The sequence below is a fragment of the Pelophylax lessonae genome, assembly GCF_965119305.1.
Source record: "Pelophylax lessonae genome assembly, chromosome: 8".
NCBI lineage: Eukaryota > Metazoa > Chordata > Amphibia > Anura > Ranidae > Pelophylax > Pelophylax lessonae.
This window is the reverse complement of record NC_138775.1, coordinates 294,650,531-294,938,888: the sequence shown is the minus strand read 5'-3', so window position 1 is coordinate 294,938,888 and position 288,358 is coordinate 294,650,531. Positions and strand designations below refer to the sequence as shown.

Sequence of the window (288,358 nt, the reverse complement as noted above, 5' to 3'; positions counted from 1 at the left end):
TCAGGAGATAACAGCGGATGCAGCTCGGGAGCCACACAGCCGTTATCCCAGTGAGCGGGAGGGGACGTCTCCCCCCCCCCCCTTTCCACTGCTTTCCGCGGCTCTGCCTCGGTCTCCCGTCCCACCTGGAGACCGGAGCGACCAGCTGGCACATCCGCCGGCTGGTTGAAGTCCCAAACGAAGCCAGATTCTACTTTTATCGGGTCTCTGATGATGTAACTTCAAGTTTACTCGGCGGCTAAAGGCGCCAAATTTAAAAAACTGTCAGTATTCAAAAATGCAGATTTCGGCATTTTGAATACATTGAAGTGCAGTGGAGAGGTTTGGGGTCTTTTAGATCCCCGACCCCTCCATAAAGAGTACCTGTCACTACCTATTACTGTCACATTCCTCCTGTTCCCTCCATAAAGAGTACCTGTCACTGCCTATTACTGTCACATTCCTCCTGTTCCCTCCATAAAGAGTACCTGTCACTCCTATTACTGTCACATTCCTCCCGATCCCTCCATAAAGAGTACCTGTCACTCCTATTACTGTCACATTCCCCCGATCCCTCCATAAAGAGTACCTGTCACTGCCTATTACTGTCACATTCCCCCCGATCCCTCCATAAAGAGTACCTGTCACTCCTATTACTGTCACATTCCCCCCGATCCCTCCATAAAGAGTACCTGTCACTGCCTATTACTGTCACATTCCCCCCGATCCCTCCATAAAGAGTACCTGTCACTCCTATTACTGTCACATTCCCCCCGATCCCTCCATAAAGAGTACCTGTCACTGCTATTACTGTCACATTCCCCCCGATCCCTCCATAAAGAGTACCTGTCACTGCCTATTACTGTCACATTCCCCCCGATCCCTCCATAAAGAGTACCTGTCACTCCTATTACTGTCACATTCCCCCCCGATCCCTCCATAAAGAGTACCTGTCACTCCTATTACTGTCACATTCCCCCCCGATCCCTCCATAAAGAGTACCTGTCACTGCCTATTACTGTCACATTCCTCCTGTTCCCTCCATAAAGAGTACCTGTCACTCCTATTACTGTCACATTCCCCCGATCCCTCCATAAAGAGTACCTGTCACTGCCTATTACTGTCACATCCCCCCGATCCCCCTATAAAGAGTACCTGTCACTGCCTATTACTGTCACATCCCCCACGATCCCTCCATAAAGAGTACCTGTCACTGCCTATTACTGTCACATTCCCCCCGATCCCTCCATAAAGAGTACCTGTCACTGCCTATTACTGTCACATTCCCCACGATCCCTCCATAAAGAGTACCTGTCACTGCCTATTACTGTCACATTCCCCCCGATCCCTCCATAAAGAGTACCTGCCACTGCCTATTACTGTCACATTCCCCCCCCCCCCCCGATCCCTCCATAAAGAGTACCTGTCACTGCCTATTACTGTCACATCCCCCACGATCCCTCCATAAAGAGTACCTGTCACTGCCTATTACTGTCACATCCCCCCCGATCCCTCCATAAAGAGTACCTGTCACTCCTATTACTGTCACATTCCCCCCGATCCCTCCATAAAGAGTACCTGTCACTCCTATTACTGTCACATTCCCCCGATCCCTCCATAAAGAGTACCTGTCACTCCTATTACTGTCACATTCCCCCCGATCCCTCCATAAAGAGTACCTGTCACTGCTATTACTGTCACATTCCCCCCGATCCCTCCATAAAGAGTACCTGTCACTTCTATTACTGTCACATTCCCCCGATCCCTCCATAAAGAGTACCTGTCACTCCTATTACTGTCACATTCCCCCGATCCCTCCATAAAGAGTACCTGTCACTGCCTATTACTGTCACATTCCAACCGATCCCTCCATAAAGAGTACCTGTCACTTCTATTACTGTCACATTCCACCCGATCCCTCCATAAAGAGTACCTGTCACTGCTATTACTGTCACATTCCCCCGATCCCTCCATAAAGAGTACCTGTCACTCCTATTACTGTCACATCCCCCCCGATCCCTCCATAAAGAGTACCTGTCACTGCCTATTACTGTCACATTCCCCCCGATCCCTCCATAAAGAGTACCTGTCACTCCTATTACTGTCACATTCCCCCGATCCCTCCATAAAGAGTACCTGTCACTGCCTATTACTGTCACATTCCCCCCCCGATCCCTCCATAAAGAGTACCTGTCACTGCCTATTACTGTCACATTCCTCCCAAATCCCTCCATAAAGAGTACCTGTCACTGCCTATTACTGTCACATTCCTCCCAAATCCCTCCATAAAGAGTACCTGTCACTGCCTATTACTGTCACATCCCCCACGATCCCTCCATAAAGAGTACCTGTCACTACCTATTACTGTCACATTCCCCCCGATCCCTCCATAAAGAGTACCTGTCACTGCTATTACTGTCACATTCCTCCCGATCCCTCCATAAAGAGTACCTGTCACTCCTATTACTGTCACATTCCCGCCGATCCCTCCATAAAGAGTACCTGTCACTGCCTATTACTGTCACATTCCCCCCAATCCCTCCATAAAGAGTACCTGTCACTGCCTATTACTGTCACATTCCCCCCGATCCCTCCATAAAGAGTACCTGTCACTGCCTATTACTGTCACATTCCTCCCGATCCCTCCATAAAGAGTACCTGTCACTCCTATTACTGTCACATTCCTCCTGTTCCTTCCATAAAGAGTACCTGTCACTGCCTATTACTGTCACATTCCTCCTGTTCCCTCCATAAAGAGTACCTGTCACTCCTATTACTGTCACATCCCCCCGATCCCCCTATAAAGAGTACCTGTCACTGCCTATTACTGTCACATCCCCCACGATCCCTCCATAAAGAGTACCTGTCACTACCTATTACTGTCACATTCCCCCCGATCCCTCCATAAAGAGTACCTGTCACTCCTATTACTGTCACATTCCCCCGATCCCTCCATAAAGAGTACCTGTCACTGCCTATTACTGTCACATCCCCCCGATCCCTCCATAAAGAGTACCTGTCACTGCCTATTACTGTCACATTCCCCCCGATCCCTCCATAAAGAGTACCTGCCACTGCCTATCCTATTACTGTCACATTCCCCCCCCCCGATCCCTCCATAAAGAGTACCTGTCACTGCCTATTACTGTCACATCCCCCCGATCCCTCCATAAAGAGTACCTGTCACTGCCTATTACTGTCACATCCCCCACGATCCCTCCATAAAGAGTACCTGTCACTGCCTATTACTGTCACATCCCCCCCGATCCCTCCATAAAGAGTACCTGTCACTGCCTATTACTGTCACATTCCCCCCGATCCCTCCATAAAGAGTACCTGTCACTCCTATTACTGTCACATTCCCCCCGATCCCTCCATAAAGAGTACCTGTCACTCCTATTACTGTCACATTCCCCCCCGATCCCTCCATAAAGAGTACCTGTCACTTCTATTACTGTCACATTCCCCCGATCCCTCCATAAAGAGTACCTGTCACTGCTATTACTGTCACATTCCCCCCGATCCCTCCATAAAGAGTACCTGTCACTGCTATTACTGTCACATTCCCCCCGATCCCTCCATAAAGAGTACCTGTCACTGCCTATTACTGTCACATTCCAACCGATCCCTCCATAAAGAGTACCTGTCACTTCTATTACTGTCACATTCCACCCGATCCCTCCATAAAGAGTACCTGTCACTGCTATTACTGTCACATTCCCCCGATCCCTCCATAAAGAGTACCTGTCACTGCCTATTACTGTCACATTCCCCCCGATCCCTCCATAAAGAGTACCTGTCACTCCTATTACTGTCACATTCCCCCCGATCCCTCCATAAAGAGTACCTGTCACTCCTATTACTGTCACATTCCCCCCGATCCCTCCATAAAGAGTACCTGTCACTCCTATTACTGTCACATTCCCCCCGATCCCTCCATAAAGAGTACCTGCCACTGCCTATCCTATTACTGTCACATTCCCCCCCCCCCCGATCCCTCCATAAAGAGTACCTGTCACTGCCTATTACTGTCACATCCCCCACGATCCCTCCATAAAGAGTACCTGTCACTGCCTATTACTGTCACATCCCCCCCGATCCCTCCATAAAGAGTACCTGTCACTGCCTATTACTGTCACATTCCCCCCGATCCCTCCATAAAGAGTACCTGTCACTCCTATTACTGTCACATTCCCCCCGATCCCTCCATAAAGTGTACCTGTCACTGCTATTACTGTCACATTCCCCCCGATCCCTCCATAAAGAGTACCTGTCACTTCTATTACTGTCACATTCCAACCGATCCCTCCATAAAGAGTACCTGTCACTCCTATTACTGTCACATTCCCCCCGATCCCTCCATAAAGAGTACCTGTCACTGCCTATTACTGTCACATTCCCCCCGAACCCTCCATAAAGAGTACCTGTCACTTCTATTACTGTCACATTCCACCCGATCCCTCCATAAAGAGTACCTGTCACTGCTATTACTGTCACATTCCCCCGATCCCTCCATAAAGAGTACCTGTCACTGCCTATTACTGTCACATTCCCCCCGATCCCTCCATAAAGAGTACCTGTCACTCCTATTACTGTCACATTCCCCCCGATCCCTCCATAAAGAGTACCTGTCACTCCTATTACTGTCACATTCCCCCGATCCCTCCATAAAGAGTACCTGTCACTCCTATTACTGTCACATTCCCCCCGATCCCTCCATAAAGAGTACCTGTCACTGCCTATTACTGTCACATTCCTCCCAAATCCCTCCATAAAGAGTACCTGTCACTCCTATTACTGTCACATTCCCCCCGATCCCTCCATAAAGAGTACCTGTCACTCCTATTACTGTCACATTCCCCCGATCCCTCCATAAAGAGTACCTGTCACTGCCTATTACTGTCACATTCCCCCCCGATCCCTCCATATAGAGTACCTGTCACTGCCTATTACTGTCACATTCCCCCCCCATCCCTCCATAAAGAGTACCTGTCACTGCCTATTACTGTCACATTCCCCCCGATCCCTCCATAAAGAGTACCTGTCACTGCCTATTACTGTCACATTCCTCCCAAATCCCTCCATAAAGAGTACCTGTCACTGCCTATTACTGTCACATTCCCCCCCCCGATCTCTCCATAAAGAGTACCTGTCACTGCCTATTACTGTCACATCCCCCCCCCCCGATCCCTCCATAAAGAGTACCTGTCACTCCTATTACTGTCACATTCCCCCCGATCCCTCCATAAAGAGTACCTGTCACTGCCTATTACTGTCACATTCCCCCCGATCCCTCCATAAAGAGTACCTGTCACTGCCTATTACTGTCACATCCCCCCCCCCCCGATCCCTCCATAAAGAGTACCTGTCACTCCTATTACTGTCACATTCCCCCCCGATCCCTCCATAAAGAGTACCTGTCACTGCCTATTACTGTCACATTCCCCCCCCCCGATCTCTCCATAAAGAGTACCTGTCACTGCCTATTACTGTCACATCCCCCCCCCCCGATCCCTCCATAAAGAGTACCTGTCACTCCTATTACTGTCACATTCCCCCCGATCCCTCCATAAAGAGTACCTGTCACTGCCTATTACTGTCACATTCCCCCCGATCCCTCCATAAAGAGTACCTGTCACTGCCTATTACTGTCACATCCCCCCCCCCCCGATCCCTCCATAAAGAGTACCTGTCACTCCTATTACTGTCACATTCCCCCCCGATCCCTCCATAAAGAGTACCTGTCACTGCCTATTACTGTCACATTCCCCCCGATCCCTCCATAAAGAGTACCTGTCACTGCCTATTACTGTCACATCCCCCCCCCCCCCGATCCCTCCATAAAGAGTACCTGTCACTCCTATTACTGTCACATTCCCCCCGATCCCTCCATAAAGAGTACCTGTCACTGCTATTACTGTCACATTCCCCCCGATCCCTCCATAAAGAGTACCTGTCACTGCTATTACTGTCACATTCCCCCCGATCCCTCCATAAAGAGTACCTGTCACTGCCTATTACTGTCACATTCCCCCCAATCCCTCCATAAAGAGTACCTGTCACTGCCTATTACTGTCACAGGAGTCACTGTCATAGGAGTCACTGTTTACATTGCTTGTGGCAGCAATAAAAGTGATCAGAATTTTAGTGCTAAAAACAAAAAATTTAATAAAATAAATAGGAAATATTTTTTTTTTTTAAAGCGCCCCTGTCACCATGTCGCGCCCGCAAATGAAAACGATGTTTAAACCACACATGTGAGGAGTCGCCGCGATCGCCAGAGTGAGAGCAATAATTCTAAAAAAAAAAGACTTATGCTGTAACTCTAAACTGGTTACTGTTACAAATTTTTAAAGCATCGCCCATTGAGACTTTTAAGTACCGTAGTTTGTCGCCATTCCACGAGTGTGCGCAATTTTAAACTGTAACATGTTAGGTATCTATTTACTCGGCGTGACATCATCTTTCACAATATACTAACTATTGGGCTAACTTTACTGTTTCGTTTTTTTTTAAAATGCAGTGAAATATATTTTTACCACAAAAATTGCGTTTGAAAGAACAATGCACAAATACCGCGTGACAAAAAAATAATGTAACAACCACCATTATATTCTTCAGAGTCTTTGCTGAAAAAAAAAATATATATATATATATATATATATAATATAATGTTTGGGGGTTCTAAGAAATTTCCTAGCTAAAAAAAAAAATATATATATTATATAATACATTGTATACATACAGGAAATATTATTTTATTTTATATATTGTATCTTTCTCTCCTTGCTAGCAGATAAAAATGTAAACAAACAAAAGTTTGTAAAAAAAAAAAAAAAATTTGAAAAAAAAAAAAAAAATAGCTAGGTTTTATCTAGGTCAGGCATGTCCAACCTGCGGCCCCGGGGCCGCATGCGGCCCAGAACCACAGGCAATGCGGCCCACTGCCCCCTGACAATTTATTTTTTTTGCTGAGGAGGAAGGAAAGCGGGTCAGGGGCACGGCCACAGCGGCTTCCAGCCAACTGTAGGCAGAGGCTGCCTCGGAAGGGATCATCCTCTAGTTGTGTTGAATTAGTGCTGGGGGGGGGGGGGGCGCGGAAGTGCGGGAAGGGTGCGGCGGCATTTTATTACTTATATACCTTAACTATAGTATATATTTTATAGCGGCCCGAGAAAATTTCTCTACACTCAATGTGGCCCAGAGAAGCCAAAAGGTTGGACACCCATGATCTAGGTCAAGGTTAGTGCTAAGCTCAAGGTAAGGGTCAAAGAACACAAGGGTCAAAGGTCAGGGTCAGTATATATTGGCTAGGATTTTTTGTTTTTTTTAAAGCATTTTTTTAAATTAGTATGAGTTCCTGCACAACTTTCTACCAATTTAATTGCGACTTGAAAAGACTTCTATTAAATGAAGTCGCAAGTCGCAATAAAATCGGCAGTGCAAATCACGATAATGTGCGGCTTTTAAATCGCGCTGAAGTAGCCTGATTTCAAAGCCGCACCGGTGTGAACCAGGTCTTAGTGACAGTGTCGGGGTATTTTTGGTAGGATTAAAAAAAAACCCAAAATGTGTACCCTTGTTTCTGGGCCTTACAAATCGCAAAACACATCCGCATAGGTGATATCGCTGCAATCCTCAGGAGGAGGAGACTTTGCTTCGGGTTTTTCTTTAGTGGTTAGTTATAATAATAGCAAGAAATTTACAGCTAAATCTAAAAAAAAAAAAAAAAAAAAAGTTTGTTGATGAGGACCCCACATAAAAAAATGTGTGGGTTCCCCCTAACAGTACATACAAGACCTTTAGTTTTGATGAGGATCTGGTATAGATGGTAATGAGAGACCCCTCCAAAAAAAAAAAAAACATTGTGGTGCTCCCGAAAAATACATTCCAGACCATTAGCCTTGATGAGGGTCTGGTATGCATGTCTAGGGGACCCTATACAAAAAAAGAACTAAAAAAGGCATAGGGTCTCCCCCAAATTCTGTACCAGATCCTAATCTGCCAGGTCAAGTAAGGTGTGTGTGTGGGGGGGGGGGGGATGTGTTTTTCCTTCCCTCCTGAACCATACCACGCCTGGCAGGCTACCAGCCATAAGGGGGGTACCTTGTCAGGCAGGACCCCATTGACAAAGCACCTTGTCTCCATGTGGATACGTTTTTCATCTCACAGTGTGGAATCTTCCACCCTAAAGCTGATTATACATAGTGTCTAATTACTGTCTGTGCTGACCCAGCTCCTCCATCCCTCCCCTCATCAGCCTACATAACCTGAGTGAAAAGGAATACTATAGAGTGTCTCTTTCAGGCCTTTTTTTCAGGGGAAAGCAGTTCCAGCATCTCCATTACTGAATGTACGTAATGGTAAGGAGTGCTGGGTTGTGCTACATTGTCTATTGATGGCTGCTGGGGGTCTATTGTTGCTAGAGGGGATCTATTTCTGCAGGAGGGTTTATTGCCACTGGGGAGGTCTAGTGTGGCTGCTGGGGCTTCTGTTGTCTCTGTAAGGGATCTAGTTTTGCAGGGGGGTCTATTGTTGCTGGGATGGGTCTTATGTTGCTGAGTGGTCAGTTGTTACTGGTAGGATCTACTGTTGAGGGAGTTGTCTATTGTAGCTGGCTGCTGGAGTGTCCATTGATCCTGTCTGCTGGGAGAACTATTGTTGCTGACTGGATCTATTGTTGAGGGAGTTGTCTATTGTAGCTGGCTTCTTGAGGTGCTGTCTGCTGGGAGATCTATTGCTGCTGCTGGGGGCCTATTGTTGCTGGCTGGATCTATTTCTGCAGGAGGGTTATTGATGCTGTGAAGGTCTGGTGTGGCTGCTGGGGTATCTATTGTCTCTGGAAGGGATCTAGTTTTGCAGGGGGGTCTATTGTTGCTGGGGTGGGTCTTATATTGCTTAAGATCTACTGTTGATGTAGTTATCTATTGTAGCTGACTGCTGGAGGGTCTATTGATGCTGTCTGCTGGAGGGTCTATTGATGCTGTCTGCTGGGAGATCTATTGTTGCTGCCAGGGGCCTATTGTTGCTGGCTGGATCTATTTCTGCAGGAGGGTTTTTTGATGCTGGGGAGGTCTAATCTGGCTGCTGGGGCATCTATTGTCTCTGGAAGGGATCTAGTTTTTCAGGGGGGTCTATTGTTGCTGGGGTGGGTCTTATGTTGCTGAGGGGTCAGTTGTTACTGGTAGTATCTACTGTTGACAGAGTTGTCTATTGTAGCTGGCTGCTGGAGGGTCTATTGATGCTGTCTGCTGGGAGATCTATTGTTGCTAGCTGGATCTATTGTTGCTGAAGGTCTATTGTTGCTGGCTGTATCTATTTCTGCAGGAGGGTTTATTGATAGCTGCCTTCTGGAGGGTCTATTGATGCTGTCTACTAGGAGATCTATAGTTGCTGGCTGGATCTATTGTTGCTGGCTGCAGGGGATCTATTTTACTGCTTTTCTTGTTAACATTTATGAATCCATACAAATTACCACAAACTTTACTTGGTTGTGTTTTCTCTAAAAGGGGCGGTACTGGGAGGTGGGTAGGGGGTGGAACCAAGGAATGGTGCTTGGAGGTGGGTAGGGGGCGGAGACAAGGGGGTAAGCCTGAAAGGCGGAGTTCCTGCACCTATTTCTCTGATCTCTTTAATGACAGCTCCGAGTCTGCTGGAGCTGCTAAATTCACATCCAAGATGGCGGCACCCAACAGCAGTCTCGGAAATTTGGGATGTCTACAAAAAAGGGGATTTTACAGGGAAATAACATAATTAAAATACATTTAATGTACAGATCCTCCTTTGGGAAGATTGGATTGAGTGGTCCGGTGACCGGGTCTCTTTAGGAATATTAATCGGTTCTCTCTTACTCGGCCGGCTCTTCTGTTTGTCTCTTTGTAAAGCCAAAATAATCACATTACCAAAATAGGAGATTTCAGGCTGATTCTGACTCATGGGAATGAACAGGAACTGAAACTTTATTTTGAATGAGATGATGATTACGGATGAGAAAGATTTTCTTCATTTTTATTGTCCCGACTCCGGATTCTCCGTCACTTTCTTACAATTCCTAAAAAAAAAACACATTTGTGTCCAGCAGGTTACATGAAACCCCATGGACAATACATTGATAAATCCCAGCTGCAGCTAAAATCCCTTGTTTTAGATTGTAGGGAAAGGCCACATTTTTCAGGCTTTTATTGCTATCCATAGGAGCTGCCGAGGCACTGATAGGTGAGAGCTGAGCTGCTGTGTCACTGCTGGAAGGGGGGGGGGGGTGCAGGGGAGCTTAGCGGCTGAGACACTGCTGTGAAAAGGAGGGTAGTGAACTGAGCTGTGTAGTAGTAAATTAACCGCTGAGAGCAGTGGCAGCTGGTGCTCAAAATTTGTTTTTGGGGGGGGGGGGGGGCGCAAACAGAAAAATGTAATAGGTATTGTTTTGCGGCAAAAAACGCTGTAAAAAATTGCGTGACTTTGAGGTCACAAAAGTGTGAAAGGGACCCTCCTTAGTAATCAAGGTATAGTGTGCCCCCTTCAATGCAGAGAGACCAGCGTGCCCCCTTTCAATGCAGAGTGACCATCGTGCCCCCTTTCAATGCAGAGGGACCGGCGTGCCCACTTTCAATGCAGAGTGGCCATCGTGCCCCCTTTCAATGTAGAGGGACCAGCGTGCCCCCTTTCAATGCAGAGTGACCATTGTGCCCCCTTTCAATGCAGAGGGACCAGCGTGCGCCCCCTTCCAATGCAGAGTGACCATCGTGCCCCCTTTCAATGCAGAGGGACCAGTGTGCCCCCTTTCAATGCAGAGTGACCAGCGTGCCCCTTAAAGGCAGAGAGACCAGCGTGCCCCCTTTCAATGCAGAGAGATCAGCGTGCCCCCTTTCAATGCAGAGTGACCAGCGTGCCCCCTTTCAATGCAGAGGGACCAGCGTGCCCCCTTTCGATGCAGAGGTACCAGCGTGCCCTCTTTCAATGCAGAGTGACCAGCGTGCCCCCTTTCAATGCAGAGGTACCAGCGTGCCCTCTTTCAATGCAGAGTGACCAGCGTGACACCTTTCAATGCACAGTGACCAGTGTGCCCCCTTTCAATGCACAGTGACCAGCGTGCCCCCTTTCAATGCAGAGACCAGCATGCCCCCTTTCAATGCACAGTGACCAGCGTGCCCCCTTCAAAACAGTGACCAGCGTGCCCCCTTCAATAGGTATATATCATAGGTAAAAAGGCGCTGGTAATCTTAATATATCACGTGTTATAAAAATTAATAGGTGATTTAAAGTGTAATATATGTGATTAAAAATTGCTACAAATATATATATGATCTACTATTGGTGCAATTAGCAAAGAAAAGTGCATACCAGTGCAATTTCAATTCAGAAGTGTTTGTGCTTCTCAAAGTAAATTAATCCACAAAGGTGTGGATCAGTGAACCAATAAATAGATATATAAAGAATTCCATACAAAAATCACATAAGAATATATAAAAATATAAATATATAAATGTGCTCCAAGTAGTGTTTAAAAGTCCAGGCAATAGCATGCAATCAAAATTGTGCTTGGTGGATTCTTATTAATCCCTTCACAGTGCTCCAGGTGCTGGGATGTGACAACCGTCAATTAAGAAGTGCTTGTGCTTCTCAAAGTAAATGAATCCACAAAGGTGTGGATCAGTGAACCAATAAATAAATATATAAAGAATTCCATACAAAAATCACATAAGGATATATAAAAAAATCACATAAGAATATATAAAAAGTATAAATATATAAATGTGCTCCAAGTAGTGTTTAAAAGTCCAAGCAATAGCATGCAATCAAAATTGTGCTTGGTGAATTCTTATTAATCCATTCACAGTGCTCCAGGTGCTGGGATGTGACAACCGTGGCCTCTTACCAGCTAGCAGCAGGTCACAAGGACCCCCAACGCCTGTGATCCCTTTATTGGGTGGATCAGACCTCTCCTCGATTGCTTGGATCTCTGGCTCCTATATTACTCGAGTTGGACCATGTAGTCCCCCCATACACATAAAGATATAGAAGAACAAATAGCCTCCAATAGTGAAATACTGTTTTATTCTCCAAAAAACATACACTATAAGGTGACAATTAGCCTCTTACTATTTGTTGTGCCCTCCTGGCACTGGGCAATTCGGCAGTACAAATTGCCCAGTGTCTGCCCAGTCTCTGCCTGAGGACGCTCGTTAAGCGAAATGCATTGTGGTCAATGCTAACCCGGAAGTAACACACAGAGGCATTCGGAACAGAGGCTGGGATACACATCCACCGCTGCAATACAAAGAAAGGGGGAAAGGAGATACAGGGTGCTGCAGATCCCCGGAGAATATCTTCCTAAGACCCAAAAAAACGATTTTGTACTGCCGAATTGCCCAGTGCCAGGAGGGCACAACAAATAGTAAGAGGCTAATTGTCACCTTATAGTGTATGTTTTTTGGAGAATAAAACAGTATTTCACTATTGGAGGCTATTTGTTCTTCTATATCTTTATGTGTATGGGGGGACTACATGGTCCAACTCGAGTAATATAGGAGCCAGAGATCCAAGCAATCGAGGAGAGGTCTGATCCACCCAATAAAGGGATCACAGGCGTTGGGGGTCCTTGTGACCTGCTGCTAGCTGGTAAGAGGCCACGGTTGTCACATCCCAGCACCTGGAGCACTGTGAATGGATTAATAAGAATTCACCAAGCACAATTTTGATTGCATGCTATTGCTTGGACTTTTAAACACTACTTGGAGCACATTTATATATTTATACTTTTTTATATATTCTTATGTGATTTTTTTATATATCCTTATGTGATTTTTGTATGGAATTCTTTATATATTTATTTATTGGTTCACTGATCCACACCTTTGTGGATTCATTTACTTTGAGAAGCACAAGCACTTCTTAATTGACGGTTGTCACATCCCAGCACCTGGAGCACTGTGAAGGGATTAATAAGAATCCACCAAGCACAATTTTGATTGCATGCTATTGCCTGGACTTTTAAACACTACTTGGAGCACATTTATATATTTATATTTTTATATATTCTTATGTGATTTTTGTATGGAATTCTTTATATATCTATTTATTGGTTCACTGATCCACACCTTTGTGGATTAATTTACTTTGAGAAGCACAAACACTTCTGAATTGAAATTGCACTGGTATGCACTTTTCTTTGCTAATTGCACCAATAGTAGATCATATATATATTTGTAGCAATTTTTAATCACATATATTACACTTTAAATCACCTATTAATTTTTATAACACGTGATATATTAAGATTACCAGCGCCTTTTTACCTATGATATATACCTATTTATTGTTTTATTACAATTAAAAGGGCAGCAGGTTCAACAATCTTTTATTTAAAGGGCCAGGCGCCTTCTCTTTTCTTTTTAGTGCCCCCTTCAATGCAGTGACCAGCGTGCCCCCTTCAATGCAGTGACCAGCGTGCCCCCTTTCAATGCAGTGACCAGCGTGCCCCCTTTCAATGAACAGAGACCAGCGTGCCCCCTTTCAATGCACAGTGACCAGTGTTCCCCCTTCAAAACAGTGACCAGCGCGCCCCCTTCAATGCAGTAACCAGCGTGCCCCCTTCAATGCAGTGACCGGCATGCCCCCTTTTAATGCAGTGACCAGCGTGCCCCCTTTCAATGCAGAGTGACCATCGTGCCCCCTTTCAATGCACAGAGACCAGCAAGACCCCTTTCAAAGTAGATGGCTAGCAGGTGTGAAAGTGGCAAATGACAAAAGCCTGGAGCCCCAATGAATGGTGTTCTTCTGCTGGGGCCCCTCTTCTCCAGTATGGGGGCCATTCTTCCTCTATATAAGTGGCCCACACATTCCCATTGTTAATCTTCCCTACTCTGCTCTGTCATGACAATGATCCCGGCTGTGTGTACCTGGCCCTCATTCTTGTTCTATATAATGTAGTCACTGGCACCTATCAGACAAGCTGCTCTGCTCTCCCCTCTCAGTGACTGATTCTCTTGTTCAGTACCTGACTGTCCATGTCTCTGTGCTCAGATGGTTTCCTTCCTCTCGTGTTCCTCACAGCGCCTATGGTCCTTATGCTTGCGGTTTGTTCGGCATAACCGACAAAAAAAAAATATAGAAATGCACCGAATCCGCAAACTCCACACAGCCTCCTGAACCCCCTTCTGTGCTTAATGGATCACTCTGCCTGCCGATGTCACAGCCAGGATACCGGAATGTACCACCTTGAATCTGACCAATTCGTAGGTTGGTGTAGCCGGCGCTTCCTGTCAGGAAGAGATTACAGAGAAAGAAGCAGATAGCAAACTTATTCGATAGGCGGAGAGGTTGTGACTAACATCTCAGTTCGCCAATAGCTAGCGCTCGAGGGTTTCCATAGTGATCGGACGTCCTGATTGGTCCAGGCTGGACCAATCACAGGACGCAATCGTGAGTGGGAGTGTTCGGGGCGAATCTCTCTGCACCCCGAGGACACTCTAAAAGGCTGCAAATCACCGGAAAGGAGAAGAGGCACATGATGCCAAAGTCCCCACCCCTCCCATAGCCAGCAATGTGTCCGGCGCCCCGCTGGTATCTTAAAGGTACACTTTTTTTTTTTTACATGATGAATTTTTCTACTAGCCTTGGGGGGGGGGGGTGGGGCCCTGTGCCCCCTATTGACCAGCTGCCACTGGCTGAGAGAAGAAGCAGGGCCAGCTGAGCTGCTGAGTCACTGCTGGGAGAGGGCAGTAGGGTGAGCTAAGCTGCTGAGTCACCACTGAGAGAAGGAACAGGAAAAGCTGATCTGATGAGCCCTTACTGGGACAGGGGAGTAGAGTGAGCTGAGCTGCTGAGACATTGCTGGGAGAAGGAGCAGGGCGAGCTGAGCTTCTGAGTCACTGCTGGAAGAGGGGAGTAGGGTGAGCAGAGCTGCTGAGACATTGCTGGGAGAAGGAGCAGGGCCAGCTGAGCTGCTGAGTCACTGCTGGAAGAGGGGAGTAGAGTGAGCAGAGCTGCTAAGTCAGCACTAAGAGAAGGAGCAGGGCAAGCTAAGCTGCTGAGTCACTGCTGGGAGAGGGGAGTAAGGTGAGCTGAGCTGCTGAGTCACTGCTGGGAGAGGGGAGTAGGGTGAGCTGAGCTGCTGAGTCACTGCTGGGAGAGGGAAGTAGGGTGAGCAGAGCTGCTGAGTCACCACTGAGAGAAGGAGCAGGGGGAGCTGAGATACTGAGTCACTGCTGGGAGAGGGAAGTAGGGTGAGCAGAGCTGCTAATTTGGCGCTAAGAGAAGGAGCAGGGCACACTGAGCTGCTAAGTCAATGCTGTGAGAGGGGAGTATAGGGAGCTGAGCTGCTGAGCCACCACTGAGAGAAAGAGCAGGGCCAGCTGAGCTGCTAAATCACTGCTGTGAGAGGGGAGTAGGATTAGCAGAGCTGCTTTGTCAGCGCTGAGAGAAGGAGCAGGGTGAGCTGAGCTGCTGAGTCACTGCTGGGAGAGTGAAGTAGGGTGAGCTGAGCTGCTGAGTCACTGCTGGGTGAGGGAAGTAGAGTGAGCAGAGTTGCTAAGTCGGCGCTAAGAGAAAGAGCAGGGCGTGCTGAGCTGCTGAGTCACTGCTAGGAGAGGGAAGTAGGGTGAGCTGAGCTGCTGAGTCACCACTGAGAGAAGAAGCAGAGCAAGCTGAGCTGCTGAGTCACTGCTGGGAAAGGGAAGTAGGGTGAGCAGAGCTGCTAAGTCAGCGCTGAGAGAAGGAGCAGGGCCAGCTGAGCTGCTGAGTCACTGCTGGGAGAGGGGAGTAGGGTAACCTGAGCTGCCGAGTCACCACTGTGAGGAGCAGGGTGAGCTGAGCTGCTAAGTCACTGCTGGGAGCTGGGAGAAGGGTGAGCTGAGCTGCTAAGTCAGAGCTGAAAGAAGGAACAGGACAAACTGATCTGATTAGTCCCTATTGGGACAGGGAAGTTGGGGGAGCTGAGCTGCTAAGTCACCACTTGAAGGGAGTAGCAGGGTTATCTGACCTGCTGAGACAGTGCTGGAAGTGAGGAGCAGAGCTGGTGAGACATTGCTTGGGGGTTTGCAGCGTGAGCTGAGCTCCTGAGTCTCTTCTGAGAGAAGGAGCATGGAAAGCTGAGCTGCTAAGTCTCTGCTGGGAGTGCGAAGAGGAGTAATTCAATGCTTCTGCATTGGGCATTGAGGGTGAATTGCTCATGAGTGCCTACAGATACAGAGGTCAGTGAGGGTTTTATTGCTTTCCATGGGAGCTGCTAAGACACCGCTGGTAGGGAAAAGCTGAGCTGGGAGAGGGGTTTAGGGGAGCTTAGCTGCTGAGACACTGCTGTAAAAAGAAGGGCAGTGAGCTGAGCTGCTGAGTCACTGCTGGGAGAGGGGAGTACGGTTAGCTGAGCTCCTGAGACATTGCTGGATGGAGGCAGCAGGGAGAGCGGAGGAGCAGGGCTGGTGAGACATTTCTGGGAGAGGCTGCAGCATGAGCTGAACTGCTGAGTCACTTCTGAGAAAAGGAGCAGGTTGAGCTGATCTGCCAAGTCACTGCTGGGAGTGAGAGGAAGAGGAGCTAAGTAATTCAGTGCTTCTGCAGTGGGCATTGAGGGTTTTATTGCTGTCCATAGGAGCTGCTAAGACACTGCTGGTAGGGAAAAGCCGAGCTGCTAAGTCACTGCTGGGAGGGGGAGAAGGAGGAACGGAGGTTAAAAATGTGAAAATATTTGAATGTCCATAGAATGACCACAGTTACTTTTTATCCCCTTGGTGCCAGTCCCTCCTGGCCCTTTAAGGGGTTTCAGGTTGGGTTTTATGATCATGTGACGGCTGTGATTGGCTGTCACAGCGCTCACGTGATCGGAAAGCTCCCGATCGCAAGTAGCGATTGGGAGCTTTTCGTTACCCACCAGTAACTGTGCCGGGAGCATGCAGGGCAGGTGCTTTTGGCACAGGTGTGTTCACATTCTGGTACACAAATATGGGGCCTCTCAGCGTTAAAGCCAAAAGGTTAAAATGTTGTAAAGTCCCGGTTCACACATATGCGATGCGGAACCCTGCGAATCTACTGCGGGTTCCCGCATTGCATTCAAATCGCAGGCAGTTCACACTTCCATAAGCAAATCGCTGGGAGTGTCAATACAAAGTTAACGACAACCCCAGATCAGTTCGCATACCGCAGTGTGAACTGTCAGTTCGGACATGAATCGGATCGCATAGGTGTGAACCACCATGCGATCGAATTCTGGTGCGGACCCAAAAAAGGGTCCTGTGCGAGCTGTGTCTGAATGCAATGCGAATTTAGCCATACAATCTGTATGGCTGAATTTGTATCGCACAGACGTCGCATGTGATTTGCAGAGCAGTGCGTTGCGAATCACATGCGATTTCTGACATTGCATATATGTGAACTGGCACTAACGCTGTTATGGGCTTTAAATAGATCCTAGGTATTTTTATGTGGGTTTTTTTCTTGCGATGTGGGGGTGCCAGAAATATTTCTGCCCCCAAGGGCCTGTGCCCTTGGGTCGGCCCTGCGTGCTCACTCCCGAGCTCTGCTCTATTCCCCCAAAGGACACACAGAGCCATGACTCCCCCCCTACCCCCTCTCTCTCCTCATGGGCTCACTGGCTGTCATTAACAGCAGTGGGAGCCAATGGCGGTCTCAGCCAATGAGAAGAGGGAGTCCCAGGACAGCCGAGGCTCTTAGGCACGTCGCTGAATCAATAGGGGGCTCAGTTGAGTTTGAGGAAGGCTGAGGGGAAAGCATCACAAAGAAGGTGCACCGTCAGCCTCTACAACACAGCCCCAAATGATCCACAATGGCTCAAAAGTGATATGGTCCAGAAACATTTAGACAGAATAAGGATGGATAAAGCGCCTGGACCAGATGGCATCCACCCACGCATCCTAAAAGAATTGAGCGCTGTAATTTCAAAGCCATTGTTTCTAATTTTTAGGGACTCATTAAGGACTGGAATAATACCACTGGACTGACATAGGGCCAACATGGTGCCTATATTTAAAAAGGGATCAAAGTCTTTGCCAAGTAACTATAGACCTGTTACTGTAACTTCTATTGTCGGGAAGATATTGGAGAGTTTATTAAAAGCACATAGATGAGTTCTTGCTGGAAAAAATATTTTATGCAACAGACAGCATGGATTCATGAAAGACAGAAGTTGTCAAACAAACCTGATTTCTTTTACGAGGGGGTAAGTAAAACCTTGGATAGAGAGGTGGCTGTGGACATGGTATATTTGGATAGAGGGGTGGCTGTGGATGTGGTATACTTGTATAGAGGGGTGGCTGTGGATGTGGTATACTTGGATAGAGAGGTGGCTGTGGATTTGGTATACTTGGATAGAGGGGTGGCTGTGGATGTGGTATACTTGGATAGAGGGGTGGCTGTGGATGTGGTATACTTGGATAGAGAGGTGGCTGTGGATTTGGTATACTTGGATAGAGGGGTGGCTATGGATGTGGAATACTTTGATAGAGGGGTGACTGTGGACGTGGTGTACTTGGATAGAGGGGTGGCTATGGATGTTGTATACTTGGATAGAGGGGTGGCTATGGACATGGTATGCTTGGATAGAGGGATGGCTCTGGATGTGGTATACTTGGATAGAGGGGTGGCTGTGGATGTGGTATACTTGGATAGAGGGGTGGCTGTGGATGTGGTATACTTGGATAGAGGGGTGGCTATGGATGTGGAATACTTTGATAGAGGGGTGACGGTGGACGTGGTGTACTTGGATAGAGGGGTGGCTATGGATGTTGTATACTTGGATAGAGGGGTGGCTATGGATGTGGAATACTTTGATAGAGGGGTGACTGTGGACGTGGTATACTTAGATAGAGGGGAGGCTGTGGACGTGGTATACTTGGATAGAGGGGTGGCTGTTGGCATGGTGTACTTGGATAGAGGGATGGCTGTGAATGTGGTATACTTGGATAGAGGGGTGGCTGTGGATGTGGTATACTTGGATAGAGGGGTGGCTATGGACGTGGTTTACTTGGATAGAGGGGTGGCTGTGAATGTGGTATACTTGGATAGAGGGGTGGCTGTGGATGTGGTATACTTGGACAGAGGGGTGGCTGTGGATGTGGTATACTTGGACAGAGGGGTGGCTGTGGACGTGGTATACTTGGACAGAGGGGTGCCTGTGGATGTGGTATACTTGGATAGAGGGGTCGCTGTGGATTTGGTATACTTGGATAGAGGGGTGGCTGTGGATGTGGTGTACTTGGATAGAGGGATGGCTGTGGATGTGGTATACTTGGATAGAGGGGTGGCTATGGATGTGGTATACTTGGATAGAGGGGTGGCTGTGGATGTGGTATACTTGGATAGAGAGGTGGCTGTGGACGTGATATACTTGGATAGAGGGGTGGCTGTGGATGTGGTATACTTGGATAGAGGGGTCGCTGTGGATGTGGTATACTTGGATAGAGGGGTGGCTGTGGATGTGGTATACTTGGATAGAGGGGTCGCTATGGATGTGGTATACTTGGATAGAGGGGTCGCTGTGGATGTGGTATACTTGGACAGAGGGGTGGCTGTGAATGTGGTATACTTGGACAGAGGGGTGGCTGTGGATGTTGTATACTTGGATAGAGGGATGGCTGTGGATGTGGTAGACTTGGATAGAGGGGTGGCTATGGATGTGGTATACTTGGATAGAGGGGTCGCGGTGGATGTGGTATACTTGGATAGAGGGGTGGCTATGGATGTGGTATACTTGGATAGAGGGATGGCTGTGGATGTGGTATACTTGGATAGAGGGGTGGCTGTGGATGTGGTATCATTTGAAAAAGGGGTGGCTGTGGATGTGGTGTACTTGGATAGAGGGATGGCTGTGGATGTGGTATACTTGGATAGAGGGGTGGCTATGGATGTGGTATACTTGGATAGAGGGGTGGCTGTGGATGTGGTATACTTGGATAGAGAGGTGGCTGTGGACGTGATATACTTGGATAGAGGGGTGGCCGTGGATGTGGTATACTTGGATAGAGGGGTCGCTGTGGATGTGGTATACTTGGATAGAGGGGTGGCTGTGGATGTGGTATACTTGGATAGAGGGGTCGCTGTGGATGTGGTATACTTGGATAGAGGGGTCGCTGTGGATGTGGTAGACTTGGACAGAGGGGTGGCTGTGAATGTGGTATACTTGGACAGAGGGGTGGCTGTGGATGTGGTATACTTGGATAGAGGGATGGCTGTGGATGTGGTAGACTTGGATAGAGGGGTGGCTATGGATGTGGTATACTTGGATAGAGGGGTCGCTGTGGATGTGGAATACTTGGATAGAGGGATAGCGGTGGATGTGGTATACTTGGATAGAGAGGTGGCTGTGGATGTTGTATACTTGGATAGAGGGGTGGCTGTGGACGTGGTATACTTGGATAGAGGGGTGGCTGTGGATGTTGTATACTTGGATAGAGGGGTGGCTGTGGACGTGGTATACTTGGATAGAGGGGTGGCTGTGGATGTTGTATACTTGGATAGAGGGATGGCTGTGGATGTGGTATACTTGGATAGAGGGGTGGCTGTGGACGTGGTATACTTGGATAGAGGGGTGGCTGTGGACGTGGTATACTTGGATAGAGGGGTGGCTGTGGACTTGGTATACTTGGATAGAGGGGTGACTGTGGATGTGGTGTACTTGGATTTTTTTCAAAAGTGCTAGTGGAACAAAGTCCGCAGGAACGCCGAAACAACATTACTGTCTGTACGCCTGATTTTGTCCAGTCTATTTTAAGCACAATTGTTCTTTTTAAATAAACGCTATATCTTTTAATGCGCTATGGGAGCTTCTTCTCTCTATCATGCTACACGAATGTGAGGACTGATGACCACCTATAGTGTTGTTGGATGGAGGTTCAATCGTTCATCTGATCTGACTACTTAACATTTAATGATCCACTTGATACATTGGAGGATATATAACCATTCCTTTTGGATAGAGGGGGTACCTTGTTTGACCACCTATAATCTAATGGTCCCCTTAATCTGGTAAAAAAATTACCTTATCACAGAGGGTGTGAAATGTTCCTCCTGATTTTCTAGTCACCCGTTCTCACTATCAGTTTTGTGGTTCCTCTGGGATCGGCGGTGTCATCTACCCCCTTTTTTTTCTCCTGGACTTGATCACTTTCTATGGAACTTCTTTATTATTCCTATTTATCAATTTTATCATCACCCATTTTACAACCATTTCATATTAATGCTTCTATTGTTATTAGCGTTGCACTATTTGTTTATTGTTTTTTGGAAGCTTGTATCGTTATTTCAAGTGCGAGCAGCTCCCCTCGCCAGCGCAGTGTTTACTTTGTTTTGATATTCAATTTAAGCTCATCACAGAGGACAAGGGGGGCGTCTAGAGGAAAAGAGATTTCGTCTCCAAAAAGGGAAAGGTTTCTTCACAGTAAGAGCTGTGATAATGTGGAATAGACTCCCTCCAGAGGTGGTTCTGGCCAGCTCAGTAGATTGCTTTAAAAACGTTCTGGATTCTTTCCTGGGTGTACATAATACAAATGGCTACTAATATTTATAGGTAAAGTTGATCCAGGGAATATCTGATTGCCTCTCGGGGGATCAGGAAGGAATTTTTTCCCCCTGCTGTAGTAAATTGGATCATACTTTGCTGGGGTTTTTCACCTTCCTCTGGATCAACTGCGGGTATAGGATTGTGTATATGGGATTGTATGGTTGAGTTTTCTTTACTGTTTTTTGTTTTTTATTGGTTGAGCCAGATGGTCTTTTTTCAACCTAATGATGTAACTATGTAACAACTTTAACCACTTAAGCCCCGGAGGATTTGGCTGCTAAAAGACCAGGGGGTATTTTGCGATTCGACACTGCGTGAATTTAACGGACAATTGTGCGGTCGTGCGACGCTGTACCTAAACAAATTTGACGTCCTTTTTTTCCCACAAACAGAGCTTTCTTTTGGTGGTATTTGATCACCTGTGCGATTTTTTGATCATGCGCTATAAACAAAAAAAGAGCGTCAATTTTGCCAAAAAAACTAAATTTTTCACTTTTTTTATATGAAATTCCCCAAAAAAAATGTAAAAATCAAAATTTTTTAACATTTTCGGCCAATTTGTTTTATGCTACATATGTTTGGTAAAAAAAAAAATCGCAAAAAGCGTATTTCTATTGGTTTGCACAAAAGTTATCGCGTTTACTAACAAAGGGAAAGATTTTTGTCATTTTTGTTGTTTTTTTTTTTTTTAACGCGTAATGGCGGCGATCTGCGATTTTTATTTGCGGTACTGCGACATTGCAGCGGACAGATCGGACCCTTGACTGACATTTTTGACACTTTTGGGGTTACCAGTGACATTTCTACAGTAATCAGTGCTATACATATGCACTGTTACTGTAAAAATACACTGGTAGTGAAGGGGTTAACTTTATTTGAGAGGGAGGGGCTGTGTGTGTCCCTAGGGGCGTGATTCTTACTGTGATTGGCTGTGGCTTGAGCTGTAGGAACAATGATCAACGGTCCTACATAGTAGAACCGTATGATCAGTGTTTCTACACCGGGGAGAATGACAGGTGGCTTGTTTACACTAGCCGCCTGACTTTCTCCCTCTCCCCCGACGATCGCCGAGTGACCGGCGGACATCGGGTCCGCAGGTCACACGCGCGGGGGGGTCCGTGACCGCTCGGGAGCGCGCCTCCGCGGGTGCGCGCTCGCTCCCCAGAGCCTCACAGGCTAGCGACGTAGACCTACGTCGCTCTGCCTGTGAGGGGCTGACTGCCGCAGTAAATATACTGTGAGCAGTCGGCAAGCGGTTAAGTAGTGAAACTGTCAAAAAACAAATAACATTTACCAACAAATAAGCACAAGGAAAATCACAGAGGTATCTTGTTTTTTGTTCAAATCTATTTTTTTTTTTTCTTACATGCATGATCACGTGTTTTTTTAAATCACAAAGCCATGTGACCTCCGTGTCCTCACTGGACAGCTGATCACATGGGTTTGTTAATAAACAAAAGCCATGTGATAACAATTTTATTTATCATCATAACAATGTTACCTGCCGATTGTGTCTCTTTATGCTCCTTAGTTGGGTCTCTGTTAATTCAATATATATGAGTAATAGCCTTTAGTTGCAGTCGAGGCTACCTACAGCGCTTGCTAAATGGCATAAGAAGACCATAAAAAATATAACAATGCAAATTATTATTATTTTTATTATTATTATTATGGATTTCTATTTACACAGCGCTTTACAATATTAGAGGGAGACAGTACATATACAATACAATAAAATAAAATACAAGAGGATTTAGAGGGCCCTGCTCAGAAGAGCTTACAATCTAATGGGGTCGGGCAGGTGTTACAAGAGGCAACAGTAGGGAATGAGCTGATGGCAGATTAGTTGGCGGTGTGATAGGCTTCCCTGAAGAGATGAGTTTTCAGGGATCGCCTGAAAGCAGCTAGAGCAGGAGATAGCCGTACAGGTTGAGGTAGAGAGTTCCAGAGGATGGGAGAGGCCCTGGAGAAATCCTGGAGACGAGCATGGGAGGAGGAGACAAGGGAGCTTGAGAGTAGGAGGTCTTGAGAGGAGGGGAGAGGACGGTTTGGGTGATATTTGGAGACAGGATTGGTGATGTAGCTCGGGGCAGAGTTGTGAATGGCTTTGTATGTTGTGGTTAGTATTTTGAATTTAATTCGCTGGGCAATCGGGAGCCAGTGTAGGGATTGGCAGAGAGGGGAGGCAGACGCTGAGCGGTTGGTAAGGTGGATAAGCCTGGCAGCAGCGTTCATGATAGACTGAATAAGGGATAGCCTATGAAGTGGCAAGCCTATGAGAAGGGAGTTGCAGTAGTCGAGGCGAGAAATAACTAGGGAGTGAATGAGTAGTTTGGTGGTTTCAGTTGTTAAAAAGGGGCAAATTTTAGAGATGTTGCGGAGGTGAAGTCTACAAGCTTTTGACAACGATTGGATTTGGGGCTGAAAGGACAGGTCAGAGTCCAGGATTACACCTAGGACCCTGGCATGAGGGGAGGGATTGATGGTTGCATAACTAACTTTGATGGAAAAGTCATGGAGGGGGGCACGGGCGGGGGGGGGGGGGTGGGGGGTGAATATTACCAGCTCAGTTTTAGAGAGATTTAGTTTGAGGAAGTGGTGCGACATCCATGCTGATATGTCAGTAAGTTAGCAAGGTGAGGAGTAGACAGATAGAGTTGAGTGTCATCGGCGTATAGATGGTATTGCAAGCGGTGGGCGGTTATCAAGTGACCAAGGGAGGCGGTGTAGATAGAGAAGAGGAGGGGGTCTAAGAACAGAGCCTTGGGGAACCCCCACAGAATGGGGCAATGGGGCACAGAAATTGTGCAAATAAACGTAAATAACCTCCGTGGGATGGAGTGAAAAATGTAATTATATAGGTGCTATGTGCTATACACATCCAATATAAAAAAATATACGTCAAAATTTAAAATATAAATAAAAGGACAAATTAATAAGCTTATATTGCTCCAAAGTGCATAGTGCTGTGTGCATCCAATTACATGTTGTGAATTAAGTAAAATCAATATATTCCAAACAGATGATAAAAGGTAAAAAAAACGGCAATATGCTTTGAATTATATCATAGATGACAAATGATAAGTGAATAGATAGGTGCCAAATAAACATCTAAATTAGGTGCCTAAAATATATAAGTGTAGGCGACTTTAAAAGTGTTGCTTCAAGTCCATACAATTATATACAGTGCCTTGCGAAAGTATTCGGCCCCCTTGAACTTTTCGACCTTTTGCCACATTTCAGGCTTCAAACATAAAGATATAAAACTGTAATTTTTTTGTGAAGAATCAACAACAAGTGGGACACAATCATGAAGTGGAACGAAATTTATTGGATATTTCAAACTTTTTTAACAAATAAAAACCTGAAAAATTGGGCGTGCAAAATTATTCAGCCCCCTTAAGTTAATACTTTGAAGCGCCACCTTTTGCTGCGATTACAGCTGTAAGTCGCTTGGGGTATGTCTCTATCAGTTTTGCACATCGAGAGACTGAAATTTTTGCCCATTCCTCCTTGCAAAACAGCTCGAGCTCAGTGAGGTTGGATGGAGAGCGTTTGTGAACAGCAGTTTTCAGTTCTTTCCACAGATTCTCGATTGGATTCAGGTCTGGACTTTGACTTGGCCATTCTAACACCTGGATATGTTTATTTGTGAACCATTCCATTGTAGATTTTGCTTTATGTTTTGGATCATTGTCTTGTTGGAAGACAAATCTCCGTCCCAGTCTCAGGTCTTTTGCAGACTCCATCAGGTTTTCTTCCAGAATGGTCCTGTATTTGGCTCCATCCATCTTCCCATCAGTTTTAACCATCTTCCCTGTCCCTGCTGAAGAAAAGCAGGCCCAAACCATGATGCTGCCACCACCATGTTTGACAGTGGGGATGGTGTGTTCAGGGTGATGAGCTGTGTTGCTTTTACGCCAAACATAACATTTTACATTGTTGCCAAAAAGTTTGATTTTGGTTTCATCTGAGCAGAGCACCTTCTTCCACATGTTTGGTGTCTCCCAGGTGGCTTGTGGCAAACTTTAAACAACACTTTTCATGGATATCTTTAAGAAATGGCTTTCTTCTTGCCACTCTTCCATAAAGGGCAGATTTGTGCAGTATACGACTGATTGTTGTCCTATGGACAGAGTCTCCCACCTCAGCTGTAGATCTCTGCAGTTCATCCAGAGTGATCATGGGCCTCTTGGCTGCATCTCTGATCAGTCTTCTCCTTGTATGAGCTGAAAGTTTAGAGGGACGGCCAGGTCTTCGTAGATTTGCAATGGTCTGATACTCCTTCCATTTCAATATTATCGCTTGCACAGTGCTCCTTGGGATGTTTAAAGCTTGGGAAATCTTTTTGTATCCAAATCCGGCTTTAAACTTCTCCACAACAGTATCTCGGACCTGCCTGGTGTGTTCCTTGTTCTTCATGATGCTCTCTGCGCTTTAAACGGCCCTCTGAGACTATCACAGTGCAGGTGCATTTATACGGAGACTTGATTACACACAGGTGGATTCTATTTATCATCATTAGTCATTTAGGTCAACATTGGATCATTCAGACCCCGTTCACACTGGGGCGATCCGACTTGCCGGGGCGACCTGACAGGTCGCGGCGCGCTGCTCGCACCGCGACCTCGGAGCGGCCGGCACGGACTTCATAACATTGAAGTCTATGCAGGTCGCCCCAAAGAAGCTCCGGACCCTTTTTCTAAGTTGGAGCGACTTGTGTCGCTCCTATTAGAACGGGTCCACAGCTTCTCTATGGCAGCCGACCTACGGCGACCTGTCAGGCGACCAGGTCGCCCCAGTGTGAATGGGGTCTCAGAGATCCTCACTGAACTTCTGGAGAGAGTTTGCTGCACTGAAAGTAAAGGGGCTGAATAATTTTGCACGCCCAATTTTTCAGTTTTTTATTTGTTAACAAAGTTTGAAATATCCAATAAATTTCGTTCCACTTCATGATTGTGTCCCACTTGTTGATTCTTTACAAAAAATTACAATTTTATATCTTTATGTTTGAAGCCTGAAATGTGGCAAAAGGTTGAAAAGTTCAAGAGGGCCGAATACTTTCGCAAGGCACTGTACAATAGTGAATGTAGTGATCAAAGTTCAAATTTGTCCTTTTATTTCTATTTTAAATTTTGATGCATATTTTTTGACATTGGATGTATATAGCACATACAGTAGCACCTATATAATTAAATTTTTCAATGCATTCCACGGAGGTTATGTACGTTTATTTGCACAATTTGCATTGCTATATTTTTTATGGTCTTCTTATGCCATTTAGCAGGCGCTGTAGGTAGCCTCGACTGCAACTAAAGGCTATTACTCATATACTCTGACCCCATTCTATAGCTGCTGCTACACTATATAATTGATAATAATCCACAGCTTAGTTGGCGCGGGATATATACTTTTAGTATATCTTTTTTAAACTCTGTTAATTCAATGGCAAAAAATTTTTTGTCGGAGATTTGTTTTGGCACATGAAATTGTTGCAATAGTTTTGTCTCTAAGATGATGGTGTTTTATGGAGTATTTTGGTGTCAGCGCCAAGAACTGGCCATCAAGGCAGATGCAGCATGCTTTCGGGTACATTCAGCCTGCATGCACTTGACCTGCATTCTTTCTACACTGCTTCAACCTGCTTTAAGCTGATTTTATATTTCCATGGACTTGAATGAGAAATGTAATAAAAAAAGATTTTATTGCACGTGACAAGAGATCAAGAAAGCCAACGTGTTTCAGGGGCTTAGAACACCCTCCTTCATCAGGACTTAACCACTTGCTGACTGCCCCACACAGATTTACTGCGGCAGGGCGGCTCGGTTGTGCATAATCACGTACATGTAAGTGGGAGGGAGCAGGGAAAGGGAGCAGGGTAAGCTGAGCTGCCGAGTCACTGCTGGGAGGGGGAGCAAGGTAAGCTGAGCTGCTAAGTCACTGTTGTAAAAGGGAAGCAGGGTGAGCCAAGCAGCTGGGCCAATGCTTAAAGGGGAAGTATGGTGAGTTAAACTTGTAAGTAACTGCTGAGAGAAGGAACAGGGTGAGCTGAACTTGTGAGTAACTGCTGTGAGGAGTTGGATGATTAGCTGAGATGCTGAGTCACTTCTGAGAGAAGGAACAGGGTGAGCTGAGCTGCTGAGTCACTGCTGAGAGGGAGATTAAGGTAAGCTGAGCTGCTGAGTTATTATCTGAAGGGAGAAGCGGGGTGAGCTGAGCAGCTGGATCACTGCTGGGAGGGAAATTAGGGCAAGCAGAGCTTCTGAGTCACTGCTGAGAGAAGGAACAGGGTGAGCTGAGCTGCTAAGTCACTATTGAAAGGGAGAAGCAGAATGAAGCGAGCAGCTGGGTCACTGCTGGGAGGGGGGGTACAGCGAGCTGAGCTGCTGAAAGAAGTGTAGCACCCTCCTAGGTAGGTGCTAGTGAGAAGTATAGTTTTGAGCTCTGTCTGCTTACCAGAAAGGCTGCAGGTAAATCTATATTGCTCTCTGCCTACCAAGGAGCAGGATCTGTTAGTGATGTTCATTTATATGCGATTCATTCAGTCTGGAGAGTGATTCTTGCTGGTCCAATAGGGAGGCATGTTGGACAGTGGGAGGAAACCTGATGAATGGGTGCATAGGCTTTTGATACAGTCCTGATGACTGGCAGAGGGCAGGTTGCCTCGGTGCATTCTGGGATACTGTATAAAAGCCAGGAGCACATGTGCTGTGGGATCTTTGGCTGGAGAGCGGAGTCCCGGAGGGAGGGGTGGCTGCCTCCTCCTCTGTAGAAGTCATGCAGTTGCAGGAGTTTGTCCTGATGGCCAGAGGAGCGGCTGAGAGGAGCTGAACCCAGAGGTCCAGGGAAGCTAAGAGGGGAGACACTGGAGACCCTGGGACTCCAGTATCGTGAGTACAGGGACCCGTGTCAAGGGGCCTGACCTGAAGGGGGCCACCCCTGCTCGTAGGACAGTCAGTGGACGGGTGTCAGCAGAGCAAGAGAGAGGATACTAGGGAGAGTGCCCTGAAGATAACTAATTGTTCATCAAGTCAACTTAAAGATAAGAGACTTAATCCATATTCATCCAAAGTGGCAGGATGAATCAACAGCCTGGCTGTTCCATACCTATTGCAAACTAGAGAAGATAGGAGTCCTCAAACGCTGTGAATAGTTAAAATTGGAGTATCCCACTATTTCCTTCTCCTTTCCCCATTCTACAATAAACAACAAAAACAACCAAATACCCCTGGGGTGATTATTGGAGTGTGAGCCAAGGAGAATTAAGGAATTGTCTTTTGCTTATGGCCGTGTGCTGTTAACCAGGGGGAACCCACAGAGTGAACATCAAGCAGTCCTTATGGGGGCAGTGCTACAGAAGGAACAGGGTGGGCTGAGCGGCTGAGTCACTATTGCAAGGGAGGAGCAGAATGAGGTGAGTAGCTGGGTCACTGCTGGGAGGGGGAGTATGGCGAGCTGAGCTGATGAAAGAAGGAACAGTGTGAGCTGAGCTGCCGAGTCATTGTTGGATGGGAGGAGCAAGTAGAGCTGTGCTGCTGAGTTACTGCCGTGAGGAGGTGGGGGGTTAGCTGAGCTGCTGAGTCACTTCTGCTAGGAAGGGGAGCAGGAGAGGCTGAGCTTGTAGGAAAAGAATTAGCCGCACATCCAGGGATTCCAATAGGTTTCAAATACCTTTATTTCCAAAAAGTTGCAAGTGATGAATCCAAAGACACCAGCATGAAGTCTCGTAGACGCGTTTCACACATACATCCTGTGCTTAATCATTATTCGTAATGATTAAGCACAAGATGTATGTGTGAAACGCGTCTACGAGACTTCATGCTGGTGTCTTTGGTGTCATCACTTGCAACTTTTTGGAAATAAAGGTATTTGAAACCTATTGGAATCCCTGGATGTGCGGCTAATTCTTTTCCTACAAGTGTTCCCACGGAGGCGGGCCGGGGCCGGCACTCTACTGGATATCCTATCTCCTGGCAATCACCACACACTATACACCTGGCTGGAGCAGTGTCTTTCCTTTCTTCAGGAGAGGCTGAGCTGATATAGAAAAATAATCCAGTGCTTCTGCTTTAAACTGTGAGGATGAATTGCTCCACAGTGCCTACAGCTACACAAATCAGAAAGGATTTTATTGCACATGGCAAGAAAAAGAAAGCCAACGCATTTTGGGAACGCAGAACGCCTTCCTTCCATAAAGGCTTAAAAAACTGGCAGTGATTGAAAACACAACTGGAAAATATTTTGCATAGGAATCGTGGGTTAAAGTTTAATAAATGGTTATTCTTGGCCTCTGTAAGCACTGATACCACATACAGCTAAAAAGGCTACCACTGATCTGACAGCTAACCGTTACTTTTTATCATTTATGAGTAACTACCACCCAGGGAGAATTATTTCTACTCTCCCCTTAGATCTCCCAGAGACATCTAAGGAGAAATACGCAGCTGAGTAGGTTCATTTCTCAGCAGCCGGAAGGAAAGGCGCTTTGCGGTTGCGAATTTCCATGGAAGGACCCAATTTACATAATATTTTGCTATGTACATTAACAGTAGTCTTCAGAGCCGGAGGGAATTTTCATGCAGGGCTTCTTATGTTACCGGGAATGGAGGGTAATTGCCAATTAATATTTGATGCTGGGATCAATCACTCGGTGTCCTAAAGAAACATTTCCTGGGACAGAATAATATTAATGTATATTATGTAACAGGCTGGAGGTAAAAGATGTCAGCTATGGACATTTATCTCAGTGAGTAAAGCAGCCTTTCTCCAACCTTTCTAACATGGAGGAACCCTGGAAATAACTTTCAGGTCTCAGGGAACCTCTGCTAATAATTGTTCTTAGTGTCCCCTCGTGGTGCGTTAGTGTGATTACTAAGTTGTAGACAAAATTGTTTTCAGTAATAATAATATTAGTACAAAAAGAAACCCAAACTGTGAAAATTGTAGGACCTTCACCCTCTCTAAGTACTTTATTTCGTTTTGCTCCATGGTTTTGCTTCAGGACCCAGACATACTCTTCCAGCTTTTCTCGCCTAGGTGGGAACAACATATCCCCTCCTTCCTGGAAATATCCCGCCATGCATCCCAAGAGGCTTTCAGGCAATCTTAGACCCAGTGTGCATGTGCAGTGTCATGTCATCAGGGGGCCAGGTGCAGAAACTAGGATTGGACACCTTCTGAGGACATCAGTATCTTAGTAGTTCCTTACATTGGTGGTCGGTGGGAAGAATGCTCCTTACATTGGAGGTCAGTGGGAAGAATGTCCCTTACATTGGTGGTCAGTGGGAAGAATGCTCCTTACATTGGGGGTCAGTGGGAAGAATGTTCCTTACATTGGTGGTCAGTGGGAAGAATGCTCCTTACATTGGTGGTCAGTGGGAAGAATGCTCCTTACATTGGTGGTCAGTGGGAAGAATGTCCCTTACATTGGGGGTCAGTGTGAAGAATGCTCCTTACATTGGTGGTCCGTGGGAAGAATGTTCCTTACATTGGGGGTCAGTGGGAAGAATGCTCCTTACATTGGGGGTCAGTGGGAAGAATGTTCCTTACATTGGAGGTCAGTGAGAAGAACATATTTTACATTCTAGGTCAGAGGGAAGAATGCTCCTTACATTGGTGGTCAGTGGGAAGAATGCCCCTTACATTGGCAGTCAGTGGGAAGAATGCCCTGTACCTAGGTGGTCATTGGGAGGAATGCTCCTTACAGTGGGCAGAATGCCTCTTACAGTGGTAATCAGTGGGAAGAATGCTCTTTTCATTGGAGGTCACTGGGAAGAATGCCCCTTACCTAGGTGGTCAGTGGGAGGAATGACCTTTACATTGGTGGTCAGTGGGAAGAAGGAGGAGGACACACCCAAGGAGCTCTCTGTGAGAACCAGCCCTTTTCAAGCCTGGGCCTTGCTTGCTAGCTTGGCCCAGGAACAATGCCTGATCCTGGGGGAGGCCCTGGGAGGGATCCCCCTGATGACACGGGGCCTAGTGAGGAGGAGGTGGAGGACCTGTCTGTGGGTCCAGGCCCCGATGAGAATGCGGATGTCTTCAGCCAGAAGGTTATCAATCGTTTTAGGGCGATTGGAAGAGCTGAAGAAAAGCTTAAAGTTTTGAAGGCTGAACATAAATCCTTCAGAGCCAAATACTGCCAGGCCTGGAGTAAAAATCGCACAGCCATGAAGCCTGAGCTACAGGAATTGGAAGATAAGGTAAAGAAACAATCTTTATTACTGGAAAAGTTGAAAGATAGAAGCGGAGTGTTTAAAGAAAAATTTGATAATGAGAGGAGATTTGCCAGCCAAGCATCAGCAAGTTCTGTGGATCAGCAGGCTCCATTAATGGATGACCAGGCTCCATCTGCCTCTGCACCTCTCCCCCCATGCCAGAACTGGGAATCGCCAGCGGCAACCAGCCAGGGGGTTGAGAGTGGGCATGGATCCCTGACATTTATCCAGGAGATGGAGTCCCCCCTGAGAGCAGATAAGTTTGCATTCACTGATGATCCATCAGAAATCCCTGTGGATGGGCAGAGGAGATACAAACCAGCAAAGCCAGTACTGGTGGAGAAATCCCAGTATACCATGCTGCCATCCAACATGTCTGCCCCACCTGCTGTTGTGGATGGTGTCCCAGGTGAGAAGGAGCTTTGCCTACAGCTACCTATTGGAGATTCTGCTGTGAACACAACCAGTACAGACATGCAGGGAAAATCCCTGACCGTGAAATCCCCGGACCATCAGGTGAATGTGGATGGACCTGCATCTGACACCCCAGACATGGATTTTGCTGGTCTGGCTGAGACCAGTAGTCCCTCTGAAAGCAAAATGGCTGCCAGCTCCAAGGAGTCTGTTTCACTTTCACCAGAGCTTCCCAGTGTTTCAGGGCTGATTGCTGGTGGGGGAGGGGATCAGCATGCTGCTGTTTTTGGAATGGAAGCAGCCATGGAAGTTACCTGCAGTGTTTTACCTGCTGCTGTGCTAAAACTGAATTCCATTTCCACAGCTGAAAACCCTGTCCCAGTGGAGGAGAAGATGACAGCTGAAACTCTTACCAGTGCAGCACCAACTATGGATTCTGCTGTGAAGACAACAAATATCCCAGCAAGTATTAAAAATGACAATAATCATAAAGCAATGAATGTGGTGGGTGGTGGTGAAGGGGATAATATTGCTGGGAAAAATAGAAATGACATTTCTCCCCCTGCTCAGCAGAGGAAAGATTTATCGATTGTACAGATCAATCCCGGATCTGTACAATCGTTATCTGTTATGTCTGTGTCGGATGTTTCAAAACAAACTGATGGATTTTCTGCTGGGAGGAATGTTGGAAGCTATGCTTCAGCTTTGGGGAGTCGCACCAGGGTGGGTGGTGGGGATTTGGTTAGTAATCGCAATTCAAGGAGGTTTGTTGGGGGGTTGGTTAGTGGGTATAGGAGGAGGAATGTGGTTCAGTTGCGGTGGGAGGGCGATGGAACGCCGCCAGTAAGGGGGAGAGTGGCCGAGTTGGTCTTGGAAATGGGGTTTAAAGCCTGTGACATTTTTGCTTTGATTTGCCCGGTGGAAAGTTATGAATTTGATTTGTCGTTTGTGAAACCTGAGAGTTTGGATCTCTTTTGGGAGAGATTTAGGAGGTGCAAGGGCCTTCAGCAGTGGAGTGGTTTGGTGCCAAAGGTGATCTCAAGGCAGCCTCTGATAAAATCAGTGACCATTTTGGTGCGTAGCGAATCCATACCAGAGGCTGATTTATTAGTATGGCTACGCCGATATGGCGAGGTCCTCACTCCACTGCGGAAGGTCCTTGATGAGCATGGGATATGGACAGGGGCCTGGACAGTGTCACTAAAATTGGGGGTGCTGGGCGATGTAGTTCAGCACCTTCCCTGCTCAGCCTTTCTGGGTAGGGATAGGCTGACCATTTTCTACCAAGGTCAGCCTAAGGTATGTAATAAATGTGGTGATAAAGGCCACTTTGCATCGTCCTGCACCCACAAGAAGTGCTCACTGTGCCAGGATTTAGGCCATTTGGCCAGAGAATGCACCCAGATTCGGTGCAATTTGTGCCAGCAGCTGGGTCATCCATATAGCCAGTGCCCAGAGGCACTGCATAACTTGCCAGGATTGGAGACTGAGCTGCAGAGGCTTGATAAAGAAGATGAAGCAGCTGAAGTTAGAGAGGAAATTGTTGTTGCCCCTCCTGTGTCTGTTGTGTCAGATTCTGTTTCCCCTAGTGAGGTGGTCCCTGAGTCTGTCCTTCCTGTGTCTGTTGTGTCAGATTTTGTTTCCCCTAGTGATGTGGTCCCTGAGTCTGTCCCTCCTGTTGTTCCTACATCTACTGTGCGTAGATCCTCCAGACTAGCGGAAGCTGCTGGGGGGGCGGGTATAGTGGATCTTCCCCCTCGGCCTACTCCACCTCCAGTCCCTGTCTCTCGACACCGCAAACGCGGCCAAGAGGGTGCAGGGGTGCTGGATGGTGGTGGGGTCGATGGGGTTGAGGGAGGGGTGTCCATGTCCCATGTCTCACCCTCTGTTGTGGAGGATTCGGATGATGAGGGGTGGGAGAGGACAAAGAGGAAGAAAAAGAAGAAGAGGAAGACCAGTAAGGCGGTCATTTCTTCCTTACAGTTAGAGCCAGGAGGGGTTCCTCTTGGCAACACATTTTCGGTTTTATCAGGGGAGGAGTTAGTATCCGATTTATCTACTTCTTTATCATCTATGGATGAGGGGGAGTCACATAGTGTAAAGAGAGCTGCTTCGGGTGATGAGAGTGTGGTGGAGGTTAAGAAACGACTACCCCAATCATCCTGATGGCAGTGCCCGCTCTGATAAAGGTGGCGACCATTAATGTCGCCAGCGTGAAATCTGCAAGAGCTCGTGATATTGCCTTATTTTTGCTCAGTGAGTTTGATGCTGAGATTTTATTTTTGCAAGAGACCTGGCTCAATACTTTGGCCGATGTCCATCTAGCAAAAAGGGAGTGGAGATGCGGTCCCTCCTTTTGGTCTCTTGCGGCTGAGCCTTGCAGCGGAGTTGCGGTTCTTTTTAAAACCGATATGGTAACGTGCCGGCGGATAATTGAGGTAGAAATGGGGAGATGCATGGTCTTAGACGTCTCTGTTAGGGGGCAGGACCTGCGCCTCATCAATATCTATGGACCGCAGTCAAAATGGGACAGGAAATGCCTCTTCACAAAGATCAAGCCCTTCCTTTTTACATCCCAGCAGGTTGTCTTTGGAGGTGACTTTAACACCATAATTAGGCCTGAAGACAGGAGGGTCTCCATAGACAGGCTGGGTTATGATAGCGTTTTTCTTAGAGATATGGTTAGACAAGCAGGCCTGGTAGATGTGCACATTAAGCACTGCCCTGGCAGCACGGGATTCACGTTTCAGAGAGGGAATAGTCAGAGTAGGATAGATAGGTTTTTTTTAAAGGAGAACTCTGCTTTCTCGGCTCCTGAGTTGAGGGCGGTGGAGTTCTCTGACCACTGTATGCTGTCTGTGACTCTGAATGCCTCGGACACTCCACCCAGGGGAAGGGGTACCTGGAAACTGAATTCGGCTCTCCTGGAAGATGTAGAGGTAAGACAATCCTTTGAGGATTTTTTTCAGGCACAGGTTTCTATTCTGGACTTTTGCAGCAGTAAGTCAGAGTGGTGGGAGCTTGTGAAACAAAGGGCGATTGGACTTTTCAAGGCCATAAGTAAGAAGAAGCAGCTTGGTATGTATATTGTCTACCAGCATTTGCGGAGGAAGCTTGATCGTCTTGTCTCGTATGGAGGAGATCCAGGGGAGATCTCGGAGGTAAAGCTTCTTCTTAGGAAGTGTCAATACGACCGGCATGCCTCCTTGGTTCTGGAGAGAGATTACGGGAAATATCACTCGCCTGATCCTTACCAGAACTGTAAGCAAGGCATAGCAGTTAAGACGGTCATAGGTCTGAGGGATAGTACGGGTTCCCTGGTGAAGTCCAGATCAGGGATCCTGGAGATCTTCAGGTCATATTACGCAGACCTTCTGGGAAGAAAGGACCTTAGTCGGGACGGGATGGAAAGCTTTCTGGATTCTACTCCAGGATTGGGAAATGATACATTGCCTTTGATGGATTTGACAGAACCAATTTCAGCGGATGAGGTAGTTCGTGCTATAGAGAAGCTGGCTACCAAAAAATCGCCTGGGCCAGATGGGTTGACAGCTGAATTTTACAAGTGTTTTAAGTCCATTCTGGCTCCCTTTTTAGCGCAGGTTTATAACAGCTGTTTAGAAGAGGGTTCTCTCCCTCCCTCCATGAGGCAATCCGCTGTGATTCTTCTGTCAAAAGGTAAAGACCCCTCAATAATTGAGAACTGGCGCCCCATCAGTCTTCTCAATGTTGATAGAAAGATCTTGGCGAAGATTCTTTTTTGGCGCTTGTCGTCAGTAGCAGGCGATTTGTTGTCCAATCATCAGCACTGCTCGGTCCAGGGCAGAAGTACCTTTTCAGCAATTTTAGCTGTCCGGGAGGCTTTGGAGCGATGCAGGGCTGCTGGATGGAGAAAGTACTTGCTGGCATTGGATCAGGCGAAGGCTTTTGATCAATCATGAGTACCTGTATTTGCTACTTGGTAGATACGGCCTGCAGGGGAGGTTTATTGATTGGCTGAAAACATTATATAAAGGGGCTGAGAGCTTCCCACTTGTTAATGGTTGGGTTGGACGGCCTTTTGAGGTTGGCTCTGGTGTGCGCCAGGGGTGTCCTTTGAGCCCCCTGCTATATGTATTCGCAATCGACCCCTTCATAAGAAGGTTAGAGAGTGGATCGTTGTGTGGGGTGCCTTTGGGCATTGCTGGTGTGCCACCTTTGAAGGTCGTGGCCTATGCTGATGATGTGTCTGTTATTATCTCTGGGATGGAGGAGGCGCAGGAGGTGGTCTCTGTGATAGAGCAGTACACAGAGGCTTCTGGCTCTAAAATCAATCATGAAAAGAGTGAAGTTTTCTGGATGGGTGAGGAGGGTGAAAGCTTCGAACTTCCGGATGCCTTCCCAGAGCCCCAGCAGGAAATTAAAGTGTTGGGCATCAAATTTGGTCCTGGTGACTATGGTCATCGAAATTGGGAAAGCAGGTTGTTGAATGCCAATGCCAAGGTGGCAAGCTGGAAGAAATGGAAACTTTCCTTGAGGGAAAGGGTTGACTTGATTAAAACTTACCTGATCCCAATCTTTTTATATGTCAGCTTTGTCTGTATCTTGCCGGAATCTCTCTATGCAAGGGTGTACAGCTGCTTTTTCCAACTGTTATGGGGAAATAGGCTGAACCTGATCAAACGCAATGTAACTTACCTGTCCAGGCGGGAGGGTGGTCTAGGAATGGTCAACCCTATAGTTTTCTTTTCTCTGCTCTTTTTAAAGTATAATCTTGGTAATATGTTAGCAGAGACCCCGCCGGGATGGGTGGGTATTTTTCAATCTTGGTTTAGGCCTTTTCTGCGATGCTGGGAAGATGGCGGGCCAGTGAAAAGTCTGAGAGTCCGACATGGCAAGCTTCCGGCTTATGTTGCCCCGTGTCTGAAAATACTTAGGCAGTGGCAGGTGACAGTGGGGGATATCAAGTCCCTCCCCAGAAAGCTTCTGGAGAAGAGGATTTTGGGCTCTGCTTTCAGTGTGTCACTGACCTTAAGGGATTGCCCAGGCCCCGTAATGAGGGAGGGGTTGCGTTTAATTAACTTAGGAAGAATCCCTTTGAAGTTTAGGGATCAAGCATGGCTCGCTTTCCATGGAAGGCTCTATGTGAGAGGGAACCTGAAGCATCGCCCTGTGGATGATCGGGATTGTCCTAGAGCGGAGTGTGTTGGTAAAGTGGAATCTATGGACCACTTTTTGCTCCAGTGTCCCTTTAACATAGAGGTGTATAAAAGGGTGGGGAGGGCTCTAGGCCTCCCCTTTCTCTATCGCATGAGTTATGCGGAGTGGGTGTACGGGGCATTCCCGACTCGCTGGGATTTTGATTTGGATACACTTTTTCTAGTTAGTATAGTTGTCCGTTACTTCACGTGGAATGCACGGTGCCAGATTACCCTGCGGAAGAAAGTCCTCCCTGTTGAGGTGGTGGTGTACGATATTCTGGGTGAGGTTGGGAAGATTCGGGGTCTTGAGAAGGGCAGGGAGCCTCGAGCGGTCTGGATAAGGGCGTGGAGGAATATCAGACCTGCTTTTGGTGAACTGTCCATCTCTGGGTGAAAAGCTTTTTTCCTATGCTATTTCTTTCACGCCCTTAGCTTTTGTTGGTTAATATCTTCTTTTTGAAGAAGGGCTGCATGCATAATGGGGGTGGTTTTGTTTCTTGACCTCGCAGGTTGGATGTCTGGTGTGGTGGTGTGAGTCCTACTAAGATTATTTTCTCCGGTAATGACAGTTTCATGATGTGAGTTTTGTTTTTGCTGTAAAGCCATTCTTTATTTGAGAGCAGAACTTGCTATGTATTTTTTTCCATTTTCATGTAAATATGTATATATTTATTTATGTATATTGATTTTATGATTATTGATTGCAAGACTTTTAATAAACAAAAATTGGGAAGAATGTCCCTTATATTGGAGGTCAGTGGGAAGAATGTCCCTTATATTGGTGGTCAGTGGGAAGAATGTCCCTTATATTAGTGGTCAGTGGGAAGAATGTCCCTTACATTGGAGGTCAGTGGGAAGAATGTCCCTTATATTGGTGGTCAGTGGGAAGAATGTTCCTTACATTGGTGGTCAGTGAGAAGAACATATTTTACATTCTAGGTCAGAGGGAAGAATGCTCCTTACATTGGTGGTCAGTGGGAAGAATGCCCCTTACATTGGCAGTCAGTGGGAAGAATGCCCTGTACCTAGGTGGTCATTGGGAGGAATGCTCCTTGCAGTGGGCAGAATGCCCCTTACAGTGGTAATCAGTGGGAAGAATGCTCTTTTCATTGGAGGTCAGTGGGAAGAATGCCCCTTACCTAGGTGGTTAGTGGGAGGAATGCCCTTTACACTGGTGGTCAGTGGGAAGAATGCCCTTACATTGGTGGTAAGTAGGAAGAATGCTTCCTACAGTGGTAATCAGTGGAAAGAATGCTCCCTACATTAATGATCAGTGGAAAGAATGCTCCTTACATTGGGGGTCAGTGGGAAGAATGCCCCTTACATTGGTGGTCAGTGGGAAGAATGCTCCTTACATTGGAGGTCAGTGGGAAGAATGCTCCTTACATTGGAGGTCAGTGGGAAGAATGCCTCTTACATTGGAGGTCAGTGGGAAGAATGCTCCTTACATTGGTGGTCAGTGGGAAGAATGCTCCTTACATTGGAGGTCAGTGGGAAGAATGCCTCTTACATTGGTGGTCAGTGGGAAGAATGTTCTTTACATTGGAGGTCAGTGGGAAGAATGCTCCTTACATTGGTGGTCAGTGGGAAGAATGCCCCTTACATTGGTGGTCAGTGGGAAGAATGTCCCTTTACATTGGGGGTCAATAGGAAGAATGCTCCTTGTATTGGCGGTCAGTGCGACAAATGCTTTTTACATTGGAGGTTAGTCGGATGAATGTTCCTTACATCGGTAGTCAATGGAAAAAAATGCTTGTTATAGTGTTTGTCAGTTGGAAGAATGATTCCCATACAGATAGCTAAAAAAGATAAGTGGTGTCAGCGGGAACTGATCTGAGAGGCAGAAATTGCTCATTTCCCATGGAACCCCTTTCAACCTTTGAGGGAACCCTAGAATCCTGGTTGAGAAAAGCAGATGTAAAGTGTGACTTTGTCATCAATGTTTTTTATTTTTGTACATAATATAATAGGAAACATAAATAACTGATTTAGAAAAACTGTCCTTCTTTAGTGTTAAAACCAAAAGCACCAGTAACAGTGTTACATGTATATCTGAGTTCATCGAAACAGTCCCACAAACACCATCTAATTGCATCCTCTTGCACACAAGCCTTCTTCTCCACAAATAGGATTCCAGATACACCCAATGCAATCCCACACCCAGTGCAAACAGAAAACTCACCAATATTATGGGACCTTTTTATTATATAAACTTCAAGAACGCTTCACAATACACAAATGTCACGTTTCTCATACATGCCCTTTAAAGTCACGTTTGTCATGATCCTCATAAGTGCCCCTTAAGATCTTCCACTTTCCACCATACTGTCTCAAATGCTTTTATTAGGAACATTAAAAATATCCACTCACATTTACAAGTGCTAATGTACCAACATGTAACCACAAACACGTATTGTCACTCCGCCAGGTACACTATATGCTACTTATTCACTTTCCTTCTGCTGGTGCCAGGACCTCTCCGGATATATAGTGATTTCCCACTCACCTCCTCCTAGAGTTAGGACAACAATGTCTGGGTGCCTCCTAATGTCAAATATTATATTGTATACTATATGGCCAAAAGTTTGTGAACACCTGACCATCACACCTATATGAGGTTGAGAACACATTTCCAAATCCATGGCCATCATTATGGAGTTGCCCCCCCAATCCCCAATGGCCATTAATATTGAGTTACTCCCAATCCCTGATACCCAATAGCCATTAATATGGAATTGTTCTTAATCCCCAGTACCCAATGGCCATTAATATGGAGTTGCCCCCTAATCGCCGATCCCCAATGGCCATTAATATGGAGTATCTCCCAATCCTTAATACCCAATGGCCATTAATATAGAAATGCTCAAAAGCCCCAATACCCATTGGCCATCAATATGGAGTTGCTTTTAATACCCAATGGCCATTTATATGGAGTTGCTCTCAATCCCCAGTACCCAACGGCCATTAATATGGAATTCCCCCCCAATCCCTTATACCCAATGGCCATTAATATGGAGTTGCACATTTGTCATGATCCTCATAAATACCCCTTAAGATCTTCCACTTTCCACCATACTGTCTCAAATGCTTTTATTAAGAACATTAAAAATATCCTCTCACATTTACAAGTGCTAATGTTGTACCAGCATGTAACCAAAAACACGTATTGTCACTCCGCCAGGTACAGTATATGCTAATGTTTCACTCTCCTGCTGGTGCCAGGACCTCTCCAGATATATGGTGTCCCACTCATCTCCTCCTGGAGTTAGGACAACCTCGCTCCAGGTGCCTCCTAATGTTCGATATTATATTGTATACTAAATGGCCAAAAGTTTGTAAACACCCGACCATCACACCTATATGAGATTGAATACACATTTCCAAATCCAGATGGAGTTGCTGCCAATCGCCGATCCCCAATGGCCATTAATATGGAGTTGCTCCCAATCCCTGATACCCAATGGCCATTAATATAGAAATGTTTCCAAGCCCCAATACCCATTGGCCATCAATATGGAGCTGCTCTTAATCCTCAATACCCAATGGCCATTAATTTGGAGTTGCTCCCAATCCCCAGTATCCAACAGCCATTAATATGGAGTTGCTCCCAATCCCCAGTATCCAACAGCCATTAATATGGAGTTGCTCCCAATCCCCAGTATCCAACAGCCATTAATATGGAGTTACTCCCAATCCCTTATACCCAATGGCCATTAATATGGAGTTACTCCCAACCCATAATACCCATTGTCCATTAATAAGGAGTTGCTCCCATTCACTGATACCCAGTGGCCATTAATATGGAGTTGCTCCCAATCGCCAATCCCCAATGACTATTAATATGGAGTTGCTCCCAATCCCCGATACCCAATGTCCATTAATATGGAGTTGCTCCCGATAGCCGATCCCCAATGGCCAATAATATGGAGTTGCTCCAAATCCCCAATACCCAATGACCATTAATATGGAGCGGCTCACAACTCATGATACCCAATGGCCATTAATATTGAGTTGTTCCCAATCCCCGATACCCAATGGCCATTATTATGGAGTTGCCTCCCCCCCCCCCCCAATCCCTGATCCACAATGGCCAATAATATGGAGTTGCTCCCCTTTATGGCTAGAACATCCTTTACTCTTCTGGGAAGGCTTTCCACAAGATTTTAGAGGGTGTCTGTGGGAACGTGTACCCATTTGTGAGGTCAGGTACTGATGTTGGATGAGAAGACCTGGCTCGAATGATGGGCCCCACATTGGGCAACAAAAAGAAAGACCTGGCTTTCATGGTGGGCCTCATGTTGGGCACCAAAAAGAAAGACCTGGCTTACAGTCAACATTCCAATTCATCTCAAAGGTGTTCAGTAGGGATGAGGTCCGGGCTCTGTGCAGAACACTCGAGTACCTCCATACCATGTCTTTATGAAGCTGGCTTTGTATAGAGGGGACAGTCTTGGTGGAACAGAAAAAGGTCTTCACCAAACTGTTACCACAAGCTGGAAGAGCACAATTATCGACAATACTGTGTCTTTGTATGATGTGGTATTACCAGATGGAGACACTTGAACACCATCACTGGAGACACTTGAACTCCATCATTGGGAGAGAGGTCCACATACCTTTAGCCATATAGTATCACTGCTTTGCATAGAGCATATAGACCTAGTGATGCCTGTTTGTAAAGTAAGGTATGCAATGAAAACCAAAAGTTTTTATTTAATAATTTCATTAGTGTATTGATTGGAATGGAAGGCAGGGAGGGCAAATATAAGCAGATCAAACTTCAGCTTTATATCTGTCACAGCTTTAACCAAGGGCGCCATTCTTTGGGCCTAGAACCATGTGACTAGCCGGACTCTGTACCGCAGCGTATATGGTTACACATTAGTATGAGATGAGCCAGGCCAGGGATTAGTAGGGATGACTAAGAGATATGAGGGGAGCTGTTTCTGGATGGCATGTCGGTGTCTGGGTATGTGTGTCCCTTTGTGCTGTGTCACCGAGGGCCCAGTGCAGGCGCTGACTTCTGTGTGACAGTAATAGAAGAATATAAAGCCAAGAATGGAGCATAGTCTGCCATGTACAGCCAACAAGTCTGTGAAATGCGGGACCCTTCATACTACTATAGTTCAGAGGCAAGAGTCCACATCAGGACATTTGAGGTGTCTGGTATTAATGATCCCCAGGGTTGGTCTGAGGGCTAGGCAGAAGAGGTGGCCGCCTTGGGGATTGAGGCATAAAAAGGGAAACCTATGATGCCAAATCAGTTCACAGCTCATAAAAGGGTGCACTTTGGCCTCTCACAGGGAACACAGTACCCCCCCCCCCCCATCTGCTTTTCTCCATAAGGTAGGCACCATATTTTTTTTAGCCACCATCATCCACTGTCTGGACTGAGATGGTGGCTCAAAGATCACACAACACCATAAATCCTTGTGTCTGTGCAGTTCTTGGCTGTGTTCACAAATGTCTGACAAAGATCAGCCACCTGCTGCTGCCTCTCACCTCATGACGTGCCACAAAGTTAGAGCAAAAGAAAGGCCAGCTGGTTCCCTTTGTGTATAGGTGTATGGCCTCTTCTTCGGAGTTGGCCACATTCGACCACTGATAGGATTCAGCCGGTTCACACCAGTTCCACAGAACCGGTTACTAAACATTTGGAAGTTCGCCGAACCGCCTTACTGTGACCATCTGTATCATCCGCTCTTGCTCTCTCTGCCTCTGTCCCTGCCTGTGGCCGCAGCGGCGGTGCTCTCTCTCTGCGGGGAGGCGGCCGGAGCCCACACACTGCACTGGTTTCTAGGCTAGAGCCGCTTAGCGTCTAGCAACCAGTGCGTCACTCCCTTTCTCCTCCAGGCCACCGCGCCGCCGCCTCCCAGTCCCCGCCTATGACAATTTGGCTCCAGCAAAGGGTGGACCCGGGGCGCAGAGCAGTGCGCCCCGAGCCCACCCATTGTGTGACAATAGCGAATAAAAATTCGCTATTATCACACTGATCCTCCTCCTGGCCAATCAGCTTCCTGATTGGCCGAAAGGCAAACCCCATGCCATTGGCCGAGGAGGAGGCGGGAGGACTGAGGACTCGAGGAGACGCGGGGACTGAAGAGAAGCCGCCGCTTCAGGTAAGTGCACTGGGGCATGGCACGCTGTTCACTCTGCATTGAAGGGGGCATGCTGGTCTCTGCATTGAAAGGGGACACGCTGATCTCTGCATTGAAGGGGGCACGCTGTTCTCTGCATTGAAGGGGGCACGCTGGTCTCTGCATTGAAGGGGGCATGCTGGTCTCTGCATTGAAGGGGGCACGCTGGTCTCTGCATTGAAGGGGGCACGCTGGTCACTGCATTGAAGGGGGCACGTTGGTCACTGCATTGAAGGGGGCACGCTGGAGATTCTCCATTGAAAGGGGGCACGCTGGTCATTCTGCATTGAAAGGGGGCACACTGGTCACTGCACTGAAGGGGGCACACTGGTCACTGCATTGAAGGGGGCACGCTGGTCATTCTGCATTGAAAGGGGGCACGCTGGTCACTGCATTGAAAGGGGGCACGCTGATCACTGCATTGAAAGGGGGCACGCTGGTCACTGCATTGAAAGGGGGCACACTGTTCACTCTGCATTGAAAGGGGGCATGCTGGTTTCTGCATTGAAGGGGGCACGATGATCTCTGCATTGAAGGGGGCTTGCTGGTCACTGCATTGAAAGGGGCACGCTGGTCACTGCATTGAAAGGGGCACGCTGGTCACTGCATTGAAAGGGGGCATGCTGTTCTCTCTTTATTGAAAGTCTGAACTGGTTACTAACATTTTTGAATCCCACCACTGCATTCGACTATTGTAATAACTTGCACATGCTGACTAATAGCTCCGCGTGCACTTTACACCGGTTCGCCTCATCATTCTGTAGCCCCTGATGAAGGGGGGCTAAACCTCTGAAACACTGTGGATTCAATTACAATAATAAAAGATGCTCACAGGCTGTAGACTTACTTATGAAATGGTCAGAGAATGTTAAAGGTTTGGTTGCGGACGGGAGTCATGCAGCATGCAGCAAGCAGCAGGCAAAGACTGGGGACATGAAACATGAGACAGTTGGAGATCACTGCTTTCATAGCCCATTCACAAATCAACAGTTCCATTACTGACTGCAGGGGGGCCAGGGGCCAGGGGCCATGCTGCCAATACTGAAGGGCCCCATCTGGTCCTTGGGCTGCAGATTGGGCACAGGGATTTAGAAGATTGCTGAAATCACACAAGATCTAAAGGGATACATGAAGGATTTGTCAGGATGAGAATTAGAAGGAATATGAGAGTCTGCACCGTCCAAGGAGAGACCACCCAGCAGACGTGACCGGGAACATTCCAGGTCTGCACAATGTTCAGAGAGCTGACGCACAGAGCTCAGATCTGTCACTCCGCCATTATACCAAAGAGGGGGATCAATCAACGGGACATCCATCCCTGGCAATACACCCCTAACACACCAAGGAGGGGGATCAATCACCAGGACATCCATCCCTGGCAATACACCCCTAACACACCAAGGAGGGGGATCAATCACCAGGACATCCATCCCTGGCAATACACCCCTAATACACCAAAGAGGGGGATCAATCACCGGGACATCCATCCCTGGCAATACAGAAATACACCAAGGAGGGGGATCAATCACCAGAACATCTATCCCTGGCAATACACCCCTAATACACCAAGGAGGGGGGATCAATCACCAGAACATCTATCCCTGGCAATACACCCCTAATACACCAAGGAGGGGGGATCAATCACCGGGACATCCATCCCTGGCAATACCGAAATACACTCCCCAACACACCAAGGAGGGGGATCAATCACTGGGACCAATACACCAAAGAGGGGACCAATCACTGGGACATCTATCCCTGGCAATACAGCCATACACCCCCAATGCACCAAGGAGGGGGATCAATCACCAGGACATCTATCTCTGGCAATACAGCAATAATCTCCTAAGATACACCAAACAGGGGACTCAATCACTGGAACATCTATCCCTGGCAATACATCAATACACCCCTAATACACCAAGGAGGAGGATCAATCACTGGGACCAATGCACCAAACAGGGGGATCAATCATTGGGACCAATACACCAAACAAGGGGATCAATCACTGGGACATCCATCCCTGGCAATACTGCATAACTCACCTAAAATACACCAAGAAGGGGGGTCAATCACTGGGATATCCATCCCTGGCAATACAGTAATTCACTCCCCAGTACACCAAGGATGGGGATCAATCACCGGGACATCCATCCCAAGCAAAACAGCAATACACCCCCCAATAAACCAAGAAAGGGGATCAATCTCTGGGACATCCATCCCATCCCTGGCAAGACAACAATACACACCCCAATACACCAAGGAGGGGGATCAATCACTGGGACATCCATCCTTGGCAATACAGAAATGCAACCCCCCTATACACCAAGTAGGGGGATTATTCTCTGGGGCATCCATCCCTGGCAATACAGCAATACACTCCCCAGTACACCAAGATTGAGGACCAATTACTGGGACATCCATCCCTGGCATTGCAGCAATATACACCCCAATACTCCAAGGAGGGGGATCATTACCCTGGACACCCATCCCTGGCATTACACCAATACCCACCCCAATACACCAAGGGAGATCAATAACCGGGGCTCATTGATGGAGGAGGGGGGAGTGCTCATTGATGGAGGTGAGGGGGGCTCATTGATGGAGGTGAGGGGGGCTCATTGATGGAGGTGGGAAGGGAAGGCTCATTGGTGGAGGTGGGGAGGGATGTTTAATTGATGGAGGTGGGGAGGGAAGGCTCATAGATGGAGGTGGGGGGGCTCATTGATGGGGGTGTGGGGGGGGGGGGGCTCATTCATGGTGGTGGGGAGGGAAGGCTCATTGATGGAGGTGAGGAGGGAAGGCTCATTGATGGAGTTGGGGAGCGAAGGATCATTGATGGAGGTGGGGGGGAGGGCTCATTGATGGGGGTGGGGGTCTCATTGATGGAGGTAGGGAGGGAAGGTTTTTTGATGGAGGTGGGGAGGAAAGGTTAATTAATGGAGTTCGGGAAGGAAGGTTCATTGATGGAGGTTGGGAGGGAAGGCTAATTGATGGAGGAGGGGAGAGAAGGCTCATTGATGAAGGTGGGGAGGGAAGGTTCATTGATGAAGGTGGGGAGGAAAGGCTCATTGATGGAGGTGGAGGGGGGGGCTCATTGATTGAGGTGGGGAAGGGAAGTTCATTGATGGAGGTGGGGAGGTAAGGCTCATTGATGGAGGTGGGGAGGTAAGGCTCATTGGTGGAGGTGGGGAGGGAAAGCTCATTGATGAAGGGGGGGAAGGCTCATTGATGGAGGTGGGGAGGGACGGCTCATTGATGGAGGTGGGGAGGGACGGCTCATTGATGGAGGTGGGGAGGGAAGGCTCATTGATGAAGGGGGGGAAGGCTCATTGATGGAGGTGGGGAGGGACGGCTCATTGATGGAGGTGGGGAGGGACGGCTCATTGATGGAGGTGGGGAGGGAAAGTTCATTGATGGAGGTGGGGAGGGAAGGCTTATTAATGGGGATGGGTAAAAGGCTCATTAATGGAGGTGGGGAAGGAAGGTTTATTTATGGAAGTGGGGAGGTAAGGCTCATTGGTGGAGGTGGGAGGGAAGACTCGTTGATGGAGGTGGGAGGGGGGGCTCATTGATGGAGGTGGGGAGGGAAGGCTCATTTATGGAGGTGGGGAGGGAAAGTTCATTGATGGAGGTGGGGAGGGAAGGTTTAATAATGAAGGTGGGGAGGTAAGGCTCATTAATGGAGGTGGGTAAAAGGCTCATTGATGGAGGTGGGGAGGTAAGGCTCATTGATGGAGGTGGGGAGGGAAAGTTCATTGATGGAGGTGGGGAGGGAAGGTTTAATAATGAAGGTGGGGAGGTAAGGCTCATTAATGGAAGTGGGGAGGTAAGGCTCATTGATGGAGGTGGTGGGAAGTATCATTGATGGAGGTGGGGAGGGAAAGTTCATTGATGGAGGTGGGGAGGGAAGGTTTAATAATGAAGGTGGGGAGGTAAGGCTCATTAATGGAAGTGGGGAGGTAAGGCTCATTGATGGAGGTGGGGAGGTAAGGCTCATTGATGGAGGTGGGGAGAGAAGGCTCATTGATGGAGGTGGGGAGAGAAGGCTCATTGATGGAGGTGGGGAGGGAAGGCTCATTGATGGAGGTGGGGAGGTAAGGCTCATTGATGGAGGTGGGGAGTTAAGACTCATTGATGGAGGTGGGGAGGGAAGTATCATTAATGGAGGTGGGGAGGGAAAGTTCATTGATGGAGGTGGGGAGGGAAGGTTTAATAATGAAGGTGGTGAGGTAAGGCTCATTAATGGAGGTGGGGAGGTAAGGCTCATTAATGGAGGTGGGGAGGGAAGGCTCATTGATGGAGGTGGGGAGGGAAGGCTCATTGATGGAGGTTGGGACATTTGATTGGGCGTGCTCCCAGCACAACACAGTGACACATGCATGCTGATGAGAAGGGGTTAATGAGAATTGAGTGTAAACATTTCCCATTGCACTCACAGATCTCCTCCGAGTATTTCATGTTCCTCTCTGTATATAAACAAATGAATACAATGTATACATCGCAGTCACTTGACCGATCCATCTCTAAACACGCCCCCCAGCCCCTCCTATCCTGGAAATAGTATGAGTTCTCAATGTTAGAACCAATTCTTTTTATTGATACGGCAGAAACCAAAAAGGGAAATGCACTTTAACCACTTTCTGACTGCCCAACAGCAGTTTTACTGCTACAGGGTGGCAGCTGTGCGCCGGATCACACACACATATATATATATATATGTCATCCCCCTCTTTTGGGTAGGATGCACGCATGAGCGCCACTGGCGGCGCACTCCCACTGTGATCCCACACAGCAGGAGCCCAGTTGGGGGTACTGTGGACCCGGTGTGCGCTGGCTGATTATTTAGTACACATCCAGAACAGCGATCTGTCAATAGGGAAGGCATTTATCCTGTGTTCCTGCAAAGCAGGGACACGGATCTATGCCTTCCCTTAATAAAAGCCCCTACCCCACAGTATACAAGCACTGGCTAGGACCACATTTAACCCTTTGATCACCCTTGATGTTAACCCCTTCCCAGCCAGTGTCATTAGTACAGTGACAGTGCATATTTTTAGCACTGATCCCTGTAATAATGTCTCTGGTTCCCGCAAAGTGTCAGTTAGTGTCCAAATCGTCCGCCGCAATATATCAATCTTCTGCTATAAGTCGCTGATCGCCGCCATTACTAGTAATAAATAAATAAATAGAAATAAATAAATAAAAATATCCCGTAGTTTGTAGACGCTATAACTTTTGCACAAACCAATCAATATAAGCTAATTGGGATTTTTATATTTATTTTTTTAAACCAAAAATATGTAGCAGAATACAAATTGGACTAAACTGATGAAGAAATTAGATTTTTTTTTTTTCATTTTTTTTATTGGATGTGATTTAGAGCCGGTTCACATAGATGCGATGACAGACATGGCATGTGATTCGGAGTGCACTGCTCTGCAAATCACATGCGATGTCTGTGCGATGAAAATTCAGCCAAATTTTCTTTTTTATTTAAATAATAATAACAACAATTTGTTACAATTGTTATTGTTTTCCATCCCACGCTCTCCCTATGTGCTGTCAGCATCTCCCAGATTTTAGAGCCGGTTCACATATCTGCGATGACAGATATTGCATGTGATTCGCAGCGCACTGCTCTACAAATCACATGCGATGAGAATTCAGCCATACAGATTGTATTCCTGAATTCGCATCGCATTCGGACCAAAGTCGCACAGGACCCTTTTTTGGATCCGCACCAAAATCGGATCGCATGGGTGTTCACACCTTTATGATCCGATTCATGTCCAAACGGACAGTTCACACTGCGATATGCAAACTGATCTGGGGGTGTCGTTAACTTTGTATTGACACCCCCAGCGATTCGCATATGGCAGTGTGAACTGCCTGCGAGTTGAATGCGATGCCGGAACCCGCAGTGGATTCGCAGGGTTCCCCAACGTATGTGTGTGAACCAGGGCTGATAGCAGAAAGTAAGAAAATATTGTTTTTTTTTTTTTTCATCAGAATTGTCGCTCTTTTTTTTGTTTATAGCGCAAAAAAATAAAAAAACGCACAGGTGATCAAATACCACCAAAAGAAATCGCTATTTGTGGGGAAAAAAGGACATCAATTTTATTTGGGCACAACGTCGCGCAACCGCGCAATTGTCAGCTAAAGTAACGCATAGCCGAATCACAAAAAAATGGCCAGGTCATGAGGGGGGGGGGGGTAAATCTTCCGGAGGGCAAGTGGTTCAAAAAAAAAAAATTAAAAACTAATTAAAAAATTGGGAAAAAATTAAATAATGGTGGTTAAACCGAAAGAATGACGCAGCCAACAATAAAATAACTCTTGCTTTGTGCCATCCAATAAATGTATTGTGACAGCGGCGTCTGAATTCTGAACGGTGATTTTGGGTGTTGGAAGTGTTTTTCGGGCGAATAGAGAGCGCGTGGATATTTTACATGTCGCCATTCGGTAATTGGGATTTTGGTTGCCCTGGTTGGTGACCCCGGATTACATCTCACATCTGTACCTGAATCCTATTAGGCACTGCTTAGGATCAAATATGGGCAAACGCAATGCCCAACAACACAAATCTTTGCCCCTAACCCCCCCCCAACACAAATGCCCCTCCCCAAAAAGTCACTCCTCCTCTACCCCTCAAATTACCCCCTCTGAATACATATCCACCCCCCCCCCCCCATCCCCCAAACATAAATCCACCCTCCTAGCACAAACCCTCTTCCACCAGTCCTTCTCCCAACACAAATTCCCCTAAATCACTACGAGTAGCAATTTGCAGCTCCCAACACAAATCCCCTCCCCCTCAATCGCCTCAAAGCGTTCCCCCCCTCCCCCTTACACCTCGCATGAAACCACAGTGCCCAGGGCAGCTGCCCCTCCTGTCCACCCCTTGTCCCAGCCCTGATCTGAAGCCTCCATGATTGAAAGAACTAATACCCAATGATATCAGTCCAGGGACAGTTAAGCTGGGGTGGAAAGTTCTAGATGATGCTGGGTGTACACAGCTGGATTTGAGCACAGGCATATCTTCTTCTCTGTTTCATAGCACAGGACTGTGAACAGATCTGAGTCTGTAGCTTTCCACCAGCTGTCTCTGCTGCCCCATATTGACAGTTTTTGCCTATTAAAGTATGCCATAAGAAAGTGTTTGCCACCCCATATATTTTAGACTGGCCAGAGAGGGATCACTGTGATGCGATTGGCCAGCTTAAACATGTATTGCAATGTATATGAACCAAAAATCCCTGTCTTTGTGCAAAGGCTTGCTAGAAATACATGAGGGTGCAAAGGGTTCATTTCAGGATTTTCACTGATAAGCTTCTCATACCCTAGAAAGCAGGATGCCCATTGGTTCCTATTGGAGGACCAACCAGAGCCCTAGTAAGGAATGCACTGTCCTGCCCTCCAGTTACCATATGTTGATATATGAGGTCTATATATGTGGTTGTGGGAGTAAAAGTTCAGCAAGTGATGCTGGATGGTCCTTTGTTAAAATGGGCATGTTGGCTCCTCGTGGGTGGTGCTTTGAAGGAAAACTGGCAAAGGGTTGTTCCTGATATGACTAGAGACTAATAACAGAAAGTCACAGCAGACCTCATTATTCACTCTGATGTGGAAATAGTGATATCACAGCACAGCAGAGATTCTGGTCTGATAAGCTCCCATGACCTTAAAAGCTGGATGCTCATTGGATCCCACTAGGAGACCAGTCAGAGTCCTGTTAGGGGACCTATGTCCTGCCCTCCAGTTACCATACATTGATATGTGGGGTCTATATATGGATGAGTGCAGGAGTGATAATTCAGCAGCTGATGCTGGATGGTCCTTTGGTAAAATTAGCATCTTGGCTCCTTGTGGGTGGTGCTTGGAGGTAAAACTGGGAAACTGTCAGGCATATGAGTAGAAGTAAACAAATAATAGAGATTGAGGTCAATGTCAAGGTGGGGTGGGAATTTTGGCCTTCAAAGTAGGATGCCCATTTGTGAGTGTAGATTCAGCAGGTGATGTTAGATAGTCCTTTGTTGCAATTGGCATGTTGGCTCTTTGTGGGCGGTGCTTGGAGAATCAACTGGTGGAGTGTTGTCACTGATATGACTAGAGAGAAACTAATAACAGAAAGGTAAAGAAGACCCTAATACTCACTCTACTAAGAAAATAGTGATGTCACGGTTAGGCAGGAATTCTGGCTTAATAAGCTCCCATGGTCCTAAAAGTAGGATACCAATTGGATCCCACTGGGGGACTAACTGGAGCCTTGGTTGGGGAATCACTGTCCTGCCCTCCAGTTACCATATGTTGATATGTAGGGTCTATACTATATATAATGTAGGTGAGTGGAGGAGTGAAAGTTAAACAAGTGATACTGGATGGTCCTTTTTTAACATGGGCATGGCTCCTCATGGGTGTTGCTTGGAGAGCAAACTGGTGTTGTCACAGATATTACTAGAGATTAACAAATAACAGAAAATCAAGCAGACCCTGTTATTCACTCTAAGAAAATAGTGATTCACGGCCTGATAGGCTCATGGCCTTAAAAGTAGGATGCCCATTGGATGGCACTGGTGGACCAGCTAGAGGTCTGGTTGGGGATCCAATGTCTTTCCCTTGAGTTACCATATGTTGATATGTGGGGTTTATATATGGGTGAGAGCAGGTTTAGCAGGTGATGCCAGATGGTTCTTTGTTGCAATGGGCATATTGGTTCTTCGTAGGCAGTGCTTGGAGAATAAACTGGTGGAGTGTTGTTATTGGATGTAGGATTCTCATTGGATGGCACTGGTGGACCAGTTAGAGGTCTGCTTGGGGATCCAATGTCCTTCCCTTGCGTTACCATATGTTGATATGTGGGGTTTATATATGGGTGAGAGCAGGTTCAGCAGGTGATGCCAGATGGTTCGTTGTTGCAATGGGAATATTGGTTCTTCGTAGGCAGTGCTTGGAGAATAAACTGGTGGAGTGTTGTTTTTGGATGTAGGATTCCCATTGGATGGCACTTGGGGACTAGCTGGAGGTCTGGTTGGGGATCCAATGTCCTGGCCTCTAGTTACCAAGATTTTAAGGGGGACCCCCTCACCCTTTTCTCCCTTGTACAGGCCAGCCTTTATAGGAAAATGATAAGGACCGGTGGTTAACCTCCATTTACTTTAGAGGGGGAAAAAAGAGAAGAAGATTTGAGGAAGAGGGATCTGCAAACCCTCTCTGCAATGACTTCATATTCTAAAGCCGAGCGATGACCAGACAGATTAATTGCCATAGAGTTTCCTCTAAACAGTTTTTTTTTTTAAGGATGCAAATAAACAAAGGAACTTGTGGTTGGAGGAGGATGTAGCCGATGTCCGAACCAGCCAATCTCCTGGCTGCTAATATGCAAGTCACTGGAACATGATCCTGAGCTGTCCGTGCTGATGAAATGCACATGAGGAACTAATCCCGGCGGGGTGACCTCATCCTCAGGCCATCAGGACATGTCATGTGATCCAGAAAAAGACAAGAACTTTATAAAACTGCAAACTGCTTGACTGACCGATTCTCCGATTACTGCTCATGGGAGCCCCCCAAAAAAAGCAATCGAGAGATACCTGTGTCTCCTATGGAATATCGTGCAAATTACACATATGGGTAAATTATATACAGCGCATCCCAAAAGTATTCACAACACTTTACTTTTTCCACATTTTGTTATGTTACAGCCTTATTCCAAAATGGATTCAATTCATTATTTTCCTCAATTATTATACAAACAATCCCCCATAATGACAACGTGAAAGAAGTTTGTTTGAAATCTTTGCCAATTTATTAAAAATATAAAAATCCCATGTACATAAGTATTCACACCCTTTGCTCAATACTTTGGTGAAGCTCCTTTGGCACCAATTATGGCGCTTTTCCACTGCATGGAACCGTACCGGTTCGGTACGCTTTTGTGCTTTTCCACTGCGGTACCGCATGGTATAGGGTCGGAACGGTTCGGTACGGTACGGTATAGGTTTGCTTTTCCACTGCATGGAACCGAACGGTACGGTACGGCTCTGAAAAAACAGTACCTACTCGATTGTGGTTCCAACAGGTACCAAACTGGTACCATATCCCACAATCCTTTGCATGCAGTCACTACTAGCCACTGATTGGTCAGAGAATCACACCCACCCCGTTGTTATCCCACCCACTTAACTTTAGTACTACTTTAGTGGAAAAGCAAACCTATACCGTACCGTACCGAACCGTTCCGACACTATACCTTGCGGTACCGCAGTGGAAAAGCAAACCGGGCCAAGCAGGGCCGAGTAGAGCCGAGCCGGTACTAGCCGGTACTTGCAGTGGAAAAGTGCCATTACAGCCTCCAGTCTTTCTGAGTATGATGCTACAAGCTTGGCACTCCTATTTTTGGGCAGTTTCTCCCATTCTTCTTTGCAGGACCTCTCAAGCTCCATCAGGTTGGATGGGGGAGCGTCGGTGCACAGCCATTTTCATATCTGTCCAGAGTTGTTCAAAGTCTGGGCTCTGGCTGGGCCACTTAAGGACATTCACAGAGTTGTCCCATAGTCACTCCTTTGTTATCTTGGCTGTGTGCTTAGGGTCGTTGTCCTGTTGGAAGATGAATGTGACGAGACCAATCTCGCCACTGGGCGTTGGAGAAGCCTGGTTGCTCGCCTCCTGCAATGTGACTATGGACCCTCTCATCAGCGTTGAGCGCTCAGATCCGGGCTATCTGGGGATGGGTTGAATGTAGGGGTTCTCTCAGTAGACTGGGAGTTATGCATTTTTGTGTCTTTTTGTGTTTCTTTAACCAGTGTGGCTAATGGAGTCTTGCCTCTATCCTGGAAGCTAAAACGTATTCCTGTAAACTGTAAGGAACAGGAAGTCAACTCCTAATATGGTCATCCCAGGAAGTTCTGAGGAGACGGGCTGTCTAAGGTGGCTCCCCATTCACCTTTTGTCAGGTGTGCTAATGACCTGACCTGTTGTCTGCTAAGGGAGGTATTGACACTCAGAGTAATGTGTATTGAGGGCTCGTTAGGGAACCATTGTTCTGTGTCTGACTATAGTTTACATTGATTGCCCCCTGGGGCTTCTGTCTCCTTGCATTGGTCAAAGCTATCTGACCAATCCCTGTTGACTCATTTTCAAGTCCTCATTTGCATGGGCTGGAGAGGACCTTATTGGGAACTGCAAGTACTTTACAATTGACCAATGGGAAAGCGGTTGTTGGGGGAAGGATGTTCCAATTTCTGTATAAAAGTGTGCTCTGTTCTTCCAATAAATGTTGTTGTTGTTCCTGTTTTACCCTCATCTCTGAGCTTTGTCTCGTTATTGGGGGAATCTGCTACAGGGATTGCTATGGTCTTCCATACTCCCTTAGAGCATCACTAAGCTCTTGTAAGAGCTTGTGTAAGAGCTTATTCTGCTGCACTCTCTGGGGAAAGAGAGGTTCACCCACAGGAACCTGGAGCCTTGTCGTTGGTCCAGGGTGGGTAGGAGATGCCAAGACCCTAACCAAGCTGCGGCGGTTCGTGGAGTCTGAAGTGCTTACGGTGTCTGGTGGAGTGCTTGGAGCCCTCGGGAAGCACTAGGAGCATCTGTCAACGGAGGTACCTGCTCAGGGGTGCCCTGTTCCGTAACAATGAACCTTTGCCCCAGTCTGAGGTCCAGAGCACCCGTGGAGCAGGTTTTCATCAAGGATGTCTCTGTACATTGCTGCATTCATCTTTCCCTCCATCCTGACTAGTCTCCCAGTTCCTGCTGCTGAAAAACATCCCCACAGCATGATGCTGCCACCACCATGCTTCACAGTAGGGATGGTATTGGTCAGGTGATGAGCGGTGCCTGGTTTCCTCCAGACATGACGCTTGCCATTCAGGCCAAAGAGTTCAATCTTTGTTTCATCAGAGCTGAGAATTTTGTTTCTCATGGTCTGAGAGTCCTTCGGGTGCCTTTTGGCAAACTCCAGGGGGGCTGTCATGTGACTTTTACTGAGGAGTGGCTTCCATCTGGCCACACCCATACAGGCCTGATTGGTGGAGTGCTGCAGAGATGGTTGTTCTTCTGGAAGGTTCTCCTCTCTCCACAGAGAAACGCTGGAGCTCTGTCAGAGTGACCATCGGGTTCTTGGTCACCTCCCTGACCAGTGGCGGCTGGTGCTCAAAAATTTTGGGGGGGGCGCAAACAAACCAATGATGGGGGTTAATATTGATGGGGGTTATTATTATGGACACTGACACCAATGATCGGGATTACTATTGAAGCCACTGATATTGGAGATTATTACCCTCAGTCGGTAGTACACAGTACAGGAAGAGTGATATTTCGGGGTGTATCGGTTTGGGGTACATTCCGATCTTTCTGATTGGCTGGGATAATCTGCCTCCATGTACAGGAGGAACACACTGCTATAGTGCGGCCCTCTGGAGGTGTCGGGGGCCGGATGTGGCCCTTTATGATGATGGAGTCCGGTGACCGTACACCGTGTAGAGGGTGTGGGGAAGTGTGATCTCCTCCATCCATCCCACCGATCCCAGTCCCGGCTCCTCTGCAGCTCCCCGCTCCCTCCGTCTGGCCCACGTGTAGGGAGGGGAGCCGGCTACGTCTAGCAGAGAGGGGGAGGGGGAGGCGGCACACCGGACACCCCACCAGTCCGATCCCATCGATCGGTCGGTATTAGATACCCCCATAAACACACACAGAGGGATCCGTTAGATCGGCGGTGCAGTGATCTCTCTAGACCGGACACATCCAATCTCTACACAGTCCGGGGAGTTGAGCAGTGTGGGTCCCGGGACTCACCTCGGTGTCGGGGGTGTCCGGTGCTCACAGCTCTACACCCCGGGGATCGGGTTCCTCTCCGTACTCCGTCCAGTATCGGATCCATGCTGCATACCGCCGATAATCTCTCCGATCACATTCCCCCGCCGCACACCGCCCGATGTTCTCTGACGGGCAGCGGCGGCTCGCGGCTTCTCTGGCGTGGCGGCGAGTCCTCTGTCCTCCCAGCTCCCGCCTTCTCCCCAGGCAATGGCATGGGGTTTGCCTTTCGGCCAATCAGGAAGTGTGTATCGGACGCGCTTCCTGATTGGCCAGGAGGAGGATCCGTGTGACAATAGCGAATTTTTATTCGCTATTGTCACACAATGGGTGGGCTCGGGACGCACTGCTCTGCGCCCCGGGTCCACTTTTTTTTTAGCCTGTGAGAGCCTCTGGCTCTAATCACATGGCTAAAAAAAAAAAAAAATCCCATTGTACTCCATGCGTCCGGCGCCCCTGCACTCCCCAACACACCGAGGTCTACAGACAATTCCTTGGACTTCATGGCTTGGTTTGTGCTCTGACATGCACTGTTACCTGTGGGACCTTATATAGACAGGTGTGTACCATTCCAAATCATGTCTAATCAACTGAATTTACCACAGGTGGACTCCAATCAAGTTGTAGAAACATCTCAAGGATGATCAGTGGAAACAGGATGCACCTGAGCTCAATTCTGAGTGTCATGGCAAAGGGTGTGAATACTTATGCACATGGGATTTTTTTCCTTTTTTACTTTTAATAAATTTGCAAAGATTTCACGTCCCTATTATGGGGGATTTGCAGAATTTTGGGGAAAATAATGAATTTAATTTATCAAAAACATGTAACAGAATACATATTGGGCTAAATTTATGAAGAAATTAGATTTTTTCCATTTTCATATTGGATGTGTTTGATCGCAGAAAGTAAGAAATATTGGTATTTTTTTTTTCAGAATTGTCGCTCTTTTTTTGTTTATAGCGCAAAAAATAAAAATCGCACAGGAGATCAAATACCACCAAAAGAAAGCCCTGATTGTGGGGCAAAAAAGGAACATTTTACTGCAGCAGACTGGCTCTCCTGCGCGAACCGAAGTAGCTATACGTCAGTCGCGCGCAGGGTGCTGGGGGGCGAGCACGCACCGCCACCGGCGCGCTCCCGCTCCCACTAGGCAGTGGGGATGCCGACCCACTGGACCAGCGGCACCGATTGCCGCCGGGCACCCACATTCGCTCCCTGCTGAGAGAGAAGAATGGTCTGCTATTGTAAACACATCTGACCGTTCTTCTCCCTGGAATGAACACAGAGTGCCTGTGATCCTTCTATATAGGATCACAGGTCTCTTTGGTCATTTCACAAGCCCCGCCCCCATACAGTTAGAAAACACCCCCTAGGCTCACACTTAACCCTTTTGATCAGTTAACCACTTCCCTGCAAGTGTCATTAGTGCAGTAAAAGTAACAATGCATATTTTTAGCACTGATTACTGTAGTAATGTCACTGGTCCCCCCAAAAGTGTCAAAAATGTCAGTTCGGGGTCCGATCTGTGCGCCGCAATGTCGCAGTCCCGCTAAAAATCGCTGATCACCGCCATTACTAGTAAAAATAAATTAAAAAATAAAAATGACATAAATCTTTCCCCTAGTTTGTAGACGTGATAACTTTTGGGCAAACCAATCAAAATACGCTTATTGCAATTTTTTATTTACCAAAAATATGTAGCAGAAAACAAATTGGCCTAAAATGATGAAAAAATTAGATTTTTACATTTTTGGGGGGGAATATTATATAACAGAAAGTGAAAAATATTGTTTTTCTTTTTCCGAATTGTCGCTCTTTTTTTGTTTATAGCGCAAAAAATAAAAAAATCGCACAGGTGATCAAATACCACCAAAAGAAAGCTCTGTTTGTGGGGGAAAAAAGGACATTGATTATGTTTGGGTACAGTGTCGCATGACCGCGCAATTGTCCATTAAAGTAACGCAGTGCTGAATTGCCAAACATGGCCTGGTCATTAAGGGGACAAATCCTTCGGGTCTAGAACTGGTTAATTTGTTTTTTTTGCATCAAAATTCATTAACCACTTCCGGACCGCCCGCCGCAGTTTTATGTCTGCACTTTGATGTTAAATACCGGGGTTATGGCAACAGATAGCAGATAGCTACCATAACCCTGGTATTTTTTTTAAACTGCCGGTGGTCCTCTTTCACATAAGGGTGGTCCCAGCGGCGGATTATTTGGGTACATCGTCGCACGACCGCGCAATTGTCAGTTAAAGTAACACAGTGCCGAATCGCAAAAATCTCCTGGTCAGGAAGGGGGGGGGGAATCTTCTGGAGCTGAAGTGGTTAAACAGTTCAGAGCACCCAGGGGGATGGGGGAAGGAGTCACAGTGGTCACATGATAGGGATCGGCGGTGTCACAGTGGTCACATGATAGGGATCGGCGGTGTCACAGTGGTCACATGATAAGGATCGGCGGTGTCACAGTGGTCACATGATAGGGATCGGCGGTGTCACAGTGGTCACATGATAGGGATCGGCGGTGTCACAGTGGTCACATGATAGGGATCGGTGGTGTCACAGTGGTCACATGATAGGGATCGGCGGTGTCACAGTGGTCACATGATAGGGATCGGCGTGTCACAGTGGTCACATGATAGGGATCGGCGGTGTCACAGTGGTCACATGATAAGGATTGGCGGTGTCACAGTGGTCACATGATAAGGATCGGCGGTGTCACAGTGGTCACATGATAAGGATCGGCGGTGTCACAGTGGTCACATGATAAGGATTGGCAGTGTCACAGTGGTCACATGATAAGGATTGGCGGTGTCACAGTGGTCACATGATAAGGATCGGCGGTGTCACAGTGGTAACATGATAAGGATCGGCGGTGTCACAGTGGTCACATGATAAGGATCGGCGGTGCCACAGTGGTCACATGATAAGGATTGGCGGTGTCACAGTGGTCACATGATAAGGATCGGTGGTGCCACAGTGGTCACATGATAAGGATTGGCGGTGTCACAGTGGTCACATGATAAGGATCGGCGGTGCCACAGTGGTCACATGATAGGGATCGGCGGTGTCACAGTGGTCACTTGATAAGGATCGGCGGTGCCACAGTGGTCACATGATAGGGATCGGCGGTGTCACAGTGGTCACTTGATAAGGATCGGCGGTGTCACAGTGGTCACATGATAGGGATCGGCGTTGTCACAGTGGTCACTTGATAAGGATCGGCGGTGCCACAGTGGTCACATGATAAGGATCGGCGGTGTCACAGTGGTCACATGATAGGGATCGGCGGTGTCACATGATAGGAAGCAGGTGCCGCCGGCCACTGATCTTTAGCCCAGACTGAAAGCTGTCTTCGCCACATAGACATCAGCCACCCAATGAAGCCCGCTCTCTTGCTGCCGCACATATGTGTTGGGGTTAATCTATTTAGACAATTTTCAGCAAAAACTTGTTGAATATGTACGTGATTCATCCAACAAATTCATTATAAATAGGTCCCTTAGTTTTGCGATTTCCTATGACAAGTGTCCTCCTTCCCCATTTCTTGTCCTGGTGTCACAGAGACAGGAAGTGAAGGAAGATCTGCCCAAGGAGGTCACATGCAGAATTTCTGATTGAAAGCTAAAAAAAAAAAAAAAAAAAAAAGTAAAGCGGATTTATTTTTCCAGGCGATCAGCAGAGAAATTTCCGGAGCCGATCGCTGTCTCTGGCCCAAGGTGAGGCCCACCCATGGATAGGGAGTGAGCCATCCAGGGCGGCGGGTCATTTGACTTGATAAAAGGCAAAGAGCAGTGTTAGCACCTAGCGCTTCCAGGCAGGCAGGGGCTGGCGGCCAGATGTGCGCCGCTACGGACAGATGTTTCTCATCTGGCAGGAAAGGCTTCTGGCAGAGACGTGCTGGCATCAAACCGAGGTGGGGCCGGATGGGAGCAAAGCCTTGAATCCAAAATTACTTGGAAGGGTCTGGCTTACCTTTTCCATCCTGTGCACTCACAGAGGTGCTCTATAAGAAGGAGGTGGGGAGGGGTGGGGGTAGAGACCAGCCTGGATCTGGGGACCCGTCTTCAGGGTAAGGGGGGCTGAGGGACTAGATATGTATCCTCTACCAACAGACATGAAGTCCCTACTGGAGCCAAATTCTGTACCTGGTTGGAGGTCAAATTGACAAGAGGGCTTCACCTGCGACTGTCACGGACTTGAGGCTCCTGGAGAACCATTGCCCCAGAAACTGTTTTCAAGTTATCCTGAAGGACTTGGTCACTAATTGACTTTTATGCCCATCCAGACTTCTATCTAACCTGGGCACTCCATCAGAACTGGACCGCGGCTAGAGTCAGTAACTTTATTAGGAGTCGCTTTGATGGCCCATTGTCCTTCCACGTCGCTATTTTGGGACTATGTTCTCCTTTTGGTGGGACATGGACCTAGGGCTGCCGCTGGAAATCTCAGGACCCCGTGCAGCCTACCTGGCAGTGTTGTTGTCCCCCCCCCCCCACTGAATTACAAAAATTACAATTCTTTACTATTATTTTTTTTTGCAATTTTTCCAATTTTTTTTTGCAACTTTTGCAATTTTTTTTTCCAATTATATAATTTGTTTTTCATTTCTTTTTTTACATTTTTTAACGACTTGCCCTCCGGAAGACTTACCCCCCCCCCCCCATATGACCAGGCCTTTTTTTGCAATATGGCACTGCGTCACTTTCACTGACAATTGTCACTATTTTGGGACTTTGTTCTCCTTTTGGTGGGACATTGGCCCAGGGCTGCCGTTGGAAATCACAGGGCCCTGTACAGCCTACCTGACAGGGTTGAACCCCCCCCCCCCCCCCGAATTACAATTCTTTAACATTATTTTTTTCCAATTTTTACAAATGTTTTTTTTACAATTTAATAATTTGTTTTTAATTTTTATTTATTTTTTTTTACATTTTTTTACCCCTCTTCATGACCAGGCCATTTTTTACAGCACCGTGTGACTTTAACTGACAACAGCCGGTCGTGCGACGCATTACGGAAACAAAATTGATGCCCTTTTTTCCCACAAATAGAACTTTCTTTTGGTGGTATTTGATCATCTCTCCAATTTTTATTTTTTGCAATAGGACAGGGCAGCAGAGTATAGAACGGGCAGCAGAGTATAGGACAGGGCAGCAGAGTATAGGACAGGGCAGCAGTGTATAGGACAGGGCAGCAGTGTATAGGACAGGGCAGCAGAGTATAGGACAGGGCAGCAGAGTATAGGACAGGGCAGCAGAGTATAGGACAGGGCAGCAGAGTATAGAATGGACAGCAGTGTATAGGACAGGACAGCAGAGTATAGGATAAGGCAACAGTGTATAGGACAGGGCAGCAGAGTATAGAAAGAGCAGCAGTGTATAGGACAGGGCAGCGGAGTATAGGATAAGGCAACAGTGTATAGGACAGGGCAGCAGCATATAGGACAGGGCAACAGTGTATAGGACAGGGCAGCACAGTATAGAACGGGCAGCAGTGTATAGGACAGGGCAGCAGAGTATAGGGCAAGGCAGCAGAGTATAGGACAGGGCAGCAGAGTATAGGACAGGGCAGCAGAGTATAGGACAGGGCAGCAGAGTATAGGACAGGGCGGCAGAGTATAGGACAGGGCAGCAGTGTATAGGACAGGGCAGCAGAGTATAGGACAGGGCAGCAGAGTATAGGACAGGGCAGCAGAGTATAGGACAGGGCAGCAGTTTATAGGACAGGGCAGCAGAGTATAGAACAAGGCAGCAGAGTATAGGACAGGGCAGCAGTGTATAGGACAGGGCAGCAGTGTATAGGACAGGGCAGCAGAGTATAGGACAAGGCAGCAGTGTATAGAACAATGCAGCAGAGTACAGGACAAGTGATTATAGGACGGGACAGCAGATTATAGGACAGGGCAGCAGAGTATAGGACAGGGCAGCAGTGTATAGGACAAGGCAGCAGAGTATAGGACAGTGCAGCAGTGTATAGGACAGGGCAGCAGAGTATAGGACAAGGCAGCAGAGTATAGGACAGGGCAGCAGAGTATAGAACAAGGCAGCAGAGTATAGGAGAGGTCAGCAGTGTATAGGACAGGGCAGCAGTGTATAGAACGGGCAGCAGTGTATAGGACAGGGCAGCAGAGTATAGGACAGGGCAGCAGTGTATAGAACAGGCAGCAGTGTATAGGACAGGGCAGCAGTGTATAAAACGGGCAGCAGAGTATAGGACAGGGCAGCAGTGTATGGGACAGGGCAGCAGTGTATAAAACGGGCAGCAGTGTATAGAACAGGCAGCAGTGTATAGGACAGGGCAGCAGAGTATAGGACAGGGCAGCAGAGTATAGGACAGGGCAGCAGAGTATAGGACAGGGCAGCAGAGTATTGGACAGGGCAGCAGTGTATAGGACAGGGCAGCAGAGTATAGGACAAGACAGCAGAGTATAGGACAGGGCAGCAGTGTATAGAACAAGGCAGCAGAGTATAGGACAAGGCAGCAGAGTATAGGACAGGGCAGCAGAGTATAGGACAGGGCAGCAGAGTATAGGATAAAGCAGCATAGTATAGGAGAGGTCAGCAGTGTATAGGACAGGGCAGAAGAATATAGGACAGGGCAGCAGTGTATAGGACAGAGCAGCAGAGTATAGGACAGGGCAGCAGTGTATAGAACAGGCAGCAGTGTATAGAACAGGCAGCAGTGTATAGGACAGGGCAGCAGTGTATAGGACAGGGCAGCAGTGTATAAAACGGGCAGCAGAGTATAGGACAGGGCAGCAGTGTATGGGACAGGGCAGCAGTGTATAAAACAGGCAGCAGTGTACAGGACAGGGCAGCAGAGTATAGGACAGTGCAGCAGTGTATAGGACAGGGCAGCAGTGTATAGGACAAGGCAGCAGTGTATAAAACGGGCAGCAGTGTATAGGACAGGGCAGCAGAGTATAGGACAGGGCAGCAGTGTATGGGACAGGGCAGCAGAGTATAAAACGGGCAGCAGTGTATAGGACAGGGCAGCAGAGTATAGGACAGGGCAGCAGAGTATAGGACAGGGCAGCAGTGTATGGGACAGGGCAGCAGAGTATAAAATGGGCAGCAGTGTATAGGACAGGGCAGCAGTGTATAGGACAGGGCAGCAGAGTATAGGACAGGGCAGCAGAGTATAGGACAGGGCAGCAGAGTATAGGACAGGGCAGCAGTGTATAGGACAGGGCAGCAGAGTATAGGACAGGGCAGCAGAGTATAGGACAGGGCAGCAGTGTATGGGACAGGGCAGCAGAGTATAAAACGGGCAGCAGTGTATAGGACAGGGCAGCAGAGTATAGGACAGGGCAGCAGTGTATAGGACAGGGCGGCAGAGTATAGGACAGGGCAGCAGAGTATAGGACAGGGCAGCAGAGTATAGGACAGAGCAGCAGAGGATAGGACAGGGCAGCAGAGGATAGGACAGGGCAGCAGAGGATAGGACAGGGCAGCAGAGTATAGGACAGGGCAGCAGTGTATGGGACAGGGCAGCAGTGTATAAAACGGGCAGCAGTGTATAGAACGATTTGAATAAAAACAAGGGGAAGTTTGGGACTTTAAATGAAAACGCGGGTTCAGTCCGGGGGAATTAGATAAATGGGTATTGTGATATATGTATGATAGTATGTCTATATATAGGATCATAACACAATAAACATAATGTATAACAATTATCACATTTAATTCACGTAAAAGACACATGGCATATAATGCAATAATGATAGTAATCATGAAAAAGACAGAGTATTCTGTCCAGTTCTGGTCGCCAGTCCGCAGGAGGGATGTGTTGGAGCTGGAGAGGGTCCAGAGAAGGGCAACTAAACTAATTAGGGGATTGGAGGACCTTAATTATGAAGAGCGTCTGCAATCGCTCGATTTATTCTCCCTGGAGAAGAGATGCCTGAGGGGGGACATGATAGCAATTTTTAAATATCTCAATGGGGATCTCAGCTTAGAAAAAAAGCTGTTCAGTCGAAGGGATTGCATGAGGACTCGAGGGCATACAATGCGATTAGAGGAGAAGCGTTTTAAACTCAGGAAACGTGGGGGGTTCTTTACTGTTAGGGCTACAAGATTGTGGAATTCTCTACCACAAGAGGTGGTTTCTGTGGGAAGTATGGTGGCTTTCAAAAGACTCTTAGACTTACATCTCAAGGATCAGAACATTCAGGGGTATGAGAGATGATTACGGCCACACACACCTACACAGGTTGAACTGGATGGACTATTGTCTTTATTCAACCTCACCTACTATGTAACTATGTAACAACATAGGAAATAAATAATGTTTAAAAAATATTACATTTCATAGAGATATACTGGTAGTAAACGTATGGTGGTAGGGCATTGCATCTAGAATAGCACTACGCGTTTCGTGAATATATTCACTCATCAGGAGCAGATGCGAAGTGTGCAAATGTACATATCTACAATAGAATACAAACTAATTAGGTTAATATGCCAGTGGGCCAAAGAAAAAGAGGAAAGAAGAAACGAAGAGAAAAGGGGAACAAAGGGATTCCCCTAATGATACTTACAGAGCTACCAGGGATATCATATGTGAAACATAGAAGAATTAATATAGAATACATGGAATACAATGTGCATTGCCAAGTGTTGCAGTAAAGCACAGGGTAGAGAGTGTGGGCGGGCCCTTAGTGTTATTTAAATAATAACAAGTGTGTCACCATAGTGCCATAGTGTAAATGGGCCCTAACATGTCAAATCAGAACACCGGGCATGAAAATATCCATTGAACTATCATCCGCAATAGCTGCAAAGTATATAAATCCATATAAAACAGATCGCTTTGCAAACCCAGATATTGCCTTGTAAAAGTAGCAGTGGCATGATCACTGTGCTGTGCATAGCCTGTGCAAAGATCAGAACTGTGGGAAAGGCCCAACAGGCTCCACCTACTGCAGAAAACAACTGGAGGGGGCGGAGACAAGCCCAGTCCCCCTGCACAAGGAGAGAGAGCAGAGCTGTGGGAGGTGTCCAGAAGGCTCCATCCAATGCAGAAAACGACTGAAGAGGGCGGAGTCAAGACCAACTACTCTGCACGAAGGGGAAAAAGCATGGCTGTGGGAGGGGTCCAGCAGGCTCCATCCAATGCAGAAAACTACTGGAGGGGGCGGAGACAAAAACAGTCACCCTGCACAAGGAGAAAGAGCAGAGCTGTGGGAGTGACCCAGCAGGCTCCACCCACTAAAGAAAAATATAGGAGGGGCGGAGACAAGACCAGTCGCTCTGCACAAGGAGGGAGAACAGAGATATTGGGGGATGTGGGGGGGGGGGGTCCAGCAGGCTCCACCCAATGCAGAAAACTACTGCAGGGGGGCGGAGACGAGACCAGTCACCCTGCACAAGGAGAAAGAGCAGAGCTGTGGGAGTGACCCAGCAGGCTCCACCTACTAAAGAAAAATATAGGAGGGGGCGGAGACAAGACCAGTCGCTCTGCACAAGGAGAGAGAACAGCAGTGATTGGTCTTTATTACAGGAAGTCTCACACTGGATTACTGCACAGATCTGGAAGAAATAAACAAATCTCACCGAGATTCAAGAAGAGCACACATGATTAATGGAATTATTATCCCAGAGTTCAAATTTAAAGCCTGTATGAGATTTTCCTGATTGGGTCACACCGGAAGTTCTGAATATTTCTAGAACATTTGTTAGTTGCGTCTCATGCACGCAGATCTGCAGGATCAGTAATTATGGTGTTGGCATGCATGCAGAATCAGAGCGGGAAGCCTCTATCGGCTCTGTAATCTCATCCTGGCTCCACCCAACGTTGTCAGGGCGGAGGGGTGTTTGAGGAACGCGGAGATTAGCCGGGCGAGAGCGGGAAGAATCAGAGTTTCCTCCTGTAATGTCTTTGTGCAAACGGCAGGAGGATTCCTGCGGCGCAGAGTGGTGGAGAAGTTGGGCGCACTCACGTCACGCTTTCCTAACGTATTAGTCAGGTCTGGTCTGCCGATCAGGGTGTAGTGCCGCAACCTTTATTACTGCGCAGCTTGGCTCAATTCAGCGCACAGGCAGGGTCAGATCCAACCTGTCTGATCTGGGGGGGGGGGGTAGAAAGGGGGGAGTAATGCCCTAAGTGTGACGAGGTGCAGGGAACCCACATTTCCTATTCACTTTTTTTTACATCATTTTGTCCCTCATCAGAGTCCCCCCTTAAATCAGATGTCCCCATCAGAGCTCCTCCTTAGTCCTTACATCAGATGTCCCCATCAGAGTTCCCCCTTACATCAGATGTCCCCATCAGAGTCCCCCCTTACATTAAATTTCTCCATCAGAGTCCCTCCTTACATCAGATGTCCCCATCAGAGCTCCTTCTTAGTCCTTACATCAGATGTCCCCATCAGAGTTCCCCCTTACATCAGATGTCCTCATATGAGTTCCCCCTTACATCAGATGTCCCCATTAGAGCTCTTCCTTACATCAGATGTCCCCATCAGAGTTCCCCCTTACATCAGATGTCCCCATCAGAGTTCCCCCTTACATCAGATGTCCCCATCAGAGTCCCCCTTACATCATATGTCCCCATCAGTGTTCCCCCTTACATCAGATGTCCCCATCAGAGTTCCCCCTTACATCAGATGTCCCCATCAGAGTTCCCCCTTACATCAGATGTCCCCATCAGAGTCCCCCTTACATCATATGTCCCCATCAGTGTTCCCCCTTACATCAGATGTCCCCATCAGAGTTCCCCCTTACATCAGATGTAACCATCAGAGTTCCCCCTTACATCAGATGTCCCCATCAGAGTCCCCCTTACATCATATGTCCCCATCAGAGTTCCCCCTTACATCAGATGTCCCCATCAGAGTTCCCCCTTACATCAGATGTCCCCATCAGAGTTCCTCCTTACATCAGATGTCCCCATCAGAGTTCCCCCTTACATTAGATGCCCCATCAGAGTTCCCCCTGACATCACATGTCCCCATCAGAGTTCCCCCTTACATCACATGTCCCCATCAGAGTTCCCCCTTACATCACATGTCCCCATCAGAACTCCTCCTTACAACAGATGTCTCAATCAGAGTTCCCCTTTACATTAGATGCCTCCATCAGAGTTCCTCCTGACATCAGATGTCCCCATCAGAGTTCCCCCTGACATCAGATGTCCCCATCAGAGTTCCCCCTGACATCAGATGTCCCCATCAGAGTTCCTCCTTAAATCAGATGTCCCCATCAGAGCCCCCCTTACATTAGATGCCCCATCAGGGTTTCTCCTTAGATCAGATGCCCCCATTAGTGCTTCTCCTTACATCAGATGCCCCCATCAGAGCTCCTCCTTACATCAGATGTCCCCATCAGAGTCCCCCTTACATTAGATGCCCCATCAGGGTTTCCCCTTACATCAGATGTCCCCATCAGCGCTCCCCCTTACATTAGATGCCCCATCAGAGCTCCCCCTTACATCAGATGTCCACATCAGAGCTCCTCTTCACATCAGATGTCTCCATCAGAGTTCCCCCTTACATTATATGTCCTCATCAGAGTCCCTCCTTACATCAGGTATCCTTTTTAGAGTCCCACTTACATCAACTGTTGCCATCAGAGTCCCCCCTTTACATCAGATGTCCCCATCAGAGTTCCTACCAAAATCAATTGCCCCATCAGAACGCCTTATGGATCAATAGGGCACAACTAAAATCTGGAGGGGAGAGGGGCAAGGACCACCCAAAACCCCAGCCTCCCTCCCCCCCCCCCCCCCCCCTCCATAGATCGAAAGCCTGCACCGAGGAAACTGATTTAAAAAGTTTTAAAAAGTTGTCACCAGTGGCCTCTCTGCAGGAAATGTTAGGAGTTAATATTAGGGTTAGGGGTTAAGTTTAGGGTTATGAGTCAATGTTAATGTAGGATTAGGGTTAGGGATTATTGAGTTTAGGGCTTAGGTTTAGGGGTTAATATTAGGGTTAGGGGTAAAATTGGGGTTAGGTTTAGGGTTAGGGGTTAATATTAGGGTTAGGTTTAGGGTTAGGGGTTAATTTTAGGGTTTGGGGTTAGGTTTAGGGCTAGGGGTTAATATTAGGGTTGGGATTAGGGTAAGGGGTTAATATTGGGGTTAATATTGGGGTTAATCTTAGGTTTAGGAGTTGTTATTAGTGTTAGGGTTAGGATTAGGGTTAATATTAGGGTTAGCGGTTAGGATTAGGGGTTAGGACATGGGTGTCCAACCTTTTGGCTTCTCTGGGCCACATTGAGTGTACAGAAATTTTCTCGGGCCGCATATAAAATATATACTATAGTTAAGGTATATAAGTAATAAAACGCCGCCGCGCCCTTCCCGCATGCCCATCCAATGCAGCTTCACCAGTGCGTGCCCTGCCAGTGCCCATCCAATGCAGCCTCACAAGTGCATGCCCATCCAATGCAGCCTTACAAGTGCATGCCCATTCAATGCAGCCTGATCAGTGCCCATCCAATGTAGCCTCACAAGTGCATGCCCATCCAATGCAGCCTTACAAGTGCATGCCCATCCAATGCAGCCTGATCAGTGCCCATCCAATGCAGCCTTACAAGTGCATGCCCATTCAATGCAGCCTGATCAGTGCCCATCCAATGTAGCCTCACCAGTGCGTGCCCATCCAATGCAGCCTTACAAGTGCATGCCCATCCAATGCAGCCTGATCAGTGCCCATCCAATGTAGCATCACCAGTGCGTGCCCATCCAATGCAGCCTTACAAGTGCATGCCCATTCAATGCAGCCTGATCAGTGCCCATCCAATGTAGCCTCACCAGTGCGTGCCCATCCAATGCAGCCTTACAAGTGCATGCCCATCCAATGCAGCCTGATCAGTGCCCATCCAATGTAGCCTCACCAGTGTGTTCCCATCCAATGCAGTCTGCAATGAAGAGAGAGGAGAGCCGCTGGATTACACAGAGCAGGGATCTCCCGCTTACCCAGGGTCCGCTGTCATACGAAGTCCTGCCTCCTGGACCGGCTCCTATGATAGACGTCACCAATGTGCTGTCTATCATTGACAGAGGCTCCGAGGCAGCCTCTGCCTATAGTTAGTTAGAAGCCGATGTGGCCGTGCCCCCGACTCGACTTCCTTCCTCCCCAGAAAAAAAATAATAATTGTCAGGGGGCAGTGGGCCGCATTGCCTGTGGTACTGGGCCGCAGGTTGGACATGCCTGGGTTAGGATAAGGGTTATTATTAGGGTTTAGAGGTTAGGTTTAGGGGTTAGAGTTAGATGTTAGGATTAGGGGTTAGGATTTGGTTAGAGGTTAATATTAGGGTTGGGGTAATATTAGGGTTAGGGGGTAATATTAGGGTTAGGGGGTAATATTAGGGTTAGAGGTTAATATTAGGTTTAGGGGTGAGGATTAGTGGTTAAATGAGCTGTAAAGGCAGAAGGTGCATTCTATGCATTAAGATTAAAAAACCCTTCTGTGTGCAGCAGCCACCCCCCCCCCCAGCCCCCCTAACACTTATCTGAGCCCCATCTTTATCCAGCGATGTTGCAGGAGTGTCTCAGCTGCCCAGAACTCCCCTCCTCATTGGTTGAGACAGCAGCGTGGCACGATTGGTTCCCGTGGCTGTCCATCAAAGTCAGTCAGCCAATCAGGAGAGAGAGGGGGCGGAGCCAGGTCACGACTGTGTCTGAATGGACACAGGGAGCTGTAACTCGGCTCAGGTGCCACCTTACCAAGCTACATGCTGTGGGGGGCACTCAAAAGGTGGGAGGGGCCAGGAACAGGGAAGAGGGACCTGAAAAGAGGAGGTCCTGGACAGCTCTGTGCAAAACCAACTGCTCAGAGGAGGGAAGTGTAATGTGTTTGTTATTTTTTTGTTTTTTAAAACGACACTTTACAATCACTTTAATATTGGGGTTAGAGGATAATATTATTAGGGTTAGGATTAGGTTAGGGGTCAATATTAAAGTTAGGGGTTAGGGGTCAGTATTAGGATTAGGGGTTATTATTAGGGTTATCTGTTAGGATTAGGGGCTAGGATTTGTTTTTTTTTATTATTATATTTTTTATTATTATTTATTTGTTATTTACTTAAGTATTGTATTTATTTATTTTTTTTTTTACTTCTTTTTAAGTAATATTTATTTTTATTTAATTATTGTAATTGAGCAGAAAAACTCTCAAAAACGCCCAAATCAAGCGTTTCCATGCATTTCTATGGAGGAAAAAAAAATATATATTGCACCGATCTGCCCGATTCGAACTACAAAATAAGTTCCAGAACTATTTTGACCTTCAGGCATTTGGCTTCAGGTGTCTTGTAGTGGAAATGTGAACCGACTCCATAGAGAATAATTGACTTTTTTCTCCTCCAGCGATTTGGAGCTTGGAGGTGTGAATGAGGCTCTTAGAGAATGCGGCGTGCACACGGCGGGCCTGTGTCGTCCCACGTCGGGTGTGGTCGCTCGGCTCGGGTGACTCATTCTCAGGATTTCCTTCTCTCAGCCTCTGACGCAGTCCCGCGGTTAGAGCTTTGGGTTGTGCTGCCAGGGAGGGGTATTTATGAGGACTGGGGGGGGGGGGGTGAGAAAATATAGCGCCAGCCAAGAAAAGGAGGGACCTGGAGTCTTAACGGCAGAGGTAAGCAGCTGGAGTGCCACCGGCATAAAAAGAGGGAGCTGCAGCTTTATGAGGAGAGGACACACAGCACTGTACAGGGGAGGATCACAGAGGAGGACTGACAGATACAAAATACTTTTCCCTCTTCTCACTGAGCCCCAGCCCTGCATTGTAGCAGCTGTGTGCGTCCACATCGCTGATATCATGTGCAACATAATGGAGCCTGCTCAGACTCTGCCGGGGTCTCCTGGACTGCATGTGTCAGTGTAACACTTCCAGGTATTTATCACCTTCTGAAAACAGAAAAAGCTGTAAACTGATTGGCTGGTACTGCCAACTCTGGGAGCCTGTATCTGCACACAACAATGGCAAACCATTGGGAACATTTATTGCTATTATTTCTTCTTCTTATTATTATTATTGTGTTCTAAACATATGCATACTACATACACTACTTTCTAGCGTTGTTTTACTCCTGTCCTGTGTGTTACTTACCCCTGACCCCTGCACTCTTTGCATTACTTACTCCTGACATCTATACTCTGTGCATTACTTATCCCTGACCCCTGCACTCTGTGCATCACTTACACCTGACCCCTGCACTCTGTGCATCACTTACACCTGACCCCTGCACTCTGTGCATAACTTACACCTGACCCCTGCACTCTGTGCATCACTTACACCTGACCCCTACACTCTGTGCATCACTTACACCTGACCCCTTCACTCTGTGCATCACTTACACCTGACCCTGCACTCTGTGCAACACTTTCACCTGACCCCTGCACTCTGTGCATCACTTACACCTGACCCCTGCACTCTGTGCAACACTTTCACCTGACCCCTGCACTCTGTGCAACACTTTCACCTGACCCCTGCACTCTGTGCAGCCCTTAAACCTGAACCCTGCACTCTGTGCAACACTTTCATCTGACCCCTGCACTCTGTGCAGCCCTTAAACCTGACCCTGCACTCTGTGCGTTACCTACTTCTGTTCTCTGCACTCTGTGCAGTACTTACTCTGTTTTCTACATTTTGTGTGGGTCTTATGCCTGACCTCTGCACAGTATGCACTACTTACACCTGTTCTCTGCACTCTGTGCTGTACATTTTCATGACTCCCTGCACTCTGTGCAGCACTTACTCCTGGCCCCTGCACTCTGTGCAGAACTCACTCCTAATCTCTGCACCCTGTGCAGCATTTACTCCATGCCCCTGAATTCTAAGCAGCACTTACTCCTGACCCCTGCACTCTTTTACTTACTACTGTTCCCTGTACTCTGTGTGGTACTTATTCCTTACCCCTGCATTCTATGCAGCACTTACACCTGACCCCTGCATTCTGTGCAGCACATACTACTTACCCTGCACTCTGTGCAGCACTCACTCCTGACCTCTGCACCCTGTGCAGCATTTACTCCATGTCCCTGAATTCCGAGCAGCACTTACTCCTGACCCCTGCACTCCGTGCAGTACTTACCCCTGTTCTCCCCAGTCCGTGCGAGACATATTCCTGACCTCTGTACGATATGCACGACTTACTCTTGTTCCCTGCATTCTGTGCAGTACTTATTCCTGTTCTCGACATACTGCGTGAGAGTACTTACCCTGTTTCCTGCACTCTATGGCTATGCAGTACTTACACCTAACCCCTGCACTCTATACAATACTTTCTCCTGACCCCTGCACTCTCTACAATACTTTCTCCTGACCCCTGCACCCTATACAATACTTTCTCCTGACCCCAGCACTCTATACAATACTTCCTCCTGACCCCTGCACCCTATACAATACTTCCTCCTGACCCCTGCACCCTATACAATACTTTCTCCTGACCCCTGCACCCTATACAATACTTTCTCCTGACCCCAGCACTCTATACAATACTTCCTCCTGACCCCTGCACCCTATACAATACTTCCTCCTGACCCCTGCACTCTATACAATACTTTCTCCTGACCCCTGCACTCTATACAATACTTTCTCCTGACCCCTGCACCCTATACAATACTTTCTCCTGACCCCTGCACTCTATACAATACTTTCTCCTGACCCCTGCACCCTAAACAATACTTTCTCCTGACCCCCGCACTCTATACAATACTTTCTCCTGACCCCCGCACTCTATACAATACTTTCTCCTGACCCCCGCACCCTATACAATACTTTCTCCTGACCCCTGCACCCTATACAATACTTTCTCCTGACCCCTGCACTCTATACAATACTTTCTCCTGACCCCCGCACTCTATACAATACTTTCTCCTGACCCCTGCACCCTATACAATACTTTCTCCTCACCCCGGCACTCTATGCAATACTTTCTCCTCACCCCGGCACTCTATACAATACTTTCTCCTCACCCCGGCACTCTATGCAATACTTTCTCCTGACCCCTGCACTCTATACAATACTTTCTCCTGACCCCTGCACCCTAAACAATACTTTCTCCTGACCCCCGCACTCTATACAATACTTTCTCCTGACCCCCGCACTCTATACAATACTTTCTCCTGACCCCTGCACTCTATGCAATACTTCCTCCTCACCCCGGCACTCTATGCAATACTTTCTCCTGACCCCCGCACTCTATACAATACTTTTTCCTCACCCCTGCACTCTATACAATACTTTCTCCTCACCCTGGCACTCTATACAATACTTTCTCCTCACCTCTGCACTCTATACAATACTTTCTCCTCACCTCTGCACTCTATACAATACTTTCTCCTCACCCTGGCACTCTATACAATACTTTCTCCTCACCCCTGCACTCTATACAATACTTTCTCCTCACCCCTGCACTCTATACAATACTTTCTCCTCACCCCTGCACTCTATACAATACTTTCTCCTGACCCCTGCACTCTATACAATACTTTCTCCTCACCCCGGCACTCTATACAATACTTTCTCCTCACCCCTGCACTCTATACAATACTTTCTCCTCACCCCTGCACTCTATACAATACTTTCTCCTGACCGCTGCATCAGGACCACTCCTCCTGATTTGCACTTTACTGTTCCTTCCTTCTCTCTGCTCACAATGGCTGCTGACTATGAATTCTGTCTGCTTGTGGCTGGTTGATTTTATCTCAGCAGTTACATGGATGCCGATGGCGTCTCCTTGACAGTCTGACTTTATAAATCTCTGTATGAAATATGGAACAGCAAACATGAAGGGAAATGACAATATTAAAGTATAATGTGTACTGAAAACATTACTAAAACAACGGGATGTGTAGACAGTGAATGGTGTCCATTGTTGGTGAATGACTGTCATGTCTAAGAACACAGAGACTGACAAGAAATGTGACTCCACCCTGATCTGAACACAGAGACTGACAAGTAGTGTGACTCCACCCTGATCGGAGCACAGAGACTGACAAGAAATGTGACTCCACCCTGATCTGAACACAGAGACTGACAAGTAGTGTGACTCCGCCCTGATCTGAACACAGAGACTGACAAGTAGTGTGACTCCGCCCTGATCTGAACACAGAGACTGACAAGTAGTGTGACTCCGCCCTGATCGGAGCACAGAGACTGACAAGTAGTGTGACTCCGCCCTGATCTGAACACAGAGACTGACAAGTAGTGTGACTCCGCCCTGATCGGAGCACAGAGACTGACAAGTAGTGTGACTCCGCCCTGATCGGAGCACAGAGACTGACAAGTAGTGTGACTCCGCCCTGATTGGAGCACAGAGACTGACAAGTAGTGTGACTCCGCCCTGATCGGAGCACAGAGACTGACAAGTAGTGTGACTCCACCCTGATCTGAACACAGAGACTGACAAGTAGTGTGACTCCGCCCAGATCGGAGCACAGAGACTGACAAGTAGTGTGACTCCGCCCTGATCTGAACACAGAGACTGACAAGTAGTGTGACTCCGCCCAGATCTGGATCGTAGATGCAGGGGGAAAAAAATTGTCAAATGCCCCTAAGAGCTTCTTTAACCATCTCAGATCCGTGCTATGACCGGACACAGCTGATCACAGATCGTAGTAAAGGGCCAATCACAGCTGATCACAATGTAAACACACTTGCACCAGTGCAACCTATCAGTGCTGCCTCCTCAGTGCCTCTTCATCAGTGCCTGATCCCTGCACATCAGTGCAGCCTATCAGTGCCCATCAGTGCCACCTATCAGTGTCCATCATTGCTGCCTCATCAGTGCCCATCAGTGGTGCCTCATCACCGCACATGAGTGCAGCCTATCAGTGCCCATCATTGCCACCTATTAGTGCCCATCAGTGCTGGCTCATCAGTGCCCATCAGTAGTGCCTCATCACCACACATCAGTGCTGCCCATCAGTGCCACCTATTAGTGCCCATCAGGGCCACATATCATTGCAGCCTTATCAGTGCCCATCAGTGCTGCTTCATCAGTGCCCGTCGGTGCCTCATCACTGCACATGAGTGCCGCCTATCAGTGGTGCCTCATCTCTGCATATGAGTGCAGCCTATCAGTGCTCATCAGTGCCACCTATCAGTGCCCATCAGTGGTGCCTCATCACCGCACATCAGTGTTGCCCATCAGTGCTGCCTATTAGTGCCCATCAGTACTGCACATCAGTGCCCATCAGTGCACCCTATCAGTGTCCATCAGTGCTGCCTCATAAGTGCCCATCAGTGGTGCCTCATCACCGCAAATGAGTGCAGCCTATCAGTGCCCATTAGTGCCTCCTATCAGTGCCCATCAGTGATGCCTCATCACCGCACATCAGTGCTGCCTATCTGTGCCACCTATCAGTGCCCATCAGTGGTGCCTCATCACCGCAAATGAGTGCAGCCTATCAGTGCTACCTCATCGGTGCCCATCAGTGCTGCCTCATCACCACAGATAAGTGCAGTCTGTCGGTGCCCATCAGTGCCACCTATCAGTGCCCATCAGTGCTGCCTCATCACCACAGATGAGTGCAGTCTGTCGGTGCCCATCAGTGCCACCTATCAGTGCCCATCAGTGTACCCTTTTTTTTTTCCAACATTTTCGGTCTATCTGTCTCAAAAAAATAAAAATGTCATATGTGTACAGTGTTGCATGACCGCGCAATTGTCATTCAAAGTGTGACAGCGCTGAAAGCTGAAAATTGGCCTGGGCAGGAAGGGGGTGTTGAAGTGGTTAAAACCGCCCCAATGAGCATGAAGCCTTATTGTGCGACGTCTTCCCATCAGGTGCGCTCCGAGGGACACAGAACCGACCCCACCCCGCAGAACGCCGGAGGCGGAAAGCTCAGACGTTTTTTTTTTTTTCTTCTTGTTTATGCATTTGTTCTGCCAATCAAAATACCATCGCTTTTCGCCCGAAGGCAGCGCCGCCGATTGGGATTATAACATCGAGGCCTGGGTGTGGCGGTTTTTTTTGCTTTTTTTTTTTTTTTTTAAACTTAAAAAAAAAAAAAGTCTTGAGGGCGAGGGAAAAACTTAGTGAGTGCAGGAGAGGGAGAAGCGGTGTGCCTGTCAATGATTTATGAGTTGTGGGTTGCAGTCAGTGCTGGTTGGACAGACGCAGCACATGGGCTGGTCCTGTTCATTCACTTCTTCATAAACTAAAAAGCACAACACGATTTGTTTCCGCTTTGCACCGACTCCGCAGCCTGAGCCTAGTAGATGCTGCCTGGAAGGCCCTTTGTCTGCGCCCCCCCCCCCCTTATTCCAATATTCCAACTGCTGAACTTCAACTAACTCTCAGCAAACTTCTTCTAAACCCCCCCCCCCAAACACCCCACTTTATATTCACCAGCACCGTCCCGGGATAAATTAAACCCAGACCGCCTCTGACTTCGTGAGTACGCAACTTTTTCTTTTTTTTTCCTAACTCTCCGCCGCGCAGCTTTCTGAGTTTGCAAAATTTGTAATTCTGATGTCTTTGATGGTTTTGGAAAGTTTGGAAAAGAGGGAGCGAGGGAGAAAAGTCTTTTGTTGTGTGATTGGGGGGGGGGGGGGGGCCAGTCGGAAAATGTTGGGATACTGGGACGACGTTTTTTTTAAAGACGCGGATACATTTCCGAGAAGGTACTTTGGTGGTAATCGCCGAAAACGAGGTTTTAGGTTTGTTTATGGCGGCTTTGGACGGCTCCCATGCGGTGCCGTTAGGGAATGAATGGACCACGGCAGCCAACGCCAAGATGGCGATGAGGTGGGGAATTTGAGAAATTACGGCTTTTGGCGAAGGAGAGCGCGATTGAAGGTTGAGCCCGCAGCTGTGAGGGGTGTAATTTGGAGGTCGGCCTGTAAGCCAACCTGGGCTTTGATCTGTGACACGATGGGAAGGGAAGACAGCTTGTGTAACAATGAGCCTCCGAATGATGGTCGCCTGGAATTATGGAGTAGCTGGCGACTCGCGGCGATGGCGATTTTCAATTTGTCTGGGATTTTACATCTGTGATTGTATCTTTGATAAGTATGACACATCCTATGACATGGTTCTCTCTTCAATGGTAACACTTTGCTTTATATGGAGGAGATACTTTGTTACTCTTTCCTGAAAATTATTACAATTTATATAAAAATAAATACAATTTATATAAAAATATGTTACAAAGAACTTGACATAAAACAAGTTCCCCTCACCTTTGTTATTCTTTTCTGATGAATAAATACAATTTATATAAAAACATGATACAGAGAGCTAAAAAAAATAAAGACAGAACCCCCCCCCCCTTTTTGTAATTTCTTGCTGATGAATACAACTTATATAAAAATGTCATACAGAGAACAATATATATTAACATATAAATATTAACAGATAGTGCCCCCCCCCCTTTGTTATTCATGCTGATGAATACAATTTATATAAAGAAGTCATACGGAGAACAATATATATTAACAGATAAATATTAACAGATAGCGCCCCCCCCCCCCATGCGGATAAATAAATACAGTTTATATAAAAATATTTTAAAGAGAACTATAAATGATGACAAAAAAAGCTTCCCCCCTTCTCCCATTGATATTCTTACTTGAATACAATTTATTTAAAAATACAATAAAAAAACTATAAATAAAAAAAAAGTCACCGCCCCCTTTTTATTCTTTGATGATGAATACATACAATTTATATACAAAATACAATAAAGAAGACTAGAAATGAGGACAAAAAGTCCCCCCCCCCCTCTTTGATATTCTTTACTGATTAATGAATAAATACAATTTATATAAAAATATGTTACAGAGAACTTGAAATAAAACAAGTTCCACTCACCTTTGTAACTCTCTGCTAATGAACAAAAACAATAAAAACATGATACAGAGAGCTGAAAAAAATAAAGACAGAATAGCGTCCCCCCCCCCCTTTTTTGTAATTTTTTGCTGATGAATTCAATTAATATAAAAATATCATACAGAGAACTAGAAATATTAACAGATAGCCCCCCCCCCCTTTGTTATTCATGCTGATGAATACAATTTATATTAACAGATAAATATTAACAGATAGCCCCCCCCCCCCCTTTGTTATTCATGCTGATGAATAAACACAGTTTATCTAAAAATATTTAGAGAACTATAAAGACAAGAAAAGTCACAACCCCCATCCCCCACCCCTATTGATACTCTTTACTTGCATACAATTTATATAGAAATACATAAAAAAAGATAAATAAAAACAAAAAAAGTCACCCCCCCCCTTTTATTCTTTAAGGATGAATAAATACAATTTATATAAAAAATATTTTAAGGAGAACTAAAAATAATGGCATATAAAGGCTCCCTCCCCCTTTTGATATTCTTTACTGGTAAATAAATAAAATTTTATATAAAAATACATAAAAAAAATATAAATAAAAAAAAGAAAGTACCTTTTTATTCTCTGATGATGAATAAATACAATTTATATAAAAATATTTTAAAGAGAACTATAAATAATGGCAAAAAGCCCCCCCCCCCTTTGATATTCTTTACTGTTTACAATTTATATAAAAATACATTTAAAAAACTATAAAATAAAAAAAAATAAAAAAAGTCACCCCTCCCTTTTTATTCTTTGCTGAAAAAAAAAAAAATAATTATATAAAAATAGGGCTATAAATAAAGACAAAAAAGTCCCCGGATCCCCCCCCCCCCCCTTTGATATTCTTTACTGATGAATAACATTTATATAAAAATAATGAGAACTATAAATAATAACAAAAAGTCCCCTCGCCTTTGATAGTCTCTGCTAATGAAGACAATGTATAAAGTACATTACAGAGAATTATTTATAATAACAGAAAGCCCCCCCCCCCCCCCTCGGTATCCTTTGCTGATGAATACAACTTCTAAAAATACATTAAAAAGATAAATAACAAAAGTTTCCCACACTTTAGATGGGTCAGGTGCTCATAGTGTTTGTTGCTCTATAAGATGTCCCTATAGGGTGATGTCAGGTTAGTTTTAATTCTGCAGTTTAAAAAAAAAAAAAAATGATATTTTGGATAAACCATCTTAAATTTCAAGCAGTTTTTTCAGCCACAGGACACTCCACCCCCTGCTCGTGTCATAAAGGAACTCCAAGTGCACATTATTCTACAAGATCTCCCTTTAGGGTGATGTCAGGTAGTTTTAATTTTTGCAATTTTTTGAAAAATGTTAACTTTTTTTTTCTGCAATTTAAAAAAATATATAAATATTTTCCATTAACTTTCTGAAATTTCATTGGCAATTATCCCTGTAACACCAAGCTATAAGCAGCGTTTCCAACCATAGGTCACTCCACCCCCTGCTCGTGTGATAAAGGAACTCCACTTGCACCTTGTCCTGTAAGATGTCCCTCTGGGGTGATGTCAGGAAATTTGTTCCAATTCTGCATTTCAAAAAAAAAGAGAAAAGTTGATAATTTGCATAAATCAAAATTTGAATGGCGATCATTCCTGTAATACCAAACCATGAGGAGGGGGGGGGGGGTTTCAGCTATGGGTCACTCTACCCCCTGCTCGTGTGACAAAGGAACGCCAATCCCCACTCACACTTCCCCTGACATGACACAGAAATAATCACCCCTGTGCAGGACCAGGACAAGGGGTGGGCAGGAGGGACGACTGCCCCGGGCACTGTGGTATCATGTGAGGTGGGGGGTGCCACGAGAAGATGGGGGGGCATTTGTGTTGGGGGGGGATAAGAATTGTTCTAGGAGGGGAAACTTGGGTGTGTGTGCTGGGAGTGGCGATTTAGGGGATTTGTATTGGGAGGGGGAATGGAGGAAGAGGATTTGTGTTAGGAGGGGAGATTTTTTTTTTTGGGGCGGGGGAGCTGCTAGAAGAGGTGATATGATAGGGGGTTTAGGGAATTGTGCTAGAAAGGGAATTTTTTTTTTTGGGGGGGGGGGGGGTGGTTGTGCTAGTAGGGATGATTAGGGGGTATTCATGCTTGGAGGAGGGATGGGTGGGGGTTGTGCTTGGAAGGGGAAGAGGATGTTTACTCGGAGGGGAAATCTGGGGGGTAGAGATTTGTACTAGGGGGGGTGGTTTTCTTTTGGAGAGGAGAATCGAGGAAGAGGATTTGTGCTAGAAGGGGAGTAGTTTTCTTTCTTTTTTTTTGGGGGGGGGGGGAGCTTCTAGAATAGGTGATATGATAGAGGGGGGTTAGGGAATTGTGCTAGAAGGGGATTTTTTTTTTTGGGGGGGGGGGGGGCTTCTGGAAGAGGTGATATAATGGAGGGGGTTAGGGAATTGTGCTAGAAGGGGATTTTTTTTGGGGGGGGGGGGGTCTAGAAGAGGTGATATAATAAAGGGGGTTAGGGGATTGTGCTAGAAGGGGATTTTTTTTGGGGGGGGGGAGGGGTCTAGAAGAGGTGATATAATAGAGGGGGTTAGGAAATTGTGCTAGAAGGGGATTTTTTTTTTGGTGGGGGGGAGGGGGGGGGGTTGACCTAGTAGGGATGATTAGGGGGTATTCATGCTAGGAGGAGGGATGGGTGGATTTGAGTTTGGAAGCGGAGGAGGATGTGTACTTGGAGGGGAAATATGGGGGGTAGAGGATTTGTACTAAGAGGGGTGGTTTTCTTTTGAAGGGGGGATGGAGGAAGAGGATTTGTGGTAGGGGGAGATTTTTTGGGGGGGATGCCACGAAAAGATGGGGGGGGCATTTGTGTTGGGAGGGGGAATAAGAATTGTTCTAGGAGGGGTGTGTGCACTGGGAGTGGTGATTTAGGGGATTTGTGTTGGGAGGGGGATGGAGGAAAAGGATTTGTGCTAGGAGGGGACATTTTTTTTTTGGGGGGGGGGGGGGCTGCTAGAATAGGTGATATGATAGTGAGGTTAGGGAACTGTGCTAGAAGGGGAATTCTTTATTTTTATTTTTTCGGAGGGGGGGGGGGGTTGTGCTAATAGGGATGATTAGGGGGCATTCATGCTAGGAGAATAGATGGGGGGGGGGGGGATTTGTGATTGGAAGGGGTAGAGGATTTGTATTACTAGGGGTGTTTTTCTTTTGGGGGGTGCATTTGTGCAGGGGAGATTTGGGGGATGGGAAGCAGAGATTTGTTCTGGATGGGGGGGATTTCAGCAGGGGGCAAATTTGTAAGCATGCAGATCAGTGCTCAATTTCATTTGAAGGGGGGGGGGGGAGGAATTTTTGCTGACACATAATGCTTTTAAATCTTGGGGGGGGGGGCAGTTTGACATATTTGTCCTTGGCTCTCGATGACCTTGTGGGAGTAAAAATATTTCCTTTAATATTTAAAAAAAGATAAAAAATTATCATCAAACGTCGACCCACACACTTCAGATTGGGGGGGGGGGGGCGTTTAGGAACTAAATCATTACACTTCCTAAACAAACCTGCAAATATTCCAAATGGCCAATCAAGGTCAAGTTTAATTTAGAAAAAAAAAAAAAAAGTTTTTTTTATTTTTTATTCTTTTTTTTCTTTCCTAACCAAGGATAGAAAAAAAAAAGGCCACATGGTCCACGGAGTCTGCACCATTTTCGATTTTTTTTTTTTTTTGGTTGCGTTTTTGTTCTATTTTTTTTTCTTTTTATACCTTTTATATAGATCTCTGTTTGTCTCAAGCATGTTTACATTCAATAAGTCTCCATTTAAAACAAGGCAATGCCAAAAGCAAAAAGGCAATGCCAAAGGTGTGAATAAGCCCCATAAATAATAAATAATAATAATAATAAATAAATAATAAAATAATGGTAAACCTCATGTTGTCACGTGTTCTACCATTATTTTTTATAAAGCCTATTCACACCTTTCTCTTGGGCGCCTATTGGTAGAAAGTACAGTTTTGGGGGGTTTTTATTGGTGTGGCAATGCACATTTTTGGCCCGTAGACTTTAATGATGCATAAAAATGTATGAAAAATACATGAAAAATGTATAAAAACGCAAAAAAGAACATGGAAAAACAGATGACTCACAAGTGTTTTACGAGCCGTACTGCTGACGCACTCCTCGCCTTTGCTGGAATTCTGTTGCAAGCATCAACTACTCTTTCAGTATTTAATAAAAAAATAAAAATGTTGTATAATAATGTCATAAAAGGTGTGACTAAGCCCCCAAAAAAGGTAAACCTCATCTTTTTAAATATTCTACCGTTATTTTCTACGGAGCCTATTCACACCTTTGCATTTCTCTTGGGTGCCTCTTGGTATAAAGTACAGATTTTGGTTGCTTCTTTTGGTGTGGCAATGCACATTTTTGGCCCCATAGACTTTCAAAAAAAAATAATACTTTCTAAAGTTAGATGCTTGATCAGACTACTCCTTTAGTAAATAGGCCTTGTAGATTGTAATAAAGACTCCACAGCAATAGAAGTTAGAAGAACTGGACAGATATTTTATTAAAAGGTAAACTCAGAGCAGAAGAGGGCATCCACCAGCACCCCACCACCCATACCAACACCCCACCACCCATACCACCACCAACGCCCATACCACCACCAACACCCATACCACCACCAATATCACCACCAACACCCCACCACCCATACTACCACCAACGCCCATACCACCACCCTACCACCAACACCAGCACCCCACCACCCATACCACCACCAACACCCCACCACCCATACTACCACCAATGCCCATACCACCACCACCCTACCACCAACACCACCACCAGAACCCCACCACCCATACCACCACCAACACCCCACCACCCATACCACCACCAACACCCATACCACCACCACACCACCAACCTACCACCCATACCACCACCACACCACCCATACCACCACCCATACTACCAGCAGCACCCCACCACCCATACCACCACCACACCACCCATACCACCACCCATACTACCACCAGCACCCCACCACCCATACCACCACCAACTTCAATACCACCACCAACACCCCACCACCCACACTACCACCAACGCCCATACCACCACCAACGCCCATACCACCACCACCCTACCACCAACACCACCACCAGCACCCCACCACCCATACCACCACCAACACCCCACCACCCATACCACCACCAACACCCATACCACCACCACACCACCAACCTTCCACCCATACCACCACCACACCACCCATACCACCACCCATACTACCAGCAGCACCCCACCACCCATACCACCACCACACCACCCATACCACCACCCATACTACCACCAGCACCCCACACCCATACCACCACCAACTTCAATACTACCACCAACCACCACCACCCATACACTCACCAACACCCCACCACCACTCCACCCATACCACCACCCCATCACCAGCACCCCACCACGAATACCACCACCAACACCCCACCACCCATACTACCACCAATGCCCATACCACCACTAACGCCCACACCACCACCCTACCACCAATACCACCACCAACACCCCACCACCCATACTACCACCAAAGCCCATACCACCACCACCCTACCACCAACACCACCACCAGCACCCCACCACCCATACCACCACCACCACCCCACCACCCATACTACCACCAACGCCCATACCACCACCACACCACCAACCTACCACCCATACTACCACCAGCACCCCACCACCCATACCACCACCACACCACCCATACCACCACCCATACTACCACCAGCACCCCACCACCCATACCACCACCAACTTCAATACTACCACCAACCACCACAACCACCCTACCACCCATACACTCACCAACACCCTACCACCACTCCACCCATACCACCACCCCATCACAACCCATTCCACCAACAACACCCCACCACCACACCCCCCAGACCATCACCAACACCCATACTACCAACACCCCACCACCACATGACCCAGACCACCCCCACCGATGCTACAAACAACACACCACCCATACCACAACTCATACTACCAACAACATCACACCACACCACCCATACCACCGCCACCAACTTTCCACCACCCATTCCTCCACCACCCACACTACCAACAACACCCCACCATCCATATCGCCAGTCGCCACCACCACCACCCATACATCCAGCAACACCCCACCACTACCACCAACACCCCACCACCCATACCACCAGCACCACCCATACCACTACCCCCCCATCACCATCACCTATACCACTACCCCACTATCACAACCCATACCACCCATACCACCACCTACACCACCACATACCATTACCCATACCACCATCACCAACCCACCATCACCACCACCTAACCCACCAAGAAACCACACCACTAAAAGAGAAAAAAGGGAAAAAAAATAAGAGGACACAGTATTCAGGTTTAGTCTAGAGCTGCGTACACACCCTTCCGCACACCCATTAAGTATGCGAAAAGTGTACGAGCGCGGATAAGGCGGCCAGACGCTTAACTGATCGAATGATTAATTTCTCCCGAACTGATTCCTTATCTATAACAGCAAATATTATGTTTGAACAGACTGTAGAGCACGATGCGATTCCCGCAATTCATAAAGACTGGCACACACAGATTTCATGAAAGTGTCTCAACTGCGCTCTAAAAGTGGCGCAACGAGCGGCAAACTCATGTACTCGTCCAGAACTTTTCATGTGCTGCGCCAAGTAGCCAAGCTGCAAAAATTGGTGAATATAAGCTCTATATTACCTGAAGAACGAGTCACATTCAGAACTAAAACTGTCGCAGATCTTTTTAGAAAAAAGCACAACGCATTAATGCCAGAAAAGTGGCGCTTTGTAACTTTTTGATTTGCGCGTTAAACTTTTCTCTTCAGTCAGTTTATTGTATTGCACATCTGTTGCGATTGCGCAGATATTGCATCGACTCCTTGCCCCATCACCACACCACCACCACCACCCCACCACCAATACTACCACCACCACCCATACTACCAACAACACCCCACCACCCATACTACCAACAACACCCCACCACCCATACTACCAACAACACCCCACCACCCATACTACCAACAACACCCCACCACCCATACTACCAACAACACTCCACCACCCATACTACCAACAACACCCCACCACCCATACTACCAACAACACCCCACCACCCATACTACCAACAACACCCCACCACCCATACTACCAACAACACCCCACCACCCATACTACCAACAACACTCCACCACCCATACCACCACCACTCATACCACCACCCATACTCCCACCAATACCCCACCACCCATACTACCAACAACACCCCACCACCCATACCACCACCACCCATACTCCCACCAACACCCCACCACCCATACTACCAACAACACCTCAAGACCACAGCACCCATACCACCAGAATCACCCAAACTACCAACAACACACCACCCATACCACCACCACCCATACTACCAACAACACCCCACAACCTCACCACCCATACCACCGCCACCCATACTCCTACCAACACCCCACCACCCATACTACCAATAACACCTCACCACCCATACTAACACCCATACTTCCACAAACACCCCACCACCCATACTTCCAACAACACCTCAAGACCACACCACCCATACTACCAACAACACACCACCACCTCACCACCCATACCACCACCACCCATACTCCCACCAACACCCCAACACCCATACTACCAATAACACCTCAAGACCACACCACCACCAATACTACCTACGACACCCCACCCAGTGCTGTATCTTGGCCTAGGCCGACAAGGCCTAGGGCGGCACTTTGCAGGGGGCAGCAAAAAAGCTGCACACCACATGAAAAAAAAACACCCTCTTCCCGACTGCCACATGAAAAGGGTCCCTGCCGGCTTACGCTACACTTTTAGTTTAGTGCCAGTATTATGGGACAAATTGGGCCAGAGGGCAGGGTCCAGGAGGCAAATCAGTCTGGCACCCCCATAAGGCAGTCACACTGCTACCTGCCGGTATGATAGGCTGCACTAATGGGCACTGATAGGCTACACTGGTGGCCACTGATGAGGGTACACTGATATGCTGCACTGATAAGGCTGCACTAATGGGCAGTAATAAGGCGGCACTGATGGGCACTGATGAGGCTGAACTATTGGGAACTGATGAGGCTACGCTGATGGGCACCGATAGACTGTAGTTGTGGTCTGTGGTGTACAAATGACAGGGTGGGTCACAAACCGGAAAGGGGTGTGGCCTTTACAGGAAGGGGTGGGTCATATTTAAATTTGGGGGTGCACAAATATAGTAAGGCCTAGGGCAGCACAAAACCTAAATACGCCACTGACCCCACCACCACACCACCCATACCACCACCAACTCCCAACCACCCATACTACCAACAACACCCCACCACCACACCACCCATACTCCCACCAACACCCAACCACCTATACTCACACCAATACCACACCACCCATAGCACCTCCATCACCCATACCACCACCCATACTCCCACCAACACCCAACCACCCATACTCCCACCAACACCCTACCACCCCTACCACCAACAACACTCGACCACCACCACCCATACTCCCACCAACACCCCACCACCCATACTACCAACAACACCCGACCACCACCACTCATACCAACACCACCACCCATACTACCAACAACACCCAACAACCACACCACCTATAACACCAACACCTTCCCACACCACTCCCGCCCCAGCACCCATACCACCACCACCCATACCACTACCACCCATACTACCACCACCCATACCACCACCACCCATACTACCACCACCCATACCACCACCACCCATACCACCACCACCCATACTACCACCACCCATACTATTAGCTCCCCCTCTTTAAGATACGAACTGTCGGTATCCTTATTCTAATTTAGGGAAGGTGCTGCACCACAATGTAGAAGTGAAGCAAATAGGAATTACTTGGAGAACAAGACCCCATCAGAACTAAAACTGTCGCAGATCTTTTTAAAATAAAGCGCAATGCATTAATGCCAGAAAAGTGGCGCAGCAGCCCCCCCCCCTCCCCCACCCCAGCTGAGAGCAGGTTTCCCTCTATGTCACACACCTGAGATTTAGTGCCGGTTCACACTTTTCCAACTTGTCCTGCGACTTGGGACTGCAAAGTCGCATGACAAGTCGTACTCCATGATTTCCAATAAGTACCGTTCATATCTGTGCGACTTCAAGTTGCAACGACTTCAAAGTGGTCCCTGCACTACTTTGGTCCGATTTTCACATCAATGCAGTTTGCTTTTGAGGCTCGGCATTGTCTAGTACAAATCACATCAAAAACAATCGCAGCAAAATCATGCGACTTTTAGGTCGCACAAGTGTGAAAGGGGCCTTAAATGCAAAAAGGTGCTTTTTTTTTTTTTTTGCATTTCTGGTTCAATAGACTTCAATGGAGAAGCTGTAGAAAAGCATGTAGTGCGTTTTTACCTCACTTTTGCCACGATTTGCGTTTTTAAATCTGCCCAACAACAAATTTTCCAATAAAAATTCCCATGATTTCCAATGAGTACCATTCTTATCTGTGCGACTTCAAGTCGCTACGACTTCAAAGTATTCCCCTGGTCCGACTTTGATGTGACTGGAGGTCCATAGACCTCAAGATTACACAGGCATTGCTTCAAGTCGCGTCAAAATCGCAGCAAAATTTCAGGTCGCACAAGTGTGAAAGGGGCATAATGCGTTTGGAAATGCATGCATTAGGGTGCCGCAAATAATGTAAATGTGCCCTAAAGATTCCCCAACCTTCCTTCTCACAACCATCTCTGCCCAGTTTGGACCTCTGCAATCCCAGGTTGTCCTCCTGTGCCCGGTCCCCTCGCCACCCATACCACCACCTCCAACTTTCCACAACCCATTCCACCACCACCACCACCCATACTACCAACAACACCCCACCACCCATATCACCACCACCACAACCCATACCACCACCTCCAACTTTCCACAACCCGTTCCACCACCAACTTTCCACCACCACCCCACCACCCATACTACCAAAACCCATTCCACCACCACCACCCATACTACCAACAACATCCTACCACCACACCACCCATACCACCACCCATACTACCACCAACACCCCACCACCCATACTACCAACAACACCCCACCACCCATATCACCACCACCCATATTACCAACAACATCCTACCACACCACCCATACCACCACCTCCAATTTTCCACAACCCATTCCACCACCACCCATACCACCAACAACACCCCACCACCCATATCACCACCACCACACATCCCACCACCAACACCACCACCCATGCTACCAACAACATCCCACCACACCACCCATATCACCACCACCACCACACATCCCACCACCAACACCACCACCCATACTACCAACAACATCCCACCACACCACCCATACCACCACCACCAACTTTCCACCACCCATTCCAACACCACCCCACCACCCATTCCACCACCACCCCACCACCCATACTACCAACAACACCCCACCAGCCATACTACCAACAACACCCCACCACCCATATCACCACCAACACCCAACCACCCATACCACCACCACCACACCACTAACACCATACCACCAGCACCAACTTTCCACCACCACCAACACTCCACCACCCATACCACCACCACCAATACTACCAACAACACCCCACCACCCATATCACCAACGCCAACACCCCACCACCCATACCACCACCAACACCCCACCACACATACTACCAACAACACCCCACCACCCATATCACCACCACCACCCATACCACCACCAACACCCCACCACCCATATCACCACCACCACCCAACCACCCATACCACCACCACCACACCACTAACACCATACCACCAGCACCAACTTTCCACCACCACCAACACTCCACCACCCATACCACCACCACCAATACTACCAACAACACCCCACCACCCATATCACCAACGCCAACACCCCACCACCCATACCACCACCAACACCCCACCACACATACTACCAACAACACCCCACCACCCATATCACCACCACCACCCATACCACCACCACACCCCACCACCCATACCACTACCCCCATACCACCCATACCACCACCACCCATACTACCAACAACCCCCAACACCCATATCACCACCACCACCCATACTACCAACAACCCCCAACACCCATATCACCACCACCACCCATACCACCAACAACACCACCACCCATATCACCACCACCACCCATACCACTAACAAAACCCCCCCCACCACCACCAACACCCCACCACCCAGTCCATTTAGACTTCCATATTGTAATAACGCACAGCAATGCATGTTCTTTTTGAATGCCACCTCAGTGTGGTAAGGCAAAGCACCAACGTTGCAGTGTGCTGCAATGCATAGTAGTGTGTTGTGTTCCAAAAATATTGCATCCGATTTTCGCCATGTTAGATTGCATTGGCAACCAATTCATTTCAATGAGCTGCCCTCAGCACAACGCACATTAATGTGCAAAAAATGCATGCATTAGCGTGCTGCAAATAATTTAAATGTGCCCTAAAGATTCCCCAACCTTCCTTCTCACAACCATCTCTGCCCAGTTTGGACCTCTGCAATCCCAGGTTGTCCTCCTGTGCCCGGTCCCCTCGCCCTCTTTCTGACCCCATGCCGCCATCTTTGCTGAGCTCCAGTTTGGGGTCACCACTCAAATGTTACTTTCTTGGCCATCGGAACGGCACCTCCATTGAACAATGGCATCACTGTGTGCCCTGCCACTCGGGAACGCGCCACTATTTTATATAATTGGAGGAAACAATTGCTGACATTATGCAGGAACTGTGCTCCATTATGTAACGGGGACCATGCTGGCACCCCATTGGCCAGCAAGTACAACACAGAGGCGGGCAGACAGACTTTGGCCTCAGATGGCCTCTGGCTGGGGACAAATCTTGTATACATTTTATATATTTGCATGTTGTTTTTTTTTTTTTTTAACCAGTCGCAGACATGGGGGGTGTCCAGCATACACCCTAAAAAACGTCAGTGACGTACCTGCGCCTTTCCCTCCCCCAACCTATCACCTGCGAATCCCGGCCGCCATTTTATCTTTTCTTCAGTATCTCAGAATCCGGTGTAGCTGCTGCTGTATAAAATGAATCATCCGATACCGAACCCCAATTAACTTCTTCCTCCCCCTCCCCAAATTAACTTCTTCCTCCCCCTCCCCAAATTAACTTCTTCCTCCCCCTCCCCAAATTAACTTCTTCCTCCCTCTTCCCAAATTAACTTCTTCCTCCCCTCCCCAAATTAACTTCTTCCTCCCCCTCCCCAAATTAACTTCTTCCTCCCCCTCCCCAAATTAACTTCTTTCCTCCCCCTCCCGAAATTTACTTCTTCCTCCCCCTCCCCAAATTAACTTCTTCCTCCCCCCTCCCGAAATTTACTTCTTCCTCCCCCTCCCCAAATTAACTTCTTCCTCCCCCTCCCGAAATTTACTTCTCCCTCCCTCTTCCCAAATTTACTTCTTCTTCCCCCTCCCCCAAATTTACCTCTTCCTTCCCTTCCCCAAATTAACTTCTTCCTCCCCCTCCGCAAATTAACTTCTTCCTCCCTCTTCCCAAATTAACTTCTTCCTCCCTCTTCCCAAATTAACTTCTTCCCCTCCCCCCTCCCCAAATTAACTTCTTCCTCCCCCTCCCCAAATTAACTTCTTCCTCCCCCTCCCCAAATTAACTTTTTCCTCCCCCCTCCCGAAATTTACTTCTTCCTCCCCCTCCCCAAATTAACTTCTTCCCTCCCCCTCCCCAAATTAACTTTTTCCTCCCCCTCCCCAAATTAACTTCTTTAACTTCTTCCTCCCATTCTCTAAATCAACTTTTTCCTCCCCTTCCCCAAATACACTCCCCCCCCCCCACCTTCCCCTAATTAACGACTTCACCCCTTCCCTTAATTAACTTCTTCCTCCCATTCCCCTAATTAACCTATTTCTTCCCCTTCCACTAAATAAGATTAGCCCACCTTTTCCTAATTAACTTTTTCCTCCCTGCCTTCTCCCAATTTAAATTCCCCCCCCCCCCCGCCTTCTCATAATTAACTCACCACCCGCTCCCCCCACTTCCCCTTATTAACGTCTCCCCTCCCCTGCCTTACCCTGATTAACTTCTACCCAACTCTTCCCTGCCCCCCCCCCCACCAAGTGTGTGCCGCCCCCTGCCCCCCCCCCCTCCTCACCTTTCCATGAATTGGGGAAGGATAAAAAGTTTTCTCATTATAATAAAGAGGAAGCATTATAGAATACAATGTATGCTTTTTGCCTTCCCTGCCCTTCCCCCCCCCCCCCTCATCCCCATCAAGGGTGTCCTTCCCTGCCCCCCCCCCCACCAAGTGTGTGCCTGCCCTGCCCCCCCCCCTCATCCCCATTAAGTGTGTGCCTTCCCTGACCCCCCCCCCTCATTCCCACCGAGGATGTCCCCTTCCCTGCCCCCCCCCCTCATCCCCATCAAGGGTGTCCCTTCCCTGCTCCCCCCCCCCACACAAAGTGTGTGCCTTCCCTCCCCCCCCTCATCAGGGGTGTCCCTTCCCTGTCTCCCCCCCCCCCACCAAGTGTGTGCCTTCCCTGACCACCCCCCTCATTCCCACCAAGGGTGTCCCTTCCCTGCCCCCCCCCTCATCCCCATCAAGGGTGTCCCTTCCCTGCTCCCCCCCCCCCCACACAAAGTGTGTGCCTTCCCTCCCCCCCTCATCAGGGGTGTCCCTTCCCTGTCCCCCCCCCACCAAGTGTGTGCCTACCCTGCCCCCCCCATCCCTACCAAGGGTGTCCCTTCCCTGTCCCCCTCCCCTCATCCCCACCAAGGGTGTCCCTACCCTGCCACCCCCCCCCCTCATCCCCACCAAGGGTGTCCCTTCCCTTCCCCCCTCCCCTCATCCCCACCAAGGGTGTCCCTTCCCTTGTCCCCCCTCAACAAGTGTGTGTCTTCCCTGCCCTCCCCACCACCACTAAGGGTGTTCCTTCCCTGGTTAACCCCCCACTCCTGCCTGCCCCGCTCCCCACGCTATTAACATGTAAATAAAACCTTTCCATTTTTATTCCATACCTTATTTTAGACAGAATTACACCATTACTGGGTCTCTGTGCTTCTCCATGCAATGCAGGCAGATCATGGCTGGTGGGAGGGGTGGGCAGGGGCGGTACATATCTTCCTGAAAACATCCCAGCCCCCTCCCTCAGTCCTGACACAAGCAGTGGGAGGAGTTTTGCAAATATCATGATACTGTAGGAGGATGTCGGTCCTGAGGAGTGGGCGTACCTAGGCAGGTTTAATTTGCATATGTAACACCCACATATGATGCTGAGCCTCCATGATTGATAGAACTGAAATCCAATGAATGAAAGGGGCGGGGCCAGGGAAAGTCAGGCTGGGGAGGAAAGTGCTAAATGATGCTGGATGTCCTCCAGTCATATGTGTTGGACTATAATATTTGCTGCAGCTTCTAATGCAGGTTGTGAGAAGCTCACAGTGTGCGGGGAAATCAGAGGAAGCCGTATCAGTGCAGGGGAGGAGCCTCTACAACTGTGCAAGACTGAAGGGAGGGGTGGGGTTAGACGTAACAATTAGCACTGTGAGCAGGATGGGGGGAGGAGCCTGTGCAAGACTGACGGGAGGGGCGGAGTAAGACATAACTTGGCGCTGGTGAGCAAGATGGGGGGAGGAGCCTGTACAACTGTGCAAGACTGAAGGGAGGGGCGGAGCTAGCTGTAACAATTAGCGCTGTGGGCCAGGATGAGGGGAGGAGCCTGTGCAAGACTGAAGGGAGGGGCGGAGTTAGATGTAACAATTGGCGCTGTAAGCAGGATGAGGGGAGGAGCCTGTGCAAGACTGAAGGGAGGGGCAGAGTTAGACTTGACAATTAGCGCTGTGGGCAGGATGAGGGGAGGAGCCTGTTTTAAGACTTAAGGGAGGGGCGGAGTTAGACGTAACAATTGGTGCTGCAAGCAGGATGAGGGGAGGAGCCTGTGCAAGACTGAAGTGAGGGGTGGAGTTAGACGTAACAATTAGCGCTGTGGGCAGGATGAGGGGAGGAGCCTGTGCAAGACTGAAGGGAGGGGCAGAGTTAGACTTAACAATTAGCGCTGTGGGCAGGATGAGGGGAGGAGCCTGTTTTAAGACTTAAGGGAGGGGCGGAGTTAGATGTAACAATTGGTGCTGCAAGCAGGATGAGGGGAGGAGCCTGTGCAAGACTGAAGTGAGGGGTGGAGTTAGACGTAACAATTAGCGCTGTGGGCAGGATGAGGGGAGGAGCCTGTGCAAGACTGAAGGGAGGGGCGGAGTTAGTTGTAACAATTGGTGCTGTAAGCAGGATGAAGGAGGGGCAGAGTTTGCCATAATAATTAGCGCTGTGGGCAGGATGAGGGGAGGAGCCTGTGCAAGACTGAAGGGAGGGGTGGAGTTAGACGTAACAATTAGCGCTGTGGGCAGGATGAGGGGAGGAGCCTGTGCAAGACTGAAGGGAGGGGTGGAGTTAGACGTAACAATTAGCACTGTGGGCAGGATGAGGGGAGGAGCCTGTGCAAGACTGAAGGGAGGGGTGGAGTTAGACGTAACAATTAGCGCTGTGGGCAGGATGAGGGGAGGAGCCTGTATAACTGTGCAAGACTGAAGGGAAGATTCAGGACATAGCTGAGAGTTCAGGGAAAATGTGGGAATAAAGCAATGCGGGCGCTGTGGATGGATCGGGATTTGGTGTCCCCGTGTCACTCATCCGCCAGGAAGCGGACGGCGGTCTCTATGCAGGGATGTTTATGGCGGCCGGGCCCAACATCCCCTTCATGTGGTGGTGACGCAGCGTCTGCCCCGGGGGATGGGATAGCGCAGCCCGCAGTCCTTCCTTATTTCCCCGACCTCAGCAGAAATCAGCCCATAAAATATTCACTCCAAACCAGCTAAACGTTTCCATCCAGAGCCGCCGCCCAGTGTGAAGGAAGATCGCATGGAGATCGCAGCCTGTGTGCCCATCACTGCTCCCATACACAATACTCCATGCCAAGGGGGGGGAGGGGGGGCATCTATCACAGGTCCTCATCCAGGGGTCCCCCATGGATTTATTCATATCACCAATACAATGTAACAAATCATAGTTTTCATCATTAAAGGCTTTATTCACACTTGTGTGGCTTGTCATGCGACTCATCCAGAGAGTGTAAAGTCGCATCAAAGTCGAGCTCTAAAGTCACACTGGAAATCGCGTGACTTTGGAGTCACACAAGTGTGAATGGAGTCTAAACAGGACTTTCAGCCCCTGCTTCAGTCTTGCACAGGCTCCTCCCCTCATCCTGCTCACAGCGCCAATTTTTAAGTCTAACTCCTCCCCTCATCTTGCTCAAAATGTGAATTGTTAAGTCTAACTCCACCCCTCCCTTCAGTCTTGCAGTTATACAGGCCCCACCCCTCATCCTGCTCACAACGCCATTTGTTAAGTCAAACTCCGCCCCTCCCTTTATTCATAGGCAGTTGTATTGTCTCCTCCCCTCATCCTACTCACAGCGCCAATTGTTAAGTCTAACTCCGCCCCTCCCTTCAGTCTTGCAGTTATACAGGCCCCACCCCTCATCCTGCTCACAACGCCATTTGTTAAGTCAAACTCCGCCCCTCCCTTTATTCATAGGCAGTTGTATTGTCTCCTCCCCTCATCCTGTTCACAACACTAATTGTTATGTCTAACTCCGCCCCTCACATCACTCTTTCAGTTATACAGGCTCCTCCCCTTATCCTTCCCACAATGCGAATTGTTAAGTCTAACTCTGCCCCTCCCTTCAGTCTTGGGCAGTTGTATTGGCTCCTCCCCTTATCCTGCTCACAGCGCCAATTTTTAAGTCTAACCCCGCCCCTCCATTTCGTCTTGCACAGTTATACAGGCTCCTCCCCTCATCCTGTTCACAACACTAATTGTTATGTCTAACTCCGCCCCTCCCTTCAGTCTTGCACAGGTGTAGCGGCTCCTCTCCTGGACTCTGATTTCCCCGCACACTCTGAGCTTCTCACCATGTGCATTAGAAGCAGCAAGTCAGACAGAGTCCCGCCTCCTTTCCTGGCTGGGGGACATCCACCATCATCTAGCCCTTTCCTCTCCAACCTGACTGTCATGGCCCCGCCCCTTTCATTCATTGGATTTCAGTTCTTTCAATCAGGAACTATCAACAGCACATGTGGGCGTTACCTATGCAAATACAGAAACGCCCACTCCTCCAAACCCACCCATGAAGGCTTTTTAAAATTGCCATAACTCCTCCCACTGCTTACATCAGGGCTGAGGGCACAATCTGCCTGCACTGCATAGAGAAGCACAGAGACCCAGTGATGACATCACCGAGTCTCAAACAAAGTATCTGTTGAAAATTGTATCATCCGGGGTCACCGTCTACTTCCTGGACTGAGATGCCGGCCCAGAGAGGACACAGTCATGTCTGCTACCTGTGCAGTAATCAGCCCCCTGCAGCCTCTCGCCTTGTGACTTGTTACAAAGTTACAATGTACAGTCTGATCTGTGGGGGAGGAGATTGAGGAAATGTCTCCTCCTCCTCCTACAAAGTTACAATGTATAGTCTGATCGCTGGGGGAGGGGAGACTGAGGAAATGTCTCCTCCTCCTTCTACAAAGTTACAATGTACAGTCTGATCACTGGGGGAGGGGAGACTGAGGAAATGCTTCCTCCTCCTTCTACAAAGTTACAATGTACAGTCTGATCACGGGGGGAGGGGAGACTGAGGAAATGTCTCCTCCTCCTTCTACAAAGTTACAATGTACAGTCTGATCACTGGGGGAGGGGAGACTGAGGAAATGTCTCCTCCTCCTTCTACAAAGTTACAATGTACAGTCTGATCACGGGGGGAGGGGAGACTGAGGAAATGTCTCCTCCTCCTTCTACAAAGTTACAATGTACAGTCTGATCACTGGGGGAGGGGAGACTGAGGAAATGCCTTCCCTCTCCTTCTACAAAGTTACAATGTACAGTCTGATCACTGGGGGGAGGGGAGACTGAGGAAATGCCTTCCCTCTCCTTCTACAAAGTTACAATGTACAGTCTGATCACGGGGGGAGGGGAGACTGAGGAAATGCCTCCTCCTCCTTCTACAAAGGTACAATGTACAGTCTGATCACTGGGGGAGGGGATACTGAGGAAATGTCTCCTCCTCCTTCTACAAAGTTACAATGTACAGTCTGATCACTGGGGGAGGGGATACTGAGGAAATGTCTCCTCCTCCTTCTACAAAGTTACAATGTACAGTCTGATCACTGGGGGAGTGGCAGCTGGGGGCGGGGATAGGGTACATAATAATGCCGGGTGGGTAGGAGGGGCATTGTAGTATGGGGGGGTGGCACAAGGAGATAGTGGGTGAGGGGATTTGTGTTGGAAGGGGGAATTTGGGGAGGGCAGCAGGGGTAAATTATTGTTTTAGTAGTGGAAAATTGGGGGTGGGGGTGGCAGGGCCGGGACAAGGGGTGGGCAGGAGGGGCGGCTGCCCTGGACACTGTGGTATCATGTGAGGTGTGGGGGCACTACAGGATTGGGGGGAGGGGGTAAGAATTGCTCTAGGACGGGGGAATTTGGGGAAGTGTGTTAGGATTGGTGAATTGGGGGGGGGGGGGGGGGATTTGTGTTGGCAGGGGGGATGTACTAAAAAAGTTAATATGACGTGGATTGGGGGGGGGGTAATTGTGCTTAGTTTGGAATTGTGCTAGTAGGGAGGAGTGGGGAGTATTTTTGCTAGGAGGGGAACTATTGGGAGGGGGGGGGGTGATGTGGAATGGGGAGAAGAGGATTTAGGGGGGATTTGTGTCGGTGGGGGAGGGAGATTTGCGCTAGGAGGGGGAAATTGGGGGAAAATTTGAGGGGGGGGGGGGGGAAATGTGTACTAGGAGGGGAAATTTTAGAAGTAGAGGATTTGTGCTAGGAGGGGTCTTTTTTTTGGGGGGGGGGAATTGAGCTGAGAGGGGGTGCTGAGATTGGCTATTTCAGCAGGGGGGGGGTTTGTACTGGGAGGAGGGAATTTCTGCTGCGCTCAGTGATTTTGTGGGGGGGGGGGGGGATCTTTGCTGACACATAATGTTCATACACCTTGGCCGGGGGGGGGGGGCGCAGGTTCACATGTTTGCCCTGGGCTCTAGATGACCTTGTCCCGTCACTGTGTACCGCTCCCTGCTAGCCCCTCCCACCAGCCATGATCTGCCTGCATTGCATAGAGAAGCACAGAGACTCAGCGATGACATCACAGAACATAATAGTAAGGTACAATGTCCAATGAAAAGGTTTTATATAAAAAATGTCTATGATGGGGGAGGGGCCAGGAAACACAAAATAAAATCAGATTAAACTTCGGCTTTAATAGGAAGTAAAAGGGGGAAGTTGTTTCCTCCGGAAAGATCCTCGCGGCGAGCGAAGTGCGTTTTCCGCTTCCAGGCGACGGCGCGCCTTTCCTGGTCACATGGCGATGCGAAGCCGGCAGAAAACATTGAAGGAAAAGTCAGACGATGGAGGGAAAGTCACAGGAAATAAATAAAACGAGGGTCTGCGATTCTGAGCTTCTCCCGCCCAATCCACTCCCTGGTAAGCTGGGAACACCGGCTTCCAGTGCTGGGGAGGAGTTCCCAAACCCTCCCACTTCAGGCTCCTCCCAGCAGGGCTGAGACAAAGGGTGGGCAGGAGGGAAGCTGCCCTGGGAACTGTGGTGTTATGTCAGGTCGTGGGGGGGGGGTTTGTGCTAAGAGGGGTTTTTTTGGTGGGGAGGGGGGGGGATTTCAGCAGAGGGGTAGATTTACAGTGAAAGTAGAGAGGATTTTAGGGGGGTAAGCATGCTTTTTTTTTTTGGGGGGGGGGGGGATTTGTACTAAGAGTGCAGATTTTGGGGGTTTCTGATAGAAGAGTTGATATGGTGGGGGGGGGGGGGGATTTTGTGCGCAGAGGGTTTTTTTTGCAGGGGGTAGATTTATAATGAAAGGAAAGGGAATTCTAGGGGGTAAGCATGCTTTTTTTTTTTTTTTGTTTGTTTTTTTTTGGGGGGGGGGGGATTTGTACTAGGAGTGCAGATTTGTGGGGTTTGTGCTAGAAAAGCTGATATGGTGGGGGGGGGGGGGTAATTTGTGCTAAGAGGGTTTTTTGTGTGGGGGGGGGAATTTCAGCAGGGGGGTAGATTTATAGTGAAAGGTGGGGGAATTTTAGGGGGGTAAGCATGCTTTTTTTTTTTTGGGTGGGGGAGAGAGGATTTGTACTTGGAGTGCAGATTTTGGGGGTTTGTGCTAGAAGAGCCGATCTGGTGTGTGGGGGGGGGGGGGTTTGTGCTAAGAGGGTTTTTTCATCATTTGTAGGCCAATTTGTATTCTGCTACATATTTTTGGCAAAATCCCAATAAATGTATATTGATTAGTTTGCGCAAAAGTTATAGTGTCTACAAACTAAGGGAAAGATTTTGTGTCATTTTTATTAAATTTTTTTTTTTTTTTTTACTAGTCGTGGCGGCGATCAGTAATTTTTAGCAGGACTGCGACATTGCGGCGGACAGTTCGGACCCCTAACTGACGTTTTTTAGGGGGACCAGTGGCATTACTACAGTAATCAGTGCTAAAAATATGCACTGTCACTGTACTAATGACACTGGCAGGGAAGGGGTTAACACACCAGGGGCGATCAAATTGCTAAATGTGAGCCTAGGGGGTGCTTTCTAACTGTGAGGGGGATGGGCTTATGGAATCAACAAAGAGACCTGTGTCCCTAAATAGGAGGATCACGGGTGCTCTGTGGTGATTGCAGACAGAACAGCGGTCTGCTGTGTTTATAACCGCAGACCGCCGTTCTGACTCCATGGGGAGCGATCGTGGGTGCCTGGCAGAAATCACGACCGCCGGACCCGCAGATCAGCTTCCCGTCTCGCGAATCGCCGCCCCGAGGAGCGACGTACAGGTACGGCGATTCGCGCGGCCGAGCCAGCCTGCCGCAGTACATCTGCGGTGGGCGGTTGGCAAGTAGTTAAAGTAGAACTATAGGCAAAACTTTTTTTTTCATTCTGGATAGAGTAAGGGAGAATTGTATTCCCTGTCAGATTTTTTTTTTTGCAATCTGTGTCCCATTGCTGAGATTTCCCTTCACTTCCTGTCCCATAGCCAAACAGGAAGTGAGAAGAAATTCCTTGGGGACTCCCAGCTCACCAGAAATAGTGTCTCCATTGGAAGATTTCCCCTTGATTACTTTTCTGGGGACAACACAAAATGTGGGTAATTTCTTTTACTTTCAATGATAATGTTAAACAGGACAGACAGAGAGGATGAATCTCCCTAACGGGGACACAGGCAGCAATAAAAACCTGACAGGGGTTCTAATCTCTTTCAACTGTATTCAAAACTAAAAAAAGTTTTGCCTTTAGTTATACTTTAAATAACCAGATTTTTGGTACAATATAAAAGATGATGTTCTGCCGAGTAAATAGATACCTAACATGTCACGCTTTAAAATTGCGCACGCTCGGGGGAATGGCGACGAACTTCGATACTTCAAAATCTTAATAGGCGACGCTTTAAACATTTTTACAGGTTACCAGTTTAGAGCTACAGAGGAGGTCTGGAGCTAGAATTTTTCCTCTTGCTGTAAAGATCGCGGCAATACCTCACATACGTGGTGTGAACGCCATTTACATATGTGTGCGCAACGTACACCAATGTACGCTTTGCTTTTTTTTTCAATTCTTCTTCTTCTTCTTATTATTATTATTATTATTATTATTATTTTAATTATTATTTTTATTATTATTTTTTATTATTTATTATTATTTTTTATTATTATTATTATTATTTTTATTATTATTTTTATTATTTGTATTATTATTCAGGATTTATGTAGCGCCAGGGCTTTTTTTCTCAGAGAATAGGTGCAAGAACTCCCACTTTCGGAGTTACCCCTTGTATCCGCCCTCTACCTACCTCCGAGCACCGTTCCTAGGTCCCACCCCCCTACCCACCTCACAGTACTGCCCCTTTTAGATAATACAGAATCAAGTATCATTTGTGGTACTAAGTAATTTGTATGGGATTTGTTAATGATAACAAGAAAAGCAGTAAAATAACAACAAAGGACCCCCCAGAAACAGTAGATCCCACCAGCAGCAATGGACCAGCCACAACAAAATACCCACCATTCAACAATAGACCCTCAGCAGCAACAGCAGATCTCCCCACAGACAGCATCAATAGACCCTCCAGCAGCCATTTATAATAGATGGTTCCCTCAACAGTAGATTCCGCTCAGCAACAACTGACCCCCCCCCCCCCAAGCAACATAAGACCAACCCCAGCAACAATAGACCCCCTCTGTAAAAATAGATCCCTTCCGGAGACAATAGGTCCCCCAGGAGCAACAGTATACCTCCCCAGCAACAATAAATGCCCCGCAAACCAGCCAGCATCAAAAGACACCCATAGCAAAGCCCAGCACCCCTTGCCATTACATAAATTCAGTGCTGGAGGTGCGTTCCCCCGCGTTCCCGCTGAAAAAAAAGCCCTGTGTAGCGCTAACAGTTTGTGCAGCAACTTGAGGGCAGACATTACAGTTACAATACAATTCAGTACAGAAGGAATTAGAGGACCGTGCTCGTTAGAGCTTATTTTATTTCTTATTTTTTACACTGTCCCTTTCATTTTTTATTTTTTTTTTGTGATCACATTTATTCCTATTACAAGAAAGGTAAAGACCCCTATTACAAGATCCCTTGTAATAGAGGCAAGGATGACCGGTCCTCTTTATAGAGAGATATGGAGTCTATAAGACCTCAAATTTCTCCTCTACCTTTAGGGTCCGTTCACTTCACACCATAGAAACGCAGTCTGGATGATTTTCTGCATGCATGTTTTTGATGCAATTATGGTGCATTTTTGATGCAGTCCAGTGCATTTTTCTCCCTCTTTTTTTCTTAACATTAAAAAAGGACATGTGTGTTCCAGTGCATTAAACGCTTTGCTTTTTTTTTTTTTTTATTATTATTTTATTATTATTTTTATTATTTATCATTATTACTATTATTATTATTTTATTATTATTATTATTATTATTATTATTATTATTATTATTTTATTATTATTTTTATTATTTATCATTATTATTATTATTATTATTTTTTTATTATTATTATTTTTATTATTTTTATTATTATTATTATTCAGGATTTATATAGCGCTAACAGTTTGCGCAGCGCTTTACAACTTGAGGGCAGACATTACAGTTACACTACAATTCAGTACAGGTCTATAAGACCCCAAATCTCTCCTCTACCTTTAGGGTCCGTTCACACCATAGAAACGCAGTCCAGATGCTTTTCTGCATGCATGTTTTTTACGCAGTTTTGGTGCATTTTTGATGTAGTCCAGTGCATTTTTCTCCCTCTTTTTTTCCTAAAGCGGAGTTCCAGCCATTTACTCACCTGTCCAACGGTCCAGCGATGCGGCCGCCCGAAGCCTCGATCCTCTCCCTCGGCGCCGGCATCACTGCTGTGGGCACCCGGCTGTGATAGTTTGCGGCTTCACAGCCGGGTACCCACTGTGCATGCGCGAGTTGCGCTGCGCGCCGTGATTGGCCGGCAATCTTCTGGGACCTTTGACATGTCCCAGAAGATTGCAGGGAGGGAGGGGGAGAGGAGAACTTCCGCTCAGGGCGCCGCGGCGATCCGAGCGGAAGTGGGAGCGGGTACCTGTCAAAACTAGGTACCCGCACCCTCCCCACAAAAATGACATGCCAAATGTGGCATGTCAGGGGGTCAGGACTCCCTAAAGCGGAAGTTCCACTTTTGGGTGGAACTCCGCTTTAACTTTAAAAAAGGACTTGTGTTCCAGTGCATTTTTGGTGCGTTTAGGTGTGTTTGGGTTTTTTTCATGCATTTTACAGCGTTCCAGTACAGTCCAGTGCAGTGTAGTGTACTTTTTTTAGCTGGAACACCCTGGCACCGGTGTGAACTATGCCACTGAAAACCATATAACCTACTGTCCATGCGTTTTTGATGCAGAAAAAAAACGCACTGGACTGCATGTGGTGTGTACTGGCCCTAAAATGCAAAAGATAAAAAAAAAATGTGATTTTTTGCTTAAAAATAGGAAAACATTTGTTTACTTGGGAAGTGACGTCATGACGTCGCTCCAGTCCTCCAAGATCATAGAGGTGATCAGAGACGATCTGGTCTCTGGTAACCTCAATGGCTAGCCGCACAAACCATCGGATCTTTTCTCGGGTGCGCCGCCAGTAAAAACGGTAAGCCTGAGAAACACATGTCTATAATGTGGCCCCATTCGGGTGACGTTGTAGCACAGCCTGCACTTCGCACAGCGGCATGCCCAGACCTGCCCATCCCCCTCCCAGCGAGGTCTCTGCACTTACATAAGATCATTCAGACGAGTCATGCGTATGTTGCATCAGTTACATAAAGTTACTAATAAAGCTTTAGCGCGTCCGTCCGTCCCCTATTATCCCAGCCCACCAATCAATGCGACCGAAATCTGGGTGGCCCAGTTTTCCCAGCCGCGTGTCGGCAGACCAGACCGGGTGCTAATTAGCGCAGCGATACTGCCAGAAACACATCATTAGAAGACGCTAATAACAGAACATCAAAGGTGGCGGCGGCGAGGCAACCGCGTGTAATTAAAGGACATCTTCACTAATGGTTTTAATGGATGAGCCTCCCGGATTACAGACAGCGTAATTATATACACACCTCTGAGGCGAGGGCGGCTAACAATGCGTCTCCGGCAATTCTGTGTGCGACCGCTGACAGCGAATTTACATTGTCAGCGAACCTTCAGACTGCCGGGATTAAATAAAGAGCCCAATGTGGACAGACAGGGACGGAAAACCAACGGCGACGTATTTTATTGTACTGTAACCGTACTCTCTCCCTTATATACTATATATATATATATATATCCCTTATATAATGCATATACACTATATTACTAAAAGTATTGGGACACCTACCTTTACACGCACATGAACTTTGAGGCCCCTTTCACACTTGTACGACCTGAAAGTCGCGCGACTTTGATGCGACTTATAGCAATGCATGTGTAATCTTGAGGTCTACGGACCTCAAGTGGCATCAAAGTGGGACCAAAGTAGTGCTGGGACTACTTCTGAAGTCGCTGCGACTTGAAGTCACATAGGTATGAATAGTACTCATTGGAAATCATGGAGTACGACTTGTCATGCGACTTTGCAGTCCCAAGTCGCAGGACAAGTCATACAAGTGTGAAAGGGGCCTAATGGCATCTCAGTCTTAGTCGGTAGGGTTCAATATTGAGTTGGCTCACTCTTTGCAGCTATAACAGCTTCAAGTCACACAGGTAATGTGTTAGGAGCTATACTGGTATGGACTGGGTAATGTGTTAGGATCTATACTGGTATGGACTGGGTAATGTGTTAGGATCTATACTGGCATGGACTGGGTAATGTATTAGGATCTATACTGGTATGGACTGGGTAATGTGCTAGGATCTATACTGGTATGGACTGGGTAATGTGTTAGGATCTGTATTGGTATGGACTGGGTAATGTGTTAGGATCTATACTGGTATGGACTGGGTAATGTGTTAGGATCTATACTGGTATGGACTGGGTAATGTGTTAGGATCTATACTGGTATGGACTGGGTAATGTGTTAGGATCTATACTGGTATGGACTGGGTAATGTGTTAGGATCTATACTGGCATGGACTGGGTAATGTATTAGGATCTATACTGGTATGGACTGGGTAATGTGCTAGGATCTATACTGGTATGGACTGGGTAATGTGTTAGTATCTATACTGGTATGGACTGGGTAATGTGTTAGGATCTGTATTGGTATGGACTGGGTAATGTGTTAGGATCTATACTGGTATGGACTGGGTAATGTGTTAGGATCTATACTGGTATGGACTGGGTAATGTGTTAGGATCTATACTGGTATGGACTGGGTAATGTATGAGGATCTATACTGGTATGGACTGGGTAATGTGTTAGGATCTATACTGGTATGGACTGGGTAATGTGTTAGGATCTATACTGGTATGGACTGGGTAATGTGTTAGGGTCTATACTGGTATGGACTGGGTAATGTTCAGGAACTATACTGGTATGGACTGGGTAATGTGTTAGTATCTATACTGGTATGGACTGGGTAATGTGTTAGTATCTATACTGGTATGGACTGGGTAATGTGTTAGTATCTATACTGGTATGGACTGGGTAATGTGTTAGGATCTATACTGGTGTGGACTGGGTAATGTGTTAGGATCTATACTGGTATGGACTGGGTAATGTGTTAGGATCTATACTGGTATGGACTTGGTAATGTGTTAGGATCTATACTGGTATGGACTGGGTAATGTGTTAGGGTCTATACTGGTATGGACTGGGTAATGTTCAGGAACTATACTGGTATGGACTGGGTAATGTGTTAGGATCTATACTGCTATGGATTGGGTAATGTGTTAGGATCTATACTGGTATGGACTGGGTAATGTTCAGGAACTATACTGGTATTGACTGGGTAATGTGTTAGGAACTATACTGGTATGGACTGGGTAATGTGTTAGGATCTATACTGGTATGGACTGGGTAATGTGTTAGGAACTATACTGGTATGGACTGGGTAATGTGTTAGGATCTATACTGGTATGGACTGGATAATGTGTTAGGAACTATACTGTTATGGACTGGGTAAGGTGTTGGGATCTATACTGGTATGGACTGGGTAATGTGTTAGGAACTATACTGTTATGGACTGGGTAAGGTGTTGGGATCTATACTGGTATGGACTGGGTAATGTGTTAGGAACTATACTGTTATGGACTGGGTAAGGTGTTGGGATCTATACTGGTATGGACTGGATAATGTGTTAGGAACTATACTGTTATGGACTGGGTAAGGTGTTGGGATCTATACTGGTATGGACTGGGTAATGTGTTAGGAACTATACTGTTATGGACTGGGTAATGTGTTAGGATCTGTACTGGTATGGACTGGGTAATGTGTTAGGATCTATACTGGTATGGACTGGGTAATGTGTTAGGATCTATACTGGTATGGACTGGGTAATGTGTTAGGATCTATACTGGTATGGACTGGGTAATGTGTTAGAATCTATACTGGTATGGACTGGGTAATGTGTTAGGAAGGAAAGGATGTCACATTGTTTGATGGAAAATAAAATTATCACCCTACAGAGGGCTGAATTCAAAGACACCCCGAAAATCAAAGTGAAAAAATGGCGGGTCCAGGCGAGTCCATTTTGCTGAAATTTCATTGCAGGACCTCAGAATGGTCCTCAGTAGTTTGTATGGCCCCCACGTGCTTGTATGCATGCCTGACAACGTCGGGAGATGACGGATGGTGTCCTGGGGTATTTCCCCCCAGATCTGGACCAGGACATCACTGAGCTCCTGAACAGACTGAGGTACAACCTGGCGGAGTTGGATGGACAGAAACACAATGTCCCAGAGGTGTTCTATTGGATTTAGGTCAGGGGAGTGTGGGGGCCATTCAATGATATCAATTCCTTCATCCTCCAGGAACTGGCTTTATACTCTCACCACATGAGGCCGGGCATTATGGTGCACCAGGAGGAAGCCAGGACCCACTGCACCAGTGTAGGATCTGACAATGGGTTCAAGGATTTCATCCCAATACCTAATGGCAGTCAGGGTGCCATTGTCTAGCCTGTAGAGATCTGTGCGTCCCTCCATGGATTTGCCTCCCCAGACCATCACTGACCACCACCAAACCGGTCACGCTGAACGATGTTACAGGCAGCATAATGTTCTCCACGGCTTCTCCAGACCCTTTCACGTCTGTCACATGTGCTCAGGGTGAACTCTGCTCTCATCTGTGAAAAGCACAGGGTGCCAGTGGTGGAGCTGCCAATTCTGGTGTTCAATGGCAAATGAGCTCCATGGTGCCGAGCAGTGAGCACAGCGCCCACTAGAGGACGTCGGGCCCTCAGGCCACCCTCATGAAGTCTGTTTCTGATTGTTTGGTCAGAGACATTCACACCAGTGTCCTGCTGGAGGTCATTTTGTAGGGCTCTGGCAGTGCTCATCCTGTTCCTCATTGCACAAAGGAGCAGATACCGGTCCTGCTGATGGGTTAAGAACCTTCTATGGCCCTGTCCAGCTCTCCTAGAGTAACTGCCTGTCTCCTGGAATCTCTTCCATGCTCCTGAGACTGTGTGGTTGGGAGGAGGGACAATTATTGAAGGAAGCCCTGTGTGGCTCTCCGCAGCAGCTGAAAGCCAGTTTCTCCCCTCTGCTGCCAGCTTTAAGCTGCTGTGGGGAGAGACACAGACACAAGGCATCATTCCTGTAATTGCTTCTCCGTCACCGACCCCCCATCCCTGTTCTGCCTGCTTCCGATCCCCCACCTCCCCATGTGCCCCCTTTTCACTGTGATGCCCCCCCCCCCCAAGCTCTGAGGGCTTCTGTGTCCTGTAAAAAAATAAAAAAATAAAAGATTGCAAAAAAAAATAATCATTAAACATTGTAATAAATAATTCAAAAAATTGTAAAATAAAATAATTGTAAAAATTTTTAAAATTTTTAAAAAATATACATTGTTTTTTCTTTAAATTCTGTGTTATGTTTGTGTCCACTAATAATGATTTTAGTGTATTTTTAGTGAAAATATAGTCTTGATAAATTTGGGGGGCCCTACCAGGTAGGCTGTAGGGGGCCCCGTGATTTCTAACAGCAGCCCTGGATAGATAGATAGATAGATAGATAGATAGATAGATAGATAGATAGATAGATAGATAGATATTGGATGGATGGACGGATGGATGGATACTTTGGTGATATTAAACACACTCGGGGCTCCTGATGGAAATCTCCTGTATACAGTGTAGTCAGCATTCTCTCTGTACTCAGTGATTGGCTGATGGAAATCTCAGAATGTGAAATAAAAGTCCCTTTGATCTCTCTGTGTGTTGGGTGTTGTCGTTATTCTTTGATCTCACGGAATGGATTTGGCGACTACCCAGATCATTACTCCCGAGAACACCAAACCCGTCTCCCGCCAAACCAGTCATCCCACCGTCCCCAAATCCATCCATCTCCCTTCTATGTCCCCCTCTCCCTGCAGATTCCAGGGGTCACCTTCCCCGCTCTCTGCCCAATATTCTACCAATCATTTTCAGGCCCCCAAGGTAGGTGAGAATCTGATTGGTGAGGAACTTCTTCACATTCACAATTTGATTCCTCAGGGGTTGTCTGAGAATCTTCTGCACCACAAACAGAGGTTCCCAGATCACCAGGGAGGGGGTGGGGTGAGTGGGGAGGGGATTCTTTAAAGTAAAAGGAGGTAAGATGTAGAATGGTTTACTAATGTTGCCTTTTCATACAATGGTTTTATATATTTTATATACTGTACATATAATAGTATGATTTCTTTTATATGCTGTATATACAGTGTAATGGTATGATTTATTTGATATGCCGTATATATATATATATATAATGGTGTGGTTTATTTTATTATATATGTTATTATATTATATATATATATATATATATATATATATATATATATATATATATATATATATATATATATATATTATTATGTAAATATAATCATATTATTTATTCTATATATTGTATATATGATAGTATGATATATTTTTTTATATACTGCATATATAAAGGTGTTATTTATTTGATTCACTCTCCCTCTCTCTCTCTCTCTCTCTCTCTCTCTATATATATATAATGGATAATGGTGTGATTTACTTTATATAATGTATATAATAATATAATAGTATTATTTATTGTATATATAATTGTATAACTTATGTATTTTATATACTTTATATATATATATATATATATATATATATATATATATAATGGTGTGGTTTATTTATAATATATATATATATATATATTTATATATATATATATATACTGTAAATATAATCATATTATTTATTTTATATATTGTATATATGATAGTATGATTTATTTTATATACTGCATATGTAAGGGTGTAATTTATTTGATATACTCTCTCTCTCTCTATATATATATATATATATATATATTTATATATATATTGGTGTGATTTATTTTATATAATGTATATATATAATAATATAATAGTATTATTTATTGTATATGTTGTATATATAATTGTATAATTTACGTATTTTATATACTGTGTATGTATGTATGTATGTATATATATATATATATATATATATATACAGTATATAAAATGGTGTGGTTTATTTTATATAATGTATATATACTGTATATATAATATATAATCTATATTATATATTGTATATGTAATAGTATGATTTATTTTATATACTGCATATATAAGGGTGTGATTTATTTTTATAAAATTTATATATACTGTATATATAATAATAATAAAAGTATTATTTATTTTATATATTGTATATATAATTGTATAATTTACGTTTCTTTATATACTGTGTATATATATATATTTTCCTATTTAAATGCTAAGAACAGTGCTGTATTTTGGCCTAGGCCAACAAGGCCCAGGCCAAGGGCGGCACTTTGCAGGGGGGCAGCAAAAAAGCCACCCCCCCCCCCCTCCACCTGAGACTCTATTGGCCACTGGTTGCTAGAACCGCATTTCTCACGAGCCTCTCTCTCATCCCCCCCTCTCTCTCTCTATCTCTCCCTCTCTCTCTCACCCCCCTCTCTCTTTCTCTATCACCCCCCTCTCTCTCTCTCTCTCATCCCCTCTCTCTCTCTATCGCTCTCTCTCCCATCCCCCCTCTCTCTCATCCCCCCCTCTCTCTCTCATCCCCCCATCTCTTTCTCTCTCATCCCCCCTCTCTCTTATCCCCACACTCTCTCACCCCCCCTCTCTCTCTCTCTCTCTCTTTTTGATTCCCCCCTCTCTCTCTCATCCCCCCTCTCTCCCTCACCCCCCTCTCTTTCGACCCCCCCTCACCCACCCCCTCTCTCTCTCCCTTCCTCCCTCCCTCGCCCACCCCCTCTCTCTATCTCTCATCCCCCTCTCTCTCTCCCTCCTTCACCCTCCCCCCTCTCTCTCTCCCTCACCCACCCCCTCTCTCTCTCCCACCCCCTCTCACCCCCCATCTTGTGAGATCTCAGGGGTTCATGCTTGTAGTCCTTCAATTTTGGAGGGAGACACATCCGTTAAAAAATGAGTGGGGCAAAATTACGTAATGGGGGGGGGGGATGCCCAATTTTAGTCTTGCCTAGGGCAGCACAAAACCGAAATACACCACTGGCTAAGAACTGTTTTTGGAGACAATGGTGAACTATTAATAATGTGATATTTAAAGTGGACCTGTCATCAAATGTTCATGTTAAGTGTGTACATGCTAAGCAGTGTGTCAGGTGTTTATTCCCTCTCACAGAGATCATAGGAGACTCCCCCTGACAATGCATTCTTCTGCTCCAGAAGGACGGAACCACATTTGTTCAGGCATCATTCAGCACTCTTTGATTGGATGAGGTGGAGAGGTGGGGATGTGATATCTCCACTTTGTCCAATCAGAGAACACATAGGGGGGGGGGGGGGGTTTACTAAACTGGCGCACACAGAATCTGGTACAACTATGCATGGCAGCCAATCAGCCTCTAACTTCAGCTTGTTTAATTAAGCTTTGACAATAAAAGCTGATTGGTTTCTGTGGAGAGCTGCACCAGATTTTGCCCCCCCCCTTTGTATTCATGTGACCCCCTTTGCCATTGATGTGGCATTTTTTTATCCTCGTCCCAGACACTGCATGACCTTCTCCGGGCCCCGGCGGTGACAGAGTGTCACAGTTCAGGAATTTGGCATTGCATCAGTTTGTTGCAGCCCCCCCCCCCCCCCCGTAAATCGAAACTCAGACTGGGAGAGGGAGAATCAGTACAAGGAGCCGTTAGGAGTGCTGCAATTGCTGGTGGGCTTGCTGATAGGAGATGAGAGCAGAGTGACAGGGAGATGAGTTCATCAATCTGCTGCTTCTCCTTTCACGGGCTGGGGGAGGGACAAGACCTGCAGATAAAAAGCCAGGTCTCTTTTGCAGCCAGGTGTAGCATTGCTGTGGGGCGGAGCTGTGTAAATTTTAGGACTGGATGGACAGTAATACAAATCCTTTGGCCAGGTTGTCCACTCCCATTTATTCGATTTTACCCTACAATACAATAAGCTCCCACTTTGTTATCCACCCCTCCCCCCACTCCAGAAGTGACAGTTGTATGTGTAGAATGTGATAGGACAGGCAGATTATTCGGGGTGATTGACACGTTGTCAGTGAGCGGCGACATTCCAACGCTCCTCTATTCCTGGGCGATGACTAACCGCCATTGTGTTGTTGGGCGTTCACTGAAACCTGTCTGTGTAACTAATGGCGGATCTCTGTGTTTGTTGCAGGAGGCGGAGCCAATCGTCCAATCATCCTGGAGAAGAGCAAGAGGAGAATATTCGCTCATTGTTGCAGACTTTCTGAAAACTCCATCCCCACCCTGCCCCCCATCAACTGTAAGCTCTGAGGGTCAGCCAGGAGCTGGGGTGAGCTGGTGAGGGTCAGCGTTAAAGAGGCCATAAGCGTAGCAACTTGCGATCGATTAGCTATGAGCGATCAACAACCAATCAATTAACTATCGAAGGATGCCACGCACAGTTATTGTTCCAGATTGTGCAATTAACTAAAAATATCGATTATTGATATAAATGAAAGAAAACTATTATCAACGATCAATGAATTGATCAGAATTACGACCAGTTCGCCCTGCAAATACACAATTGTGATGGCCATACACGCTTCAACAAATGATCGATTTCTTTTCCGATCAATCTTTAGTCTTCAACACAGTCGAGCAATATGACACTCGCAGGGGGAATCTGATCGATAGGTGGAAGATTTGATATAAGATATTGATCGTATCTCTTTTCCACGTGACCTCATAATCTGATTGATCAAATTAGTGACTCAATCATCATCTTAATGCAAAAAGATCAATAATAACAACAACAGCAACATTAATAATATTATTAATACAAAAAATGAAAAATAATATTAATAATTTAAATAAATAAATAATAAATAATTTAAATAAATAAATATGTTTTTATTATTTATTTAAATTATTATTATTTTTATTTTTTTGTATTAATAATATTATTATTAATGTTGTAAATAAATAATAATAATAAAAATATTTATTTCAGGGATGGTGGGAACCCCTCATAATGGGCACAGCGGGGGTACAGACCCAGGAACTCAGCACAGGGATGGTGGGAACCCCTCATAATGGGCACAGCTGGGGTACAGACCCGGGAACTCAGCACAGCGATGGTGGGAACCCCTCATAATGGGCACAGGGGGGTACAGACCCGGGAACTCAGCACAGGGATGGAGGGAACTCCTCATAATGGGCACAGAAGGTCTACAGACCCGGGAGCTCAGCACAGGGATGGAGGGAACCCCTCATAATGGGCATAGCAGGTGTACAGACCCGGGAACTCAGCACAGCGATGGTGGGAACCCCTCATAATGGGCACAGCTGGGGTACAGACCCGGGAACTCAGCACAGGGATGGAGGGAACTCCTCATAATGGGCACAGAAGGTCTACAGACCCGGGAGCTCAGCACAGGGATGGAGGGAACCCCTCATAATGGGCATAGCAGGTGTACAGACCCGGGAACTCAGCACAGCGATGGTGGGAACCCCTCATAATGGGCACAGTGGGTGTACAGACCCGGGAACTCAGCACAGGGATGGAGGGAACCCCTCATAATCGACACAGCGGGTGTACAGACCCGGGAACTCAGCACAGGGATGGTGGGAACCCCTTATAATGGGCACAGCGGGTGTACAGACCAGGGAACTCAGCACAGGGATGGTGGGAACCCCGCATAATGGGCACAGCAGGTGTACAGACCCAGGAACTCAGCACAGGGATGGTAGAACCCCTCATAATGGGCACCGTGGGTGTACAGACCCGGGAACCCAGCACGGGGATGGTGGGAACCCCTCATAATGGGCACAGCAGGTGTAGAGACCCAGGAACTCAGCACAGGGATGGTAGAACCCCTCATAATCGACACAGCGGGTGTACAGACCCGGGAACTCAGCACAGGGATGGTGGGAACCCCTTATAATGGGCACAGCGGGTGTACAGACCCGGGAACTCAGCACAGGGATGGTGGGAACCCCTCATAATGGGCAAAGCAGGGGTACAGACCTGGGAACTCAGCACAGGGATGGTGGGAACCCCTCATAATGGGCACAGCGGGTGTATAAACCCCAAAAAATGTATTTCAAAATTTATAACAAAAGCCGACCTGTTTGGGGGATCTGTGACCCCTTCATCAGGGCTGTAATTGGCCTCAGGTTTGGATGATACAATGGGAATGTAGTGAGCACTGAAAGGTTTCAATAATAATTTTATTAGCATGTAGATGAGGGGGGAGGGGGAATATAATAAACTTCAGTTTTAGGAAATGAGAGGTAAAAATGTATAAACTTTGATAGAAAATGAACCAATCAGATGACATTGTATATAGAAGGGATTTCTCCGGTTGTGTGCGGAGTTGGGATCATTTTATTGCTGTTTCTGTTTATTTTCTTCTTAGAAGAGATTTGGAAGAAGAAATGAACCCTTTCTAGGAGTCAGAAATTCTATTTAAAGGTAACGTTCAGTCTGATCCGCCCCTTGGCGCCCGTCGCCTTTCCTCCGAAGTGGAATGAAATGAGCACAGCGTGGACGGCAATGACGACCTCCTCGGATTGGCTGGTCTGTGGCTCACGGGATTCCTGGCAGAGTGATTTGGAAGTGTATTGGATGAAATCACATTGCCAGGGATTTCCAATCAGTCACAGACGATTCCTCCTCCGCCTGCAGACGTGGGAGAGGAGACTCCAGACATCTAGCTGACATGAGAGTATGGGAACCGCGCGGAGTGCAGCACACAGCCACTGTTTAGGGTGACACTTCTAGGAGGGGGAGCGGAGGGGAACACCGGAAAGGCAGGGGGGTGGACGGGCAGGACTTAGCTGGCTCTGTGAACAGGTCTTGTTGGTTTATGTTCACAGTGGCTAAGTTCCACCTGAGCCCCCCCAACTCTGAGCAAGCCAGCCCTACTCCGAGCCCCCCCACAACTTCAAGCTCCCCCAACTCCGAGCTCCCCCCAACACTGAGCTCCCCCAACTTTGAGTTCCCCAAACTTCGGGATCCCCATCTCCAAGCTCCCCCAACTCCGAGCTCCCCCCAACACTGAGCTCCCCCAACTTTGAGTTCCCCAAACTTCGGGATCCCCATCTCCAAGCTCCCCCAACTCTGAGCTACCCCAACTCTGAGCTCCTCCAACACCAAGCCCCCCCACAACTTCAAGCTCCTCCAACTTTAAATTCCCCAAACTCCGAGCTCCCCATCTCCAAGCCTCCCGTACTCCGAGCTCCACCAACTTAGAGCTCCCCAACTCTGAGCCCTCCCAACTCTAAACCCCCCAACTCTGGGCTCCCCCAACTCTGAGCTCCCCCAACTCTGAGCCCTCCAACTCTGAGCTTCCCCAACACCGAGCGCCCCCAACTTTGAGCTCCCCTACTTCAAGCCCCCCCCCCACAACTTCAAGCTCCCCAACTTTGAATTTCTCAAACTCCTTATTCAAGCCTCCCCAACTTCGAGCTCCACCAACTTTGAGTTCCCCCAACTCTTAGCTCCTCCAACTTAGAGCTCCTCCAACTCCGAGCTCCCCCAACTTTGAGTTCCCCCAAATCCTAGCTCCTCCACTTCCGAGCACCCACAACTCAGAGCTTCTCCAACTTCAAGCTCCCAATCACTGAACCACGAAACTCCGAGCTCCCCATTATTTTGAGCTCCCCCAACTTCAAGCTCCCCCCTTACTTCGAGCACCCCCAAGGCCGAGCTCCCCCAACTCCGAGCTCCTCCAACTCCAAGATCCCCTTACTCCGAGCTCCCCTAACTCCGAGCTCCCCTAACTCTGAACTCCTCTAACTCAGAGATGCCCCAATTCCGAGCTCCTCCAATCCTTAACTCCTCCAACTCCAAACTCTGCATTTTTTGGGAGGTAATGTATGCTATTAATTGGTTACTCTGTCTGAAAGTTTTAAATCTGACCCCTGGCCTTCCCAGGTGTAGCGGATCCTCTCCTGGACTGAAATGACTCCCTCTGATTTCACTGCACACTGTGAGCTTCTCACAACGTGCATTAGAAGCTGCAACAAGTCAGATAGAGCCCTGCCTCATTTCCTGGCTGGAGGACGTCCAACATTATCTAGCACCTTCCTCTCCTGCCTGACCATCTCAGTCCTGCCCCTTTTCATTCATTGGATTTCTGTTTTTAATTATGGAGACTCAGCATCACATGTGGGCGTTACCTATGCAAATACAGCTCGCTAGGAACACCCACTGCTCCAGACTGATACTTGCCCTTGATATTTGCATAACTTCTCCCAAGAGCCAGTCTGGCATCAGGACTGAGGGGGTACTGAGGCATCCCAAGCTGAAGCAGGCATATTACATGGTCACATGATGACCGCCCAATGGTAACATAGCACATGTGGGCCCCATCCTAGGCTTAAGCATGCACTGTGGACATCACATAATGGTCACATGACCACCCTCATTCCTAGTGCCATAGCAAAGCACATGTGTGGGTGCACCTGAGGGTGACTATGGTGAGGACACTGGTGGGGACAGCATCTACCGAACACTAATATCACTTCTGGGCAGATTTACTTTATAACAGTGACCACATCCAAAGGTGTAATGGTGCACAGGGTACCCAGACTGCACTGCACTCCCCCCCCCCAATATTCTGAATGTAGATACATTGTTTCCTCCTTGTTGATTCATCTAAAAAAGGGTCTAATGTCACATCATTGGATGAGGTTGGATTATCCTCAGCAGGGGTTGGATTATCCTCTGCAGGGGTTGCATTATCCTCAGCAAGGGTTGGATTATCCTCAGCAGGGGGTGGTTTATTCTCAGCAGGGGGTGGTTTATCCTCAGCAGGGGTTGGATTATCCTCAGCAGGGGTTGGTTTATTCTCAGCGGGGGTTGGATTATCCTCAGCAGGGGTTGGATTATCCTCAGCAGGGGTTGGTTTATTCTCAGCAGGGGTTGGTTTATTCTCAGCGGGGGTTGGTTTATTCTCAGCAGGGGTTGGTTTATTCTCAGCAGGGGTTGGATTATCCTCAGCAGGGGTTGGATTATCCTCAGCAGGGGTTGGATTATCCTCAGCAGGGGTTGGATTATCCTCAGCAGGGGTTGGTTTATTCTCAGCGGGGGTTGGATTATCCTCAGCAGGGGTTGGATTATCCTCAGCAGGGGTTGGTTTATTCTCAGCAGGGGTTGGATTATCCTCAGCAGGGGTTGGATTATCCTCAGCAGGGGTTGGTTTATTCTCAGCAGGGGTTGGATTATCCTCAGCAGGGGTTGGATTATCCTCAGCAGGGGTTGGTTTATTCTCAGCAGGGGTTGGATTATCCTCAGCAGGGGTTGGATTATCCTCAGCAGGGGTTGGTTTATCCTCAGCAGGGGTTGGTTTATTCTCAGCGGGGGTTGGATTATCCTCAGCAGGGGTTGGATTATCCTCAGCAGGGGTTGGTTTATTCTCAGCAGGGGTTGGATTATCCTCAGCAGGGGTTGGATTATCCTCAGCAGGGGTTGGTTTATCCTCAGCAGGGGTTGGTTTATTCTCAGCGGGGGTTGGATTATCCTCAGCAGGGGTTGGATTATCCTCAGCAGGGGTTGGTTTATTCTCAGCAGGGGTTGGATTATCCTCAGCAGGGGTTGGATTATCCTCAGCAGGGGTTGGTTTATCCTCAGCAGGGGTTGGTTTATTCTCAGCGGGGGTTGGATTATCCTCAGCAGGGGTTGGATTATCTTTGGAGGATGAAGATTATTCTACAGGAATTATCAGTGGAGACGTATCAGCATTTCTTCAGCATTTCTCCCACAAAAGATTTCTGAATGTTTTGTGTTTATGATTTATAGCACAATTTTATTTTTTAAATGCCTGGATTTTGTATGTTCCCTTTCTGCCTGCTTGGGATTCGGGTACTCCGGTTTCCTCCCACCCTCCAAAGACAACCTGGGAGGTAAATTGGCTCCTGTCTAAATTGGCCCTAGTATGTTTATGTATGAATGTGAGTTAGGGACCTTAGATTGTAAGCTCCTTGAGGGCAGGGACTGATGTGAATGTGCAATGTATATGTAAAGTGCTGTGTAAATTGACTGCCCTATATATGCACCTGTAATAAATAAATAAACAAATAAATAGAGAGATCCAGCCAGGACCTGGCTTATACCAGAATTATAATATAATTTTTTTCATTTATTTTTTACTATTAATATTATTCCACTGTTATTATTTTCACTTATTATTATTATTAGAGCATTGTTACCATGTTTCTTGAGTTGGGTTACAGTTTATTTATTTTTGTATTTTAAAGAGAACCAGTCAAGATTGGGCTCACACAAGAATCTGAATATTATTTTTTCAATTATTTTTACTATTAATATTATTCCATTGTTATTATTTTATATCATTATTATTATTATTGCATTGTTTTCATGTTTCTTGTGTTGGTTTACGGCTTAATTTATTTATTTTTGTATTTTAAAGACAACCAGTCAAGACTGGGCTCCAAAACTGGAATCCAAACTTTTTATGATCATTATTATTATTTGATATTGTTGTTATCTTAATATTACCATGTTTCCCATGGTTAAAGGTCATTGTAAGTCCCCCTGTGCACTGCAGACCCCCCGTCTCACGCTGTCTTCCAGCTCCTGAGAATGCATTACAATGCTGAACAGCAGATCCACGTTGCGGTGTGCATTCCTCTGGAGTCTGGACTATGGAACGCCATTATGTGTCAATTATCTCCTCAGAACAACAAAGTATCAAATCAGAAACAGATTCTGGATTTGTCAGCCAGAAACAACACAAACAATAAAGTTCTGAAGAGCAAAACAAGAAAAAGTAAACAATTTCTGCAATATGCGCATTGTGGTTCCATTCATTTTGAATTCTGTCCCACATCATGCATGCGTTAGTGTATTGCAGTATCATTCATTTTGAATTCCATTCTGCATCTTTCAAGAATTAATGCATTGTGGTTCTCTTCATTTTCAATGCCACCTGCATCATGCATGCATTAGTGCAGTGCAGTATCATTCATGGTGAAGGCCATTCAGCATCTTTCATGCATTAATGCATTGTGGTTCCCCTCATTTTGAATGCAGCCTGCATCATGCATGCATTAGTGTGTTGCAGTACTATTTAATTTGAACGCTGTCCTGCATTACACATGCGTTAGTGTGTTGTGGTTCCCTTCATTTTAAATGCTGTCCCGCATTACACATGCATTAATGCATTGTGGTTCCCTTCATTTTGAATGCCATCCTGCATCATGCATGCGTTAGTGCATTGCAGTATCATTCATTTGGAATGCCATCCTGCATCTTTCATACATTAATGCATTGTGGTTCCCTTCATTTTGAATGCCATCCTGCATCATGCATGTGTTAGTGCAGTGCAGTATCATTCATTTTGAATGCCATCCTGCATCTTTCAACCATTATTGCATTGTGTTTTCCTTCATTTTAAATGCCGCCTGCATCATGCATGCATTAGGGTATTGCAGTACTATTCAATTTGAAAGCTGTCCTGCATTACACATGCATTAGTGTGTTGTTGTTCCCTTCATTTTAAATGCTGTCCTGCATTACGCGTGCATTCATCAATTGTGGTTCCCTTATTTTTGAATGCTGTCCTGCATCATGCATGCATTAGTGCATTGCAGTATCATTAATGCATTGTGGTTCCCTTCATTTTAAATGCCATCCTGCATCATGCATGTGTTAGTTTGTTGCAGTATCATTCATTTTGAACACCGTCCCATATCATACACTCCTTAGCGCACTGCAGTTCCACTCATTTTGAACGCTGTCCTGCTTCACGCATGCGTTAGTGTGTTGTGGTTCCACTCATTTTGAATGCTGTCCCTCATCACGCATATGCAGTGCATTGTGTTTTTTTTTTTTCACTTTTAACTCCCTCCTGCATGATGCACAGGTAAGTGTGCTGCAGTTCAATTCATGCTGTCCTATGCCATGCATGCGTTGTTGCATTGTGGTTCTATCTATGCAGTCCCTCATCTTGTACGCATTGAGGTGTTGCTGCTCAATAAATTGAATGGTGTCCTGCATCATGCTTGATGGGTTAATGCATTGCAGTTCCACTCATTTTGAATGCCCCCCACACACACCACCATGCGGTTCAGCGTGGCACGATTTTGGGAAAAAGTCAGGGGCTTCTTTTCTGTTTCTCGCATGTAGGGCATTCAACTGGGCTTCCTTACCTGCGACATGCGGAAACGCACCTGCATGCCTCGCGTGATGCATGTTCAGGTACTACCGTGACGCTTTGCATTTTTAAAAAACGTCAGGTGCATTTATTGGTTTGATTGGGAGTGTTGGCAACCCACTCAAAAACGAATAGGCTTCCTAACGCAGCACATTTTACCATGCAATGGAACCTGCACTGGGGTGCAAAGGGGTGAACCCATTGTAAGGCAATCGTCCGTATTCTCATCACACACGTTCCTGGAATTGGCTCTAAAATAACGGGTGATGCAGCAACCTGCAGCTGGGGACCGGAAACACGCACAGTACAGCAGGGCTGCATCAACATAGGAGCTATTGGAGCTCCAGGCCCCTACCTTCATATACTGTATAGGCCCAGCAGGGCTGACTGACCATTTGGGCAAAACCACTGCCCTACTGATGCCATCTGCTGCCAACCCCCGAACATCCCCCACACACACCTTTTTGAAAAAATATATAAAAAATTAAATTGTAAAAAAATAATACAACATTGAAATTATAAATAATAAAAATAAAAATAATATTGATACTGTTCCCTGCCCTACTGACACCATCCACTGCCAACAACCCCCCCCCACTTTGAAAAAAATATATAAAAAATTAAATTGTAAAAAAAGTACAAAATTGAAATTGAAAATAAAAAAAATAATATTGATACTGTCCCCTGCCCTAGACTCCATCCAATGGCAACACCCCCCCCCCCCCTTGAAAAAGTATATTAAAAATTAAATTGTAGAAAATAATCCAAAATTGAAGTTGTAAATAATAAAAATAATATTGATACTGTCCCCTGCCCTAGACTCCATCCAATGCCAACACCCCCCACCCCTTTGAAAAAAATATATAAAAAATGAAATTGTAAAACATAATACTAAATTGAAATTGTAAATAATAAAGATAAAAACAATACTGATACTGTCCCCTGCCCTACTGACACCATCCACTGCCAACACCCCCCCCCCCCCTTTGAAAAAAAACTATATAAAAATTAAATTATAAAAAAAGTACAAAATTTAAATTGTAAATAATAAAAATAATATTGATACTGTCCCCTGCCCTACTGACACCATCCACTGCCAACACCCCCCCCCCCCTGAAAAAATATATAAAAAAATAAAATTGTAAAAAATAATACAAAATTGAAATTGTAAATAATAAAAATAATATTGATACTGTCCCCTGCCCTACTGACACCATCCACTGCCAACACCCCCCCCCCCCTTGAAAAAATATATAAAAAAATAAAATTGTAAAAAATAATACAAAATTGAAATTGTAAATAATAAAAATAATATTGATACTGTCCCCTGCCCTACTGACACCATCCACTGCCAACAATCCCCCCACCCCTTTGAAAAAATATATAAAAAATGAAATTGTAAAACATAATACTAAATTGAAATTGTAAATAATAAAGATAAAAACAATATTGATACTGTCCCCTGCCCTACTGACACCATTCACTGCCAACAAACCCCCCCCCCCCCACCCCCGCCCTGAAAAAATATCTAAAAAATGAAATTGTAAAAAAATAAATAAATAATACAAATAATACTTATACCGTCCACTGCCCTACTGACAGCATTCGCTGCCCCCCCCCCCCCCCAAAAAAAGAATTGTGAGAAAAATAGTCAAAATTAAAAATTGTAAAAAAAAAAAAAAAAAGAAAATTGTGAAATAAATAAATAGAATAATTAAAATAAAAAAACTACTGACCTTGTCCACTGCGCTACTGACACCAACCCTTTTTGAAAAAAAAAAAAATATAAAAAATAATACAAACTGAATTTGTAAAAAAAGTAAAACAATAAAAATAATATTGATACTGTCCCCTGCCCTACTGACACCATTCACTGCCAACACCCCCCCCCCCCCTTTTAAAAAAATATATAAAAAATTTAAATTGTAAAAAATGAATAAATAGTACAAATAATACTGACACCATTCACTGCCCCCTCCCTCCAAAAGCATTCTGAAAAAAAAATTGTAAAAAATTAAAAATTTAAAAAATAAATAAAATAAATAAATTGAAATATTTAAATAAAAACCTACTGACCCCGTCCCCTACTCTACTGACACCATTCTGTCTACTGACAAAGCATTGTGGGAAAATGAAATTATGAAATAATGAAATAATAATGAAATAATGTAATTATGATTGTGGGATAATTAAACAAAATGATTAAAAATGTGAATAATAAAAAAGTTAAATGTGGGTTCATTCACATCGGTTCTCTTTCACAGACAATGAATGAGCGATTTGCTTAAAGAAAGTCTTTTGTTTTAATAAAATAATTTTTTTGCGTTTTTACTGTATTTATTTTCATAAAAAAGGCCCTCCAAAATCCTCAGCACCCGGCCCCCCCCCCCCCCCCCCCGGTGCTATTAATCCGGCCCTGCAGTTGCCAGCACTCCATGGATCTTCAGATTGAGTTCACACTGATGCCATGCGTCACATCGCATGTGATTCACACAGGAGTCGCACCGCATCCCTGTACAAATCCCAATGCCGTTCTTTGCAGTGTGATTTCAGCCCATCATTTTGTACGGCTCTAATTGCACCACATCCATATAAAAAAGAAACAGGCACTTTTTTTTTTTTGCCGCACTGGAATCGAATCGCATGGGTGTTCATACCCATGTGATCCAATGCTAGTAAATGCACTGCGTCCTGCGACCTGCTTTTTGGGGTGTTGGTAATGTTTATTGATGTCATAACACAGTGCAATTGTTATGCGATTCCTGTACGTTTCTTGCGTCGGATCAGTGTGAACCGATCCTTAGCTCTGTTGTGATGCAGGAAATGCACAAGATTCATTGTGTTTCCCCGCATCGCATTGCACGGCATCAATGCGATCTGCTGCAGTTGTCAATATTAGATTAACGACACCCTGAAACAGATAGCAAAACACAGTGCGATCGCCAGAATTGCATCGCATGGGTAGGCAGATCGCAAAACGCAGTGAACACCCATCAAAGTGATTCAGGTGCAGGGAAAAAAAAAAGATCCTGCACCATAATGGTGCGGTGCGATTTGAGCCATACAAAATGTATGGCTCAAATTGCACTGCACAGACATTGCATGTGTTGTGCACAGGAATTCAGTGCGATTCCTGTGTGAATCACATGCGTTTGGTGTTGTACCCAATGCACCCATGCGCACGCATTCAGGTGTGGGGGAAAAAAGGGTCCTGCACCATTCTGGTACAAAATATATGGCTCAAATTGCACCGCACAGACCTGGCATGTGATGTGCACAGGAATACAGTGCGATTCCTGTGCGAATCGAATGCGGTTGGTGTTGTACCCAATGCGCTACAAATCGCACAGGTGTGAACGCATCCACATTTGCTGCCATGAAGTCGGCGCATCTAATGGAGGCGAGGAAGGCTTCCTTCCAGGAGGAGGAGCCCTGTCTGGGTTCTGCAGACTGGAGCAGGAAATATGAGAAGACAGATCGCAAAAAACGCAGAGAGCACCCATGCGATGCGACTCAGGTGCGGGGAAAAAAGGGTCCTACACCATTCTGGTACAAAATGTATGACTCAAATCGCACCGCACAGACATGGCATGTGATGTGCACAGGAATGCAGTGCAATTCCTGTGCGAATCGAGCGCAGTTGGTGTTGTACCCAATGCGCTTCAAATCGCACTGGTCTGAACCCGTCCACATTTGCTGCCATGAAGTCGGCGCATCTAATGGAGGCGAGGAAGGCTTCCTTCCAGGAGGAAGAGCCCCTTCGGAGTTCAGTAGATTGGAGCAGGAAATATGAAAAGTCAAGTGTCAAAACGCAGAGAGCACCAATGCGATGCGATTCAGGTGTGGAAAAAAGGGTCTTGCACCATTCTGGTACAAAATATATGGCTCAAATTGCACTGCACAGACATGGCATGTGATGTGCACAGGAATGCAGTGCAGACTGGAGCAGGAAATATGAGAAGGCAGATCACAAAACGCAGAGAGCACCCATGCGATGCGATTAAAGTGCAGGAAAAAAGGGTCCTGCACCATTCTGGAACAAAGTATATGGCTCAAGTTGCACATGGCATGTGATGTGCACAGGAATGCAGTGCGATTCCAGTGCGAATCACATGCGGTGTCCCGCAACGCATGAGTGTGAACCCAGCCTCAGTCCGAATGTTTTTTTTTGTGAAGAAAATCGCATCACAAATGGAAGAGCGCAACGCCGCACAGGACCCCCCCGGATCAGGAATGTGATGACGAAGGGGTCCGGCTCGGCTCAAAAACGTTGCGCTCTTCCGTTCGTTCTAAGGCGAGATTCACATCTCTGTGTTCTTCTTATACGTGCGTTTTTCATGCTTTCCCATTAAGGCCTATGGGGCCAAAATCGCACCTTCCTGCGCCAAAAGAAATGCCCGCACCTCTCCAAAAAAAAATAAAGCACTGCAGGAAAATCTATAGATGTGAACGGGCCTCAGAGAAAACGGATTGTCATGCGTTTTTATCCAACGCGCTGCAGGTGCGAACTGCGACGTTTGCTTGCGTGCAGGCGGCGGCGGTGCGCCTAATGAAGGCCAGGAAGGTTTCCTTCCAGGAGGAAGATCCGCAGACTGGAGCAGGAAATGTGGGAAGGTGAGCGATGTATCCGGTGGTGGGATATTTATAGGACCGGCCGGCTCTATTTAAAGCTGCGACGGCCGATTTCCTGCTGCCAGCGCCGTCCAAAAATAGCTCTCTGGAAGTCAGGCTTTATACGCAGCGCCAGCGAAAGGGTTAATGGGAAGCCGTACTGGGCGGGGGAGAATTCCCAGACAGACGGGGCATCCCGGAATGACTGTCTGAGTCATGCGAAGGAAAGGGGGGGTGGGGCGCGCCGGTACTGCCAGAGTCTCCCTTGGCAACTGGAGCGGCTGACGGCCCTTTTGAAGTGGGTTTGCCCCTGGCGAACGCGTCTGCGGCTCCGGCGCCAGAAAAATACGCTTTCATCTCTGGGAGCCCCGGGGCCCCCTCCTCCCTCCCGCGTCCCATGGAAAGGATGGAGCCGAGCCAGCTTGGATCGGAGAGCCGTCGACACCCAGATCTGCCGCCAGAACAGGCGATGACATCACAGACGTACACCTGAGCGTCCCCCCAGAGCGCACAGACTAATAGAGGAGGGGGGGGGGGGAGGGCGCAATCTATTGGGTTATTATTATTATTATTAAGGATTTCTATAGAGCCAGCAGTTTACGCAGCGCGTTACAATATTAGAGGGAGACAATACAATAAAATACAAGAGGATTAAGAGGGCCCTGCTCAGAAGAGCTTACAATCTAATGATGAGCTTAGTTCCACCCGCTTAGAGATTTATCATAAAGTTTTCATATAACGCGTCTTTATGGAGCCTCCGATTAAAGGGCAACGGAAAAAAAAAAGTGATCGTTAGAGGCGTCTGAGATGGTGGGGGGGGGGGGGGGGCTGTCTGCAAGCACATGTCACACGCCGCGTTTTATGGCGAGAAAAGTGTCCGTCCTGCTGGATCTCAATATTGGACTCACAGAAGACAAATGGCCCATTGAGCCCCTCCCCCCCTCTCATTTTTTAATTTTCATTTTTTTTACTTTACTTATTTTTTAACTTGGGTTAACTTTTATTTTCCTTTTTTTTTTTACTAAAACTTTTGGGTAAAGATCTGAAATATTTGCAGAGAATGCTAAAATATTTTCTCAGTTATTAAAATTGTATTTTATTTATTTTTGCTTATTTGGTTATTTATTAAAGTTTTATTTTATGTATTTATTTTTATAAATTAATATTCACAATAATATTACAACTGTCCAGAGTTCTGCTTTCAACAAGAATTCCAGCTATGGAGAGGATTACATTCTGTACTTAGCTTAATCCAGCTTGTAGCAGTGTGACTCTGTATATACTCTGTATATACTCTGTATATACTATATCTGAGGGATCCCTCTAGAAGCAGGAAATCATTGTATAGACACTGCTACTACACCACTACTACACCCCCACTACACTGCTACTACACCACTACTACACCCCCACTATACTGCTACTACACCACTACTACACCCCCACTATACTGCTACTACACCACTACTACACTGCTACTACACCACTACTACACCCCCACTACACTGCTAGTACACCAGTACTACACCCCCACTACACTGCTACTACACCACTACTACACCCCCACTACACTGCTAGTACACCACTACTACACCCCCACTACACTGCTACTACACCACTACTACACCCCCACTACACTGCTACTACACCACTACTACACTGCTACTACACCACTACTACACTGCTACTACACCACTACTACACCCCCACTACACTGCTACTACACCACTACTACACTGCTACTACACCACTACTACACTGCTACTACACCACTACTACACCCCACTACACTGCTACTACACCCCCACTACACTGCTACTACACCACTACTACACCCCCACTACACTGCTACTACACCCCCACTACACTGCTACTACACCACTACTACACCGCTACTACACCCCACTACACTGCTACTACACCACTACTACACCCCCACTACACTGCTACTACACCACTACTACACCCCACTACACTGCTAGTACACCACTACCATAGTGCTACTACACCCCCACTACACTGCTAGTACACTGCTACTACACTGCTGCTACACCACTACTACACTCCCACTACACTGCTACTACACCCCCACTACACTGCTAGTACACCGCTACTACAGTGCTACTACACCCCACAACACCGCTACTACACCCCCACTACACCGCTACTATACTGCAACAATACCACTAATACACCCCCACTACAGTGCTACTACACCACTACTACACCCCCACTACAGTGCTAGTACACTGCTACTATAGTGCTACTACACCGCTACTACACCCCCACTATACTGCAACAATACCAATACTACACCCCCACTACACTGCTAGTACACCGCTACTACAATGCTACTACACCCCCACTATTACAGTGCTACTTCTACACTGCCGAAATTCTGAGATATGTTGTCAAAATTATTAAAAGCTTTATTTTATTTATTTATTTAAGTTTTTTTATGTATTTATTTATTTATTAAATGTTTACTTTATTTATTAATCGAAGTTTTATTTTATTTATTGATTTTTATTCATTTATTTTCTCCCACATATTCACCACTGCGGGCAGGAAGTGAAGGGAAATCTCCCCAATGGGGACACAGATGGTATAAAAACAACTGACAGGGGTTCTAACCCTCCATTACTCCAAAATTAAAAAACAAAGTGTTGCCTTTAGTTTCACTTCACCATAAAGTCCTCGTAATCTGCGATATCTCTGTAATTACAGTTCAGTTTCTCGTGGGTTAATATAACTGTTTATACAGTATCTCATGAAAGTCAGTACACCCCTAAGTGACAATCTCCAAATTGGACCCAAAGTGTCAATATTTTGTGTGGCCACCATTATTTTCCAGCACTGCCTTAACCCTCTTGGGCATGGAGTTCACCAGAGCTTTACAGGTTGTCACTGGAGTCCTCTTCCCCTCCTCCATGATGACATCACAGAGCTGGTGGATGTTAGAGGCCTTGCGCTCCTCCACCTTCTGTTTGAGGATCCCCCACAGATGCTCAATAGGGTTTAGGTCTGGAGACATGCTTGGCCAGTCCATCACCTTTACCCTCAGCTTCTTTAGCAAGGCAGTGGTCGTCTTGGAGGTGTTTGGGGTCGTTATGTTGGAATATTGCCCTGCCCCCCAGTCTCTGAAGGGAGGGGATCATGCTCTGCTTCAGTATGTCACAGTACATGTTGGCATTCATGGTTCCCTCAATGATCTGTAGCTCCCCAGTGCCGGCAGCACTCATGCAGCCCCAGACCATGACACTCCCACCACCATGCCTGACTGTAGGAAGACACACTTGTCTTTGTACTCCTCACCTGGTTGCCCCCACACACGCCTGACACCATCTGACACCAAATAAGTTTATCTCATAAGATCACAGGAGATGTTTCCAGTAATCCATGTCCTTAGTCTGCTTGTCTTCAATAAACTGTTTGCAGGCTTTCTTGTCCATCATCTTTAGAAGAGGCTTCCTTCTGGGATGACAGCCATGCAGACCAATTTGATGCAGTGTGCGGCGTATGGTCTGAGCACTGACAGGCTGACCCCCCACCCCTTCAACCTCTGCAGCAATGCTGGCAGCACTCATACGTCTATTTCCCAAAGACAACCTCTGGATATGACGCTGAGACCGTGCACTCAACTTCTTTGGTGGACCATGGGGAGGCCTGTTCTGAGTGGAACTTGTCCTGTTACACCGCTGTGTGGTCTTGGCCACCGTGCTGCAGCTCAGTTTCAGGGTCTTGGCAATCTTCTTATAGTCTAGGCCATCTTTATGTAGAGCAACAATTCTTTATTTCAGATCCTCAGAGAGTTCTTTGCCATGAGGTCCCATGTTGAACTTCCAGTGACCAGTATGAGAGAGTGAGAGCGATAACACCAAATTTAACACACCTGCTCCCCATTCACACCTGAGACCTTGTAACACTAACGAGTCACATGACACCGGGGAGGGAAAATGGCTAATTGGGCCCAATTTGGACATTGTCACTTAGGGGTGTACTCACTTTTGTTGCCAGCGGTTTAGACATTAATGGCTGTGTGTTGAGTTATTTTGAGGGGACAGTAAATTTACACTGTTATACAAGCTGTACACTCACTACTTTACATTGTAGCAAAGTGTCATTTCTTCAGTGTTGTCACATGAAAAGATAGAATAAAATATTTACAAAAATGTGAGGGGTGTACTTACTTTTGTGAGATACTTTATATAAATATATACACTGGTCAAAATATTAAAGGAACACTTTGAAAACATATCAGATCTGAATGGGGAAAATCCTCATGCTGGATATCTATACTGGTAGGGACTGGGTAATGTGTTAGGATCTATACTGGTATGGACTGGGAAGTGTGTTAGGATCTATACTGGTATGGACTGGGTAATGTGTTCGAGATCTATACTGGTATGGACTGGGTAATGTGTTAGGATCTATACTGGTATGGATTGGGTCATGTGCTAGGATCTATACTGGTATGGACTGGGTCATGTGTTAGGATCTATACTGGTATGGACTGAGCAATGAGTTAGGCTCTATACTGGTATGGACTGGGTAATGTGTTAGGAACTGGCTGCATACTCTAGCCACATGAGGCCTGGGCATCGTTGTGCACCAGGAGGACATCAGCGTAGGGTTCATTATTTTATCCCAATACCTAATGGCAGTCAGGGTGACATTGTCTACCCTGTAGAGGTCTGTGTGTCCCTCCATGGATTTGCCTCCCCAGACCATCACTGACCCCCCACCAATCCGGTCATGCTGAACGATGTTACAGGCAGCATAACGTTCTCCACGGCTTCTCCAGACCCTTTCACGTCTGTCACATGTGCTCAGGGTGACCCTCCTCTCATCTGTGAAAAGCACAGGGTGCCAGTGGTGGAGCTGCCAATTCTGGTGTTCAATGGCAAATGCCAATAGGACTCCACGGTGCCGGGCAATGAGCACAGGGCCCACTAGAGGACGTTGGGCCCTCAGGCCACCCTCATGAAGTCTGATTCTGATTGTTTGGTCAGAGACATTCACACCAGTGTCCTGCTGGAGGTCATTTTGTAGGGCTCTGGCAGTGCTCATCCTGTTCCTCCTTGCACAAAGGAGCAGATACCGGTCCTGCTGATGGGTTAAGGACCTTCTATGGTCCTGTCCAGCTCTCCTAGAGTAACTGTCTGTCTCCTGGAATCTCCTCCATGCTCCTGAGACTGTGCTGGGAGACACAGCAAACCTTCTGCCAATGGGAGGTATTGATGAGCCATCCTGGAGGAGTTGGACTGCCTGTGCAACCTCTATAGCAGTGATGGGGAACCTTGGCACCCCAGATGTTTTGGAACTATATTTCCCATGATGCTCATGCACTCTGCAGTGTATTTGGGCATCATGGGAAATGTAGTTCCAAAGCATCTGGGGTGCCAAAGTTCGCCATCACTGCTCTATAGGGTCCAGGTATGGCCTCATGCTACCAGTAGTGACACTGACCCCAGCCAAAGCAAAACTACTGAAAAACAGTCAGAAAAAATGAGTAGGGAAAAAAATGTCAGTGGACTCCACCCGTAAAACCATTCCTGTTTTGGAGGTTGTCTCAATGTTGCCCATCTAGTGCACCTGTTATTAATTTCATTAACACCAAAGCAGCTGAAACGGATTAACAACCCCCTCTGCTACTTAACTGTCCAGATCAATATCCAAGGAGTTTAATTGACTTGATGCTACACTCTGATTAAAAAGTGTTCCTTTCAGTTTTTGGAGTGTTGTGTATATATATATATGATGTATATATTGGACTTGTTCATATTTCTTTAAAAAAATCAATAAAACAATGAAATGTCACAGTATGATGATTGGGGGGGGGGGGGGGGGTAAGAGTATTTAGCTGTCAAACAATATCCCCCCCCCCCCCTCCACCACCACCACTGCCACTATCAGAAATTTAGATTTTGCAGAAAATGATGATATATAACAATTCGATCAATTTATTGATTGGACAGTTCTCCCCCTGGTGGGGGGAGGTGAGCGCTGCCGATCTCTCACATAGTATATTATGTATCGATGTGTTTTCTCGGGGATGAAAAGAGAAACAATTCCTTTCCCGGAACGGTGACAATGGACCATTGACAGAACACAGATGGAGAAACAACCCCCTCCCCCCCCCCCCCCCCCCAATCATGGGTCTTTTTCCTAAAGCAGAACTCCAGCCACAAATAGCAGGATGAAAACGAATAGCCTATGAAGGACTCGCCGATCGCCTGCCTGCCATGTTACTGCGGGCAAGAGGCAGCTACTTCCAGGTTTAGAGCGCGCGCATGTGCATCCCCCCCGCCTGGCACCCGCTGTTATTGTACACATGGGGGAGCCTGTCAGCAAGTCAAAGCCAGAACCTGCTGATCAGCTATGTCCAATCACAGACCAGAGCTCTGTGTTGATAAACAACACAGAGCTCTGTACAGAGGGAGCGATCTGACAGTTTGCAGGGATGAGAAACAGAGAGATCTAATAGTAAATCAGCAATTATTACACATACAGTAGATAGGCACACATTTAACCCCTTGATCGCCCCCCTAGATGTCACCCCCTTCCCAGGCAGTGTCATTAGTACAGTGACAGTGCATAGTATTACAACTGATCACTGCATTAGGCCCCTTTCACACTTGTGCGACTTTTCCTGCGATCTGGGACTGCAAAGTCACATGACAACAAGTCATACCCCATGATTTCCAATGAGCACCGTTCATATCTGTGCGACTTCAAGATGCAGTGTAATTAGTACAGTGACAGTGCATAGTATAAGAACTGAACACTGTATTAGGCCCTTTTCACACTTGTGCGACTTGTCCTGCGATCTTAGACTGCAAAGTCACATGACAAGTCATACACCGTGATTTCCAATTAGTAGCGTTCAAATCTGTGCGACTTCAAAGTAGTCCCTGCACTACTTTAGTCCGACTTTGATGCGACTTGAGCTCCACAGACCTCAACATTACACAAACGTTGCTTTTAGGTCGTACAAGTGTGAAAGGGGACTTAGTGTCACTGGTGGCAGTTAGTCAGGCCCCCCCCCTAGCATCAGTTGGTGTCAGATTGACCGCCACACGATCGCAGTTCCATTATAAGTCATTGATCACCGCCATTACTAATATAAAAAAAATATTTAAATTAAAATAAATATATATATATATAGTTTGTAGGCGCTTTGATGCAAACCAATCAATATACGCTTATTGGGATTTTTTTTTTTCTACCAAAGACGTAGCAGAACACAGATTGGCCGAAATTTATGAAGAAATTTGATTATTTTAAAATATTTTTATTGGATGCGTTTTATAGCAGAAAGTAATAAAAAAAAATGTTTTTCTTTCACAATTTTCAGTCTTTTTTTTTTATTTAGAGAAAAACGGAAGATCTCCCCGGATCACTGGGGCTTTAAAAGGTGACCCGGACACCCAAAATCAGAATAAGTGCCGGTTCACCACATATGTGATGTCAGACATTGCATGCGATTCGCACCGCACTGCATGAGATCGGTCCAATCGGCTGCTTCTCTGGCCGCTGGTGGCCAGGTAAACAAAGGGGGCGGAACCGGAAGTGAAGAATATTCGCGCTCCCGGTTTCCAGGGTCACAGAGAGAGGGGAACAACGTCAGTTCCCCTCTCTGTTTAGGGCAGCCATTGATGATGGATGCACCGCGATGGGACCGGAGAGCCTGGGAGAGGCGGCGGGAGGTGGGGGGGGGGTGGGATCCCCCTCCGCCACCTGCAGAAGTGATTGAGTGACTAATTAGCCTCTCAGATCTCTACTGCCTGAATTGGAATCGCCGGCTGCAAAAAATGATACCCGGGATGGTGCGCCCGCCCGCCCCCCATTCGCCACAAGGGAAGGCCAGCGGCTGCGTTCGGTCAAGAGAGAACGGCGGTCTGCTGATATAAACACATCACACCATCGGTAATCAACACAGAGATCCTCCCATTTAGGAACACAGGTCTCTGTGTTGATTCCATAAGCCCCTCCCCCACACAGTTAGAAAACACTCCCTAGGCACACATTTAACCCTTTGAACGCCCCTGGTGTTAACCCCTTCCTTGCCAGTGTCATTAGTACAGTGACAGTGCATATTTTTAGCACTGATTACTGTAGCGTTGATTCCATAAGCCCCTCCCCCACGCAGTTAGAAAACACCCCCTAGGGACACATTTAACCCTTTGATCACCCTGGGAGAGGCGGCGGCGGCGGCAGGAGGGGGGGGGGTGCAGAAGTGATTGAGTGACTAATTAGCCTCTCAGATCTCTACTGCCTGAATTGGAACCGCCGGCTGCAAAAAATGATACCCGGGATGGTGCCCGGAGGCGCCCGCCCGCCCCCCATTCGCCACAAGGGAAGGCCAGCGGCTGCGATCGGTCACCCATGAAGAGAGAACGGCGGTCTGCTGATATAAACACATCACACCATCGGTAATCAACACAGAGATCCTCCCATTTAGGAACACAGGTCTCTGTGTTGATTCCATAAGCCCCTCCCCCACACAGTTAGAAAACACTCCCTAGGCACACATTTAACCCTTTGAACGCCCCTGGTGTTAAACCCTTCCTTGCCAGTGTCATTAGTACAGTGACAGTGCATATTTTTTAGCACTGATTACTGTAGCGTTGATTCCATAAGCCCCTCCCCCCACGCAGTTAGAAAACACCCCATAGGGACACATTTAACCCTTTGATCACCCCTGGAGTTAAGCCCTTTCCTGCCAGTGTCATTAGTACAGTAACAGTGCATATTTTTTAGCACTGATTACTGCAGTAATGTCACTGGTCCCCCCAAAAGTGTCAAAAATGTCAGTTAGGGGTCCGATCTGTCCTCCGCAATGGTGTACAGGTGTCCTGCAAAAAAATCGCAGATCGTCGTCATTACTAGTAAAAAATAAATAAATAAATAAAAATGAGATAAATCTTTCCCCTAGTTTGTAGACGCGATAACTTTTGCACAAACCAATCAATATACACTTATTGGGATTTATTTATTACCAAAAATATGTGTCGCATAAAACAAATTGGCATAAAATGATAAAAAAAAAAAATAGATTTTTACATTGGGGGGGGCGATGTTTTATAGCAGAAAATGAAAAATATAAAAATATTGTTTTTTTTTTTGTTCAAAATTGTTTCACAATAATTATAGAATCGGTGATACAACCTTGATAAAGGCCGAATCTTGGCCGAAACGCGTCGGATTACCGATCGGACACCCGCTCTGAACCAATCCCTATCCTATAGGGATCAACAGTGCAGGATTGTCCTGTTTTCAAAAACGATGAAGTCACATATTTTTCACGTGTAAACACACTCTACCTTTTCTTCACTAGCACTCAATGGGCCTCTACCCATTCACACTCCAATGTTGTACATATTTTGTGCTTTTCTCTCCCCCCCTCCATAATTCAATAAATATTATATTATATATTACTATTTTTCTATATCCTTACTCCTGCCCATAAAATCCCCCCACCTGACTTGAGGCACCACAAACTACACATAAATTGTTGGGATGGTGGCAGAAAACTACTAACTAACTTCCAATATAAGATCCACAACCTCTATCTTTCAACGAATACCCCGGATGGACAACACATCCACGCCCTCACGGATCTTTGGAATACTACCTTAAAACAGCCCCAAATACTATTTTTTGATTGCTGACCAGCAGAGCATCATAACCCACTTCTTCCTGGACAGGACGACCCTCATTGTGGTTTCCACCACAATTTAAGAAGGGCCCCCCTGCACCCGGCTTAATTCATCCTTCCCTTACAAATCAAGGATGACTGAAGAAGAAGCAAGGAATGTGGGGGACCTGGTTGGAGACGAGTGGGAGAGTCTCATGTCTGGCATCCAGACAAGTTTCAAAAACAAGGAGCAAACTGCTTCAGACATTCTAGCATTATTCAGATCTCTCCAAAAACATCTGGAGAGAAAGTCAGCCTTACATTGGCACATAAAAACTTTCGAACGCTACATAAGTGAGAAAATCAATCCCGTCGGCCTAAGGATCCAAATTTTTCCCACCATGGACAACATAACAGTTCAAATGAAAAAATAATGGGAAGACCAACTCAACGAATGTTCTCGTAACCTGATGATTCTTCTACAAGAAGAATATTTAAGACAAATTAAAACACTGGACAACGATATTAAGAAACTATATGAACAATTGGCCCCCCTCAAGAAAGAACAACTCTACAGCGAACAAGAAAACAAACTCAAATCCCACTTGGAAGAGTTTGGTAAAGAAATATTAAGGAAAAAAGAAAGAAAGTATTGGCGGGATAAAAATGCCTTTGCACAAGGAAGGGCCTACAAATGGGCCAACCAACGACAAAATCGAAGAACACAATACGGTAAACCTCAAAACAGAACAGGACAACCATACTATTCATCTGACTCATCCTCATATGCTTCTGGCTCTGAACAAAACAAAGGAAGGAGAAGAGAACAATATAAACAAACAGAACAGCCACACAGAACGGATAATGAGAATCAGAGAACTACAGACCCCCAAGATACCATCAACATACAAGATGAGCCAGCAACTCAGTCAACAGACACGAATCAACCCGTGAGATCTCATCCTATCTTCACCAGATCCCAAGTGGAACAACAACAACAACAACAAAAACAACAGGTTTTTTTAGGGAAACCAAACACAAAACCTCCAAAGAAACTGAACCAATCAGAGAAAAAACTGGAGGAAGCCAGGGAAAAAGGATAATTAATCTGTCATCATATACACTCTCAGATGAACAAAAGGAGGTCCTATCCTTAGGGCTCTCTTTTTGCCCAACCACCAGTACCGATACCTTTGAAACCATCAAGGATATTCATCTTTTTGCGAGGAACTTATTATTTAAAAGCTTCTACCAAAAACAACCACAACCTGCACAGAAAACAACCAAATTAACCGCGGCCGAATTTAGAGCCATTCGAGACCTCAATTTGCTTCTTCAAGAAAGTGATCTTGATGAATGGGACGACCTAACCGAATCCGACCTAATGCATGATAGTGATAATGAAGAAGAAACAGAAACATCTAATACACCATCCTTCAAAAAGAAATCAAGCAAGTTTCCACCCCTCAACACTAATCCCGCTATCGCATTATTTGTGAGACAAACCACCAAAGAGATTGAACAGTTGAAAAAGAAAAGACAGACCTCCAACCTCACCAACAAACAAAGGCAAGCCCTACAAGAATTAAAAGACAATGCCAACATCACTATAAAACCCTCAGACAAGGGTGGTAATGTAGTAATTATGGATAATGAAAATTATAAAACTATGTGCCTTAACATACTTGCCAACAAACAATGTTATAAACAAATTCTCCCTATAATGACGAAAACCTATGACGAAATTTTCTACTCTAAAGTAGATAAGGCATTCAACCAAGGCACCATTACCCAAACATTGTGGGAATTTATCAGGACCACACATCCTAAAACTCCGACACTATATGCATTACCAAAAATCCACAAAAACCCACAAAAACCCCCCGGACGACCCATTATCTCCGGCAACGGCAGCATCACAGAATCCATAAGTAAGGTAATAGACAGACATCTACGTCCACACGTTCAAGAATTACCCTCATATACCCAAGACACTCTCCATCTTCTGAGAATCCTGAATGACACTACCATACCTGAAGACTCATACCTGATTACCGTTGACGTCGAGTCTTTATATAATAATATCCCACACACCAAAGGCCTAAATATAGTTCAAAATATTTTACGCAGCCACAGCGAACATGACCTAAAATTCAACAATTTCATTGTCGAAATGCTAGAATTCATCTTGAACCATAATGTCTTCACATTTGGAGGGAATTACTACCTCCAAATTTGTGGAGTAGCAATGGGGACTAGCTGCGCCCCCTCCTATGCAAACATCTTTTTAGGATCATGGGAACAGGACTTTTTATCAAAAGAAGAGAACAACATCTACTCGGAGAAAATCCTTCTTTGGCAAAGGTATATTGATGACATATTGATTGTATGGAACGGACCAGAAAACATGATACCCGATTTACTTCTTAAAATGAATACTAATGAACATAATATGTTCTTTACGATGACATACAACAAGTACCAGATTTCCTTCTTGGATACTCTCATATATAAAGAACCAACTGGCAAAATATCCACGACCCTATTCAGAAAGGATACAGCAGGAAACTCCATTTTACACGCTTCCAGCTTCCACCCACAACCACTTATCAAATCGATACCTTACAGCCAGTACCTACGATTAAAAAGAAACTGTTCAGATCAAACCAAGTTTCAACTAGAAGCCAATGCTTTAACAACTAGACTGCTTCAGAGAGGTTACACCAAGACCTCACTCAGAAAGGCCTTTAACCGTGCCAATCTGACTAACAGAGAAACACTTCTCTTTAAAAACAAAGAACCCACGACTCAAGAACCCACCACTCGGATCATTATCCGATTTACTAACGAACACAAACTAATAAAAAACATTCTCACAAAACATTGGTCCATTCTCACCGAGGAACCAAACATCTCTAAACTGATACCAAAACACCCCCCTATCACCTTTAGGAAGGCAGGATCGCTACAACAAAAACTGGTTCACAGTGAACACAAAGAAGGGTCCAGAAAAGACCCGTGTAAAACAAAGGGGACCTTCCCATGTGGGAGTTGTGCCCAATGCTATGTAATCCGCCAAACGATAGATACTACCCTACCGAATGGAGATGTTTTCAGACCGAATCACTTTTGCAACTGCAAGACCAGAGGTGTGGTCTACATGATGACCTGCGAGTGCGGGGCTTTCTACATCGGGAAAACCCGACAAGAATTTGGGAAACGTGTTAACCAACATTTACAAACTATGCATCTTGGCAATTTTTACGTTCCACTTGGCAGACACGTTAAAAACCACCACAACTACAAAATGCCAAAGGTCAATTTTATGGCCCTCGATAGGATCCATATTCCATTACGAGGAGGTGATTGGAATAAGATCCTCCTGCAGTTAGAAATGCGCTGGATTACCAGACTTAAAGCGACAGTCCCACCAGGACTCAATGAAGCCCAAAGCTTCCGCCCTTTCCTGGAGGGCTTTTCATCAGGGAAAACTGATTAATTTCCAACATCATCCCAACTTTGATTTTTCTCCACACACATATGACTCCTATTAGATTAAGGAGATCAGGGTACCAATCAAACTGTTTTTTCCAAATTTATTTATTTTTTATTTTTATTTTTAATTTTTTTATTATTATTATTTTTATTTTTTTTTTTTTTTTTTTGACCCCCCTCCTTTTTCTGGAATGCCTGGAATGCCTGACACAATGATCCTCTCCCCTCTACGTGTCCCTCTCGGGCCCTACCCCGGCACACTTTGTGCCCCTTGCTTCTATACAATTTACTGCTGCTAATTATCGCTTTTAGTGAGACTTAGGTGACCACTAATGTGTATCACCACCATTTTTTGCCTTTTTGTTTTCATGTATTTTTCTTTCTGTATTACAAAATAATTATTATGTCAAATCCCCTTTCTTGGTGCCCTTCCCGAAACTTCAGGAGCTCCCGGCACGGAAAGCCCCGAATCTTTGAGATCGGGGCTAATAGAATCGAGGGTCGATGCTTTGGTATCCTCCCAGATCCCCACAGGATCATTCGGTTTCTTCCTCCGTGTCGGCGGCCTAAGTGTCACGACCGGAGGGCGTCAAGGGATGCGCCGCGTCACACACGCAGGCGCGCCACTGACCGTGCACGGTTGCTGTCACAAGGCTTCACACAGCGCTTATGCGCATGCGTGACAGCCTATTTAAGGCCGGGGAACGCTCCAGGAACTCCAGTCTCTCTCCAACCGAGGGAGAGGAAGCATCCTGGAGACTTCTATGCTGCGGACGGACGTCTTTAACCCTTACTACCCTACAAAACTGTAAGTTTTTCTTTGGAGGAGAAGATTCTCCTTGAACCTATCTCCTCCTCAGAACCAACGGCCTTTGCAGCCGTTTCTTTTTCCTTGTTGGAAGTCACCAATTCTTATGTTAAATCACCACACATGCGGACTGGCACAAAACAAAAAACCTACAACAAATTGATATCTTTTCAGATTGGTCCCACTGCTAGATATATCCTGGACCCTTCTCTGGACTTTGAATTGAACTCTCAGATCCCAAGTAAATAAAACCATTTACTAAAATCACTACTTTCCATTTAGTTGTTTTTCCAGCCCATATACTCAAATTATCCGTCTATCCTACACAGCATATAGTTCCTGCAGCACCTGAAGAAAATCTCGGGAAGACACATTCACAAGAAATCGGATACAAAAGTGTATGTAAAATGCTTATTAAGAAAAATTCTTCTGTATATATATATATGTAGTGCTACTGAGCTACTCACACATTATATCTCAATAATTATAGAATCGGTGATACAACCTTGATAAAGGCCGAATCTTGGCCGAAACGCGTCGGATTACCGATCGGACACCCGCTCTGAACCAATCCCTATCCTATAGGGATCAACAGTGCAGGATTGTCCTGTTTTCAAAAACGATGAAGTCACATATTTTTCACGTGTAAACACACTCTACCTTTTCTTCACTAGCACTCAATGGGCCTCTACCCATTCACACTCCAATGTTGTACATATTTTGTGCTTTTCTCTCCCCCCCTCCATAATTCAATAAATATTATATTATATATTACTATTTTTCTATATCCTTACTCCTGCCCATAAAATCCCCCCACCTGACTTGAGGCACCACAAACTACACATAAATTGTTGGGATGGTGGCAGAAAACTACTAACTAACTTCCAATATAAGATCCACAACCTCTATCTTACAGTAACAGTGCATATTTTTTAGCACTGATTACTGCAGTAATGTCACTGGTCCCCCCAAAAGTGTCAAAAATGTCAGTTAGGGGTCCGATCTGTCCTCCGCAATGGTGTACAGGTGTCCTGCAAAAAAATCGCAGATCGTCGTCATTACTAGTAAAAAATAAATAAATAAATAAAAATGAGATAAATCTTTCCCCTAGTTTGTAGACGCGATAACTTTTGCACAAACCAATCAATATACACTTATTGGGATTTATTTATTACCAAAAATATGTGTCGCATAAAACAAATTGGCATAAAATGATAAAAAAAAAAAATAGATTTTTACATTGGGGGGGGGGGGGGGGCGATGTTTTATAGCAGAAAATGAAAAATATAAAAATATTGTTTTTTTTTTTGTTCAAAATTGTTTCACTTTTTTTGTTTTTAGCGCAAAAAATAAAAATCGCAGAGGTGATCAAATACCACCAAAAGAAATCTCTGTTTGTGGGGAAAAAAAGGACATCAATTTTATTTAGGTACAGCGTCGCACGACTGCACAATTGTCCATTAACCACTTGCCGACCGCCGCACGCCGATCTACGTCGGCGGTCAGCCCCTCACAGGCAAAGTGACGTAGGGCTACGTCACTAGCTTGTGAGGGTCTAGGGAGCGAGCGCGCGCCCCCGGAGGCGCGCTCCCGCGTGGTCACGGACCCCCCCGCGCGTGTGACCAGCGGACCCGATGTAAACAAGCCACCTGTCATTCTCCCCTCTGTATGAGAGCTGATCATATGGATCTACTATGTAGATCCGTTGATCACTCTGCATACAGCTGAAGCCACAGCCAATCACAGTAGAAAGCACGCCCCTAGGGACACACACAGCCCCTCCCTCTCAAATAAAGTTAACCCCTTCACTACCAGTGTATTTTTACAGCAACAGTGCATATATATAGCACTGATTACTGTAGAAATGTCACTGGTAACCCCAAAAGTGTCAAAAATGTCAGTCAAGGGTCCGATCTGTCCGCCCCAATGTCGCAGTACCGCAAAAAAAATCGCAGATCGCCGCCATTACGCGTTAAAAAAAAAAACAGTAAAAATGACAAAAATCTTTCCCTTAGTCAGTAAACGCAATAACTTTTGCGCAAACCAATCAAAATATGCTTTTTGCGATTTTTTTTACCAAACATAGGTAGCATAAAACAAATTGGCTGAAAATGTTAAAAAATTTTGATTTTTACATTTTTTTGGGGGGGAAATTCATGTAAAAAAAAAGGGAAAAATATTGCTATTTTTGCAAAATTGACGCTCTTTTTTTGTTTATAGCGCATGATCAAAAAATCGCACAGGTGATCAAATACCGCCAAAAGAAAGCTCTGTTTGTGGGAAAAAAAGGACGCCAAATTCGTTTAGGTACAGCGTCGCACGACCGCGCAATTGTCCATTAAAGTCACGCAGTGCCGAATCGCAAAATAGCCCCTGGTCGTTTAGCAGCCAAATCCTCCGGGGCTTAAGTGGTTAAAGTAACACAGTGCCGAATCGCAAAATATGGCCTGGTCATTAAGGGGGGAAAACCTTTCCGGTCCAGAACTGGTTAAAACAGATTCAAAAATAACAAACAGCAAAATTATAAAAATTAACACAGCCATCTATAAACATCACACATGTGAATACATGTTACAAGCCGTATGAAGTCTCCAGTAAATCCGATGCGTTTCAAGTCTTCTTTTAATTACCATACATGGCCATATACTATTATAACCATCCTGGTGGTAGGTACACTATGCATGGTAATGGGGTTTATATTCTTACTCTGTATCGATATTACAATGTTTTTTTTTTCCTTGATAAAAGCTCCTGTAGAATACTCCTGAAGAAAGGCGCTGACCTGAAATGTGTCGGGTTTTACTGGAGACAATTGTCATACCGCTTGTAACATGTATTCACATGTGTGATGTTTGTAGATGGCTGTGTAATTTTTTCAGATTTTTGTGTTATTTTTAAATCTTTTTGAACCACTTCTGGACCGGAAAGATTCTCCCCCCTTAACGACCAGGCCATTTTTTGCGATTCGGCACTGCGTTACTTTAACTGACAATTGCGTGGTCGTGCGACGCTGTACCCAAATAAAATGTCCTTTTTTCCCCACAAATAGAGCTTTCCTTTGGTGGGATTTGATCACCTCTGCGATTTTTATTTTTTGCGCTATAAACAAAAAAAAAAAGAGCGACAATTCTGAGAAAAAAAAACAATATTTTTCACATTCTGCTATATAACATTCTCAATAAAAAAATGTAAAAATCGAATTTTTTCATAATTTTAGGCCAATTTGTATTCTGCTACATATTTTTGGTAAAAAAAAAATCCCAATAAGTGTATATTGATTTTTTTGCGCAAAAGTTATCGCGTCTACAAACAATGCAATATTTTTATAGCATTTTTTATTTTTTTACTAGTAATGGCGGCGATCAGTGATTTTTAGCAGGACTGTGACATTGCAGTGGACAGATCGGACATCTGACACTTTTTTGGGGACCAGTGACATTATTACAGTGATCAGTGCTGAAAAAAAATGCACTGTCACTGTACTAATGACGCTAGCAGGGAAGGGGTTAACATCAGGGGTGATCAAAGGGTTAAGTGTATCCCTAGGGAGTGCTTACTAACTGTGTGGGGGAGGTGCTGTGACTGGAGGAACACAGAGATCCGTGTTCCTGCTTAACAAGAACACAAATATCTGTCATCCTCCCTGTCAGAAGGGCGATCTGCCTTGTTTACATAGACAGACCGCCGTTCTGCCTCTCCTGGGGATGAACGCAGGTGGCTGGCGGACATCGGGTCCGCCGTCCCTTTTGATTGACATCCCCGCTAGCCAATCACGGGGCGATCGCGCCATCTAGTGGCTATTGAGCGAAACAACGTACAGGTACGTCATTTCGCACAAAAAGGTATGTCGTTTTGCAGACCGCCGCTCTGCCTCTCCCGGGGATGATCGCGGGTGGCTGGCAGACATCGGGTCTGCCAGACCCGTTGAATTAACATCTCCGCTAGGCAATCACGGCGCAATTGCGCCATCTAGTGGCTATTGAGCGAAACAACGTACAGGTACGTCATTTGGCGCAAAAAGGTAAGTCGTTTCGCAGACCGCCGCTCTGCCTCTCCCGGGGATGATCGCGGGTGGCTGGCAGACATCGGGTCTGCCAGACCTGTTGAATTAACATCTCCGCTAGGCAATCACGGCGCAATTGCGCCATCTAGTGACTATTGAGCGAAACAACGTACAGGTACGTCATTTGGCGCAAAAAGGTAAGTCGTTTCGCAGACCGCCGCTCTGCCTCTCCCGGGGATGATCGCGGGTGGCTGGTGGACATTGGGTCTGCCAGACCCGTGGATTGACATCCCTGCTAGCCAATCACCGCTCGACATATTGTGCCATCTAGTGGCTATTGAAGGACACAACGTACAGGTACGTCGTTTCGAGTCACACTGCTGCAGTGTATACACGGCGGGCAGGCAGCAAGTGGTTAATATGTATAAATAAATGAAGGTTTTATACAGATTTTTGGTGTATGGGTTTCCTTTTAACCACCTCCTTCCCCGGCCAATACTGACATATATACACACACACACATGTATATATATATATATATATATATATTTTTTTTTAGCAGAGACACTATAGAATTAAATGGTGGGTGTTGCAATTTTTTATGTCCCACTGTATTTACGCAGCGGTTTTTCAAACGCAATTTTTTTTGGAAAAAAAAAATTCATGAATTTTCTTTTTATAATTTATATCACAAAAAAGTAAAAAATATAAATAAATAAAAACCCCCAGTGGTGATCAAATACCACCAAAAGAAATCTCTATTTGTGTGAAAAAAATGATAAAAATGTTTAATTGGTTTCAGCATTGCATGACCGCGCCATTGACAGTTAAAATAAATAGCAAAAAATGGCCTGGTCATAAAGGGGGGTAAATCTTCCCGAGCGGAAGTGGTTAAAAGATAAAATAATAAAACCAACAGCTTTTACGGCGATATTCAACTTCAATCCAGAGATTGCGCAGCAATTTATTTCTGTCTGGGTGACGGGGGCTCTACAAAGACGTCTGGATGGGAAACTGTACCTTGATGCAACCTTTTTCAGTAATCAGTGATGCTCTGCAGAGAGCGCAGCGCTCAGATCTGGGCAGGATGTACTCGCTGATCGCAAATAGGGAACACACAGAACAATGAAATGCTTCGGATGTTTTGTATAGAAAAACAACTTCCTGGAAACTCGCAATATAAAATGTCAATTGCACACATTTGGCTTTTCCCAGAAATTGTTTTATAAAATCTTTTTTTTTTTTTTTATAATTTGATATTTTTTTCCTGGAAATTCAGTGACTCCTTTTATTGAACGGTTATGTGATGTTGCCATCTAGTGGATATTTATAGGTTTGCAGGCAGTTATGATTTATTTAGAGCAGGGGGTAGGAAGCAACCCTGGAGAGATGGAGATCTCCCGGAACAGCATGAAAGTAATCAGAAATTATTGTTTAACCACTTGATTTCCAGGAAATCCCCCCCCCCCTTCATGACCAGGCCATTTTATGTGATACAGCACTGCGTTAATTTAACTGACAATTGACCGGTCATGCAACGCTGTACCCAAATAAAATTTATATCATTTTTCACAAATAGAGATTTCTTGGTGGTATTTGATCAATTTAATTTTTGCTCTATAAACAGAGACCGAAAGTTTAAAAACAATATTTTTTACTTTCCAACACAAAAAAATCCAATTTAAAAAAAAATAAAAAAAACAATATTTTTTACTTTCCAATAATAATAAGTGTATATTGATTGGTTTGCAAAAGTTATAGCGTTTAAAAACTATCATAAATATATTGGAAATTTTTTAAAACATTTTTATACTAATAATGGCGGCGATCAGCGACTTATTGTGAGACTGCGATATTGCAGCGGACAGTCTGACACTAACTGACACTTTTGACCATTTGTGGGAACCAGAGACTCTAATACAGCGATCAGTGCTAAAAATATGCACTGTCACTGTACTAATGACACTGGCTAGGAAGGGGATAAACATCTAGGGGCAATCAAAGGGTTAACTGTGTGCCTAGCCAGTGTTTATGTGTACTGTGGGGGGGGGGGTGCTTTTACTATGGGAAGGGATGGATTTTGTTCCCTGCTTTGCAAGGACACCCTGTCAGAACAGAGATCTGCCTTGTTTATATAGGAAGATCCCCATTCTGTGTCTCTGCCTGATGATCAGTGCGTGCCAGCGTACATCCATTGCCTGGCACCTGCAAATTGGTATCTGCTGTGAGCAATCACAGCGGAAGCGGCACGCCGGCGGCTCATGCTTGCCCCCTGCAGGCGGAAGTGCAGAATCACGTATAGTAAAACCTTGCATTGAGAGCATAATTCATTCTGACCAATTTCAGACCTTTTATTGACCTTGGCCTGGACTTTGACCTTCCTCTGGCTTCTGAATTGGTACTTCTGATGCCTGCTGTTGCTGACAAGGGGGAAGCCCAGACTGTAGGAGGAATCAGCACTGCATGTAGTAATTAGGGAGTGCCCAGGCACACCTGGCACACCCCCTGCATACGCCTATGCCAGCTTCCTGCGCAGAGCTAATCAGAGTGTCTCCAGACGTCCCCGGTTTCTGAGGACAGTCCCCGGACTGAGGACACTGTCCACAGACCAAGTCTGCCCCCAGTTTTGTCCCCGGATTGCAGTTCCGATCCAGCCCCGATCCCCCTGAGCGGTGCACAGTGATTGCATTCACACGGCTGTGCTGGCTGTTCTGATGAATGGAAGGAAGAAGCAGGGAGGGGGAGGGGCTCAGACTGATACTTGGGAAGGAGCTTCAGGGGCCACACCACGACCAACCATTGGCTGCAGCCTGCAGATAGACTGCATGTGACCGGCAGAGAGCCAGAATCACAGAGGTACAGAGAGAGAGATCTACTATACATAGAGAGGGAGATACAGTATAAATATATATATATATATATATATATATATATATATATATAGAGAGAGAGAGAGAGAGAGAGAGAGAGATACAGTATATGGAGAGAGGGAGATACAGTAAATAGAGGGATGCAGTATTCAGCAAGAGATACAGTATATATATATACATATATATATATATATATATATATATATATATATATAGAGAGAGAGAGAGAGAAATACAGTATATATAGAGGGGGAGATACAGTGCATAGAGGGAGATACTGTATATAGAGGGAGATACAGTATATATAGAGAGGGAGGAGCAGAGAGAGAGATCTACTATACATAGAGAGGGAGATACACAGTATATATATATATATATATATATAGAGAGAGAGAGAGAGAGAGAGAGATACAGTATATATAGAGAGGGAGGTACAGTATATATAGAGAGAGGGGGGTACAGTATACATATAGAGCGAGAGATACAGTATATAGGGGGAGATACAGTATATATAGAGAGATACAGTATATAGAGTGAGGGAGGTACAGTATATATATATATATATATATATATATATAGAGAGAGAGAGAGAGAGAGAGAGAGAGAGAGAGAGAGATACAGTATATAGAGAGAGGGAGATACAGTATACATATAGAGGGAGATACAGTATATAGAGAGAGGGAGATACAGTAAATAGAGAGAGGGAGCTACAGTATAAATATATATATATATATATATATATATATATATATATATATATATATATATATATAGAGAGAGAGAGAGATAAATACAGTATATAGAGAGAGGGAGATACAGTGCATAGAGGGAGATACAGTATACAGAGGGAGATACAGTATATAGAGGGAGATACAGTATATAGAGAGATACAGTATATAGAGAGAGGGAGATACTGTATATAGAAAGAGGGAGATACTGTATATAGAGAGAGGGAGATACAGTTTATAGAGGGAGATACAGTATATAGAGAGAGGGAGATACAGTTTATAGAGGGAGATACAGTATATAGAGAGAGGGAGATACAGTTTATAGAGGGAGATACAGTATATAGAGAGAGGGAGATACTGTAAATAGAAAGAGGGAGATACACTATATAGAGAGAGGGATACAGTATATAGAGAGAGGGATACAGTATATAGAGAGAGGGATACAGTATATAGCGAGAGGGAGATACAGTTTATAGATGTAGCACCCTCCTAGGTAGGGGCTAGGTGGATAAAAGCTTAGCAGCTCCATCTGCTTATCAGGGGACCCTGATTGTAAGTTTTGCCTGTTGCATGTGTCTATGTGTGATTCATCTGGACTGAGGGAGTGTCCCCACTGTATCCAATAGGGGAGCCTGTTGGACAGTGGAAGAAACCCAGCCAGTGACATACAGGCTTTTATGACTATCCCAGTGGGTTGGCACAACAGTGGTGCATCCTGGGATATGTTATAAAAGCCATGGGCACATGTGACAGGGTGTCTTTGGGCGGGAAGCCAGGTCCCAGGAGGAGGTTGTTGGCTGTCTCTCCTCCTGTCTGTATGGAAGGTGGTCACAGGCGGTCGGCCTATTGGCCAGAAGTGTGGTGCTGAGCCAGGAGGTCCAGTGGATGCTGACAAGCGGAGTTGAAGAGGAAAAAACAGACCTTGGTAAAAAACAGTGCTGTGAGTACCGGGAAGCCTGCCAGGGGTCTGCCCAAGAAGGGGACCGCTCCAGTGAGGGTCAGTGGACAGGAGCTAGCACACACAGCAAGTGAGAAAGGGGGTGCCAAGCTAGGACCCTGAAGAGAAATTATTACAGGATCATATTCTTTATCTTCACTTCAGTGGCAAGGTGAAGCAGCGGCCTTGCCACATACACTACAGTCAGTTGTCCTCAAGTTGTGCATAGTTCATAGTTGGAGTATCCCACTCATCCCTTTCCCCCATCCCAGTTCTAAAATAAAATACAAAAACAACATCCCCTGGACTGTTCATTGTCTGAGCCAAGGATTTAAAGTGATAAATTCCATAGACAGTTGCTACGGGTAACCCAGGGGAATCCAGAAAGTTCAATTCTCAGCAGCTCTCTAGGGGCAGTGCTACAGATGAATGCACCAATCCTTCTGTCCAGTCTATATCTGGATAATGAAAACCCCCCATTGTAATGCCATTTCCCATCCTTGCTGCCATTCCCAACTGTTATAGACAAAAAAATGCCGTGCAATATAGGCCCTTACCCCTGTTGGAGACTAGTAAAAAACATTAGGATAGAAAAAGGCGGGGCTTTACGGGCCAGTGGGAGTAGAAGGATCAGAGACAAAACCAATTATAAAACCAAAAATAAATTTTATTGATATAGAGAGTAAAAAACAAGCATGGGCTACCATGCATGTATAATGGCAACAGACTAACATACAGAATTGTTAAATCAAAACATATAGCGTCACTGTTGATATAGAAACATATCCCGCAAAGGGATTAAAGCGAAAAACAAAGCCTGTGTAGGTGGAAGATGGGTCTCAAGCTGGATTCGGTCACGGTAGGTCCCCAGCAAGCCGACGCGTTTCGCTCAAGGCTTCCTCAGGGCCTGAGAGACCATAACAGACCGATGTTTCTATGAGTAACATACAAGTATATCAAGTAAATACGTCAGTTACAGATTTCATAATACAACATACATCCTGCTATTGAATATTTTTATACTTGGTTCTAGTTTTGTACTAGAACCAAGTATAAAAATACCAAGTATAAAAAAAAACTAGAACCAAGTATAAAAATATTCAATAGCATGATGTATGTTGTATTATGAAATCTGTAACTGACGTATTTACTTGATATACTTGTATGTTACTCATAGAAACATCGGTCTGTTATGGTCTCTCAGGCCCTGAGGAAGCCTTGAGCGAAACGCGTCGGCTTGCTGGGGACCTACCGTGACCGAATCCAGCTTGAGACCCATCTTCCACCTACACAGGCTTTGTTTTTCGCTTTAATCCCTTTGCGGGATATGTTTCTATATCAACAGTGACGCTATATGTTTTGATTTAACAATTCTGTATGTTAGTCTGTTGCCATTATACATGCATGGTTGCCCATGCTTGTTTTTTACTCTCTATATCAATAAAATGTATTTTTGGTTTTATAATTGGTTTTGTCTCTGATCCTTCTACTCCCACTGCCCCGTAAAGCCCCGCCTTTTTCTATCCTAATGTTTTTTACCATTCCCAACTGTGATAAGAAGTCCACCTCCCCTCCTCTCTCTGGTTGGGGTGCCTATAGCCTTCACCCAATATTACTTTCCCCATAGTACCTTCCCTTTGAAGCTCTACCCATAGGGATTCTACCTCCTCTCTAGCTCTTTTCGTAATATCGTCCCTCATATTCACTTGCGAATCGTTCTTGATATACAGGCATACCCCAACCCCGTTTTTAACCTCTCTATCACTGCGATAAAGGGAATACCCCTGAATGGTTGACAGCCAATCATGAGAGTTGGCAACCATATTCATCTTCTCCAGCAGCGTGGCTCAGAGTCGAGGGAAGTGAGCATTGAGCTCGAGCACCCACCACAAGTCTGACTGAGGAGCTGTCCACCTGGCCTGCTGCACGTATTTGCCTGTCATGTACCTGGGTGTCCTTGGACCGGGAGGTTCCCTGTTTCGTAGCTTGCAGGCTTATCTATTGTGCCACAAACAAGCTCTGGGGTTTTGGCAATGATTTTCCAGCCTGATGCTTTACTTTTGGACGCACTAGCTCCACCTGCTGCCAACTGCGAACAATGTACAATTTAACCAGCTGTGAACAATGTACAATTTATCCAGCATTTAAATAGCAGCACTTCCTGTTCCTCAATGCCCGTTTGTTTTGGAATATCTTCCTGGGTGTGCTGCTTGCTCTTTTACTGACTATCGTGTATGAACTTTTGCCTGTATTCTTAACCCCCTCTTCAGCCTGCCGAATCTGTACTTCTCCGCCAGCTTGTGTATGACTTCTGCCTGCCTGACCATTCTTTGGATTACGTTTGGATATCGCTTTGCCCGATCTGTTGCTGGCCTGATCTCTGACTATGTTTTCGCCTGAATCCTCAGCACTCAAGCTCCACTTCGGACTTTACCTAACAGGTACTGCCTGAGCCTGAGAGGTGAGGTGACTCAGGGAGCCTGTTGTGGTCTGGGACTGAACTCAGGTAACTCATAAAAGGCATGGCAAATTGTAATAATATCCATGACACAAAAAAAAAGCACGTCCTATCATTCCTTTTGTCTAATTTCTCAACTATTTATTTTAACAGAAGTTGCATGCGGTAAACCATTGGAGTTTTATTTTAGCCGGAAACTTTCCTGGATGGTCCTGAAGTCTTCTGTGCATGTATGGGCAAATATTATTAATTCCCATGGTAAGGCCGTTTGTTGGGTTGCATCTTGGCCTCTAAATGGGAATAATCGGGAGTTTGCAAATAATGGGGTGCAGCACCAATAATAATAACACTGGACAGTCATCAGATGAATAATGAATACAGTTCAGATAAGTCCACTCAGCAGATAAGGTGAGAAAAAGTAAGAGGTCCCACGCCCAGTAAAGATGGCAAATGCAGGGGTCAATCCACCACAATGCTCAGGATAAGTGAACTGCTTACCGGAACGATTTGACCCTCAAATTATAGAGTGGTCAAAATCAGCATGTAGTAGGATATTTTCCCAGGATCCTCACTGAAGTCAGCGATTAACCAGTTCCTCATGGATAGCAAAAAGGCATACTTAGATTGATGATGGTATATCAAGGTAGTCAACCTCACTAATCTCATTACGGTATACAAGTAAAATGATCACCATGCAATGTGGACCTTTTTGTATGATGCCATCACCCCAGAACACCCTGATCACACAGCCACTTCCTTGTCTGGGTGTGCACAGAAGACTTTAGGGCTCTCCAGAATTTCAGGTGGCAGTTGTGCAGTTTCTGGTAGAAACCACAGAGTGTGGATCTGTCAGACAGGTGAGGCCAGGACCTGGGGGGGGGGGGGGGGGGGGCAAGGTTCATTGAGGATAATTGAGTGAAAGTAAACCTGTCCTTTAGGTAACATGTCAAATACAACTCTTTTTTGAGGGTGCACTCCATTTGGGTAACTACCAATTCCCATTCCAAACAACCTGACTGCCTGAGCTTGGCAAATATGCCCAACTACCTTAGCTTGTGTATGGAAGGTCCTGAAATACCTTTGGAATGCCATTGTCCTCCATCATAATTACATTTTGGCAATGGCCACCTTGACTGACTGGCATCAAAGTGATACTAAACATTTGTTTTTTTTTTCCTTTAAAATAACAAAAAAAATAACAAACGTTATACTTGTGTAGCACCCTCCTAGGTAGGTGCTAGTGAGATAGTATAGTTTTGAGCTCTGTCTGCTTACCAGAGGGGCTGCAGGTAAATCTATATTGTTCTCTGCTTACCAGAGAGCAGGATCTGTTAGTGAGGTCTGCTCATTGTGCTCAGTATGCGATTCATTCAGTCTGGAGAGTGTTTCATGCTGGTCCAATAGGGAAGCATGTTGGACAGTGGGAGGAAACCTGACGAATGGGTGCATAGGCTTTTGATACAGTCCTGATGATTGGCAGAGGGAAAGTGCCTTGGTGCATATTGGGATACTGTATAAAAGCCTGAAGTACATGTGCTCGAGATCTTTCGTCTGGATATCGGAGTCCCGGAGGGAGGGGGCGGCTACCTCCTCCTCTTTAGAGGTGCCATGTGGCCTCAGGTCGTCGTCCTGAGGGCCTGGAGAGTAGCACTGAGGAACTGAACTCGGAGGTCCAAAGAAGCTGACTGAGAGGGGAGACACTGGAGGATCTGTCTCTGCAGTATAGTGAGTACAGAATCTTGTGTCAAGGGGTCTGACCTGAGGGGGGCCACCCCTGCTCCTAGGATAGTCAGTAGACGGGTGTCGGTTGAAAGGGAATGCTAGCGAGAGTGTCCTGAAGATACATTATCGTCCACTAAGTTGTTTTTCTAGGAAGTGAAGAGCAAGAAACGTAACCCGTTCTACACTTGTGGCAGTGTGGATTAAGCAGCCTAGCTGCTTCCAATCAACCTAGAAGGCTTAGAGATAGAACTCCTCAGCTAATGTGAATAGTTCAAACTGCAGTATCCCACTATTACCTTCGTCTTTCCAAGTTCCAAATAAACATCAAAAAACCAACACCCCTAGACTGTTTATTTGTGTGACGAGCCATCAGGAGCAAGGAGGGATCAATGAACTATATCTCAAGGTAACCGTGTGCTGGTAATCAGGGGAGCCCGTCAAGTCATTATTCAGCAGGCCCTGCGGGGACCGTGCTGCACTTGCAATGTTATTGGTCCATAAGACACAGCATTGGGCAGGGGTGAGGGGGGCATTGGGTGGAGCTTGGACGGGACTTTAAAATGTGGGATGAGTTCTCAAATTTACCTTCGGGCTGAAATCCTTGGTCTTTTTCCCACCTAGCAATGCCCCTGGGGCGGGGGTCTTTTTTTTTTTTTTTTTTTTTTTAGGACTAATAAAGTTTAGGCTGGAATTCTACTTTAAGGTTCAATTGGGCTTTAAAGAGCAAATATCCTTTCCTACCTCCTTGTCACTCTATTGAGCAGATGGAAGCTGAAGGACATACCTGGGACATGGAGTATGGCAGACTTCCTCCATGTGACAGGAATGTAGCCAACCACCAAGCACTAGTTCTTTCACATGGGGAGAGTCCAAAACCTTGCATGATCAAAGACGTGAGTGAGTAAAACAGGACGGCTTCTGGTGCTTCAGACAGCGAGAGGGAGTGGAGGAAGCCTGAGGGTAAGGTGGAGAAGCAAATCTGATCCAGTCACATGATCCAGCTCCCCCTGTGTCTGTCTGTGGCGGCTGCAGGGGAGAGGAGAGAGCACCAACTATAGATGGGCCATGGAAGCCTTTTGGTGACATCACTCCTCTCTGCCCTGAGGCCTCTGCTGGCTGACACAGGGGATCATGAATGCCAATGAGCGCATGCAGATCAATAGAAGTGCCATATGGGTGTCAATGGTCACTGATCCCAGCAAACCCTACGCCTGGAAGACATGCAGTCACAGTGAGATTTCTCCATGCCAACGGCCAACCTGACTCAACTAAAGGCAAATGATTAACACGGCAGCCAGGCAACTAGCGTTTTCAGAAGACTGTCAGCCATGCTAGCCCCCAAATTCCTCTCCTAACTCTTGACCTTTAACAGTCACTCTGCTGCATAGAAGCAAATTCCTTCCCTTATTAGGATGACTCCTCATAATAACCAAACGTTGCCATGAATATATACCATATACATATTTATTCATTCTATTAGAAGCTCTCGTAGACGAGCCGGTCTGTAGATTTATTAGAATTGCTTGATAAAAGTCCTTCCAGTTCACAGACACCATAAAATACATTTCAGGGTCTTCCAAACCTTCCTAGAACTAGAGATTGTCTGCATTGACTTCATGTTTGCTGTGCGCGTCACTGCCAGTTACTACTCTGTTACCAGACTCCGACTGTCCGGGGGGACGGACTGGGCAAAATTAATTTCCAGGGTTAACGGGCTGAAACAATGCGGCACAGAAAAAGTAATTTAGCGCCTTGCAGTACCATTGATTAATTTGTCTCTTGAAAAAATTTCGGCACTTTTGGTAGAATCCACTCGGAGATAGCCTTTATTAAATAGAACACATAATATACACAGAGGACCAACGTGTTTCGGCCATTAGGCCTTTGTCATGGCGCCATGACTAAGACCTGGTGGCTGAAATGCGTTGGTCCTCTGTGTGGATTTTATGCATTGTTCTATTTAATAAAGGCTATCTGCGTGTGAATTCTACCGAAGTGCTGACATTTCTTCAAGATCCAAACTTTACAGGGCTTACAGAGGCCGAGAGCCTGAGCACCGGTGAGCACACTAAACATGATTAGGGAGAGGATGTAGCAGCATTGTGTGTCTTGCTCCCACCTCATGCATTAGGGCAGTGCAGTTCTAATGCACATGCATTGCAATGCACAATAGCATCCCACTGTGCATGCAGTATGCTGCGTTGCCAAGAATGGCGTATCTCCTTTTTTGCATTGCTGGCCCAAACACTTGAACCAGGAACCAGAACTTGAACCAGAATGTGTGCTTTAAAGCAATGCGCAATACTGGAGCCCAGCATCTAACTAAGACTACCCCAGGTACAACGGGCACTCCAAAGCTCGGCCACACTCCTCAAAGAAAACTAAAGTCAAGATCTCCAGGGTCTTAATTCAACATGGTCCCCAACAGGATCCTTAACTGATGCATTTCACCCAACCAATGAGCTCATTTACTGAGATTACTATAGGACTAACCCTATTCATTGGGCGCTGGAGACTTTTTTTTTTTTTTTTTAATGCGACAATAAATAACATATTCTAGATCCAACCAGACTGGTGCTTCCCACCTTATACTTTTAGACTTTACTGCCCAAGATGCAGAGTACAGCAACAATCTGAAACTTCACACACAGGTATTTTCCTCTGTGACATGATCCCATCATATAATTTTCTCACACATTTTAAAAGCTATTCTACAAACATGAATTTCAAGCTCTTGTGCCAATGGTATGCCCTGCCACTGTGTAAAAAGAGGTTATGAGCCAGGATTCTCGACTAGGAAGGTTGAGGGGCTCCAGGTCCCAAACCAGGTTTTACCAACCAGATAAATCAGTTTCCTCTGAATGACAAATTCTCTGGAGCCCCCCAACCTTCCTGGATGAGAATCCTGTGTCATAACCTTTTACACCATGGCAGGGCACATCACTGCCTCACTCTTTAGTGCATCCTGAACTGGTATCTATCATTTGGATAGGTAAGTGAAATGTCAGTTTGGTCTCCAGGAAATATACTGCCCATCAACAGTGAAGGGAGCTCCAGTGTGACACCCCACCAGGAAAGTAAGCCCTGGTGTTGCACCCAGCCTCCTTTATGATGTATGAGGTTGCATCCTCTAAGAAGCTGGAACTCTCTCAGCTGTGCTGTTCGTGTGTTGGTGACACTCTGCTATTCCCCCATGAACTTCTCTCTCCCAAGTGAGGAAGCCCATTTCTCAATTTTAAACCAATTACAGCTCTGCATCGGGTCAGATCTTCCTGTCCCCTTAAAAAAGAACTCCAGACACCTAATACAATGTAGAACCTTACGTCTCACATTAGTGGTAGAGACAGTTCCTAAAGCCTCGTACACACGCGTCGCAAATCGGCAGGGAATTTTCGTCCGACGAGCGATCTGCCGATTTTCGGCTTGTCAGTATGATGCTTCCGACAACCGACTCCCACTTTTCGGCCGAAAAAAATCTGGTGTGCAGGTTATAAAATTTTTGTCCTCCGTCAAAACACGTCCGATTTTCGTGCAGTCAGTACAGATTTCGAAAAATCTAATGAGCAAGACTGGGCATGCTCAGAGAAGAAAGAACACAAAGAAAGCAAACCAACACATGACATCACTTCTGAAGTAGAATTTTGTCGGGCGAGAAAATTTGTGTGCAGTCTAGGAACATTCCAACCAACAAAACACCACTCTGGACAAAAGACGGAAGATCGGTCGGCCAATAATCGTTGCGTGTGTACTAGGCTTTAGTGTTAGTTGGCAATGTCCTCTGCTCTAAGGTCTCACCAGAAGTGTCCAAGTGACACCAAGAAACACAGCAGTCACACTAACTTTTTCCAGGGTAGGACATGGCTGCCCCAGAAACTTATGGGGTCAACAACACAGGTGCTAGATGGATGGGAGGTGCTACCTCAGCACCCAAAATCTTGATTAAAAAAAAAAAAATCATAGGGCACCATCCACACTAGACAACTTCCATGGGATCCCTCCTCTCCCTTTTTCCCCTCAAACACTTTAAAATGGATGATGTAGCCTATCAACCAAGGTTCCTCTAGAGGTACCCAAGACTTGACAGTGATTTGCCTATTAGATAACTAACTACTGACACCAATGATCTTTTACCTTTTTGTCCTTCTGATCTCCAACGTAAGGAGCATTCTCCCCAATGACCCCCAATGCGAGGGGCATTCTTCCCAATGACCTCCAACATAAAGGACATTCTTACCACCAACCGCAAACGTAAGGGGCATTCTTCTCACCGACCACCAATGTAAGGAACATTCTTCCCATTGACAGCCAATGTGAGGAACATTCTTCCCACTGATCACCAATGTAAGGAGCACCGATGATTACCAGTATAAAGTGAATTTTTCCCACTGACCGCCAATATAAGGAACATTCTTCCCACCAACCACCCATGTAAGGAGCACCGATGAATACTAATGTAAAATTAATTCTTCCCACAGACCACCAATGTAAGGAACATTCTTCCCATTGACAGCCAATATAAGGAACATTCTTACCACCCCCAATGTAAGGAACATTCTTACCGCCCCCAATGTAAGGAACATTCTTCCCACTGATCACCAATTTAAGGAACATTCTTCGCACTGACCACCAATGTAAGGAACATTCTTACCACCCCCAATGTAAGGAGCATTCTTCCCACTGACCACCAATGTAAGGAGCATTCTTCCCACTGATCCCCAATGTAAGGAGCATTCTTCCCACTGACCACCAATGTAAGGAGCATTCTTCCCACTGACCGCCCAATGTAAGGAGCATTCTTCCCACTGACCCCCAATGTAAGGCCACTGACCCCCAATGTAAGGAGCACAGATGATTACCAGCGTAAAGTGAATTCTTCCCACTGACCGCCAATATAATGAACATTCTTCCCACCAACCACCAATGTAAGGAGCACCGATGATTACTAATGTAAAATGAATTCTTCCCACAGACCACCAATGTGAGGGACATTTTTCCCATCGACCACCAACGTAAGGGGCATTCCTCCCATTGACAACCAATGTAAGGGGCATTCTTCCCACTGACCCCCAATGTAAGGGACATTCTTCCCACTGACCACCAATATAAGAGACCTTCTTCCCACTCACCCCCAATGTAAGGGGCATTCTTCCCACTGACCACCAATGTAAGGGGCACCAATGATTACCAGTGTAAAGTGAATTCTTCCCACTGATCACCAATGAAGAGATATTCTTCCTACTAGCCACCAATGTAAGGAGCATTCTTCCCACTGACCTCCAATGTAAGGAACATTCTTCCCACTGTCCCCCAATGTAAGGAACATTCTTCCCACTGTCCCCCAATGTAATGAGCGCCGAAGATTACCAATGTAAAGTGAATTCCTCCCACTGACCGCCAATTTAAGGGACATTCTTTCCACTACCCACCAGTGTAATGGGCCTTTCTTTCCACAAGGCAGGCCATCTCCCACTGACCATCAACATAAGGGGTCCTCCAAGTAGACGAGTGCACTTCTCCATTGACCACCAATGCAAAGGAACATTACAATTTTTACTGTCTGTTTTTCTAGCTATTATTATTATTTGTTTCCTTTATTACTGAACATTATTTTGTTGTACAGAGCAGTCCTGGGTATAAAATAAGTTTCCTGATTCCATTTATTCTTGTATCTCAGCTTATTGTCCACGCTCATGTCCTGTGAGCTATAATAATCATTATTCGTTTTTTTGAGGGGTGCTCCTTATGATGAAGGTTGAGGAAGGCTGTGATGATGGGAGGCCAACTTAGAACAAATAAAAAGGTACTTTGAATGTTTTTTCTTTTCATTTTTTTCCACTTGTGCTTTCTAGAAGGAAAGTCATAAAAAAAAAAGCCACAACAAGGTTGACTCTTCGCCTTCCCATCCAGGACAACAAGCAAAGTGGCCTCCATGAAGCACTGGTAACAGGCACAGGATGGGACGGTGAAAATGACATCTGTAACGCAGTAATAAATAATGGATAAATGGAAAAATCTTTACCGGGACCAGCATCTCATTCCCTTTTTTGCAGCTAGTATGTGACCCCTGACCTTTAGGCCCCCCTGTGATTCTGGATGTGACCAGCTAACCCTGGAAACTTAAGTATGTGCGACTTACAAGTTTGCATGCAGCTGTCACATGTTCAGTTTTATAGCTGTAGAAAAGAGAAGGAATAAAAGATCAGACAGTTCCGAGGGGCGCGCGGGGGCAGTGGGGAGCTAAATTACAAGGCTGGTTTAATAGTGGTTTAGTCGGCATGCTTCATCAGTTTTTTTTTGTGTAATGAGAAACCTATTGTAAATGGAAATCCCTGGGTTCAGACACAGAGAGGTAATGTAAAACCATTGCCCCTCACCCCCACCACCCCTCTTCTTCTGTCTTGGGAGGAGAAGAGGTCTGACTCTCGGCGATCAGCATTAACAGTTCAGAAGCCGTTTATAAAACCCGCAATATGCTCATTGGCAGCGAGAGTCGGAGTGGAAGCAGCAGACATGAGGAGTCCTCGTATCAGTCCAATCACTGTACATATCTTGCAAACAGCCCCTCCCCTGCACTTATTAAATTGCACCACCTCGTACCCGGATGCCCAGTCTTTGGAGGATGCAGGGGATACCATATCAATTCAGGAAGCAGAATGCACCTGGCAAGCGAGGCCTTTCCAAATTGCCATGACCCCCCACTCCTTTACCCCTGCAGCTCCGGGTGTCCTTAGTGGAACAAAGGGTTAGTGAAGGGAGGGGGTCGGGCAGCTTTCACAAACTTAACAAAAAAAAAAAACAGCTCTGCAAGGTTGGCGCAGGGCGACACAGCTCAAGTATTGCAGGCGGGCATGCCAGAAAATGCCCCGTTTGATATCCAGGAAGCTTGACTGGGCGGTCAGTAGTCGGCAGTGTATTCTGTCCCGTGTAATCCGCGGCAGAGCAGCGTGAATTCCTTCACCATGTCTCGCATCCTCCGTTTGTTCACCCGCTCCCTGTACAGAGGGTTAAATAGGAAGATAGATTAGGACGGAGTGTCACATCACAGGAGCGGCAACAATGTCACACAAGGTACCATAACTTGTGTTGTGGAACCAAAGGCATTGTGGCAACTGATGAGAGTACTGCACTTAACACAACACACAGAACTTCTAGAGTAGGGATCCTCAAACTACGGCCATTCAGGTGTTGCGGAACTACACATCCCATGAGGCATTGTAAAACTCTGACATTCACAGACATGACTAGGCATGATGGGAATTGTAGTTCCTGAACAACTGGAGGGCCACAGTTTGAAGACCTCTGTTCTAGAGTGATGGCTGATGAACTAAACATGAAGGTTTGCTGATCCCCCAGCAATGTGTTCGGTCATCATGCCAAAGGCTTCTGTGACCCCAAAATATTGCAGTACCATCACTTTACTTTCATTCCTGGTTGCAGCTTTTTCACACATCAGCGCACCCCTTACTTTTCACAGTACCTTCACTTTACTACCCAGAGTGCTGGCAGTTCTCTACTGCCTCATATCACCCGTCCTTTCCCTGCCGCCTCTAGACCATCGCTTCCCATTGCCTGTCCTATTCCTCCTGCCTCTACACCAGCGCTTCCCATCGCCCGTCCTTTCCCTGCCGCCTCTACGCCAGCGCTTCCCACTGCCCGTCCTATTCCTCCTGCCTCTACACCAGCGCTTCCCATCGCCCGTCCTTTCCCTGCCGCTTCTTTGCCATCGCTTCCAATTGCCCGTCCTATTCCTGCTGCCTCTACGCCAGCGCTTCCCATTGCCTGTCCTATTCCTGCTGCCTCTACGCCAGCACTTCCCATTGCCTGTCCTATTCCTGCTGCCTCTACGCCAGCGCTTCCCTTCACCCGTCCTATTCCTGCCGCCTCTACGCCAGCGGTTCCCTTCACACATCCTATTCCTGCCGCCTCTACGCCAGCGCTTCCCTTCACCCGTCCTATTCCTGCCGCCTCTACGCCAGCGCTTCCCTTCACCCGTCCTATTCCTGCCGCCTCTACACCAGCGCTTCCCATTGCCAATCCTATTCCTGCCGCCTTTACATCAGTGCTTCCCATCAACCGTCCTATTCCTGCCACCTCTACACCAGTGCTTCCCATCGGCCCTCCTATTCCTCCTGCCACCTCTACGCCAGTGCTTCCCAACGCTCGTCCTATTCCTGCAGCCTCTACACCAGTGCTTCCCATTGCCCATCCTTTTACCTGCTGCCTCTACTCCAGTGCTCCCCATCGCCCGTCCTATTCCTGCCACCTCTACGCCAGTGCTTCCCATCGCTCGTCCTATTCCTGCTGCATCTACTCCAGTGCTTCCCATCGCCCGTCCTATTCCTGCCGTCTCTACACCAGCACTTCCCTTCATCCATCCTATTACCTGCTGCCTCTACACCAGCACATCCCTTAACCCGTCCTATTCCTGCCACCTCTACGCCAGTGCTTCCCATCGCTCGTCCTATTCCTGCTGCATCTACTCCAGTGCTTCCCATCGCCCATCCTATTCCTGCCGTCTCTACACCAGCACTTCCCTTCATCCATCCTATTACCTGCTGCCTCTACACCAGCACATCCCTTAACCCGTCCTTTCCCTGCCGCCTCTACTCCAGTGCTTCCCATCGTCCGTCCTATTACCTGCTACCTCTACTCCAGTGCTTCCCATCGCCCGTCCCATTACCTGCTACCTCTACTCCAGTGCTTCCCATCGCCCATCCCATTACCTGCTGCCTCTACACCAGTGCTTCCCATCACCCGTCCTATTACCTGCTGCCTCTACTCCAGTGCTTAGCCATCGACCGTCCTTTTACCTGCTGCCTCTACTCCAGTGCTTCCCATCGCTCATCCTATTCCTGCAGCCTCTACACCAGCACTTCCCATCGCCCGTTGTATTCCTGCTGCCTCTACGCCAGCGCTTCCCTTTACCCATCCTATTCCTGCAGCCTCTACACCAGAACTTCTCATCGCCCGTCCTATTCCTGCTGCCTTTACGCCAGCGCTTCTCATCGCCCAGCTTACCCCTGGCTGGAGAATTATGGTTTCTCCTGTAGGGAGTATTGCTGTCAAATATAGCAGCAAACACACCTCCCAGCTCACCCCTAGCTGGAGATTGTCAGCGGCTTCTGTAGAGAGGATCGCTGTTAATATAGCAGCAGATTCACCTCTCAACCCATTGCTAGCTGTATATGGACAGCAGCTCCTGTACAGATTATTGTCGATACAGCAGTAGACAGGCCTCTGGACCTGTCCCTAGCTGTAGATTGACAGCGGCTCCTGTAGGGAGTACTGCTGTCAAATACAGCGGTGGACATGTCCCAGGTGACCATTCAGAAAACTAACAAAGGAATTATTGGCGCAGAGTTGTCACTCTCATGGAGGCTGTGCCTGCGTGCATTACAGTGGGAGGAGATGATGTTGCAGGGGGTGTGGCTATTAGCATTTCACTGCCCGTAGCTGGTCAATCAGCACCTCGTCTCACCTACTAATTTCTAGAGTGGCGGCACTTCTGAAACTCCTCCCACTGCGAGCTGCTGTGTCCGAGAGGGGAATTGGGGAAGAGACACAAATGGAGGATTTGGCTCAGGGGAGGTAAAGGAATTTTTATGCCTTATTTATGGGGCTTCTGCACCACATAGTAAGTGCATTAGGTACTTGCTTAGACTGTCATACAGAAGCCTTTAGTTGTACATTAAACAGATCATTTAGCTTATGGTTGTAATTACAGTTAGTATAAGTACCCCACATTGCCCTTATATTGGTTTCTGCAAATCCACACACACGCAGACATGGACACCTGACTATTACCGTGTTTCCCCGAAAATAAGACCAGGTCTTATGTTAATTTTGGCACCAAAGGACACAGTAGGGCTTATTTTTGGGGTGGGTCTTACGGTTTAATGTGCTGTCTTCTGTCCCCCTCTCCCTCCCTGCCTGTCAGGAATCCCCAGTGTGAAACAAGTAAAAGTGTTTGTAAAATCCTAGAATCCACTCTATTTGTATTATATAATGTCCAATGTGTGTGTTCCTGTATTATAATAGTGTGAAATACCTTTGTAACAGCGCCGCTCGGCGCTCAGCTAATCTCCTGCTGCTCTTCTTCTCTTCTCCCAGCTGTCAGCGGGGGGATCTCAGCCCCCTCCCCTCTGCAGTGCTCAGAGCGGGTCACGGAAGTGCCGAGCGGCGCTGTAACTAAGGTATTTCACACAATTATAATATAATACTCGGCGCTTCCGTGACCCAAACTAAGCACTGCAGAGGGGAGGGGTTGAGATCCCTCGCTGACAGCTGGGAGAAGAGAAGGAAAGCAACGGGAGATCAGCTGAGCACCAAGCGGCACTGTACCGAAGGCATTTCTCACAGTTATAATACAGAAACACACACTGGACATTATATAAAACACAGCAATAGAGTGGATTCTAGGATTTTACAAACACTTTAAACTAGGGCTTATTTTCAGGGTAGGGCTTATATTGCAGCCCTCCCCGAAAATACCATAGGTCTTAGTTTCAGGGTAGGTCTTATTTTCGGAGAAACATGGGACATCTCTTTGGTACGGAGAAGTCCTACTACTTGTTGGCAAACATCTCTAGAGCATACACAGAAATCAACGTGCTGCTAACGAGAGGACAGGCAACAAGAAGCTACAACTCTCAGTAGTAAAGCAGTCAGAGCTTAATATACGCATATTTATTGCCAACCTTTCCTGAAAGGGTTTAAATGGTTTCCAATCAATCCCTAACTAACCACAGAACATTAATTGCATAGTTGGTAAGGTTAAATAAAGACAATAATTCATCCAGTTCAACCTATGTTGGTGTGTGTGTTCGTGTAGATAATGATTCCCCATATCCCTGTATATTGTGTTCTATAAGATACCCGTCCAAGAGTCTTTTATCACTGTCATTACTTCCTGTTGACACCACCGACTGTGGAAGAGAGTTCCACATCCTTACTGCCAGGGGAGGGCTGGCAGCCTTAGGCCTGGGGGGCAAGTTCAATTAAGTGGCCCATTGAACCATCCAATCTGCTCACCATTCGTGCCCACCTGGTTTTATAACGGATATTGATGTTATGAAGCCAGACAAACATGATGCAATGTGGTAACATAATTCAATGTTCATAGCAACAAAGGAGGTTTAACAAAAATACATGACACCAGGCCAGGCAGGGCCTAGGAAGCTCCTATCGGGTGCAGGCCGGGTGCAGGAGCATACTCTGCACACTCATACCGCTCCGCTGCAGCTCTGTAAATATAACATTGTGTAGCGGCGACCGGCAGCTGTATACAGTGTCTGGCCTCTACATTTATCCAGCCCTGAGTTCGGCCTTTTTACCCGGCATTAGGGCGGCCCGGGGGACAATTGCCACCCTGCCCCCCCTTCCCAGTCCTCCCCTGCCCTGACAGTGAAAACCCTCTACGCAGCTAAAGGTTAAACCGCTTCTCTTCCAATCTCATTGTGTGGCCCGTGTCCTCTTACACTCCCTAGGACTGAATCGTTTTCTATCTACACAGGGATTACCATTGAGATTTTTTGTATATCATCATCATATCTCCTCTCAAGCGTCTCTTCTCCAGGGAGAATAAATTTAGCCCTTGTAGTGTAGTCGTTCCTCGTATTTGAGGACCTCCAGCCCCCTCTTATTAACTTTGTTGCCCTTCTCTAAACTCTCTCCAGCACATCCTTTCTAAAGATTGGTGACCATAACTGGACGGAATTCTCTAGATGTGGCCGAACCAGAGTTTTATTAATGATGTGAAGGCAGAGAGTTCTCACCGCAGGATGTGTTGGCTGAAGTTATCTTTCTGCTCCTGAGTCAGTCGAGGTGATGGAAAGCCTTCCTGCTGCAGCAGCTCTTTCAGCCAGACCACCAAGTAGGAGAAGCAGTTCTTGTTGAGACAAAAGATGATGTCTGCAAAGGAATCCATTAGATTTCGGGAGGCCTGTCCACCAATCCCCTGCAGAGTGACAGAGAAAGAGACTTGATCACATGTAGAAGCTACACAAGCTGAATCCCCCTACATTGTACAGTCTGATGGTATAGAGCCATCCTGCCTTTAGAGAGCCATTATCTACCTAAGAAGACAACTATCTAGAGCAGGGATCTCCAAACTATGGCCTGAGGGCCACATGCAGCCCACCACAAGGTTTTATGCTGCCGACAGCAACTGTCCATGAAAATACCCCAAGCTGGCAGTGGATGCACCAGTCTGTGTATTGTAATACTGAGACCAACACATCCACTGCCAGCCAACCCTGATCATACCCCAGTACAGCCTCTGTATGGTACACTGCTGGGCAATCATGGGTGCAAGGGGCTACTGATGGACATTCATGAATGTAGGGAGGACTCTGATGGGTACTCCTGGATGCAGGGGGGGGGGGGGGGGAGACAACTCTGCTGAACACTTATGAATGTAAGGAGTTACTCTGCTATCAAATCCACATTTATGGTGGATCTCTGCTGGGCACTTATGAATGTAAGAAGTGACTCTGCTGGGCACTCTTGGATGCAAGAGGGAACTCTGCTGTGCACTCTTGGATGCAAGAGGGAACTCTGCTGTGCACTCTTGGATGCAAGAGGGAACTCTGCTGTGCACTCTTGGATGCAAGAGGGAACTCTGCTGTGCACTCTTGGATGCAAGAGGGAACTCTGCTGTGCACTCTTGGATGCAAGAGGGAACTCTGCTGTGCACTCTTGGATGCAAGAGGGAACTCTGCTGTGCACTCTTGGATGCAAGAGGGAACTCTGCTGTGCACTCTTGGATGCAAGAGGGAACTCTGCTGTGCACTCTTGGATGCAAGAGGGAACTCTGCTGTGCACTCTTGGATGCAAGAGGGAACTCTGCTGTGCACTCTTGGATGCAAGAGGGAACTCTGCCGGGCAACTCTTGGATGTAAGGGGGAACTCTGCCGGGCAACTCTTGGATGTAAGGGGGAACTCTGCCGGGCAACTCTTGGATGCAAGGGGGAACTCTGCCGGGCAACTCTTGGATGCAAGGGGGAACTCTGCCGGGCAACTCTTGGATGCAAGGGGGAACTCTGCCGGGCAACTCTTGGATGTAAGGGGGAACTCTGCCGGGCAACTCTTGGATGTAAGGGGGAACTCTGCCGGGCAACTCTTGGATGTAAGGGGGAACTCTGCCGGGCAACTCTTGGATGTAAGGGGGAACTCTGCCGGGCAACTCTTGGATGTAAGGGGGAACTCTGCCGGGCAACTCTTGGATGTAAGGGGGGGAACTCTGATGGGCACTCTTGGATGTAAGGGGGGGGAACTCTGATGGGCACTCTTGGATGTAAGGGGGGGGAACTCTGATGGGCACTCTTGGATGTAAGGGGGGGAACTCTGATGGGCACTCTTGGATGTAAGGGGGGGAACTCTGATGGGCACTCTTGGATGTAAGGGGGGAACTCTGATGGGCACTTATGAAGGTAAGGGGGGAACTCTGATGGGCACTTATGAAGGTAAGGGGAGAACTCTGATGGGCACTTATGAAGGTAAGGGGAGAACTCTGATGGGCACTTATGGATGTAAGGGTGGGAACTCTGATGGGCACTCTTGGAGGTAAGGGGGAACTCTGATGGGCACTCTTGGATGTAAGGGGGAACTCTGATGGGCACTCTTGGATGTAAGGGGGAACTCTGATGGGCACTCTTGGATGTAAGGGGGGAACTCTGATGGGCACTCTTGGATGTAAGGGGGAGAACTCTGATGGGCACTCTTGGATGTAAGGGGGGAACTCTGATGGGCACTCTTGGATGTAAGGAGGAACTCTGATGGGCACTCTTGGATGTAAGGGGGGAACTCTGATGGGCACTTATGAAGGTAAGGGGGGAACTCTGATGGGCACTTATGAAGGTAAGGGGGGAACTCTGATGGGCACTTATGAAGGTAAGGGGAGAACTCTGATGGGCACTTATGAAGGTAAGGGGAGAACTCTGATGGGCACTTATGGATGTAAGGGGGGAACTCTGATGGGCACTTATGGATGTAAGGGGGGAACTCTGATGGGCACTCTTGGATGTAAGGGGGGAACTCTGATGGGCACTCTTGGATGTAAGGGAGAACTCTGATAGGCACTCTTGGATGTAAGGGAGAACTCTGATGGGCACTCTTGGATGTAGGGGGGAACTCTGATGGGCACTCTTGGATGTAAGGGGGAACTCTGATGGGCACTCTTGGATGTAAGGGGGAACTCTGATGGGCACTTATGAATGTAAGGGGGGGAACTCTGATGGGCACTCTTGGATGTAAGGGGGAGAACTCTGATGGGCACTTATGAATGTAAGGGGGGAACTCTGATGGGCACTTATGAATGTAAGGGGGGAACTCTGATGGGCACTTATGAATGTAAGGGGGGAACTCTGATGGGCACTTATGAATGTAAGGGGGGAACTCTGATGGGCACTCTTGGATGTAAGGGAGAACTCTGATGGGCACTCTTGGATGTAAGTGAGAACTCTGATGGGCACTCTTGGATGTAGGGGGGAACTCTGATGGGCACTCTTGGATGTAAGGGGGAACTCTGATGGGCACTCTTGGATGTAAGGGGGAACTCTGATGGGCACTTATGAATGTAAGGGGGGAACTCTGATGGGCACTCTTGGATGTAAGGGGGAGAACTCTGATGGGCACTTATGAATGTAAGGGGGGAACTCTGATGGGCACTTATGAATGTAAGGGGGAACTCTGATGGGCACTTATGAATGTAAGGGGGGAACTCTGATGGGCACTTATGAATGTAAGGGGGGAACTCTGATGGGCACTTATGAATGTAAGGGGGGAACTCTGATGGGCACTTATGAATGTAAGGGGGGAACTCTGATGGGCACTTATGAATGTAAGGGGGAACTCTGATGGGCACTTATGAATGTAAGGGGGGAACTCTGATGGGCACTTATGAATGTAAGGGGGGAACTCTGATGGGCACTTATGAATGTAAGGGGGGAACTCTGATGGGCACTTATGAATGTAAGGGGGAACTCTGATGGGCACTTATGAATGTAAGGGGGGAACTCTGATGGGCACTTATGAATGTAAGGGGGGAACTCTGATGGGCACTTATGAATGTAAGGGGGGAACTCTGATGGGCACTTATGAATGTAAGGGGGGAACTCTGATGGGCACTTATGAATGTAAGGGGATAACTCTGATGGGCACTTATGAATGTAAGGGGGGAACTCTGATGGGCACTTATGAATGTAAGGGGGGAACTCTGATGGGCACTTATGAATGTAAGGGGGGAACTCTGATGGGCACTCTTGGATGTAAGGGGGAGAACTCTGATGGGCACTTATGAATGTAAGGGGGGAACTCTGATGGGCACTTATGAATGTAAGGGGGAACTCTGATGGGCACTTATGAATGTAAGGGGGGAACTCTGGTGGGCACTTATGAATGTAAGGGGGGAACTCTGATGGGCACTTATGAATGTAAGGGGGGAACTCTGATGGGCACTTATGAATGTAAGGGGGGAACTCTGATGGGCACTTATGAATGTAAGGGGGGAACTCTGATGGGCACTTATGAAGGTAAGGGGAGAACTCTGATGGGCACTTATGAAGGTAAGGGGAGAACTCTGATGGGCACTCTTGGATGTAAGGGGGGAACTCTGATGGGCACTCTTGGATGTATAGGGGGAACTCTGATGGGCACTCTTGGATGTAAGGGGGAACTCTGATGGGCACTCTTGGATGTAAGGGGGAACTCTGATGGGCACTCTTGGATGTAAGGGGGAACTCTGATGGGCACTCTTGGATGTAAGGGGGAACTCTGATGGGCACTCTTGGATGTAAGGGGGAACTATGATGGGCACTCTTGGATGTAAGGGGGAACTCTGATGGGCACTCTTGGATGTAAGGGGGAACTCTGATGGGCACTCTTGGATGTAAGGGGGAACTCTGATGGGCACTCTTGGATGTAAGGGGGAACTCTGATGGGCACTCTTGGATGTAAGGGGGAACTCTGATGGGCACTCTTGGATGTAAGGGGGAACTCTGATGGGCACTCTTGGATGTAAGGGGGAACTCTGATGGGCACTCTTGGATGTAAGGGGGAACTCTGATGGGCACTCTTGGATGTAAGGGGGAACTCTGATGGGCACTCTTGGATGTAAGGGGGAACTCTGATGGGCACTCTTGGTTTTTGAGGACTCTCATGGGCACTCATGGATGTAAAAGGGGGGACTGATGGGTATTCATGGATGTAAGGGGGGCTGTTGATATTACAAATTTTTTTTTAAGGAAAATTTGTCAAATATGTGGAGGCCGCTGATCTATAGACCAAAGGAAATGTTAGGGGAAAAGTTTTTTTTACTTGCAGTATAATGCCAGCTAAAGATAGAAAAATAAATGCTTAGTAAGCTTTTGCTGTAATGCTCACCATCAGGAAAACGCTAACCCTAGAAAAGAATTATTTTAGTAAGTAGTGGATGCTTGAAACAGACTTCCAGCAGAGTTATTGAGTCAATCAACAGTAAGAAAATTAAAATGTTATTTTAAATAGGGACAAATAAAGAAGAGATAAAGCGGCCGCTGCACACCTCACCTGGCCAGAGGGGTTTACAGGTAAAAGCAGCATCAGCTTGATTCATCCAGACCACAGCTCCAACATGTTTCGCCCAGCCACGACTCTTAATCATTGAGATTCTCCATGAAATAGCCCCGGGGGCGGGGCAAAACATTGAAACATGTTGGAGTCATGGTCTTAATGAATCGAGCTGAGGCTGCTTTTACCTGCCAACACTAGGGCTGGGTGAGGTGTCTCTTCCTATTTCTGCAGTATGCTTTGGGTCTGGACGGACCTTTCCTCAGCCTGCACCCCCACTAGTCAGCGGCATCCAACTCATTGGACCTGAGCAAGGACCTTTAAGCATTTATTATGGGTCACTGGGACGAATAAAGACCTATGCTCAGACTAAAAATGGTGAAAAGAAAAAAAAAAAAACACCCTACAAAAAAGGAGGGGCAGACTAGATGAAGCACTTGGTATTTTCTGCCACCACTCTTCCAAGTTTCTAATTTATAGGAGAAATAAATAGACCAACATGGGTATGCTCACCTCAAGTGTAGCCTGAAGAAGAAATTTGCCTTCATCGTGCACCACTTGTCCCACCGGAGCGAGCTCACCGCACCTCGGCAAAAACTCCATCTGAGGCAAAAACATAAGTCAACCATCAGCTGCAATAACATATCCACATATTTCCTGCTGGTAATGGAACACATTATTCCCATCCGTCCTGCGAAGCGTTCTCCAATCGAACAAGGTGGAGAGGCAGGAATAGTGGCATCACATTCTCCACCTCATCCAATCAGAGAACCCCTTTTGTTCACAATGCAGCAGTGCAACTGCTCAGCACGGGACCCAGAACCAAGTGGAGATCACTGTAGTAGAGGTGTAGCAGCGGGGTCAACTTCAGTGATGACCACAGGTACGGTATTATACATAGTTGGTCCAAGCTGGGCCAATGTAACTATGTAAACATATCCATACCTAGAACTCTTCATTAATCTATTTGGAAATTATGATCCCAATATCCTAAGTTCCCATTATTTGGAGAGAGGAGAGATATTCCGGGCTACCTGTGACTCTAACATTGGAGTGGAAACCTCACTGGTTGCTTTCCACAAGGTATCAGTTATCTTATTTTTGTAGTTGAACATATGTGCATATTATACAGTGGGTACGGAAAGTATTCAGACCCCCTTAAATTTTTCACTCTTTGTTATATTGCAGCCATTTGCTAAAATCATTTAAGTTCATTCTTCTTCCTCATGAATGTACACATAGCACCCCATACTGACAGAAAAACACAAATTGTTGACATTGTTGCAGATTTATTAAAAAAGAAAAATTGAAATATCACATGGTCCTAAGTATTCAGACCCTTTGCTGTGACACTCATATATTTAACTCAGGTGCTTTCCATTTCTTCTGATCATCCTTGAGATGGTTCTACACCTTCATTTGAGTCCAGCTGTGTTTGATTATACTGATTGGACTTGATTAGGAAAGCCACACACCTGTCTATATAAGACCTTCCAGATCACAATGCATGTCAGAGCAAATGAGAATCATGAGGTCAAAAGGAACTGCCTGAAGAGCTCAGAGACAGAATTGTGGCAAGGCACAGATCTGGCCAAGGTTACAAAAAGATTTCTGCTGCACTTAAGGTTCCTAAGAGCACAGTGGCCTCCATAATCCTCAAATGGAAGACGTTTGGGACTACCAGAACCCTTCCTAGAGCTGGCTGTCCGGCCAAACTGAGCTATCGGGGGAGAAGAGCCTTGGTGAGAGAGGTAAAGAAGAACCCAAAGATCACTGTGGCTGAGCTCCAGAGATGCAGTCAGGAGATGGGAGAAAGTTGTAGAAAGTCAACCATCACTGCAGCCCTCCACCAGTCGGGGCTTTATGGCAGAGTGGCCCGACGGAAGCCTCTCCTCAGTGTAAGACACATGAAAGCCCGCATGGAGTTTGCTAAAAAAACACCTGAAGGACTCCAAGATGGTGAGAAATAAGATTCTCTGGTCTGATGAGACCAAAATAGAACTTTTTGGCCTTAATTCTAAGCGGTATGTGTGGAGAAAACCAGGCACTGCTCATCACCTGTCCAATACAGTCCCAACAGTGAAGCATGGTGGTGGCAGCATCATGCTGTGGGGGTGTTTTTCAGCTGCAGGGACAGGATGACTGGTTGCAATCGAGGGAAAGATGAATGCGGCCAAGTACAGGGATATCCTGGACAAAAACCTTCTCCAGAGTGCTCTGGACCTCAGACTGGGCCGAAGGTTTACCTTCCAACAAGACAATGACCCTAAGCACACAGCTAAAATAACGAAGGAGTGGCTTCACAACAACTCCGTGACTGTTCTTGAATGGCCCAGCCAGAGCCCTGACTTAAACCCAATTGAGCATCTCTGGAGAGACCTAAAAATGGCTGTCCACCAACGTTTACCATCCAACCTGACAGAACTGGAGAGGATCTGCAAGGAGGAATGGCAGAGGATCCCCAAATCCAGGTGTGAAAGACTTGTTGCATCTTTCCCAAAAAGACTCCTGGCTGTATTAGATCAAAAGGGGGCTTCTACTAAATACTGAGCAAAGGGTCTGAATACTTAGGACCATGTGATATTTCAGTTTTTCTTTTTTAATAAATCTGCAACAATGTCAACAATTCTGTGTTTTTCTGTCAGTATGGGGTGCTATGTGTACATTCATGAGGAAGAAGAATGAACTTAAATGATTTTAGCAAATGGCTGCAATATAACAAAGAGTGAAAAAAGTTAAGGGGGTCTGAATACTTTCCGTACCCACTGTATATGCCCTCCCATTCTAGAGCTCTACAGACATTTCACTGTTCTAATATCTGAATCTACATTTAAATCCATTATTTGGGTGTCTATGGATATATCCATTTATAGTTGGGGGATAGTGTACCTTTATGTTTTTTGACATTGCTCTTACTTCCTGTTTTATCTATAGGACAGGAAGCGAAGGGGAATCTCCCCAATTGGACATAGATAGAACAAAAAACCTGACAGGGGTTATGACTCTCCATTACTCTATCCAAAATTTTAAAAAAAAGTTTGTCTTTAGTTCTACTTGGACTTTTGATACACTGATAAGCCATAACATTGCGACCACCCATCTAATAATGAGTAGGTTCCTCTTTTGCCGCCAAAACAGTCCTGACCTGTTGAGAGATAGACTTTAAACAAAGCAAGACATTGCCTGCACCGGCTTGCCTTCTTTCCATAGTGCATCCTGGTTCCATCTCGTCCCCAGGTAGGTGATGCACACACACCTGGCCATCCACATCATGTACCAGAAAAAGTAATTCCTCAGACCAGGCCACCTTCTTCCATTGCGCCGTGGTCCAGTTCTGATGCTCACGTGACCATTGTAGGCACTTTTGGCTGTGGATACGGATCAGCATGAGCACCCTGACTGGTCTGCGGCTACACAGCCCCCTACACAACAAACTGCAATGCTCCGACACCTTTCTATCAGAACCAGCATTCACGTTTTCAGTAATCTGAGCTCCAGCAGCTCTTCTATTGGATCGGAGTACTCAGGCCAGCCTTCAATACCCACCTCCATCAATAAGCCCCCCCCCCCCCAACTCCATCAATGAGCCTTCTCTCCCCAACTCCACCAATGAGCCTTCTCTCCCCAACTCCACCAATGAGCCTTTGCCCCCACCTCCATCAATGAGCCTTCTCTCCCCAACTCCATCAATGAGCCTTCTCTCCCCAACTCCACAATGAGCCTTCTCTCCCCAACTCCATCAATGGGCCTTTGCCCCCCCCCCCCAACTCCATCAATGAGCCTTCCTCCCCAACTCCATCAATGAGCCTTCCTCCCCAACTCCACCAATGAGCCTTCTCTCCCCAACTCCACCAATGAGCCTTCTCTCCCCAACTCCACCAATGAGCCTTCTCTCCCCAACTCCACCAATGAGCCTTCTCTCCCCAACTCCACCAATGAGCCTTCTCTCCCCAACTCCACCAATGAGCCTTCTCTCCCCAACTCCATCAATGAGCCTTTGCCTCCCCCCCCCCAACTCCATCAATGAGCCTTTGCCCCCACCCCCCACCTCCATCAATGAGCCTTCCTCCCCAACTCCATCAATGAGCCTTCTCTCCCCAACTCCATCAATGAGCCTTCTCTCCCCCCAACTCCACCAATGAGCCTTCTCTCCCCCCAACTCCACCAATGAGCCTTTGCCCCCCCCCCCCAACTCCATCAATGAGCCTTTGCCCCCCCCCCACCTCCATCAATGAGCCTTCTCTCCCCAACTCCATCAATGAGCCTTCTCTCCCCAACTCCATTAATAAGCCTTTGCCCCCCCCCCCCCACCTCCATCAATGCGCCTTCTCTCCCCAACTCCACCAATAAGCCTTCTCTCCCCAACTCCACCAATGAGCCTTCTCTCCCCAACTCCATCAATGAGCCTTTGCCCCCCCCCCCCCCAACTCCATCAATGAGCCTTTGCCCCCCCCCCCACCTCCATCAATGAGCCTTCTCTCCCCAACTCCATCAATGAGCCTTCCTCCCCAACTCCTTCAATGAGCCTTCTCTCCCCAACTCCACCAATGAGCCTTCTCTCCCCAACTCCACCAATGAGCCTTCTCTCCCCAACTCCACCAATGAGCCTTCTCTCCCCAACTCCATCAATGAGCCTTCTCTCCCCAACTCCATCAATGAGCCTTTGCCTCCCCCCCCCCCCAACTCCATCAATGAGCCTTTGCCCCCCCCCCCCCACCTCCATCAATGAGCCTTCTCTCCCCATGAGCCTTCTCTCCCCAACTCCATCAATGAGCCTTCTCTCCCCAACTCCATTAATAAGCCTTTGCCCCCCCCCCACCTCCATCAATGCGCCTTCTCTCCCCAACTCCACCAATGAGCCTTCTCTCCCCAACTCCACCAATGAGCCTTCTCTCCCCAACTCCACCAATGAGCCTTCTCTCCCCAACTCCATCAATGAGCCTTCTCTCCCCAACTCCATCAATGAGCCTTCTCTCCCCAACTCCATCAATGAGCCTTTGCCTCCCCCCCCCCAACTCCATCAATGAGCCTTTGCCTCCCCCCCCCACCTCCATCAATGAGCCTTCTCTCCCCAACTCCATTAATAAGCCTTTGCCCCCCCCCCACCTCCATCAATGCGCCTTCTCTCCCCAACTCCACCAATGAGCCTTCTCTCCCCAACTCCATCAATGAGCCTTTGCCTCCCCCCCCCCCAACTCCATCAATGAGCCTTTGCCCCCCCCTCACCTTCATCAATGAGCCTTCTCTCCCCAACTCCATCATTGAGCCTTCCTCCCCAACTCCATCAATGAGCCTTCCTCCGCCAAGGGGCCTTGGCTATAATCCCCTTCCAGGTGGCCACTTTTCCTTCCTTGGACCACTTTTAGTTGGTCCTGACCATTGTAGACCGGGAACATTCCACACGAGCTGCAGTTTTGGAGTTGCTCTGATCCAGTTGTCTAGACATTACAATTTGGCCTTTTTCAAAGTCACTCAAATCCTTACGCTTGCCCATTTTTACAGTTTTCAACACATTAACTTTAGGGATAACACGTTCACTTCTTGTCTAATATATCCCACCCACTGCCATGAGATCATGAATGCCATTCACTTTACCTGTCAGTGGTCGGAATGTTATGGCTGATCGGTGTATATAAACGGGTAGGTTGCTTGATCCACTTGACATTTTTTATGATAGAAAGCTAAAATAGACAGAACATTGCAGAGTATATGGCCAGCAATAGCCACTCTATGGGACTGATTCATGAAATGTTCATTTTTCCCACAGCAACCATCCAAATTCCAAGAGTAATTTCTTCCATCCAGAGTACAAAGTGAAACAAGGATTCTGATTGGTGGCTATGGTTATTTTTTCCCAGCATGCTTTTAATTTATCACCCCAAAGCAGTTATGTAGTACATGGGACGATTGCAATGTTACACTCACAAAGAAAGCGCAGCTGGACTTGACCGTGGTCGGCTCCGGGAACTTTAAAGAGAGGATACCTGTGGGAAATAAGAGAGACATGAATACAATAAAAGAGAAAAACAAGAATGAGCAGAATTTATTCTTTACGTGAAAAAGAATCAATTGTTATTACAAAAGTCCAACCAAAACATTTACAGCTGAAGTTTATTCTACTTCGATTTTGCCTTCCAAGGTTTCTCTTTCTCCCCCTCAACAACATGCTAATGACCCTTTTTTATATATAAAACCTTTCCATTTAATTTCTCCATGATTAAAATAACTAAAATCCAATGAATCAAAGGGGGGGGGGAAGATGAAGCAGGACATGGTCCAGCCAGGATATGAGACTGTCTTTATCGGACTTGGTGCAGCTTTCAGGAGAGGAGCCTGTCCAACTGGGCAAGACTGAAGGGAAGGCCGGAAGTCAGCTTTGATCTCCGTCACACCTATAAAGTGTGTTTTTTAGCTCTATAAAGCACACAGGTCAAAGCTATAGTCGATAGACTGCCAGTGCACTAAAATCAAAAATGCACTATTTTGTTCCCAACAGAAGACTATTCACATTGGTGCCTTGAGGTGCCCCGGGGCAAGGTGCGTTGAGGTGGTAATCAAAATTAATTTCACCTCAATGCACCATGTGTCAATGCGTGTTGGAGTAGCACGGGGTGAGACATCACTTAAACCTTCAAGAAAAAAATCAAACTCAAAGCTGTACCCCAAAAAAGGCAGGCAGTGGGCGAAGGACTGGTCACCAATATTGCCTGTAGTCTCCGTGCAGCTGACCTTTTCCCATCACTGATGTACCTGCAGCTGGCAATCTTCAGGGTACAGTGGCCAAGTGGTTAGCGTTTCCACCTAGCAGCACTAGGGTCCTTGGTTTGAATCCCAAACACGGCCCTACCTGCCTAGAGTTTCAATGTTCTCCCTGTGCCTGCGTGGGTTTCCTTCAGGTACTTCGGTTTCCTACCACACTCAAAAGACATGCTGGTAGATTAATAGGCTCCTGTCTATATTGACCGTAGTATGTGTATGTGTGAATGTGAGTTAGGGACCTTAGAGTGTAAGCACTTTGAGGGCAGGGACTGATGTTAATGTCCAATATATACATAAAGTGCTGCTTAAATTGGCGGCGCTATAGCAGTACCTGTAAAAAAATCAATCAATATATCTGCTGACCTCAATGGCAGGGTGCTTTACAGATCCAGGGCAGTCTTGGAGGGGAAGGGAGTTCCTGAAGGCCCTGCAGGGTGTGCCAACCATGAAGGGTGAAGACTAGGTCTACGGGACCTGGAGAAGGACTAATAAAGGCCTCTGATATGGTGGATCATGTGACAGTATTTCCTCAAAAAGTGTTTCCTATGTGGGAGCAATGTGGGTAGTTTTCTTGTGGAATGACAAATCCCATTATGGGAAGACTGGTATGGCATGCGTGATGACATCATTGCATGCTTCTGCATATATGCAGGCACCATTTTACTGGCTCTCAGGGTGTAAAAACACTGCCACAGCTGCAGCAGCCTCCTACATGCTGTAGGTGCAAAGCACAGAAAGCATTGGGACACTTGTCTCTATTGGGATGACTTGCCACACAGGTTCTCTGGGTTAGACCAATACTCTTCTCAGCTTGGTGGTCCCTCCTTTAAAGGATTTAAAAGGTCTATTAAACCTCAGCAAGCAATGGCCTCAGGCAGGCAGAGAGGTGGTGGGGGGAGAAAGATGGGGTGGCCTCCCAAATCCCTCTATCAGGTAGAAAATGTGGCAGGCTCCCAAAATCCCTCTATCAGGTAGGAAGGACCATCTGCATAGTTCACCCAGCAATGGCTCCCATAGAGTGAAAGATTCCTTCTGGATCCCTGCCCTTTGTTGGTATTTCCGCTTTCTCGGGGGCAAAATTCTTCCCTTTGTGTGAGGGAGAGGCTTTCTGCAGCCATTTCTGGTCTGTAAGATCAGCTCTTGGTGATTCTCACTGGCTTGGAATACAAACAAGGATGCTCTTCTTCCCCTTCTATCCTTTAGCGGGAGTATGAGGCATTAGAGGAAAATCCTCAAGCTGAGGAAGAAGAGGAACCTGTCTAGGATCTGGAGCTTACTGTAGATGAGTCTTATGGTCCAGGGGTGTCTCAGACACAGAAGACCACAGTGGGCTTCCTTTGTGGATGTGGTGCGTGCTAACTTCAAGTTGACACTTCTGTAATCCCCTTCTCCAAAGATCCTACCATTTCCTACTTGAACAAGATCCTGACGGTCCCGGCAGATGAGTTCCCAGATTTAAAGGTGCCACAGATAAAGAGGCCCTATTTAAGGTATTCTCTCTGGTGGGAACAGCTCTGAAGCCTGCAGTGGACATTTGCCAAGCTCCTAAAATTTGGGTGAAGGGTATAATCTATTCTAGAGAATCGGCCCCAGGGGAGAAACTTTAGTAACTTGGTGGATGTCTTGGAAGATTACATACTGTGGCTTTCTAGTGTAGGCACCATGTCTGTCCACATGAGAAGGATCCTATGGCTCACGTGCATAGTGAGACCTCCATGCAAGAAACAAACCAAAACCATCCTTGGATGTCTTCATCCAGAAGGTTACAATGGGTAAAAGCCCACTTTTAATGCTAAAGAAAGTCAGGGTGACAAGTCAGAACCCAGTAAAGCCTTTTGGAATCCAAGAATGATAATTTTTGTAAGCCTTTAAAGTCTAAGTTCACCATTTGTAAGAAAACATAATACACATCTTTATGCAGGCAAAACAAATGTGCATTTTTTTTTTTTTTTACCTGTAATGCAGGGGTCTTCAAACTATGGCCCTCCAGTTGTTCAGGAACTACAATAACCATCATGCCTAGTCATGTCTGTGAATGTCAGAGTTTTACAATGCCTCATGGGATGTGTCGTTCCGCAACAGCTGGAGGGCCGTGGTTTGAGGATCCCTGCTGTAATGCATTGCATTGACATGGCTGGGGGCAAAAAGAACAGGACTTTCAAGTCCTTCAGTTTTGGAGGCAAGTTCTCCTCACAGTCATGGGACATTCCCACCTTCGCAGGTAGGGGGTCATCTATTGGCCTTTATGGCCTCCTGTGTTTAAGAGGTCACAGACGTATCCAGAGTTTAGAAACTGAAGACACAATAAGAGGTCTTATGGTTTCTATTCAAACCTGTTTACAAGTCCCAAGCCAAAACGTAGAAGTCCAGCCCATTCTGGACCCTAAGGGCCTCAACAAGTTTCTGAAGGTACAAAAAGTCAGGAAGGAACCCACCCTATTGGTGATTACTTCACTTCATCAGGGGAACTTCCTGGCGCCAGTGAATGTTCAAGGATGCCTACTTAAACATCCTAATATTCTAGTCTCACCAACATTTTTTTGCAATTTGCAGTGGAGGATTGCCACTACCAGTTGTGGTGCTATTTTTAGCCTGTACACGGCTGCCTGATAGTTTACTAAGGTGTTGGCTAAAGTGTTAGGATTGCTGGGGACCAGGGGATATTCTCATTGTGGTGTACCTGAATTACCTACTTCTCAGGAAGCAATTGACTCCAAAGCCGATAGCCAATGTTCCAGCAGACCATGCAGGTCCTGGAAAGGCTCAGTCGGGTACTGAACCTTTAGAAGTCGTCCTTGTTCCAATGCAACAGTTGAAGCTTAGTTCTCAACATGGCACAAGTAAAGGTGCTGCTTCCTCAGGAGAAATGCCTGTCTCTTCAATACCAGCTTGGGTCCCTAAGGTCGTAGGAAAGTCCCTCAAATCGAGCCTGCATAAAGGTGCTTGGGAAGATGGTAGCCACCTTTGATGCTGGGAAAGATGATAGCTGCCTTCGGTGTGATCCTCTACGCCCAGTTTCACTCCAAAGCTCCTCAGCTTAAGTCTTTGGATATTCACACAGATGCTGGGAAATTCTTCCTTCAGATTAATTGGAAGGTCTTGAAGACAGATGCCAAATTGTTGGGCTGGAAAGGTGTTCTGGAGGACCTCTCAGTTCAGGGAGAGTGGTCATCAGAGGAGCAGAAGTTTCTAATCAACATCCAAGGTATTTGGTTCATTTGGCTGGCTGTCAAGATCTTACCTTGCCTTCCTGTTGGCAGCCATCTTGGACATGTGCAGACTGCTGTCTCTTATAAACTCTGTTTGCATCATCACTTGTCTGCTGCCTGGGCATCGCTCAGTGATGATGTTGCACACCTGACTATATATATATCACCTGATGGCTTTCAGACCTTTGCCCTTGTGTAAGGTGCATCACTGCTAGCAGTCCTCTGGTCTCTGTGGTTTCTCCGTGCATGACTTGGCTTGGCTGACAACTTTCCTGGCTCTAAATTCCGTATCGGCAGACGACCCCGCACCAGAAGACGACTTGGCTTCGGCAGACTACCAGCTTCTGGGCTCTATCTCGGCTTGGATGACTACCTGTTCCTGAAATCGTTCCTGGCTTGGAGGACTACCTGCTTCCCGAACTTGACCCTGGCTGTTCTTGATTTTGCTCCTCTCTCTTGCTGTGCGATTATTATTTTTGCATAAATAAATCGCTTTATTTTACTTTATCTTCGTGTGGTCTGGTTTCCTGGCACCCTCACACTGGCCCTCTTACACTGATGTGTCAACCTTGGGGTCTCCACGTCAGGGTACAGTGGCATATATCAACTATCAAAAAGGGGAAAGAACTTGCACTGCCCAGGCAGAAGTGGACCTGATTTTGTCTCGGGCAGAACTTCATATTCCGGCCCTCTCTACCATCCACATTGCAAGTGTAGAAAACTGCCAGGACAGCTTTCTCAACCACCAGCAGCTGAATCCAAGAAACTGCACTCTTCACCCATAGGTATTCACAGAGACTTGTCTATGGTGGAGGACGCCAGATGTAGATCTCTTGGCGTCCAAATTCAATGACAAACTTAACAGGTTTGTCTCCGGAAACCAGGAATGCTCAGGCATTTGTGATAGATTCCCTGATGACTCTTTGGGATTAGTTTTCCCTGACCTATGCCTTCCCGCCACTGCAGCTTTAGCAGCCTGTTGCACAAGATAACGGTGGGCAATTCTGACAGCACCTGCTTGGCCATGAAGAATGTGGTATTCAGACATTGCAAACCTCTTGGCAGATGAGCCATGAGAAATAGGGGCGTTTCTAACTCTAAAATTCCTAGCCTCCTCAGGACAAGAAAGTGGACTTCCAGGAAGGTGTGCCACCATACATGGAAAGCCTTTTTTCCCTGGGGGTGAGACTCGTAAGTTTCAGCTCCGACACTATGTTGTGGGGTGCTTTTTCTCTCTCGTCCAGTCTGATGGATGTCTCTAGCTTTAGGTTCCATCAAGGGACAGATCTCAGCCTTGACGATTCTGTTTCAGAGACCTATCGTATCTCATTACTTGGAAAGTCATTGTACAGGGTGTCATGCCCACTAACATGACAAGCCTGGAGACTCTTGGTCCGTCTTTCCAACCATTACTATGGATAGGCTAAATACCCACCTGCATTCACACTAACTGCCCCCACCTTCAAGTCCATTGTCGACTACAATTTACATTGCATGATGGCAACTGAAGCTTGTTCTTGGGGCTCTGGATAGAGACAGAAAATTATGCTGGTGCTGCACTAACACTGCTTCCAGGTGCTCGGGCATAGCTGTTGTTTCTATTACAAAGAGATGATCATGTTTTCTATGTGTAAAGGGACCTGCAGTATGGGTAAAATTACTAACCAGCCCGGAATTCAGCTTTAAAGTGATATTAAAGTTTGGAATTTTTTTTTTTACATTAAAACAAACATGTTACACTTACCTGCTCTGGGCAGTGGTTTTGCACAGAGCAGCCCCGATCCTCCTCTTCTTGGGTCCCCTGCCAGAGCTCCGGGTCCCTCCCTCCTGCTGAGTGCCCCCAGTGCAAGCAGCTTGCAGTGGGGGCACCCAAGCAGGCTCGCTCCTGAGCTGCTGCTCTTGCTGTCTATCCATAAACAGAGCCTTGGCTCGGCCCCACCCCTCTCTCCTCACTAGCTATGATTGATAGAAGTGGGAGCCAATGGATCCCACTGCTGTCTAAGCCAATGAGGAGTCATCATCCCCGGAGAGCCGAGGCTCTCATGCAAAGCGCTGGAGGAGGATTGCACTCAGGTATGTATTAGCGGGGGCTGCTGCATAGAGGTGGTTTTTAACTATCATGCATATAATACATAAAGGTGAAAAACCTTGAGCCTTTACAACCACTTTAACCACCGGAGGATTTTGCTGTCTTACGTCCAGGCCACTTTTTGCGATTCGGAACTGTGCGACTTTAATTGACAATTGCGCGGTCATGCAACGCCGTACCCAAACGAAATTTACGTCCTTTTTTTCCCCACAAATAGAGCTTTCTTTTGGTGGTATTTGATCACCTGTGCGATTTTTCTTTTTAAACTATAAACAAAAAAAGAGCGCCAATTTTGAAAAAATAATATTTTTCACATTATTTTATATGAAATCCCCCCCAAAAAAATGTAAAAATCAAAATTTTTTAGCCAATTTGTTTTCTGCTACATATGTTTGGTAAAAAAAATTTCAATAAGCGTATTTTGATTGGTTTGCGCAAAAGTTATTGCGTTTACTAAGGGAAAGATTTCTGTAATTTTTGGTGTTTTTTTTTTTTAACGAGTAATGGCGGCGATCTGCGATTTTTTTTTGCGGGACTGCGACATTGCAGCAGACAGATCGGACCCTTGACTGACATTTTTTACACTTTTGGGGGTACCAGTGATAGTACTAAAGTAATCAGTGCTATACATATGCACTGTTACTGTAAAAATGACACTGGCAGGGAAGGGGTTAATTTTATTGGAGCGGGAGGGGTTAATGTATGCCTGGTGCTTAATAACGTGTGTGGGGGGAGGTGACTGAGTGACACAGGGACAGATCGCAGGTTCAGCTAAGCTGAACCCTGCAATCTGACCCTGCCTGTCACTTAGGAGATCCGCCCGCTTTGTTTACACAAGCGGGCGGATCTCCACACTTGATTCCCCGATGATCGGGGAAGAGCGGCGGTGATCACCGCCGCTCCTCCCCTGGCCCGACTCCCGCTGTATTCAGTTAGCTTCGGGAGCTTCTGGCGCCGCGCGCCCCCGAGAGAGGGGAGTGTCTGGTGACGTAGGTCTACGTCGCCAGACGATAACGAACCACTTTGCCGCAGTACAGTCAACGTGACTGGTCGGTAAGTGGTTAAACAGATCCTCACTATTTTAAAGCTACAAAATAAGCTTCACATCCCTTCCACATCTTTAAACAAAGAAGGTTCATTGCTGAATAGTATGAACAATTACCCACCACACTGGAACACAGCCTTTACATCCAGCTCAGCGGACAGGAAGAGGCATGGCTTGCGCTTCAAGGCCTGTAAAGTGCAACAGACACAGACATAAACACACTTTTCACACAGTCTCAGGCATCACCCTTCATTAACTTACCTGTCCAGAGGGCAGCATGGCTGCCGGGTTCTTGACAGAGGATGACAAATTTGGGAGACCCGTCTTCAGTGCTCCTCAGAACATTTAGTAACCATCAGTAATAAACCAAAAGGAGAGCGGCATCTCCTCAAGTCAACCATTCACCTTTTTATAAGCTGAACTAAAAGCAGGATGTGCCAATGACATAATTGCACACAACATGGCTACCTTGCATGAATAGGCGTAGACCATACTACCTGACACATGGAAGAAATTCATGTTTATATCCAGGACCTGGCCACATCGGTATAGCTATACACAAATCATGGCTACATTATACAAGAATGTTGTATCTGGGTCTGCAGTTTACTCCAACCATGACCTATTGCTCCATTGTGAGCGGAGTTGGGAAGGAACCAAATCCACTGTCAGACCTTCACAACCATCGGACACCATGAATGAGAACAATTCCTTCTCTTCCACAATGGCTATGCCAGGCAATGAGATTATAATACATCATTTCTATGTCCTCTAGAAAGCTCAGGCCAGTGACAACAGTAGCTAGAATAAGAACATAGATCTGGGCTTGTCACAGCTTAGCTGGGGAATGGGGGTCCTTCTCTCTTCCAGGGCCCCTGAAGCACGACAACCCAGATGGAGATTGAATCCTGCCCCACTCCATACAAAATGAGCTTACTCCTAAAAAGAACCAGTTGCGACTGGCCATTATTAAGCATCTGATTAACTGGTCTTAAATTATTATACAGTTGCAGGCTTAGTTATGAAAGGCTTACGTTTTCCCAGATCGCTGACTCTTCAGGGGGTCAGAGGTCATCATTTCTACTATCTGACCTTACACACTGTACACTCAGGAGCTGAGAGGTGTTTGAAGTCAGGCAGCTGACAATTCAGCAAATGTCGTAGAAAAATTATGAAGGTTGGGGAATATCAATCTTGTATAAGTAAGCCTGAAAAAAGGAAACTGAATATTCCCACATAAACTCAACTGAAATAGGTTTTTGTTAAGCCATTCTTTGTCATGTGACAGAACTAACCGGGGCAGGGAATTTTGGAGGGGACCAGGGGCTATCATTCTACCCACTGATTATGGCCCATGGAGGAGACCAGGGGTTTTGTCTGCTTCTCCAGATCATGGTATACAGCTCAGTTCAGCTTCTGATCCCATGGAGAGAGCAGACAAAATCCCTTGTCTCATCCATGGGCCATAATCAGTGGGTAGAAGGATAGCCCCTAGCCTCCTTTAAAAGCCCCTGCCTCTGTGTTCTCTGTTACAGCACTGCGGTATATGTCAGTGCTACATAAATGTATAATAATAATAGTGTGTGACTGTGGGAAAACAGAGTGTAAGCTCCTCTGGTACAGAGACTGATGTGACTGGCTCATTGTTTTCTGTTCAGCACTGTGGTATATGTCAGAGCTATGTAAATGTATAATATTATTAGTGTGTGAGTGTTGGAAAACAGAGTGTAAGCTCCTCTGGTGCAGAGACTGATGTGACTGGCTCATTGTTTTCTGTACAGCACTGTAGTATATGTCAGTGCTACATAAATGTATAATATTATTAGTGTGTGAGTGTGGGAAAACCGAGTGTAAGCTCCTCTGGTACAGAGACTGATGTGACTGTGGGGGAGGGGACATTAGAGTGTAAGCTCCTCTGGTACAGAGACTGATGTGACTTGCTCATTGTTTTCTGTTCAGCACTGCGGTATATGTCAGAGCTATGTAAATGTATAATAATAATAGTGTGTGACTGTGGAGGGGCATTAGAGTGTAAGCTCCTCTGGTACAGAGACTGATGTGACTGTGGGGGAGACATTAGAGTGTAAGCTCCTCTGGTACAGAGACTGATGTGACTGTGGGGGAGGGGACATTAGAGTGTAAGCTCCTCTGGTACAGAGACTGATGTGACTGTGGGGGAGACATTAGAGTGTAAGCTCCTCTGGTACAGAGACTGATGTGACTGGCTCAGTGTTCTCTGTACAGCGCTGTGGTATATGTCAGAGCTATATAAATGTATAATAATCATAGTGTTTTCATGTGGGGGGACATTAGATTGCAAGCTCCTCTAGTGCAGAGACTGATGTAACTGGCTCAATGTTCTCTGTACAACACTGTGGACTATGTCTGAGCTATATAAATGTGTAGTAATAATAGTGTGTGACTGCAGGGGGACATTAGAGTGTAAGCTCCTCTGGTACAGATAGTAAACCTCTCTGGTGCAGATTGTAAGGGGACTTGCCCAGCGATGCACTGCGGAATGTGTCAGCGCTATTTCTATAATATCAGCTTCTTAAGGAGGAGAGACGGAGTAAGGGGCGTACTGTAGTGATACATACTGTAGTTTAGAACTAATTATGTTCATGACCAGCTAAATTGTGCCCATTTATTGATTATCATTTAATGAACAGCAGAGATGTAGACAAGCAGCGTGACTTATTCAGAATATTCAGAAGGAGCCACCCCTGTTTTGATACATTTCTTTTTTACTTCTAAGCGAGTGCTAGTAGGCATTTCACCCCGGCCAAATGTAATCACCATTTCAGAGTCTGTAACTGAGGGGCGGCAATGATAATTGAGCAGTATCTGTAGACTGTGGGCATTAATCATCATGTATTAAATCTCATAATCATACCATAAAAAAAGAAGCACTAGTACCAAAGTCAACACTGTTCCATATTTTGACATATTTGTAAACCATTAATATAAAAGGGTCAAAAAAAGTAAAATGCTTACTTTTCACTTGTTTTTGCCCCTTTATACTTGTTTATGAAAGCATAGTATACAACAATGTGACCCATTCAATTTCAGGACTAAATAATTTCAGTCTGGATTTAACCAATCTTGCCTCTTGTTTTATAACATTTTTATAGTCATTTAATAAAGTGCCCTTCCCAGCTGACTGGTCATGAAATTTCCAATTATGTTGTAATGACTACACATCCTAAAGAGAGATCATTTTAGGACTTCCAACAGTCATTCCATCCAAAAGTGACTCTTTGGTTGTAGGTGTAATGCGATTGAGAGACCCACTGGCTTCCTAAATCTCTTGGGGACACCAATAGTGTGATCTCAACTAAGTTAGGGGTGCCGTTCCCATCAGTTTTAAGTCCGTCCAGTATCTACAAGAGAGAGCTGACTGGTCATGAAATTTCCAATTACGCTGTAATGACTACATATCCTAAAGAGAGATAATTTTAGGACTTCAAAAGTCATTCCATCCAAAAGTGACTCTTTGGTTGTAGGTGGAATGCGATTGAGAGACCCACTGGCTTCCTAAATCTCTATGGGACACCAATAGTGTGATCTCAACTAGGTTGGGGCTGTCCGTTCCCATCAGTAATTACGTTGTAATGACTACACATCCTAAAGAGAGATCATTTTAGGGCTTCAACAGTCATTCCATCCAAAAGTGACTCTTTGTTTGTAGGTGGAATGCGATTGAGAGACCCAGTGGCTTCCTAAATCTCTTGGGGACACCGATAGTGTGATCTCAACTAGGTTGGGGGATGTCCGTTCCCATCAGTTTTAGGTCCGTCCAGTATCTACAAGAGAGAGCTCACTGGTCATTAAATTTCCAATTACGTTGTAATGACTACACATCCTAAAGAGAGATCATTTTAGGACTTCAAAAGTTATCCATCCAAAAGTGACTCTTTGGTTGTAGGTGTAATGCGATTGAGAGACCCACTGGCTTCCTAAATCTCTTGGGGACACCAATAGTGTGATCTCAACTAAGTTAGGGGTGCTCGTTCCCATCAGTTTTAGGTCTGTCCAGTATCTACAAGAGAGAGCTGACTGGTCAGGAAATTTCCAATTACGCTGTAATGACTACACATCCTAAAGAGAGATCATTTTAGGACTTCAACAGTCATTCCATCCAAAAGTGACTCTTTGGTTGTAGGTGGAATGCGATTGAGAGACCCACTGGCTTCCTAAATCTCTTGGGGACACCAATAGTGTGATCTCAACTAAGTTGGGGGTGTCCGTTCCTATCAGTTTTAGGTATATCCAGTATCTACACGAGAGAGCCGACTGGTCATTAAATTTTAAATTACGTTCTAATGACTACACATCCTAAAGAGAGATCATTTTAGGACTTCCAACAGTCATTCCATCCAAAAGTGACTCTTTGGTTGTAGGTGGAATGCGATTGAGCGACCCACTGGCTTCCTAAATCTCTTGGGGACACCAATAGTGTGATCTCAACTAAGTTAGGGGTGCTCGTTCCCATCAGTTTTAGGTCCGTCCAGTATCTACAAGAGAGCTCACTGGTCATTAAATTTCCAATTACGTTGTAATGACTACACATCCTAAAGAGAGATCATTTTAGGGCTTCAACAGTCATTCCATCCAAAAGTGACTCTTTGGTTGTAGGTGGAATGCGATTGAGAGACCCACTGGCTTCCTAAATCTCTTGGGGACACCAATGGTGTGATCTCAACTAGGTTGGGGCTGTCCGTTCCCATCAGTTTTAGGTCAGTACAGTATCTACAAGAGAGCTGACTGGTCATGAAATTTCCAATTACGCTGTAATGACTACACATCCTAAAGAGATCATTTTAGGACTTCCAACAGTCATTCCATCCAAAAGTGACTCTTTGGTTGTAGGTGGAATGCGATTGAGAGACCCACTGGCTTCCTAAATCTCTTGGGGACACCAATAGTGTGATCTCAACTAGGTTGGGTCTGTCCGTTCCCATCAGTTTTAGGTCCGTCCAGAATGTACAAGAGAGACCGGACATTAACTTTTAATGCCAAGATCTCCGTCACACTTTCTGGCTGCCCATGTTCCTGAGAGTTTTAGGTGTTGCCAGTCACCTCGAGGTGTTCCCAATCCTCCTGGTGCATTCTCTAGAACATAAAAAGCATTTTCAACCCAACATGGTAGTGTGAGAGCCCCATATAATGGTCACAACAGGTGTGTAGATCTAGGAAAAATCAGCTCACTCTCACCAATAGAATCCCCAATAAGGAAACAGTGAAATAAAAAATTGCAGCACATATTGAAAAATAAAACATTTTTGGGTGGACTGACCCTTCAAGTCCTCCTCCTTTTTCCCCAGAGGTCAGTTCTTACCAGATGTAATTTCTACAAACACTTCTACCACTAGGCACTAAGTATACATGGCCCACTCTGTATTACATATGTAATGCATAGCAACTGAAATAAGACAGAGAATGCGATTCTGAAAGGAGGACAAACAATGAGATGAGGGGCTTCCATCTTCATAAACCAGAAGGTCAAGTCACAATGACCCTAGCTGTCCAACTTGTGTTACAGTAGCTGGAAAGGAATTTGTGGTTAAACCTTGGTTTGAAAGCAATGACCTACACTCAGTGGTGGCTAATAAGCCTTGTCCCTAAATGAACCACACAACCCCCACCCCCCCACACCTAAAGTGATTTCGTCCTCTAAAGAAACAGAGCCATCAACTTTGTCAATTTGCTTCCCAAGAGGCCATCTCAAAGAAAGATCTGGTGCAAAACTTGATGGATAAAAGCTACATAACTGAAAGAAAATCATAGCAAGAAACGGGGAGAAAACAGAAAGATAAATTGAATCAAATAAGGAATAAAGGAATCGAAAGGAGGAAGAGAGAGAGAAAGAAAAGTGAATGAAACTCAAAACACACCTGTGCCAGGAGTTGCATAAATGAATCAACAATATCAGGATGGTTCCTGGGTCCTAAAAATATAATAAAGATGTAACTTAAGAGAAAAAATTATACAAACAGCAACTTAATATCATATAAGTCATGTGATACAGAAAGAGATCACAGGGGGAGGTGGGGGTTGGGAGGGGAAAGGTGCCAGGCCGGAGGAGGGAGGGGAGGAAGGAGGTGAGGAAAGAAGACATGATCAACTCGAAACTGGTCAAAGAAACAAAATCATGAGACTTGAAGAACCCAAAAACAGAACGAACAAATCAAAAAGAAAGATGCTTTTGACCCTGACCATCCCGCACAATCAGACATCAGAGATGGAATGCGGTAGGAGGACGACAGAGCCAGTTTTACAGTGCTTGTTCCCATGAAGGCCTTTAGCGGCCCTGAGTGTTTGGAATAAGCTGCAAACTCCTGAGATGGCCGATCACCTTACCATCTTACTTTCTTTGGTATGAAAACCTTGTATATTTCTTGAAGTACAATACATCGGCCTTAAATTTGTTCAGAATGTCTAAGGAAGGATTTGTCTCATGGCCTGTATTGTCCCATATAAACCAATCATACTCCCTATGGTTGGGCAACAAATGGAAAGACTCATTTGTGAGCAGCTGGTTCCCCCTTTTCCTGTCTTACTGCTCACTATTAGAAGGGACACTATAACAATGGAGGAAGGGAGGCTTGGATGGTTCCTTCATAGCAGCCATACAAATATTTTTTTTAAGTAGCAGAAAAGTCTTTTTCCACACAGGTAAGTCTGTAATAGGGAATACCACTTCCCCTGATGACGTCTGCTATGACAAAATGCATTGGACGGGGCCAACAAGGGTGACACTATCGCAAAAATCGAGACCCGGAAGTGGGCTGTTGCTGAACACGAGCGGGGGGATCGAATGCTTTTACTACAGCAATATATGATAACGCTTGTTTTGGCCTTCGCTCTGAGTATTTTTAAGCTATTTTAAATAAATAGGAGGACTTTATTTACTACTATATGAGAGTTTTTTATACTCATCTCTAACCTTTGTGGACCTCTTTGGAATGAGGTGTGTGAAGGAGTTATTTTGGAGTTCCAGGGATATCCCGGCATTGATGACATTAAGAGCGTGTTTGACCATGCTTTTATTGGTGGTCATATTATCTGGTAAGGTGGATCTGCATACACTGTGGTTTTCTGGTGAAGTGTTTTTTGCTTTTTTTTTTGGTGGAATGACCATCTGGAAAAATGATTACTCTTCGCTCAAGAGCAACACTGATATATGCACTTTCTGTGGTGGACTATTTACATACTTTTTTGGGGGACTTTTGTGTTTGATGGACTTCTTATAGGTCACTATTATATGGGTTTATGGTGATCAATATACACATTCTATATTTTTTTGATGTTTGCACACACTCATTTTTTTAACATTTCTTTTTACATAGTATTTATAATTAGTTATTTATAGAGCTGCACATTTCATATTTATTTATTTTAGGGTTGGTATCCTAACTCTTGGTGCGAGCTGCTGTGTCATATTTTCATTCACACCCAAATGCAGAGTTTCCTTTATATAAGCCTGTAATAGGGTTAACTGTAGCTACAGTGAATATCTTCTAAACGTGCACTGCCTAGGAGATATTCACATTTGTACCGGCCGGTGAAGTCACTGATGCATGCGCACTGCACCCTGAATGGATGGCGCACTTAATCCCACGTGGAGTGACATCATTGCAGTCAAATGACCAACCCGGAAGAAGACCGGAAAAAGATGGAAGCCCTGTTGGTGGTGACAGCGCACCCCTTGAGGGGTCGGATTCACAGGTAAGTTTTCATAATTTGCAAGTATGTGGTGCATACTAGCACATCATGACATTAACCTGCAGGGGGACCATTTTTGTTTCCTTTTGAAGAGAGCTTTTACTACCTCTTTAATTATACAATGATATAGCTAACGTGGCTGAAAAGACAATGGGAGTGTCAAAGGGTCTAGGAGTTCAGAAAAAAACTTAGCCAACACGTTTTGGGGATCAAGAGTTTTCCCCTTGAAGTACATCACAGGGCACAGAGGAGTTAACATTCATGACTATCTGGGTTATCCTTCACCTTCAGGTGATCAGACAATGGCCATAAAATGCAGGAATTCCTGCCCAGGCATAATCCCTCCCAGCTCAAATATGTCCCGGTTTTGTAGCAAGCAATGAGGACAAATATAAGAGTGGATACATTTCTGAGTCTTGTGATGTACTCCCATGAAAATTATTTTATAGCATGTTATCCTAATTAAAGGACGCAAAGGACTTAAGTATTCATGACTACTTGGAATGTCACAAAGGACTAAACATGTAGGGTGGGCAACAAGGCCAACATGCCCAAAATCCAAAAATAGAACCGGGAGGAACCCCCACTACAAGTTGCCTTCAAGACCTTCCACCTAAAACTGGCATCCACAGAGGTGTGAACCTGATAGGACTTAGTAAACATATGAAGAGAAGACCAGATATCAGCCTTACAAACTTGAACAACAGAAGCTTGATGATGAATAGCCCAGAAAGGACAGACACTCCTGGTGGAATGGCCTTGACTGGGAAAGGAAGAACCTTGCCCCTATAGCACAGTCCTGAGAAATGAGATGACAAATCCTCATAGTAATAGGTGACCCCCTGGTAGAACAAATGGGGAATCAGACTGTGGAAATGAAGCTGTGGACTTCAAATACAGTCTACCAGCTTGAACAGCCCCCAAAGAGTGAAGAACATTTGCTATTCCCAGAGAGTATATGCAAAAATTAAAAGGACAAATAGTGCTCTCTGCTTAAATTCCTTTACTGAAGATAGTAATTAAAAGCACACTTACAAACCTAGCGCTTGGCTTCTTGCATAACAAAAAGGCAAAAGGCAGGGTTAGTATAGGAATCACTTCTTGTATGCAGCAAGGTTCCATGGGATATGCACTCCTTAGATGTGTAAGTAAACAGCAGAGAAAGCATGCTGGGAATACAGGAAATTGTGGAAAGACAGCCAGCAGACAGGCAGTACTTGCAACTTGAACTTAGATTTTTTAAGTAAGCTTATACCGGATTGTCAATAGTAACCATAAATGATGATGCTGTGACCATAGAACTCCTTTAAAAGGTCCCATGGTGACAAGAGGAGCTGAACAGGTAGAACAATCCATAGGCAACTCTAAAAAAAGGCAGTAACCTAGGAAAGAGTTGCAACAGGTCTCTGAAACAGACTGGCAAAGGCTGTGATCTGCCCCTTGATAATATTTGGGAAACAAGCCATCTCCACACCAGAGAAGGCCAAAATGCGCTCCACGACATACTGTGGGAGATTAAACCTACGAGCCTACACCAGACCATTGCACACCTCCCTGGAGGTCCAGAATAACATTTTTTGCCTTGAAGAGGGTAGGGACTAGAGTTAGGAATGCTACTATCAATCAGGACTTGGTCTTCAGTACCATAAAGCAAGATGGAAGATCAGACCCTTCGACAACAAATCTGGTTGATCTGGAAGAGTCCACAGCTCATCTGCCAAAAAGAAGCTGCAGGGAAGGGTTAAAAATCAGGGAAAACTTATTCCAAATAATCACCAGGTCATCTACTGCAAGGCTTGAGGATACCTGGTTCAGGACACAAACCTTTTCAGGTTGTTTTTGAATCTGGACGTCAAGAGATCCACATCTGGCATCTCCCAGCAAGCTGCTGATGGCTAAGAAAGTTCTCCAGCCAATTTTGCATGCCGGAAATGCTCACAGTAGAGAAGGCCAGAATGTGAAGTTCAGGTGCGCTTCTTCTTGAGCTGATCTATTATCACTCCATGATCATTGATGTATGCCACAGCTGTGGCATTGTCCAACTGCACCCTGACAGGGAGACCCTGAAGGCAGACAGACCAGTAGAGGAGGGCCAGCCGAATTGTCCAAAGCTCTAGGGTGTTGATCAAGTTCGTTCCTCTGATGACCATGTTCCATGAACCAAGAGGTTCTCAAGAACTCCTTCCCAGCATGATAAGGCTAGCATCAGTCCTCAACACCTTCCAATTCATTAGAAAGAAGGGTTTCCCTGGAACAGCGTGGATATCCACAATTACAGAGACCAACCTTGTCTTGGGAGTCAAATTCATTGGCAGATCCAAGGACTTTTGACATTTTTTTCTATACCAACAATATATTGAGCTGAAGAGCTCTGGTTTGAATCTGGGTATAGGGGGTGGCATCAAAGTTAGGTTCCCTCTTCCCCATACCTTCATACATGTTCAAATCAAAAGGAGTTTCCAACAACCTCAGAAAGGTTGAATATAAGGGCTTGGCAAAAACTCACTATGGCCACCACAGCATGCTGAGATGCTCCCACCAGAAAGGACACCTCAAAGAGGTCCTCTAATCTCTTATCCATGGCGTCTTTAAAGACCATCCACCAGGACTGTCAGGGTCTTAGTTAAGAAGGAAATGATCCCATTTCTTGTAGAATTTCTCCTCCATGGGATACCGGAGAGCCCAATCCACATACATCGCTTCTTGTAACTGGGGGTGCACTGGAAAGGATTTTTTGGTGGCGCCATGACCCAAAACCAGTGATTTTAGAGGAAGACGACTAAAACCAGTGATTTTAGGGGAAGAGGAGTATGGCAGCAATAACTTCAAGTTAGTGCACAACACATCTTTCAGAAAGCCCACTGTGCTCTTTGGTGTCTGAGACACCTCCACACAGAGATTCCTCCTGGGAGCCCCCAGATTTGCACCCCAGGCATTCAAAGCCAGTGACAACCCCTGAAACTTGATCTTACACTAGAAATGGTTGCACAAAATTCCTTCCTTGACGCTCACAAAAGAGGAGGATTGTGCCATGGAGACAGTAGAAAAAACAGAAAAGGGTAGTAATTCAGAACTAATCTTACACGTAGGGAGAGCCACTGCAGAGTGACCTGTGCAGGGGCCTCTCTACCCAAAAGAAGGATTTGAAAGCCCACCTCTGACCCACCATGAATGTAAGGAACAGGCTAGAATTTACAGGGAACAGGGTCCATGAGAGAGATCTTCAGAGACACAGGGAGGTACATCCATCATCACCTAAAGACACTAGCGAAAAAATGAAGCTTCACTGAGCTGGGAGGGGCTATGCCTGAGTGGGGATTCCTGCCCTATTTTGGCTAGTGTCTATTCATCTGAAGGTGGCAGCATAATCCAAGTAAGCATGAATATTTCAGTCCTCTGTGTTGTGTAAAGTACGACTGAGAAAAAACTGTTTCATTTAAATTACATCCTATAATACGGCTCATATATCATGATCTGTATACGATTTCTCAAAAAAAAACTTTGTATAGGAAAAGAAAAACCGGGGTTCTGACATTTGCACCCGTTAACTAGAACTAAATAAAGTTGGAGAAAAAAAGCTGAATTATTTCTAAATCCAATCAGTCCATGATGAGTGCATCTCTCACCAGATATAGGCTCTGCCACTGGTGGTATTCCTCTATCACGAAGGCCGGCCACAGATGGTTTGAATCTCAGCCGGTTAAGCAGGAAGCGTCCGAGATTCGAACCATGTATGGGTAGGCTGAATGTACCAAATTGATTGATGAACTTGGGTACAACCAGCCTGCAGGATTTAGGGGCTGGTATAGCCGCTAGCTATAATCACTGTCTTCTCCCGGCGGGGAAAGCCACCCCACCGCTGGAAGAATATAATGGCTCGGCGGGAGGGATTCCCATGTCAACACTGACTGTATTGGCCTGCCTAAGCCCAGTTACAGTTGAAAGGCATTCTTGGCAGAGCCTGCATCTGGTAAGGGATGCATTCATTTTCTGAATAAACTATGGAATGATTCGATTTAGCAGTATTTTGGCTATAGTGTTTTTTATTCTTGGTTTGTGGACATCAGACAAGATCCCATAAGAGCCCTTGGCACCTGTGGACAATTTTAATTTTCCTGACTTGTAAATTAAATTTAGGCTGGAGAGAAAACAGTGTAGCAGCCAACCTTAAATGGTAATGGCAAGAAAAAAGTAAATGCACCCAAGTGAAATACAACTAAAATAAAAGTGGTCTGATCACCTGTGTTATTACTATCAGCTCTTCCTTACCAGGAAGCTATCCAGCTCTCTAGTTAATCCCACCTCTATATCCCTCCTCGAGAAACTCTTACGTACCTCTGGTCCCAATACATCGATATCATGTTAATATTTCTCACCCTGTGCTAGATGCCAGCTGAAACTGACTTTGCCAGATCTCCCTTACGATGAGTCAGATTGTTCGGCATGTGAGCACACCTACAAAAACTAATTTATCCTCTAGGGATAAAGATATTAATTTAAAACTTTTTAATTATAGCTATTACCCTCCAGTCAGGTTGCATAGATTGGTCCTCCGACAATCGGCAGACTGCTTTAGAGGTTGTGTGGCAGACGCCATTTTCTTCATTGTATGTAGAACTGCCCATTGGTCTCTGCCTTCTAGTCAGAAGTGAACTCATTCCTTTCTACTGCCCTTGGCTTGCCCAATATCCTACATCCTTAGAACGGTTTGTTTGGAATTTTTGGTGATAAACACCTTTCTATACATGATAAAAACCGATTACGTATTTTATATTTTTTTTTGCCAAAAAGGTTACCTTTATGTCCTGGAGGGGCAGCCATAATTTATCAATAGAAACCAGGAAAAATATGATCAATGGTGATCTTCCACAGTATAAGTTGACCTTTGAACTTAGGAAGAAATGCCAAACTTTTACGGAAGTGTGGCAAAGTTGGTTAGACAGTCCTCTTATGGCGCTTTTCCACTGCATGGAACCAAACGGTTCAGCTCGCTTTTGCGCTTTTCCACTGCATGGTACGGTGTTGGAACGGCTCGGTACGGCGACGCTTTTCCACTACATGAAACCAAACGGTACGGCTCGCTTAAACAGTACCACCTAAGTTGTAGTTCCAAGAGGGCCGTACCGGTACCATATCCCACAATCCTTTGCATGCAGCCTTGACTGTTTGTCACTACTAGCCACTGATTGGTCAGAGAATCGTTGTTATCCCACCCACTTTACTTTAGTGGATAAGCAAACCGTACCGAACCGTTCCAACACCGTACCATGCGGTACCATGCAGTGGAAAACCAAACAGAGCCAAGCAGGGCCAAGTGGAGCCGAGTCGGTACTTGCAGTGGAAAAGTGCCATTACTACTGCCTCTGTACGACCAGGAGCGTAATTACATAATTATATCATTTAATGACCACTGTGTATTGAAGATGGTTTCTAATTGCACCAACTGTACATTTCTGTGTATCCTAGACTAACTGTACAGGACATTAGACTGATTCCTATTTTTTGTTTTTTAATGTCTTGTTTTTGGTTTTCTTTTTTAATTAAAAAATTTCACTAATAAACAAAAAAAAAAAAAAAAAAAAAAAAAAAAAAAAACAGGCGGTCCCTAAATCCTACAAACAACCAGTACTCAACTGCTTACATAGGCCGGGCTGATCAATGGTTCTGGTGGTTTAAAACTGCAGGGTTTGGAAATTTGGCATCAGAAAAGAGTTAATCCGTTTGGCTGGAACGGTAACGTAATCAGTCTGTCCTTCCTCCATTTTTATACGGTTTCCGGAATAGTTTAAGCTGGGCTCATATGGCAATTACACAAAAGGTGAATATGTACACAACAAGCAAGAGGAAAGCAAAAATAGCGACAGGCACAGAGAAGAGCAGTGTTCATACACTAATAAATAACATAAAAGGATGCAATAACAGAACTGTAAAAGTGCAGGTGATGGCAGCTTCAAATTAGACTCCCCATACAAAGCTGCGGGATGTTTTTTTTTTTTTAGACAATGCTGTATTTGCAGAGGAGTCACCGGCAGCACATACATTGTCTCTGGAAGCTGCTGACGTTTGCTTATAATGTACATTCTGATCACTGTTCTGAAGACCACCATACAGCTGGGAGGGCGAGGTTAACATACATTGTAAATAATAAAGCCTTAACATGCCCATAAAATGTGTAGTTTTGATGTTGCCATAGAAAAAACACAATAAAACCCACCATCGGCTACTCTTAAAGTGGACCAAATGAAAAATTGTGTGTAGAGAGGTTCTAGTCCTGTGCCCACCACTGTGAGTCCTGGCTAGGGAAGAAACTCGTCCCGGCTCCAGATATCAGTGTGTAATAAAAGAAAAGTCCTATAAGCCGCACATCAAAACAGAAATGTAATGTAGTATGTGGCAACTTCAGCCTGGGCTCCAACCACGCCATGCCCCCGATGTGTTTCGCTCCGCCTCTCAGAGCCTAATCATTCCCTATGATTAAGCTCAGCGGGGCAGGGTGGGGCGGGGGGGAGTAAAACGCACTGGAGCCCGTCCTAGTTGGTGCTAAGGCTGAAGTTCCCACATACTACATTACAGCACTTCTGTTTTGATGTGCGGCTAATAGGACTTTCCTTTCATTACGCACTCTTAAAGTGGACCTAGCATTAGATCTATGCATTTCTGATGAGTCCATAATGTATGCCAAGTAATGTGTCCATGCAACTACCTACCACAGAGATCATAGTAACCCCACCACCCTCCCCCGACAAGGTCTTCATCTGCTTTCCTGTCTAGAAGGAGGGCGCTATCTCAGCCATTAGCCAGGGTCACCATCAACTTCCTGGACTGAGATGGCAATTTAGAGATGACACCATAATGTACAGTTGTGCTCATAAGTTTACATACCCTGGCAGAATTTATGATTTCTTGGCCATTTTTCCGAGAATATGAATAACAAAAAATCTTTTCTTTCACTCATGGTTAGTGTTTGGCTGAAGCCATTTATTATCAATCAACTGTGTTTACTCTTTTTATATCATGATGACAACAGAAACTCCCCAAATGACCCTGATCAAAAGTTTACATACCCCAGTTCTTAATACCGTGCATTGCCCCCTTTAACATCAATGACAGCTTGAAGTATTTTGTGGTATTTGTGGATGAAGCTCTTTATCTTCTCAGATGGTAAAGCTGCCCATTCTTCCTGGCAGAAGCCTCCAGTTCCTGTAAATTCTTGGGCTGTCTTCCATGAACGGCACGTTTGAGATCTCCCCAGAGTGGCTCAATGATATCGAGGTCAGGAGACTGAGATGGCCACTCCAGAACCTTCACGTTATTCTGCTGTAGCCAATGGCAGGTCGACTTGGTCTTGTGTTTAGGATCATTGTCATGTTGAAATGTCCAAGTCCGTCCCATGCGCAGCTTCCGGGCAGATGAATGCAAATTTTCCTCCATTATTTTTTGATAACTGCATTCATCTTGCCACCAATTCTGACCAAATTTCCGGTGCCTTTTGTAGCTCACACATCCCCAAAACATCAGCGATCCACCTCTGTGTTTCACAGTAGGAATGGTGGACCTTTCGTCATAGGCCTTGTTGACTCCTCTCCAAATGTAGCGTTTATGGTTTTTTGGTCTCATCACTCCATGACTTTGTGGCAGAAGGTTTGAAGCTCTTCTCTGTGCTGTTTGGCGTAGTGTAAGCGGGATACTTTGTGGAAGAAGGTTTGAGGTCTGTCTCTGTGCTGTTTGGCGTATTGTAAGCGGGATACTTTCTGGCAGAAGGTTTGAGGCCTGTCTCTGTGCTGCTTGGCGTATTGTAAGCGGGATACTTTGTGGCAGAAGGTTTGAGGCCTGTCTCTGTGCTGTTTGGCGTATTGTAAGCGGGATAATTTGTGGCATTTAAGTAGTAATGGCTTTCTTCTGGCGACTCGACCATGCGGCCCATCTTTCTTCAAGTGCCTACTTATTGTGCATCTTGAAACAGCCACACCGCATGTTTTCAGAGAGTCCTGTATTTCACCTGAAAGTATTTCTGGGGTTTTCTTTGCATCCCAAACAATTTTCCTGGCAGTTGTGGCTGAAATTTTAGTTGGTCTTCCTGACCGTGGTTTGGTTTCACCAGAACCCCTCATTTTCCACTTCTTGATTAGAGTCTGAACACTGCTGATTGGCATTTTCAATTCCTTGGATATCTTTTTATATCCCTTTCCTGTTTTATACAGTTCAACTACCTTTTCCCGCAGATCCTTTGACAATTCTTTTGCTTTCCCCAGAACTCAGAATCCAGAAACGTCAGTGCAGCACTGGATGAAAGATGCAAGGGTCTGTCAGGAGTCCAGAAACTCATTGACCTTTTATACACACACTATTTACAAGCAAACAGATCACAGGTGAGGACGGTGACCTTTAATAACCATTCAAACCCCTTTGTGTCATCTTGTGTGCATGTTATCAGGTCAAAATCACCAGGGTGTGTAAACTTTTGATCAGGGCCATTCGGGTAGTTTCTGTTGTCATTATGATTTAACCACTTAAGCCCCGGAAGATTTTACCCCCTTCCTGACCAGGGGGTATTTTGCGATTCGGCACTGCGTGGCTTTAACGGACAATTGCGCGGTCGTGCAAAGCTGTACCAAAATAAAATTGACGTCCTTTTTTTCCCACAAACATAGCTTTCTTTTGGTGGTATTTGATCACCTGTGCGATTTTTTGATCATGCGCTATAAACAAAAAAAGAGCGACAATTTTGCAAAAATAACAATATTTTTCACATTTTTTAATATGAAATTCCCCCCCTCCAAAAAAAAATGTAAAAATCAAAATATTTTTAAATTTTTGGCCAATTGTTTTCTATGTTTGGTAAAAAAAAAATCACAATAAGCGTATTTTGATTGGTTTGCGCAAAAGTTATTGCGTTTACTAAGGGAAAGATTTTTGTCATTTTTGTTGTTTTTTTTTTTTTAACGAGTAATGGCGGTGATCTGCGATTTTTTTTGCGGTACTGCGACATTGCAGCGGACAGATCGGACCCTTGACTGACATTTTTGGGGGTACCAGTGACATTACTGCAGTAATCAATGCTATACATATGCACTGTTACTGTAAAAATGACACTGGGAGGGAAGGGGTTAACTTTATTGGAGAGGGAGGGGTTAAGTGTGTCCCTAGGGGCGTGTTTCTTACTGTGATTGGATGTGGCTGTGTGTGTAACAGCACAGATCAATGGTCCTACATAGCAGGACCGAGTGATCTGTGCTTTTACACAGGGAAGAATGACAGGCGGCTTTGTTTACATTAGCCGCCTGCCTTTCTCCCTCTCTACCCGACGATCGAGAATGACCGGCGGACATCGGGTCTGCCGGTCACACGCGTCGGCTTCTTCAGGTACGAGCGGGGGCGGGAGCTCCGGCGGCACGAGCTCGCCCCCCTTTTGGTCCCAGGCTAGTGACGTACCGGTACGTCACTTTGCCTGGGAGGGGCTGACCGCTGCCATATATAGTCGGCAAGTGGTTAAAAAGAGTAAGCACAGTTGATTGATAATAAATGGCTTCAGCCAAACACTAGCCGTGAGTGAAAGGAAAGTTTGTGTGTTATTCATATTCTCTGAAAAATGGCCAAGAAATCATAAATTCTACCAGGGTGTGTAAACTTATGAGCACAACTGTAAATATTGGTATCTGTGCAGTTCTGCAACTGTTGCAGGCTCACACTTTACGACCTGATATGAAGTTACAATGTTGCAATCTGATCAATAGAGTGAAGACTGAGGAAATGCTTCTTACTGCCTGCAGCAGACCGATGATATCATTCTCAGCTTAGGCAAAGTCACTGACTCCATGGAGCTTAAGGATTACTTTTCAACGATAAAAATAGATCTTTATATGCAATCCCCATTGGGGGCAGAGATCTGGAACAGGAAGAGTCATCTATTGATAAATGCAAGGCTAAAGAACAGCTGCACAATGGCCATTGTAATAGCTGTACCATTTACAACTGACTGATGTCACAGTGTATGAAGAATAAGGTTGTCCGAGTTTAGGTGCACTTTATAGGAAAACCATTGCAAAACAATTCACAAAAATAAAAACGTATTCAACTTACAAACACTTCGGTCCTGCAGCCTTTTCCACCCTAAAGCCCAACTGAAGCGTGCAAAATCTTAAAGGTGGTGGTCTTTTAAAAAAAAAAAAAAAAAAGCCACAGCCCAATTACAAAAAGTCTTTTCCCTGTCAACATGCTGCACAGGAGGACCCTTGGTTCTCAATGTGGAAGCAGTCGTCTCTCTGCAAAAGGTCTGACTTTTGCTGACTCAGGCCTATAGCTCTGCAATCTGCCAAGTTCACGCTCCTCACTAATTGAGAGCTCTAGTTCTAACTTAGCAAGTAACTCTATTTCCAACTTAGAATAATATTTCTCTTAGCTAGCTTTAGCTACGTATGCGGGAAGGGGAATGAGATTCAAACAGTGGCTGAAGGTCGGTCATACAGGATAATGAAGCCTTTCTCAACAAGGGTCTCCTGAGTATGCTAGGAGTTGAGAGATGAGCAATTTCAGCCTCTCTGAGTTCATATCAAGTGACTCCTGACCCCAGTGACCCATTTAACAACAGTATCTGTACGAGGGGGCATTCTTTCCAATGACCAACAATGTAAGAAATAATCTTACCATTACAATCACTGGAGTCCTCATTTACCACCAACGTAAGAGCGTCCTCTACCAATGACCACCAATGTAAGTTGGACCTCCTTCCACTTATCCCAATCTAAGGAAGACCATCCCGTTGATCACCACTGTAAGTTGGACCTCCTTCCACTTACCACCAATCTAAGGTAACCTGTCTCCACTGACCACTAATATGAGGTGGACCGCCTTCCACTTATCACCAATCTAAGGAAGCCCATCTCTACTACCACCAATGTAAACTGGACCTCCTTCCACTTATCCCAATCTAAGGAAGACCATCCCACTGATCACCACTGTAAGTTGGACCTCATTCCACTTACCACCAATCTAAGGTAACCTGTCTCCACTGACCACCACAGTAAGTTGGACCTCCTTCCCCTTACCACTAATCTGAGGAAGCCCATCTTTACTGACCACTAATATGAGGTGGACCTCCTTCCACTGACCACCAATCTAAGAAAGCCCATCTCCACTGACCACTAATATGAGGTGGACCTCCTTCCACTTACCATTAATCTGAGGAAGCCCATTTTTACTGACCACTAATGTGAGGTGGACCTCCTTTCACTTACCACTAATCTGAAGAAGCCCGTCTCCACTGACCACAAATGTGAGGTGGACCTCCTTCCACTGACCACCAATCTAAGGAAGCCCATATCCACTGACCACTAATGTGAGGTGGACCACCTTCCACTTACCACTAATCTGAGGAAGCCCATCTCCACTGACCACTAATATGAGGTGGACCTCCTTCCACTTACCATTAATCTAAGGAAGCCCATCTCCACTAACCACCAATGTAAATTGGACCTCCTTCCACTTACCACCAGTCTAACGAAGCCCATATCCACTGACCACTAATGTGAGGTGGGACTCTGTCAACTGACTACCAATCTAAGGGGCTCCTCTCCAAATGACAACCAATGTAAGGTGGTCCCATTCTTCCACTGACCACTTATCTAAGGGGACCCTTCTCCACTGATCCCCAGTGGAGAAGGCAGTTCACTGCCCACCAACATAAAGCGGAACGTTTTACACAGACCACTACAAATTTTCACTGTCTGCTCTTCTTTTCCTGGCCATTATGAATATTATAATTTGATTACTTAGTAGTACTGAAAATACATTACATTTGTTACATAGCTGCTGCCGTCATTTGTACCTCCTGTTACTGTATGGACTACTATACTTAATAAAGTTGTTTACATTGGAGTGCGGCCATCCAGATTTTTCCATTTCCACATCACATTTGTTGTTCATTTATTCTTATAGCTTAACTTAGTGTTCATGCCAATGTACCCGGAGCTGTAGATATAAGCAATTAGTGGAAGGGGTTCCCTGAGACCTGAAAGCTACAACATTGTATGTCAAGGGTTCCTCTATGTTATAAAGGTTGAGAAAAGCTATGGCGAACCTTGGCACCCCAGATGTTTTGGAACTATATTTCCCATGATGCTCAACTACACTGCAGAGTGCATGAGCATCATGGGAAATTAAGTTCCAAAACATCTGGGGTGCCAAGGTTCACCATCACTGGGCTAGGATAATGAGTGTGATGAGATATAAAGTTATTTACATGTATGACTTCCCATCCTACATCACAATCCTGTATAAAAACATCAGCACCACCTATAAATCACACACAAGCATTACTACATATGCTAATAATATTGGGTAAGATTTAAAAACCAAAAGTAACTAAATTACCATATTTGTGTTACATATTACAGCTTTCCTGGTTCTCACTGACATACAATGTGCTTGGATGAACATTGTGTACTTTATCTGCTCCATCAGCTGGCTCCTATGATTAAGTCAGAAACCATTGCATTCCTTGCTTTGTTCTGGTGGGACTGGACAAATCCTCACACACGGGAGAGGCAGAGATCAAACCTCCATTACTACAATCTTTCTGACACAAAATATCTTCTCAGCTTTTATCCCTGTGGATGTACCACCAATAACATTTTATTATGTTGCTTCTGGCCCTTCATAATCAATAAGTATCTCACCCTGCAAAAGGTAATTGAAGCGGACCTTCTGTGAAGGTTCTCATTTATTCAGGTCATGGTATAGCCAGGTCACATTCAACTGGACTTGTTCTGTAATGTTGGAGATGTTTTGAAGCTTCTATAAACCACTTCTTCAGTTCTCATGAGGATCAGGAACATACCCCAACATTTATATTTACATGGGTGGCACCAACACCTTGCTCCAATCACCACAGAAAGGCAGATGTTGTTATCCAAGAACAGGATGGGAGGTGTGAAAGTTATGGAACCACCTGGATGTCAGGAAGGCTTCATAGGTGTGGAACCTTTCATTTACATCGGGGCTTGACAAATTCCAGGCGCCAAGTCTCCATGGCGACTAGAAATTGCATCCTGGCGCCTGGGCTTTATCAGCCGTCACAATTTGTAACACCCGACACCCAGAACATGCAGTCCTGGGCACCAAGCAGGTTATTTTCTTTTCTACATTCAGCCCTGCTCACTTGTCAGGTGGAAGCATTTGGGCTGCCGCTCGATTGCTTCTACACACATTGGTAAGGTTTCTCCCCCTCCGCCGACTTGTGTCCCAGGCTCTGCTTGTCCATCTGTGTGCCCGGGATTGCCATAGCAGGCACCCCAGGGTAGAGGGGAGGGAGTGCAATCTGCAATGCATTACATTTAGTGGAGCATAGGGGAGACATGCAGGGTCTTTTTAAGACCCTGCATGTCTCAGAGAACCGGTCACCAAAAAATCATCACATAGGGGACTTTTTGCCCCCTATGTGACAAAAAGCAAAGTTAAGTAAAAACACTTTAAAAAGTGGTAAAAAGTTAGCACAAAAAATGTTTTTGAGCACCCCCCCCCCCCACATAAATGCGGCTACAAACTTAAACACCCACGTTGGGGCGCCTACGCATGAAAACATTGATTGCGATACATGTAAAATATCGCCGTGCACGCGCACAAACTGACTCCTAACTTTTTTTAGCTGCCTCCTAGATTCAAAGTAAATTTGTCAAGCCCTGATGTACATGGCTGTAGACACCCAGGTAGAGACGTCAAAATTGCCTCTTTCACGTCTCTTGCAAACCAGTTGTTCTCCCTGTCAACAAACTTTAGGGAGGCAAAGCAACCTCTCAACAATGGTCAACATAGGAGGGCAAATTCTACAGGTCAAGACTCAGAAGTTTTTCTATGCCTTAACCCCTTCCTGTGGACAGTACCCATATATGCGGCCTTATTGGACTGGGCTTTGTTCCTTGAGGCCGCATACATGCGTATCTGTCTTTGTGCTGGGAGTATGCTGCGCGGCACGTTTCCAGCAGAGAGACCGCGGTCTCACTGGGAGCCCCAGGTTCTGTATTAATGATCTTGACTCGGATTGGATATCAGAGTGATCAGTCACTATGAAGCCCGCCCCTGTGTTCTCTCTCTTTCTCTGAATGGAGGAGAGGGATATATTGTCGCTCTCTCTCCTTGCAGAGTAAAGCTAGCTTAAGCTACGTATGCTGGGAGGGGAACGCAATTCAATTGACTAAGGCTACATTCACACAGCGTAGCGTTTTTCGCGCGTTTTTTACCGCGTTTTTTTGCGGCGATTTTTACCGCGATTTTTGTGCAGGCGTTTTTAGATTGAATAGAGATCAATGGAAAACGCCTGTAATCTGCCCAAAAAGAAGCTCATGTACTTTTTTGAGCGTTGGGCGTTTTGTATACAGCGTCAAAACGCTCAGATGTGAACAGGGGCCATTGAAATGAATAGGATTTGTCTTGTTGGGCGTTTTGAGAGCTGATCCTAGAGCAGAAAAACGCCCCAAAAACGCCTACATGTGAACGGAGTCTAAGGGTTGGCCATACAGGATAATGAAGTCTCTCTCAACAAGGGTTCCCCAAATATGCTAGGAGTTCCTTGAGAGATGAGCAATTTCAGCCTCTCTGAACTCATGTCAAGTAACCCCTCAAGTAACCAATGATCTATATAGCTACAGTATCTGTACGAGGGGCATTCTTCCCAATGACCAAAAATGTAAGGACTATTCTTCCCACTGATCACCAATGTAATGGAGTCCTTCTCTCATTTACCACCAATGTAAGAGGTTCCTCTCCCCATGACTATCAATGTAAGTTGGACCGTCTTCCACTGATCAATCTAAGGAAGCCCATCTCTGCTGACCACCAATGTAAGTTGGACCTCCTTCCACTGATCACCAATCTAAGGAAGCCCGTCTCCACTGACCACCAATGTAAGTTGGGCCTCCTTCCACTGATCACCAATCTAAGGAAGCCCGTCTCCACTGACCACCAATGTAAGTTGGGCCTCCTTCCACTGATCACCAATCTAAGGAAGCCCATCTCCACTGACCACCAATGTAAGTTGAACCTCCTTCCACTGACCACCATACTAAGAAAGCCGTCTCCACTGAGCACAAATGTGAGGTGGACCTCTGCCAACTGACTAACAATCTAAGAGGGCCTGTCCCCACTGGCCACCAATGTACGGGGCTCCTCTCCAAATTACAACCAATGTAAGGTGGACCCCTTCTTCCACTGACCACTAATCTAAGGGGACCTTTCTCCACTGACCACCAGTAAAGAAGGCAGTTCACTGCCCTTCTTTTCTGACCATTATTAATATTATACTGAAGAGAGAGAATGCTGCTCCAGGTGTGTGGTGATAGCTAGGAGATGGAGTATCCCATAGAGTGCTGGCCTCAGCCCGCCTCCGTAGAAAACTTGTAGTAAAAGAAATAGCCGCACATCCAGGAATTCCAGTTGCCTTTAGATTTCTTTTAATTCCAAAATGTTACAAGTGATGACACCAAAGACACCAACATGAAGTCACGTAGACGCGTTTCACACATACTTCTTGTGCTTAATCCTTACGGTAATGATTAAGCACAAGAAGTATGTGTGAAACGCATCTACATGACTTCATGTTGGTGTCATCACTTGTAACATTTTGGAATTAAAAGAAATCTAAAGGCAACTGGAATTCCTGGATGTGCGGCTATTTCTTTTTCTACATTATTAATATTATTATTTCATTACTTATTAGTACTGAAAATACATTACATTTGTTAATTTGTTCTTATATTTCAAATTAGTATTCATGCCAATGTCCCCTTGCATGTAGATATTAGCAATTAGCAGAAGGGGTTCCCTGAGACCTGAAAGTTACGACTTTGTATGCCAAGGTTTCCTCTATGTTATAAAGGTTGAGAAAGGCTAGGATAATGAGTGTGATGAGACATAAATTAGTTTGTACATGTATGTTTGCCCATCCTACATCACAATCCAGTATAAAACATCAGCACCATCTATAGATCACGCAAAGTATGTTGCACATTTTGGACAGTTCTTGGACTGATTCATAAGAGGCGTGAAAGAGTGAAGTGGAAGAGTGGAAGTGAAAGTGGAACAAGTCAACCCTCATTGAGCAGGGATGGTGGCCTTCGACACCATCTGTCTAACCTCAGGCAACGTGGGGGGTTCTTTACTGTTAGGGCTACAAGATTGTGGAATTCTCTACCACAAGAGGTGTTTTCTGCGGGAAGTATGATGGCTTTCAAAAGACTCTTAGACGTACATCTCAAGGATCAGAAAATTCAGGGGTATGAGAGATGATTACAGCCACACACACCTACACAGGTTGAACTCGATGGACTGTTGTCTTTATTCAACCTCACCTACTATGTAACTATTTAACATATGTCGTTTTAACATCTTTACTCTGTTAATTGAAGCTTTACCACAAAGGAAGCCTTCCTGCCACCAATGATGGGGTTATGTAATTAGAGCAGAGTGGTTCCAGAACACCTTCTACCCCATCCAGTTTTTGGACACGAACATCTGTCTTTTCACGGTGATTGGACCAAGGTGTAGGTGCTGTGTGGATATAAACGTTGGGGTACGTTCCTGATGCTCATTAGAACTAAAGAAGTGGCTTGGATAAACATCTCCAACATTACAGAACATGGTCAGCTGAATGTCATCAGCTAGTAATAGACGTTTCCGACTGTATGCTGACCAGCTGACATTAATCTACGATATGGAAAATATATATCTGAAATTGTGCTGAAGACGACTGATGACTCGGGAGTTCTCACAAATCACAGGGTTCACCTCGGAGGACCTCTACCTCCATCTGCCCGGACATCTGCCTTGTCCAGACAGATGGTGGCACATAGGGGCAAAGGTCCCCTGTAAAGAACCATAACCTTTCCTCTCATTTCCCTTTCTTCTTCCTCAATCCGGGCACAGGTCCTCCATACCAATACCTGCACACCAATGCATCCTTTTTTCTGCCAGTTAAAGTTTGTGGTGTTGTGCAATTGAAAATAGATGTTTGTGAACAATACCCAGTTTCTGGCCAATTTCCTAAGATTCTCCCAGTGCTTTGTACTATATGTGCATCCTTGAAAAAGCAAACATTGGATAAAAAAAAAAAAAATCAACATATGCAAGATAATCTTCTCCTTTTGATACATAGGTATAAAAGAATGAGAATCAACATATGCAGGACAATGCAGGATACTGCGATCAGGATAATCGTTTGCCACTGACACATATGACTATATGTCTAAAACTAGGGATGCACCGACTTATCAGCCACGCATTATGTCGATAGAAAAAAAAAAGTGCCGATAATGGCATGCTGAGTCATCAATCAAAATTGCATCCCACTGACTTCAATGCAAAACGGCACCCCCCCCCCCCCCCATGTTGACTTCAATGCAAAGCTGCCCCCCCCCCGTTGACTTCAATGCAAAATCAGCCCCCCCCCATTTGCTTCAATGCAAAATTATTACCCCCGTTTGCTTCAATGCAAAATGATTCCCCCCGTTGGCTTCATCTCCCCCCAATCCCCCCCCATTGGCTTCAATGCATAAACCCCCCCCCCCCATTGGCTTCAATGCATAGACTCCCCCCCCGTTGGCTTCAATGCATAACCCCCCCTCCCCCGTTGGCTTCAATGCATAAACTCCCCCCCCCCCCCCCGTCGGCTTCAATGCATAAACTCCCCCCCCGTCGGCTTTAATGCATATACTCCCCCCCGTCGGCTTCAATGCATAAACTCCCCCCCCATCGGCTACAATGCATAAACTCCCCCCCCCCCCCGTCGGCTTCAATGCATAAACTCCCCCCCCCCCCGGCTTCAATGCATAAACTCCCCCCCGTCGGCTTCAATGCATAAACTCCCCCCCGTCGGCTTCAATGCATAAACTCCCCCCGTTGGCTTCAATGCATAAACGCCCCCACGTTGGCTTCAATGCATAAACTCCCCCCGTTGACATCGATGCAAAATTGCCCCCCGTTGACATCAATGCAGAAACCCCAGCCACATGAATTAAATTTAAAAAAAATTAAAAACTGTCCGTTTCGAGTTAAGTGCATCCTGAATTTTTGGTTTTCGGCACTGGAATTTTCCTTTTCATTGCACCCCTATCTAAAACCGTTTCATTTTCATATAAGGAAATATTGCAAGTGTTCTCTTTTTGTATGACTACAAATTCTGCAATTTCTTTTAAAAATGTATGCATCAATGATCATTCTGTGCACATCACAAATATTCCACATTTTGCATGAAAAAAAATTTGTTACTTAAAATCCATCTAAAACTTCTAAGACGGTGTAAGACCACCCAGACCACAGGGTGACAACGCTGCTGTGTGATTTCCCTGCAGATAAAACAGCGTTGTCACCCTATTACAGGAAATGGAAAAATAAATCTACCGGCAGGATCAGCAGGTAGTAACATCATATTACATGAAGGACTCAGAAAAACAAATACCGCTGTGTTAATGCTTCTGGCAGGCTGAATTATATGTAGATTTTTTATTTTGACAATAGAATGACTTTAAATAAACCTTGTATTATCTTAAAGAACAGCGATAGCTTCTTATTATATTCTTTAAATCCTCATATGTTTAAACATGGCTGCACAACCATATTCAACCTCCAACAACCCAATCAGATGAGAGTGATTCGGTCCTGGCAGAACCCTGGAATAGAAACAGGAAGTGTTTACATTGTACGGATCACCGGTGTGAACTAACCTTGCTGAAACAGGGAGAGAGTCAGCGATGTGACCAGCAGGAAAAGCGCTTTGATCGGCGGGAAGTGCGCTGGCTCGTGTGCGAAGATGTGAACCAACTGCCAAAGAGAACACAAAACATACAAGATTTATAAAACTGTGAACAAACCAAAAGGTATCTACCTGTGTTCCAATCGTATCAAGGATTAAACGCTTAAGGACCGCCCGCCGCAGTTTTACTGCAGTAGTCAAACCTTCCTACGCGAACCGACGTAATACTAAGTCGGTCTGGCACTTGGTGCTAGGGGGCGAGCGTGCGCCACAGGCGGCACACCCCCGCCCCCACTCAGCAGGGGGGATGCCGATGCATGGGGCCAGCGGCCGCGATTGCTACCGGCCACCCGCGATCGCTTCCCGCTGAGAGAGAACGCCCCCTTAACCTCTTCCGATACTGCGGCAGGCTGGTCCTCCTGTGCGAATCGACGTAGCCCTATATCAGTCACACGCCTGCAGCTAGGGGGGAGACACGCGCCTCCCACCCCCACTTGGCAGTGGGGGCTCCGATTGCCACCAGGCACCCGCGATCGCTCCAAGCTGAGAGAGAAGAACGGTCGGCTGTTGTAAACACAGCTGACCGTTCTTCTCTCTGGAATGATCACAGAGCGCCTGTGATCCTTCTATATAGGAACACAGGTCTCTATGATCATTTCAAAAGCCCCTCCACCCACAGTTAGAAACACTCCCCTAGGCTTACATTTAACCCCTTGATCACCCCCGGGTTAACCCCTTCCCTGCCAGTGTCATTATTACAGTAACAGTGCATATGTTTAGCACTGATTACTGTAGTAATGTCACTGGTCCCCCCAAAAATGTCAGTTAGCGGTCCGATCTGTCTGCCGCAATGTTGCAGTCCCCATAAAAATGGCAGATCGCCGCCATTACTAGTAAAAATAAATAAAATAAAAATGACAAATCTTTCCTCTAGCTTGTAGACGCGATAACTTTTGCGCAAACCAATCAAAATACACTTTTTGCAATTTTTTTTTTTACCAAAAATTATGTAGCAGAAAACAAATTGGCCTAAAAATGATGAAAAAATGTGATCTTTACATTTTTTTTGGGAATGTTATATAGCAGAATGTGAAAAATATTGTTTTTGTTTACAGAATTGTCGCTATTTTTTTGTTTATAGCGCAAAAAAATAAAAAGCGCAGAGGTGATAAAATACCACCAAAAGAAAACTCTGTGGGAAAAAAAGGACATCAATTTTATTTGGGTACAGCGTCGCACGACCGCGCAATTGTCAGTTAAAGTAATGCAGTGCCGAAACGCAAAAAATGGCCTGGTCATTAACCAGTTCTGGACCGGAAGGATTTGCCCCCTTAATGACCAGGCCATATTTGGCGATTCGGCATTGCGTTTAACGGACAATTGCGCGGTCGGGCAACGCTGTACCTAAATATAATTGATGTCCTTTTTTTCCCACAAACAGAGCTTTCTTTTAGTGGTATTTTATCACCTGTGCGATTCTTACTTTTTGCGCTATAAACAAAAAAAAGAGCGACAATTCTATTAAAAAAAAATATATATATACATATTTTTCACATTCTGCTATATAACATTCCCAAAAAAAATTTAGAAATCAAATTTTTTTTTTTTAACAGTTTAGGCCAATTTGTTTCCTGCTACATATTTGTGGTAAAAAAAAAAAAAAAAAAAATTACAATAAGTGTATTTTGATTGGTTTGCGCAAAAGTTATCGCGTCTACAAACTACAGGAAAGATTTATGTCATTTTTATTGTTTTCTCTTTTTTTTTTTTAACTAGTAATGGCGGTGATCTGCGATTTTTAGCGGGACTGCAAAATTGTGGCGGACAGATCGGACCCCTAACTGACATTTTTGGGGGGACCAGTGACATTACTACATTACTAATCAGTGCTAAAAATATGCACTGTCACTGTATTAATGACACTGGCAGGGAAGGGGTTAACACAGTGGGTGATCAAGGGGTTAAGTGTGAGCCTAGGGGAGTGATTCTAACTGTGGGGGGGGGGGGCGGCTTGTGAAATGATCATAGAGACATGTGATCCGATATAGAAGGATCACAGGAGCTCTATGATCATTGCAGGGAGAAGAACGGTCAGATGTGTTTACAACAGCAGACCGTTCTCTCTCATCGGGGAGCGATCGCAAGTGCCCGGTGGCAATCGGTGCCGCCGGCCCTGTGCATCGGAGTCTCCTCTGCCGAGTGGGGGTGGGAGCGCGCAGGCGGAGGCGCGCATTTGCCCCCTAGCTGAGGGCGCGTGAAAAATGTAGGGCTACGTCGGTTCGCGCAGGAGGGCCAGCCTGCCGCAGTATATCTGCGGCGGGCGGTCCGGAAGCGGTTAAGGGGGCAAATCCTTCAAGTCCAGAATGAGTTAAAGAGTAACTCCACTTTTGTGGGGGAAAGAAAACAGCAAATAAAGAAAAAACAATATAGCGTATACAATTGTGACACAAATCATATTGTAATTCAATGTTACTGAAAATGACCTTTCCTTTTCACTCTGCAGCTGTTGTAATTTTCTGAGAATGCAATGCAATATGGCCGCCTGGAGCTGTTCTGTACACAGAATGTATACTGACCACACCCCCAGAAACATCATTTCCTGCTTGTGTGATTGGCTCACCAATTTTCCCAGAAGTCTGCACTAAGATACAAATCAGATTTCTGGCATCCCCTGCAACAAAAATGTCATTTTTGGTGAGATCCTCCCAATAGGAACACGTCTAAAGGGATGCAGACCCAGCAGCTTTCCTCATTAGAGCCCTGCAGCTGCCACAGCTGATAGATAATTATGAAACCACTCCCATTAGACCCACTCAGCACAGAGGAACAAACAATGATTTCTTCAAAATAACAAAAGGTAGAAATCTGCAACAAAGTTTGTTACAATCCCTGCAATGTACAGAGATCACCCAGAGGGGAATGTTTTTTTTCTCAATAAAAGTGGAGTTAGGCTTAAAGCCCTGGTTCATACTGAATGTGGCTTTGAAATCGCGCTACTTCAGTGCAATTTCAAAGCCGCCGATTAGTGCAATTTCATATGTGGCTTGCCGACATCTGTGCCACTTCATGCACATAAGTCAATGCAAGTCACACATGAAATCCCCAAAAATAGTGCAGGAACCTTTCCAAAATCAGTGCAAGAAGGAGTCGCACCGATGTGAACGGTTCCATAACCAGAAGTAGGGTGCGACTTGTGATCGGTCGAATCACATGACAAGTCGCACTGGTGTGTGAATGGGGGCTAAAGCAAACTTGTAAGGACAGAAATATGGGAGATGGTGCTGACAAATTGTCTGGCCAGTCAATAGGATTTACTACTCACATCCTTTATTTGGAGTACATTAATGGACATAAGGGAGGGCTGATTTACTAAAACTGGAGAGTGCAAAATCTGGTGCAGCTCTGCATATAAACCAATCCTCTTCAAAGTTTTATTGTCAAAGCTTAATTGAAGAAGCTGAAGTTAGAAGCTGATTGGCTAACATGCACAGCTGCACCAGATTCTGTGTACTCCAGTTTTAGTAAATCTCCCCCAAGGTCTTTTACTGTCGGGTTAGGCCCCTTTCACACTTTTACAACCTGAAAGTTGCGCTACTTTGACGCAATCCCAACCCAAAAAAAAATAAAATTTAATGGTGAGTAAAAAAAAACAATTTTCTTTCACCTTCGTTCATCGACGGACACAGCGCTCCATAAATCATAACTACTGGGTTTTATTGCCTCCTCCAGGAATAGAACTAGGCAGAACAAAAGACACTTGGCTACGCCTATGGGCCGTCCTTAGCTGGTATATAACCCCCCCCCACTCTGCTCTAGGTAATCAGTTTTAATCGGTCTAGTCAGGAGTAAGGACGTAGGCTTCCTGCTGGGATCTCTGGTCCTAGCAATTTTTTTCTCCTTCCTTACATCTTCTGTTTTTCTATTTTTTCCTTTGGGAGATCTACAATCAACTGCCGGATTGGGCAACGGGCTGGATAATCTAGATCCAGTGGTCCCCCCAGCAAGTGCGTGCAGACCGCAGCTGTGCGCTAGATCACCCGAGACCTAGCCTCACAGACAGAGGCTGGCCCACTAGTTAAACGTCTTGCAGCATCGCATACGACCGGCCATGGGTCTGAGTTGCAGCATTCCCTTGGCTGACAGCTTCCCTACCGAAGTTCGTGGTAAGGTCACATGTTCCTCTGGCAGACACCACGGGCGTCCAATGGGCCACGGTAAGTCCAGTATCATCCTCGGCTCAGGCTGCGGTTCCTGTGAGGAATCAAGGGCGAGGATCTTCCAATCATTCTGGTGGTCGTAAATGTCCCTTGGGGGCTTCCTCTCAGAGAAGGTCAGTTGTCCCAAGGGCTGCTCTACCATCCTGCTTTACAGTCCTTGGTTTTAATGGCTTAGCTATCAAAAGCCAGGTACTGAGGGATAGAGGTTTGTCTGGATCAGTGTTCCATGCTATGGTGAAGGTGAGGAAGTCGTTTTCTACAAGATACACCATTGTACGTGGAAAGCATACATTTCTTAAGGAGAATTGATTGGCGCTCATCCTCGATCCTTTTGATTCGAATCTTAACCTTTCTTCAATGGGGTGTTGATCCTGGAGTACCATCAAGGACAAGGTGTCGCCTTGGCAATCTTCTTTCAGTGACCCCTAGCCATGCACTCTTTAGTTCATACCTTCATTCATGGGGTTCGACATGTGGCTCCACCTGTACGATCTCATTTGCGGCCATGGGATTTAAATTTGGTGCTTTCGGCTCTCCAGAAAACTCCATTTGAGATTATTAGGGAGATTACCCTTCCCACGTTGTCCCAGAAGGTGGCATTCTTGGTGGCTATTACATCGGCCCGCAAGGTATCGGAATTGGCGGCATTATCCTGTCGCAGTCCCAATTTGTTGTCCATAGAGATAAAGTGATTCTTCGTCCCTGTCCATTATTCCTGCCCAAAGTTGTCTCTGACTTCCATTTGGATGAGGATATTGTGTTGCCATCCTGGTGTCCCAAGCCGGCTCATCCCAAGGAATTCGCCTTGCATACCTTGGATGTGGTTTGGGCGATTCGGGTGTATCTGGCAGCTACGGAGTCCTTTCAGAGGTAAGACTCGCTTTTTGTAGTTACGGAGGGAACAAGGTAAAGGCTGGCCGCTTCTTCGGCTAACATCTCCAGATGGATCAGACAGGCGGTAACTTAGGCCCATTCCATGAAAGGTCAGGTTCCACCTTTCCCTGTCACGGCGCATTCTACTCAGGCACTGAGTGCTTCTTGGGCCTTCCGTCAAGCATCAATATCGCAGGTTTGCAAGGCGGCCACTTGGTCGTCGGTGCATACCTTCACAAAATTCTACAAAGTAGATACTTTGGCACCTAAAATATGGTCAAAGAGGAGACAAAGAACTCATGGGAGCTGAAACCAGACAGAGAACCCTAAAAAAGCTGTAGCAGCAGAAGGAAAACCACAATTTGGGCTAAAGAGAAATGACGGCCCTAATCCTCAACTTCCACAAGGATCCAGGGAACAAGAAACTCCATGTCTAGGATTGCCAAGCAGACATTCATCCCGTTAAGATGAGAACTATTAGAGAAAAATGCCTCCAAAGAGTATAACAATGGCTCCCAAAATCACTTAGGGCACCAAGATTTAATGCGACAAAGTCAGCAAAAGCGCCAGAATGAGATACTGTACAAGGGAAATCACAAAAATGGGTAGGCAATAAATTAAAGCTGGACTTCCCCAGAAGAGGACAGTAAGGAAGATTACAAGTTATTGGGGTTGAAAAGTGCAATCTCAACACACTCAGCAGCATGGAGTCACCCCTGAGGCGAAGCCGCGAAGCCCTAAGGAAAAAGGTTTGAAAACCCAGCCTGTCCTACAGACTTAAAGTGTTACAGGGCTAAAGCTGCTCCTGACTCCCCAGATGCCACAATGCATCATGGTTGTAAACCCACAGTCCAGGGATTTATAAGAATGGTGAAGAACATTCAACTTGGGGTTGAGTCACAGCAAGGAAGATCACTATAGAGGTCCTCTTCTCAAATCTTCAAACTAAACAAGTGGGAAGAACCTGGACCCTGGTATGCACATCCCACTGAGTCCTCGCACCATTGCCTATGCCAAGAAACTAGCTTGTTCAGCACACAGATGGGTATTGCAGAGCCTCTCTCCAACAGCCTCCTTCTACAATGCAGAATCAGTAACACAACTAGATCCCTCAAAATTCTTCCCTATAACCAGAAGCCCAGTTGGTAAAAACTGACCTATTGAAGACCACATTCAACAAGCTGTCAGAAGAAGAATGCATAAAGACCAGGCACATTTGCCGAAGTCCAACATGGCTGCACTCACTTGCGCAGGAAAGACCAGGGATGCACTTGTGTGCACTAGTGCACAATGTGCGCATAATAGTTCCTTCCGGCATGTGGCCTTTACAAGGACAGCAGATACGCTCAGACATTGCTGACTGGTCTTCAGTTCTCTGTATCCTGTGTGCACAGTATTCCTGGATCTCCGGTTACCAATCCCGCTTGCTTCCTGGACATGTCTCATGCTTCTCCCCTGGCTCCAACTTTGGCTTGCTTCCACGGACTTGCTCTTATCTGCTCCCTGTGTATGACCCTGGCTTGTTCCTGACTACTCTCCTGTATATGCTCTTGCCCGATTACCGTTACTAGCCTTGGTTCTTGCTCCTGATTAGGTTTCCTGTCCAGCCCTGCTATTACGGACCCACCAGCACACCCCCAGTGTGTCAACGATCCAGCCGCGCTTCCAGTCTGGCCTGTCTTGAGGAGGTGCTTCATTACCTTAGATACATCTGGCAATGGTACAGCTGGCAATCCGTGCTTTTCTGAGCTCAGCATCCTGTCACCACACTCCGAGGTTCTGTACACTCGCAAGGGAAGCCCTCTTGTCACTTCGGCCTTAGACTAGGTATGCGACAAGCACAAAGCAGTCAAGACTGGACCACAAGGTTTGGTCTAAGTCAGGATACAATCTTTCTTGCCCCAGCAGGCTCTCCGGTTTCTCCAGGCTTTGGACCCGGAAAGTGCTCCACAGCTAACTTGTTACCAGAATGGGGTCTGGATAGCACTTTAGGCAGAACCAAGTGTTTAAAGGTCACTTTCAGGCTGGTCCTGCAAAATGCGGTCCAGTGGGCTCTGGTCATGGCACTCCACAGTGAAGCTGAAGATAGGCCACTCCAGGCAGCTGCTATCTTAGATTTCAACTTGGGCTGCTATGGAGAGAAGATTAACTGAAGAGAAAAAAAAAATGAAGAAAAAAAAAGCAAAACTGGTTGGACTTTCTTTTGCAGCAGAGCTGAAGAAAGGCTGTCCATCCTTCTAGGACTCTTGGACATACATCTCCAAGATCAAAACATTCAGGGGTATGGGAAATAAATACGTCCACACACACATACACAGGTTGAACTAGATGGACTATTGTCTTTATTCAACCTCAACTACTACGTAACTATGACACTAGCAAAAACTGAGGCATGCTGAAAGTGGGAGGGTTTATACATTTCAATTTTTTTTTTTGCCAGTTTCGAAACATACTGTTGGCGGCAGTATAACCTGACAGTTAATGATTTCCTGTATCCCTCAGAGGACAAGAAAGAAACATACTTCATGTTATCTTGGTAAAAGGTACACTTTAAGTAGCAATAATAGCATTAGAGAAGAGAGTTGTTCATCATCTAGTTTCCAAAACTCTTTTTCCTACAAATTACTGACCTGTCGTGTCAGATCGATGGCGCAGGCCTGCGGAATAGTGCTGTACATCTGGCCCATCATCTCACATAACTGAGGAACCATTGGAGCAAAGTCGTCCAGAAGAGTCTTCACCGACTTCTCAAATATGGCGCACACTGCCTGTCATAGGAAATATGGAGGTTAACCACTTGGACACATTATCAGGCAGAAATAACAAAATGCATTGGTGCATTTGTTTAAATTAAAATACTTTTTTTTTTCATACAACCAGAATGAATACCTCAATCTGCCTCAATATCCGCCTCCTGTCACCTCGCCCACAGCAGTACTCAGACGAGGAGATGCAGAATATAATCCAGGTTTTCCCTACGGGGTTCTAACAGAGTAATACCTTTCACAGTCCTGCAGGCTTTTATTCTGCCAGTTCCAGTACTAATAACGGGTCCTACATTGTACAGGATGAGGTTGATGGCTTGTTCACATTCTGAGACAGAGGAGAAGACTGGAGTATCACCCAACAGAGGACCGTGGAACAAAGTAAGTAGATGGGCAGCACAGGGGCTAAGTGGTTCAGCCAGCACAGATAGTCAGGTCCATAAATATTGGGACATGGACACAATTCTAATCTTTTTGGCTCTATACATCACCACAATGGATTTGAAATGAAACAAACAAGATGTGCTTTAACTGCAGACTTTCAGCTTTAATTTGAGGGTATTTACATCCAAATCAGGTGAACGGTGTAGGAATTATAACAGTTTGTATATGTGCCTCCCACTTTTTAAGGGACCAAAAGTAATGGGACAGATTAACAATCATAAATCAAACTTTCACTTTTTAATACTTGGTTACAAATCCTTTGCAGTCAATTACAGCCTGAAGTCTGGAACGCATAGACATCACCAGACGCTGGGTTTCATCCCTGGTGATGCTCTGCCAGGCCTCTACTGCAACTGTCTTCAGTTCCTGCTTGTTCTTGGGGCATTTTCCCTTCAGTTTTGTCTTCAGCAAGTGAAATGCATGCTCAATCGGATTCAGGTCAGGTGATTGACTTGGTCATTGCATAACATTCCACTTCTTTCCCTTAAAAAAAACTCTTTGGTTGCTTTCGCAGTATGCTTCGGGTCATTGTCCATCTGCACTGTGAAGCGCCGTCCAATGAGTTCCGAAGCATTTGGCTGAATATGAGCAGATAATATTCCCCGAAACACTTCAGAATTCATCCTGCTGCTTGTGTCAGCAGTCACATCATCAATAAATACAAGAGAACCAGTTCCATTGGCAGCCATACATGCCCACGCCATGACACTACCACCACCATGCTTCACTGATGAGGTGGTATGCTTTGGATCATGAACAGTTCCCTTCCTTCTCCATACTCTTCTCTTCCCATCACTCTGGTACAAGTTGATCTTGGTCTCCTCTGTCCATAGGATGTTGTTCCAGAACTGTGAAGGCTTTTTTAGATGTTGTTTGGCAAACTCTAATCTGGCCTTCCTGTTTTTGAGGCTCACCAATGGTTTACATCTTGTGGTGAACCCTCTGTATTCATTTTGGTGAAGTCTTCTCTTGATTGTTGACTTTGACACACATACACCTACCTCCTGGAGAGTGATCTTGATCTGACACACATACACCTACCTCCTGGAGAGTGTTCCTGATCTGACACACATACACCTACCTCCTGGAGAGTGTTCCTGATCGGACACACATACACCTACCTCCTGGAGAGTGTTCTTCATCTGGCCAACTGTTGTGAAGGGTGTTTTCTTCACCAGGGAAAGAATTCTTCGGTCATCCACCACAGTTGTTTTCCGTGGTCTTCCGGGTGTTTTGGTGTTGCTGAGCTCACCAGTGCGTTCTTTCTTTTTAAGGATGTTCCAAACAGTTGATTTGGCCACACCTAATGTTTTTGCTATCTCTCTGATGGGTTTTTGTTTTTTCAGCCTAATGATGGCTTGCTTCACTGATAGTGACAGCTCTTTGGATCTCATATTGAGAGTTGACAGCAACAGATTCCAAATGCAAATAGCACACTTGAAATGAACCCTGGACCTTATAAATGGGATAATGAGGGAATAACACACACCTGGCCATGGAACAGCTGAGCAGCCAATTGTCCCATTACTTTTGGTCCCTTAAAAAGTGGGAGGCACATATACAAAATGTTGTAATTCCTACACCGTTGACCTGATTTGGATGTAAATACCCTCAAATTAAAGCTAAAAGTCTGCAGTTAAAGCGCATCTTGTTTGTTTCATTTCAAATCCATTGTGGTGGTGTAAAGAGCCAAAAAGATTAGAATTGAGTTGATGTACCAATATTTATGGACCTGACTGTGTGTATTCTGCAGTTTGTGAGGAGTTCAGCTATGAATTAAAAAAACAAAAAACATTGATATCATTAGCTATACAAACTCTCTTCTGCTTTGGCATAAAGGACTCATGCACAAAGGCACATAGGGACATTCCGTGTTTCCCCGAAATTAAGCCCAGGTCTTATATTAATTTTGGCACCAAAAGACACAGTAGGGCTTATTTTCGGGATAGGTCATATGTGTAATGTGCGGTCTTCTCTCCCTCCCTGCCTGTCAGGATACCCGTGTGGGAACCTAGATTAGTGTTTGTAAAATCAGAAAATACACTTTATGACTGTTATATATAATGTCCAGTGTATGTTTTTGTAATCTAATAGTGTGAAATACCTTTAGTACAGCGCCGCTCAGCTAATCTCCCGCTCTGCTCTCCTCTCTTCTCATAGCGGTCAATAGGGGATCTCAGCCCCTCCCCTCAGAGCGGGTCACGGAAGCGCCGAGCATTATAGTTATAATAGTGTGAAATACCTTCGGTACAGCGGCGCTCGGCGCTCAGCTGATTTCCTGCTTCTCTTCCTTCTCTTCTCCCCCGCTGACAGCTGGGGGTCACGGAAGCACCGAGCATTATAGTTATAATAGTGTGAAATACCTTCGGTACAGTGCGGCTTAGCGCTCAGCTGATTTCCTGCTTCTCTTCCTTCTCTTCTCCACCGCTGACAGCTGGGGGTCACGGAAGCGCCGAGCATTATATTATAATAGTATGAAATACCTTCGGTACAGTGCGGCTCAGTGCTCAGCTGATTTCCCCGCTGCTCTTCCTTCTCTTCTCCCCCGCTGACAGCTGGGGGTCACGGAAGCGTCGAGCGGCGCTGTAACGAACGTATTTCACACTATTATAATATAATGCTCGGTGCTTCTGTGACCCGCTCTGAACACTGCAGAGGGGAGGGATGAGGTCCCCCGCTGACAGCTTTGAGAAGAGAAGAGCAGAGCGGGAAATCAGCTGAGCACCGTGCAGCGCTGTACCAAAGGCATTTCAAACTATTTGATTACAGAAACACACACTGAACATTATATAAAACAGTATAAAAGTGGATTCTAGGATTTTACAAACACTAAACTAGGGCTTATTTTCAGGGTAGGGCTTATATTGCAGCCCTTCCTGAAAATAACAGTAGGTCTTATTTTCGGGGAAACACGGTACCCCACAAAAAAAAGGCCAGGAAGCGACTGAAAACTGGTAGCTGCACATTCGGGTTTTACATTCATCAGGTCCAGATGTACATCCCCGTACACAGACAGCACATGTTCATGAGCCTCAACAGTTCTTAAAGGAACAGCTGCAACACAATTGTGCAGATTTATCGCCAGGACTTACCTCCACCACCTGGGCATCATTCAGCCAAGTACTGAGAATTTTTCGGATCAACTGGAAGACTTGCTGTAGAACCAGAACGACCTGCGCATAGGAAAAAAAAAAACTGCATTGCTGATTGACTCTTAGACATACATCTCAAGGATCAGAACATTCAGGGGTATGAGAGAGGATTACATCCACACACACCTACACAGGTTTAACTGGACGGACTATTGTCTTTATTCAACCTAAACTACTATGTAACTATGATTGTGTATATATCATCTCCAAACACGCTATTTTGCAGTTCAACTTTAAGTGGTTCTAAAGCCTAAACATTTTTCACTTCAATGCATTCCTTGTATTAAAGTAAAAAATGTTTAGGCATAAGTATCCCCCCCCCCCCCCCTTTGTTTACCTGAGCCCTCATTTGAACCAGCGCTGTGCCCGTCTGCAGCTCCTCTCTCCCCTCACTTCTGGGTCTCACTGGCTTTGCAGAGACAGCGGAAGCCATTGGCTGCCTCTGCTGTCAATTAAAGCCAGTGGCAAGTGAGAGTGGGGAGGGCCAAGACCCACTGTCTCTGTCAATAGACGGAGACAGTGAGGCTTGGGAGAGAGCCCGTACAAGTGCCCCCATAGAAAGCGGCTTTTTATGAGGGCACTCAACGGGAGTGAGGAGCCAGGAGCACAGGCGGGGGACCCGAGAAATGGAGGTTTGGGGCAGATCTGTGCAATTCCATTGCCCGTTTGTTATTTTTTTTTTTTTAATTCAATACAGCTCCGCCATTATCAGAGCAGTATTTTGTCAGTGATGCTACTGATGACACAGCTTCCCTTCTATTCTAGAGGCTGCTCTGCCAACTTTTGCACTGTGTCGTTACAGCCATTACAGACTACAGATGGGCACATCTGCGTCACAGTGGGTGTGGCTAGTATTGTTGATGGTGTGCCCAAGATTGTCAGTCAATTGATGGCCATGCCTATGCCCCACCTACCATTGGTCTTTGACATTGATCGCTGCAGAAATCGCCTTGAGTAAGAAGGCACTCCCAAAAACATTCCCAAGTGGCTGGCAAGAAAGGAACCATGGGGTTTGAACTTAGTTTCTGGTAATGCACCACCCAACACCGCACTTTGAAATGGTGTGCTAGCTCAGCATTACTTTTGCCATGATCTCTATCGAGATTAAGCTAAAGAGGTGCAGGAGAATGATTAAGAAGGACATTCCTCCAGTCATTTGGAGGCAAAAACCTTTAAAAAAATTATCATCTTTCATCTTAATTTTGATAGTTAAAAAAAAAAAAAACATTTGGCATTTTTTCTCTAGAGGCACTGGTGATGATGACATAGCCAGGGCCTCAAGTACGCATCCTGGGAAATCCACCATCCACCAGTGCCTTCCTGGGAAATCTACCATCCACCAGTGCCTTCCTGGGAAATCTACCATCCACCAGTGCCTTCCTGGGAAATCTACCATCACCCAGTGCCTTCCTGGGAAATCTACCATCCACCAGTGCCTTCCTGGGAAATCTACCATCACCCAGTGCCTTCCTAGGAAATCCACCATCGCCCAGTGCCTTCCTAGGAAATCTACCACCACCCAGTGCCTTCCTAGGAAATCCACCATCACCCAGTGCTTTCCTAGGAAATCCACCATCACCCAGTGCCTTCCTGGGAAATCTACCATCACCCAGTGCCTTCCTAGGAAATCTACCATCACCCAGTGCCTTCCTAGGGAAATCCACCATCACCCAGTGCCTTCCTGGGAAATCCACCATCACCCAGTGCCTTCCTAGGAAATCCACCATCACCCAGTGCCTTCCTGGGAAATCTACCATCACCCAGTGCCTTCCTGGGAAATCCACCATCACCAGCGAGAGAGAGATATGGGGGGGGGGGGGGGGGAGAGATATGGGGGGGGGGGGGGTGAGAGATATGGGGGGGGGGGGTGAGAGAGATGGGGGGGGGGTGAGAGAGATGGGGGGGGGTGAGAGAGATGGGGAGGTGAGAGGGATGGGGGGGGTAGGACAGAGAGAGATGGGGGGTAGGACAGAGAGAGATGGGGGGTAGGACAGAGAGAGATGGGGGGTAGGACAGAGAGAGATGGGGGGAGAGGGAGAGAGGGAGAGAGAGAGAGATGGGGGGAGAGAGAGAGATGGGGGAGAGAGAGATGGAGGAAGAGGGAGAGATGGGGGGAGAGGGAGAGAGAGAGAGATGGTGGGAGAGTGAGAGATGGGGTGAGAGATGGGGGAGAGGGAGAGAGAGAGAGAGAGAGAGAGAGAGAGAGAGAGAGAGAGAGAGATGAGGGGGAGAGAGAGAGAGAGAGAGAGAGAGAGAGAGAGAGAGAGAGATGAGGGGAGAAAGAGAGAGAGAGATGGGGGGAGAGGGAGAGAGAGAGATGGGGGGAGAGGGAGAGAGATGGGGGGAGAGGGAGAGAGAGAGATGGGGGGGAGGGAGAGAGATGGGGGGGAGAGAAATGGGGGGAGAGGGAGAGAGAGATGGGGGAGAGAGAGAGAGAGAGATGGGGAGAGGGTTGAGAGAGAGATATGGGGGGGGGGAGAGAGAGAGAGATGGGGAGAGGGTTGAGAGAGAGATAAGGGAGAGGGAGAGAGAGGGGGGGAGAGAGAGGGGGGGGAGAGAGAGGGGGGGAGAGAGAGGGGGGGGAGAGAGAGGGGGGGAGAGAGAGGGGGGGGAGAGAGAGGGGGGGAGAGAGAGGGGGGAGAGAGAGGGGGGGAGAGAGGGGGGAGAGAGAGAGGGGAGAGAGAGAGGGGAGGGAGGAGGGAGAGAGGGGGGGAGAGAGATATGTGGGGGGGGAGAAATGGGAGGGGGAGAGAGAGAGAGAGAGAGAGAGAGAGAGAGAGAAGAGAGAGAGATGGGGAGAGAGGGAGATGGGGGAGAGGGAGGGAGTGGGAGAGGGGGACAGAGAGGGGGGAGAGATGGGGGGAGAGAGAGATGGGGGGAGAGAGATGGGGGGGGAGAGAGAAATAAAAGAAAAGAAATAAAAAAAAGAAAGAAAAAGGAAAGGAAACAGAAAATCTACAACATATGAAACCACGGAGTTCCCATTTAAAGAGAAATGGATGGATAGAGAAGAAAAAAAAAAAGAAAAAAGGAAAAGAAGGTAAAGAAAGAAAAAGTGGTCAAGCTGGGTTGACTCACCGGGTTTGGGTCCCTGTCCTCCCGGTAACTTCTTGACCTCTGCCGCCTCATGCTCATCATCATGGCAGCTGATGTCCAGCGAGGTGAAGAGGTTGGAGAGAAGGCCGAGGATGTGGATTATTGCCAGTTTATTAGAGGGGTTCGGCTGCAGAAAGAGAAAAAAGGAAATCAAAAGACGCCAATACAAACATACTCCATGCACAGTTGCTGGAAACGAGCTTTACATTTACATTTTATAAAAACCTCCACAGCCACAAACCTGGCTACTGCATAGAATAAACTTTCATGTCCTACCGTAGAAAATTCTGGAAGTGAAAGGAATAGGATTTGATGCTGAGACTGTTTAGAAGCCATCAACCGTAGCAAGAAAACCCTGCAATGTGCACCCCTCTGATTTTACTACAGACTTGACGTCTCTGACTTTTGGCCTAAGCCACGCCCATCAGCAGTGTCCTTTAAGGAGCACTATTCTGGAAAATACCGTATTCTGATCTCTATGTGCAGGTAATAGATATAATGATGATATTTTTATTTGGTAATGAATAACCCAATACATACCCCCCTTTCTGTTCCCTTTAAAGCAAATCCTAATCAGATAATTGGGTAAGGAAAACAAAGACCTAAATGAGCATTTAACCCTTGCATTGTGGGAGCAGCACCCCTGCAAGGAAGGGTTTTCTCTTTTCCAGAGTTGGGAGGTAAAGTTACATATCAATGGGTTTAATACATTGCAAAGCATTCCCAAAGCCTGAGCTATTGAGCTCTATAGACAGGATTTTTTCAGCAGCTGATAAGGAAACTCAGAAAAATGTGTATAAAGATGCTTATAGCCCCATCTGCTGGCTACCAGGGAAAATATACATGAACGGTTACTCTTTTTTACTACAGGTTTCTGTCCTGACCATAAATAAAATCTAGGCAAAACTTTACATTCCCTTTAAGCATTAACTCTTGTCTTCTGCAGTAAAACAACAATGGACAGAGCATGCCGAGCAGCACTTACCGTCTCATCCGCCAACTTCTCCAGCTGCTGGATGTAGGGAGTGATGAGGGAGTGAAGGTTGCTTAGGATCTCCTCCACCTGCAGAGCCGATAACAGGAAGCCCAGAGCCTGCATCAGCCACATGCACTGACTGGTCTGGAAAAGGAAGATCGATAATGAGGAGGGAGAATGAGAACACGGCCCCCCCCCCCTTCATAAACACACAAAGGTCGAGCAAATCTTCCCCCATACACACTTCACACCATACAGACCCCGTACAGGGGAAATCCCGCCGTACAGACCCCGTACAGGGGAAATCCACACCATACAGACCCCGCACAGGGGAAATCCCGGCGTACAGACCCCGCACAGGGGAAATGCCGGCGTACAGACCCCGCACAGGGGAAATGCCGGCGTACAGACCCCGCACAGGGGAAATGCCGGCGTACAGACCCCGCACAGGGGAAATGCCGGCGTACAGACCCCGCACAGGGGAAATGCCGGCGTACAGACCCCGCACAGGGGAAATGCCGGCGTACAGACCCCGCACAGGGGAAATGCCGGCGTACAGACCCCGCACAGGGGAAATGCCGGCGTACAGGCCCCGCACAGGGGAAATGCCGGCGTACAGACCCCGCACAGGGGAAATGCCGGCGTACAGACACCGCACAGGGGAAATGCCGCCGTACAGACACCGCACAGGGGAAATGCCGCCGTACAGACACCGCACAGGGGAAATCCCGCCGTACAGACCCCGTACAGGGGAAATCCCGCCGTACAGACCCCGTACAGGGGAAATCCCGCCATACAGGGGAAATCCCGCCGTACAGACACCGTACAGGGGAAATCCCGCCGTACAGACCCCGTACAGGGGAAATCCCGCCGTACAGACCCCATACAGGGGAAATCCCGCCATACAGGGGAAATCCCGCCATACAGACACCGTACAGGGGAAATCCCGCCGTACAGAACCCGTACAGGGGAAATCCCGCCGTACAGAACCCGTACAGGGGAAATCCCGCCATACAGGGGAAATCCCGCCATACAGACACCGTACAGGGGAAATCCCGCCGTACAGACACCGTACAGGGGAAATCCCGCCGTACAGAACCCGTACAGGGGAAATCCCGCCGTACAGAACCCGTACAGGGGAAATCCCGCCGTACAGAACCCGTACAGGGGAAATCCCGCCGTACAGAACCCGTACAGGGGAAATCACGCCGTACAGACCCCGTACAGGGGAAATCACGCCGTACAGACCCCGTACAGGGGAAATCACGCCGTACAGACACCATACAGGGGAAATCACACCGTACAGACACCGCACGGGGGAAATCCACCGTACAGACACCGTACAGGGGAAATCCCACCGTACAGGGGAAATCCCGCCGTACAGACACCGTACAGGGGAAATCCCGCCGTACAGACCCCGTACAGGGGAAATCCCACCGTACAGACCCCGTACAGGGGAAATCCCGCCGTACAGACCCCGTACAGGGGAAATCCCGCCGTACAGACCCCGTACAGGGGAAATCCCGCCGTACAGACCCCGTACAGGGGAAATCCCGCCGTACAGACCCCGTACAGGGGAAATCCCGCCGTACAGACCCCGTACAGGGGAAATCCCGCCGTACAGACCCCGTCCAGGGGAAATCCCGCCGTACAGACCCCGTCCAGGGGAAATCCCGCCGTACAGACCCCGTACAGGGGAAATCACACCGTACAGACACCGTACAGGGGAAATCCCGCTGTACAGAACCCGTACAGGGGAAATCACGCCGTACAGACCCCGTACAGGGGAAATCACGCCGTACAGACCCCGTACAGGGGAAATCACGCCGTACAGACCCCGTACAGGGGAAATCACGCCGTACAGACACCATACAGGGGAAATCACACCGTACAGACACCGCACGGGGGAAATCCACCGTACAGACACCGTACAGGGGAAATCCCACCGTACAGGGGAAATCCCGCCGTACAGACACCGTACAGGGGAAATCCCGCCGTACAGACCCCGTACAGGGGAAATCCCACCGTACAGACCCCGTACAGGGGAAATCCCGCCGTACAGACCCCGTACAGGGGAAATCCCGCCGTACAGACCCCGTACAGGGGAAATCCCGCCGTACAGACCCCGTACAGGGGAAATCCCGCCGTACAGACCCCGTCCAGGGGAAATCCCGCCGTACAGACCCCGTCCAGGGGAAATCCCGCCGTACAGACCCCGTACAGGGGAAATCACACCGTACAGACACCGTACAGGGGAAATCCCGCTGTACAGACCCCGTACAGGGGAAATCCCACCGTACAGGGGAAATCCTGCCGTACAGACACCGTACAGGGGAAATCCCGCCGTACAGACACCGTACAGGGGAAATCCCGCCGTACAGACCCCGTACAGGGGAAATCCCGCCGTACAGACCCCGTACAGGGGAAATCCCGCCGTACAGACCCCGTGCAGGGGAAATCCCGCCGTACAGACCCCGTACAGGGGAAATACCGCCATACAGGGGAAATCCCGCCATACAGACACCGTACAGGGGAAATCCCGCCGTACAGACACCGTACAGGGGAAATCCCGCCGTACAGACACCGTACAGGGGAAATCCCGCCGTACAGAAACCGTACAGGGGAAATCCCGCCGTACAGAAACCGTACAGGGGAAGTCCAGCCGTACAGATCCCCCACAGGGGAAATCCCGCCGTACAGATCCCGCACAGGGGAAATCCCGCCGTACAGGGGAAATCACGCTGTAAGACCCCGTACAGGGGAAATCACGCTGTACAGACACCATACAGGGGAAATCACACCGTACAGACACCGCACGGAGGAAATTCACCGTACAGGGGAAATCACACCGTACAGACCACATACAAGGGAAATCCACCATACAGAAACCGTACAGGGGAAATCCCGCCGTACAGACACCGTACAGGGAAATCCCGCCGTACAGACACCGTACAGGGGAAATCCACTGTACAAACACCGTACAGGGGAAATCCCACCGTACAGACACCGTACAGGGGAAATCCCGCCGTACAGACACCGTACAGGGGAAATCCCGCCGTACAGACACCATACAGGGGAAATCACGCTGTACAGACACCGTACAGGGCAAATCACACTGTACAGAACCCATACAGGGGAAATCACGCTGTACAGAACCCATACAGGGGAAATCACAACGTACAGACCCCGTACCGGGGAAATCACACCGTACAGACCCCGTACCGGGGAAATCCACCCAAGTCAGACACCGTACAGGGGAAATCCCGCCGTACAGACACCGTACAGGGGAAATCCCGCCGTACAGACACCGTACAGGGGAAATCCCGCCGTACAGACACCGTACAGGGAAATCCCGCCGTACAGACACCATACAGGGGAAATCACGCTGTACAGACACCGTACAGGGCAAATCACACTGTACAGAACCCATACAGGGGAAATCACGCTGTACAGAACCCATACAGGGGAAATCACAACGTACAGACCCCGTACCGGGGAAATCACACCGTACAGACCCCGTACCGGGGAAATCCACCCAAGTCAGACACCGTACAGGGAAAATCCCGCTGTACAGACAAATCTCCCAATTACCTTGTGAATCTGTTTCAGCAGCACGTCCTGCAATGTAAGAAAAAATATTTTAGTGAAGGAAGTGTTGCTGGATAATATATGCATTACAGATATCTACACTTATAGAGCTCCCTAGACCAACCGTTCTCAACTTTTTACACAAGAGGTCTTGGGGATCCACTCATTCATTCATGGAGGTCAGAGAGAAGAATGTCCCTTACATTGGTGGTCAGTGGGAAGAATGTCCCTTACATTGGTGGTCAGTGGGAAGAATGTCCCTTACATTGGTGGTCAGTGGGAAGAATGCTCCTTACATTGGTGGTCAGTGGGAAGAATGCCCCTTACATTGGGGGTCAGTGGGAAGAATGCCCCTTACATTGGGGGTCAGTGGGAAGAATGCCCCTTACATTGGGGGTCAGTGGGAAGAATGCCCCTTACATTGGGGGTCAGTGGGAAGAATGCCCCTAACATTGGGGGTCAGTGGGAAGAATGCCCCTTACACTGGGGGTCAGTGGGAAGAATGTTCCTTACATTGGTGATCAGTGGGAAGAATGCCCCTTACATTGGGGGTCAGTGGGAAGAATGCCCCTTACATTGGGGGTCAGTGGGAAGAATGCCCCTTACATTGGGGGTCAGTGGGAAGAATGTCCCTTACATTGGGGGTCAGTGGGAAGAATGTTACTTACATTGGTGGTCAGTGGGAAGAATGCTCCTTACATTGGAGGTCAGTGAGAAGAATGCTCCTTACATTGGGGGTCAGTGGGAAGAATGCTCCTTACATTGGGGGTCAGTGGGAAGAGTGCCCCTTACATTGGAGGTCAGTGGGAAGAATGTCCCTTACATTGGGGGTCAGTGGGAAGAATGCTCCTTACATTGGTGGTCAGTGGGAAGAATGCTCCTTACATTGGTGGTCAGTGGGAAGAATGCTCCTTACATTGGTGGTCAGTGGGAAGAATGCTCCTTACATTAGTGAAAATAATGCCATGCTTATAGATAAATGGATAGCAGTAGGCGGAGTCTGTAGCATTGTGTTACCTGGGACACAGCGACAATGTTGGCAGCGTACGGGAGAAGGTCATATTTGCATTCCCGGCAGATTTTCTTTAGAGTGGAGACGCTGGACACAGACAGTTCAGGATTCCCCAGAGCGTGGAGGACGAGCGGTAATACCTTACTGATCATGACTGGGTGGTCTGCCAGCCATTCTGCCAGCGCCCCTACAAACACAGAGAGAAGAGGGGGCATTAACATTATCGCTCTTCATTCTTTGAATTACAACCAGTTGCCTTCCAAGAAGGGCTGTATAGAGTCTATTAGTTACAAGCAATGAGCATATTCATAAACTTAAATAAAACAGGTGAGCTTATCTCTTTAAAAAATCAAAATGTAATATGTGTGAACTCAAAACCAATTCATATACACTATATTACCAAAAGTATTGGGACGCCGGCCTTTACACGCACATTAACTTTAATGGCATCCCAGTCTTAGTTCGTAGGGTTCAATATGGAGTTGGCTCCGCCCTTTGCAGCTTCAACTCTTCTGGGAAGGCTGTCCACAAGGTTAAGGAGTGTGTCTATGGGAGTGTTTGACTATTCTTCCAGAAGCGCATTTGGAGGTATGTAATGAACATAGAAAGGTTTTAAAAATCTCAATAGCAAGTTGATTGGGGTTATAGAGGAATGAGGGGCGGCAACCTATAAGCGGAATAAACTACAGCGTTAAAAAAGCATGGCGTGTCTCACAAAATGAGTGCCACCTTCAAAGATACATACAGAAAACACAGGTAAAATACAATGCAATGCATGAAAAAAAAAAAAAAAAAAAAAAATCACACGCGTTTTTCAACACAGACAAGGAAGGTGATAAAGTGCCCTCGCTGTCTCACTGGCAGATCAGTATTCCTGCATTGGACATTCTGACCTTTTAGCTGCCATTAAGCAAAAAGAAAATCATCTGACCTTTCTGCCCTTCTTCACGTCTCCCCTTGCCCGTCTCTTCCCCCCCACCCTCCGCCCCACCCCTCACCTCACCGCTGTCTTTCGGTTGTGGCACGGTAAGGAAGTGGTTAATAGAGTCAGGCAGCTGAATCATTACATTTTGCTTTTATTTCCCCATTTGTGTTAAAATCTCCCAGATTACCAGTGATTGCACGGCTGCATTTACATATATTGTGTGATTTTATTATATTAATCTCTTTTGGCTCCATGAGCCATCCACAATAATCCCCACGGAATTAGATTGCTCTGTTCTGCTATAGGAAGTTCCAACTGTCTTCGGTTGGCAGGAATTCAACGGAAATGGAGTCTAATTACTCAAAAACCTTCAGCTTATTGGTTCTTAAACCTTTATGAGTCATGTGTCCCTTTAAGAATCTGATGAAAGCCTCAGACCCCTCCCCAGAAATATTATTTTATTATTTATTTTAATTATATAAAAAAAAATTGATAATGTACCTTTAATTTTTTATTTTTTTTAACTTTATTGCTATCCAAAGGGATGAACAAAATCCCTTGTGATAGCATGGGCCGTGACAGGTCCTCTTTATAGCGAGATCTAGGATCCAAGACCAAAGAGAAACTAGCCACACACCACCAAGGAGATATTGCAAAATTATTTTATTGTCTTCCCATCCAGAAAAGCAATAGAATATGTTGTCACATTTCACACTGACATCTCATGCCTAATCATAACCATGGGTGACGTCTTCTGCCGCCTGTAAAAAAAGTGATCCAGCAGCTGTTCAGCCGCTCCAATCACTTTTACTTTGCAGGGGATCGCCGGCTCTGAAAAATGATTTTGATGCAGCCATGACCGAGATATCACCGCTCCCGTCCAAGGAAACACACACATATATATATATATATATATATATATATATATATATATATATATATATATATATATATATATATATATATATATACACTGATAATGGGGTACTTTGACGCAGTAGTGGGCTTGAGCACGATATGGCCATATGGTGGGACCAAACCCCCATTTTTATTTATGGATTGTCTTCATATTTGGTAGTTATTTCTTTTGCATTTGCGCGCTATTCTTTTTTAATATACATGTCTTTTGGTTCATAGCTGCAGCAGCTTTGGAAATACATGGGTATTTGCTCCCCCAAATTTTTTGCCTGTTTATTATGTATTCGGTCTGACCAGACTATCGAGGTTGAGCAGCCCTCCCCACCCCCCACATACACCTGTACTCAATCAGTGTCCACCATCAAGTGGATATAGGAGGAGTCCCCTGTAGTGCATTTGCACATTTATCCCAGCAAGGAGTATTATCTCCAAGGGTTAGAATGGCTGGATTCATCTCTTTTTCATGGATAGTGTAGGACCCACTGATAATGGGGTACTTTGACGCAGTAGTGGGCTTGAGCACGATATGGCCATATGGTGGGACCAAACCCCCATTTTTATTTATGGACTCTCTTCAGATTTGGTAGTAATTTCTTTTGCATTTGCGCGCTATTCTTTTTTAATATATATATATATATATATATATATATATATATATATATATATATATATATATATACATACACAATATACATATATATACACACACACACACACATACATATATATATATATATATATATATATATATATATATAGATAGATAGATAGATAGATAGATAGATAGATAGATAGATAGATAGATAGATAGATCTGGGGTCAAAAAGAGAGCTGTCAGTCACCGCTGTCTGCTCTGCTTCCCCCTCCCGACGCTCGCTGGAGTGCTGGACTGTGGAGGGGGTGGGAGCGGCTGTCCCAGGCTCTCAGCGGCTCGCTGAGAGGCTAAGCCAGGTGCCAGGCCAGGGTTGTGGGCAGATCCTGTCCATCTGGTCATGATCTTGCCCCAGCCTGGACAAGCTCTGTGCCATCAGCCGACAGCGGGCTTCAGCCCTTTATCTACTGAAAACGAGTAACAGGAGTGCAGAACGAACTGCACTCCTCCGATCCATAGGAGAAGTACAGCCAAACAAGCTTTTCCCGTACTTCTCCTTGAAGCTTTGACAATAAAACCTGGAGGCTGATTGGTTTCTATGCACAGCTGCACCAGATTTTGCACTCTCCAGTTTTAGTAAATCAACCCATAAGTAAAATCAGAAGAGCACTGTTGAAGCCCCTTGAGGGCTACAAATCCTCCTTGGGGCAAGGCCTATACTGAGGGGGGGTCTGCTGAATCCACCCCAAAAAAAAAAAAAAAATGCTGAAGAGAAGAATTAAAAAAAGAAAAAAAAAAAAGCTATATAAATCAGCTTTCCTTACCGATTGTAAACATGACTGTGTCTGCGAGCTGCACGTTGTTGATGTTGATCCGTGGGATGAGGCCGATGAGCCCCGGGACGACATCCGAATAGTTTACATCAACAGTCTCGGCAATGGACTGGAAGCCATATAACAAAGCTTCTGTGTGCTGGAGGAGAGAACAGATCCATCGTTACTAATGCTGTGTATACAGTGGGGGGGAAGGATTTGATTCCCTGCAGCTTTTGTACGTTTGCCCACTTACAAATAAATGAAGGATCTATCATTTTTATCATAGGTGTATTTTAAATGATAGAGACAGAAGATCAACCAAAAATCCAAAAAACACATGATAAAAATGTTACAAAAATTGAGCTGCAGTTCAGTGAGTAAAATAAGTATTTGATCCCCAAGCAAAACATGAGTTAGTAGTTGGTGGAGAAACCCTTGTTGGAAGCACAGAGGTCAGACGTTTCTTGTAGTTGATTACCAGGTTTGCACACATCTCAGGAGGGATTTTGGTCCACTCTTCTTTACAAATCTTTAAATCCTGAAGTGCCCTTGGCTGTCGCTTGGCAACTCGAAGTCTCAGCTTCCTCCATAAATTTTGTATAGGATTAATGTCTGGACACTGGCTAGGCCACTCCATGACCCTAATGTGCTTTTTCTTGAGCCACTCCTTTGTTGCCTTGGCGGAATGTTTTGGGTCATTGCCATGGAAGACCCATCCATGACCCATCTTCAGTGTTCTGGCTGAGGGAAGAAGCTTCTCATCCAAGATTTTACAATACATGGCCCCGTCCATTGGCCCCTCAATGTGGCAAAGTTGGCCTGTACCTTTAGCAGAGAAACAGCCCCAAAGCATCATGTTTCCACCTCCGTGCCTGACTGTAGGGATGGTATTCTTAGGGTAATAGTCAGCATTTTTCTTCCTCAAAACACGAGTCAAGTTAATGCCAAAGAGCTCAATTTTGGTCTCATCTGACCACAGCCCTTTCTCCCAATACTTCTCTGAATCATTTAGACGTTCATTGGCAAACCTCAGATGGGCCTGTCCCTGTATATGTGCCTTCTTGAGGAGGAGGACCTTGCCGGAGGTGCAGGATTCCAATCCATGGCGGGGTATTGTATTACCAATGGTTTGTTTGGTGACTGTGGTCCCAACTGCCTTGAGATCATTCACATCTCCTCCCGTGTAGTTCTGGGCTGGTCCCTCACTTTTCTCATGATCATCCTTCCCCCATGAGGAGAAATCTTGCATGGAGCTCCAGACTGAGGGCGATTTATGTTTTTTTTTTGTATTTCTTTCATTTGCCAATAATCACTAACCGTTGTCTCCTTCTCACCAAGCTTCTTGCTGATGGTCTTGTAACCCATTCCAGCCTTGTGTAGATCTACAATCTTCTCCCTTACGTCGTTTGACAGCTTTTTGGTCTTCCCATGATGGGGAGGTTTGAATGGAAGAAAGATTCTGTGGACAGGTGTCTCTTATCCACATAACGAGTTGTTGTTAAAAGCACCTTCTTACATTGACAGGACTAATCTGTGTACCACATGGAGCACCTACTGTAGCCAGTCTGTGGGAGCCAGAATCATTGATGGTTGCTTGGGGATCAAATACTTATTTTACTCACAGAACTGCAACTCAATTTATAATATTTGTATCATGTGTTTTTTCTGGATTTTTGGTTGATATTCTGTCTCTATCATATAAAATACACCTATGATAAAAATTATACACCCGCCATTTCTTTGTAAGTCGGCAAACTTACAAAATCTGCATGGGATAAAAATGGGATTTTTGACTTATCATTACTAGTACAACAAAATAAAATGCCATAAACCTATCCCATTAGTTTGTAGACGCTATAACTTTTGCACAAACCAATGCTACAAATATGTAGCAGAATACATGTTGGTCTAAATTGATGAATAAATTAGATTTTTTTACATTTTATTTGATGTGTTTTACAGCAGAAAGTAAACAATATTGTTTCTTGTTTTTCTTTTCCAAAATGGTCGGCTTTCTTGATTATAGTGCAAAAAATAAAAAACAGCAGAGGTGATCAAATACCACCAAAAGAAAGCTCTATTTGTGGGTAAAAAAAAAAGACATCAATTTTATTTGGGTACAGCGTCGCACGACCACGCAATTGTCAGTTAAAGCAACGCAGTGCCGAATCGCAAAAAATGGCCTGGTCATTAAGGGGGTTAATTCACACCTGAACTGGAATTAAAATCGCACAGAACTCTTAAAAAACGGATCACGGCCGCACCAGACATGTGTGAATCGGCTCCATTACAAACCGGTCCTGTGCACGTTATGCGAATCAGAAGTGATTCAAAAAGCATCCAATTTGCATAGTTGTAATCCAAGCCTTACCTATGTATATGCGTGCATTCTTTTTGGAGTTGACAGCGGAGCACACACCTATTGTATCATACTTGATGTAATATGACATACTTGGGTACGTGGACCCATTGATCTGTAAAAATGAGCTTTATGTACAGTTCTTACAGGCAGCTGTCAGCCAGGGCATGCCTAAGGGTCCCTTGAAAAGTCAAAATAGTAAATAGAAGGATGAGAGCACCACAGGTTTGAATCAAGTCAAATAAACATTTATCTTGACAACAGGTCAGAGGTGGTCGCCAACTATTTTGGGGACTCAACTTCCCCTATAGCGCTGACGAATGTTGTTGTATAATGGATAGCAAGTATCCAGATATAAGTCACCAGTCAGATTTGTGCAGGGCTGCCGTTAAGAGATCAAGGAGCCACATACAGCCTGCCTGACAGGGCACAGAGCACAGGGCCCAGGGCCCAGGACCCCCCCCCCCAAAAAAAAAAAATATTTTCACTAAAAACACACAAAAATCATTATTAGCAGACACACAAAAACTCCTGCTAAATCTAAAAGATAAAAAGGTTAATAAAGTTCTGTGTGTAAATGAGGTCTTGGGGCTCATTCACACGGGTGCTGTGGCTCATTCACACGGGTGCTGTGGCTCATTCACACGGGTGCTGTGGCCTGTACAGTGTGAATCTTTTTTTTTTTTAAATGTGGCTGCTGACGTGTGCAGGCAGCCTATGTTCTGCTATGGGGGTGCAGCAGCTGTATGAACACAGCCGCCTAGCAGGTGTATGAACACAGCCGCAGGTCCTAATTTGACAGGCGTGTTGATGCAGGTGTACGGCCCCAAAAACAAACAGTGTGCATTCTGGGCCACTTACCCACACCTGCACACTTATCAAATTAGGACCTGCGGCTGTGTTCATACAGCTGCTGCATCCTCAGAGTAAGGGTCCCTTCACAGGAGCGGTGCGCTTGGCGGACTCAGTTTTTCTCAGCAGGGATCGATCCGTTGATGAGCAGGCGGATGACAGCTCCATCTCCGCTTACTTTGCAGAGACAGAGCTGTCAGAGCGCCGCTCTCCTCTACGGGAGATCGGATGAAAAGAACCACCTGTCCGTTTTCATCCGATCCTATCCAATCCGATCCTCCAGATGGATGGAAAATAGGGTTTCCATCTGTCCGGATCTCACGGACCGGATCCGATCGGAGAGCAGCGGGTGTCTGCGGAAATGTCACCGCTGGCATCTGCTGTTCCTTAGAGAAAAACTGATAGGTGGACCGGATCGGAAAGCCCGTGTGAAAGGGGCCATACAGACGGCTCCAGCCGCACAAACAAATCACTCATTCACACTGTATGGGCCAGAGAACCCGTGTGAATGAGCCCTTAAAATTTTTTTCATTATTTTTTACATTTTTTTTTTTTCTTACAGTGCTGTTGGGGGGGCTTGGGTGAAATATGAGGCATCTAAAAACAGATCCCTGACATCTCTCTCCTTTGAGACAGAAAAAGGAATTCCGGGCACAGATTCTTCAATTCCTTTTTCTGTAGCCTCTGCTGCACTGAAGATGAATGAACAGGACACAGAGGCTCCGGTCCGTCCATAAACAATAGCATAATAAATACAGTTTACTCTGATTCAGTTTTTATCGGTATTGTGTCCAATTCAAAAAAGGGGCCTGCAAATAACATATTTATGGTCCCCCTCCCCCACTCTCCATACCCCTGTGTACCCACAGCAGTCGGCAGGAGAGGGAAGCTGGCAGCGCTGCGGGGGGTTGGGGTCCAGGCACACAGGGGAGAAATCAGATGTGGACATCACATGGAGGGGGGTTGGCACAGTGGGGTGGGAGGACAATTACAGATCGATGCACTGTGTCTGTGTCTTTCCCTCCAGTAGCTGAAAGCTTATGACAGGGAAGAGGAGGAGAAACTAGATTTCAGCTGCTGGAAGGATAGACACAGACACATTGCATCATTCTGTACTTGTTCTCCCATCTCGCCCCCACCAATCCCCCTGCTGTCTGGGCCCCCCCCGTATGCCCGGGCCCCCTACAAGTGATACCCCCTTGTCAGCGGCCCTGGAATGGTGACTGGTGATCATTCTAATCCTCGTTAACAAGAAACACCATCAACACACTGAGAAATCCCTTTTCCTGGTGTCCTAAAACCTACCTGCCAGGATGTGGGGTGGTCTGAAGAGGTCAGGAGGCGTCCGAGTTTATCATACAAGTTACTGAGCAGCTCAGCACCCAGCATCTCATAGACATACATGAGGGTATCAGAGATGTCAACTCTGTAAGAGAAGGATACAGGGGGTTATTTGCATTCAGGGTGAGGGTGAAATGTGCCATTGTTTTATAAAATGCTCTGAGTAATCCACACTGAGGGACCGGTCACCCCTTGGCCGACATCTGCAGACCTCAAGGTATCTTTACAGATATGCAACAATGAGAACTGCCAAGTAACTGAAGTGCCGGGTCCACCACCAGAACCCAAAACTACCACTGAAAGTATCTAGAAGAACCCTCACTATAGCCTATAGCAGTGATGGCGAACCTTGGCACCCCAGATGTTTTGGAACTACATTTCCCATGATGCTCCACTACACTGCAGTAATGAAATGTAGTTCCAAAACATCTGGGGTGCCAAGGTCTGCCATCACTGCTATAGCAACCTATCTTAAGCTACCCTGAATATACCGTTCTGTACTGCAGTTTAACAAGTGAAAAGTGTTCCAGTGACAATGGCCAAAGGACCTACAGAAAGAGTAGCAGAGGCTCTAATCCTTCTGGGAGGGGCAGCTCTACATCACAATAATTCTGGTATAGATCCTCTGCTGAGGGACATGACTTGCTCTATAAGGTTCCTGTACTAGTATTCTGTATGGCTGACAATATAATGGCAGATCACTGTCAGGCAAGAAGTGGCGGAGACACTGAGCAGTGAGCATACATAGAAACAATGCTCAGCAACAGAAACAGCAACCCCCAACTCCCATTGTAAGTACTAAAAAGCACACTAGCAGCAATATGGAGATGGCTCCATGCCCTTACCTGAAGGCTGCACCTCCAACTGCCTCCCAGCAATGGTCCTGGGGGATGTGCCTCTGCCAAATCAACACCGCCCAGTGAAAGTCCCCCGAGATGCGCTTCCGCCGTTATCACCACTGCCCTGGGATAGTATGAGGGAATGTGCCTCCACCTTACCACAAAGGCTCAGCAATGGTCCCAGGAGATGTGTCTCCATTGCATCACCACTGTCCACTAATGGTATGGGGGGAATGTGCCTTCACCTTACCACTAATGCCCAGCTATGGTCCCAGGAGATGCGTCTTCATCATATTACCACTGCCCAGTGATGGTATGGGGGATGTGCCTCCACCTTACCACTAATGCCCAGCTATGGTCCCAGGAGATGCGTCTTCATCATATTACCACTGCCCAGTGATGGTATGGGGGGATGTGCCTCCACCTTACCACTAATGCCCAACAATGGTCCCAGGAGATGTGTCTACACTGTATCACCACTGCCCAGTAATGTTATGGGAAAATGTGCCCCCACCTTACCACTAATGCCCAGCAATGGTGCCAGGAGATACGCCTTCACTGTATCACCACTGCCCAGTGATGGTATGGGGGAATGTGCCTCCACCTTCCCACCAATGCAGAGCAATAGTCCCAGCAGATGTTCCTGTACCACATTACCACTGCCCAGCGACGGTTCGGGGGAATAGGTCTCCACCATGCCACCACTGCCTAGAGAGGAGATGCAGATCACATGACAAACTTTTCCCTTTCCTGTGAATCCCTCTGCCACTGACGTCACCCAGTCAATCACTGTGCCCTGCAAAATGTACCTACCACTTCCACATCTGCTTCAGCTAGCTTTATATATTTACAGTTGAAATAAGTTTCTAAATGGTTTTGGTTATTGAAGCCCATTGTACTTAACTGCATGCATCCCTAGCTGCTGCTTTGTGGAACACTGGAAGAGGGTTTGGACCCCCTTATCCCCCCACCCCCTATATCTACACCTAGGCTCGTGTCAACACTAATAATGGGATTCTTGACTTACCGTAAAATCCATTTCTCTGATGTTCATTGACGGACAAAGCTCCTGATATTCATAACCATTGGGTTATCCTGCCCCCTACAGGAGTAGGACACTAGGCCACTAAAAAGACCACCTTCTGGAACAGCGTAGGCAGGGGAATCTCCTGAAAATTTTCAAAGGGACGCTTCTGTAGAGCTGAAAACACCAAATTAGCATCCCAAGGCGGCAACAGAACCCGCACTGGGGGAACCAAATGTCAGACATCCAGAATAAAGGTACGCACCAGGGAGTGTGTGGCCAAAGGTCGTTGGAAGAAGGCCGCCAAAGCCCACACCTGGCCCTTGATTATACTCAAGGCCAATTTCTGTTCAACCCCCCCGTTGAAGGAAGGTCCAGACATGAGCCACAGAGAAGGAGCAAGGAAGAACCCCAAGAGACTCACACCACGCAATGTACGTCTTCCACATACGATGATAGATCTTCCTAGAGGTAGATTTCCTAACTTTCAACAGTGCAGGAATCACCGACTCAGATAAACCCCTATCCTTTAGCACCTGGCATTCAACAGCCAAGCCGTCAAATCAGCGTCTGTAAAGCAGGATAGAAGATCGGTCCTTGGGACAGCAAATCCTCCCTGAGAGGAAGCTGCCACTAAGATGACCGGAATCCCTTCTGTCTCGCTCCTGCATGGAAGTCTTGGCAGAAGCTTGAGAGGAGGGAAGGCGTAAATCAGACGATACTGACCCCACGGCACCACCAGCGCGTCTGTGGCATCCGCCAGAGGACTTCTTATCCAAGCCACAAACCTCTGCACCTTTCTGTTTAGCCGAGACATCAACAGATCCACCTCGGGGGTGCCCGCTGATAAAACACCTCTAGATGAAGGGACCACTTCCCGTGGTCCAAACGCCTGCCGACTGAGGTAGTCCGCTTGCCAATTTTCCATTCCGGGAATGTGCACAGTGGAGAGGGCTGAAACAAACTTTTCTGCCCACCTTAGAATGCTGGCTAGCTCCAGAGCCCCCAGGACTATACTTGTGCCCCCTTGATTATTGACATAAGCCACGGCTGTGGCATTGTCTGGATGAATGCGCACTGGACAACAACCCTGAAGACGATCTGTCCAACGATCCAGACACAGTCTGATCACTCGGAGTTCTAAGACATTGATTAGGAGTCTGGACTCTTCCAGCGTCCCGATCCCCTGAGCAGAATGCTTGCCGAGGCTGCCTCCCAAGCCAGACAGGCTGGCATCTGTGGTGACCACTGTCTAATACAGGGGGAGGAAGGAATTTCCCAGCCGAAGCAACAGAGCACAAAGCCACCATATCAGGGACTCCTTCATGTCCCATCTCAGCTGGATCAGATCATCCAGAGACTGCGGAGTCTTTTCCCAATTGGTCAGAAATTCCCTTTGTAGGGATCTCATATGGAACTCTGCAAACGGAACCGCCTCGAAGGTAGACACCATCAGGCCCAGCACCCGATTGCAAGTCCGGATGGATGACCATTTGTTGGACAGCAGGAGGCAAATTGCAGCCTGCAATTTCTGGAGTTTCTCCAGAGGAAGGAGAACTCTGGCAAAGGACGGGTCCAGAGTCAGGCCCAGATAGTCCAGCTTTCTGGACAGTACCAGAGCAGACTTCTGAAAATGTAACTCTCACAGAGGTCGTATTGTGACCTCCAGGTTCTCCACCATAGCAGAGGGAGACTCCGCTTGCAGAAGGAGATTGTCCAAATAGCCCAGTACCACGATCCCCATTGGAGTAGCAAAGCTAGCCTTGGGGCTAACACTTTTGTGAAGACCCGAGGTGCAGATGAGAGACCAAAGGGTACTGCTACAAACTGATAATGCTCCTCTCCACAGCAAATCAGAGAAAACGCCGGTGACAGACTAATATTGGAATGTGAAGGTAGACATCCTTAATATCGATAGAGGCGAGGAAATCCCCCTGACGCAAGGATGCCACCACCGTTCGAATGAACTCCATTCTGAACTTCTGTACCAGCACAAAGCAGCTTAGCGCCTTGAGGTCCAGGATTGGACACACTTTGCCTTCTCTTCCGGTGAACTGTGAACAAGTTTGAGTAAAAACCCTGAAAACGTTCTGAGGTCGGAACCGGGACAATCCCCCCTTGATAGAACAGGTCTTGTACCGCCCTAAAACAGGCCCTGTAAGTGGTCTGGGGACAGATGAAAGTTGGAAGGAAAAAACCTTGCCGGAGGACAAGAGCAAAACGAATGACTTTGTGGACCCACTTGTCTTGCACCTTGGAGGTCTACAGGTCCGGAAACCAGTAAAGACGTCCCCCCACCCTCGATACGGGTGAGGGCGCACCTTCATGCCGAAGGAGCCTTGTCACTGGGTCTGGAGAAGCCCGATCTTGGCTTGACAGACCAGGTTCATTTGGATCCTCCAGAAGAGGCCCTGAAATAGTTCAAGCCCTTGTCAGTTGACCCCGAGGGGCGAAAACTTCTTATGAGCTAAGAAGGAAGGTCCACGTCTACGACGAGATTCATTGCCCTTAGTAGCCTGCGGAAGAAAAAGTACTCTTCCGCCCTGTGAGACCTTTAATGATTTCATCCAGGGTAGCTCCAAACAGGCGATCTCCTTGAAAAGGAAGATCAGACAAGGCCTTTTTTGAAGTCTGATCCGCAGACCAGCACTTGAGCCAAAAAACACACTGAAGGACCACTGCCAAAACAGAGGCGAGCCATCAGGGGAGCCACATCCAAAGAGGCATCACAGAAACTCCAGCCCCTGGACCAGCTGGTCCACCAGTTCGGCAAAGGCAGGGGGGATCAGTTTCCCCTCCAGGTCACGATGTAGGAGCTTAGCCCACTCGGTCAAAGTTTGTGACACTAGGGCAATAGTGAATACCGGCCTCATTGCTGAACCAGCCAGAGTGTACATAGTGCGGGCCACAGCCTCCGCCTTCTGGTCAGCTGGATCCTTAAAGGTTGGGGACTCTTCAACCAGAATCATGGTTGGTTGCCTTGTAAAATCTGGAAACCGGAGGGTCCACCCCCGGTGGCAAAGTCCACTTATTAAGAAGGGACTCCTCATAGGGGTAACGCCTAGTAAAGCACTTATGGAAACCCACAGAGACGCTTTGGTCGTCCCCACTCTTTAGCGAGAATTCTGTCAAAATAGGCAGGGAAAGAAACCCCTTTACCACTTTTGATTGGCTTGGGACTGCTGCCTTCATCACAGCTTCAGCTGCGTCCTCCATCTTCAGGGTCTCATGCACTTTTTGCTAGCCCGTCCCCCACAAGCCACCTCCACCCGGGACGCAAGGGTCTCCAGGACCGCCTTCAGTGCATGGATGAATGGATGGTTGGGACCCTAAGTGCCCCGTAGCCTCAGAGAGAGGGAGCAGGTGACTAAATGTGCTCCAAAAACGCCATGAGTCACCAGGGGGACCCCACAAAAAGTGTAAAAAAACTCTGCTAAGGGACAACCCCCACTGCGCTGGCAGCACCATCCGGTTGCCAGGCACAAAGCACCAAGAGATCCTCAGAAGAGAGGGACAGGACCCCACTAGACTCAAGACCCACAGAAACAGGCACCTGCAGCCACCAGGATAATCTTGCACTAACCGTGCGGAGATCAGGAAGTAAAATGATCCAGGAGTCAGCACCAGGGGATGAGGAGGGGCTCCCACCCACAGGGCTCCAATATCATCCCCCACCAGGTACTACCCCCCCCCCCCACCTCCGCACAATAGATCGTCCAGTTGCCGGCAGCGCACCCCCCGGCCCAAATCACCAGGAAAGTGTTCAAATCACCTAAATAGCCCCAGCGTGGACGGGGAGAGGCGGGCAGGAGGGAAACTCAGGGGTCTGACCATCCCGAGGAGGGGCCCATGTCCACCCCAAAACCCTCCAGAAGGAGAGGGGGGACAGCTTCTCACAATACCAGGACTTAGGCGGTCACCGTTTCAGACAGAACCCCTCTCCATCAAAATGGGGGGCTGTCAGCCAGGAGGAATGATGCAACTCAAGTCAAGCCCCCGTCCATAGTGCTATGTCGCGGCCAACCTAGCACGGAGCGGAGGTCTGGCCAGACTGGGGTGACCACTGGATCTAGATTATCGAGCCTGTCGCCGGCAGTTGACTGTAGATCTCACAGGAAAAATACAGGAGAAAAACATTTTCGATCTAAACATTTTTTGCCAGGACCAAAGATGCCAGCAAGGAAATAGTTCCTTACTCCTGACTAAGCAGAATAAAAACCTATAGAGTACCGATAGCAGAGAGAAGGAGTATACCCCCTGGGACTGCCCATGGGTGTAGCCAGAATTATTTTCTGCCTAGCGTCCTACTCCATATAGGGGGCAGTATAACCTAATGGTTGTGAATATCAGGAGCTGTATCCGTCAATGAACGAAAGAGAAAACAACAATTAAAATGACAACGATTACCCATTTATGAAATCAATACAAATTACTGGGTTATTTAACCTAAAATCTTGGAAAGAATATGATTTCCAATATCTAATGTTTTCAGTCACTTGTAGTCTGAAAGTCCTGCTATTCCTATCAACTGAAGTATGACTGCACAGACTAGAACAAAAACTATAAATATCTGTTTATTATCCCCGTACCTGTATATTCGGAATTGTTCCTTCTCATCAGAGGACCAGGAGGCATACTCATCATCAGTGGGGAACTGCGCCTTTTGCAACAACACATCCACCAGCTGGAAATAGACCGGCCTATACACCTGCAGATACACAGTCTGCTTCTCCGTATCAAAAGACAGGATATCATCCTGTGGGAGAAGAGGAGAGAGGAGGAAAAACTGAGAACAACCCATGTGATAGACTTCGAAGAATGGGGTGCTGGAATTGAATTTATGAATGTTCCAAATGAGTCACATGACTGAAGTAGATCGTTTTTTCATTGCCGATACAGATACTTTGGTAATCGCGTATCGGTATCGGCCGATATTTTCGTACATTTAAAAAATAAAATTATTTTTTATTTTTATCACTTGACAGGTACTCTTGTGGAGGGATCTGGAGGTCTAAAAGACCCCAAACCCCTCCTCTGCACTTAACCGCTTGCCGAACGCCGCACGACTATTTACGTCGGCAGTCAGCCCCTCACAGGCAAAGCAATGTAGGGCTACATCGCTAGCCTGTGAGGGTCTAGGGAGCGAGCGCGCGCCGCCGGAGGCACGGACCCCCTGCGCGTGTGCACTCGTGATCTTCCGTTACACCGGAAGAAAGGCAGGCGGTTAATGTAAACAAAGTCGCCTGTCATTCTTCCCTGTGTAAGAATGGAGATCAAATGGTTCTGCTATGTAGGACCGTTGATCTCTGTTCTTACACCTCAAGCCACAGCCAATCACAGTTAGAAACACACCCCTAGGGACACACTTAACCCCTCCCTCTCCAATAAAGTTAACTCCTTCACTGCCAGTGTAATTTTACAGTAACAGTGCATATGTATAGCACTGATTACTGTAGTAATGTCACTGGTAACCCCAAAAGTGCCAAAAGTGTCAGTCAAGGGTCCGATTTGTCCGCCGAAATGTCGCAGTCCTGAAAAAAAAAAAAAAAAATCGCAGATCGCCGCCATTACTCGTTAAAAAAAAAAAAAAAAAAAAAAAAAAACATCAAAAATGACAAAAATCTTTCCCTTAGTAAGTAAACGCAATAACTTTTGCGCAAACCAATCAAAATACGCTTTTTGCGATTTTTTTTTACCAAACATATGTAGCATAAAACAAATTGGCCTAAAATGTTAAAAATTTTGATTTTTACATTTTTTTTGGGGGAATTTCATATAAAAAAAATTTGAAAAATATTGTTATATTTGCAAAATTGACGCTTTTTGTTTATAGCGCATGATCAAAAAAAAAAAAAAAAAAAGCACAGGTGATCAAATACCACCAAAAGAAAGCTCTGTTTGTGGGAAAAAAAGGACGTCAAATTTGTTTAGGTACAGCGTTGCACGACCGCGCAATTGTCCGTTAAAATCACGCAGTGCCGAATCGCAAAATAGGCCCTGGTCAGGAAGGGGGTAAAATCTTCCGGGGCTTAAGTGGTTAAAAGCATTCAAAACGCCAAGTTTGGCTGTTTTGAATGCGGTCATTTTTTTAAATCTGGCTTTGATGCGACTTGAGGTCCATAGACCTCAAGTTTACACAGGCATTCAAGTCGTGTCCAGGTCACACAAGTGAGAAAGGAGCCTAAGGCTGGCCATACATGTTCAATGCACTTGTACAATTTTCCTTTAGATTTACCAATAATCATATAATATGAGGTCAAAACTAAACAAATTTCAATTGTATCCAATTAGGCAAGGCCTTGCACTACATATAAGATGATGACATGAAGAACACAAACCTGCAGGGTGTACCAGAAGGTCAATGTGAGGGAGCTGGTGGTCTCGTTGACTGGATAATGACCCGGAATACCAGTGCAGAACATGATCATATTAACCAGTGCCAGAAAACTTTGCCAGTGATCCACCTGATCCAAGAGAGCCCTGTGAGTGAAGACAGAGAGAGAAGATTGGAGATTCTGTAGCTAACACAATGAACACAGTTATCTGAGGAAAGCGATGTGGTAAGAGAACTTTGAAGATAAGACTGACCAATGTTTTTAAACTTCATATTTTTGTATATCTATGTTTAATAAAATATTAGTATTTCAATCATATTTATTTAGTCTGTTGTGCCTAAAAAATCCCACCCCAGGGGAACTTCCCAATCTTTGACTGACCAATGAAGGACAACACACCTCCCATGATTTAGAACAAGAGCCTCGATATTCACAGTCTTTGGAGGTGGATCTTTGGAATTAAACTGGTTGTAAAGGCAGAAGGTGCATTCTATTAATTAAGATAAAAAGCCTTCTGTGTGCAGCAGCCTCCCCCGCACCCCTTAATACTTACCTGAGCCCCATCTCTATCCAGCAATGTCCACGAGTCCCTAAGCCATCCGGGACTCTCCCTCCTAATTGGCTGAGACACAGCAGTGGTGCCATTGGCTCCCACTGCTGTCAAAGTCAGTTAGCCAATGTAAACATTCCTTGTATTAGTAATAAGGATGACAGGCCCTCTTTATGGAGAGATCTTGGGTCAAAGAGACCCCAAATCTTTTCTTTATCTTTAAAAGCAAAAGAACAAAAAAAAAAAAAATATATATATATATATATATATATATATATATATATATATATATATATATATATAAAATCTTTGTCTTTAAAAAAAAAAATGATTTACTTCCAGCCTGTACCGAAAGTGATGTCATGACATCGCTCCGGTCCTCCAAGACAATAGAGGTGATCAGAGAGGGTCTACCTGGGCCACACCGTGGGATTGTTTCTCGGGGCGAACTGGCGGAAACGGTAAGCCTGAGAAATACTGGAGAGCGGGGGGAGGTTGGGCGTCCCCTCATGCCACTTCTTTCTGAAAGCGATCAAAAAGAAAGCCAGCCACTGGCTGCAAAAAACAATACCGGGGTTATGGATGATATCTTCAGCCATAATCCCAGTAAACCACTCCAAAGCCACAACGTATATATATATATATGTATTGTGGTCTTAAAGTGGTTACGGAAATCTCTTCAGGATCCCTCCAGGTCACCAGAACAAATGGCGCTTTTCCACTGCATGGAACCGAACGGTTCGGCTCGCTTTTGTGCTTTTCCACTGCTGGTATCGCATGGTACGGTGTAGGAGCGGTTCGGTACGGCGGCGCTTTTCCACTGCATGGAACCGAACGGTACGGCTCTCAAAAACATTACCACCTCCATTGTGGTTCCAAGAGGTACCATACCCTGTACCATATCCCACAATCCTTTGCATGCAGTCACTACTAGCCACTGATTGGTCAGAGAATCCCACCCACCCTGTTGTTATCCCACCCACTTAACTTTAGTACTACTTTAGTGGAAAAGCAAACCTATACCGTACCGTAGCGAACCGTTCCAACACCGTACCATGCGGTACCAGCAGTGGAAAAGCAAACCGGGCCAAGCAGGGCCGAGTAGAGCCGAGCCGGTACTTGCAGTGGAAAAGTGCCAAAAGTGTCCCCATCAGAAGATTTCCCCTCTATTATTTTTCTGGGGACAACCCAAAATTTGGGATTTTCTTTTACTTTCACTTCCAATGATAAACTGGACAAAAAGAGGGGGAATCTCCCTAACCGGGGCACAGCAATAAAAACTGACAAAAGTTCTAACCCCTCTCCACTCTATCCAAAATGAAAAAAAAAAAAAAGTTTTGCCTTTAGTTATACTTTAATCTTCGTATTTAGGGCTTATATATTCTTTTTATTTACTTCTCCTGGCTTATCAAAATCAGTCCTAGAAAGGTATTGGTGTGAAATGTGTGACTGTGGTTTGCGGTGCAGAAACCCCTACATACCGCGAATGGTTCTCTCCGAGTGCAACTATAACTCGGCAGATGCCGTGCGAGGTCTCGATGTCGCCGTTCTGCACAGCTTGCTGTAGTTGTTCCTGAAGGCCGAGCGCCTGGGGGATGAGCTTCAGGAGTGTGTTGACATACCTGGAAAAGGAAACAATGAGAAATATTACATAGAGATCCAAACATCGCTGAAAGAGTTACAAATTTTAGGTGGTCATAACTGGATCCAGAACCAGCAGAAGTTTTCCTCCCCGGGATTTGTGTGTCAGCCATAATGAATCAATGATAGGACGGGCACAGACACAGCACCTCCCAATGATGCTCTTTAGCAGGGGGTAGGCAACCCTGGAGGGATAGAGATCTACCTCAACATGGAAGAGACCAAAGTTCACCAGGGGGCAGCACACTTTCTAGTTTAAGAAAATTACCTAGCAAGGCCCCAAAAAAAAAAAAAAAAAAAAAGGAAGGAAGGCAGGTTTGAAGAGAGCAGGGGTCAGTAGTATGTAACACACAATGCCAAGGGGTCAGGAGTTCGTAACACAGTGTGTGATGGTCACAAGTAATGCTGAGTTCAGGGGTCAGTAGTAAAAGATGCAGAGTTCAGGGGTCAGTAGTAAGTGATGCAGAGTTCAGGGGTCAGTAGAAGGAGATGCAGAGTTCAGGGGTAAGGAGTAAAAGATGCAGAGTTCAGGGGTCAGTAGTAAGTGATGCAGAGTTCAGGGGTCAGTAGTAAGTGATGCAGAGTTCAGGGGTCAGTAGTAAGTGACGCAGAGTTCAGGGGTCAGTAGCAAGTGATGCAGAGTTCAGGGGTCAGTAGCAAGTGATGCAGAGTTCAGGGGTCAGTAGTAAGTGATGCAGAGTTCAGGGGTCAGTAGTAAGTGATGCAGAGTTCAGGGGTCAGTAGCAAGTGATGCAGAGTTCAGGAGTCAGTAGCAAGTAATGCAGAGTTCAGGGGTCAGTAGTAAGTGATGCAGAGTTCAGGGGTCAGTAGTAAGTGATGCAGAGTTCAGGGGTCAGTAGCAAGTGATGCCGATTTCAGGGGTCAGTAGTAGATAACGCAGAGTTCAGAAGTAAGGAAAACAAGGTTCAGGAGGTCAGTAGTTAGTAACGCAGAGTTCAGGGGTCAGTAGTAAGTGATGCAGAATTAAGGGGTCAGTAGTAGATAATGCAGAGTTTAGGGGTCAGTAGTAAGCGACGCAGCGTTCAGGGGTCAGTAGCAAGTAATGCAGAGTTCAGCGGTCAGTAGTAACGCAGAGTTCAGCGGTCAGTAGTAACGCAGAGTTCAGCGGTCAGTAGTAAGTGATGCAAAGTTCAGCGGTCAGTAGTAAGTGATGCAGAGTTCAGCGGTCAGTAGTAAGTGATGCAGAGTTCAGCGGTCAGTAGTAACGCAGAGTTCAGCGGTCAGTAGTAAGTGATGCAGAGTTCAGGGGTCAGTAGTAGATAACGCAGAGTTCAGAAGGAAAACAAGGTTCAGGAGGTCAGTAGTTAGTAACGCAGAGTTCAGAGGTCAGCACCACAGCACGGATTTTCCCCCCTACAGTAAAATTCCCTCACCAGACCTTAGATGCAGCTGCACCCAGTGAGGAAGCCCTTCTAGACCTCCTTCACATGACAAGCCAGAGTTGAGGAGGAACCTAAGGCCCTGTTCACACCTGAGCATTTTTCAGCTTGTAAAACGTTCATCTCTGAAGTCTCAAAACGTCCAACAAGCAAAATCCCATTCATTTCAATGGCCCCTGTTCACATATTATATGAGCGTTTTGTCGCCTAAAGCAAAATGTCTGAAGCTCAAAAAAAGTACATGAGCTTCTTTTTTGGCATTTTGCAAGCGTTTTTGTTAGATGTCAATGCCTGCCTCCAAATACCCCCAAAAAAAGCCTGGAAAACGCCTAAGAAACCGCCTGAAAGCAATACGCTCAGGTGTGAATGGAGCCTTAAGCTGGATACACACTATACAACTTTTGTTGGTAGATTTCCTTTAGATTTACCTTCAACTATGTAGTGAAAAGGCCGGCCTGACTGCATACACATTAAAAGTGTTTAGGTTTGACCTCATATTATATGGTTTTGGTAAATCTAAAGGTAAAAATCCAAAGACAGTTGTATAGTGTGTATGGCCCATAAAACTTCCCTCAGCTCTGCATTCACAATGCCAACCTAATCGGAGGTCTGAGCGTCAGGAATGGGAACCGGCGGCACAATCTACCAGTCACATTGCCGTGATTGACAGGTAGAACACATTCGCCCCCCACCATAGAAGTTACATACACATTGCCATATCTTTATCTTAATCCAATATACGTTCTTTGCATAGATGGAGACCTGACTGAGACGGTCACAAATGTACTTTTTTCACAAATAAAAAATGTTTGATTTATGGGAGGTAAATCCACGCCGAACCATTCGAATGTCTGAGACAGATGAAGGCACAATGGGGTTCTAGGCAAGGTATTAGCTTTTGTCCCCCACTTCCATTCCACCGACACGGACGAGGACTGCAATGGGCACAGAGAAGCTGTGAGACTCAGACACCAAGGGGTCGATTTACTAAAACTGGAGAGTGGAAATCCTGGTGCGGCTGTGCCTAGAATAGGGGTGGAGGAAATGGTGGTGATGTCAGCACGACCGCCGGGGGGCGCTGTATGATTTTTTACTGAATGCCTGAAGTTTAACACATCTGTATATAGATCATTATTATTATTTTAATAAAGCACACGTATTCCTTTCTCCATACATGTCTGGCTGATGTATGGTGTCCGATATTCAACCTGCTGTATATCCTGGAATTCCTTCTGATGATCCATTTGACATGCGGATTCTTGGAAGGGAATTCTATCTCTATGCCCACAGTGGGGAAGTTGAGCTTATTGATGTGTGGCTGGACCTTGTAGGAGAGGTCTACGTGTCTGGTAAGCATCCACCTTTTGCGTGGCGGAGGAGCAGTGTTCATTGATCACTTGGAGCACCCTTTGAGCATAATACGGGTGTAGCTCCATCTTCATCACAGGCATTGGAAACTGGACTATTTCTACTTTCTGCTATTAAAGCAGAGTTCCACCCTAAAATTATACTTACCTCCATCTTCTCGCTCCGGGTCACCTGAAAAACAAATGGATAATCGCATTTTTTTTTTTTAACTTACCTGGTTTAGAAGATAATATACTCACCTAACTTCTTCTTCCTCCCCTCGGCGGCCACGGCGATTCGTCACTTCCTGGCTTTGCAATGATTCCTGGGAGCTGAACGTCATCGTTCCCAGGAATCAATGCGCCCCGCTCGTCACTTCCGGTGCGGGCGCCGTCATACCTTGCTAAACAGCTTCTGGGCATGCCCAGAAGCTGTGCAGGGATGACGCTGCGGCACCGGAAGTGACGGCGGGACCGGTGCAGTGCATCGCGGGACCAAAGAAGACGGAAGAGAATGCAGAAGAGGATCGCGCTGGCTTCAGCTGCCCACACCTGAGATGGCAGCGCTGGACAATACATTTTCAAGGTAAGTATTTGTCCTAACAGGTAAGTGCAACCCAGGACAGATCAGAGGCTAGCCATTGTGGAATGTACTAGCCCTGACTGTCCCGGGGGTATTTTTATTAAAAAAAAGTATTCCCAGGGTGGAACTCCGCTTTAATTATTCATCTACGCCAGGGGTGTCAAACTCAATTTAATCGCGGGCCGCATCAGCATTATGGTCGCCCTCAGAGGGCCAGTTCTATCTGTAGCCCACCACTATCAGAAGTCAAGAGCCCCCACCCTCCCTTACATCACAGTGCATCCTCTTTACCATGTGCTGCTGCTGGGAAGAAACTGGAGGCAGAGCTGGGCCGCAGCAACTGCAGGGTCTGGAGTAGGGCTGGAGTCATCTGCCAGAGTCTGCTGAATGCCGAGACCAGTGGAGGCGGAGAGGAGGGAGAGATGCAGGATCTGTAGGAGGAGTTGTGTCCTCCTCTCTGCTGCCAACTGCTGAGTTGGGGGGGGGGGGGGCTTTCTGCAGCTGCAGGGGGAAGCACAGATCTGGCAGAGGAGTTCTCTCCATCTGCTGAGACAAGGTGGGGACAGAAATGAGGGAGATGCAGCCGCTGCAGGAGAGGTGCAAGGGGCACATAAAAAAGGCCTGGAGGGCCGGATTCGGCCCTCGGGCCTTGTGTTTGATACCTGTGATCTAAGCCATACATGTTGATTTTGAGGTTGCAATATATCACAGTTTTGTTCTTAAAGAGTAACTTTTGTTGAGAAAAAAAACCCTCCCCCTATGGGTGATCTCTGTACATTGCAGGGATTATAACAAACTTTGTTGCAGATTCCTATCTTTTGTTATTCTGTAGAAGTAGCCGTTTGTCTGTGTAGAGTGAATGTGAATGGAGGCAATTTTATAATTGCAGCTGCTGCACCAGCAGGGTTCTAATGAGGAAAGTGGCAGGGTCTGCATCCTATTGGGAGGATCTCACCATAAAGGACATTTTTGTTGCAGGGGATGCCTAAAATCTGACTTGTATCTTAGTGCAGACTTCTGGGAAAATCAGTAAGCCAAGCTGGAAATTACATACCTGGAGGAGGGGGGGGGTGTTCTGTATACCATTCTGTGTACAGCACGATTCAACTACAACATGACTCGTGTATTCCTTTTATATGCTAGATTTCTTTTTCTTTTTATTCCATGAAAGGAGAGTTACCCTTTAAGGCACCTTTGCTTTGTTTGCCACCAAGATAGGAGTTTGCAATATCTTCAGATAAGGGATGAAAGATAAGGGATGAAAGATAAGGGATGAAAGATAAGGGATGAAGGATAAGGTATAAGCAATGAACGGATGAAGGAATAACGGTTGAGGGAATAAGGGATGAGGAATGAAGGATAAAGGGAAAAGGTATAAAGGATGAAGGGATAAGGTAAAAAAGATGAACAGATGAATGGATAAGGAATGGAAGAATAAGGGATGAAGGATGACGGAATAAGGGAAAGGGATGAAGGGAAGACGGATGAAGGGAAGAGGAATGAAGGAATAAGGGGTGAAGTAATAAGGGAGAAGGGATGAAGGAGAAGGGATGAAGGAGAAGGGATGAAGGAGAAGGGATGAAGGAGAAGGGATAGGAGATGAAGGGATATGAGATGAAGGAGAAGGGATAAGATAGAAGGGGTGAGGGAATAAAGGGTGAAGGGATGAAGGGATAAGGGATGAAGGGATGAATGGGAAGGGATGAAGGGATAAGGTATAAGGGATGAATGGGAAGGGATGAAGGGATAAGGTATAAGGGATGAATGGGAAGGGATGAAGGAGAAGGGATAAGGTATAAGGGATGAAGGGGAATGGATGAAGGGGAATGGATGAAGGGGAATGGATGAAGGAGAAGGGATGAAGGAGAAGGGATGAGGGAATAAGAGATTAAGTAAAAAGGGATAAGGGACGAAGGGATAAGGGACGAAGGGATAAGGGACGAAGGGATAAGGGACGAAGGGATAAGGGACGAAGGGATAAGGGACGAAGGGATAAGGGACGAAGGGATAAGGGACGAAGGGATAAGGGACGAAGGAGAAAGGAAGGAGGGAGAAGGGACGAAGGAGAAAGGAAGGAGGGAGAAGGGATGGAGGAGAAGGGATGGAGGAGAAGGGAAGGAGGGAGAAGGGATGGAGGAGAAGGGATGGAGGAGAAGGGATGGAGGAGAAGGGATGAAGGGATAAGGGATGAGGGATGAAAGAATAAGGGATGAAAGATGAAGGAATAAGGAATGAAGGTATAAGGAATGAGGGAATAAGAGATGAACTAATAAGGAAAAGGGGATGAATGATGAAGGGTGAAGGGATGAGGGGTGAAGGGGTGAGGGATGAAGGGGTGAGGGGTGAAGGGGTGAGGGATGAAGGGGTGAGGGATGAAGGGGTGAGGGATGAAGGGGTGAGGGATGAAGGGGTGAGGAATGAAGGGGTGAGGAATGAAGGGGTGAGGAATGAAGGGGTGAGGGAAGAAGGGGTGAGGGATGAAGGGGTGAGGGATGAAGGGGTGAGGGATGAAGGGGTGAGGAATGAAGGGGTGAGGAATGAAGGGGTGAGGAATGAAGGGGTGAGGAATGAAGGGGTGAGGGATGAAGGGGTGAGGGGTGAAGGGGTGAGGGATGAAGGGGTGAGGGATGAAGGGGTGAGGGATGAAGGGGTGAGGAATGAAGGGGTGAGGGATGAAGGGGTGAGGGATGAAGGGGTGAGGGATGAAGGGGTGAGGGATGAGGGATGAAGGGATGAGGGATGCCGGTTAAGGAATGAGCACCCCCCCCCCCCTGCTCCTCCCTTGATTTTCTGGACTAAGTATCTAGGTGTTTTTGCAGAAGGTAATGGGCCTTTTATATAAGGAATAGGAAAACCTTGTGAGTGTCTCAGAATATGAAAGGATGAAAGGATCCAGTAAAGTCAGCGGGGCCCAGGGGCACGCCGCCCCCACCGCCCCCCACGTACGGTGTATTCTGGGAACAGTTTGGAATATTTTCCCTCGTCCTCTCCCTGACCTTGCTGTAAACGTCTTACTGTTAGGATGCTATAGCTAGCCGAGCGTTCATGCGCACAATTCTCCCAGAATCCCCTGTTCTGGCATCCAGTAAAGGGATGCAGCAAAGTCTGCAATGACACCATCAAAGGTTGATGTTCTGTGTCCAGCAGTGAACAGGTTAATTCCAGGCTGCGTTCCCCAGACGGTGATGGGGGGGGGGGGGATGGATAGAGCAACTGAGCTGCACAATTAAAGTTCCCTTATTGTAGCTGGTGTGAACACGAGTGAGGAGGTAAGGAAGAGCAGAGAAGACGATAAATGGTTGCCAAGCAACTGGAAGGTCGGACAGCCAATCCGGAAGCAGTTTGCGGTGACGATAGGCATCAGTTCTCAGGGATGGTGGACGCATATAGGTGCATGATAGGCAGAGAGCTGCACCTCCCCCCCCCCTTAGCAGTGCACACCTTCAAAACAGGCAGCGCTAATACTCAAGATGGGAAAAAGGGGAAGGTGGGGGGGGGGGGGGGGGGGAACGTGCGCCAACAGGAGTGAGGGGGCCGGCGCGGTATATCCCAGCAGGCGTGCAATATGTTCATGAAGAGGGGCCGCCGAGTACATTAACACTAAGCTGAGCCATCAGCATTACCCATAATGGTAATAATGGAAGTAAAAGCCGATGGGTCATGTACGGGGCGGCCGATGGGTCATGTACGGGGCGGCCGATGGGTCATGTACGGGGCGGCCGATGGGTCATGTACGGGGCGGCTGGCGGCCGATGGGTCATGCACGGGGAGGCCGGCGGCCGATGGATCATGTACGGGGAGGCCGGCGGCCGATGGATCATGTACGGGGAGGCCGGCGGCCGATGGATCATGTACGGGGAGGCCGATGGGTCATGTACGGGGAGGCCAATGGGTCATGTACGGGGAGGCCGATGGGTCATGTACGGGGAGGCCGATGGGTCATGTACGGGGAGGCCGATGGGTCATGTACGGGGAGGCCGATGGGTCATGTACGGGGAGGCCGATGGGTCATGTACGGGGAGGCCGATGGGTCATGTACGGGGAGGCCGATGGGTCATGTACGGGGAGGCCGATGGGTCATGTACGGGGAGGCCAATGGGTCATGTACGGGGAGGCCAATGGGTCATGTACGGGGAGGCCAATGGGTCATGTACGGGGAGACAGTGGGTCATGTACGGGGAGACCGGCGGCCGATGGATCATGTACGGGGAGACCGATGGCTCATGTACGGGGCGGCCGATGGCTCATGTACGGGGCGGCCGATGGCTCATGTACGGGGCGGCCGATGGCTCATGTACGGGGCGGCCGATGGCTCATGTACGGGGCGGCCGATGGCTCATGTACGGGGCGGCCGATGGCTCATGTACGGGGCGGCCGATGGCCGATGGGTCATGTACAGGGAGGCCGATGGCCGATGGGTCATGTACGGGGAGGCCGATGGGTCATGCTCGGGGAGGCCGGCAGCTGATGGATCATGTATGGGATGGCCGATCGGTCATGTACGGGGCGGCCGATGGGTCATGTACGGGGAGGCCGATGGGTCATGTACGGGGAGGCCGATGGGTCATGCTCGGGGAGGCCGGCAGCTGATGGGTCATGTACGGGGCGGCCGATGGGTCATGTACGGGGCGGCCGATGGGTCATATACGGGGCGGCCGATGGGTCATGGACGGGGAGGCCGATGGGTCATGGACGGGGAGGCCGATGGGTCATGGACGGGGAGGCCGATGGGTCATGGACGGGGAGGCCGATGGGTCATGTACGGGGCGGCCGATGGGTCATGTACGGGGCGGCCGATGGGTCATGTACGGGGCGGCCGATGGGTCATGTACGGGGCGGCCGATGGGTCATGTACGGGGCGGCCGATGGGTCATGTACGGGGCGGCCGATGGCCGATGGGTCATGTACGGGGAGGCCGATGGGTCATGTACGGGGAGGCCGATGGGTCATGTACGGGGAGGCCGATGGGTCATGTACGGGGAGGCCGATGGGTCATGTACGGGGAGGCCGATGGGTCATGTATGGGGAGGCCGGCGGCCGATGGGTCATGTACGGGGGAGGCCAATGGGTCATGTATGGGGAGGCCGGCGGCTGATGGGTCTCTGTATTCTCCTCCATCCTCTCCACCTCTCCCCTTCCCCTCTCTATACTCTTTACTCCACTCCATTCCCACCTTTCTACCTCTCCCCTTCCCTATACTCTTTACTCCATCCTCTCCTCTCCACCTCAGTGACAGCAATCAAAACCCCCAGAATTGTTGTCAGAGGACACAAAAACAACACCCAGCATTGGTGTCGGTGGTCACAAAAACAACCCCCATCACTGATATATACAGTCTGAACTTTATTGAATGTTAGGAGAGGTTCTAGTTGCAGTTCATTCCTATAGATGGTACCTCTGGGGAAGTAATTATTGATCCCCATTCCACTTCTCTCGCCTATTGGTCTCAGGCAGCCAGATATCTGGCATTTTCAGGAGAGGTTAGTTGTGGCAGCCTTGAGGTATATTTTAAAGAGTAGGGGGGGGTGCTATATACATACATATATATATATATACACACACATATACATTATATATATATATATATATTATATATATATATATATATAAAGTTTCCTGAGCCCTGTAGGCTATTTAAAGCAGCTGCAGATCTGCTGACGTGGGAAGCCTCCACTACAGGAGGAAGAGACTATCAGGTTTCTGGTTTTGGACGCATCACAGAGCTGCTGTGCGAATCTCATCACTTGCTGTGCTCATAGCGGAGCTGCTCAGCCCAAATATCCATAGCTCTGTGTGGAGGATGGGAGGATGTATGGAGGAGCGCAGACAGACAGCGGGCACATATGTGTACAATGCCACCCTCAACTTCACTCATAATACTTTTCTATGGTAAACCTATAGTCAGCCCAAATACATACATACATACATACATACATACACAGTACAGACCAAAAGTTTGGACACCCCTTCTCATTCAAAGTTTTCTTTATTTCCATGACTATGAGAATTGTAGAGTCACACTTCAAGAGGAGTCACCTGAAATGGTTTTCCAGCAGTCTTGAAGGAGTTCCCAGAGATTCTTAGCACTTGTTGGCCCTTTTGCCTTCACTCTGCGGTCCAGCTCACCCCAAACATCTGGATTGGATTCAGATCCGGTGACTGTGGAGGTCATCTGGCGCAGCCCCCCATCACTCTCCTTCTTGGTCAGATAGCCCTTACACAGCCTGGAGGTGTTTGGGGTCATTGTCCTGTTGAAAAATAAACGATGGTCCAACTAAACGCAAACCGGATGGAATAGCATGCCGCTGCAAGATGCTGTGGTAGCCATGCTGGTTCAGTATGCCTTCAATTTTGAATAAATCCCCAACAGTGTCACCAGCAAAGCACCCCCCACACCATCACACCTCCTCCGCCATGCTTCACAGTGGGAACCAGGCATGTAGAGTCCATCCGTTCACCTTTTCTGTGTCGCACAAAGACACGGTGGTTGGAACCAAAGATCTCAAATTTGGACTCATCAGAGCAAAGCACAGATTTCCACCGGTCTAATGTCCATTCCTTGTGTTCTTTACCCCAAACAAGTCTCTTCTGCTTGTTGCCTTTCTTTAGCAGTGGTTTCCCCAGCAGATATTCTACCATGAAGGCCGGATTCACACAGTCTCCTCTAACAGTTGTTCTAGAGATGTGTCTGCTGCTAGAACTCCGTGTGCCATTGACCTGGTCTCTAATCTGAGCGATTTTCTGAGGCTGGTGACTCGGATGAACTTATCCTCCGCAGCAGAGGTGACTCTTGGTCTTCCTTTCCTGGGGCGCTCCGCATGTCAGCCGGTTTCTTTGTAGCGATTGATGGTTTTTGTGACTGCACTTGGGGACACTTTCAAAGTTTTCCCAATTTTTCGGACTGACTGACCTTCATTTCTTAAAGTAATGATGGCCACTCGTTTTCCTGTACTTCTTACTATAATACAAATTCGAACAGTCTATTCAGTAGGACGATCAGCTCTGTATCCACCTGACTTCTGATGGTCCCAACCCCAATTATAAGGCAAGAAATCACACTAATTAAACCTGACAGGGCACACCTGTGAAGTGAAGACCATTTCAGGTGACTTCTCTTGAAGTGTGACTCCACAATTTTCATAGTCAGGAAAATAAAGAAAACTCTTTGAATGAGAAGGTGTCCAAAGGTCACCAAGGTGACCGATATTGCCGATATTTCAGAAAGTGCTTGTCCCGGAGTGATCCCTGCAGCTAGAGGCATCACCCCGGTACCGGCGTCCATAGCCGACGGTCGGCTGTCTTGTAATGACAACTGATGTGGCTGAGAAGCCGCTCGGCTGTCATTACAAGGAGTGGGAGGGGACACCCCAACCCCCCCCCCCCCCCGCCGCCTTCCGCAGTTAGCCCGGGTCTCCAGTCCTACCGGGAGACCCGGGCAACCAGCCTGCACGGCCGCCGAAGACCCGATCAAAGCTGCATGCAGCTCTGATTGGGTCTCCCTGTAAAACCCCAGAAGTGATGTCATGAGTGATATCACTTCCGGGTACTCGGCGCCAGATTTAAAAAAATGACAGCATTCAAAACAGCCAAACTTGGCATTTTGAATGCTTTTAAGTGCAGAGGAGGGGTTTGGGGTCTTTTAGACCCCCAGATCCCTCCACAACAGTAACTGTCAAAGAAAAAAAAAATATTTTTTTTTGTACAAAAATATTACCGATATGCATTGACCAAAATAATCGGTATCGGCAATGAAAAACCGATATTGGTCGATTACTAATTATATATACACACACACACACACACCCATACATACATACATTATATATATATGACACGGCTCCCCAAATCATCACTGACTGGAAACTTCACACTGGACCTCATGCAACTTGGATTCTGTGCCTCTCCACTCCTCCTCCAGACTCTGGGACCTTGATTTTCAAATGAAATGCAAAATTTTCCACAGTCAGTGATGATTTGGGGAGCCGTGTCATTGGCTGGTGTTGGCCCACTGTGTTTTATCAAGTCCAAAGTCAGTGCAGCCCTCTACCAAGAAATTCTAGAGCACTTCATGCTTCCCTCTGCTGACCAGCTTTATGGAGATGCTGATTTCATTTTCCAGCAGGACTTGGCACCGCCCACACTGCCAAAACTACCAATACCTGGTCACATGATCATGGGATCACTGTGCTTGATTGGCCAGCAAACTCGCCTGACCTAAACCCCATAGACAATCTGTGGGGTATTGCCAAGAGGAAGATGAGAGACACCAGACCCAACAATGCAGAGGAGCTGAAGGCCGCTATCAAAGCAACCTGAGCTTCCATAACACCTCAGCAGTGCCACAGGCTGATCGCCTCCATGCCACGCCACATTCATGCAGTAATTGATGAAAAATTAGCCCCGACCAAGTATTGAGTGCATCCTATACTGTACATGGACAGACTTCTCCTATACTGTACATGGACAGACTTCTCACTAAGACAACATTTCTGTATTACAAATCTTTTTTTTTTAATTGGTCTTCTGTAATATTCTAATTTTATGAGATACTGAAAGTTTGGGGTGTCACTCGCTATAATCCATAATCATCAAATTAAAATAAAGAAATAATTTAAATATATCACTCTGTGTGTAACATCTATAGATAATATATACAAGTTTCACTTTTTGAATTTATTACTGAAATAAATTAACTTTTTGAAGAAATTCTAATTTTATGAGATGCACCTGTGTGTCTATCTATTGATCTCTGATTTATCAACCTGTCTGTCAGTCTGTCTGTCTATCTCTGATTTATCTGTCTATCTATCTCTGATTTATCTGTCTGTCTATCTCTGATTTATCTGTCTGTCTATCTCTGATTTATCTGTCTGTCTATCTCTGATTTATCTGTCTGTCTATCTCTGATTTATCTGTCTATCTCTCTGGTCTGTCTGTCTGTCTGTCTATCTGTCTGGTCTGTCTGTCTGTCTATCTCTCTGGTCTGTCTGTCTGTCTGTCTCTCTGGTCTGTCTGTCTGTCTGTCTCTCTGGTCTGTCTGTCTGTCTGTCTCTCTGGTCTGTCTGTCTGTCTGTCTCTCTGGTCTGTCTGTCTGTCTCTCTGGTCTGTCTGTCTGTCTGTCTATCTCTCTGGTCTGTCTGTCTATCTCTCTGGTCTGTCTGTCTATCTCTCTGGTCTGTCTGTCTATCTCTCTGGTCTGTCTGTCTGTCTGTCTGTCTGTCTCTCTGGTCTGTCTGTCTGTCTGTCTCTCTGGTCTGTCTGTCTGTCTGTCTATCTCTCTGGTCTGTCTGTCTGTCTATCTCTCTGGTCTGTCTGTCTGTCTATCTCTCTGGTCTGTCTGTCTGTCTATCTCTCTGGTCTGTCTGTCTGTCTGTCTATCTCTCTGGTCTGTCTGTCTGTCTATCTCTCTGGTCTGTCTGTCTGTCTATCTCTCTGGTCTGTCTGTCTGTCTATCTCTCTGGTCTGTCTGTCTGTCTATCTCTCTGGTCTGTCTGTCTGTCTATCTCTCTGGTCTGTCTGTCTGTCTGTCTGTCTATCTCTCTGGTCTGTCTGTCTATCTATCTCTGATTTATCTACCTGTCTGTCTATCTATCTCTGATTTATCTACCTGTCTGTCTATCTCTGATTTATCTGTCTATCTCTCTGGTCTGTCTGTCTATCTCTCTGGTCTGTCTGTCTATCTCTCTGGTCTGTCTATCTCTCTGGTCTGTCTATTTGTCTATCTCTCTGGTCTGTCTATTTTTCTATCTCTCTGGTCTGTCTATTTTTCTATCTCTGGTCTCTCTCGCTCTCATATATATATATATATATATATATATATATATATATATATATATATATATATATATATATATATATATATATATATATATATATATATATATATATATACACACACACACACACAGCTGCAAGAAAAAGTATGTGAACCCTTTGGAATGATATGGATTTCTGCACAAATTGGTAATAAAATGTGATCTGATCTTCATCTAAGTCACAACAATAGACAATCACAGTCTGCTTAAACTAATAACACACAAAGAATGAAATGTTGCTGCCATGTATTGAACACACCATGTAAACATTCACAGTGCAGGTGGAAAAAGTATGTGAACCCCTAGACTAAGGACATCTCCGAGAGCTAATTGGAGTGAGATGTCAGCCAACTGGAGTCCAATCAATGAGATGAGATTGGAGGTGTTGGTTACAGCTGCCCTGCCCTATAAAAAACACACACCAGTTCTGGGTTTGCTTTTCACAAGAAGCATTGCCTGATGTGAATGACGCCTCGCACAAAAGAGCTCTCAGAAGACCTACGATTAAGAATTGTTGACTTGCATAAAGCTTGAAAGGGTTAGAAAAGGATCTCCAAAAGCCTTGCTGTTCATCAGTCCAAGGCAGGGGTGTCAAACTCAATTTAATCGCGGGCCGCATCCGCATTATGATTGCCCTCAAAAGGGCCGGTTGTATCTGTAAGACTAGATGTCAAGAACATTCCCTACCCTTTCACAAGACGTCAAGAGCCTCTCTCCACCATCAAAAGTTGAGTCCCCCCCACCCTCCCTTACATCACAGTACACCTCCCTTACCTTGTGGTGCTGCTGGGAAGAAGCTGGAGGCATTGCTGGAAAGCAGAAAGTATAAGGTCTGGAGGAGGACTGGAGCTCCCCTGCAGCTGCAGGAGAGGTGCGAGGGCCACATAAAATGGCCTGGAGGGCCGGATTTGGCCCGCGGGCCTTGCGTTTGACACCTGTGGTCCAAGGTAAGACAAATTGTCTATTACTGGAGAAAGTTCAGCACTGCGGCTCCTCCCCCTAGGAGTGGCCATCATGTAAAGATGACTGCAAGAGCACAGCGCAGACGGCTCAATGAGGTGAGGAAGAATCCTAGAGTGTCAGCTAAAGACTTACAAAAGTCACTGGCAAATGCTAACATCCCTGTTAGCGAATCTGCAATACGTAAAACACTAAACAAGAATGGATTTCATGGGAGGAAACCACAGAGGAAGCCACTGCTGTCCAAACAAAACATTGCTGCAACAAGAGCACCCGGATGTTCCACAGCAGTACTGGCAAAATATTCTGTGGACAAATGAAACCAAAGTTGAGTTGTTTGGAAGAAACACACAACACTATGTGTGGCAAAAAAGAGGCACGGCACACCAACATCAAAACCTCATCCCAACTGTGAAGTATGGTGGTGGGGGCATCATGGTTTGGGGCTGCTTTGCTGCGTCAGGGCCTGGACGAATTGCTATCATCGAAGGAAAAATTAATTCCCAAGTTTATCAAGACATTTTGCAGGAGAACTTAAGGCCACCTGTCTACCAGCTGAAGCTCCAACAGAAGATGGGTGTTGCAACAGGACAATGACCCAAAGCATAGAAGTAAATCAACAACAGAATGGCTTAAACAGAAAAAAATACGCCTTCTGAAGTGGCCCAGTCAGAGTCCTGACCTCAACCCGATTGAGATGCTGTGACATGACCTCAAGAAAGCGATTCACACACCAGACATCCCAAGAATATTGCTGAACTGAAACAGTTCTGTAAAGAGGAATGGTGAAGAATTACTCCTGACCGTTGTGTACCGCTGATCTGCAACTACAGGAAACGTTTGGTTGAAGTTATTGCTGCCAAAGGAGATTCAACCAGTTAAGTCCAAGGGATCACATACTTTTTCCACCTGCACTGTGAATGTTTACATGGTGTGTTCAATATAAACATGGCAACATTTCATTCTTTGTGTGTTATTAGTTTAAACGCTTTACCACCGGAGGATTTTCCTGCTTAACATCCAGGCCACTTTTTGCAACTTGGCACTGCGCGACTAACTGACAATTGCGCAGTCATGCAACGCCGTACCCAAACGTAATTTACGTCGTTTTTTTCCCACAAACAGAGCTTTCTTTTGGTGGTATTTGATCACCTCTGCGCTTTTCATTTTTTGCGATATTAATAAAAAAATGCGAAAATTTTGAAAAAACAACAATATTTTTCTACTTTGACAGTTAAAAAATATCCAATATATTCAATTTTTGTCATATATTTAGGCCAAAATGTATTTAGCTACATGTCTTTGACAAAAAAATTCTCAATGAGCGTATTTTAACCGCTTTAAGACCAGAAGATTTTACCCCATTCCTGACCAGGCTCTATTTTGAGATTCGGCACTGTGTTATTTTAACGGACAATTGCGCTGTCGTGCAATGCTGTACCTAAAGTTCTTGTTTTCCCCACAAAATGAGCTTTCTTTTGGTGGTATTTGATCACCTGTGCGATTTTTACTTTTTGCGCTATAAACAAAGAAAGAGCGACAATTTTGAAAAAATAACATTTTTCACATTTTCTTTTATATGAAATTCCCCCCCAAAAAATGTAAAAAAATCAAAATTTTTTAAACTTTTTTTGCCAATTTGTTTTCTGCTACATATTTTTGGTAAAAATAAAAAAAAAAAAAAAAATCGCAATAAGCGTATTTTGATTGGTTTGCACAAAAGTTATCGCAGCTACTAACTACGGGAAATTTCTGTCATTTTTATTGTTTTTTTTTTAAACTAGTAATGGCAGCGATCTGCGATTTTTTTTGCGGGACTGCGACATTGCGGCGGACAGATCGGACCCTTGACTGACATTTTTGCCACTTTTGGGGGTACCAGTGACATTACTACAGTAATCAGTGCTATATATATGCACTGTTACTGTAAAAATTACACTGGCAGGGAAGGGGTTCATTTTAATGTGGGGAGGGGTTAATGTATGCCTGGTGCTTACTGACATGTGTGGGGGGACTGAGTGACACAGGCACAGATCGCAGGTTCAGCTATGCTGAATCCTGTAATCTGTCACTGCCTGTCACTTAGGAGATCCGCCCACTTTGTTTACACAAGCAGGTGGATCTCCACACTCGATCCCCGATCGGGGAAGAGCAGCAGCGATCGCCGCCGCTCCTCCCCTGGCCCGACTCCCGCTGTGACTGAATACAGCGGGAGCGAGCCTCCGGCAGCGCGTGCGCCGCCCACAAGGGGAGGAGTCCAGCGACGTAAGTCTACGTCGCTGGACGGAATCGAAAAACTTTGCCGCAGTAGCACCAATGTGAGCGGACGGCAAGTGGTTAAATCCAAGGGTTCACATACTTTTTCCACCTGCACTGTGAATGTTTGCATGGTGTGTTCAATAAAAGCATGGCGGCAACATTTCATTCTTTGTGTGTTATTAGTGTGAGCAGACTGTGATTGTCTATTGTTGTGACTTAGATGATTCTTAGATGATAGCATATCATTCCAAAGGGTTCACATACTTTTTCTTGCAGCCGTGTGTATATATATATATATATTATATATATAGTCCTATATATCCTTCTTGGAATTTTTCTGTCTCCTGTTATTCCTATGGATGTTACCTACCGATACTATATACATTTCAGATGACAAGTGGCATTAGTTCCCATTTTATTTCAGTTTGTGTAGAATCTGCACCTTTCTGGCAGCCTGAGTCTCCTGCCTTCACTCTGTTCCAGCACAGCAGCCTTCGACAATCCCTTCACCATTTGATTCTTCTCGGAGTGTTGAGTGTCTATGTCCCCTGCGGCACATCATGGTTTCATCCCAAGACCCCCCCCCCCCCCACATCACTGCTGTGTCCTTTAGCAATGCAGGGATTGGTGGAAGGAACCTCAGCGTGTCGCAGGGGACACCGGCATCTGACGCTCCGGTGCTCCAGGCATGGACCAAGGCTACAATGGTGGCATGGACCAAGGCTACAACGGTGGCATGGACCAAGGCTACAACGGTGGCATGGACCAAGGCTACAACGGTGGCATGGACCAAGGCTACAACGGTGGCATGGACCAAGGCTACAACGGTGGCATGGACCAAGGATACAACGGTGTCATGGACCAAGGATACAACGGTGTCATGGACCAAGGATACAACGGTGTCATGGACCAAGGATACAACGGTGTCATGCACCAAGGATACAACGGTGTCATGCACCAAGGATACAACGGTGTCATGGACCAAGGATACAACGGTGGCATGGACCAAGGATACAACGGTGGCATGGACCAAGGATACAACGGTGTCATGGACCAAGGATACAACGGTTTCATGGACCAAGGCTACAACGGTGGCATGGACCAAGGCTACAACGGTGGCATGGACCAAGGCTACAACGGTGGCATGGACCAAGGCTACAACGGTGGCATGGACCAAGGCTACAATGGTGGCATGGACCAAGGATACAACGGTGTCATGGACCAAGGATACAACGGTTTCATGGACCAAGGATACAACGGTGGCATGGACCAAGGATACAACGGTGGCATGGACCAAGGATACAACGGTGGCATGGACCAAGGCTACAACGGTGGCATGGACCAAGGATACAACGGTGTCATGGACCAAGGATACAATGGTGGCATGGACCAAGGCTACAACGGTGGCATGGACCAAGGATACAACGGTGTCATGGACCAAGGCTACAATGGTGGCATGGACCAAGGCTACAACGGTGGCATGGACCAAGGCTACAACGGTGGCATGGACCAAGACTACAACGGTGGCATGGACCAAGGATACAATGGTGGCATGGACCAAGGCTACAATGGTGTCATGGACCAAGGATACAACGGTGTCATGGACCAAGGATACAACGGTGTCATGGACCAAGGATACAATGGTGGCATGGACCAAGGCTACAACGGTGGCATGGACCAAGGCTACAACGGTGGCATGGACCAAGGATACAACGGTGTCATGGACCAAGGCTACAACGGTGGCATGGACCAAGGCTACAACGGTGTCGGGACCGCATGCGCTTAATCGCGTATTACTACGTGATTATGCGCAGCCGAGACGCCCTGTCGCAGTAAATCTGCGTGCGGCGGTCGGACACTGGTTAACTGACAATTGCGCGGTCGTGCGACGCTGTACCCAAATGAAATTGATGTCCTTTTTTTTTTCCACAAACAGAGATTTCTTTTGGTGGTATTTGATCACCTCTGCGATTTTTTGTTTTTGCGCTATAAACAAAAAAAAAAAAAAAAAACACCAATATTTCTACTATAAAACATTCCCAATAAAAAAAATTTAAAAAATCTGATTTTTTTTGGTAAAAAAAACCAAAAATCACAAAAAGCGTATAATTGGTTTGCGCAGAAGTTATAGTCTTTACAAACTACGGGATAGATTTATAGCCTTTTATTTTTTTTTTTTATTAGCAATGGCGGCGTTCAGCGATTTTTATCGGGACTGCGACATTGCGGCGGACACATCTGACACTTATGCCTCGTTTTCCACTGAGCGGTACGGTTCGCAATTTTTGCCATTTACATTGCCAAAAGTTGTGAATGGTACCCTAATTCCGAACTGTACCGTATCACTTTTTTAGGACCCTTTCGTTGGGGTACCAAGCACATTAGTAACGTACCGACAGGGTGGAGCTACACTGTTGAGGTACTGTTGGCGGTGGAAATGTAAGCCTGATCAAGGTGTACCGTTCCAAACCGTACTGCTCAGTGGAAACAAGCCATAAGTGACATTTTTATTTTTACTAGTAATGGCGGCGATCTGAAATTTTTAGCGGGATTGCGGCGGACAGATCGGACCCTTAACTGACATTTTTGACACTTTTTGGGGACCAGTGACATTACTACAGTAATCAGTGCTAAAAATATGCACTGTTACTGTATAAATGACACTGGCAGGGAAGGGGTTAATACTGGGGGTGATCAAGGGATTAAATGTGTTCCCTATTGTGCTTACTGTGTGGGGGGGATGGGTTGGACAGAGGAAGAGAGAGATCAGTGATTCAGCTTAGCTTTCTTTTTTTCCATTTCCCCCTTAATGACCAGGCCATTTTTTGCGATTCGGCACTGCGTTATCAATGGTGATCAAGGGGGTTAAATGCGTTCCCTATTTGTGCTTACTGTGTGGGGGGGATGGGTTGGACAGAGGCAGAGAGAGATCAGTGATTCAGCTTAGCTTTCTTTTTTTCCCATTTCCCCCTTAACCACTTACCGACCGCCGCACGACTATTTACGGCAGCGGTCAGCCCCTCACAGGCAGAGCGACGTAGTACTACGTCGCTAGCCAGTGAGGGTCTAGGGAGCGAGCGCGCACCTGCGTGGTCACGGACCCCCCGCGCGTGTGACCGGCGGACACGATGTCCGCCGGGCACTCACGATCGTCGTGTGGAGAGGGAGAAACGCAGGCGGCTGATGTAAACAAGCCGCCTGTCATTCTCCCCTGTGTAAGAATAGTGTATATACGGTTCTACTATGTAGGACCGTTGATCACTGTTCTTACACATCAAGCCACAGCCAATCACAGTTAGAGTCACGCCCCTAGGGACACACATAACCCCTCCCTCTCAAAAAAAGTTAACCCCTTCACTGCCAGTGTAATTTTACAGTAACAGTGCATATGTATAGCACTGATTACTGTAGTAATGTCACTGGTAACCCCAAAAGTGTCAAAAATGTCAGTCAAGGGTCCGATCTGTCCGCTGCAATGTCGCAGTCCCGCAAAAAAAAAAAAAAAAAAAAAAAAAAAAAAAAAAATCGCACATCGCCGCCATTATGCGTTAAAAAAAAAAAAAAAAGACAAAAATCTTTCCCTTTGTTAGTAAACGCAATAACTTTTGCGCAAACCAATCAAAATACGCTTATTGTGATTTTTTTTACCAAACATATGTAGCAGAAAACAAATTGGCCAAAAATTTAAAAAAATTTTGATTTTTACATTTTTTGGGGGGGTGAATTTCATATAAAAAAATTTGAAAAACATTGTTATTTTTTCAAAATTTACGCTCTTTTTTTGTTTAAAAAGTAAAAATCGCACAGGTGAATAAATACCACCAAAAGAAAGCTCTGTTTATGGGAAAAAAAGGACGTAAATTTTGTTTGGGTACGGCGTCGCATGACCACGCAATTGTCAGTTAAAATCGCACAGTGCCAAATCGCAAAAAGTGGCCCAGACGTAAGACAGCAAAATCCTCCGGTGGTAAAGTGGTTAATGACCAGGCCATTTTTTGCGATTCGGTACTGCGTTATCAATGGTGATCAAGGGGGTTAAATGTGTTCCCTATTTGTGCTTACTGTGTGTGTGTGTGGGGGGGGGGGGGGAGTGGATTGGACAAAGGCAGAGAGAGATCTGTGATTCAGCTTAGCTGAATCACTCGATCTTTCCCTGCCTCTCTGACATTGTTTACATTCCAGACGGCTCTCCTGTCAGTTTTACCGAAGATTGCGGGAGGCCGATGGCGATCGAGCTCGCTCCTCCCGCGGTCTACCTCCCGCTGTGTCTAACCACAGCGGGCGCGCGGCTCCGGCGGCGCACGCCGTGTGCACCTTTATCAAATATATCTACGTGATTATGCGCAGCGGAGCCGCCCTGCCGCAGTAAATCTGCGCGGGGCGGTTGGCAAGTGGTTAAAGTCGCACAGATATAAATAATACTCATTGGAAATCATGATGTACGACTTGTCTGGCGACTTTGCAGTCCCAAGTGGCACACGTGTGAAAGGGGCCTTAATTGGGTTTTATTTTACACTGGCAGTGTCGCTTTTGTAGAGAGACTGGCATTGAAAACAGCTCTATGTCACATTCTCCAATAAGAAACGTGAACATATCGATTTAACCAGCAGATTCTGACCTTTGTGCATCCGGCTGGGAGATGGTATTGACTAAGGCTTCCACGGCGGCGTCAAACAGTTCAGGATCCCGCAGAGCACTGAACGCGGCCATCGTCAGTTCCTCGCACTCCGTCAGTGGGATGCCCAGCTGTGCCCAGCTGGAGAAACACTTCAGTACTTTCTGTTTGACAAAACCCGGGGAGTCGCTCTGCTGTAGCAGTTGGCGCAGCAGCGGAAAGATGCAGGCGGATTCCTGCGCCAGGCAGCTGCGCACTTGTCCCTTGCGGAAAGGCGGGAGGCGGCTGGTCTGAAACTCCTCTGGCAAAACAGTCAGCAGCTCCAGGAGCGCCAGGCAGCGAGCTCCTCCATTGGTCTGCCCGTCCTCCGTCTGAAACACCCGCACCATGTCCGGAACCGCGTGGGGCCACGTGTCCGGCATCATGTTGAGGGCCAGGGAAGCCAAGGCCACGCAGAGTCTGGTCAACACGATCTTGGAGCCGCTGGCGAAGGCGGAGATCTGTGTAAAGAGCTGGGACTTCAGCGTCTCGTACTGGTCTGACGGTATGTCCGCCCAGTAGCGGGAGATCTTGATGTGCAGGGCGCTGGCCCCAAAGTACTGGATTTCTGGCACCTTGCCACCGCTTAGCAGCTGCCAGCTGAACTGCCACGCCTGGGGCGACACCTGTGCTTGCATTAACCATTTCTGTGCAAGGTTCTTGTTTTCAATGTTGGGGTCGTAGTACAACTGGTGGAGAGCCTAGAAAGGAAAAAGAAACAAAAACAATGACTATGGAAACACAAGGGTTGTAGTAATGACACTAACAAGTCAAAATTGGTTAATGTGGCTGAAGTACCACAAATTTATTCTATGCATTTAAAGTGGGACTTCAGCTAAAGCTTTGGGTACAGCAGGGAGGGTTAGAATCTCTGTATTTTTTTTTAACCCAGTTTTGGCAACGAGTCCCAGGGAGAGATCAGGAACTGGATGGAGGGGGGGAGCGAGATGGAGGGGAGAGAGAGAGATAAATTGGAGGAGGGGGGAGAGAGAGAGAGAGAGAAGGATGGAGGAGGGGGGAGAGAGAGAGATGCAAGAGGGGGGAGAGAGAGAGAGAGAGAGAGAGAGATGCAAGGAGGGGGGGAGAGAGAGATGCAAGGAGGGGGGGAGAGAGAGATGCAAGGAGGGGGGGAGAGAGAGATGCAAGGAGGGGGGAGAGAGAGAGATGCAAGGAGGGGGGAGAGAGAGAGATGCAAGGAGGGGGGAGAGAGAGAGATGCAAGGAGGGGGGAGAGAGAGATGGGGGAGGGGAGAGAGAGAGAGAGATGGAGGAGGGGGGAGAGAGAGAGAGAGAGAGAGAGAGAGAGAGAGAGAGAGATGGAGGAGGGGGGAGAGAGAGAGAGAGAGAGATGGAGGAGGGGGGAGAGAGAGAGAGAGAGAGAGAGATGGAGGAGGGGGGAGAGAGAGAGAGAGAGAGAGAGATGGAGGAGGGGGGAGAGAGAGAGAGAGAGAGAGAGAGAGATGGAGGAGGGGGGAGAGAGAGAGAGATGGAGGAGGGGGGAGAGAGAGAGAGATGGAGGAGGGGGGAGAGAGAGAGATGGAGGAGGGGGGAGAGAGAGAGATGGAGGAGGGGGGAGAGAGAGAGATGGAGGAGGGGGGAGAGAGAGAGATGGAGGAGGGGGGAGAGAGAGAGATGGAGGAGGGGGGAGAGAGAGAGATGGAGGAGGGGGGAGAGAGAGAGATGCAAGGAGGGGGGAGAGAGAGATGCAAGGAGGGGGGAGAGAGAGATGCAAGGAGGGGGGAGAGAGAGATGGAAGAGGGGGGAGAGAGAGATGGAAGAGGGGGGAGAGAGAGATGGAAGAGGGGGGAGAGAGAGATGGAAGAGGGGGGAGAGAGAGATGGAAGAGGGGGGAGAGAGAGATGGAGGAGGGGGGCGAGAGAGAGATGGAGGAGGGGGGCGAGAGAGAGATGGAGGAGGGGGGCGAGAGAGAGATGGAGGAGGGGGGCGAGAGAGAGATGGAGGAGGGGGGCGAGAGAGAGATGGAGGAGGGGGGCGAGAGAGAGATGGAGGAGGGGGGAGAGAGAGAGATGGAGGAGGGGGGAGAGAGAGAGATGGAGGAGGGGGGAGAGAGAGAGATGGAGGAGGGGGGAGAGAGAGAGAGAGAGATGGAGGAGGGGGGAGAGAGAGAGAGAGAGATGGAGGAGGGGGGAGAGAGAGAGAGATGGAGGAGGGGGGGAGAGAGAGAGAGATGGAGGAGGGGGGAGAGAGAGAGAGATGGAGGAGGGGGGAGAGAGAGAGAGAGAGAGATGGAGGAGGGGGGAGAGAGAGAGAGAGAGATGGAGGAGGGGGGAGAGAGAGAGAGAGATGGAGGAGGGGGGAGAGAGAGAGATGGAGGAGGGGGGAGAGAGAGAGATGGAGGAGGGGGGAGAGAGAGAGATGGAGGAGGGGGGAGAGAGAGAGATGGAGGAGGGGGGAGAGAGAGAGATGGAGGAGGGGAGAGAGAGATGCAAGGAGGGGGGAGAGAGAGATGCAAGGAGGGGGGAGAGAGAGATGCAAGGAGGGGTGAGAGAGAGATGGAAGAGGGGGGAGAGAGAGATGGAAGAGGGGGGAGAGAGAGATGGAAGAGGGGGGAGAGAGAGATGGAAGAGGGGGGAGAGAGAGATGGAAGAGGGGGGGAGAGAGAGATGGAGGAGGGGGGCGAGAGAGAGATGGAGGAGGGGGGCGAGAGAGAGATGGAGGAGGGGGGCGAGAGAGAGATGGAGGAGGGGGCGAGAGAGAGATGGAGGAGGGGGGAGAGAGAGAGAGATGGAGGAGGGGGGAGAGAGAGAGGAGTGATTGCAGCTGCCCGGCAGCAATCGCCGGCCCTGCAGATCAGCTTCCCCTCTTGCGAATTGCGTCGCGCACACAGCCCCCATGCTCGCTCTATTCCTGTGAAGAAAAATGATATACCATATTTATCGGCACATAACACGCACTTTTTCCCCCTGAAATCATGTGTGCGTGCCAATATTGTACCTGGCTTCCACGGAGGGGAGGGGGCGCTCGCAGTCATACGCAGTCCCACCTCCTGGATTGGCTCTTAGAAGACGTCACATGTCCCGGCATTGGACCAGTGTTCTGTCTATCATAAGAGCTGGCCAAGGAGGCGGGACTGTGTGTGACTGCGAGCGCCGAGTATGCAGGAGATCCTGGCTCTGTGTAATACAGCACAGATCAGGATGCAATGATGGGCAATGGCAAGGCTGAATATGGGCACAGATCAGGCTGCAATGATGGGCAATGGGGAGGCTGCAATGATGGGCAATGGCAAGGCTGCACAATGGCAAGGCTGCAATGATGGGCATGGATGAGGCTGCAATGATGGGCACAGATTAGAGCTGCACGATTAATCGTAACAGAATCAAGATCGCAATTCACTGCCCCTGACGATCTTAACATGACACTTGCTCGATTCTTTACATAGCTGTGTGGGAGCAGCAGTCAAAAAAAAAGAGCCTCCCGCAAAAGCCTATCAGCATTAGTCTCCCACTGAACTGTAAACACAAATGATTACATTGTATCTTTTCTTTCCCTCTGCCAGAGGAAGGAAGTTTAACCTCTTAAAGACTAAACCTTTTTCCTATACTTGTTGCTTGCAAGTTAAATCAGTTTATTTTTCCTAGAAAAGTAGTTAGAACCCCCAAACATTTATATTTTTTTTTTTTAGCAGAGACCCTGCAGAATAAAATGGTGATTGTTGTAAATTTTTATGTCACACGGTATTTGCGCAGCAGTCTTTCAAACGCAATTAATACACTTTAATGAATAAAAAAATTAAAAAAATAAAACAAAACCGTAAAGTTATCCCAATTTTTTTTATAATGTAAAAGATGTTACACAGAGAATCGTGAGAGAATCGAGATCTTTATTCCAAGCAAAAAAATCGTGATTCTCAGTTTGGCCAGAATCGTGCAGCTCTAGCACAGATCAGGCTGCAATGATGGGCAATGGCAAGGCTGCACAATGGCAAGGCTGCAATGATGGGCATGGATGAGGCTGCAATGATGGGCACAGATCAGGCTGCAATGATGGGCAATGGCAAGGCTGAATATGGGCACAGATCAGGCTGCAATGATGGGCAATGGGGAGGCTGCAATGATGGGCAATGGCAAGGCTGCACAATGGCAAGGCTGCAATGATGGACATGGATGAGGCTGCAATGATGGGCACAGATCAGGCTGCAATGATGGGCACAGATCAGGCTGCAATGATGGGCACAGATCAGGCTGCAATGATGGACACAGATCAGGCTGCAATGATGGACACAGATCAGGCTGCAATTATGGGCAATGGGGAGGCTGCATATGGGAACAAATCAGGCTGCAATGATGAAGCTGCATATGGGCACAGATCAGGATTCAATGATGGGCAATGGCAAAGCTGTATATGGGCACAGATCAGGCTGCAATGATGAGCAATGGTGAAGCTGCATATGGGAACAGATCAGGCTGCAATGATGAAGCTGCATATGGGCACAGATCAGGCTGCAATGATGGGCAATGGTGAGGCTGCAATGATGGGCAATGGCGAGGCTGCACAATGGCAAGGCTGCAATGATGAGCACAGATCAGGCTGCAATGATGGGCACAGATCAGGCTGCAATGATGGGCAATGATGAAGCTACATATGGGCACAGATCAGGCTGCAATGATGGGCAATGGCAAGGCTGCAATGATGAGCACAGATCAGGCTGCAATGATTGGCACTGACCCTTATTTTGCTTCAAAGTTCTTTATTTAAAATGCAGGTTTTTTTCCTGAAACCTAACAAAATTAGGGTGCTTGTTATACGCCGAAAAAATGCAGTAAATTTCATCTAGATTGTACGCTCCAACGAGCAGAGCCCCCCGATTCCTCCTGTATTGAACTGTACTGTCTGCCCTCATGTTGTAAAGCGCGGCACACACTGTTGGCACTAAATACTGTATAATAATAATAGGAATATATAAATCATGTATAATAATATTAATATGTAAATCTTGTAGAATATTAATATTGTTTTTATCATTTATTTTACATATAAACTCTGAATAATAAAAATAGTGATAATAATAATATATAAATTCTGTATAAAATATAAATCTTGTATAATGATAATATTGTTTTTATCATTTATTGTACATATAAATTCTGAATAATAAAATGAATGATAATATACAAGATTTATATTTTATACAGAATTTATATATTATCATTCATTTTATTATTCAGAATTTATATATTAAATGAGAAAAATAATATTATCATTATACAAGATTTATATTTTATACAGAATATATAAATTCTGAATAATAAAATGAATGAATAATAAAATGAATGAATATTATTATTATCATTCATTTTATTATTCAGAATTTAAATATTAAATAAATGAGAAAAACAATATCATCATTATACAAGATTTATATATTATACAGAATTTATATATTTTTATCATTTTTATTATTCAGAATTTATATAGTAAATAATATTATATAAATTCTGTATAATATAGAAATCTTGTATAATGATAATATTGTTTTTCTCATTTAATATTTAAATTCTGAATAATAAAATGAATGATAATAATATTCATTCATTTTATTATTCAGAATTTACATATTAATTTTGTATAAAATATAAATCTTGTATAATGATAATATTATTTTTCTCATTTAATATATAAATTCTGAATAATAAAATGGATAATATACAAGATTTATATTTTATACATAATTTATATATTATCATTCATTTTATTATTCAGAATTTATATATTAAATGAGAAAAATAATATTATCATTATACAAGATTTATATTTTATACAGAATTAATATATAAATTCTGAATAATAAAATGAATGAATATTATTATTATTATCATTCATTTTATTATTCAGAATTTAAATATTAAATAAATGAGAAAAACAATATTATCATTATACAAGATTTATATATTATACAGAATTTAAATATTATTATTATTATTATTAATAATAAAAATAATATTATATAAATTCTGCATAATATATAAATCTTGTATAATAATATTGTTTTTATCATTTATTTTACATATAAACTCTGAATAATAAAAATAGTGATAATAATAATAATAATATATAAATTCTGTATAATATATAAATCTTGTATAATGATAATATTGTTTTTATCATTTATTGTACATATAAATTCTGAATAATAAAATGAATGATAATATACAAGATTTATATTTTATACAGAATTTATATATTATCATTCATTTTATTATTCAGAATTTATATATTAAATGAGAAAAATAATATCATTATACAAGATTTATATTTTATACAGAATTAATATATAAATTCTGAATAATAAAATGAATGAATATTATTATTATCATTCATTTTATTATTCAGAATTTAAATATTAAATAAATGAGAAAAACAATATTATCATTATACAAGATTTATATATTATACAGAATTTATATATTATTATCATTATTTTTATTATTCAGAATTTATATAGTAAATAAATGAGAAAAACAATATTATTATACAAGATTTATATATTATACTTTATAATTATACAGAATTTAAATATTATTATTATTAATAATAATAAAAATAATATTATATAAATTCTGTATAATATATAAATCTTGTATAATAATATTGTTTTTCTCATTTATTTACTATATAAATTATGAATAATAATAATAATAATAATAATAATAATAATAATATATAAATTCTGTATAATATATAAATCTTGTATAATGATAATATTGTTTTTCTCATTTATTTACTATATAAATTTTGAATAATAAAATGAATGATAATATATAAATTCTGTATAAAATATAAATCTTGTACAATGATATTGTTTTTATCATTTATTTAATTTATACATTTTTAATAATAGAAACAATAATATATAAATCCTGTATAATGATAATAATAATTTGGGTACAGTGTTGCATGATCGCGCATTTGCCAGTTAAAGTAGTGCAGTGCTGAATAGTAAAACCTGGCCTGGTCATGAAGGGGGGTAAAACCTTCTGGAGTTGAAGTGGTTAATAGCTTACATAGGTATGTATGTCTTATGCTGACGTGTGTGCGTGTGTGACGCATGTCGCGAGGCTTTTGAATTGGATGATGCGTGTCGTCTTGCATTTATTCTTTGTAAACACAATGGGTCCCATTCTCCTGCACTTCAACAGCTTTTATTCCTCTCTCCAAGCCAATGGGATTGCATCGCTATAACAATGCATCTGGAAAGAGATCGATTTTTCCCTGAAAGCACCTAAAAGCATTTTTCTCATCTTTGCATCCGGTCCGCCCCCCCCATAGATGTACAGAGGCCGGTCAATGGGCAGCCTCACGTTGCCTCTGTTTTCAGTCGTTCCCCTAATGAGCACATTCAGCATGATGATTACTGACAGGAAGTCTGCCGGGCGCAAGAAAATCCTCCCCCGCCCCCCCCCTTTCCAGCATCACAAATCAGCCAGTTCTAATAAGATGCTGGAGCTTAGGAACATGTACCCGCTAATATTATGAGCGCGGAGGCGTAGGTGTTCCATGCCTCTCCACCCTCCAAGTGTGAAAACTGAACGGCACCTTCTATAAATAAGCGCGGTGACACACCACATGCCATTAGTGTGCCGCAAATAATAGTTCTGCATTGGGTTTTTTTTCACATCTTGGCCCTCTAATGTCCCCCCCCCCTGCGGGTCATGGAAGCTCTAGGAAGGAGGCATCACTTAGGTGACACAGCTGCTGCAATCTCTCCAGTGCTGAGCAACGTCATGTCATGTTGCATCAGGACAGGCACCCCCCCCCCCCCAAAAGGAACAGTGAGTTCCCCGCACTGCTGATTCCAGGTGTAGGGCCGTCTTGTGGTCCCACAGGGCCGGGACACAAATACTGCCGGAATTATAGTTCTATCACCTGGGGACACCTCCGCCCAGAGACCGTATCCATGGCGGGGAATTCTCACTACGCTCAATTAAAGATGCAACACAAGAGCAGCTAGAATTGTGTACAGGCATAGCCTCACTTTTAGGTACACAACAGGACCAGAGCATCTATGGAAAACGAAAATGTACTTGAAGTGAAGCAATAAATTTTTTCACTTCAAAATGCATGTACATACACTAGCTCTAAGGGAAATCTTGGCCAGCTTGGCATGGCACTGCTCCCAGTTATTAGCATTTTGGTCTACAGGAAATCTTGGTCAATTGGCATGGCACTGCTCCCAGTTATTAACATTTGGGTCTATGGGAAATCTTGGTCAGTTTGGCATGGCACTACTTCCGGTTAATAACATTGGGGTCTACGGGAAATCTTGGTCAGCTTGGCATCGCACTGCTCCTAGTTATTAGCATTGGGGTCTACAGGAAATCTTGGTCAGCTTGGCATGGCACTGCTCCCAGTTATTAGCATTTTTGTCTACAGGAAATCTTGCTCAGCTTGGCATGGCACTGCTCCCGGTTATTAGCATTGGGGTCTATGGGAAATCTTGCTCAGCTTGGCATGGCACTGCTCCCAGTTATTAGCATTGGGGTCTACAGGAAATCTTGGTCAGCTTGGCATGGCACTGCTCCCAGTTATTAGCATTTTTGTCTACAGGAAATCTTGCTCAGCTTGGCATGGCACTGCTCCCGGTTATTAGCATTGGGGTCTATGGGAAATCTTGCTCAGCTTGGCATGGCACTGCTCCCAGTTATTAGCATTGGGGTCTACAGGAAATCTTGGTCAGCTTGGCATGGCACTGCTCCCAGTTATTAGCATTTTTGTCTACAGGAAATCTTGCTCAGCTTGGCATGGCACTGCTCCCGGTTATTAGCATTGGGGTCTACGGGAAATCTTGCTCAGCTTGGCATCGCACTGCTCCCAGTTATTAGCATTGGGGTCTACAGGAAATCTTGCTCAGCTTGGCATGGCACTGCTCCAAGTTATTAGCATTTGGGTCAATGGGAAATCTTGCTCAGCTTGGCATCGCACTGCTCCCAGTTATTAGCTTTGGGGTCTACAGGAAATCTTGGTCAGCTTGGCATGGCACTGCTCCCAGTTGTTAACCACTTTATGACCACCCACCGCAGATATACTGCGGCAGGCAGCCGCTCCTTGGCAAAGTGACGTAGGTATGCGTCACTCACTCTCAAGAGGCTAGGGCGCTCCCTCCCCCGCTCGTCAGTGGGGAAGTCGATGCGTATGTCAGGCAGCTCCGATTGCCGCATGACACCCGCGATCGCTCCCCACTGAGAGAGGACAGTCAGCTGTTGTAAACACAGCTGACCGTTCTTCTCCCTGCAATGATCATAGAGCCCATGTGATCCTTCTATACAGGAACACAGGTCTCTATGGTCATTTCAGAAGCCCCCCCCCACAGTTAGAATTACTCCCCCAGGCTCACATTTAACCCTTTGATCACCCATAGGATTAACCCCTTCCCTGCCAGTGTCATTATTACAGTAACAGTGCATATTTTAAGCACTGATTACTGTAGTAATGTCGCTGGTCCCCCAAAAGTGTCAAAAAATGTCAGTCAGGGGTCCGATCTGTCCGCCGCAATGTCGCAGTCCCGCAAAAAAAAAAAAAAAAAAAAAAAAAAAAAAATCGCAGATTGGCGCCATTGCGAGTAAAAAAAAAAAAAAAAAAAATGACAAATCTTTCCCGTAGTTAGTAGACACATTAACTTTTGCGAAAACCAATCAAAATACGTTTGTTGCAATTTTTTTTACCAAAAATATGTAGCAGAAATCAAATTGGCCTAAAATGTTAAAAAAAATTTATTTTTTTATTTTTTTTGGGACTGTTATAAAACAGAATGTGAAAAATATTGTTTGTTTTTTTTTTTTTTTAAATTGTCGCTCTTTTTATGTTTATAGCGCAAAAAATAAAAATCGCACAGGTGATCAAATACCACCAAAAGAAAGCTCTGTTTGTGGGGAAAAAAGGACATCAATTTTATTTGGGTACAGCGCCGCACAACCGCGCAAATGTCCGTTAAAGTAACGCTGAGCGGAATCGCAAAATATGGCCTGGTCGTTAAGGGGGCAAATCCTTCCGGTCTTAAAGTGGTTAACATTGGGGTCTATGGGAAATCTTGGTGAGCTTGGTCACTGCTCCCGAACCATAAGTGACAGGGACACCAAACTTGGGAAGCACGTTAAGGGGACCCAGGACTACGACATGGTAGATTACCCAGGCAAGATGGCTGACCCCAAAATCGGATATGTTGTAGTTCTGGGTCCCCTCTTGGTGCTCCCTAAGTTTGGTGTCACTGTCACTTATGGTTCGAGAGCAGTGTCATGCCAAGCTGATCAAGGTTTCCCATAGACCCCAATGTTAATAACCGACAGCAGTGCCATGCCAAGCTGATCAAGATTTCCCATATACCCCCAATGTTAATAACCGGGAGCAGTGCCATGCCAAGCTGACCAAGATTTCCCATAGACCCCAATGTTAATAACCGGGAGCAGTGCCATGCCAAGCTGACCAAGATTTCCCATAGACCCCCAATGTTAATAACCGGGAGCAGTGCCATGCCAAGCTGACCAAGATTTCCCATAGACCCCAATGTTAATAACCGGGAGCAGTGCCATGCCAAGCTGACCAAGATTTCCCATAGACCCCAATGTTAATAACCGGGAGCAGTGCCATGCCAAGCTGACCAAGATTTCCCATAGACCCCCAATGTTAACCGGGAGCAGTGCCATGCCAAGCTGACCAAGATTTCCCATAGACCCCCAATGTTAATAACCGAGAGCAGTGCCATGCCAAGCTGACCAAGATTTCCCATAGACCCCAATGTTAATAACCGGGAGCAGTGCCATGCCAAGCTGACCAAGATTTCCCATAGACCCCAATGTTAATAACCGGGAGCAGTGCCATGCCAAGCTGACCAAGATTTCCCATAGACCCCCAATGTTAATAACCGGAAGCAGTGCCATGCCAAGCTGACCAAGATTTCCCATAGACCCCCAATGTTAATAACCGAGAGCAGTGCCATGCCAAGCTGACCAAGATTTCCCATAGACCCCAATGTTAATAACCGGGAGCAGTGCCATGCCAAGCTGACCAAGATTTCCATAGACGCCAATGTTAATAACCGGGAGCAGTGCCATGCCAAGCTGACCAAGATTTCCATAGACGCTGATGTATCCGTACTCACGAGCATACCTAAAGTGAGGGTACGTAAAGCGGGGTATGCCTGTATACAGCAACCTGACCGCATATATCCCCTGGCCAAACGTTTGCAGATACGTGACCATCACACATACGGCATGGCCGAAAGGTGGACAACCCTCCAACTGAGTGCAGGTGTCTCCAGCGAAGGGTGCTGGCAATACTCCATCATACAAAGACAACAGAATGCACCGATATATCTGCTGGAAAAAAAAGGGTTATTGGCAATGGCTGCGTTTTTGGTGTGATTTTATCAAGTTTACGGTGCATTTTTCTTCGGTCTTGCGACTCAAAAACCACATCACACGGGTGCAAACAAAATCGCGGGACGCAATACGCTCCAAAGAAGCTCTTGTACTTTTTTGGAGGGTATTGCGTCCCGCGATTTTGTTTGCGCGATGTTGCCGCGATTCGGCGGGCGTAAATCGCGGCAACATCGCTCGGCGTTTGGGGGGCTATTGCAAATCAACGGGCAACGCTAGGCGTCCCGCGATTTGCAATAAATCTCCGAATCGCGGGCGGAACCGCGGCGGTTCTGCCCGCGATTATAAACTGACATGTGAATGCAGCCTGAAAGCTGCCTTTAATGGGAGAAAATAAACGTTATAATAATAATAATAATAATAATAATAATAACCACTTCTGGACCGGAAGGATTTTCCCCCTTAATGACCAGGCCATATTTTGCGATCCGGCACTGCGTTACTTTAACGGACAATTACGCGGTTGTGTGACGCTGTACCCAAATAAAATTGATGTCCTTTTTTCCCCACAAACAGAGCTTTCTTTTGGTGGTATTTGATCCCCTGTGCGATTTTTATTTTTTGCGCTTTAAACAAAAAAAGAGCTACAATTCTGAAAAAAAAAAAAAAAAAAACAATATTTTTCACTTTCTGCTATATAACATTCCCGAAAAAACAATAAAATAGAAGAAAAAAAAAATCTAAATTTGTCGTCCTTTTAGGGCAATTTGTATTCTGCTACATATTTTTGGTAAAAAATAAAAATAAAATCGCAATAAGTGTATTTTGATTGGTTTGCGCAAAAGTTATTTCGTCTACAAACTAGGGGAAAGATTTTCCTTTTTTTTTTTTTTACTATAGAGCCACAAATCTGAAAAAAAAAATACAATATTTTTTCACTTTCTGCTATACAACATTCCCAAAAAAAAAAAAAAAAAAAAAAAAAAAATCAAAGTTTGTCATCCTTTTAGGGCAATTTGTATTCTGCTACTTTTTTTGGTAAAAAAAAAAAAAAAAAAAAAAAAGAAAAAAATAGCAATAAGTGTATTTTGATTGGTTTGCGCAAAAGTTATCGCATCTACAAACTAGGGGAAAGGTTTATGTCATTTTTATTTATTTATTTTTTACTATAGAGCCACAAATCTGAAAAAAGAACCAATATTTTTCACTTTCTGCTATATAACATTCCCAAAAAAAAAAATCTAAATTTTTCATCCTTTTAGGGCAATTTGTATTCTGCTACATTTTTTTTTTTTTTTTTTTACCAAAAATAACAAAAAATCGCAATAAGCGTATTTTGATTGGTTTGCGCAAAAGTTATCGCGTCTACAAACTAGGGGAAATATTTATGTAATTTTTATCTATTACTAGTAATGAAGACGATCTGCAATTTTTAGCGGGACTGTGACATTGCGGCGGACAGATCGGACCCCTAACTGACATTTTTGACAATTTTGGAGGGGATCAGTGACATTACTGCAGTAATCAGTACTAAAAATATGCTCTGTCACTGTACTGACACTGGCAGGAAAGGGGTTAACTTAGGGGTGGGTGATCAAAGGGTTAAATATGTACCTAGGGGAGTGTTTACTAACTGTATAGGGGAGGGGCTTCTGAATTGACCATAGAGACCTGTGATCCTATATAGAAGGATCACAGGTGCTCTGTGATCATTCCAAAGAGAAGAACGGTCGGCTGTGTTTACAACATGTGACCGTCCTCTCTCAGTGGGGAGCGATTGTGGGTGCCCGGTGGGAATCGCGGCTGCCGGCGCCGTGGATCGGCATCCCCGCTGCCTAGCGCCCTAGTGCCATCACCAAGCGCGCGACCGACGTAGGGCTACGTCGGTTCGCGCAGGAGGGCCAGCCAGCCGCAGTAAATGTGCGGCAGACGGCCTGGAAACAGAAGCACATTTGTGAGGTCAGGCACTGATGTTGGACGAGAAGGCCTGGCTCGCAGTCTCCACTCTTAATTCATCCCAAAGCTGTTCTATTGGGTTGAGGTCAGGACTCTGTGCAGGCCAGTCAAGTTCCTCCACCCCAAACTCACCCATCCATGCTATGCCCCTGAAGGACCAGAGCGATGTTTAACCACTTCCTGCCCGCCCTATAGGCAAATGACGGCGGGAAAGTGGCTACATTATCCTGACCGGACGTCATATGATGGCGGCAGGATAACGCGCACCACCAGGGGGCGCACAGAGTGGTGATCGGTGGTGCGGCGTGTCACTCTGACAGACTGCATCTCCGATCTCGGTAAAGAGCCTACTGACGTTGGCTCTTTACCATGTGACCAGCTGTGTCCAATCACAGCTGATCACATAGTAAATAGGAAGAGCAGTTGATTGGCTTTCCTCAGTTCATGCCTGACAGGCACGAGTAAAGGAGAGCCGATCTGCGGCTCTCCTGACAGGGGGGGGGTCTGTACTGGTAATCAGAGTATTGATTACCAGTGCAGACCCTTGGGGGGGGGGAGGTGCCACTAGAGCCACCAGGGATGCCCACCCATGACCACCAGGGATGGCAATCAGGGCTCAGGGAGCCCGCCAGTGCCCTCCCCATCAGTGCTGCCCATCAGTGCCTATCAATGCCACCAGTGCCCATTATTGCCCACCAATGCTGCATATCAGTGCCACATATCAGTGCTGTATATCAGTGCTACCTATCAGTGCCCATCAGTGCTGCATATTAGTGCCACCCCATCAGTGCCTCCTCATCAGCGCAGGAAAAAAATTATCTATTTACAAAATTTTATAACAAACAAAAAAACTTTTTTTTTTTTTTTATTTCAAACTTTTCGGTCTTTTTTTTTTATGTGTAGCAAAAAAAGAATAAACCTTGCGGTGATCAAATACCACCAAAAGAAAGCTCTATTTGTGGGGACAAAATTACATAAATCTGGTTTAGGTACAATGTTGCATGACCACGCAATTGTCATTCAAAATGCAACAGCGCTAAAAGCTGAAAATTGGCCTGGGCAGAAAGGGGGAAAAGTCCCCGGTATTGAAGTGGTTAAACGTCACTTCCGCCTAACGGCCTTAAAGGCCCAATTTTTTTTTTTTTATTAGAAAAAGTACAATTACTTTTTTTTTTGCTTTTTAATGTAGATGTGAGGTGTGAGGTCTTTTTGACCCCCAGATCTCACATTAACCGGTTGCCGATGGCCAGGCAGAGTGACGTATTGATACGTCACTCACCTGTCACTGACTTGCGAGCCTATTGCGGGCGGGCGCGCGCCGCGGCTCGTTCACAGACAAGTCAGTGCGTGTGTCTGGCGGACTCGATGTCCGCCGGTCACTCACGATCGCTCCGGTGAAGGGAGAAAGACAGAGCGGCTTATGTAAACAAGCCGCCCGTCATTCTCCCTGGTGTAAAAATGAAGATCAGACGGTTCTACTATGTAGGATCGTTGATCTTTGTTTTTACACCAATAGCAATGTCCCTGCACAGTTAGAAACACGCCCCTAGGACACGCTTAACCCCTCCCTGTCCAATAAAGTTAACCCCTTCCCTGCCAGTGTCATTTTTGCAGTAACAGTGCATATGTATAGCACTGATTACTGCAGTAATGTCACTGGTAACCCCAAAAGTGTCAAAAATGTCAGTCAAGGGTCCGATCTGTCCGCCGCAATGTCGCAGTCCCGCAAAAAAAATCGCAGATCGCCGCCATTACTCGTTAAAAAAAAAAACACCAAAAATGACAAAAATCTTTCCCTTTGTTAGTAAACGCGATAACTTTTGCGCAAACCAATCAAAATACGCTTATTGCGATTTTTTTTACCAAACATATGTAGCATAAAACAAATTGGCCGAAAATGTTAAAAAATTTTGATTTTTACATTTTTTTGGGGGGGGAATTTCATATAAAAAAAAAAGTGAAAAATATTGCTATTTTTCAAAAAATTGACGCTCTTTTTTTGTTTATAGCACATGATCAAAAAAAAGCGCAGAGGTGATCAAATACCACCAAAAGAAAGCTCTGTTTGTGGGAAAAAAAAGGACGTGAAATTCGTTTAGGTACAGCGTCGCACGACCGCGCAATTGTCCATCAAAGTCACGCAGTAAAAAAAAAAAAAAAAAAAAAAAAAAAAAAAAAAAAAAAAAAAAAATCGCAAAAAAACCCCCTGGTCTTTTTAGCAGCCAAATCCTCCGGGGCTTAAGTGGTTAAAGAGGAACTCTCCTGCTTATTTCTATTACAAGGGATGTTTACATTTCTTGTAATAGGAATAAAAAAGTTATCAAAACATTTTTTTATTTATTTTTTTTTAAAAAACAGTGTACAAATAAAAAATAAAAGGTTATTTTTTCTTGTAATAGGAATAAAAGTGATCAAAAAAAAAAAAATGATTTAAAAAGGGGACGGTGTAAAAATATATATATTACACACACACACATATATATATATATATATATATATATATATATATATATATATATATATATATATATATATATATATATATATATATATATATATATATATATATATATACATACACATACATAAAAAATTATATAAATAAATATATATAATATATTGCACACACATATATATTATACATATAAAAAAATAATATATATATATATATATATATATATATATATATATATATATATATATATATATAAATAAATAAATATATACACATAAATATATATAAAATGTTTGGGGGTTCTGAATAATTCTGTATCTAAAAACCTTTGATTTTTCCATGTGGGAGAGAAATGCCGGAGTCGGCCCGGTAGGGAAGGGGTTAATATATCGGCATCGATTAGCGGCTCTCAATGTATTCGATCGTTCTCTTGGAGCGGATCTTTAACTTTAGGTGATATTATAAATAATTTCCTATTGATGATAATGAAATAATATTTTATTACCTGTAAACACTACAAGGATACAGAGTATTCCCCTCCCCCATTGCACCCAATCGCTGAGCTCTATTAAGGACGATCGATTAGACAGCGGCGGTCTCCCCCCCCCCCCCCCCCCCCAGGGTTTGGGATTTGTAGCGGTAGATCCCGGCGCTGTCGTTTTCTCCCATAATAAGGATGGAAAGGAGAAGAAATCAGAATTACAACAAAGCAGAATGCGCACAGCCCATGAATATGACATCCCATCCCCCCCCCCCTGACAGTGGCAGAACCAGGCACAGCTGTGCACAGCATTGCTCCGCAGGCTGCAGAGCGATGGAACGCGTACAAAGACAGCGATCCCACTGACATGCCGGGGATGAAAGGAGTCACATCACTGATACAGGATATGTCAGGATGGGGGATGCTGAGGAGGGGGAGGGGGGGGTACCCTATGCAGACAGAGGACAGGCACTTACTTTCTCCACATTGTCCATGGTGAAGTCCAGGCTCTGCGCTTCATTCCTTCTCTCCATGGCTGGGGGGGGAGGGGGGGGTGAAGAGGTGATTGGGGGATGGTGTGGTGGATCCACAGAAGGTGATTCAGCACATGGTGGAGCGCTCCTCTTCCTCCTCCTCGTCTTCCTCCTTCTTCTTCTCAGGCGGCTGCAGCATGCGGGGGTCCGGCTCCTCTCATCCTGTGCAGCTGTGATGTGGAGCTCAGGAGGGAGGGGGAGGGGGGGAGCAGTCACCTCCCAGCTGATCGCAGAGACAGGCAGAACATGTGACAGCGCAGGGCGAGCGATCCTCCCATTCACACCTGCAACCGGCCAAGAGATCTCCGTCAGAGCGACACCTCCAATAACAACCCCCCCCCCAATACTGACACCTCCAATAACAACCCCCCCCCAATACTGACACCTCCAATGACAATACCCCCCCTCCCCAACACTGACATCTCCAATAACAGTCCCCCCCCCCCGACACTGACACCTCCAATAACAATACCCCCCCCCGACACTGACACCTCCAATAACAATACCCCCCCCCCAACACCTCCAATAACAGTCCCCCCCCCCCCAACACTGACACCTCCAATAACAGCCCCCCCCCCCAAACACTGACACCTCCAATAACAGCCCCCCCCCCAAACACTGACACCTCCAATAACAGCCCCCCCCCCCAACACTGACAGCTTCCAATAACAGTCCCCCCCCCCAACACTGACAGCTTCCAATAACAGTCCCCCCCCCCAACACTGACACCTTTCAATAACAGCCCCCCCCCCCCAACACTGACACCTCCAATAACAGCCCCCCCAACACTGACACCTTCCAATAACAGCCCCCCCCCCCAACACTGACACCTCCAATAACAGCCCCCCCCCCCCAACACTGACACCTTCCAATAGCAGTCCCCCCCCAACACTGACACCTTCCAATAACAGTCCCTCCCCCCGACACTGACACCTCCAATAACAATACCCCCCCCCCCCCCAACACCTCCAATAACAGTCCACCCCCCCCCCAACACTGACACCTCCAATAACAATCCCCCCCCAACACTGACACCTCCAATAACAGTCCTCCTCCCCCCCTAACACCTCCAATAACAATCCCCCCAAACACTGACACCTCCAATAACAGTCCCCCCCCCCAAACACTGACACCTCCAATAACAGTCCCCCCCAAACACTGACACCTCCAATAACAGTCCCTCCCCCAACACTGACACCTCCAATAACAGCCCCCCCCAAACACTGACACCTCCAATAACAGCCCCCCCCCCCAACACTGACAACTTCCAATAACAGTCCCCCCCCCAAACACTGACACCTCCAATAACAGTCCCTCCCCCAACACTGACACCTCCAATAACAGCCCCCCCAAACACTGACACCTCCAATAACAGCCCCCCCCCAACACTGACAGCTTCCAATAACAGTCCCCCCCCAACACTGACACCTTTCAATAACAGCCCCCCCCCCCCCAACACTGACACCTCCAATAACAGCCCCCCCCCCAACACTGACACCTTCCAATAGCAGTCCCCCCCCAACACTGACACCTTCCAATAGCAGTCCCCCCCCCAACACTGACACCTTCCAATAACAGCCCCCCCCCCCAACACTGACACCTTCCAATAACAGTCCCCCCCCCCCGACACTGACACCTCTAATAACATCACCCCCCCCCAACACCTCCCAATAACAACACCCCCCCCCCAAACACTGACACCTTCCAATAACAGTCCCCCCAATAACTGACACCTTCCACTATCAGTATCCTCCTAACACTGACACCTTGCAATAACAGCCCCCCCCCCCAACACTGACACCTCCAATAACAGTCCCCCCCAACACCTCCAATAACAATCCCCCCCAACACTGACACCTCCAATAACAGTCCCCCCCCCCAAACACTGACACCTCCAATAACAGTCCCCCCCCCAACACTGACACCTCCAATAACAGTCCCCCCCCCCAACACTGACACCTCCAATAACAGTCCTCCTCCCCCCCAACACCTCCAATAACAGCCCCCCCCCCGACACTGACACCTCCAATAACAGTCCTCCTCCCCCCCAACACCTCCAATAACAGCCCCCCCCCAACACTGACACCTCCAATAACAGTCCCCCCCCCAAACACTGACACCTCCAATAACAGTCCCTCCCCCAACACTGACACCTCCAATAACAGCCCCCCCCCCAAACACTGACACCTCCAATAACAGCCCCCCCCCCAAACACTGACACCTCCAATAACAGTCCCCCCCCCAAACACTGACACCTCCAATAACAGTCCCTCCCCCAACACTGACACCTCCAATAACAGTCCCCCCCAACACCTCCAATAACAATCCCCCCCAACACTGACACCTCCAATAACAGTCCCCCCCCCAAACACTGACACCTTGCAATAACAGCCCCCCCCCCCAACACTGACACCTCCAATAACAGTCCCCCCCAACACCTCCAATAACAATCCCCCCCAACACTGACACCTCCAATAACAGTCCCCCCCCCAAACACTGACACCTCCAATAACAGTCCCCCCCCCCAACACTGACACCTCCAATAACAGTCCCCCCCCCAACACTGACACCTCCAATAACAGTCCTCCTCCCCCCCAACACCTCCAATAACAGCCCCCCCCCCCGACACTGACACCTCCAATAACAGTCCTCCTCCCCCCCAACACCTCCAATAACAGCCCCCCCCCCCAACACTGACACCTCCAATAACAGTCCCCCCCCCAAACACTGACACCTCCAATAACAGTCCCTCCCCCAACACTGACACCTCCAATAACAGCCCCCCCCAAACACTGACACCTCCAATAACAGCCCCCCCCCCAAACACTGACACCTCCAATAACAGTCCCCCCCCAAACACTGACACCTCCAATAACAGTCCCTCCCCCAACACTGACACCTCCAATAACAGCCCCCCCCCAAACACTGACACCTCCAAGAACAGCCCCCCCCAACACTGACAGCTTCCAATAACAGTCCCCCCCCAACACTGACACCTTTCAATAACAGTCCCCCCCCAACACTGACACCTCCAATAACAGTCCCCCCCCAACACTGACAGCTTCCAATAACAGTCCCCCCCCAACACTGACACCTTCCAATAACAGTCCCCCCCCCAACACTGACACCTTCCAATAACAGTCCCCCCCCCCCAACACTAACACCTTCCAATAACAGCCCCCCCCCCCCAACACTAACACCTTCCAATAACAGTCCGCCCCCCCCCCAACACTGACACCTTCCAATAACAGTCCCCCCCCCAACACTAACACCTTCCAATAACAGTCCGCCCCCCCCAACACTGACACCTTCCAATAACAGTCCGCCCCCCCCCCAACACTGACACCTTCCAATAACAGTCCCCCCCCCAACACTAACACCTTCCAATAACAGCCCCCCCAACACTAACACCTTCCAATAACAGCCCCCCCAACACTGACACCTTCCAATAACAGTCCAACCCCCCCAACACTGAAGCCTCCAATAACATTACCCCATTACCCCCCCCCCAACACCTTCCAATAACAACACCCCTCCCCCCCCCCTCCATCACTGACACCTTGCACTATCAGTATCCCCTCAACACTGACATCTTCCAATAACAGAGCCCCCCCCCCCCAACACTGACACCTTGCACTATCAGTATCCCCCCCAACACTGACACCTTCCAATAGCAGTCCCCCCCCAACACTGACACCTTCCAATAGCAGTCCCCCCCCCAACACTGACACCTTCCAATAACAGCCCCCCCCCCCAACACTGACACCTTCCAATAACAGTCCCCCCCCCCGACACTGACACCTCTAATAACATCACCCCCCCCCCCCAACACCTCCCAATAACAACACCCCCCCCAAACACTGACACCTTCCAATAACAGTCCCCCCAATAACTGACACCTTCCACTATCAGTATCCTCCTAACACTGACACCTTGCAATAACAGCCCCCCCCCCCAACACTGACACCTCCAATAACAGTCCCCCCCAACACCTCCAATAACAATCCCCCCCAACACTGACACCTCCAATAACAGTCCCCCCCCCCCAAACACTGACACCTCCAATAACAGTCCCCCCCCCCCCAACACTGACACCTCCAATAACAGTCCTCCTCCCCCCCAACACCTCCAATAACAGCCCCCCCCCCCGACACTGACACCTCCAATAACAGTCCTCCTCCCCCCCAACACCTCCAATAACAGCCCCCCCCCCCAACACTGACACCTCCAATAACAGTCCCTCCCCCAACACTGACACCTCCAATAACAGCCCCCCCCAAACACTGACACCTCCAATAACAGCCCCCCCCCCAAACACTGACACCTCCAATAACAGCCCCCCCCCCAAACACTGACACCTCCAATAACAGTCCCCCCCAAACACTGACACCTCCAATAACAGTCCCTCCCCCAACACTGACACCTCCAATAACAGCCCCCCCAAACACTGACACCTCCAAGAACAGCCCCCCCCCCCCCAACACTGACAGCTTCCAATAACAGTCCCCCCCCAACACTGACACCTTTCAATAACAGTCCCCCCCCAACACTGACACCTCCAATAACAGTCCCCCCCCAACACTGACAGCTTCCAATAACAGTCCCCCCCCAACACTGACACCTTCCAATAACAGTCCCCCCCCCCAACACTGACACCTTCCAATAACAGTCCCCCCCCCAACACTAACACCTTCCAATAACAGTCCCCCCCCCCAACACTAACACCTTCCAATAACAGTCCGCCCCCCCCCCCCAACACTGACACCTTCCAATAACAGTCCCCCCCCCAACACTAACACCTTCCAATAACAGTCCGCCCCCCCCAACACTGACACCTTCCAATAACAGTCCGCCCCCCCCCCAACACTGACACCTTCCAATAACAGTCCCCCCCCACACTGACACCTCCAATAACAGTCCCCCCCCCAACACTAACACCTTCCAATAACAGCCCCCCCAACACTGACACCTTCCAATAACAGTCCAACCCCCCCAACACTGAAGCCTCCAATAACATTACCCCATTACCCCCCCCCCCCCAACACCTTCCAATAACAACACCCCTCCCCCCCCCAAACACTGGCACCTTCCAATAACAGTCCCCCCCCCCCTCCATCACTGACACCTTGCACTATCAGTATCCCCTCAACACTGACATCTTCCAATAACAGAGCCCCCCCCCCAACACTGACACCTTGCACTATCAGTATCCCCCCCAACACTGACACCTTCCAATAACAGTCCCCCCCAATCACTGACACCTTGCACTATCAGTAGCCTCCTAACACTGACACCTTGCAATAACAGTCCCCCCCCCCACTCTTGACACCTTCCAATAGCAGTCCCCCCCCACAACACTGACACCTTCCAATAGCAGTCCCCCCCCACAACACTGACACCTTCCAATAGCAGTCCCCCCCCCCAACACTGACACATCCAATAACAGTCCCCCCCCCCCCAACACTGACACCTTCCAATAACAGTCCCCCCCAACACTGACACCTTCCAATAACAGCCCCCCCCCCCAACAGCCCCCCCCCAACACTAACACCTTCCAATAACAGTCCCCCCCCAACACTGACACCTTCCAATAACAGTCCGCCCCCCCCCCCAACACTGACACCTTCCAATAACAGTCCCCCCCCCCAACACTGACACCTTCCAATAACAGCCCCCCCAGCACTGACACCTTCCAATAACAGCCCCCCCAACACTGACACCTTCCAATAACAGTCCGCCCCCCCCCAACACTGAAGCATCCAATAACATTACCCCCCCCCCCCAACACTGACACCTTCCAATAACAACACCCCTCCCCCCCAAACACTGACACCTTCCAATAACAGTCCCCCCCCCCCTCCATCACTGACACCTTGCACTATCAGTATCCCCCCAACACTGACATCTTCCAATACAAGAGCCCCCCCCAACACTGACACCTTGCACTATCAGTATCCCCCCCCCCCAACACTGACACCTTGCAATAATAGTCCCCCCCTTCCTGACTCTGACACCTTCCAATAACAGTCCCCCCGACACCTTCCACTATCAGTACCCCCCGACTTAGACACCCTCCAATAACACCCCCCCCAAATCTCCGACACCTTCCAATAACAGTCCCCCCCCCCACTCTTGACACCTTCCAATAGCAGTCCCCCCCCACAACACTGACACCTTCCAATAGCAGTCCCCCCCCACAACACTGACACCTTCCAATAGCAGTCCCCCCCCCCAACACTGACACATCCAATAACAGTCCCCCCCCCCCCAACACTGACACCTTCCAATAACAGTCCCCCCCAACACTGACACCTTCCAATAACAGCCCCCCCCCCCAACAGCCCCCCCCAACACTAACACCTTCCAATAACAGTCCCCCCCCAACACTGACACCTTCCAATAACAGTCCGCCCCCCCCCCC

The 288,358-nt window shown here is 46.4% G+C and overlaps 1 protein-coding gene across 1 annotated transcript; it reads right to left on the bottom strand.

The window, feature by feature from the left end:
- Positions 1-155,801: 155,801 nt before the first annotated feature.
- On the bottom strand, positions 155,802-281,954 carry IPO13 (importin 13). Its single transcript, XM_082265019.1, is given in 21 exon segments — positions 155,802-156,730; positions 161,513-161,694; positions 166,797-166,886; positions 172,209-172,267; positions 179,507-179,573; positions 185,280-185,332; positions 205,821-205,917; positions 213,570-213,707; positions 217,241-217,321; positions 220,379-220,387; positions 220,389-220,523; positions 221,382-221,516; positions 224,964-224,990; positions 225,978-226,159; positions 229,232-229,379; positions 233,739-233,859; positions 240,227-240,393; positions 241,976-242,117; positions 244,004-244,144; positions 265,145-265,881; positions 281,881-281,954. Coding segments are annotated over 21 exon segments (2,865 nt in total). The 5' UTR covers positions 281,938-281,954; the 3' UTR covers positions 155,802-156,633.
- Positions 281,955-288,358: the final 6,404 nt, after the last annotated feature.